A 288,358-nucleotide genomic window follows, 5' to 3' on the forward strand; every position below is an offset into this window, starting at 1 on the left:
GAGAACTTCTCTCGGTTTTGCCTCCTTTTGCCTTCCTGCTTGCCTGGATTGCAAATCTGGCTTTGGGCTTGGCATCCCATGAGGCCTACGAACCTGGGAGCTGTGCCGCCTTGCCTTGTTCCTGTGACCCACTCTCAGGGCTGTGATCTCCCAGGTTCCCTTCCTGCTTCATCCACTTGGCAGTCGCTTGTCTGAAAAGGCCTCCAACTATCATCCAACCCCTGGGCCTGAGCGGACCAGGCGTTCTCTCTTTCTATAAAGTTCTTCCTTATCCATATTTCAGTGTGACTGGTTTCTTTTCTCCAGAGAACTCAGCCTCCCACAGACACATTCATTAAGTCTTAACTGGGACAAAGGTGAGACAAAGACTAAGGATGAGGGCGACCATCAGCACAGAGGGGCATAAAAAACCGAAAGTCTTTCAGCTACGCAAATAGCACCTGAAGAACCAAGAAACTCCCCAAACCATGATGGGTGGCGATCAATTCAGTACACTTGCAGCCAGGACTATGGAGTGGGGAGAAGGGCATAATTGGGGGATATACTGTGGGACATAAAAAGACTTTCCCCTGGCTTTGTCTCCCCCAAAGATAGGCCAAACAGTAGAGGCTATTTGCCAACACACAGTGGGAGGTCAGATGCATTCAGCCTCCAGACTACTGTCTGGTCCCACCACAGGTGGAGCCCGCTCCCTGCTGTTAAGGACAATGGATTACTTCTCCCTGAAGGCATCTATCTGGCCCACTGTAAGTGGGACTCACACCCTACTGAGAAAGAGAGTAATGATTTCCATGAAGAGCCAGGGAAGTGGTGGAAGCTGCTCAGTGACATTCAAAGTTAGGCTGCCATCCTGAATCTGGGATCTGCCCATGTTGTCACATGCTTGCCCCTAATCCCATCCCTTCCTATTGCCTGAATACCCCTAGATCACCCCCCCCTCTCAATACTGTATTACCTCTAGTGCAACCCCTTCATGTGATGTATGTCTTTACCTGTAATTAGGGGGCTTGCATGCCCCCAAAGATATTTAAACCTTGATTAGCAATAAAGAAGCTCTCTCCTCTCCCTGTCCCCTCTTCCTGTCCCCTCTCCTGCTGTCCTCCTTCCCGCCCCCTCTCCTGCCCTGTACCACCAAGAGGGGCTGAGGTGAGCATGGTACCATGAAATGTGTCTGACTCCATTATTTCAATCGCTCTTCTTTCTTTATTCTCTATGACTTTATTAAATTCTGTATTTTATCTTAACCGTACAATTGCACCTATTGAACTTGCGATTAGTTGTGGGGGGCTGGCCTAACCCCACAATATACCCTCTAGAAGATTTTTAAAAAGCTTACAACCTTGGTTTAGGACCCTCTAACCAAGTAAGTTAGAGAATGATTCCAGTCTATGTGACCCAATACTCCAATTTCCATCCAGGAAACACCCAGGAAAGTCCCTGAGGGCTAAGCTGCACCACCTGGGACTCACCTTGTTAGGTCCTCTCAACTCGGTTCTAACTCAGACTGACCTCCTGTATAGCAGAATGAAGCTCTGTCGGATCCCGTAGGACCTATCTTAACCATTATGTTTGAGCCCATTGTTGCAGCCACTGTGTGAATCCAATGCAGGGGACCTCCCCCTTGTTCACTGCCCTTCTAGTTTACAAACATGATGGCCTTTTCCAGGGACTGGTCTCTCGACAGAATTGTCAATATTCTTCTGCGCTATAATCCAAAATGCATGCATTCTTCTTTATGTTTTCCTTATTCAAGGTCTAACTTTCACATGGGCTGATGCGGGGAGTAGTAGTAATCCACTCCTGCTGAGGACAAAGCTTTTATGGCAGGTCAATGATCAGGAAGAAGTCAGTGGCAGCTGAATATACGTGAAGACTTAACCGGCCTTCGTTCTCTCACTGTACACTGGAGCCTGAAAATCTAGTGTTCAGAAGGTAAGTTTTGATGCAATTTAATACTGTCAATGTAGCAGTTGGCCACCCACCACCTAACCCTCAGCACCACCAGGATATTGGCATTATTCAGTCCTGGCTCTGGTGGCTTAGTGGGTTACACATCGTTGTTGTTAGGGGCCAAGTCAGGTCTAACTCATAGCAACCCTGTACACTCTGAATGAAACTCCGCCTGGTCCGGGGCCATCCTCACAATTGTTCGTACGTCTGAGCCTGTGGCCGGTTCGAGTAAATGAACACCAAGTGGAATTAAGTGATGTCTTTATTATATCAGGCTAGGCCAAACTGCAGATGAACGATCCAGAGGAACAATTCGCCATGCTGCGGTTCTGAGAGTTCTTTGCCTGAAGCTTTTATATAATTCAAGAAACAAATGGGGTTCAGGGTACAGGGAGCAGACAAAGCAAGTGAAATTTTCACATATTAGTAGTGAGCAATATTGGAAGAAATACAAATCAAGCAGATCTAGGTAAATTTTGCTGGCAGTGGTTCCTCTCTGGATCTTGTCTTTTAGCAAGTCCCCTGGTAAAGGAAAAAGTTGTCCTCTCTGATATGAACAGGAGAAGTTTAAACAAGAATTGTTCTAAGGACAGTTACTGACCAGCATTCCGTTGGGAAGAGAAAAACACAAGTTGCCTTGGGCAGAACTAAGGCTGATCAGAGAGGACAAGAGGGCTTCCTACCAAAGGACTTTGGTGAAGGTTTTACTTAGCCTTTAGGTCAATTTAAAAAAAATGGGGTTATAGTAGCTTATCGATATCAAGCCCACTATCACAGCCAGGGTGTCAATCCATCTTGTCGATGACTCTCCTCTTCTTTGCTGCCCGTCTTCTTTCACAAGCCTGATGTCCTTCTGCAGGTCTCGCTTTATCCAAGATCCGGGAGACGAAGTCTAGCCATCCTTACCTCTCAGGAACAGTCTGGCTGTAATTTTTTCAAGACAGGTCGTTTGTTCTTCTGGAAGTCCCTGGTGCTTTCAATAGGCGCTGCCAACACCATAGTTCCATAAACGCTTCTCCTTTTCAGGCTTCCTTCGTCAGCATCCACCTCTCCTATGCAGATGATGGTGCGACGCAACCGAAACTGCCATGGCTGGGTCAGTCACACTGGAGTCTGCGAGGTAACATCCTCGATTTTCAACACTTGAAAGAGGCCGTGCACACCAGGTTTACCCAATGCAATGTATGTTTTGATTTCTTGACTGCTACTTCCGTGAACATTGTGGATCCAAGCAAGACGAAATCTGTGGCAATTTCACTTTGTTCTCATGAGGTTACATGAGGAACATTGATCACGCTGCCACATACCGGTCCAATTGTGAGGATTTGGGTTTTCTTTGCATGGAGGGAATCCACACTGAAGACTGCGGTCCTTGATCTTCAGGTGCTTCAAGTCCTCACTGTCAGCAGTCAGGTTTGTGCTATCTGTGTCTCTCAGGTTGTTGATAAGCCTTCCTCCAACCCATTATTACATACGTGTGTATAAACCAGCTTCTCTGATTATTTGCTCAGCTTGTCTGACATTGGGCTAAAAAGACCCCTCTAACTCATTTGCCATTCAGCTGATTGCGACTCATCGTGACTCTAGAGTGCAAGGTACAATGGCCTCGGGGGGTTAGTCTCTGAAACCCACAGGGGCACTTTTATTCTATTCTATAAGGTCGCTATGAGTTATAACTGACTCACTTGCAGTGAGTTCATCAATTTTGAGCTTTTACCCCTTGCCACCACTTCATACCAGCACACTGCTATCAACCGTGACTCATAGCAACTCAAGAGGACCAAGTAGAACTGCTCCCAAGTCCTTTTGACTATAAATCTTGATGGGAGCACTTAGCCTCATCATTTTGCTGGAGAATCAGGTGCGTTTGCAGACTAATGTCTAACCCATAGTGCCATGAGGGCTCACTACTTCATAGAAATTTAAATTTATTGTGATGAGTAACCTGTCATTTCATTCACTGCTATCGAGTTGATGCTGACTCATAGCAACCCAATAGAGCAGGGTATCATTGCCCCTGTGAATTGCTGAGATTGTGACTCTTTATGAGAGTAGAAAACTCAATTTTATTTCTTTCCCTGGTTTTGAACTGTTGACCTTGTAGTTAGCAGCCCAATACATAACTACTCTGCCACCAGGTCTCCTTCCTCTCTCTAATGAGACTAGTGAAAGTTGACTGTGCAGGGTTTGAAGTCATAACTATGAAGTACATAAACCAGGTTCTGACTTATAGTAAACACTCAGGGAAGGAAACTATTACATTTCTTTGTTGCCTTCTATCATTTTTTTTCTCATCTTATTGTTAAGTGAAGTCTTCCAAACTTCACTTCAGGAAGAGTACTGAACTTGGGGATGAGATTATTATTTATTAATGCTTTACCTTCCCTGTTTATACTTTACTATTTTAATCATAAGTAAGATGACTAAAACTTCCAGGTTTCTCTTGTTCACCTAAAGTCTATAATAGAATTTTATCTTAAATTAATTTATACATAGTTTGTTACTCTGGGTAACATTTCAACCAGAGAGCCAAACATGGTCCAAAGATACTTTGAGCCTCTGCTCACGTCCTTCCTCAACATAAAAACACTTTGTTCTAATATCCTAGCTGTCTGTGATGCTCTCCCACCTGACACAATCGCAAAAAACAACATGCGTGCATAAGTAAATGTGGTAAAGAAAGCTGATAGTGCTCCGGCTATCAAAACATACAGCATCAGAAGTCTTAAAGGCTTGAAGTTAAACAAGTGGCCATCTAGCAGAGAAGAAACAAGCCCGTATGGAAGGGCGCATTAGCCTGGGTGATCATGGAAGAAGCATACTAGCCTGTGTCAATGGGATCAGGTAACAGACATCAGAAGACCCTTAACAAAAAAAGCATATTGTTGAGAATGAGGTGGGGGCAGGTCTGAACAGTGGCCAGAAACCCATCTGTAGACAATTGGACATCCCCTTACAGAAGGGTCACAAAGAAGGGATGAGTCAACCAGGGTGCAGTATAGCACCAATGAAACACAATATTCCTCTAGTTCAGTGGTTCTCAACCTGTGGGTCACAACCCCTTTGGCAGTCAAATGACCCTTTCACAAGGGTCATCTGATTCATAACAGTAAAAAAATTACAGTTATGAACTAGCAATGAAAAATAATTTATGGTTGGGGGTCACCACAACATGAGGGACTGTACTAAAGGATTGTGGCATTAGGAAGGTTGAGAATCACGGCCCTTGCTCTTTGAGGCTTCCTCAACACCCCCCTCACCCACTCACCATCATGACCCCAGTCCTGCCTTTCTGTTCTGGTTAGACTGGCACATGTACACCGGTACAGATAAGAGCTCATGACACATGGAATCCCAGTCAGATAACCCTTTCAGGAACAGAAATGGGAGTAGTGATACCGTGAGGGTAGGGGGAACGTGGGGGGAGAAGAAAAGGAAGGGGGAACTGATCACAATGATTGACGCATAACCCCCATCCCCCCCCACCAGGGGGATGAACAACAGAAACATGGGTCAAGGAAGACAGAAGACAGTGTAAGATATGAAAATAATAATAATGTATAATTTATCAAGGATTCACAAGGGTGGGAGGATGGGGAATGAGGGGAAAAAGAGGAGCTGATACCTAGGGCTCATATAGAAAGTAAATGTTTAGAAAATGATAATGGCAACATATGTACAGATGTGCTTGATACAATTGATGTATGGATTGTTGTAAGAGCCTCAAATAAAATGATCTTTAAAAAATGGTCCAAAGATAAGAACAACTTCAAAATTCTTTTACCATATCTCATCAAGATTTCCATTGAAAATGGCAGAAACAGACTGGATTATTTGTGGTCAGGAAAATGTTCATAAAACATTTTCCTGAAGAACAATGAAAATAATTACTGATTTACCCTAAAAACAAATAAACCAACAAAAGAACCCAGCTCTCAGTCTGATCTTTGGAGTCTCAGTTCCTGAAATGGAATTATTCCAAAAGAAAACAATGCCCAGGGCTAAACTGTCTTCTGCATTTCCCTGGACTATTCCTTAATTCAAAATTTGTTTAGAAACTAGTCAAGAGGACAAGTAAGACCTGAAAGGCCACTCCAATGAATGGACCCAGAAATCGGGGTCACAGAGAAGTCAAACGGTATCTCATGTCCTAGTTACAGTATCTTATGCTTTACCACTTGCAGTCCACACAGGAACCAGGTGATGTGAGAGGTTTCGTGTCAACTTGCCTGGGACAGGATCCTCATAAGTTTGGTACTAAGAAATCTCCCATGATGTGATACAATTCACAACAACCAAATTCATGATATGATTTATTTCTGTAAGCAGCCAACCATTTGTGGGAAGATTTTGTGTGGCTCCTTCCTCAGGTAGAAAATTGTTACCTTCTGGAGAGCGTGACCTGCTTCTTATGTTAATGCTCGCTGCTCCTTCTTGCTGGTCTGGATCCTGCAGACCTGGGAGCTATTGGTGGCCTGTGAAGCTTCTTGCCAACCATGGCTCATTGGCCTTAGTGGCTGCTTGAGTTGGTAAGGGCCTTCAGCTGAGCATCATATCCACGGCCTTGAGCCCAAATGGGTTTACCTTCTTCTGTAAATGTGTAGGCTGCTCTCTTGATAAAAAAATTCCTTTCTTACACACACATAGAACAATCACTGGCTTTGCTTCTCAACAGAGCCCAGCCTAACACAGATGCTCTTTCTGTGATGTTGTTGCCATGAAAAAGAGACTTGGTGGCCCAGGGATTTCAGTTCTGAATGGACAAGTTCAACCCACTCGTATTTCCCCCAGAGAAAGATGCGGCCATCAACTGCATACAAATTCACAGCCGTGAAACCATATGGGACAGGTCTACTCCTCAACAAAGGTTGTTTTTTTTTTAATTGCCTTTATGCAATAAATGCTGAGGAAATGTGGCTTCTGAGTATGAATCTGACACATCCCAACTCTATACTTTATTTTAAAGGAATTTTGTTTTTGAGTTACAACAAATAATCCTTATTATCTCTGGGTAGAGCAATTGCATTTTATATTAATTTTCTAAAAATTCCCTGTACTATCAGGGAACTAAAGACAAACAAATACAGTATTTTTCCTCTCCATCAATACAAGTTGCATTGTGACCATTGGAGTCATTGATAATTGAGATAAAATCAAGACTTAATTCAGCAGTATGTGTAGTAAAATTATTAATACAGAATTGTATCCCAAGCCTTCGCTGTAATGAAAAACAACGTCTATGCAACTATATCAGAATGTACGGACTCAAACTTGCCTTACCCATGGATTGTGTCATAGTGGTCAAGGAATTCCAACTCTTAGCAACCCTATTTCACAGCAAAGAACAAGCCCATAAGGTTTTCTTGGCTGAAATATTTTATTTCCCCCCCTGAAATCTTTTTGGTTAGAGCAGATTGCCAGGAGTTTGCCTCTTGAAGAGTGGCTGGTGGATTTGAACCACGGATTGTGGTGTTAGTGGCCAAATGCTTGACAGTCATGCCACCGGGCCTCCATCCTCTGCGTCCAAATGATTTTGAAAGAAAAAACACTTCAAAAGAAAATTTGGAATTGAGAAATTTGTAATAATTTCCTTGGTGTTAAGTAGTACAGTAGTTCAAGAATATGAAAATCATATGCATCGGAGCACTTTAATGTGTGTGCGTGTGTTTATTTTACTTTAAAAATTGGATTTAAACTCCTGATATGAAGCAGACATTTCATTTCCTTAGGTTTTTAAAAGATAATGTTGGAAGGTCATTGTCTAGCTTTTAAAGTTTTAGGAAATGACTCATCGTATCACTACTGTATTATGGGCTTCAAAATCAAATTTCCGGTTAGCGTTGTGCATTTTGATTTGGCAAACATGAACTCTTTTCTCATGTGTTGAAATAGAGCCTGTTATTAAGAGTTAGAGAGAAAATATCGTTGATTTTCGTTTAGTTAGCTTTTCAGAATACCACATTAATACAGATGAAAAGAACATGCCATGCTTTCATGAAACACTCGATTTTGTAACATCAATTTCAACAACATCTCTTCCCAAATGTAAAAGGTCTGAAAAGTTTCTATTTTACTAATTTCAGATTTATCTCTGATCTATTTTTGGAAATCTTTTCATCATTAGTAAAGATGGCTACATTCACAAAGCTGGGCACTCTCAAGCTGCCAGGCTGTTCCCAAGTAAAATCACATGAAACCCACAGGGAGGCATGTCAAAATAGGGTCATCAGTGAATGAGGTTTGTTGCCAGAAAGAAATCAGAAAGTATTTTCTCTCTAGTGCTCAAAAGCAGCGGGAACTTCTGTCTGTGCCCAGAACCATGGCAGGGCACTTGATGAAGAGGCCAGTATGGCTTGAGGGCCAGAGCTAAAAAGCTGCCTAACAAAGCACTGAATGCCATGGGGAAGATACCTCATTGTGGGTCTGTTGCCAACCGGGCCCCAGTGGGGCTGAGTCTAGTTTCACCCTGGGTCAATGGTCTCCTGGAAAACCTATGTAGCCAAGGTTCCTGTTAGGTCCATCACAAAACCAAGTGGATTCTAGACGTGCCATTGACTCATCGGCCAATTTCAGACTGATCTTTTAGCCAAGAAACATTTCGTGAGCAACTTCTGTGTGTCCCAACTTCCATGGCTGCTAATTAGAAGTGTCTCCCACCCCAAACATTATTTTTTTTGTTTATGACTTTCCCATTTCAACAAAATCGAGTGGATCTCATTGATTTTGAGTTGATTTTGCCATAGGGACCCTGTAGGACAGGATCTTTCCCCTAGGGTTTCCTCGTCTGGAAGCTTTAAGAAAGCAGCCAACCCCACATCTTCCTCTGGAGCTCCTGAGCTTTCCCTAAGCAGTTTACTGCTTGTGGTCGCCCCACCTCAGCTCCCTCTTATAGTTATTATCTCACAGGGTGGGCCAAAGGGATCAAAACACACAGCGATTCAATCATCTCTTCTATCTCTGCAAAGCTGCTCTTAAATTTATCAAAAAATCATTTCTATTTTTTAAAGCACCCCCTCAATAGTTGTTATGTGATTGTTCATTAAAGTACATTAAAAGAAAAGAAAAACAAATACCTCATTCAAAACTTGGATCCAATTTTCTACCTTCCAAAGAATTATATCCAGGTGGGTGTGCGTGCCTGAGTAAGAATGATCGTTTTGTGTGCAGGTGGGATTGGAAATTTTGTCAAAATGATGTTTGTTTCTCCTCCCTCCTCATAAGACTTGTGAAGAACATATTGGGAACACCAAATGGTTTCCAAGAAAAGGCTTCGGAGGCATATGAGAAGCTCTGGGCTCATTTTAAAGGATGTAATGGGCTTTTAAAGCTAGCTCCCTTTAAGCATACCGTATCATGTAATAACATTATTAAAAATACCAAAACAAAGCTTGTGGAGGTTTTAAATTTTATTTATTTTTTAAAAACTGAGTTACCAGGTAGTGTGTTGTGCCTTCCTTCCCGTTACCCCTGATGACTGAAATTCCACAATAGGCCTGGTGTGTTTTCAGTAAGGGGAAGACTTGGGAAACTAGGGAAATCGTACAACTTGACAGGGGTTCGGACGCAGGAAGAATTAGCTTCTAGCGCTTTAAAACTGAACCTCATTCACAACCAATTTTGCAGTTACCTCGAAATGAATTAGTTGTAGATTGTGAACACTCCTTTCCTCTGGAAATTAATCCGTCTATTTAGTGATCCTCAAACAACCGAGCCAAGCACGCAGAAACAGAGATGCCTAACTCGGAGGTGGGAAGGACCCCTATTCCTAGACTTCGGGGGTTTGTTCCCGGTCACGGGGAAACAGGCTTCCTTCCTTCCCGAGTCACCCACTTCAGAAGGTTGGTTAGCACCGACCCCGACCCCCACCGCGCCACCCCGAGTCGCCTGCGGGCCGCAGAGCAGTAACACTTGGCGGGGTGGTTCGGAGACGCGTGGTTGGAGGCCCGGAGCAGGACAAAGGCGGGAGCGCACACGGCCCGGCCCGGTCCGGCGAGCGGCTGCGGGCGAGTCCCCGCGGCTCGCGGGCTTGAGGCCTCGGGTCGCCCGGCTCCGGGCTCCGGGCTCCGTGCCCGGGCGCGGGTCCGAGCGGCCAACTTCAGGCCAATCAGCGCGCGGCGTCCCGGCGCCCGCAGCGCCCGGCCCGCGCCCTGCGCCCCCGCGGCGGCTCCGAGCCGGGCCAGCGCCGGGACGAGGAGGGGCCGAGCCGCGGGGGATCCTGGAATCGGAGGGGAGGTGGGGATTCTGGGAGGAAAACTCCATTTCCTCCCGCTCCGCCGGCCTCTCCCCGCCAGCCCGGCTCCCCGATGTCCAGGCGGCCCTCCGCGGGCGCGGGGCGCCGGAGCTGAGCTGAGCGCCGGGCGGCGGGCACGATGCTGGGCATGTACGTGCCGGACAGGTTCTCCCTGAAGTCGTCGCGCGTGCAGGACGGGATGGGGCTGTACACGGCGCGCAGAGTGCGCAAGGTGGGTGAGCCGCCCGCGGCCCGGACTCGCGCCTGCGGGGCCGGCTGCCCGCCGGGGACTCGGGCCGGCGCCTCCCGAGCGGGCGCCGCCACGTAGGTGCCAGCCGGCGCCCTCCGCCGCCCCCGCCGGGTCCGCCTGCGGCGAGAGGTCTTTCCTCCCCGCGGCAGGAAGTGAGTCCGCCGGAGCCTCCCTCGCCCTCGGCCCGGGCGAGCGGCGTCTTGGCGCGGGCGAGGCGCGCGGGGCGGATGCGTGGCCGCGCGCGCCCGCCGCCGCCCCCGCCTGCCTGGGGGAGGGACGCGCTCCCTCCATCCTCCATTTCCCGGCTCCGCGTCTGCAGCAGCGGCACCGGGGCATCCCGGCTCAGCGCACACAGGCCTCCCAGTCTCATTCCGACCTTGCAGGGGTTCCTCCTTCCAAAAGGCACTGGATGGAGCCTGCCAAATGGACGCACTTGGGGACGTCGATCTTTTGCGTCTCAGCTTGTGTTTTGGAATTTCTCTTTCTCCCTGGTTCCCTCTAATATTCCTTTATGTAGTTGTGCATATCCATTGCATGGCCTGCACCCGATGCAGGTGTCATTTGGTGACATTGATTGCATTATTTGAGTGGCGTGGCTCTTCTTCGACGTCCTTTCCGAGTTGGAAATGCTTTATGAAGGCAATCTGTCCAGTAGCTATTGTCACTGGTACCTCCTATGGCCATGCCACCCACTCGGTCTAGTCTAACCAATTCCGTCTCATGGGGACTCCACAGGCCCGAGTGGGACTGCTCCTTGATTTTGTGAGACTGAATTTTGATAGGAGCAGACAGCCTCAGGGTGATTCTGTGGAGTGGTTGGTGGGTCCCCCTCCCCTCCCACCTTGTGAGTTTCATGGCAAATCCTAACCTAGGGCAGTACTAGGACTCCCAGCCCCATACGAAGTTGTCAAAAGAGCAAAGTGGTCAAGGCAAACAAGCTTCATTAGTTACGATAAACTGTTGTATGGTTTTAAGACTAAAGAAGGTATTTTTAGTTTAAGGGTTGAAGATTAAAGGCATTATAGTTTGAGGATTATAAAGAGCCTGGTGGTACTGTGGGGTAGGCCTTGAACTTGCTAACTGCAAGGTTCAAATCTGCCAGCTCTTCAATGGGAGATAGATGAGTCTGGTGGTTTCAGCCCTGGAAACCTTATGTGTGGTTGCTATGAGTCGGGTTTAGGCTCTATGACGAGAATTTCCCCCTCAATCCCTGGGAATTTGAAATGCTGTCCTGCCGGGTTTCCTTAGGTGTCATTGCAGGTGAGGTGTGGGGCTGCTGCCTGAGCTTCGCAGCCCACCAGTGGGCGAAAGACCAGGTCGCATGCACTGGGAAAGAGTCACAGAACGGGGAACCCTGTCACAGGTTGCTGTGAATTGGAATTGATTTGATAGCAGTGGATTTGGTTGGTTTGATTCCTAAAAATGCAGATTCCTCTGAGCAGGCCATGATCTCAAATCTTGGCTGATAGGAGCGAAGGCCTAGGAAGGAAAAGAGACCTGTGTTCTGCTAGTTTAACAAAATATGCACAACGTGGAACAATTCAGGCAGCGGTGATAAGAGCCATGTTTTACTGGGCAGTTACTTTGTGCCAGTACCCATACTTGGTACCCTCTGTACATTTGTTAGCTTCACCTGCACAGTGATATCAGTGTTCCAGGTACCTCCTGCTTGTTGAAAGTTTGCCCTATGCCATTTGTTTTTGTGAAAGATTGACACTCGTACCTGTTTCAGCTAGTTGAAAGAAATCCAAAGATTTCCCCCTTTACAAAAGATGGTGAAGAGTGAAACCAGAGTTCAACATTTGTGTTGCAATGAACCACTTAAGAGGCAGCCCCTTGTGAGCGTTGCGGGCGGCCTTGGAAAACTCCTTCCTCTGGAGCTAAACTCAACATCTCAGTATGAGCTAAGATAGCTTCGAACCGTGTTGGTGACTGTTACATGCTAGTTCCAGTGGAGGCATGTGATTTGTGTGCTAGGCTGGGTTCTCTAGAGAAACCGAACCAACGATAATTTTATAGATATATATTTTGACAAAAAAAGTGTGTATCAAGAAAGTGGCTCACACAGTTGTTAGGTATCACGGAGGTGGTTCTGACCCATAAAGACCCTACACACACAGAACAAAACACTGGGCGATCCTGCACCATCTTAAGAGCAGTTCCCGTGCCTGAGCCTGTTCTTGTTGTCACCTTGCCAGTCCGTCTCCTTGAGGGCCTTCCTCTCTTCCGGTGCCCCTCCACCAAGCCCCCTGTGCTCCTCCAGGGTCTGCTCTCAGACTTCTTGTCAAGATTATGTGAGATCAAGCCTTGCCGACCTTGCCTCTCAGGAGCACTCTGGCTGTACTTCTTCCAAGGCTCATCCTTTAGCAGCCCATGGTACTTTCAGCGTTCTTCTCCAGCACCGCAATTCAAGCACATCGATGTTTCTTCCTTCTTATTTATGCAGTGTCCAACTTTCACATGCACATGAGGCAATGGGAAATACTTTAGTCCTCAAAGTAACATCCTTACTTTTCAATATCCTGAAAGGTCTTATGCAGCAGATTTACCTAATGCAACATGTCTTTTGATCTCTTGACTGCCCCTTCCATGAGCACTGATTGTAGATCCAAGCAAAAAGTCCCCGACACCTTCAACCTTTTCTCCATTTATCGTGATGTTACCTATTGGTCCAGTTGTGAGGATTTTGCTCATCTTTAAATTGAATTTCATATCGAGGGCTGCAATCCTTGATCTTCATCAGTAAGTGATTCAGTTACTTTCCACTTTCAGCAAACAAGGCTGTGCCATCTGCATATCACAGGTTGTTAGTAAGCCTTCCTCTGTCCTGATACCACACTCTTCATATAATCCTACTTCTCTGATGATTTGCTCAGCAGACAGATTGAACAAGTATGGTGAGAGGATACAACCCTGTCACACACCTTTCCTGATTTTAAATCATGCAGTATTCCCTTGTTCTGTTTGCAAAACTGCCTTTGATCCACGTTCAAGTTCCTCATAAACAGCACGAGTATATATGCTCTACTTTTTACCTCAGTTGCCTGTTAACCGAAAGGCTGTCAGTTTGAACCCTTCCAGAGGGCCCTGGGAAGAAAGCCTTATATTTCTGAAATGTCACAGCTCTGAAGATTCTATCTTCTAGAAGGCAACTGTATTTTGTTTTTTATTTAGATTTTATAAAAAGCTTGCTAATGCACCTTCTTTTAAATTTTTTTTGCTACTTTCAACATAATATTTCCAGGTATTGATTATTTAAAAGTTCTTAATTATATTTGGGCATAGAATGAAACATTTTTCTTTTCTTTTTTTTTAAGAATGAAACATTTTTCAAAATCATCATTTTTTTAGCACTTTAACTTTTATTATTTTAAACTTAATTTATTCCCGAGCCATGAGTTTTTGCTTCTTCAGTTTCTTCTGGGAAATCTTTTTCTTCTGTGCAACCTCGTCTTCTGGTTTGGGAGCGATCTGTTCCTTCTCAGTCAGGGTCATCTCAATGTGGCAGGGGGAGCTCATGGATGGGTTCATCTGACCATGAGCTCTGTAAGTCCAGCGGCGCATCTTGGGGGCTTTGTTCACCTGGATGTGCTCAATGACCAGAGAATCCACATCTAAACCCTTAAGTTCGGCATTACTTTCTTCATTTTTAAGCATGTGAAGCAAAAATTCAGCACTCTTTTTGGGCCACCGACCCTGGGTCCAACCCCATTGTTTGGCCTGGGCACACCTGCCAACACCACACCATTGTACCATCGGAAAGGCACACATCGCTTCTGCAGAGTGATGTCTTTCAAGTATTTGGTGGCTTTCCGGATGTGCATGCCTTTGATGGCCTGGGCAGTTTCACGGGTGTTCTTGAAGTGGACCCGGAGATTCGACCCTCTGTATTTGCAGGATTTTGTAGGGTTTCTGGATCGAGTGAGTAGCGAACCATCTTGGCAGGTCACCTCAGGCCGCTACAGTTAGAGCTCAAAATCATCATTTATCATTATATTTTCCTCTTCAGTAATTGGCACATAACTTTTCTTGATTGATGTCAACTCAACATATGAGTTGATGTAAAGTCAAAATATATCTGGAAAAATGGAATTGAAAGATAATGGAAAATTTTCCATCAATCTTTTAAAGTCTTCCCAGAGAATTTAATCTAGATTTCACCTAAAATGTTTATCTGTAGTTCTAAGTCAATATACACTTATTAACAATAACTGAAAATGATGCATCTTACAGCTATTATGAAGTGTGTAGGCATGATCACAACACTGTTAGAAAGTTATTGTTAATGGGCAGGTTCACTAATACACGACAGGATCTTAAAGTAGGCTTTGCACCTTGTCTTTCTGAAGGCTGAGGATAAAGTTGAAGTCAGACCACAGGCTTTGGCTGACTCAGTGGCTGAAGCTGAATGTGAAAGCATCTTTTTCCTGTTGACATGTTTTCATATTTTTTAATGTGCTTTCTTGTTCCTATGTGTTTTTCTAGTTCTGAAGTCAGAACTAACCAGCCATTAACTGAATATTCCTTTAAAGGAAGGCTAGCATGATCTGCCTCACGGACTTTGGCTCTATTGTTAGGAGCGATCAGTCTAAGGAGAAGGAGATCATGCTTGGTAGAGGCCCATTGAGAAGGATGAAGGCCCTCAGAAGACATATTAACATAGTACCTGCAACACTGGGCTGGCACAGGACCAGGCAGTGCTGCCTTCTTTTGTAGATAGCATTGATCTGAGCCAAAAGGAATTTGATGGCATTTAACAACAGTTCCCTATACTTATCCATAAAACTAAGGGTTCTGAGAAGAGAGCATTTTTAAGGGCCTTACTTAAATGTTTACATATCCTCTATTGTAAACAAATTTTGGAATAGATCATGTTAGGTATATATGTTAGAAATGATAGACGTTTTATCATGCATTTAAAACTCATTGGTATAGCATGCCTGCTTTAAGAAGGATTACAATTCGAGCCATCTATTGATGTAGACTTCAGAACATCCTAATCCAGATTGTGGGGATGTTGCTGGAAACCCAGCAGATTCTCTTAATTCCCACCAACATATCCTCTTAATTCTTCACTGGATACATCCCCACTGTGGTGGAGCATTGGTTACCAGTTGGCTGAGATCCTCAGTGTCAGCAGTTCAAAACTACCAGCCACACAGCATAGGGAAGACAGGCCTTCCTATTTCCGTAAAGAGTTACAGTCTCAGAAACTCATAAGGGCAATTCTACTTTGTCCTTCAAGGCCCTATAGGTTGGATAAACTCTACGGTAGTGAGTTTGGTGAATACCGTTTCTCTTAAAGTAGGATGCCTGGAAGATCTTTCCTTGCTTTATTCATCAGTCTGCATTGTGGATTATGCTTCGACTGACTAACAGTAAACTCTGCACTTGGAAGCCACCAGCTTCCAATGTTTGAGGCTTCCTGCTCCCATGAAGATGTACAGCCCAGGAAACCCACAGGAACAGTTCTCCTCTGCCCTGCAAGGTCACTGTGATTTGGAATCGACTCAGTGGTAGTGGGTTTTGGAGTGGGCTGCTGCTTCTCTCTCTCTCTCTCTCTCTCTCTCTCTCAACATGGAACAGACATAATGGCAATAGGAAAAGGAAGAGACTTATTTTCTTTGTGGATGTCATACACTGAAGTAGAGAAGCGGATGTGGACAAAGTCCCCTGGTAGATAAGTCAGTGCACACCATGCTCTTACAGGAAGAATCCCTGACTGTCGCAACGCTCCTTGTAGAAAGACAGTCCTGAGTTCATTCACACGTAAACACCTTGCAATCTCAGATGGATAAGAATCATAAAAATAGATCGCTTCTCGGCCTTTTGGCTAAGATCAAGTGTAGTATCTGTTCTTATCAGTTTAATATCTGATACGTCCTCTATCCGAGGACAATATATTAAATGGATTTTTGTAGCAGGGAGTTGGAATAGTAGCTTGCTCCGTCCACTTCACGCATCGACCTGGTATTGCAGTACCTCCAGGAACGGTGCACCCCCTCGGGGGATTCCTTATAAGGTTTCTAACGTCAGACTTATTGTGTTTTTCTTCTGTGTGACATTCTAATACACTATTTTATAAGTAAAAAAAAAAAAGTAGAGTTGACACTTGTTACACACCATGTGCCAAACCCCATTCTAAGTGTTTGCCTTATGTTGTTTCAAGAGCAGTAAAAGTGTGGAATTCCAGGTTGCAAACTACACTATCAACTATAATATACAGTAAAAAATTAAGCAAACACTTATACATTACTTTCTTTTTAAATATTGTGACCATCTATGAGCGGGTGGTGTTTGACATTAGGTTTGAAAGGAGAAAGTTCAAAGGTGGGTTCCGTCAGCGCTCCCAGCATCTGCGACGCTGTGGAAGGCTGCAGCGAGGAACGGTAGCATGCCAGTCCTCCTTCTCTTTAGAGTTGTTTTCATGCGAGCGTCTGTTTTTCCTCTGTGCACGCTCGGTCGTTTAATCATTCGTAAACTGAATGGCTCCTCTGTGGCAGGCTCTACTCCGCCCTGGGAAGACACGGCGACCAAGCCGAACTGGAGTTCGTCTGCAAGGAACTTTTATTCCTGTGTGAGATAAGCAATGCAAAAGTTAAAATTAAAAAAAAAGGAAAGGAAATTAAGCTAATGAAAGCATAAAGGAAACAAACTGGAAGGCACACTAGAGAGCAGATGGGGTGTAGTTGGCAGGGAAGACTTCTCAGCTGATAGCACCTCTGTACTTAGATGGGGAGCCAGCCAGAAAAAAGAAAGCCAGGACCAAGGGCAGTGTGGGGACGACAGGAAATTTTATGGATTCAAGGCATGTTTTAGAGGTAGAATCAGGACCTTTCAAAGGATTGAAGGTGGTGGATCACAGAAGGGGACTCCCTGGCTATGGCTTGAGCAACAGGGTAGATATTGGTGCTGTTTGTTTATATGCTAAACTGCTGCACTGGCTCCCCGGATATTCCCATGTAAGACTATGCTGATGGAAACATTAAACAACAATAATAATGAAATAGACATTAGGCCCTGGCGAAGCTATTAGGTAAATATTGGGACCACTAACCACAAGGGTTAGTTTCAATCTACCCGATGCTCCCCGGAACGAAGTTGAGGCTCGTGTTTGCCTACAAAGGTTTACAGCTGCGGGTACTCTGTCTGGGGTCTCGGTGCAGCAGTGACTTGATGGCAGTGGGTTTGGTGTAAGCATGGGATCCTTTTGCGGCGTCTTGTTGGCATCCTGTGTCTGTCTCCTGGAAGGCGAGAGTTCTACCCCTGAACCACAAGTGCACCGCACGCACAGCCGTCACCCGCTGTTGGCGGAGGCTTGAGGGCTGCTCTGACCAGATGTCAGCAGGGCTTCAGACCAGGATCGACCAGAAAGAAAGGCCTGGTGATGTGTTTCTGGGAAATCAGTCAGTGAAAACCTGGTGGATCACATGCATTTGTTCTGAAACAGACCCTGGCTCAGGACGAAGGAACATTTCGCTCATTTGTTCGTGGGAGTCTCTGAATCATGAGCTTACTCTGTAGCCAGCCAACAACAGCAACAGCCTATCATGGAAACAGTCCTATGCTCACGTCTCGTCAAAGTACCTCGCCTGTACTGAGGTACTGAGAACCTTGCTGGAGAAATAAACATGAGGACCGTGGTTTGCATGTATTAAATACACCAATTTACATGGCATGGATTTATTTGCTAAGGTACTATATCTTCCTCTTTTTGCTGTCCTTATATTTTACCAAGCATGATATCCTTCTCTAGGGACTGGTCTCTCCTGAGGACATGTCCAAAATTTCCAAGACGATATTTTATCACCCTCCCTTTAAGACAGATTTATTTATACTTTTCGAGTCCATGGTACTTTCAATATGACTCCCCAACTCCAATATTCAGCTGCATCAATCCGCCTATCCTCCAGCCACCCTTCTGCACTGTGCAGCTTTTACGAGCGAGAAGATGATCGAAGACACCATGTCTGCAGGCTTGCTGTGATTTGGAACTCACTTGATGGCAGTCAGTTTGGTTTTGTTCTTTTGGGTCAAGTGCACCGAAATCTTCAAAGTGACTCCCTTGCTTTTTAACACTTTACAGCAATCTTCTGCAGTAAACTTGCCCAGGGAAGCATCTAATGTGATTTCTTGACTGCTGCCTCCGGTCCAGGGATATTGGTTATAGATCCGAGTAAAGTGAAACATCCTTCTCCACGCCAATATTTTGTCTCTTCATTTGCTCCTGCTAGCCAGTCCAGGTGTGCAGAGTTTTGTTTTCTTTGGGTTAACGTGCAGTCCACACGGAAGGGTGTGTTCTTTTGTCCTCATTAGTAAGTGCTTCAGTGTCTGTCTGCTCTGAGCAAGCAAAGTGGTGTCATCTGCATATTGCATGCAGGTCGTCAGTCAGTCTACTTCCAATGAAGACTCCGTGTTTTTGTTCGTACAGTCCACTTTCTTGTGGGATTTGCTCAGCACACACATTAAGTATGATGGAGCCATGATTCAAACTTCTCGTGATTCTAAACCATACAGTTTCCTTTTTTTAGTTTGAATGACTGCTGCTTGGTCTGCGAACAGTTTTCTCATGAGCACAATGATATGTTTTGGACTATTCTTCAAAATATTATCCATCGTTTGTTACAACCCATAAGTCAAATGCCTTTGTGTAGTTAATGAAATAACCTGTAAGCATACACCCTCTGCTTGCCAAAATCCATTGAATATCAGCAATGGTATCACTTTTTCTATTTCCTCTTCTGAATCCAGCTTGAATTTCTGTCAGTTCTGTACTGATGTATTATTATAACCATTTTTGAATCATCGTACGCAAAAATTTACATGTCTGTGGCATTAATGATACTGTTTTATAATTTTTACATTTTATTGAATCATTATTCTCTGGGTACAAATACAAACTCTCCAACTTGCTGCCGGGTAGTTCGTTACCTTCCAAGTATAGTAGCAGAGATGCGTGAGCACGTTCAGCATTACGTCTTTTTGTTGAGACATTTCCTTTGTGTGTATGTATCAATTCCTAGAGCTGTGTTTTCCACAAGAGCCTACAGTGCAGCATGGCTTCTTTCTTCGGCACCATAGGTTCTGGTCACGTGCTCGCTCCTGAAATGTTTGAATATCGACCGAGTATTTTTAGTGTGCTGGCTGTATTCCTTCCATCTTCTTTTGATGCTGCCGGCATCCATCAATATCCTGCTGGGAGAATCCTTGAATATTACAACTCAGGTCTTGAATCTTTCCTCAGTTCTTTCCATCTGACACGTCAGTTGTCTTCTTCTGTTTTGCTTTTCTAACCGAAGATCTGTGTGCGTTTCATCATACTGTATTGCGTCTTCTTGAACTGCCCTTTGGGAAGTTCTGTTAAATTCTTTTACTCGATCTACTATAAATTCCAAAACACATTTCTGAATTTCTTCTGTCTGTTTAATGGCATTTTTCGTCTTCGGGTATAATGTTCTAGATGTTATCAATAACTTGTCCGTGTTTTGCTCACTCGTATTTGGTGCATTTTTATGATGTTCTTTCATCTCCGAGTCAGCATTGACTCAGTGGATGGTGCAATGGATACACACTCTACTAACTTCAAAGCTTGTGCTCGAACTTCTGGCACATCAAGAGACGGGAATGGTGATCTTAAAAGCCACAGCCTCAAAACCCCACGGTGCAGTTCTGTTCTGCTCTCACAGAGTCATTGTAAGTTGGAATTAAGTCCATCAGAGCCAATAAGTAGGATAGGCTATTGTTAATATTGTCTTTATTACAGAACTCAACATGCGACAGTTGGTGCTCCATCGCTTCACATGTATTATTTCATTTTACTCTCCCGTTAGCCCTTCCAGCTAGGTATTGGTATCATTCCCATTTTCAGAGGAGGAGAGGCTTTAGAGAAGGGCCTATTTCCTTCTAGCTTTTAGAGGTTGCCTGCATCCCTTGGCTTGTGGACTCGCATCATTCTGACGATTGCTTTTGTTGTCACATTTCATTATCTGGGTCTTTGTGATCAGAGAGGACCCATCCAGATACTACAGAACAATCCTCCTGGATGTGTAATCACATCCCTTTTTATCAGACAGCATGCTCCCGGATTGGGGAGACCAGGACATGGAAATCTTTGTTATTACTTACTTTGTCACAGCTCCAAAGTACACCCTTTCCTTGCCCAGACCATTAGTTGTCACCTGTTTGTCAAAGAAGAAGCAACATGGCAACGTTATGTGTAACAGAACAGAACTGTGTACCGCCTTTGCTTACTGCATCTTGTACATTGTACAGTGACTACCGGAAGTGTTCCCTTGTCCACATAAAAGGCTTTAGCCTGGAAATATACCTGTTTAAAATTATATTGTTGATTAATTTTCTGCTTTTTGTTCAGTGTTGATGTTGACACAGATCTACAAGTTGACCATTCATCATTTATGTAGCGACACTGGTGTAAATCGTTTCCTCATAAAGAGGTAGAGAAGGTGCAGAAGAAGTAGAAAATAACAGGTGGTCTTACTGATAGTAAAACTTAGAAGTAATCTGATTTGTATATCCTTATTTTGTACTTGAAGACACTGATACCCAAAGGAGATTTGCAGAGTCTTACGGCCCCTTGCTGCCTCTCAGACTGAGAGGTTGTTGCTGTTGTGAAGCCCCTCTGAGTCAGTTCTTACTCAGAGTGACCCTACATCCAGTGGAACTAAACACCTCCCCTTCCACACCATCCTCGCCACTGTGACATGTGAAGCCACGCTCACGGCCGCTGCATCAGTCCATCTTCCTCCTTTTTGTGGCTTAGCCTCCGGCCAGTGCACTTTCCATAACACCACCCCCTTCATTCAAACCAAGATATTACTCGATTCTTATTGAAGGGTTTGGGCTAAAGGCCTTTGGTTAGGTAAAAATCCCCCAATAAGCTATATTTCCTTGGGGTTTTGCTGTTGTTGGTTGCTGCTGAGTAGATTCAGACTCAAGGCAATCCGGTGTGCACCGATTATAAGTGCTTTATAACTGTGATCTTTCCGAAGCTGAACACTAGGCCTGGCTCTAGCCATTCCTGTTAGGTTTGAACTGCAAACCTTTAGTTGTCTAGTGCTTAACCTATTAGTGCTACCCTGGGAAACATAAGAGGAGCTTTGGTTGCATAGGTGCAAGGTCAACAGTTTGAAACCACCAGGCTCTCTGAGTGAGCAAGACAGGGTGTGCTACTCCCGTACAGAGTTACAGTCTAGGAAACTCAGGGGCAGTTCTAGCCTGCTCTAGAGGGTTGCTGTGAGTCTGCATCAGCTCAATGGGAGTGAGGGTTTTTTTTAGGGGGTGGGAGGAGGGGTGGCAGATAAAAATTTAGAATTAACTTTGTAAAACTATGTTAAGAGAATTATCAACTTGAAAAATGTTAGTGTGTTAGACAGGGTTCTCTAGAGAAACAAAACCAGGGTACTTATGATTTTATAGATACATGGATAGATATACACAGCATGAAGGAATATAACAGCCAATTAGTCCACAGAGCAGTACAGAGGGCCCAGTTTAACTTACTTCCATGGAACAATTAATATACTGGAAGTCCTTCAACTCACAGGGGCTCCTGGGTCCTAGGTCAAGAAAGCAGACAGCTGAGTCTTCCCTAAGGCAATGCAGGCAGGCTGGCCACAGACAGCAAACAGCAGCGTGAGTCACCAACACAGCGGTACAGGAACTTAGCGAAGCAGGCCCAGCTGGGATATCAAGCTCAAGCAATGCATACACTATCAGTTTGGTGAAGCAAGTCTCAAAGGAACTGCAAGTTCTAGCCACACAATCCATAGGTTGGCTGTCTCACAGACATTATAGCTCACAAGTTGAGGTAGAGAACTAGCTAAAGCAATCGCATGCTGGTCTGATCACCAGAGAGCAAGAGAGAGAGGGGCAGGTCTTGCTGAGCCATTTATCTCTCTGCCCTCCAGTCAAACTGCGACATTATTAAGCCCACGTGTTCTGATTGGCCAGGTTGGCACAATAAACCTACTTATCACAGATTGCAAAAAGTATATGGAAAGAAGAAACCATAAAAAATGTTTAAGTAAAAACACAGAGGAAAAATCATCATGCATGCATGTCAAAACAAGAAGAGGTTTTTGTGGAAGAAGGTATTTTGTTGATCAGTTGGGAAGATGCCTTCCACAAAGAGAAAATGGATTTTTATCCTTGGGTCTAAAATTTTGACTGAGGATGTTTGCTTATATTTTATGGAAGCTGAAGATAACTAATCTTAAAACAACAGAGGGATAATAATCACTGTCAATGTTTGCCATATATGCTATCTTTTTGTGTATTCATGCGTTTGTTTACACTCACTATTACTGACTCAGTGCAATCTTACATCGTCTGGTACTATTACAATATTTAAAAACATGAATATACTGTAACTAATGTTTTCTCAGGAACCTTATATGCTATTTTGTTATAATAGGAGCGAAACTTAACTCATCCAGGAAGTGTGTATTGAACAACTATAGGTTTGAGACACTGGGCTAGCTGCTGGTGACATAGGGTGAGTGGACAGGGACAATAGTCATCAAATGTCTACACTGTTTATATGTAAGCTCAGCAGCAACCTAGTAAGGGAGCCAATATTATCCCTGTCTTATACCTGAGGGAACTGATTTTTTTTAAGAAGACAATCACAATTAGAACTCAGGCCATTTCATAGAACTTTTTCACTAACCACAAAGTGGTTTTTCTCTTTTTTTAAAAAAAGGTTGTATACATTTCATACACTATAACATACTCACATACACTTCAAACATTTCAGAAATGCATCATAGCAAGCTTCATCATCTATGATTTTTCATTCAGTGACGTCATGGAAATCACATTGAGTCATCTACTTTGGCTAGAATTCATATTTTTATGGCTGTATTTTGTATGGTGGTGTAACAATCTTCATTTATTCGTTTCTTGTTTTATGTCACCGTTCAGTAATAATCAGGGGTTTAACACACCCTTCCCTAGCCACAGCCACGCTGGCCTTGCCGAGCTTCTACTCTAGGGATGGGAGCTGACAACAAGCATGGTAGATGAACGTTAGTCTGTGCTCAAAGGGATCCGCTGGTGTAAGGAAGATACGAAAAAGCACTGGGTGCTGACGTGGGAGACTGGGAGGATATGGGAGATGATGTTATTGTAAGTAGATGGTCAAGTCAGTCTTCACTAACAAGGTGAGATTTAGGCAATGGCGTGAAGGATGAGAGGGACGCACATTTATAGAAAAAGAACATTGTAGGTCGAGGGTGCAATAAGAGCCAAGTCTCTAAACTGGGAGCATGCTTATTTTGTTCCAGGATGCAGGGGGCCAATGGGCTGAATGTAGTGAGTGAAGAGAATACTAGGCGAGGGGAGTTAGGGAAGGGAGGACGGTTAGAAGAGCCATATTATTCAGGACCTTGAGAGCCATTGCACTGCTTTCACTTTCCTTAGACAAAATGAGGTCCCACGAAAGCGTTTCAAGAAAGAAGGATCATTATCTAAGTTCACCAAGAATCCCTGGTGGTTCTGTTGAAAGTGGTAGGGCCGATGTATAACCTGTGAGACTTGTTGGATTCTGTTGTGATGGTAGAGGTGAGTGGTGATAGAAGTTTAGACCAGCATTGTGGGAATCTTGGTAGAATATTTTAAAGGCAGAGATAAAGAGCATGTTGATGGGAGTGAATATGATGTATGAGAGCGCAGGGAGGAGCAAGTCTAAGTGTGTTGACCTGAAAAATTGAAAAAATTGAACTTCCAGCAATGATTTTAGGTGGAGAAAATTGTGATTGGAGCAGGATTGGGGGGCGGGGGTGGATCAGAGTTCAGCTTAAGACATTGATTTTGAAATGTCTGTTAGATACAAGTCAATCTGTATGCTAAGGAAATTATCTGAAAAGCTGGCCTTTTTGAAGAACACGGCATCACGGTTGGAGGAGAGGTTCTTGTCAATGCGTGATATGCACATGACAGAATCTTGCTTCTGCACATGTGGGGTCACCCTGACTGGTAATTGACCTACCAACCACTGACAGCATCTTCACGTTGTTGACTAGTTCCTCGGTGTATAGAATTTTACTGATGAACCTGTCAAAGGAACGCTTCACCTCTGGTTACTTTTATTTTGGCATTGCCTTCTGGTTCTTTCTTACAGTTTCCACCACTGCACTGAACTTTCGCACGTGTGTATGCACATTGCCTGTCTTTTCTAGTAGAGTCCTTGACATAGTACTCATCGTTGTTTTACGTTATTGTTGAGCATTTCCAACAACTGGGATCTGCTCTGAGTTTGCTTCTCTGATTGCTTTGTCTCTTGACAATAGGTTATTCACGAATTGTTCCTTTATCTTCTTTTTAAACTATCCGGCACTTTTGACCGATGCCATATGTAGTGTGAGGAGTGAAGTAAACAGTGACTTGGAAGTGGAGACCCGTGTTTTTCTGAGTGTGAGGTTTTAATCCATCGAGATAGGACCTGAGGTAGTTTTACCTATACCTGAGCCCTTGGGACTTCTTCTTTTTTTTGCTGGAGAGACTGTAAGAAGAGATATTTTTATTTATGTATATGCTAACACAATCCTTTCAGTGGATAATTTTTTAAATAAATCATTTTATTGGGGCTCATACAACTCTTATCACAATCCATCCATCCATCCATTGAGTAAAGAACCCTTATACATTTGTTGCCCTCATCATTCTCAAAATTCGCCTTCCACTTGGGTTCCTAGAATCAGCTAATTTTCTTTTTTTCCCTCCCCCTTTCTTCCCGCTTCCCCCTCCCTCATGAACCCTTAATAATTTATAAATTATTATTTTATCTTTTCTTACACTGCCCGGTGTCTTCCCTCACCCACCTTCCTGTTGCCCATCCCCCAGAGAGGAGGTTACATGTAGATCCTTGTGATCGGTTCTCCCTTTCTACACCCCCTTCCCTCCAGGTGTCGCCACTCTCACCGCTGGTCCTGAGGGGCTCATCTGTCCTAGATTCCCGGTGTTTCCAGATCCCTGCTGCACTGCTGTACATCCTCTGGTCTAACCAGGTCCGCAAGGCAGAATTGGGATCATGATAATTGGGGGGGGGGGGAGGAAGTATTCAAGAACCAGAGGAAGGCTGTGAGTTTCATTGTTGCTACACTGAACCCTGAGTGACTCATCTCCTCCCTACTACCCCTGTGCAAGGGATGCTGCTGCCTTTTCTCACGGCAGGTAAACAGTTGCCTTGTCCTGGCGGTAAACTATTTGCAGAAGGAGATTTTCTGCCTCTTCACCAGTGGTTAGTAGCCTTTTGACATTTGTTGGTTTAAGTGCCTGTACCTGTATTTGATTAGATTGCCAATCAATGCTCAGGGAACAGCAGTCAAGAAATGGAACATTGTATTGGGCACATCTGCCGCACAAGACCTTTTTAAAGTTTTGAAGAGCAAGGTTTGTGATTTTGAGAACTAAGGTGCACCTGACCCAAGCCATGGTAGTTTCCACATTGCTTCATATGCACTTGAAAGTTGGCTGTTGACTAAGAAGACCAAAGCAGAATTGATGCATTTGAATTAGTGTGCTGGGGAGGAGTGCTCAGAGCATCACGACCTTCCCGAAGAATACACAAACCTACCTTGAACGAAGTACAGCTAAAATGCCTCCTCTCTGGCTAGAAAGGATGGACTTACTTCATCTCACCCACTGTGGACAGACTATCAGGAGAGACCAGTCCCTGGAGAAGGACATTGTGCTTGAAAGAGGGGCAGTGAAAAAGCGGAAGGCCCTCAGTGAGCTGGATGGACCTCGTGGCTGTGACCGTGGACTCGTATAACATAGCACTGGAGCACCGGTGCAGGACAGCACAGTGTGTGTTTTGTTGTATGTGGGGTTTGAACCAACTCAAGCACGTAACAAAAACACTAATTTGTCTTTGAAATGGTTTTGCAATTTGAGGCTTGTTTTTTTCTTCAATTGATATTTAACATTTTTAATTGCGAAATCATAGTTTTTAGTCTCTCAACAGCTTGCTTTTTTGACAGCTAAGCTTCATTCTCTTTAATCCCCTTATGTAATCGAGGTATTAGCTTTATTAAGGTATTTTGTGTATTCTATCTCCTACAGAAGTTCTATTTTTCTTCCTGATATTCCTGGCTTCTGCTAGAGGGAACTTTTACTACAGATTATTTCTCATTAGTTGTTAATTTTGGCTTTGTGACTGGCAAATCTACTATGGTGCCAGTCTTGAAAGTAGTAGAAGGTCAAGGGTCTACAATCCATCGTCTGCCAATCTTTTCTCTGTGCTTGTACTTTCCTGGGATTAAAGATCGGAATGACGGGGTGATGACTTTCTTCCCCATTGCTAATTTTCATCCCCCCCCCCCCCCTAGGATCCTCCAGTTTTCACACGTCAGGTCTTGTTGCTTCATTTTTCTCCATTTAAATATCACCTAGCCCTAAGGTAGCAATGCCACACATCAGTTTTCTGCGAGAACTTAAGGTTTCATGCAAACCCAGTTGCCCATAATTCTTAATGGTGGTTTTGCTCAGCACAGACAAGCATGAGATGTAGGCTTGGGATGGAAGGGGAAGAAAGATGATGCTTTTAGGTCAGCTTCTACTCAGAATCCCTTCTTCCTCAAAAGGCTCCGCATTTCCCTTTTCATCTTTATTTGTTAAATCTTAGGAACCAGTTCATTTCTTTCCCCCGAAGTCTGTTGAATCAGTGGAAACTAATAGAGACAACTTCAGTAATCTACGCTTGAAGTTTATTCTCTGCCTAAAACAAGAAGCTGATAATTTGCAGCCTTTGCTTCAGTGGGTCAAAATGCCTGTGTAGTGCTCCTATTCTTTTGCGCGTGTATGCTTCTGAGACGGCTATTTCAGCCCCAACAATCATGTTCCTCTTCCACATGGGAAGAGGAAACGACAAGGGAATAGTTAAGGGTATGTGGTCCGGCTGACTCAACCATCAGTGCTTTCTTGGTAGCTGCACATTATGATGTTTGTTTATGTGTCATTAGCTCTTTTCCCTGTCTCAATGGAAAGCTGGTTATTGATTTTGCTATTTTTTTTGTCTTTGTTTCCCAGCTCGATGTATTTCTAAAGGGCCCACTGCTGTTGGGTCGATTTGATTCATGTGTGACAGAATGGCTCCATAGGACAGAGCAGGACCCACGGCTGTCCCATAGGTGTTTGAGGCAATTCTGTAAACCATTACAGAGGCTGAGTGTCTGTCTATCTTCTCCTACAGAGTAGCTGCTAGGTTCAAACAGCCAGCCTTTCCGTTGATATCCCAATGCGAGACTAGAGCTCCATAGGTAGATATATCAGTACCTTCAAAATCTGCATTCTAGTACTAAGGGAAAAGAGGACTTTGGATACAGAGCGGAAACTAGTCTGTGCCCAGTATTCACAGTAGGGGAAGAAGATTGGACGTGTTCCACTGTGAACTACATTCAATACATTGTGGGAGGCCTAATTGTATTGCAAATGCACACTGATAGCCTGGAGTTTAAGACTGAAATGCAATCATGCCAAGTGGGAACTGTAGATTCCATCTGTGGAATATCATCAGTACATTACGTTTAACTGCTTCGGCTGTAAACTGATTCACCTGAATATAGTCTATCTCTTCTATTTATAGTTTTTTATTTGTTGAGCCAGTTCAAAGCAAGTTATAGACATTATAACAACTCATCCTAAATAACTTCAGCATAATAACATTCTCCTAAAAAATATCATTCAAGCCCCGAACAAGAATAACAGCAATTCCCCGTGTCTTATCACAGCAGCCTACGTTCACACGTCTTCAGTTGCGTCTATAATCTTTTTGAAATGTTCACTTTTGAACAAGGTCTATCAAGGATTATTCATTGCATTCATTTTATACCTTTTATATTTCTTTAAACATTTTCCTCCCCATTTGTTATAACCAAGTTTATGAAGAACTCAGGATAATTATTTGGAAAATACCCTACAGTCCCAGCTGTCCATTTTTCCCAGTCTCTATCTAACTTGCTTCTCTATCTTGCGTATTTCCCATCATCTGGGAGTTAGACGCAAACGTATTTTGGCAAGAATATGTCATGCGTGCTTCATAAGTATGGGCTCTATGGCTGTTTTGTTTTCGGTTAGTGATGCCAGGTTGGGCGAAGATGATTGTTCTATTATAACAGTGCTGTTTTCTCTTTGTGCTTCTTAAGTGATCTGTCAATACACTAGACACTCTAGATACTGATTTCTTCCTTGACAGACTGTTTTAGCATCTATTCATAATTCTTGCCGGAGTCAATTATATTATTAAACTAACCAACCAACAAACAAAAAACCACCAATTGGCACGGGGTAGAATACAGCGCATGCTATCTCTACCAGTGTGTTTTGGTCTGGGTTGATCAGAGAAACAAATTCATAGACACTCATGTGTATGAGAAAGAGCTTTATATTCAAGAGCAATTGAATATTGAGGAAACATCCCAGACCAGTCCATATCAAGACCATAAGTCCTATATTAACCTATATGTGTGATACTAATTTATAAAGTCCTCTTCAGACTCACAAAACACATGCAATGACACCGAATGCAGGAAGGAAGGTCACAGGCCAGTGGGTGCAAAGTCTTGTGGATCCAGTGGTGGTGGAAGCATCTCAACACTGGCGTGGGTCTCCACATGGCTCCTCCAACAGCATCAGCATAGCCGCGTCAGGCTCGTTGTCAGTAATGTCTCACAGGGAGTTGTCCTACCTCCAGTGAGCTATTTATCTCTGTAGCACCTCCAAATGAGGTCATCAAGCTGTGACCTGATTGACAGGTTAAATAAACTCTACCCCTTCATTCTTCCATCTCAATTTGACAACAGATCATTTAACTACCACATAGTGTTAGATTAGAAGCGTGTCCCACAAGATTTTCACTGCGTGAAATTTTAGAAGTGGATCATCATAATTTCCTTTGGAGATGCCTGTGTTTGGACACAATCTTTTTCCCTCCACACGTGGATGAGTTCACCATTTGAACAGCCCAGGACCTGCAGGTCCATAATTGTTATCGTTGTTAGGTACTATCGAGTCTGTTCCTGCTGATAGGAACCCTATATACAGCAGAGTGCAATATCACCAACTTTGATTCCAGGGAGCATTCCGATGTACCTTTTACAAAACTGATTTGTGTGTTCTTGTGGCAGTATTTGGTACTTTCAGTATTCTTTGCCACCACCATAAGTCAAAGGCATCCATTCTCCTTAGGTCTTCTCCAATCTTCCCTAATCCAGTTTTTACATGTATATGAGGTGTTTGAAAATACCACGGCTTGCATCAGACACACCTTAGCCTTCAAAGTGATGTATTTAATCACGATGATATATATATCATATGTATGTATATATCATATAGATGAATATCTGATATACACATGTGTATATGCCAGTTTTATTAACAAATAAGTCACATATACAATTCTATAGTTCACAATTTTTAGAGTTATATAATCATAACAGTTAACTTTAGAACATTTTCTTCTGTCTTGTATTTATTGTTATTAGCTTCCCATTTCCCCCAAGCCTCCCCTGCTACAACCCCAAGGAACAGTCTAATTGCTGGCTCTGTGTATGTACATATCCTGGATTTCATATGCAGAACAATAGCAACAAACAACAAAAGCAAAACAGAAACGTGAATAGAAAAGAAAGCAGAAAATATGAAAAACTAGGACCGATTTAAAATGGGTCTAAAGGGAGATCAAATGATAGGTCTTGAATTTTAACCGAAGTGCATCTGCAGTGATCACCTGATCATTGTGAACAAGGCTATTCGCTTGTCTAGTCTATGGTGAGAGGCCATTCACTTGAGACTTATTGAATCATGCGTATCTCCCCAGCCCTTAAAAAAATCAAACCAAGTGGATGTACAGCTTGCTTTCTTGATTGCTGATTCTATAAGCAGTAAGTGAGAATTCAATTGTAACAAAATCCTTGGCAACATCAATCGTTTCTTCATTGATTGTAATGCTATCTATTTGTCCAGTTGTGAGGACTTTGGTTTTCTTTACATTGCATTGTAATCCACATTGAAGGCTATAATCCTTGATCTTTAGCATCAAGTGCTTCAAGTCCTCCTTGCTTTTAGTAAGCAAGGTTGTGTCTTCTGCATATCACAGGTTATTAATAAGCCTTCCTCCGATCATCAAGCTATATTCTTCTTCATACAATTCCTACTTTTTGATTATTTGCTTAGCATACAGATTGAACAAGTATAGTGAGAAGATACAACTCTGACAAACACCTTTCCTGGTTTCCAACCATCCAGTATCCCCTTTTCTGTTCATCCTACTGCCTCTTGATCCCGTTACAAGGGCTGAGCACAATCAAGTCTTCTGGAATTTCCATTCTTTTCAAAGATATTCATAGTTTTTATGGTCCACACTATTGAAAGCCTTGACATAGTCAATGTAACACAAGTAAACCTCATTTTGGTATTCTCTGCTTTGAGCCATGATCTGTCGGACGTCAGCAGTGATGTCCCTTGTTCCATGTGTTCTTCAGAATCTGGCCTGAACCTCTTGCAGTTCCCTGCCAGTGTACTGCTGCCACCATTGTTATATTAACACCAGCACCATCTTACTTCTGTGATATCAATGATACTGTTCTATAGTTTTAGAATTTTGTTGGACGACCTTTCTTTGGAATGGATACAAATATGGATTTTTTCCACTCAGTTGGTGAAGTAGCTGTCTTCCAAATTTCCTAGCATAAAGTGAGTGCTTCTAGTGCTTCACCGTCTTGTTGAGATATTTCCATTGGTATTCCATCAATCCCTGGAATCCTGTTTTTGGCTAATGCTTTCAGTGAGCATGAGCTTCTTCCTTAAGCACCACTGGTTCTTGCTCACCTGCGATCTCGAAATGGCTCTTTCTGATACAGTGAGTGACACTGGTCTCAACATCTTTTCTTGATGCTTCCTGAAGCACTCAATATTTTGCATTTAGAGTCTTTCAATATCTCAACTTGAGGCTCGAATTTGTCTTGAGTTCTTTCAATTTCAGTTATGCTGAACATGTTCTTCCTTTTTGATTTTGTAATTCTGTCCTTGTACATTTCAGTTAAATATTTGGCTTTGTCTTCTCAAGCTGGCCTTTGATTTTTCTATTAGCTCCTTGGCTTCATCTTTTCTTCCATTTGCTGTCGTTATTCTATGAGCAAGTTTCAGAGGGTCTTCTGACATCTAATTTGATCTCATATTTCTCTTTTTTCTTTTTAATGACATCTTGCTTTATGATGAATGATGTTCTTGATGTCATCGTACAACTCACTAGGCCTTCTGTCATTAATGCTCAGAGTGACAATTCAATTCTTGAAATAGTCTCGAAATTCAGGTGTGAGAGATTCAAGGTATATTTTGTCACTTGTGGCCTTATTTTAATTTTCTTCATCTTTATACTGAACTCATATATGAACAATTAATGGTGTGTTCCACATTCAGCCCCTGGTCTCATTTTAGCTGCTCTCCATCGTATCTTCCCACAGATATAGTCAATTTGATGTCTATGTATTCTATTTGGGAGGTCTAGGTGTACAGTCACCTTTTGTGTTTTTGGAAAAAGTTATTTGCTATGAACAAGGCTTTGGTTTTACCAAATTCTATCATGGTGTTATGCTTGGATGACATCAATTAAACCCCCCCCCCCCACAACTTTAATTAAAGTCAATATGTCTAATTCACCCTGGAACATGAATGCTTAAAGAAGGGGGTTTTAATACTGTGGAATAAACAAGGCCCAAGGGGAGGTGGCATCATGATGTATGAAAAAAATGAGCACTTCTAAAACATCCTTGGGGGTTTAGAGCCACATCAGCCGTTTCAAAAACAAATGGCCGCAGGTCAGCAGTTACGGAAGTTACAAATGGAAGGAGATACAATAGTTACAAAGTGGCCACGCTTGGATCAATTCAAAATGACCACAACTCAGGCTAATTAATGCAGTATTGTTACATTGTTAAAAGGCTACATCTAAGTTAACTGCCACATTATGGTTACATTGGGGTCAATTGTGGTGGGTTACCTCAATGGGATTTCCATCTTCATTTTTATCACCAAGACCATATTTTCCAACTATTGTTCCTTTCTCTTTGTTTTCAACTTTTGCTTTTTATTTGGCAATAATTATCCGTGCATCTTGATTTCATGTTTGATCTGACAGAAGTGGTTGGTAGAACTCTTCAATGTCTTCACCACTAGCTTTTGTGTTCAAATTGAAGTATAGTTGTATTTATTGGATTTGCTCAAAAGGAGAAAGGTGATAATCCCGTAACAGATAACATTGTACTTCATCATTTACTTTTGACACAGAATGCCGTACCATTCCTCTTTATTTTGTTATTCCCTGTTTAGTAAATAACAGGATTTTCTGATTCAAAATGGTTGAGTCCACTATGGTAAGTCCAGTTCATCTCATTGATGCCAAGGATGTCAATCTTTAAGCATTCCATTTCATTTTGATGACCTCCAATTTTCCTACACTCATACTCTGGACATTCCAAATTCAGATCATTTGAATTGGACAGCCCTTTCTCCTTACCTTGGGTCACTCCCATAAGTGAGTGAAGATCCCAAAGGCCCCACTCCAAAGCCTTTACTCCGTTCATGTCACCCCGGTGGACTCCGGTCACGGAAATCAGCTCCTCATCAGTCACATTTCAAGTGTCCTCCAACCTAGAAGCCCATCCTCCAGCACCATCCTTGATAATGTCATGCCTCTGTTCTTGAGGCCTTCAGTGTCTGACGATGTGAGGCAACACATGAGGTTTTTAGTGGCTTCTTCTACCAAAGCATCCTCTTTCGTGATCTGAACTTCATCTGGAAGCTCCTCTGAAACCTGTTCCCTTTGGGTGACCCTGCTGGCATTTGAAATCCCAGTGACACAGCTTCCAGCAGCACAGCACCACACAAGCCTCCACACTGCGAGATAAGCTGACTGACAAGAGGTGGCTCCAACACAAAGCTCACCCTTTTATAGGGTTTCTGAAATGCTGTACATGTTTATGGGCTCAGACAGCCTAGTATCTCTCTCAGGGAACAGCTGGTGTGTTTGCACTGTTTACCTGTGGTTGGTTGTCTAATGTGATTGAACAGTACCACCACGGCACCTCAGTTTACCCACAGAATTCTTCAGGATTGCAACCGGAGGCCTCGATCTTCTCTCCATTTTTTTTTCCAGCTTGGAATGTGTTTGAGTGTCTTCTTCCCCTATGGCTTTCAGACTCCAGGTCTTTACACATTTCATTTTAATACTTTGTCTTATTGATCTTTACAATTTTATGTTCAGCTTTTAAACTTTCTTTGTTTCATTCACATTAATTTCTCTATATTCAAAAGCATGTTTCATAGTCTCTTCTTACATCCTCTTTTTCTCTTCTGTCCTGTTTTTAAAAAATTATCATTAATAAATCATTTTATTGGGGACTTTTACAGCTCTCATAACAATCTATACATCAGTTGAACCAAACACATTTGTACCTATTGCCATCTTAATTTTCAAAATATTTTTTTCTTGAGTCCTTGGTATCAACTCCTCTTTTTCCCCCCTCCCTCCCAACTCTGTGGATCCCTGATTAATGATAAATAATACTACTAATAATACTACTAATAATTAAATTCTACTACAATTAGATTACAATAAAATTAAATTATATCTAATAATGTATCTTACAATATAATCATTTTTAATAATAGAATATTATTGTGGATGGTATCCTACACCATCTATTCTCTTCCCTTTTCTGCTGTTCGTCTTTCCTCTCTCTTTTTAAAAAAAAATTTATTAGGGACTCATACAACTCTTTTTTTAAATATCATTTTATTGGGGGCTCGTGCAATTCTTATCACAATCCATACGTTCATCTATTGTATCAAGAACATATGTACATCTCTTGCCGTCATCATTCTCAAAACATTTGCTTTCCACTTGAGCCCTTAATATCTGCTGCCCATTTTCCCCCTCTCTCCCCACGCCCCCCACCCTGTGAACACTTCATCATTCATATATTATTGTTATTTTGTCATATATTACACCGTCCGACGGGGACAGAATGCACAGCAGAATGACACACTGTCTATTCCTTGGCCACCGCACAGGTGTTCCTGTGCCTGAGCCCCGTGTTTGCAGCCTGTGTCAGTCCATGTCCTCAAGAGCTCCCTCTTTTTCGCTGCCCGTCCACGTTACCAAGCGTGGCGTCCTTCTCCAGGGATGTCTCTTTCCCGAGAAGCGTGTCCAGAGCACACGGGACAAGTCTCACCATCGCCTTTCAGGAACGTTGTGGGTGTGCTTCTGCCAAGACACACATGTTTGCCCTGTTGCTATCCATGGTATTTTCAGTATTAATTTCCTTTAGGTGCCTTGAATCCTGGGGGAGCGCTGCCTGGAGGAGTAAAGTGATTACTTTGGTTTTTAAGAAGGCATCCTGGGTAGTGAGGAGGGCGAGGGGAATTGGGGAGGAAACAATGAATACAGGAGGGGGGAGCATTAGAACTGATTATGACGATGTATATACCACTATTTTAAAGTAATTTAACTGTAGAAGGTTATGATATGCTAATATTACATCAAGAAAACTACTAAAAGAAAGACAGACAGAAAGGCAGACAGAAAGAAAAAAGAAACCAAACTTAATTTAGGATTACCACGGGAGAAGGAGGAAGAGTATTGGCTTGAGTCTTTGGGTTTACGTCACGGTGGTGGAATAATTTGGAAAAGTGCATCAACAATGTTGACAACACAAAGAGTATAATCAGTGGCCCTGAATTATACATGTAGAATCTGTTGATTTGGGGTTTCGTTGTATATATTTTTGCCAGAATTAAATAATTAATAACAATGAGTGCAAGGAAGAAGAAAATGTTCTAAGGTTTATTGGGGTAATTGTTCTACAACTCTTCTTGATATGATTGAACCATTGAATTGCATATTATGTAGATGAAGTGCCAATCATACTGCTAAGAAAAAAAGCAAGCAAGCCAGCATCCTTGGGGTATTGTTTTGTATCTGGGAGGCGTGCTGCTGAGGGCCCTGCGATCACAACAACTGACTGACGAGGCACATCAGAATTGAGGAGCAGACCATCCTTCTGCCTTCTTCTAAACCTGCTTTCTAAACCTGTTTGACAGTACTTATTTCAGAACTATGATGTAAGTAATCTGTCTGCGTCTTTGCGCTTGGGTTTTCAAATTGCAATTTTGATTTGAGGACTGCTTAGAGGTATTTTCTGGCCCCAGACCATTCAAGAGTAGGTCCTTCTGGGGGTGAATAAGTATTTGAAAGAAGCAGACTGGGCACTTCTCAGGCATGTGGGATTCACCGCTATGCTCTGGAAAACCCCGGCTTCTAGTGCGTCCTCATGGCTGCTTGCAAGATTGGCAGAAGAATTGAAATTTTATTTAGGAAGAGTTTTCCTCTGAGACTAGAAAGCCCACTTCTTTCTAGTATGTAATAGGGATGAATTCATGATTTTTATGGAAACCAGGTGATTTTCTGCCTGGTGGGCTTGTCTCTCAGGTCAATTACACTTCAGAGTTTTTGATGTTCACACCACTTGCCAGAGGCCCTCAAGAAGATGGAGACAGATTAAGTACAAAGTACCGTGCCTTGTCAGAATTTGAATATTAAGTAATTTAACCCTTTTATATTAGCCTCTGCCTTGTGGTTTCGGTCTCTTGGATTGAAAACAGGATAAATTAGGTTTTAAGTAGGAAAATGTTTTGTACCATTATTAGTTAACCTTTTAAATGTGGCTTCCATCACTAGGCATGACAATTTGGAGATTATTTTTTTGTTTCCAGAGGAGAGGTGATAGGTTACTCTGGTAACTGGATTATAGTATTAATCAATATAATTATTGCTCCTCAGGGTGAAAAGTTTGGACCGTTTGCTGGAGAGAAGAAAATGCCTGAAGACTTGGATGAAACTCTGGATTACAGGTTGATGTGGGAGGTGAGACTGTGACTGTTACTTAACTAACTTTAAAACTTTTTATGTTATGTAATCCATTTACAAGTGTAATTTTTAAGGCTAAGCATATTGATTGCAGTCTACTATTTAGGCATCGAAACAATTTCATTTTAGGCAAATGGATTAACTTTAACTTTAGCATTACAAAAACATTAGATAGTTGAAATAGGAGATAGTTGTTCTAGAGCTGCGAAGTTGTAATTCATCATTGAAAAGGACGTTTTTGATCTTTAAAGGTAGTTAGATTTCAGAATCGGCATATCTTGTATTTGCAGTTTGATTTTTTGAAATGGAATTATATTTTCTCCTTAATGTTGATTTCCCAATTGTAATTTAAATTGCATAGCAACCATTTGGGAGCTCCTGGTGGCACAGTGGCATAAGCTTGGGGGGCTGCCTATGACAAGTTCAAGCTTACCTTCACTCTTACGGTAGTAAGCTGGGCTGTGTGCCCTCAAAGATTTATAGTCAAGGAAACTAAGGAGCAGTTTCTACTCTGGGCCATCCAGTCCATCAGAATCCACTTGATAGCACTGGGCTTGAATTTTCTTTGTTTGTTCAAAGAAAAATCCCACTTTAAAATGTAGCTAATCTTTAAAAAATACATGTTTGAAGAACTACATCACTGTACACAGGTTATACTCAACTTATTCAGTCCCCTGTGCATGCACCAGTTGGTTTCAATGTGAGTCATATCCTGTGAGAACTTTCACCCTAGCTAATTCCAATTACATCATTTTCTAGACATTCGATACAGAGGGCTGAGCGATTGAAATAGGAAGATATAGAGATAAGGCATCATGCAAAAAATATACGTATGAGTATATATATATATGTGTGTGTGTGTGTGTATATATATATACCATAGTGAATGAAGGGGGAAGTTCAGAGTGGAGACCCAAGACCCAAGTGTCGGCCACTGGAGATCCCCTCGGTTTAGGAGAGGAGATGGGTCAGTCAGGGTGGGAGGTAGTACCGATGAAGAACACAGCTTCCCCCCAGATCCTGGATGCTTCCTCCCCCCAACTACCATGATCCGAATTCTACCTTGCAGGGCTAGATAGGGCAGAGGTTGTACACTGGTATATATGAGGGCTGGAGGCACAGGGAATCCAGGGTGGATGATACCTTCAGGACCAAGGGTGTGAGGGGCGATGCTGGGAGAGTGGAGGGTGAGTGGGTTGGAAAGGGGGAACTGATTACAAGGATCCACATGTGACCTCCTCCCTGGGAGAGGGACGGCAGAGAAGGGGGGGAAGGGAGACTCCGGATAGGGCAAGATATGACAAAATAACAATGTATAAATTACCAAGGGCACATGAGGGAGGGGAGAGCGGCGAGGGAGGGGGAAAAAAAAGAGGACCTGATGCAAAGGGCTTAAGTGGAGAGCAAATGCTTTGAGCATGATTGGGGCAGGGAATATATGGATGTGCTTTATACAACTGATGTATGTATATGTATGAATTGTGATGAGTTGTATGAGCCCCCAATAAAATGTTTAAAAAAACAAACAAAAACAAAACAAAACAAAAAAAAAACCTGGAGAAACAATTTTAGCGCCCTGTGTATTTTGACTGTGTGGGAGGGTAGGTGCTGAGGTGTGTTGGTGAAGCTGAGAGATTTGAGGGCCCTAAAGTCAAAACGGCTTAGAATACTAGAGAATTACACACGCACAGTGTCTGAATAGGTGCTCTTTGTGTTGTTGATGTTCGTAGGCGCCGTAGAGCTGGTTCGTACAATGGAACTCAATATGGCCGCTCCTGCAGCATCCTCGCACTTGTTCTAGTGTGTGCGCCTCGGTGCAGCCACTGTCAGTCCATCACATTGAGGGCCTTCCTCTACATCTACATCACCAAGTGTGAGGTCCTTTCGCTGTAAGGAATGCAATACACTAGGAAGAAAGTGCTGGCAAGGGTTGGGAAAGAGATTCATAAAGGTTTCTCTAGAGAAAGTGATGGAAAATAATAATATAAGCCTCAGTATAATTAAATAGAAAAGGTTACTGAAACTGCTTTAAATTAGCATATCTATTTATTTGTTTCTTTTTATGAGCCTCAAAGTATTTGAATGGCTTTCAATGATTTTCCACAGGTATTAATTTTCTCAGCAGTTAATTCTCTTACTGTGAATATTTTTAGAAATTTAATCTTTATGTGACCAAAATGGATAATAATCTAAATAAATTGTAAATGATAAAAATAGCAATGATATAAAAGATCTCAAATGGATTTTAGTACATATGTTTTTAAGTTTTAAATATTTAGTGTAGTGATCAGACTAATAGATGGTTGGTGATAAAGGCTCATAATGACCCTGGAGGACAGGGTGGAACCTCTGGGTTTCTGAGACAGTAACTCTTTACAGGAATAGCGAGCCTCATCTTTCCCACGGAGTGGCTAGTGGTTTCCAACTGCTCACGTCGAGTTTGCAGTCCAGCTCATAAGCGCAACGCCAGCAGCGCGCAGAGGAATCTGAAAAGCTTTGATGGCGGGGGGTTGGAGGTGGGTGAGAATGTATTGGGTAGTGGAGAGTGATTTTAATGTTGTAAGGAAAGGTTTGCTGGTAGGTCATTTGAGGAGGCTGTTTTGTACAGTCATATCAATTATAGGTTATTCAATCTACACTTGTGGTCCTTGAATACCTTTGCATGTTTAAATTTTGTTATTAGATACTAGTATCTCTGGTCCTCTCACTGTACTGCTCAAAGAGCTATCAATTTTATACAGTCTTATATTCAGACCATGTTATAGCCATCTAATGGTTGCTCGCCTCTATTTTATTTTACTCTTTATTTCATGTCCGTGTTTTAAATAGCTAATGCTGTACTTATTGAAGAGTGGCTGGGAGGTGCAAACAGCGTGCCTGCTCTCCTGCTGACTTAAAGGTTGGAGCTTTGAGTCAGTCAGAGGTGCCTTTGAAGAAAGGCCTGGTAATTTACTGCCGCCAAATCCACCATTGAAAACTCGGTGGAGCACGGCTTTACTCTGACGCACATGGGGTTTCCATGAGTCAGAGCCGACCTGACAACAACTGATACATGGTACTCTTTGTACCGTTATTACAATAGGTTCCATATATGTATATATATGTTTGTTACATATATGTATAAGCATATATATGTTTGTAGAACTATTTGACTGTGGATTTGGTTCTCTTTTACTTATCAGATCAGCATTTTGGCATTCAAGAACTTAAACAACTTAGCAAACCTCCCAATGGGCTTCTGTGCGCCCCGTCTTCCCCCTATCTCAGGCATGTGGAGTTTTTTCTTGCCCTTCACCCGAGCTAACACCAATCTACCTCTAGCCTACGACTCCCTTTCCTCCCTTTCCCTCCTGCCTCTAGAAACTAAAAAGTCTGGGGTTTTTTTGGGGTATGAAAACCTTCATCTTCTTTTTTCTTATAATTGTATGGAGATCGCATACAATATTTGTCTTACGAAAGGATGTTGATGAAGATGCTCTGCCCTCCTCAAGCCCTGTCGTTACCAGAGTCCTGTAGTCGCCCCTTAGTTTCGTACTTCCTGAACTTCCCCACCTTCTTCTCTTCTGTCGGGCCCTCATTTGGGGTTGCTGGCTGATGGGCTGCAAGCAGAGAGGGGAGGAGAAGGACCCGCTCTCAGTGGTGTGAAACCTTAAAAACACGACCAGCACCCCGTCAAGTGCACAGACTTACTGCTTGCTACTCCTTTCTGTGCCACCTGCGTGAGCTGCCTCCCCACTATGGCTTGCACTTTTACAATTCTCTCACTATGTTAGCTTGGGGTGCCGGACTTCCTAAGGAGCCCAGGGCGATGCGCGCCACTGATCTGATCATTGTGTATATATCTGCCTCTCAGGGAACCATCGTGTTCTCTCACATGGGGAAACTGAGCCTCCCCTTCTCGGTTGGCTACATTGGGACTGGTTATGTAAGCCCTTCCAGTGTGCCCCACAGCCGTCTCTGTGGATTCTGTGGTAACACCACGACTGTCTCCAAATGTATGGCTCTTATTCTCAAGACATTAGGTGCCCAGGCTACGGTTGTGGAACGTGGCTCAGAGACTGGCAGTAGTATCCGTAAAATGGCATCAGGGGCCCATTTGGCACAGCTCTTGGTCAACTTGGTGTGGTGCTTATGAGCTCAGTTGCCAACCACAAGGTCAGCTATTGGAAACCACCCACTGCCCGCAGAAGGGTGAGGCTTTCTAACCTTGTCAATAGCTCCACCCAGGGAACCCACTGGGGCAGTTCTACCCTGTCCTGCAGGGTCTCCATGGGTCAGAGTTGACTCGATGACCGTGAGAAAGCACATACCTGTGCTGGGGGTGCCAGTGCTCTCGTGCATTCTCCATAACAAACCATGAGCGCATGGACCAAGAGCTCCTGGGTGGCATTACATAGCAAGAAACATGGACGCATCCGTCAGGATTGAGCCTCCTGGTGTGTGTGCGCCTGCCAATTTTGAACAAGTTATAGTCTCTGATGGAATCCTAGGGAGCACTGCTCTCGTTTCTTGTGATTTTCTTGTTTCTTAGACCTTCTACAAGAAGGCACCACAAAGTAGGTGAATTTTTTAATTGTGTCACAGTTCTCTGGAAGTTAGAAGTTTAGCGTCAGTGTGTCTTTGAGGCAAGCTCTCTCCAAAGGCTCCAGGGGAGACCCTTCATGTCTTGTGTGGCTTCTTGTGGCCCCAGGCACTGCTTGGCTTGTAGCTCCTGCAGTATTCCATTTCATCTCCCTGTTCACATGACCACCTTCCCTTTGGGTGTCATTGTGACTTTACATGTTTACAAGGACCTCAGCTCTGCTGGATTAGGACCCACCATATTTCAGTCAGTCTGACCTCATGTTAAATGATAACATCTTCAAATGAGATCACTGCAGATACCTAGATTTAGGACTTCACCTTTTTTTAAGGAAAGACACAGTCAAAATCATTCTTCATGCTCTCCAAAATTGGAACCTGGCATTTACTAATGCCGACTGCTTCAGTGCATTTACCAGCCCGTTGTTCTTTCTGAATTAGCCACCAGGATTTGAGCCTGAGCTCTGAAGAAACTGTCTTACCTGTCCCTAAAGCTTCCTAATAACCTCAGCCTTCTACTTTTATTTTAAAATGAAGGGTATTAACAGAAGAACTCTAGACTTTGCAGACCGTAGAACAAGTACAGCGCTTGGGACTGGAAACTAGTGCTTGATTGAAAATTCTGTTCCTGACAGTTGGATGCTCAGGACCCGTCATTGCATTCTCTTCAGTTAACCAGGTGACGGTTGTGCCTGCCTTTTGCCCCATTGTTTGGAGTTTCAGTTACGTGTTCTTCTACTCTCTACCTCCTACAAGTCACTTCCTGTATTTCTGAAAAAAACTTTCTGTGATTTTCTGTTTTTAAATCCCAAAGACAGTCCTTTTCTCTAATATTTTCCTGGGACAATGGAGACCCCAGAATCAGCTCAGTGCTTCTGAAGCTGTGGCTCAGGGAGATGGGCCCCTTCTTAGCAAGAAGAAATGAAGAGGGAAGGAGAGAGCGTGGAACACTTCCTGGCCCACCAAGCCCTGAGGATGATATTCCGTCTCAGAGCAGCCGATGCACAGAGAGGACCATAGGGCCAGCCCCACTGCAAGGCACTGCACCCCTCACTGACCTACAGCACTACAGGGGATAACACTAGAGACCTGGTGTGGGAATTGTGCTCAATCTGACCCCACCACTCCGGGGTGAAACACTAAGAGTGTGCAACAGAGGAGCAAGGGGAGCAAAGGAATGAAGTCCCCAAGGAACACCAAAATTAGACTTTGGGGCCAGGGCATGACACCCCATCAGACTCGACTGGAAAACACTCATAAAGGTCAACAGACAGACCTAATATCTTTCTTTCTTTGCTGATGGTTTTTGTTGTTGTGGTTGTTATTGTAGCTGATTTGCTTTTTGTTTTCTTTTGTTATATTTTGCTGTGTCTCGTTTCTGTGCTCATTAATGTTGCTGCATGTCTATATAGATATGATAGGTGGGATAAACAATCTGGAGGAGAAAACAACAGGTTTGGGGACACAGGAAAGGTAGAGGTGGGGAAAGGAAGAGGGTTGCCAGCAAACCCAGGGACAAGGGAACAACAAGTGATCTAAAATTGATGGTGAGGAGGGCATAGGATGCTGGGGGGTAGGAGAGTGGATGGTGGTGGTGGCTTGATCAAGGGCAATGTAACCAAGAGGAATTACTGAAATCTGAATGAAGCCTGAACATGATAGTGGGAAAAGAAGAAAGTAAAAGAAAATAGAGAAAAGAACTAGGAGGCAAATGGCATTGATAGAGGTCTAAATAAAAACATGTACACATGTAAGTACATTTATATATATAAATAGGAAAACATCTATGTACATGTATTTATTTGTTAAGTAGTAAGGCAGCAGACAGACATTGGGCCTCCACTCAAGAACACTTTGTTATAATAACCCTGCATTCTGTGATGCTCACCTACCCTGACATGATTGCTGAAGACAAAATGTGTGTATAAAAAATGTGATAAAGAAAGTTTGTGGTGCCTTGCTATCAACAGATGTAGAACCTGGGATCTTAAAGGCTTGAAGGTAAACAAGTAGCAATCTAGCTGAGAAACAATAAAGCCCACATGGAGGAAGCAAAGCAGCCTGTGTGATCATAAGGCGTCGAAGGGATCAGGTAGCAGGCCTCAAAGACTGAAAACAAAAGATCATATCTATGTGAATGAGGGGGAGGGCGGAGTGAAGACCCACAGTCCATCCGTAGACAACTGGATGTCCTCTCACAGAAGGGTCACAAAGAAGAGAAGAGCCAGGCAGGGTGCAGTGTAGCATACATACAACTTTCCACTAGTTCTTGAATGCTTCCTCGCACCCACTATCATGACACTAGCTCTGCCTTACAAATCCAGTTAGACCAGAGGATGTGCAGGGGTACAGGTGAGATGGAAACACAGGGAATCCAGGACAGATAAACCCCTCAGGACCAATAATAGCAATACCAGGAGGGTAAGGGGAAGGTACGGGGAGTAAAGGGGAACCGATCACAATGATCAATATATAATCCCCCACCCTCCAGGGGGACGGACAACAGAAAAGTGGGTGAAGGGAGACAGTGTTCGGTATAAGATATGAAAAAAATAGCTTATAAATTATCAAGGGATCATGAGGAAGGGAGGCGGGGGAAGGGGAGGATGAGCTGATATCAAGGGCTCTAGTAGAAAGAAAATGTTTTGAAAAGGATGATGACAACATATGTACAAATGTGCTTGACACAATGGATGGATGGATGGATTGTGATGAGAGCTGTATGAGCCCCCAATAAAATGATTTATTAAAAAAAAATCAACCTGGTGCTTCCAGCACATCCTTCATGCTTTGGCATCTGTAGATTGACTACATCAGGATGGAGAATTCCTCATCACGTACTCAGTAAGTGCGCAGATGTTCTGAGAGTGACTGAGGCGATTCCACTGTTCCCTGACTCCTCCATGGAGCCCTGCTGGCTCCGGGGTGTCCTTTCATTTTCTAAGGGCATTGTTGGCATCACCCACACGAAGTTTTATGTAGAAATGACCTGGTGACTCTCTCCACGGATGAAGAGGTAGTTGTGGGTACACACAAGGGAATGCTGCCTCGTTTAGAATCGGGAAAGGTGTGCGTCAAGGATCTAGTGGCTGGCTCTGCTTAGATTGGATATTTAGTTGACTTTTTCCCCCTTCTCATTGCAGTTATTTGTGGTTACAGCTGTTCTGTTGTGTGGGAACCTGAGTCAGCACCAGGTTTCTATGTTTTGGGTTTGGGGAAAAAACATCAATTGTTTAATATCTTTTAAAAAAGATTATTTATAGATGCCCTTTAGGTGTTTGGACCAAAGAAGTCTTTTTATCAAGTGTTTTTCTTTTGCAGGTGATAAAATTGTGTTTTCCTAGGATCTGAATGGAACCACTTAGTGTAGCCATTAGGAGACCAGTACCACCTAGTAAGCCTTGTAGAGCACTCTGTCTGACCCTGTGCCCTAGTTAGTCTGACATTTTGTATTGTGTGTGGCATTTGTCTGCTCCCCACAAGATGTCTTTTTCCTGATATGTCAGCCAATCTCCGCTGAACCAATGGTTACAAGTAATCTGGTTATCCGTAGCTCAGTACTTTAGTTACAGATAAAACAGCTTCTACAGTCTTTGCGGTTATGACCCCAATTTTGCAAAATTAGAGGAATTTTAGAAAATGATACCAACGATCATTATTTTTAGATTCCATCTTTATGAATTCATCCATTCTCTAGAATAAATTTGCCTACTTTCAAAAATTAATATTTATGGCACTTTTACAAACATTCATGGACAAAAGCACAGCGGTGAGAAGTTTGAGTTGCTTGGCTCTCGTGTTCTTAGTAGCCCAGTTGGCATAGTGGTTATGCATTGGGCTTGAGGTCAGCAGTTTGAAACCACTAGCAGCTGGTCTAGATGGAGACAAGGCTTTCTTCTCTCATAAAGAATTACAGTCTAGGAAGCCCACAGGGCAATTCTATCCTATCATTTGTGGTCACTATGCATGAACATCAACTGGATGGTGGTGAGTTTGGTTTGGAATCTCGTGTTTTTAGCTGAGATCAAATAAGGCAGTGCTCAACCATGTTTCAGTTCTCATCCTGTGGCAAGTGCTTTTTTTTTAGCCTTGAGGGACTTGAAAAGTTCATGGAAAAATTCCATCATCTCTTAATTCCATTGTTTTCAATGAATTTTTTGAAGCCACCTTGTATTTAGTTTCATTTTTTTGGGTGTGTATGTATTTTTGTGCCTCTTTTTATTGGCGATTTTACTTTTTAAAATGGCCTCCAAGAGCAGTGATGTTCAGTGCTCCTAAGAAGAAGTCCCTGAAGTGCCTGAGTGTATGTATTAATTAGCTAGTGAAAATGTTACCAGAGACTCACGGGAACCCAACCCTGCCTTGTCTAGGATTATTGGTCCAACATTTGCTAATTCGTTGTTCTTGGTTACTGTATATATAGGGGAATAACTACAAATAATCAGCAGTAGTTGTATATGAATTTGGCTGCAAACAGTAGCAACTTCAATTCTGGCTGATTGACATAATGAGGGTCTTTCTATGTTAAATAAGACTTTCAATAGTAGCAGAGGCTTGAGGAACCATTTATTGATTCACTTAATACTGTCACTCAGTTCTATCCCTCTCGCCACTTCCCTGTCCTTGGTAGCATCTTACTTCTCAGGCTATTGGCAGAAGGACTGATCCAGTGTCAGGCTTGTTTTTCCAAAGACATTGCTCATAAGGAATCAGGACACATTCCCTTGGCTCCTTACCTTATTTAGGTCTCCTCTAATATGACAGCGGCGGGTCACCTGAGAATGAGACAAGTTTACCCAGGTAGGCTTTCCATGGACCTTAGAGAGGTCAGCATTTCCTGGCCTTCCTGAGGGAGACTGACCATCTGAACACATGGAGTGTTCGTTTAGGAAGGGGGATGAGTGGAGCGTCCCCATGAGAATGACTACATTGGCTATTTATTCATTCAATAGTGTATCTTGAATGTTTCCTCTCTACCAGATAATGCATTTGGTTCTTAGTTTACTTTAGGAGATAACAATTACCTGACAAGGTAGGTAACGTTTACTGTTTGTCAAGGAGTCTGTGATTTGTAGAACTCATTATTTCCAAATTTCCCCAGTATTTTTTTTAGAGAACACACTTTATGGAGGTCCTTTTGTTTATCAGAACTCCTTAAAATTTTTTATAACATTTTATTAGGGGATCATACAACTCTTATCACAATCCATACATACATCAATTGTGTCAAGCACATTTGTACATTTGTTGCCCTCATCATTCTCAAAACATTTGCTCTCCACTTAAGCCCCTGGCATCAGCTCCTCATTATTCCCCTCCCTCCCCTCTATCCCCTCCTTCATGAATCCTTGATAATTTATAAATTATTATTTCGTCATACCTTGCCTTGTCCAACGTCTGCCTTTACCCACTTTTCTGTTGTCCATCCCCCAGGGAGGAGGTTATATGTAGATTCTTGTAATCGGTTCCCCCTTTCCAACCCGATCTCCTTCCACCCTTCCAGTATCACCACTCACACCACTGGTCCTGAAGGGATCATCCACCCTGGATTCCCTGTGTTTCCAGTTACTATCTGTACCAGTGTACATCCTCTGATCTAGCCAGATTTGTAAGGTAAAATTGGGATCATGATAGTTGAGGGGGGAGGAAGCATTTAAGAACTAGAGGAAAGTTGTATGTTTCATCGTTGCTACATCACACCCTGACTGACTTGTCTCCTCCCTGAGACCCTTCTGTAAGGGAATGTCCAGTGGCCTACAGATGGGCTTTGGGTCTCCACTCCGTACTTTCCCCTCATTCACAATGTTATGATTTTTTGTTCTGATGATGCCTGATACCTGATCCCTTTGACACCGCATCATCGCACAGGCTGGTGTGCTCCTTCCATGTGGGCTTTGTCGCTTCTGAGCTAGATGGCTGCTTGTTTACCTTCAAGCCTTTAAGACCCTCGACAATGTATCTTTTGTTAGCCGGGCACCATCAGCTTTCTTCGCCACATTTGCTTAATGCCTCCATTTGTCTTCAGTGATTGTATCAGGGAGTTGAGCACAAAATTATATATATATTGTTCTTTGATGCCTGATAACTAATCCCTTCGGCACCTTGTGATCACGCAGGCTGGTGTGCTTCCATGTGGCCTTTGCTGCTTATGAGCTAGATGGCTGCTTGTTTAGCTTTAAGCCTTTAAGACCTCAGACGCTATAGCTTTTGATAGCCAGGCACCATCAGCTTTATTTGCCACATTTGCTTATTCACCTGCTTTGTCTTCAGCGATTGTGTCAGGAAAGTGAGCATCATAGAATGCCAATTTAATAGAAGAAAATATTCTTGCATTGAGGGAGTTCTTGAGTGGAGGCCCAAAGTCCTGCTACCTTAATACTAAACCTATAAATATATGCACATAGATCTATTTCCCCATCCTCATATATAAATATATTTTCATATGTACATTCCTTTGTTTAGACCTCTATATATGCTGTTTGCCTCCTATCTCTTTCCTGTATTTCCTTTGAGTTTCCTCTTGTCCCACTATCATGCTCAGTCTTCAGTTGGGTTTCAGTAATTCCTCTTGGTTATATTACCCTTGGTCACACCCTACCAGGCCTCCTATATGCTCCTCATCACCGATTTGGATCATTTGTATTTCCTTTGTCCCTGGGTTTGTTAACACCACTATCTTTCCCCCCACCTCCCCCTCTCCCATGTCCCCCTGGAACTGTCATTCCCATTGTTTTCTCCTCCAGACTGTTCATCCAGCCTATCTTATTTAGACAGACCTGCAGAGATAATAACATGCACAAAACAAGACAGAGCAAAACTAAGCAACAATATACAACAAAACAACAACAACAAACCAATGACAAAAACACAAGAAAGAAAAGCTGTAGTTATTTCAAGGACTATTTGTTGATCTTTAGGAATGTTATCCAGTCCAGTCTGTTGGGGCACCATGCCCTGGTCCCAAAGTCCACCTTCAGTATTCCCTGGGGCCCTTGCCTCTCTGTTTCCTTGCTGATCTGTTGTGCCCCCTTAGTGTTTTGCCTCGGTGTGGCGGGATCAGTTCGGGTGCAATTCCAGTGTTGTAGGCTATGGGTCAGTGAGGGACTTCATGTCTCTTAGTGGGGCTGGCCATGTGGTCTTCTCTGTGGACTGACTGCTCTAATCGGGAACATCGTTCTCAAGGCTTAGTCGGCCAGGATGTGCTCCACTCTACTCCTCCTCCCCCTTCATCTGCTCCCATGTTCTCCAGTCAGACATGTCCCTCTCCAGAGCTGCATATTCAGTGCTGTACTTTGAAATAAATTCTTCTGGGGGGAGGGGCAGGTGTCCATGTAGTACTTGGGATTGGGGCCAGCCTATTAGAACTCTTTACAGTCGTTTGCATATTTCTGAGTTTGGAGTGGGAGGAGAACAATGAAGCTTTCTACTCCGTAATTTAAAGTCTTGGAAACACACAGGGGCAGTTCTCCTCAGTGGTACAGGGCCCCTAGGCATCAGAATCCCCCTGACGGCTGTAAGTGACAACAGCATGTGCGGGGAAATGCTCCAAAATCAAATATAGCAATTTAGTGACTCTTTTCTTACAACTCTTGCAAGGAAGACAGGCTTTCTACTCATAAAGAATTGTAGTCTAGGAAACTCAGGAGGACAGTTTTCCTCAGGGTTGCTATGATTGGCATTATTGTATCCTAGGAGCCCTGGTGGCATAGTGGGTTAACCATGAGCTCAGCAGTTCGAACCCCCCCAGGCGTTCCCTGGGGAAAATGAAGAGGCTCTCTGCCCTTGTAAAGAGTTGCTGCTGTTGTTTGGGGGCTACTGAATCTGTGTGACTCAGAGTGACCCTGCGGACAGCAGATCAGTGCCGTGCCCTTGCCGGCCTCACAGTGGCTCCTTTGTTTGAGCCCATCATGCAGCTGTGTCAGGTCCTCTCCCCGAGGGTCTTCCCCTTTTCACTGCCCTCCACTTTACCAACATGAGGTTCTTCTCCAGGGACCGGCCACGTGTCCAAAGCACGTGACACAAAGTCTCACCAACCTGTCTCCAAGGAGCACTGTGGCTGCACTTCTTTCCAGACAGATCTGTTTGTCTCTGTGTCAGTCCATGGTCCTTTCAGTGTTCTTTACCAGCGCCATAATTCAAATAAAGAAAGTAGTTCTAATGAAATAAAGATGTGCGGTCTTAGAAACCCAGAGGGTCAGGTCTGTTCTGCCTATAGTGTTAGTTTGCGTCAGAACTGATTCAGTGGCAGTGAGTTTGGTGTGTTTTATCAAATCTCAGACAAGACAATTTGCATGAGGGATATCATCAACATGAGACCATCTAGTGTCCACAGGAGTCATGGCCATGTGGCAAATTAGTAGATTATAGAAAATAAAGGAAAATTTCACAAAATTATGATTGGTGGCAGATGAAAGCATTGCTGTCACAGGCAGTATGACAGAAGTAGATAAAGAAACATGATAGTTATTCATACACAACTGAAGATTTAAATGTATAAATATTTATGAAATATACACACAAACTTATATATTTATATACATATATATATGAAGACACAAAGAAGAAGGCCTACCGATATTAGCTAATAAAAAATTAATCCTATTGGAATGTTTAGTTACTGTTTTGGTCACCTATTTTAGAAATAACTAATGGAGCATTGACAACCAATCTGATAACAATGTCAACTCACCTCACTGAAATCAAGTTGATTCTGACTCAGAGATAAAGTAGAACTGCCCCTGTGGGTTTCTGAGACTGTAACTCTTTATAGGAGTAGAAAGTCTAACTTTCTCCCTCAGAGCAACTGATGGTTTTGAACTGCTGAACTTGCTGTAAGCAGCTCAACGTATTACCCACTGTACCACAAGGGCTCTTGATAACAATGTAGTCCTTTTTCTCAAAAACAAAAGCATAATCAACTAGTACCCATTTTTTTGGCTTTTATCATTTTTTGTTTGGCTAGAAAATGAAATTTTGTGTACCATGTTCTGTGATTTTTGTGGAGATTGACCCAGGACAGGGTACACAACATTTGTCTAAAGATAGCATTTTTGTAATGGAAATCATCATTCAAAAAGCCTAAGATTAAACAGTGGTACCAAATGTGAATAGTCATCTGAATTATTAAATTGGAAACTTCTCCCAGGAATAGAATGTATGAATATCAACGCAGCTGGACACCTACAGGATTGCTTGGCTTGAGAAATGTTGCCGTAATTATTTCACTGGCAGTTCCGTTTTGAGTGAAGTGGTACAGGAAAGTAGTCGGGCTCTGACATGTGACTGTTTGAGGCAGAAACTATTTGCCACATATAAAAGGCACAGTGTTTCAGGAATAAACTCACCTTTCTATTCGAGAGCATGAATGTTCTTTCCTCATGTCTCCTACTTGCTAAGCTTATGGTCCGGAAACCTTACCATATCTCAAAGTCAGCACCTGAAACATTTCTCTGCAAGCTGAGCTTCATGCTTCTGTTGGGGAAACCATCTTTTCCATTTACAGTAATAAATTATATAATAACTCACATACCTTATGTAAGTTTTGTTTTGTTTTGGATGCCACTGGTATTATATGACATTGTAAATTTCTGTCAATATCTTTAAAAAAATTTTTATTGGGGGCTTGTACAAATCTTATCACAATCCATCTATCCATCCATTGTGTCAAGCATATTTGTACATTTGTTGCCCTCATCATTCTCAAAACATTTGCTTTCTACTTGAGCCCTTAGTATCAGCTCCTCATTTCCCCCTTCCTTTTCTGCTCCCCACTTCCCTATAAGCCCTTGATAATTTATAAATTATTATTATTTTGTCATATCTTATACTCTCCAATGTCTCCCTTCTCTCACCTTTCTGTTGTCCATCCCCCAGGGAGGAGATTATGTGTCCTTGTAATTGGTTGCCCCTTTCTACCCCACCTTCCCTCCACCCTCCTGGTATCACCACTCCCACCACTGGTCCTGAAGAGATCATCCATCCTGGATTCCCTGTGTTTCCAGTTCCTATCTGTACCAGTATACATCCTCTGGTCTAGCCAGATTTGTAAGGTAGAATTGGGTGATAGGGGATGGGGAAGCATTTAAGAACTAGAGGAACGTTGTATATTTCATCATTGCTATCCTGCACCCTGACTGGCTCATCTCTGCCCCACGACCCTTCTGTAAGGGGATGTCTAGTTGTCTACAGATGGGCTTTGGGACTCTACTATGTCTTCCTCCTCATTTACAGTGATAGGATTTTTTGTTCTTTGATGCCTGATCCCTGTGCTTCTTCCATGTGGGCTTTGTTGCTTCTAATTAGATGGCCTCTTGTTTATCTTCAAGCCTTTAAGATCCAAGACACTATGTCTTTTGATAGCTGGACACCGTCACCATTTTCACCATATTTGTTTATGCACAGATCTGTCTTCAGTGATCATATCTGGAAGGTGGGCACCCACTGATATGATTTTTGGTTCTTTGATGCCTAATACCTGGTTCCTTCTATACCTCATAGTGACACAGGCTGGTATGCTTCTTCCACGTCATACTGAGGCTATATTCTACTTATTAGAACAATGGAAAATGAAGGTAGTTTTATTTTTCTAAAATTATACACGCATTCCTTTATGTTCTGGGGACTCTAGGGGCTTGTAGTGAATCGAGCTTCTATTTGGTTTTGGAGGTAAAAGAGGCCGCTCTCCCTCTCACTACCTGATATCAGGTTAATACCAACTCATGGTGACCATATGGGATGGGGTGGAACTGCCCCTGTGAATCTGAACTGTGTATGAGTGGAGGGCCCCATCTTCCTCCTGTGGGGCCACTGGTGGTTTTTAGCTGCAAACTCTGTGGTTGGGAGCCCAACATGAAACCACTGTACCACCAGGTCTCGTAACAGAGGTAGTGACATGTTTATATATTTTTTAACCAAAATACACATGAAATCGACCAACTACCGGCCATACCCATGAACAGGTCTCACACCCACCTATCATGAAGATCTGAGAAATGCTCCCTTGTTGAATCCATGAAAGACCACATGAGAGCCATCTCAAGCGGGAACCGAAAGAGAATTCCCAGGACCTTTGGAAGAGCACGTTCCGGCCTCTGTCTCAAGGGGTAGAGACCAAGACCAGACTCACCAGAGCCAGTGGCGTGGAGGCTGTGGTACAAAGCGCAGGAGCCAGACCCAGGGCACAGAAACCAGGAGCAGCACCAAAACTACGGGGCTGTGACCCGCAGTGACAGGAGTGCTTCCCGATCTACAGAGCGGAACCAGCAGCCGCATGGCTGAGCGGCTGAGGACTGGAGGGAGACTGGACTTCTGGCTGAGGGAAGTTGTTGGTGTGGACCAATAGCTGTATCCTTCCTGATTACTAACCCTGACTTGTAGTAACTTATTCACTCCCCAACAAAGCCCCATGATTGTGTGTGCATGCAGTGGTGAAGGGGAGTTGGCAAGTCCAACTTGAGTATATGGTGTCATAGCTGAAAAGTAAAGTTTACAAATTAAAAAAACGTTTACAAATTTTAGTTTTGCCATGGAATAAACATTGAGCTGTAATTTATTTCCAAGTGTTTAAACTATATGATGCTCTGACATATTAAAATATTTAGACTATGTTTTTCTTTTACTGTTTGACTGTGCAGTCAGTTCAGCTATACCATGACATAAACACTACTAAAAATCATGTATTAGACAAAATTACTCAGTAACAACTATTAGTATTGTGGGAAAACATGTGATTGGGGTGCAGTATGTAAACATAGTAAATATTACTTAAAAATACTGGAACCTATATGCAAATGATCCATCAGTTATCTGTCAGTATGTCATCGTGTGGTGTCTGCATGTGACTGTTATGCTGGAGGCTGTGGCACCAATAGTTCAAATCCTAGCAGGGTTAGCGATGGTTTCAGCAGAGGGTCCAGAATAAGGACAGACCAGGGAGAAGCAACAGGTTGTCCGCTTTGGAGAGATTTATCACTGAACACTTTATGAATAGCCACAGAACATTGTCTCACATAGTGCTGGAAGATCAGACCCTCAAAACACAACTGGGAAAGAGCTGCCTCTTCAGGGTAGAGTTCACCTTAATCATGTGGATGGAGCAAAGGTTTTGGGCCTTTCTTAGATCCTGATATGGGCTTTGGCTGTGAATGAAAAGAAAAAACTGGGAACAACCATTGATAATTGGAACATATAATTTACACTGTAGGAATCTAGAAGAATTGCAATTTGTCAAAAACGAAATGCATAGAGAACATTGTCTGCATTAGCTCACTGCCATCTAGCTGATCCTGACTCATAGTGACCCTGTAGGACAGAGTAGAACTGCCCCTTTGGATGTCCAAGACTTTAAATCTTTACAGAAGTAGACAGTCTCCTGTTTATATGGCGGTGCCATTGGTGGATTTGAAAGTCTGACCTTGAAGTTAGGAGCTCAATTCATAATGCACTATGCCACTAGGATGGGAGCTGGGAAGGACTGGAAGCTGCAGTCGAGAGATCAAACATCATACTACATGTGGAGGCCATGAGCAGGGCCGCAGCTTGTGAGCGTTGGTGAAGTGGTGGAAGGCTGGTATCCGCAGTTGAATGCAGGCGTATTGCAGTAGATGTGGATGGGGGTGGCGTATGGCATTTGTAGTAAACTGAAGGAGGTAACAGAAATTCATTGTGTGTGTTTAGTGATTGCTAGCAGCTCTGCTTATGTCGGGCCATTTTTCTACATTCCTTGTGCCTTTAAGAGAGTTGACATTGCATATAAGGAAACAAGAAATTTGTTTTATGCGCAGATGGTTCCCTAATATATCAGTTACATGGGAACAAATTCATGTTTCCAAAACAACAATTAGAGCAGAACTGACTGTATAAACGTTTTGTTTCAGAAGCAACTTGGCATAAGTTTCTTATCTAAGGCAACATTACACCTACTCTGTAAGCATCTGTTGAATGCAAAAACAGAAATATCCTGAAATGTTTTTTTTCTTATTTTAAGAGCAGCTACCAGCTAGATTGCCTGTGTGTTCTTCTCCCTGTCTCTCCTCCTTTTTATTAAACGTTGCCAATAACCAAGCTGTTTGTTTTGTTTTGACCCCTCAACACACTTTCCTCTTGCTTTTGGATCAATCCTTTTGTCACCACTTGTTTAGAGTTCCAACGTTGGGTTTGTGTATAGTTGATCTTCTCATGGGCCATTGGGTGATTCCTCCACCATTTAATTGACCTGGCCACAAGAAATCACAGGTAACCTTTTCAGACCTTCCTCCTAGGTGGACACTTAGTTTCAGGGCTGCCCTGGGAGGTATTTGAAATGCCTGCCTGTGACTCGGGAAGAAACCTCTGCCTCAAACTGGTTAGGTTTAGCACATTGGCTTATGTGGACAGCAGGTGAGGAGCAGAGGAGTGGGGGTGGGGAGTTAGTCCCTTTGCAGTCTCAGAATGATTCTCAGACAGTGCCCGTGCAGCCACTACCAAGGAGGGTTGCCATGGCAGGAGAAGCCTTTGCTACATCTTTGTATTAGCCTGCTTTCTATGTTTGCATCATTCAGGCCCCAACTTCCAGGATGGTCTAAGCCAGCCCTAGGTCGTTCAACAGGTAAATGGAGAAGATTGGCCACTTACCTGTCTTTGATCATCCATTTCAACTAGGTGGTCTATTCACATGTCCCAACTAGTCCATCTACAAGGCTAGCCAGCCCTTCGGACATCATCGTAGCCAGAGAATACTATCCATCTGTAGCCTAGTTAGATAGGAGCTCATCCACAGCTTATTGATTATTGATTATGTAGATGGCAGCACAGTCCCCATATGACCAAATGTAACATGGAGATGTGTAAAGTCATTTTTGGAAGCTCAGGATAGGGATACCAGACTTGATATTGGTTCATAGTCAAATGTTTCATAAGGTTTCCTTGAGATTAATTTAATTTGAAGAATGGGAGCTAGTAACCATGGGTACAAGAATGAAGAACATGTTCTAGAACTGATGTGGTGATGATTGTGCAGCCCTTCTTGATATGATTGAATTGTATGATATAGGAATTACATGCCAATAGAAGTGTTAAAAACAAAACAATCAAAAAGGAACTCTTACCATGTTCTGGTCATGGGAGAGATAGTGGCCATTGTACTGTCAACTGCCGAGATAGAACCAGGAGGCTCAGTGAGGTTCTGGGTGTTGGGCATAGACCTGGAATTTGGTGAACGTACGCAGATAAAGCTTACATATGTGGAGTTTGTATCAGTCCATCAGTTGAAGAAACCAGAATTCTTAACTTGTCGAAAGGTCAAACAGAATCAGACAGTTCTCTTAAGGTGATTTAAATGTGGTCATGTGGGACATCGGAAGAATTTAACTTCCCTGTTTGAGAACCCAAGTAAGTGAGTCAAATAAATAACCTTTCTCTGTAATGACAGGACAACTTGTAGAAACAAGTGAGGGGGAGGAAAACGCCAACTTTCCGGCAGTCAGAAGAGTCCAACTGTAGAGCAGGCTCCTTCCCAGTGTGGGCAAGTCCCAGTCGAGGGGTGTGCTGGAGCAAAGGCTGGATGCTGCCTGTGAGCTTTCCGGTACCGGGCATTGCTCCCCTGGCTGGGCGGCTGGGCGTGATTACACTCTCCACAGTGTCTGCACCTCCTCTATCATGCACAAGGGCGTGTGGTCCCAATTGAGAACGCTATTTAAAAATTACACCACGGCTGTGGATCCGATAGTGACGATCATGACCCTCTATGACTGGAGAGCTGCGCCTTTGCGCTTTTCAGGGCTGTAAGTGGTGACGGGAGCGGAAAGCCTCATCTTTGTCCCGTGGAACTGCTACTGGAGGAGAACTGCTGACTTTGTGATTAGCACCCCAGTAAATGTCCCACTTCAATACCAGGCCTTCTTGAGCATGCTGTAGGATTGACTAAACAAAATAAAACAGCACAAAAAGCTAACGTTTACATCTCTGAGTGGATGCTTGGGCAGATGTGCCAGCTGCACAGACGTGGGAGCATAGCCGTGAAGGTGTAGGGAGCTTCACAGAGGAGCTTCGTGAGCATCTACCTTCGCTGCACATCCAGCCACGAACCGGGGGAGCATACCAGGGACAAAGACAAAGAAAGGTGCCTGTGGAGTGCGCATGCTCTTGCACTCATATTCGGCCCTCTCCAGTCGGAGTTAATAAATCTCTACTTGGAAAAAGATGGTATTTTTGACATGCTGAGAATCCACTTAGGGCAATGCTTACATTTAATCACCCCCACATGTCCTGTTTGTATGGTAGTTCCTTTGTCAGACTGCCTCCACCTTGCAAGCCCTTGACTACCATGCCCCCCATGCCCCCTATCCCCCACCCCCCAGGCTTCCCTTCCCTGTTGCCTCCCAGGCTGCTGTAGTCACGGTTCTGATGACCCGAGGCAGGACTCTAGGTGCCTTCAGCACACACTGCGTGTGTCTAGCCTCCTTTCTGCATTGCCAGCTTTCACCCAACCTAGACCCACTGTCTTGGAGTCAATTCTGGCTCGCAGTGACCTAATGCGGTGTTTTTAAGGCTGCAGATCTTTACAGTTCTGAGGACTGACTAGTGGATTTGAACTGCCGACCTTGTGCTTAGCAGTCCAGCACTAATTCACCTCAATATTGTTGATGTCTTAGCACAAACCCCCCAAAGTGTTTACTGAATGAGATGAGTGTTTTCGCTCTGTGGTGTCCTGTATAGCACTTTACTGGTTTTTAGTGATAGGAAAGAAGTAGTTGAGTGTGTGTGTGTGTGTGTGTGTGTGTGTGTGTGTGTGTGTGTGTGTGTGTTTTGAGGTCATGGCAGCATGTGGTTCTTAGACACCTTCCTCTGCCCGGGGTATGCGGAGTCACAGAGTGAGATGCTAGAGGCCAGTTGGGAAGTTTGCACAAGTCTGCACATTAAATTAAAATAACGGAGCAAAACAAAAAACAGGCTTTAGCTAGCTGATCCTGGCTCATGGTGACTCCAGCTATCCAAAGTAGAGCAACTAGAGTTTTCAAGGTTCCAGCCTTCGAAATGCAGCTTCTCAGGCCTGCCCTCCAGGACACTTTTCTGTGCGTTTCAACCACCACGCTTTGGGTGGGAAGTTGACTATGCATGCCAACCATGAGCTGATGAACGTTTGAGCAGGGGGGGCATGGCTTTCTGGGAGCCAGCATGAGGGGTTAACTGGATTTGATGAATGGTTAGTTTTGGGGAGCCATGGGGAGGGTTAAGCCAACAGTGATCTCTTTTAATGTTTTGACCTGAGTAATTTTGAAAGTCTCTGAGACTGAGAGAAGAAAGAGAAATTAGAAAAAGGACCGGTGTGGTAGAATAATTTTCCAACAGAAGTCATGAAGTGCTGTTTATTGGGAAAATTCATTTGGGAAGCCACTGGAGGATGTTTGAGCAGTATCAGGAGAGCAAAGGAAGTTAAGGAACGTGACGAATATGGAAGGAAAAGGGAATATTGGATATTCCTTTGACATTTCTTTTAACCTTGGAGAAGGAAGAAAGGCTAATTATTATATAAGAGGATAGTTTGTAAGGCAGACCAATTGACTTTTTAAAATTGTGGTAAATACATAGTTAGCAAGGCATTTGTTATTTTAATAGTTAGCTTGTACATGCAATTCAATGAGTTTTTAATATTTGAAAAATCTGAGCGGATTTAGTAAATAAAGGAGCAGAATTCTATAGGACTCAACCTGCTGGGGCAGGATCATACAGCCGGGAAGTTATTTGCACGGAGGATGGAAGTCTTCCCTTTTCAGAAGGCAGTAGAAAAGTGGGAGAGAGGGGGAGGGATTTAGAGAAACATGGTGACAGATGCCGAGGGCAGCTGAGGACCTTGTTCATTTCAGATGGTGGCACCGTGGCTCAGGCACTGGGCCACTCCCTACACGTTCGGTGGTCCAGTTCCATCAGGAGAAAGATGGGACTGCACTACCATACATGTTGACAGTTGTGGGCATCCTACAGAAGGCCACTGTGAATCGGGATTGATTTGATGGCAGTTGTTTGGGTTTTAGTCATAGCACGTGGAGACCGAAGGAAACGAAGATGGAGCTGAGGACAAGGGCTGAGAAAAGTAAGCTTCAAATGCCAGCCCCTCCCCCTTCTTCCCTTTACCATACTCTTCTTTTTCTCCCTGCCTCTCTTCTTCACCCCCCCCCCCCTTCCTGTCTGTCCTTCCGGACATTTCCTTATGAGTGTTTGCCTAGAGTTTGGCAGGCATTTAAAAAGGGGTGTAAGGCATTTGTTATTCCTGAGGCCATGCATCAGTTAGCTGACTCCCAGCACTTTCCAAGATTGCAGATGCATAGCCCTAACAATTCTAGATCGTTACTGTGTTGAGAGGATTTTCTCTTTAATATGTCCAATGAGAGTCAAAATATACCTTACTCAGTTTCTACACATTTGTCTCATTTATTTGTCTTTCTGGTTTTGTTTTTTGTGTGTGTGCCAATGTCCTGATGCCAACCATCTGTTGATCCTCTAATATTATAGCAACACAGGCTCTGTCTGTTTTCGGGGTGGTTTACATTTTTATGTTTGCCAAGACCTTTTTATGTTATTATGCAGTAAATTAAATGTGTGAACAACAGGCAGGCTGGAAGTCTCTATGAGCAGCTTGCTGTATTTGTATCTGAGTGACGAAGTCTTTGTTTGATTACGTATTTTTTGTTCCATTTCTGTAACAGGTTGTCTGTAGCTTGGATTTATACTCAACACATTTTTTTCTTCATTAAAAAATCATTTTATTTGGGACTCATACAATTCTTATCACAATTTGTACATCTATCCATTGTGTCAAGCACATTTGTGCATTTGTTGCCATCATCATTCTCAAAACATTTGCTTTCTACTTGAGCCCTTGATATCAGCTCCTCATTTCCCCCTCCTTCCCTACTACCCCCTCCCTCATGAATGCTTCATAATTCATTATTATTATTTTGTCATATCTTACACTGTCTGACGTCTCCCTTCACCCACTTTTCTGTTGTCCAGCCCCCAGAGAGGAGGTTATATGTAGAGCCTTGTAATCGGTTCCCCCTTTCCACCCCACCCCTCCTCCTCCCTCCAGGTATCCCCACTCTCACCACTGGTCCTGAAGGGATCACCTGTCCTGGATTCCCTGTGTTTCCAGTGTACTAGTGTACTAGTGTACTAGTACTAGTACTAGTGTACTAGTACACCAGTGTACTAGTGTACATCCTCTGATCTAGCCAGATTTGTAAGGTAGAATTGAGATCATGATAGTTGGGGGAGGAAGCATTTAAGAACTAGAGGAAAGTTGTATGTTTCATCGTTGCTACATCACACCCTGACTGACTTGTCTCCTCCGTGAGACCCTTCTGTAAGGGAATGTCCAGTGGCCTACAGATGGGCTTTGGGTTCTTTCCCCCTCATTCACAATGTTACGATTTTTTGTTCTGATGATGTCTGATACTGGATCCCTTCGACACCTCGTCATCCCACAGGTTGGTATGCTCCTTCCATGTGGGCTTTGTTGCTTCTGAGCTATATGGCCGCTTGTTTATCTTCAAGCCTTTAAGACCCCAGACGCTATCTATCTTTTGATAGCTCGGCGCCATCAGCTTTCTTCACCACAATTGCTCATGCTCACTTAAAAAGCAGATGTAATGAATTTTTCTTAAAGTGTATGCCTTAGGGGTCTAGTGCTGCCGTCATAGACACACCCCACATAGTGGCTTTAAGAGACAGACATATGTTCTTTCAAAGTTTGGGAGGTAAGCAGTTCTGAGTTCCCGGTGCCTGTGCTAGTGGAAGGCCTTTTCTCGGTCCAGTCAGGGGGATGATCTGTCTTTCTTCAACATCTGTGGGCCTCCCATTCTTTTGGGATCTTCATGTGTCTGGGTATCAATCTTCCTTGGCTCTAGTGCAGTGGTTCTCAATCTTCTGAATGCGACAACCCTTTGATACAGTTCCTCATGTTGTGGTGACCCCCTAACCATAAAATTATTTTCGTTACTAGTTCAGCACTGCAATTTTGCTACTGTTATGAATCGGGTGACCCTATGAAAGGGTCGTGACCCCCAGGTTGAGAATCACTGGTCTAGGTGAATCTCAGTGCAGGGATGTGCTCTACTCCCGGCTCCTCCTTCTTGGTGGCAGTCAAGCCACTCTTTGGTGCTTCTTTCTCTCTCCTCTTATCTCTTGTAAGATAAAGGTGATGCAGTCCACACTTCAAGGAAACCCTGCCTCATCTTGAACTGCCTCACCCCTAAGCACCATGGCCTAGCCAGATGGACACATACTTTCATGATGCATTTCGGTCCATAGGACGTGGGGATGATATTTTCTACAACTCCGAAATCACTTGCAAGCACGTAGCTACTTTGTCTATAATAGGAACTGACCAGACACTGCTAAAGGTATGCACAGAATTCTATCTGAGTTCTTTGTTTGTTTTTATATACAGAAGATTAATGTTCACGGACTTGAATAAATTTCATTTAATGATTCTGTCTATAATTTTCCCACTGTATGATAAATGACTACTCCACAATAGTTCCCTCCTTGAAGAATTTTTTAGGCAGCTTATATAATACTTCAATGTGCTTATTTGTTACTTTCAAACTGTTGATTAATCGTGCTTTTAAACAAGCTTTTCTTCTTTCAAGCCCGAGGGGTCCACAGAAACATACATACATATTCCGTCTGCATTTAAAATGGTAATTTTATATTTTACAGATCTCGGACTTTTTGAAACCCAGCGGAGGACTGTACTGACATATTGCCAGGACTTGCATGTTGTCCTCAATTTGCATGCTAATAAGTAAACTGCAGAAGACTTGGACAGTAATATATGCATAAGTGTAGAAGCAACTGTAGGTCTTAGCATTAGACATGCTCGTTTGACCTAAGGTTTTAATTTGTAAAAACTTTAAAACTCATTTGGAGTGCCGAGAGGCGCTTTACAGAGTGTCTAGGGTGTCCATGCAACCTTTGCAGATTTAGCACATGTAGGATCCCGAGTCAATTCATATGCAGGTAGAACTGCGCGTTCCCCAGCTGACCCACCAAACACCTGCGTCAGATCAGTGACATGATCCCATCTCAGTGGACCAAGGACTCCGGGGGCTCTTAGGGTTTTGGGAACTTCCAGGACTGCTTTCTCACTTGGCTATTGGAAAACCAAAACTCTCTAAAAAAAAACTAAACTTAAAATAAATCGTTTAACCACAAAGTTTGACTTGAACTGCTGTGAAACTCTTTCTAGCTTGTTGTTTTATCTTACACAGAGCGAGTGTTCCGATATTGCAGAAATATGAATGTGCTTCGTTTGGGGATGGCGTGCCCTACTCTGATATCAGCACTATATGCATCACAATCACATTATTTTCACTGCGGCAACTTTCTAAAGTAAATTAAAAACAAACAATACGGTTTTGTTAAATGCCTGGTTAAGGAAGTATAGACTCATTCCCATTTCTTACTTAGGTCAATGCCCGATAACTATAAGGTATTTCTGCTAGAGAGAACTATTAAAGGTAAATAAGTAGAACAACTATGTTAACAGCAAATAGCATATGAGCAGAAGAGTAGACTTTTAAAGTTGGTAAAGAAATATTTGCTAATCATTGTGAATGATGCCATCTATTTATTATGATGCGCAATGTGATAATAGCCACATTCCTAAGTTCTTCTGTTTGGGGGTTCATTACATGGAACATCACTTCCGATTCACCCAGTTAACACTTTTGGAAGTTGAAAGCATGGTCTCTGTGGCCCTTTGAGTCTAATATTAGGATTGCGGTTGGCGCACTGGACAAGTTGTGCTCGCTTTATGTGCTAACAGCTGCCAATGAAGTGTGATCTCTCTGGAGAAGGGAGGTGTCTTTGTCACTTTGTAATTTTAGATGATTAATTTTAAAGGATAGTTTGTTATGAAATTAAAAACACTCCCTTGGGAAAAACTCTAGATTTGTAGCACATTTTTAGCAAACCCAAACCAGTATGACATAGAACCTTTTGAGCGTCAATGTCCCCCAGTTCTTCTCTTTATTGTGTTCAACATCTGTATTTTTAATAGGTTATTATATCTTTATGAGGTGAAAAAAGGCAATGGAAAATACGTATGGTCAACAGTTTCCTTATGTGCTGCACTCCTGGTGCAAGTTGGAGACCTCTACAGATGCACTAGTGAGAGTGTAGTCAGGCAGCTTGGTCTTAAATGTAAACGAAAAAGTAATCTCTATAATATAAGGCTTAAGATTTGAATAAAACTCATGAAATGGGAAATATGCAACCATTTCTTTTTTTGGTAAGAGGAATGATTTTCTCTGTAACAAGAGGAAACATTTACATATATCACAAATATGCAGCGTGCCCTCTCCCCACTCATTTCCTTCATCTACTGTCAACAATTTCCATACAATTAAATGTAGGGTTTAAATGATGCGGAAAGGCATTTGTTTTGGGGTTACATGATTTACATTGTATGGTGATCATAAAACTCTTTGCTTAGTCATACATTTTTGATACATTTTCTTTCCCAGACCATATTGTACAAATAATTTATAGTGAGAAAGTTTTTCTGTAGTCCGCTCTAAGATAATATAAAACGCATTGCACTAGCATTAACTCTGGGTGAGGAGTAACGCGGATGTTGCTAGTGTGGCTCTTGACCTGCAGGGATGCTCTGAGCATTTCCCTTCTTATTCTACCCGGATAGAGAGGAGCCCTGGAATGCAGTGGGGGCTTGACCTCGCCAGTCACTGTGCTCAAGGAGAGACAGAGCTAGCTATCTGCTTCTGTAAAAACAACAAGGCTGGAACCCCCGTGGGAAGGTCTAATCTGTCCCATCTTGTTGCCCCGAGTGAGAATATACAGTTCTCAATGCCATTAAGTCGATTCCAACTCAAAGGGACCCACAGGAGATGGATTAGAACTATCCCTGGGACTTTCTGAGGTGGCAGATGCTTAAAGCTTCATCTTTCTCTGTAGGAGCTGCTGATGCATTCCAATTGCGGACCTTGAAGTTGGCAGCCTAGTGCTTACCCTCTCTGCCCCAGGGCTTCTGTGACTCCATAGCATTGGGTTCTAATGTACATATTCTTCCTTGCCTAATCTTGAAGGTATTTTTTCTTTTAGGAGTATGTGAAAAGTCTTTCTGCAGAACATACCTATAAAAATCCTGAGGGCATGGTCTGTTGCTTTTGTCTGTTCAGCTATCTGTGGGCACTCACGTGAAGAGAGTGATGGTTAGGTTTTGCTCGGAGTTGTTAGATGAGTGCTGTCACGTCCCAGAAACACACAGCTGCTTTGGAAAAATGGACCCGGCCACCACCTGGTCAATGTATTTCAATGAAGGTCTTCCTCTGTGTGTCATTCCACCTCGCACGCTACGTGCCACGCCATCTCTTCCTCTCCCTTCGTCTGTGCGACTTTCCATTTTATCCGCTGTCAATCCACCGCCCTTAGTGAGAGGCAGTGAGAAGGAAGAAGGTCCGCTCGAGAATGCATCAGTCACGCTCACTGCATCCTGCTGGCGCAGTTGCCACGTTTCTTCATAACTCTCAACAGACACTCGGGCTCCCTCACTTCCCCTCTCCGCTGCCTCCGGGAACCAGTTCCAGACTGATTCATCCACATTTGCCTAGTGTAGATATTCCATTTGAAGTGGATTATGCATGAATTGTTCTTCTGTGTCTGACTTATTTCACTTAGCACAATGTTTTTAAGATTCATCTGTGTTTTTGCTTGTATCAGGACATTTATCTTGATGGGTAAGTAATAGTCCACATGCCATGTTTCATCGGTTCATCTGCTGATGGATCCTTGGGCTGTTTCCACCACAGTGTGAGTAATACTGCAATGAACATTGGCGGGCACGTGCGTTTTTGTGTCAGTAATTTCAAATATATTAGGCATCTACCTAGGAATAGAATTGCTGGATTGTACGGTGATTTCTATTTTAACGTTTTGAAGGACTGCCAGACTGTACTTCTCGTAGCCTGCACCCTCCTATAATCCCGGCAGCTAGGCCTGAGAGTCGCAGGTCCTCCACAGCCCCTCAACACGCACTCTCCATTTTCCTGATAATCGCCACCGCAGTGGGGGTGACACTGGGATGGCTGGGACCTGAAAAATGGAAACGAAGTGCGGGTGAGCTGGAGAAGTGTGAGGCAAGCTTTGTCTGCTCCTGTAGAACTCACAGTTTTGGAAACCCTCTGCGGGGCTGCTGTGAGCCAACGTTGTCTAGCTGGCAGTGGGCTTTTAAGGAGGGTGAAGTTCTTCTGTTGTGTTTTTAACTTGTATTTCCCTAAGGAGCCTGGTCGCACTATGTTTAAGGTCTCTGCTGCTGAGAGGTTGGAAGTTCAAAGCCAGTCTGCTTTTCTGCAGAAGGAAGACTGACGATGTGCCCCTGTGAAATGTGAGATGAGGCAAAGACCCCTTTGTCCCATTGGGCTGCCACTTACAGGCCACTGAACAAGAGTGCAAATGGAACATTGACCCTTGTGGTTGGTACTCTTGCCCGGCGCTTGTTGGGCACTTGTATTTCTTCTGGGGTGGAATGTCTACTCACATTTTTGCTCATTTCTGTATTGTATTTGCCTTTTTTGTTGAGTTGTTCCATATTCTGCTTAAACAGGCCAGGAGCTGGCTCCACTCATGAAAGGAGTTGAGAATGAGATTAATTCTCTGAGCTACGGAGGCAGGGTGGACCTTTAAGCCTCAGATCTCGGGAAAGCACCACGATCTGGAAGGACATTTCCCTTTAGAGTGTTCAAGGTTCCTTTGCTGAAGCTCTGCCCACACCAGAATGAAGTCCTCAGTTCCATTGCCTGTTGTGGCCGGGGTAGCTTATGTCTGCTGTGAGGAGAAACAGGCCAAAGGAAACGCCCCCGTTTTCTTTATCATAAAATATTCCCTGCTGCAGGTTTTATGCCCAGGTTTGATGGTTTCCTCGCGAGGCCATTCGTTGCTAAAGTTCTTACTGCAGCCAAGCGGTTTTGGAGCAGGGAGATCGTTCTGTGGTAGTGCCCCATCTCCTGGCAACAGGGGCCTTTTCTGCATGAGTTTTAGAAACTGACGTAGCATGCCAAAGAAGCTCATGCAGCCAGACTGGTGGTGGCCCTGTGTGAGCCTGTCTCTGGGTTCTCCTTCAGATGAGAGAGGGGAAGGGCTGTAGCTAGACATTTCAAATGGAGAGCCTGAATCTTTCAGAAGCAAGTACAGTAGAGATCCGTATGTTGGAGAAGTGTGCTTTTCCGGGCATCTCTGTAACTTTTAGGGTGCCCTTTAACCTGACTGAGACTGTGCACTGGCCCTCACAGGCCTTCAGTGACTTCCATGTAAGTCATATCGTGGCTCCTTCCTATTGTGCCGCATAGTTTGCTAGTGCTGGTTAACAAAGGACACCCCAACTAGGAACCAGAAATGTATTGTCAGAAATCAGAATCTTCTTTTCTCAGGTTTCGAGACTCTGATTTTAGGCCACGAGCTCTATGGGACATTTCTTCTTTGACTCAGCTTATAGGTCTGGTGGGGGAACCTCTGCGTTTGTGGATTCGTCTCACTCTCTCTTCGCACGGTATCTCTAGGGTGTGTTTCTGCGTCTAATCTGCTTTCTCCATCAACTACTCAGAAGGAATGGGATTTAGGAACCACCTGACTCCAATAGGAGGGATTTGGTCCATGTGATCAGAGAATACCCCTGTTCACAGTGGAATTATAAATAGGTTTATGGATTAGGATTTATCCATAACTCTCTGAGAGAGACATTTCAATCTCTAATAGTTCCTAAATTGACACTTCCCATCTTCATTTTCAGTTCTCTCTCTCTTTCAATTCTAAAAGGATAGGTCATTTTAGATATCTTTATCTATGAACATTACAAAGTTGAATGCTAACCCTATCTCTTTCCTACTGTTACCCTTCAAATATGGTTGTGCTCCAGTGAGTTGAATCTGACTCAGAGAGATCTTATACGACAGACTGCACTGATATACATGCATATGCACACACACATACAAACAGCATTGGTGTCTACTAATCGATATATTCCCAATGAGTTCGAGTCTCATTTTTTTTACTCTACCTTTGTGAAACCATGAGCTTTCTTCATTCGTCATGCCACAGGTGTGATTAGGCTGTAATCTTTAGTGGGACACACACTGGGCTTTCCTCCTCGAGCAGATGTATGATTTTTGAAAATTATAAGAAAGGGAATGGATGAGCCTTAGTAACTGGGAAATATTTGGATGCCTTAGGCACATTCTTATCCTAACATAATCCATTTGCTTCCACATGGAGCTGTAGATATTTTGAAGATGTGAATGGAAGGAATATAATTAGATTTAACGTGATTTAGTGTATTGTATTTTAATAACTGTAGAAAATCTATGTACTAGGAAAAATATTAAAACAAAATAATTAGAATTTGGGTTAGGTAATTGGGATTAAAGCAAAAGTGTATAATTTTCTATTCTTTCTGCCTGTGGAAGGCATAATTCTCTTTCTTAGTCAGTGCTTATGGAAACTTTACACAGGAGTTAGGAGGTACAAAACATCTTTTTAAGAAGTTATATTGTAACTTTGGTGGAATTTTACAAGACAAATTAGGCTCTCATGTAACAATTTATATATCTGCATTTTCCACAATGTATCAGCATTCTTCTTATTAATATTCTGGTTGTACTTTTTTTCTTGAATATATTTCCCCTTGTCTCCTCATCCGCTCATATTTAGCCTAGGGCACCCGCTCACTGTTCAGTTTATTCAGATGATTACCTAGCGGAGCCCGGTACTCACAGGTGATAATATTTATTCTGAACCACTGTAATCTGCCTGAAAGGTGATCTCTGGCAGTGGTTTGAATTCTAGTTTTAGAAGTACTTTAAAAAACACCTTTAAGCATATCATTGTGAATAACGGGAGTGTGGAGTAGAGACCATTGGACATCCCCCTTATGGAAGGGTTGTAGGGAGGAGACGAGCCAGTCAGGGTGCAGTGTAGCAACGATGAAACGTACAACTTTCCTCTAGTTCCTAAATGCTCCCCCTGTCCCCGTCTGCCCCCCACTATCATGATCCCGATTTTATGTTACAAATCTGGCGAGACCAGAGGATGTACACTGGTACAGACAGGAACTGGACACACAGGGAGTCCAGGGTGGATATTTCATTCAGGACCAGTGGTGAGAGTGATGACACTGGGAGGGTGGGGTGGAAAGGGGGAACTGATTACAAGGGTCTACATATAACCCCCTCCCTGGGGGATGGACAACAGAAAAGTGGGTGAAGGGAGATGTCAGACAGTGTAATATATGACAAAATAATAATTATAAATTATCAAGGGCTCATAAGGGAGGGAGGAGCAGGAAGGGTGGGGAAAAATGAGGAGCTGATGTCAGGGGCTTCAGTGGAGAGCAAATGCTTTGAGAATGATGAGGACAATGAATGTACAAATGTGCTTTACACAGTTGATATATGCATGGATTGTGATAAGAATTGTATGAGCCCCTAATAAAATGATTAAAAAATGATGATGTCTAGGTCTTGGAAATTCTCTCTTTTATACAACTAACTCTTTGAAACTTTTAATATAATTATTAAAACCTTAGTATCAAAATCTTTTATTATAATTTGGCACATTGTAGGTATTCTTTGTATATGTCATAGAGAATGTGCTCTAAGGGATACCAATGACTACAAGTCTACGCATCCCTCAATCAAAGCAAAGATTTTGAGAAGGAAATAGACTTTAGAGGTGGACAAGGAGTTAGAGGAAGGTAGGGCAAGGGCAGGAAGATAAAGCAATGGGCTGCCTAGACCATTGATGGTGTGAACTTGGGTGAAGTGAAAGACAGTAGTTCCCAAGAAGAAGAGCGATCGAGGAGTGGGTCAAGGTAAAATCTCAGGGGGTGATTACGAGTTAAACACGAAATGGACTATCTGAACTGTGAAAACCAAAGTCAATGAAATGTTTTTGTCCCAGAGTTATCATTGCCCAAGTATAGGATTTTCAGGAAATGTTGGCATATAAAAAACAAACAAACAAACAAGTGGTGTGCATATCCCAATTTGTGCCATTGAAATTTGAATGCTTGTCCTGAAGGCATCAGCACCACTGTGGACTCAGTTTCCGCGTTGTACTGCTCCCTTATGGTTCGGTGGTGTCCAGTGGAGGTGTGAAATGGGCAGCATTTATGTCATTGGCCGCTTGCACCGTTTTGTGTGGTCGGTCAGCAGAGCAGAGGCAGCCATCCCTGTTTCAGAGGCCAGGGCACTGTGCCCAGAGAGAGGAGAACCCTGGGTAACAATGGCTTTTTGACACCTAGTCCTCCATTATGATGGCTCCCCGATACGTCTCAAAGACTTCTTTTACCTTGACAAATTTAGAGCTCTAAATATTCATAACGGAGTCTCAGAGAGGCGCACACAGTTCAGCATTTGGTTACAAGCTGACGGATTGGCAGTTCCAGCCCCAAACGAGGAGTCGGGGAAGAAAGGTCAGGCAACCATAGGGAGCAGTCCTGTGCACACACAGGGCCATGGAGTAGGAGTCATCGCATGGCCACCAAAAATAACAGTAGCAGCCATGAACAAAAAGGGACTGCATCCATCTCCTCGTTGCTTTCTAGTTAATATTATCGCTGGGTGTGTTTGATTCCAGAGGCCAGTCACTCAGTAAGGGGACACAGATCTGTAAGAGCTCCTGGACTTTCCCAAGTGAAGACGGGCAGGAGGATCTGTGGTTCCAGATTATCAGACAGTAAACTGGGTAAGAAAGGAACAGGACATGTAAGCAATTGCATGCATACCTGTGCACGTGCGTGTGCACACGTGTGTAAACCTCCAAACCAGCAAACATTTATAATTCTTAGAAGAATCGACAGTAAAAAAAACATATATCAAAGCCAACTATTCTGCTTAGAAATTGTTGATATCTGAAAGTGTCTCGCTCTCGCTCTCTGCTTTAAATCTGACCACAGCGAGCTGTCAGAATTGATTGCTCTGTACAACACGCTCGCTTTGCTCTGCTCCTGAAGATATCCGGAAGTCTGCTTAATGAAGCACTGAAAGTATGGCATAGGGCACTGCTTCAGTTACAACAATTGCAGGAAGGGAAAGCCTATAACTTAAATAAAAACTGTGATGACATTTCATACACCAAAGACAACCATATTCTAAATCTTAGTGCTCAAATCTACCTATTTTTGAAAGCCTTGTTGAAAGACAGGGACATGGATTTTCTTTTGTAAATAAATCACACAATATAACACACTTGTGATTTCTCATCAAGAACCTCATTGCAGTGAGAACCAACTGCCTCTCACTGCTATTCAACCCTACCACATGTTAAATAAAATTACAGCTATCAGTTAGATGTTGCCACTTCTGGAGACAAGTCTGGCTCATTAGCTGTGCTCTGTGAAACCTGACGGCACGCACATTCCTGAGGGGAAGTATCTTCAGGAGCCTGCAAAAACTGAAGGACACTTAGGAAATAGCATTGCAGACCTTCCTTTCCTCCTGCAAAAAAGAACCATCCAAATAACAAATCTCTCCATCTGCGGTTGTCACAATTTAACCTCCTCCTCCTCCCCCGAATGTAATTTTAGGACAATAAGATTTGGGTATTCGTCTCAGTTTTCTTTCCCTCACATATTAGGGTGTTTATAAATAACTGAGCTGAGTCTCGGTGTGCTTTTCTGTGTGAGAAGCCATCATCAGCTGAAGGACACAGCACTGCTGAGGGTGAGCCCGGAACAAGGTCAGGCTGCATGGCAGCAGTGCCGAGCCTTGTGCCCCTTTTCTCTCAGGCGCCGGAGAAGGGATGGAGAGAGCATTTGACCAAGGCGGGAGCCTGTTAAGGTCTGACACGGAGAGGATTCTCATGTAATGTGAGGTGGCACAGTTTTAGAGATATGGCAGCGGTCTGGAAGCATGCAAGGTTTTCATTGTCACGTGAGGCGTTCCTTCTCTTTTTCTATGTTAGCTCACCCTTCTCCGTGAAACTGGTGTGGGAAGCCTGTGCTTTTGAAATGGAGATGATTTGTAGTAGGACATGAGGGCGTTGATTTTATTACAGGCTCCAGGAATGTAGAGGAGCATCCCAAGTAGGACATTAACCAATGGACTTCATTCCCGTGAACATTTATGAGAGAAGATAGACTTTGGGAGACTAGTTTTGATGGGGGTGGGGGTGAGGAGAAGACGTTAATTGCCAAGGTTGATGAGATGGTGGAATATCGTGGATGGCCCTAAGAGGAATTGTGATTTTTCTTTATGCATTCCATGTTTTTAAAATGCTCTGCTTACTACTTCAGGGTTTAGCATCGCATTAAAACAAATAAATGGATCCTGTAATAGTAGCCATCTGTCTGGAGTTTGGTTGGTTGGGCTTTGCTGGTAAGGGGAAGGATGGAGTTGGTTATTTCTGAATGTCCTTTTAAGGTGTTATTTCAGCGAGGAGAATGTGGGTAGAGGAGAAAGATGAGCGTCCTGCTAGCAGGTGATGCAACAGCTTTAGTGAACTACTCAAGGGAGGAGCTCTGTAACGAAGGGAATGGCCAGCGACGCGAAAGGTGAGGAAAACACGAGGCAGCCGAAAGCCCGCGTAGGAGACCGAAAGTCACTTGGATGAGATAGAAAAGGCATTTGGAATTAAAAATGATGTTATGCAATTGCTTTTATTAATGAGTAGAAACTATGATTTGTAAGCAACCTTGTTATGATGCATATAATATATAAAGGATAATAACAGTGTGATGAGAATAAAAGAAAATCTGCATGTGAATTTGGATTGTTGAAAGGGACACATTTCGGAAGAAGCTTACGGTAGTATTGAATCATGCATTTCTCATAAGCCTGCATATGATTTGGGAATGTAACAGACAGTGCTATCATGTAAGGGACTGGAAAGAAAAAGGAGTTACTGATCCTGAGTAATCGTACATTGTTGGAGTGCTAGGGCCTGGGAGAAAGCTGAACTATGTGAAGAACCAACAATGCCCCGGTAAAAACCCCAAACGTGCTTCACTCTAATAAGCCACAGAGAAGTCTTTGTATGCCTCATATCTGCACATGGAATTCCAAATGTCAAACACATCTGATGCACATTGTGATTAATACTGAGTAACAAATGTATGACTAAGAAGGCCCATCATCCAGTCTCTGTAAGGAGTGCAATCGTTCTGAAACGGATCCGCACTGTGGGCAAACCCTTCATTCTCCCACGCCATCAAGTTAGTTGGATTGTTTGGGATTTTAAGAGTAGCTGCAGATTTAAATATTTAATTATTCAGAGAAGATTTCTCTCTCAGGGATTTGGTGCACGATCTGTTTACTTCAGTTGTCTGTTGCTATAAATAGGGATATTGTCACTAGCGACAGAGGATCCTAGAGAGGAAGGGCTTTTACACAAACATTGTGAATTATTTACTTACAGAAACACCCGCTGTCGCCCTTCTTGAGCGCAAGGCATAGCGAGTGTTAGCAATCTATCGTAAGGCCTGATGGCACTGTTGGGTGAGCCTTGGACTGCTAACCGTAAGGTCGTTTGTTCAAAGGCCCCAGCTGCTCCATGGGAGAGGCTACCTGCTACCATAAAGATTTGTGGTTTTGGAAACCCAGTGGGTTGCTGTGAGCAGAAATCAAAGTGATGGCATGGCTGACTTATCTTGTATAGCAGTATTGCTGTACAGTTTTTTTGGGGGGAGGGGGTGAGCATTGTTGAGTTTGTGAGTATGCGGGGAAAAAGGACAATGTTCAAATAATGCCCAAATCGGATCTTCTTAGTGTGATTGTTATTTTGCTACAAGTTATAAATTCCAATAGCTACATACCTAAGTATATGAAGTACCAATATAAGATATGAGTAATTACAAAATGCCTTTTTGAAAAAAGCAATTACAACTTTCCTACTTTTTAATGAGTTCTGGGACTTTTCCTAGAGATTTAAGAATGACCTTTGAGGATCCTTGGGCATTTAAGAAAATAGGAATTGTTGCAGAATTATATCTGTATATAAGATAATAGGAACAAGCTGCTTTCTCTCTCCCCACCCCCTGCAAACTAAATATATATGTTGGGGCGGTCGTGGTTGAAAAGTTGAAGTTGTCCAGGATTTCGTCTTGCTTGGATCCACAATCAATGCTCACGGAAGCAGCATTCAAGAGATCAACCGCACACCACCTCTTTTGTCTTTTAACAGCTTTATTAGTACGTTATTCATATGTCACACAATTAGATAATTCAGTCATATCAAGAAGGTATACAATCGTCACCATATTCAATTCCAGAGTACTCTCTTTTTCCTTGTAGTCATTGTTATTCATGTGATTATTTTTTTCTAATTGTGGCGATAATACTCATAGCAGAGTCTTCTCCAGTTCCACAACTCCTGCTTCTCTGCCTTGAATTCAACTGACCCAACAGACACCTTGGAACCGACTCTTCACTGAACCTTTTATAGGAACGAATCCTAACGTACCTCTCATCGCACTGTCCTGGAGGGGATTCTGGCTCCCAGTGACCCTGTAGGACAGGGTAGAATTGCCGTTGTCAGTTTCTGAGACTGTAAATCTTTGCAGGAGTAGAAAGCCCTGCCTTTTTCCCCCATAGAGTGGCTGGTGACTTCAAATTGATAACTTTTCAGATTTCAGCCTAACACTCACGCCACCAGGACTCCTTGTGACTCAAATCAGTGCACTCCTGAGAGAGCTTCTCTGTGCTCATCCACTGAGCACAGAAACTTGTGTAAGCACATTTTGTTTGCAATGGACCAACGCATGTGTCTATGGGAGTCCTAGTAATAACAGCTTCCCTCCCCCAGTTGTTGCATTGTGATAAACTTCATATGTCACATGCTTACGTAGCACAGTCGTTTTTAACAAGAGTTGGACATGCATCCCTGCATTGAGTTCTAGTGCATTCTTCCCCCTCAGTCATTTCCCCTCCCCGGTCCCCCTCAACCTCCTCCCACCTACCCTGATAAACGATTACGCCGTCATTGTCTCGACGCATCTGCTCCTTCTGTGCTTCATAAATGGGGGCATATATAAAAAAAGCGCGAAATCTTGTATTTTAAAAAAAAAGGAAGAAAGAGAGAAAAGAATACTGGAAATTTTGTTTAAAAACAACAACCAACTCTGCGAGAAATCCTCTTTAAACTAGAGCAAATCCATGATGGGAGATCAAATGGGAGAGACACCAAATGACCAGCTATCACAATTGACCTTCGTAACAATCACGTTTTGGCTCGCCCTCGCCCCTTGTCCTGCCCTGTCCAGTGGCTGCCGTGGGGTCTTGATGGGTTGGGACAGACGCGATGGCACACAAGCACAGCCACAATCTGCTTGATATAATTAGCAGGGTGCATGCTGACATCCTGTGTGAACCCAGAAGTCTTTTATGTTTCAGGTTCGTGGGCGTAAGGGAGAAGTTCTGTACATTTTGGATGCCACCAACCCACGGTACTCCAACTGGCTTCGCTTTGTTCACGAGGCGCCCTCTCAGGACCAGAAGAACTTGGCTGCGATTCAAGTGAGCTTTATTTGCTTCTTATTTGCCCTCTTGACTTTGAGGAGAGTGAGTTAATTTATAATTGTATTCCCTGTTTTAAATGTATTTTCCAATGACCTGCTTCAAATACCAGCAACTAACTCATAAAAGCAGAAAAATCTCATGTCATCAGCATATGCAGGCGGGGCAAATTTAGCTGTAAACTGACACCGGATCACTCCCTTTATAAGAACTCTCAAGGGACTGAATTAGAGGCACTGATATTGTCCTTGGCAAATTTTGCTTGCAAGTACCTTTAATTCATTTAACAAATGTGTACCGATGCACTTTTTTTGCTCGGGGTCTATACACAGTGTAGTAGGTTGAGACAAGCTTTAGGGAGAGACTTTCCTTGGGCACATTCTCCGTGATTGGACTTGGTGCTTTTTGAGGGTAGAAACATGTTTTATTGAGTTCTGTGTCCCTGCCTCCTAGTATGGAGCCCCCAGAGTCGTGCCAACTGTTAAGTGCTTGACTACTGTCTCAAATCCCTGTCCCCCAGAGGCACCTCAGAAGAAAAGACTGGTAATCTACTTCGGAAAGATCACATGCATTAAAACCCCTCTGGTCCCAGTTGCCCCCAGAATCATGGGGTCACCATTAGTCTGAACCCCAGTGGTATCTTAGTGTAGAATTCTATAGAATGTTGGATTCAGTTACAAATTCTAAGTTGAACTGAGGCCTAAGTGGGAATTGGGCAAGAAGATAAAAAAGATGGAGTTTATCTGAATCATGACATATCATCTGGCAGAGACTTGGCGTGTCACACATAAAAGCTCACCCTCTCAGATCCTAAACTATAGAAGAGGAAGCAAAGCTATGGTTGGCAGAAGCAATAAGAGAAGGGAAAAAAGAGAACTAATATTTTATACCTACCTTGAGCACTGTTCTCAGAGTTAAATATACAGTATATCCTTTATTCTCACTAATAAAGTTCTGATAAGTTGGTGAACCTATTATGATTTCACTCAATTCTGAATATAAAATCAAAAATGGTAGAAGGAAAATAAATAAAATTATTTTAAAGTAACCAGAAGACATCATCTTCTTGAATATTCCATTTCTTGGCAATGTTAGCTAACCAAATTTTTTCAAAACCAGTGAGTATTAGAAGGTCAACATGATTATTGTCTCTTTGGATGGTTAAATGAGAGATAATTGTAATGAAAGGATGTGTCGAAATGGAGAAGAAGGACTCTTGGGCACCAAAACGGATCCACGCCACTATTCAGTGTGTTCACGAGATACAGTAACTGACCGCTGATTTAAACTGACCTGACTTCCTTATTTCCTTTTTCTCTTGCATATGTAGACATTATCTTTTTTTCTCTGAAAAATATTTTTATACTTAAAAAATACCATTTTTGAGGTTAAATGCATCTCATGAGATCTTCAGGTATATCATGATCTATAAGCTCAATTTAAGCATTTCTTTGAAAATGTCACTAATAGAAAAATTCCCTATTGGTATTGCTTTAGGGCCTTCCAGTTTGCTTAGTCTCAAAATCGGTAGTATCATGGAATTTACTCAAGTCCAACCATTTTTCTTTGCAGGTTGGCTTCAATAATAATTTTGTTTTCTCCTCGCTGCTTTAATAAATGTCTCCCTGTTTGCTGTTGGTTTCATAGCAATGCTCTCTCCTCGTTTGCCCAAATATACAAGGTGCTTTGTACTCAGCTTTGATTTTTGCCTGACTTGTACTAGAATGATTTCTTTAGTTCACAGAAAATTGTGTCAATACACGTTTGTCATTTTTTACCATCTATATTTGCTATTCCATGTCCTGTTTATGTAATACAATCATGTTTAGGCACCTATGCATCTTTTTTTATTACCCACATTTCTAAGACTTACTAGATTTCATATTGAGTCAGTGTACTTAATGAAATATTTTTCTTCTAATTAAACTATGATTCTTTCCTTGAGAAAGAATATAAATCTAAATAGATGAGAATTGCAACTTTGCCATTCCGATGAATTATTGCTTGACTTAACATGGGGAGGGCGTACATTGGGCAGGATTAGAATAAACGTCATGGGAGTTAGAGACTGAAATTTCACTTTGATCCTTAATTAGAATCTAAGTCCTTTTATTTTTTTTCCCCTGAGACCATTTTATTGGAAGCTAAAACAGATAACATATCATCCCATAGTTCAATCACACGAAGCAGTATTGTGCAATTGCTACTAAAATCAGTTTAAAAACCTTCTCTTCCTTCTTGAACTCCTTGGCATCAGCTCCGTTTTATCATCTGCCCCTTGCACAGTAGTACCTGAAATTGGTTTTCCTGAAAACTTCATTTTACTTGCTGTCTCATTAGGTTCACGAATGCTGGCTTTCATATATACTGAAAAACAGAAAAACAATGACAAAATACATCTGAGATAAATCCCAATATGGACCCCCCCCTTAAAAAAACAACAACAACCAGAAAAATGTTTAAAACCAGACCAGGCCCTGTGTGTATCAGTGCAGGTGACTGAACTGACAAGATTTTAACTTAACAAGTCAGGTCCATCATTTAGATCTCTTATCGTCATATCTGCACTGCACTCTGTTTGGCAACCCGTTGCTCCCCAGCCCTCTGTAATGCAGCGAGGGAAATCACCAGGGGCTTATTTTCTGCATAGATCTCACAAATGAATATAGTCTCCCGCTCTCTTCCATTACTTTCTGCAAACAAGAATCTTACAATTTAGGCTCTGATACTATTCCCTCCCTCGTCTAAGCCCATTTAGAGGATGAGAGTCTTTTTGTTGCAAAAGTCATGATAGTGCCGTGAATTCCAACACTTGTTCTACTCTTTCCAGTGCTTGTTGGATGTGAGAGTTGAGAGGACAAGAGACAAAGGGCATTTATAGAGGTCTAAATATAGGCATGTACATATGTAAATATACTCATTTATGATTATGGGGAAATAGACCTATGTGCATATATTTATAGGTTTAGTATTAAGGTAGCAGATGGACACTGGGCCTCCACTCAAGTACTCCCTCAATGCAAGAACACTTTGTTCTATTAAACTGGCATTCCATGGTGCTCACCTTTCTGACATGCTTGCTGAAGACAAATGTGTGCATAAGCAAAGGTGGTGAAGAAAGCTGATGGTTCCCGGCTATCAAAAGATATAGCATCTGGGGTCTTAAAGACTTGAAGGTAAACAAGCGGCCATCTAGTTGAGAAGCAACAAAGCCCACATGGAAGAAGCACACCAGCCTGTGCGATGACGAGGTGTTGAAGGGCTCATGTATTGGGCATTAAGGAACAAAAAAATCATACAATTGTGATTGAGGGGGAGTGCAGATTGGTGACCCAAAGTCCATCTGTAGGCAACTGGAAATCCCCTTACAGAAGGGTCACAGGGAGGGGACAAGCCAGTCAGGGTGCAGTGTAGCAACCATGAAACATACAACTTTCCTCTAGTTCTTAAATGCCCGCCCCCCACACACACACCAATTCCACCTTAAAAATCCGGTTAGACCAGAGGATGTACACTGGTACAGATAGGAACTGGAAACACAGGGAATCCAGGACAGATGAGCCCCTCAGGTTCATTGGTGAGAGTGGTGATACTGGGAGGGTGGAGGGAGGTTGGGGTAGAAAGGGGGAACCGATTACAGGATCTATATTTAACCTCCTCCCTGGGGGATGGACAACAGAAAAGTGGGTAAAGGGAGATGTCAGACTGTGTAAGATATGACAAAATGATTATAATTCATAAATTATCAAGGGTTCATGACGGAGGGGATAATGGGGAGGGAGGGGAAAAATCGAGGAACTGATACCAAGGGCTCAAGTGGAAAGCAAATGTTTTGAGAATAATGATGACAACAGGTATGCAAATGTGCTTGATGCATGGATGGATGTATTTATTGTGATAGAAGTTGTATGAGCCCCCAATAAAATGATTTAAAAACAAAACAAAACACAACAGAGATCTTTGTTAGCTCACTTGGTGTGTAGTTTCTCTTCTTTGAACAGTAGCTGGAACAGAAGATTGCTCAGGGTTCAAGATCACACCTGAGCTAGGGGCAGAGAGTATTAATAGTCAGACCGCTGAAATGGATGGCAGCTCTCTGATTGGTTGTTAGAATCTCCGGAGGATTGCGTTCCAGGCTAATGCTGGAAACATTGACTTGGTCAGAGAAGATCATAATGCTTTCTGCATAGCGTTATGAATCACTTGGATTTAAAAATTGCCTCTGAAATTTAGGGTATTCAGGAAATTTTTTATTTGAGCTTTATGTCTCAGGAGTGGAGTAAATGAGAAACATTTGTGTCTATGTGGCTTCCTTGATGGAAAACGCCAAAACTTTGTCCAATTTTTTCAAACAAGGGATTAAGAATTCGAAGCCTGTTTTGGCAGAGGTTTGGATCTCCTTCTTGGAGATTCTGTTATAGTTCTAACTTTGCAATTTATTTGATTTGGGAAGATTTGCTTTGGAAACTATTTAGGTGTATGCATTATTGAAGGAGAATCTAGTAAGCAAACAGTTTCCCACATGAATACATTTTATTGTAATCAGTTGAGCTGGACGCTCAGTTTGGAAAATTATTTCCAACAACAACAGGATAATTCCATTGAGAAAGATATGGCTTGAAATGAACCAAAAATCATAAAGACCTAATAAATTTTCATTTAATTTTATTACACTAAAAATACAAATTCATATGTGTTACTAACCCAAAAATGTGTTTTACAGACTTAGAAATTATAGTCTTTTGATTGAAAGTTAGCATTATAAAGAATCAGTGTCATTTAGAGTTGAAACTATATTTAGAAATTTTAGAAATATAATATTACAGTTCATGTCCTTTTTGAAAATATAAATCATTTTATTGGGGACTCTTACAGCTGTTATAACAATCCATACATCAATTGTATCAAGCTCATTTGTACATATGTTGCCATCATCGTTTTCAAAACATTTTATTTCTACTTGAGCCCTTGACATCACCTCCCCCTTTCCCCTCCCTCCCCCACCGCCCACTCTCATGATCCCTTGATAATTTATAAATTACTATTGTTTTCCTATCTTACACCATCTGACGTCTCCTTTCACCTACATTTCTGTTGTTCATCCCTCTCGGCGGTAGGGGTGGGGGTGTTATACATTGATCATTGTGATCAGTTCCCCCCTCCCCCTTCACGCACACTTTTCCCTTCCCTTATGGCAGCACCACAGTTCATGTTCTTATGGATGTATTTCCATACATGTCTTCTCTGGGAAATTTTCAATATATTACTGACAAAAATGAAAAAGTGCCATATTAAGAAAAGTGAAAATATGGACTCTGTTTTGGGATAGGGTGTACCTCAGGGCACCAGGGTGTGGGCACAGTCTAGACCAGAGCTGGCAAACTGTAAGCTTCTGTCCCTAACAACAATGAAAATTTTTTCTGAGATTTGTGAATGTTATTTGAGAGTCAACATTTAACAAACAAATGAAATCAGCATGATCTCAATAACAGCCTTCAAAATGTTTCAGCCCTACTTCTGAGTCCCATGTATGTACCCAAAGAGCCGCACGCGTGGCTCCTGAGCTGTGGTCTGCCGACCCCTAGCTCTATACCAGCTGTGCTCAAACTTACTTGCCCACTACCACCTTTCCAGAAAAGAAAAATCACCCAGTGTCCCCTGGCAACGAGAAGCACTGGTACTGTAGCCCATCACGCAGGAGACAGTGTAGCTATGTACTTTAGAACCCAGCCGGACCATCCGACTGGTCCAGACCAGCTGAGTGGGTAGTGGGCATTGAGTGGAGTTCATGGCAACGAGCTCTGATCCAATTCTGATTTGAATTTGGATTCTTTTTCACCAGGGGTGTGCTTTTTGTGCTTATTAGTTGATCTGCCTACCAGCTTGCCTTGAGTGAGGGTCTTTGGCAGTGGACCCCAGGGTCTTCACTGACGACGCATGGCCTGAGAGTGTGGTCGGATTGATAGAGCGAAGTGACCTGCCAGGCAACCTCAGAGTGTTTAAAGCATGAGTAGGACCATCTTCATTGTCATCAAACTCCTGAAACCCCCAGGCTTTTCAACCACTGTGGACACAGAATCCGAATTTAATCAAACATAGCCAAACAACCAACAAAAAGAAATATCAAAAGTATTCATTATTTATATGAAGAATTGTGAATATTTTGTTTTAGTTCTCTTTCTTCTCTCTTTCTGTTTCTTGCCTTCAGGAATATATGAATGGAGCCCTGCTTTCCAGCATGGATCTTACACAAACGTCAAGTATAACTAGGGTCTCTTTTTCCAATGCCATTAAAATATCAGCGAAATAACTGGCAGATCTTTCTTGTAACGGATTCTTTATCCAGAGAGGGGCATATTTGTCTTTCATTAAGGTAAAAGTTTAAATTGAAGTAAAATTGCAAGCAATTGGTCACAAGAAGTTTTAAATACCAACCCTATTGTGGTCATATGGTCCTTCGGGAAACAGGGAAATTTTATTACTTATTAATTTATTGGCAGAGTAAATGTGTATTCATAGAACTATCCTTAAATAAAAGATACATTGTATGTAATGCTGACCATGAGATAGATGCTGTGCTGATGATGCAGATAGCAGCTGGCATATAATGCTTACCAGTTCTGTCTGTTGGCTCATTCAGTCTATCCCAGGCCCCTGTGAGAAGTATCCTTTTGTCAGATGAGGATACTTTCAGGTAAAGTGTCCAAGTGACTTTTGAGGCTGCTCAGCCAGTGAGCAGCTGGAAAGAATTTCAATGTAGATGATCTCTCTTGAGTGCCCAGTCTCTTAACTCATGTGCTTTAGCTTGAGACAATTTATGAAGGTATCAATTCAGATTTTAAGTAACCACTCAAGTTTCTGAACCACTTTATTCGAGCATGGCTTTTGAGTTCGTTTCCAGGATGAATACATCTTGTCTTACCTGCACATAGGGTTGCCGGTGGCTGCACAACAAATTCCTCGAGGTTGAATACCCCGGAACAACAACATTTGTTATACTGGTGCCCTGGATGATCTTGTCTAGTGGTTCTGGGGTTGTAGCTCTGGGACTTTCAGACGGTTGGCTGGGGCTGTAGTCTCTAAAGATTTGACTGGGCTGGGGATTTTACTCTCGTTGCTATTGACAGGCGGTTTCCATTCTCCACCATGCTCACAGCATGATAGCTTGATTTCCCCAGAGGGTTCTTTGAGAGAGAGGGAAAGAAAGAATGTGAATCACACTCTTTCAAACCTCTTCTGGAAAACTGTACATTGTCACTTCTGCTGGACATTGTTGGCCACTCCGAGTAGCCTTGATACAGTGTCAGAGGGACAACACTCGATTGTGAGGTAGGGATCATTTGCTGGCCACCACCAAGGCTAGTAAGGAAACTTTGCTTTAAATGGAGAATCTGATAAAGTTAGAGTGGAAAAAGCAAGCACTTGACATAATATCAAAAGGAATGTGGATCCCAAACCTGTTCGAACACTAGTAAGAAAGACAGTTTAAAGCAATAGACAACTAACGAACTTTGTTATCTGAGAGTCTGTGCTAGATTCCACTGCTTCAGCTTTCACAGTTAATTAGGTTATTGAGCTCGCTCATCCATTCACCTTGTTGCTATGGAGCATCTTCAGAGCGCTGGTCCCTGTGCAAAAAGCTGGAAATATTAGGTTTAAAAATGATCTAATTGTTGGCTTTCCATTAGTAAAGACAACTCTTAAACTGTAGGACTTCTTCATACACTGATGTAAGCGTACCTACTGCTTCAGACTGAGAGGACCCCGGGTGGCTAGTGCCTATGTATTGGGTTGTGATCTGCCTGGTCGGCAGTTTGCAACCACCAGCAGCTCTGAGGGAGAACTACTAGGCTTTCTACTCCTAAACGGTTACAGTCTCGGAACCCCCCAGAGGGTCACTACGAGTCAGCTTTGACTGTACGGAAGTGAGTTTGTTTTTTTTTTTGGTTTCTGATTGAATTTGTCCCTAAATATATGTGACCCTTTACCTGTGGAAATAATTTCTCATGAGAATGGGGTTTTCTCAGTTAACGTTTATGAGGCCCTAGCAGTGTAAGGTGTGCCCCAAACTCACCCACTACTGAGTGATCGACGAGCAGCATAAACCTACCGGCAAGCAAGCATGAAGGTGTGTGTGTGGGGGGGGTTGTAGGGGGGGGGGAATGGATAGACTGCACATGGAGGTCCTGCAGGAATCCAGAGGAGAATACTAGAGAAGCAATGCCAAGTATGATTACCCCCTCCCACCCCCCCAGAAAAGACAGAGAGCTGGTACCCTTAATTCTGACTTCTAGCTCCAAACTGTGGGGGAAAGACGGTTCATTAAAGTGACCCCATGTCATTATCCCTGTCAGAGCAGTACTGATACTATGACACAACTAAATATATTTTCTTTTTTATAAATTCCTCTTGAGGTATATGCTATAATTCTGTGCAAATCAGCCAACATCCCCTACTCAAGAACAGTCTGTTGCGTGGAGGGACTGAGGTCTTAGCCTTGACCTTGACCCTGACGTTAGCAGCGTGTACACCTTATTGCTGGGTGACTCCGTCATTAGGAAGAATTTTTTTTGAGGCTGCATGCTAGTTACTGTGATATTATATTGGCTGTGAGGCTTTTTTTCTCTTTGGGAAGACAACTAGGGCTTTATGGACTTGCCTGTGGGGAGACGTCTTCCTGTGCCATGTGCCGAGATCTTTATTAGATGGTGTGGTTTGGCAGCCCTAGGGAAGGCATAAGATGGTCATGATTTTATCTTTTCAGACTTTCAAAAGAACCTAGATTTTGTTTGAACAGATTATTTTTTTATAGAAAAGGTTTACATGTTGCTTGTGGTTAGTTGTCTTTCAGCATACGTGATTCAGGATGTTAGTAGATAATATACTTAGAAATCATGGCCATAAAGAACTCATGTGCTCACTGTAATTTCATAACCCAACAAAGTTCACTTTTGTGTCTTTAAACAAAAGCTGGTGAAGAAGCCAAGAATGCAGGATTCTAATTGAGACTGTGCTTTGAGGACAGGATTGGTGATAGTGAATGAAGAAGATAGAATTTTTGAAATATTAGTTTTCTGAAGGCAGGGGGAGTGCCAAGTAAGTATGTACTTTAAATTAAACCTGTCATATGGATTCTCTATGGGAACAAAATCAGTAATGTACATTCTGTAGACATTTACTTAAACGAAATGGCTCATGCAGTTGTGGGGGCTGGCAAGTCGCAAATCCTTGGATCAGATGGCAGGTCGAAGAGCTCTCCTGGCTTATGTGGTTGCGGTCACTGAAGAACCCCCCATCGACAGCTTAGGTGTCATCCTGGTGGCTCTGCTAGGCTCACATGTTTGTAGAGGTGAGCGGATCCAGAGTTTTCAGTTGGGTGACAGGCTAACGATTTCTGCTGACTTGCATCCCAAGAACTGGAGGTTTAGGCAACAAGCAAAGTGTGGGTTGAGAGAGAACAGCTTTGTCAGAACATCCATTTATATACGAAGGGCAAGCCTCACCCCACAGGAAACTCCTCTCTCAACGGATTGGCTCTTTCCATCAGACCCCCAAGTGGAAATGGATTATATAGTGTCTGCCACATAATAGAATTTTAGCCTAGCCAAATTAATAGTCAGCATTCAATATCAAAGTCCATCTCTTTTCAGGCTAGCACCTATGCACATGTCCTTAAATGGTAATTAATCCAAATAATGACAATCAGGGAACCATTCTTGAACCTAACATGACACAACACACCTCCATGCAACTGAAAATGCACCTGCCCATTTTACATCTTGTATTTTATGACAGATGATGAGACAAAGAAGAGAGAAAACAAAATATCCTCTCTCACTTTCTCTTTCTCTCATAACATACACACAGTCCTACAACAAAACAAGAGACAAATACTGATAACAATTAGTAGTCCTTGTTTCTGCAACTGGCATGTGGTCATAACTAGAATTAAGAAAAACTGTTTTCATCACCTATTTAGTAGCCCCTTTGCATTAACCCTGGTGGCTTATTGGGCTGCTAACACTAAGCTCAGCAGTTTGAAACCACCAGTTGCTCCTTAGGAGAAAGATGAGGCTTTCTATTTCTGTAAAGTGTTACAATCTTGGAAACCCACAAGGAGAGTTCTACTCTGTCCTATACGTTGACATCTGCACCATGACAAGGAGTGTGTGTGCGCGCGCACGTGTGTATGTGTGGTTAGTACTGAGCAAGCATCTCAGCTAGTATTGGTTCTTTGCTTTGTGGGGTAAATGAATTCTGTATTTCTGAAGGGTCTTGGCCATGAGCAGTCATTTGGAATAGGGTTGCTATAGTTTTCCATTAACCACAAGGCATGGTAGTACTAACAGAGGCCTCAAGGAGTCTCCTGCATCTGAGACATACTCTTTTTTGACCTCTCTCATCTCATATCACTCCACTTTCCCCTTGGTAAGCAGCACCAGTCATGAGAGACAACACAGAAACTATAGGCATGAGGATCCCAATGTGGCCAGATGGCGTTCTTGACTTCCAAGTCAATGAAATCAGTTTTGTGCCTTGGTGGGAACTAAGCTCTTTGGAATTAAGCTCTCTAGACTCACAGAGCAGTGCCACTTAGAACATGGACCAGCAATTTTGTGAGTGGGTCATTCGGGGTCATAGTAGGTGGTGCCACTCTCATTTCCACTCCTTGATTTTTGGTCACTTAAATCCTTTCTGTGGAGAAATATATATTGCTCACTAGTTCGGACCTGGTATAGCCTCCTGGAGAACATTGCGCTAGGCCTGAAAAGCACTGCCACTGGCTGGTACTGCCACGATCTCTTTAAAAGACCATTCTTTCCTGCTCTCAATCCAGTTGCTTGAGGATGATGGGGACACAGTAAGATTAGTGGGTTCCACACGCATGGACCTAGTGCCTTTCTTCATTTGCTGTGCAGGGAGTTCCTTGATATGACCCAGTGCTGTGAGACCAGGAAGAGCAATCGTGGAGAAGGCTTTCTATGAAGCTATGGTTGGTGGTGTTGGCAGAATCATTGTGTGCAAGGAGGGGACATTTGTATTTGGAATAAGTGCCTTTTCCAGTGAGGACAAGAAGCAGCTCTTTTCATGATGGAAGTGGTCCAGTGACTGAACCTGTCACCAGGTTGCTGACAGATGACTCTAAGGAATGCGCCATATCAGGGACTCAGTGCAGCTCTCTGTTGCTGGAAGACTCCTAGCCCGAGTGAACCAGATGTAGTCCTCAAGCTTCTGTCCATTAGGGGGTTTATTGTTGTCACTGCCATTCAGGGAGGTCCCAGAAAGGGGCTACCATGCTGCTACTCCTCGTGTTTGAGTGCTGTGTGCATATTTTGTGCAGGGCCACCTGTGTGCCAGGCATACGTTTTCTCTTCCTCGGTCACTTGCTCAGATCCTTATTGATGAGGGCAAAGAATGTACAGATGTGTTTTACACAATTGATGTATGTATGGATTGTGATCAGAGTTGTATGAGCCCCTAATAAAATGTTTAAAACAAACAAACAAAAAGATCCTTACTATCCATGAGGTGCGAGGCACAGGCTGGGAGAGGGAAAGTAATGTGATAGGAATAGGGACCACAGACCTTTGGACCACTTTCTCACGTAATTTGTGCCTTCAGGGACTCTTTTTGGCCCAGTCCCCTCTGTACTACTTTCACATGATGATAGAGTACAGTTTTGCATGTCCACATTACGGCTGTGTGCACCAGACAACACCCAGCCCATGGCGAGAAGTCCAGGCCCAGGCAATTTGGTAGCCTCTTCGCTTTTACTCTCTACGAAAGCCCTTGACTAAGGAAGACCGAGGAAGAGCCACTGCATTTGAATTACGATGCTGGCATAGAATATTGAAAATACTATGGTCTTCCAAAGGAACCAACAACAGTGTCTTGGATGAAGCACTGCCAGAATGCTCTTTAGAGACGAGGGGGACAAGTTTTCATCTCACGTGCTTTGGACACGCTGTCAGAAGATACCAGTCCCTGGAAAGGACCTCATGCTTGGTAAAGGAGAGTGGCAGTGAAAAAGAGGAAGACCTCTGACCAGATGGATGGACACAGTGGCTGCACTGATGGACTCAAACTTAAGGACAACTGTGAAGTTGGCGCAGGATCAGGAAGTGTTTGGCTTGGTTGTACCTAGTGTTGCTATGAGTCAGAACCTAACAACATTTATTGACATTATCTTTCTTTGAGCTTTGGATGAATTTGTGTCGAAAATCAGTTGACCATAGATGCACGGATCAATCTGCGACCCTCGGTTCTACTTAAGCTGGTATATATTTCTATTATTATGCCAATACTTGACTGCTTTGGTTACTGTGGCATTGTCGTACATTTTGAAGTTAGGAAGTCGGAATTCTCCTAATTTTTTCCGCTTCTTCAATGTTGCTTAATGTATTTGTGGTCCCTTTACTATCCAATAAATTTGAAGATTGATCTTATTTCCATAAGGAAAGTTGGTGAAATTTTAATGAGGATTGTATTGAATTTGTAGATCATTTTGTGGTACTTTTGACATTAGATACAGTAAGCCCTCCAGTCCATGAACCACAGTACATTCTTCCATTTATTAATTCTTCTGTGATTCATTTTAGCAATGTGGTGTAGTTTCCCCTTTCAGCTTTCAGCTATTCCTTGGTACAAGGCTATTCGTAATAACTAATTTTTAAATTTAAAAAGATGAAATATGCCATTCTTTTTCTGTCAAGCAGTTTCTGATGATCATAACACTTCCTCCCTAAATAACTGATTTTTCATTATATCTTTTCTACTGAATCTTTTCTCTTTGCTTGTATTTGTTTTAGAAAATGCTCCAAACATTTTTAGAAATGTTTTAGAAAATGCTCCAAACATCTTTGCTTAGACTACTCATAGGGAAATATGTGTATGTGTTAGTGATTTGCAGTTGATATTCTTTGTTTATGAATTTGATTTTTTGTTTAATATAGTATCTGGTTCTTAAGAATCATATTAGACTTGCTCATTATGCACTGAGATGATAAAAGAGACAGTTTTATTTGTGTTTCCTTGAAAAGTGATTTTTCTTATAAGACGGATTCATACACTTTAAACATAAAATTAGACCATCCTGCACTGTTCCCTATTTTAAATACATCTATCCCTTCTGCTTTGCATTATTTTCTTGGATTGCAGGTTTTTTTTCCCTTATTCTCATAAAAATACAAATACGTTGCTTTAATGTTTACATCATTCAACTTCTGGAAGACCATTCTAATAAGCAATCAAAGAGTTTTTGTGAATTATAGCAACAAAGGCTTATTTCTCAGCCAGTGTGCAGACTGCAAGGGGTGGCAACTCTGTCCACCGGTCGGTAACGCGTTGTCGCAAGGAGCGGACAAGGAGAAGGCAATAATAGACCAAACACGTGATGGTTCTTAACACCTCCACTTGGGTATTACTCATTTTGCTTCTGTAAATTTTCTTTGGAAATGATTCTTCCTCATGTCTGTCAACTTTGTAGGTTGAGATTTATAAAAATGATATTCAAGTTGAGACTGACAAGGTTTTAATAAAGATTTAAATGAGAAGATATTTAATTTGTACTTACTATTTTAATACATTTCCTTTCTCTCTCTTTATCACTTGTCTGTTACTTCTATTGATTGCTCAGTAGCAGTCGAGCACCACTCCCCCCGCCTGCCCCATTCTCCTCCCCAAGATAGTATGGATGTTGAAGAATTGGAAGCCTTAGGATGGCTTTGAAGATGGTTTCCATTTGTACTCATTGTCTGTTAGGCACTTTAGTGGTCAGCTTAGGCTCTCACAGTCTACTGTCTTTTCATACGATATATTTGTCCCCCTGATAACTTCACAGACATTGTTTCTGAGACATTGTCCACATGTGGACAACAGGCTGCCTGCAAGTCATCAAAAACCAAGTTAAGTCATAGACAAATGCCACTGAAACATCAAATCACCCACAGCCGTTTCTAGAGTTATAATTATCTGCACACAGTGGGAATTATGTCTTTGCAAAGCAAGATGTAGTTACTTTGGCTGTTCTAAAATAATAGAACTGAATCTTAAATGTCCTTCATAGTGAAACCTGGCCCTCAAGAAGAGACAATGGGCAAATTGTCCGAGAAAGTCAAGGAGATAGGGAATTTGAAAAGGAGATGCCCCTTACAGATAGCTAGGGCCGAGTGTTCTGGTGTAATGGAAGGATCAGAAAGCATCAAACTGAAGACCTCGTGTTCAGTTTGGTTCTAACCCTTGGCGACCATAAAGAAGCCGGCACATGGAAGAAATCTTATGTGAAACGTGAACAAATCTTAAGTGCTCTGTGTAATTGTGGTGAAGATCATGCCCCGTCTCCATGTTGGTGTCCTCCAGTTTTCAATGGACGTTCTAGTTAAACATTTCCCTTCATTCCACCCTGGCGTTAGTTGGACAGAAGTCTGATAGGACACATCTAATTAGATCAGTCTGATGTGTAATTTTCCTTATAACTTCATTGACTAAACTTATAAAGTTGAGCGTCTATCCTATATAATTTAAACTAGTGCTGGAAATGATGAGATAAGAAAGTCCAACCCTTTTATTTTTATAGATGCAAAAGGGTGTACCCCCTCAAAAATGGATATTTTCAAAGCTATATATTTTAAATATTTTTCACAAAACAACCTCAAAATATTTTCCATTATACTTAATACATTATACTTAATACATTTCCATTATACTTAATACATTTGTCAAATCTGCAATTCTATTCTTGGAAACATTTTTCTAACTCGTCTGTTTGGATGGCTGATAGCACCACCCTTGTTTCTTTCTTCACTTTTTTTGCATTGCCAAATGGCTGTCCTTTCATGCCCCTCTTTATTCATGGATACAAAAAGAAGTTGCACATAGTGAGTCAGCTAAGTCAGGTGTGTGAGGCAAGAAAGGCCTGCTGGGTTGTTTTTCCCCAAACTGATGCACTAAGATGGTTGTGTGAGCAGGTGTATTGTGGCAAAGCTGTCCCCCCACCTCCATCTGCAATAAATCAGGCTGTTTTGGTCACGCACTGTTACGCAATCTATTCCAGAACCTCTAAATAGAAAGCTTGATTAACAGTCTGACCTGGTGGAATGAACCCCAAATGCACCATGAGTCTACATTTTCATCTGTTCAGGGAGTTGATGGATGTCCAGAATGAGGTTAGTCATCAATCAACATGTCAGAGTTTTTGAAATGAGCAAACCACTCGTACAGCTGAGTTTTTCCCACAGTGCTGTCCTGTTGCCCTGTGTTCAGCATCACAAGTTTCTTTGTCATTTTTCCTGGCAGGAAAAAAAATATCACTGCCAAACGCTGTTCTCTTAAAACGGCCATCATAAAACACGAGGTTCGAGTGAAACTGATTTTACCAAAAAATTCACTGTGACCAGAGAGAACCTTCCCAGATGCCACTGGGTGCACTTAACTCAGAGCGAGCTGCTTGATGATTGCCTAGGGGGAAATGCGTACTAAGAAAGCTCCACTCTGCCCAGTGCAATTCTGTTTTTTGCGGGGTACCCCTTCATAAATTAAATACGCATGGATATGAATTGAAAGAAGCCCGGGATTGGTAAGAGACTTATCCAGAGAGTGCCCAAGAGGGGCGGACGCAAAGTCTTTTGACACATAGTCTTCTTCCTATTGTATATTATTTACAAATGATCAACAACAAAACTCATGGAACAAATGGAATTGAAAGATAATAGAACTCATTCAAAAACTAAGCCAAGCCCCCGTATAAGTAACCACTCTTAGAATGTGTTACTATCAACTCTTGGTGGTGACCGGAATGTAAATTTCTTTTGTGTGCAACATTGGCGTCACATGGCAAATAATGGGTGCCCAGCCTGGTGCCTGCTGATCTTTGTAATCACAAAAAAATTCTATGGGACCAAATTTCCTTCATCCTTTCAATGCATCAATTTATTTGAGATTCATTTAGGAAAATGTTTTTTACCTAGGAGAAATGAAATTTTAACTTCAGAGATGAACAGATTCCATTTCATGTTTTACTTAGCCATTCTTCTATGGTCCAAGTCCTAGACTCAGATTTAAGACTCACTCTAGGAGTAATTATATCTGACCTTTAAGACATATTTAATAACTCCGAGCCTCCAGTTTTATATGTAAAATGTTAGTGGGTTAGAGGACTTCCTATTGGAGGGAATCCCTGATGCTAGTGGTTTCTTACGTGACTAGTACAGAGCATGTGTCATTTCTCTCTTATGTTATTTCATACTCGAGATTATTGTTTGCTTTGGGCATTACTGACCCATTTTATGTTACGGATGAGGAAATAGACTAGGAACAATTAAGCCAACTTGTTCGGAGTATGCCGCTGTTACCTGCTTGCACGTAGATCCCAACACACTGGGCTGCCAATGTACAGGGCAGGCCTGGGCCAGGGGCTTTTCAAGTTCCTGGCTTTTCGGAATCAGAGCCGTGGGCTTGTCTTCCCAGAGAGCTGCTCGGACGCAGAGCCCCATTTTTCTGGCTAGTGGCTGAGCTCTTAATCATTTTCACCCCCGAGGAACCCAGTAGCTATGTGAACTCACTGCCATTGGCTCCTAGTGCCCCTAGACAGCGGTGCTCGACCTTCCTGATGCTGGAACCCTTTCGTACAGTTCCTCATGTTGCGGCACCCCCCATCCATGACGTATCTTTGTTGCTACTTCATAACTGCATCCTTTGGGTATTAAAAAGTGTATACAATCGAAGCCATTAGCTGAAATGATTTAGAAAGAACACAAAATGAAGCAGGACTGCAAAGAAACTTGAGAAATTATGAACTACAGACAGCAATGCTAGAGATGGGGAAAAATTGTCACATCATTTTCTGTTTGTGTGTCCTCAAATTATCAATACTATGACCACCAGTAGCGGAGTGATAATTGTTTTGGAGCCGACCAGGTTTTTAGCTAAGATATTTTCAGCCAAGTTGCCCGGAGCCGGTGGCAGCAGGGAGTTATGTCAGCACTAAGTGGGATGTCATACCCCAGGCAGATTCACGGAGGCTTCTTTCTAATCCCTAAGCAGGAAAGGCCAGGCAGTGTGATTCTGTTATGGAGGGGTTGTGTCCAGGGGAATAGATCAGGGACTCTGACCTGAAATGATACAGGTAAGAAGGAGAACTAAATCTCAGGATAAGAATATTAAAACATTTATCAAAACTGGGGCATAGGGTCATAGCCAGGCTAATGACCACAGGGACGAGACGCTGAATCCCAGAATGTTGGGCCAGCGCTTCTTAAGTCTTTTCTGCCCAAGATTAGTCCTGGGCTGATCCGACAGGTGGGAAACAATGCAGAGGGCTCTGGAGATGAACAATCTGGCCACTTCTGACAACTGGAGTCTTGAAGAAATAAATTGCCATAGGAATGAAGAGCGTGAGGTGTAGGCATGTAAGCCAGTTAAGAGGATACTTCCTGCGATGTTTGCAACAGCACAAGAACAAAGCAGCACATGGTCTGGAGGCATATCTAGGGAGATAGCCAGACATCATCATCAATCAACAGGTTGGACTAAGACCTGTAACTATGTCCCTTCTTGTTGCATTACATTTATTTTGGTATAAGTAGAGAACATGTGATTGGTTGTTGGATTTGGTAATGTTGCTATTACTTTTACTGAATTAGAGTTTATACTGATATAATAAATAAAATGATCCTCTTTTTATTACAAAGTCCCTAAATAGATATCTTATGCTTTATGATTTCATTTTAAGTTCATGTTGTCATGGTTTAAAATTAAAAACAAACAGAACAAAAAAGGGGTTTTATTGTTGTGAAGCCAATGAAAATTAATGCTTAATATATTGTTAAGATGGTTCAATTAACTTTCTTAGACATTGATCAGATGAACAGTAAGCTTAATCATTCTATTTTGAAGTCTTCATTGTGTGAGTCCTTTGTGGCCCCGAGTAACCCTAGCAAGTAGTTTCCACACTCCAGGTGTGTGCCTTCTCTGAGTTTATTCTAAAAAATATTTCTCTTTTTCCTGTTTATATATATTTTTAGTGTTCATTAGTTCTTGTTGCACTAAGCTAATTCTTGGTGCACAGGGTTAATTCTGCATTGTTAATTAGAAATACAGAGCTCTTGTGTTGTTGTAGGTATGACATTCAAAAACTCCCAAGAATGCTCTAAATATCCCAGGAATGCTTTTTAATTAACTGCAGCTATTAGTGATATTTGCTTCATTGCTTGGAACTTTTGAGTCAAGCCTCCCATAGTGTTTGATGTGTCTGGTCTTCATTATGTTTGTTGCGTGCTAGGTTCTAATCTATATTGTTTGTAAAATTACAAAGACTTGTCAACAATTGTATATGATTGAATGTAGATCGCCTGGGCAACTAACTGTTGCATGTGTATCTTTTCAGTTCGGTGTAGACATTGTTAAAATTGTAGATTATGTGTATCTTTTCAATTCGGTGTCAACATTCTGCTTATAGAGAGATTCCATGATCTCTTAGTTGCATTTTTCCATGTGGGTTTAAGCCTCCTTGCATGTATACATGCATAGCTGTGACATGATGCATGCCACTTCTTGACCCCTTCGCTCAGTTTCTGCTTCTTAAACCCAGTGCTCTGGAGGGCCAAAGGAAGGAGACTCTGTGAGGCCTTCCGGGTCTGCCTCAACTTCACTCCTGGGCGGAACTTACTTTCTTTGCCCTTTCCATGCCTGCTGTGAAGGTTCAGTAAACTCCGTTTTGCTTCCTTTTCTTCAGTAGCCAAATAAGGAGCCTTCCAGGACAAATCCCCAACCATGTGAAAAAGAGCAATTCTGGTGCTTTCTCTTGGGGCAGCATCTAAGACTCCCCGGTTTGGCTTCTCTGGTGTTTGGCACAAGGCCCAGGAGGGATTTTTTTTTCTGACTAGTTGAATCCAAGTGGGTGGTTTTCCCTGGGGTTCCTTGGAGGAGGGTTTTCTGTGCAGGGTGCCTCTCCTGTGTCTCTCCGTGGGTGCACTGCTCTTCCTTTCGAATGCTTCAACCCTGCCTACTCTCTTTAGAATTTTAGAATCTTTAGAATTTTCTTTAGAAATTTAGAATCTTTAGAATTTTCTTTAGAAATTTAGAATCTTTAGAATTTTCTTTAGAAATTTAGAATCTTTAGAATTTTCTTTAGAAATTTGTAAGTTGATAGTTGTTCTCGTGATTCCTTTTGCTCTTCGCTGCGCGGGACCGGGGGCGTGTGAAGAGATGAGGCTGCATGCTAGCTCCGTTACTTCTTGGACCTGCCAGGCGTCTAGTCTTTTTCTCTATTTCTAGCCCAGCTTTGCAGACATTGTTTCAGGACTTGCTTTCAGTTCTTTTAATTTGCACTTCAACTTGAACTCCCACCCCCTCTTCAAAAGTATGTTTAGTGGTAATCACAATGAAATTGCTGTCTCACTGCTCTAAGTGAGTATATTATTTAATAAACTTCATTCTACCGGATTTATGGGCAGTTACAAGGTATTGCCCTTGATAGCACTTTTGGGTAAACATTGGGCCCTAATCAAGTTGGAATTGACTTGATAACAGTTGAATTTGGTTTTATGAAGTTGTTCATTTGACATATATATAATATATACACACACATATGCACATACACACGCGAGAACATGTGCTTGTGTGTGGGTATGTGTGTAGAATCCAGGTAGAATAGTTTATTATGCACTAGGTGGCTAACCACAAGGTCAGGAGTTCAGTCCCACCAGCTGCTCCTTGGGTGGAAAAATGGAACCTTTTGTTATCGTAAAGATTTACAGCCTCAGAAACCCAAAGGGGCAGTTCAACTATGTCCTATCGAATTGCTATGAGTTGGGATTGGTTGCAGTGAGTTTTGTTTTATATATTCTATATAAAAATATGTATGTATAGCTCACAATATTTTATAACTTGTAATTACATTGGGTTTGCCTGAGTGTTGCTGGTTATCTTTCTCAGTGTCACCATCTATTGCATATGCAAAAAAACCCAAAAAAGGTCATAGAAACTCTTCATGGGTACAGGGTAGTCAATGATCTTTATATGAGTTAATAATTATTACCAGAAATAAAGTAATGGTCCAGCATTCCCCTTCCCCCATTTCCCCTCAGGAAGGAGAAAACATTTTTTACCTGGCAATTGAAGATATAGAAACGGATACAGAGCTTCTGATTGGCTACCTGGACAGTGACATGGAGGCAGATGAGGAAGAACAACAAGTTATGACAGTGGCCAAAGAGGGGGAAGTTAAAAATTGCAAAGTACAACCAACAGCCGGCAAAAAAGGTATTCTGGTCTTAATAAGTGTTCTCTGAGAAGGAAAGTTATAGGCACAATGTTATTTGGAATTGTGGTTCAATACTACTTGCATTGATAGGGAATTCTCAAGTAATAGTTAATATTTGTTTAAACCAGTCTTGAAGTCCAGTGATACAGTCTTTTTGTGTGTGACAACAGGGACAGAGTGCTGCTGTGGATGACAGTGTGACCAGTGGGGCTGGCACAGTAAGGGTCAGGACTGTGTTGCTGGGGCAGCTCCTGGCTCCCCCTCCTCTCAGTGGCTTGGTGGCGCCTGAGTCATGAGGATTACAGTTCTCTAGCCTTGGCTCTGCCACTCATTAGTCTTGTATCGTCGGGCAACACTCTACTTTCTCATCTTCCACTAGAGAAAGGTGAATGTCGGAGAGCATGGGAGGCAAAGAAGAGGGCCCTGCTGAGTCCAAGGGAGGTGATTCTGGGCTTTGCTTTCGTTTGAGATCCTTTGAGAATCTGATGCTTATGGGAATCTGAGCCTCCTTATTCTTTAATCCAAGAGGCCTGGAGGATTGAAAGATTGCTTCATGTGGTAAACAAAAGCTTGCAGTAAGCCTGGTGGGTCAGAGCAGCTAAGTCAGCCCCATGATCCAGGGTGATGATGTTGTACGGTGCCTTCAAGTTGGTTCCAATCAGAGTGACCATAAACACAAGAGAAGGAAACACTGCCCGGTCCTGTGACCCCTCCCGGTGGTTCTGTTTGAGCCCATGATTGTAGCCACTGTGTCAGCCCTTCCGACCCTGCACTCTGCCAAGCATGGAGTCCTTTTCTAAGGACTGGTTGCTCCCGATAGCACGTATGTGAGACCTTCAGGTCTTGCAATCCTCGCTTACAAGGAGCATTGTGACTCTTCTTCTCCCAACACAAATTGCCCCCATAGATATCTTTTCCTCTGTGGATCTCACCTCCTTGTCACTGCCTGGGGAACGATCATTTATTATTGGCCTTTGTTTCCCTCGTGTTGTGCTTTACTCCCAATATGGCTGACAGAGCCAGGAGTGATGTGGCAGGCATTTGCATTTTGTCACTTGCTGTGTAATATGTTTCCATTGTCTTAGCAGAGTCACTTGAGAGCATCATGGGCTTTGTTAGCAGCAGCAGCAGTCTTGCCTTTCACAGCCTTTCAGTGAGTAGTCTAACTGGATGCCATTGGCTGAGCGTGAGCATTCTCACCTGTGAAACTCTACTTCAGGGTTATTAGTTAAGGCGAAGGTGGGGTCGGCTCAGGGGACTGTTTTGTCAAATGCATTATGCTGTTTGGAACGTCAAATTGGGGGGGTTGGAAGTGTTTCTGTATTATTTTGTTTTCCTTGTTTTTCTCTGTCACCTCTAGGGTTTGCTAGGATCATTACATCCATTATTTTAACGTATCTATTATTGTTTTTGTTGTCAAAATGTCAGGTTCCTTTTTTTTTCTTAAAAGAATCAATAGAAACTTTGACATTTTCTAAACTTTCAAATCATCTATGTACATTATGCTATTTTTAATCTTAGAATTCTCAGTGCATGCATTGTTTATAGAAATAGAACAAAAAGATCAAACCCAAACCAAAAAAAATGAAAGAAGGAAACCTCCCCCAAATGTATAGCAATGAAGAATTTGATTAAATAATTACATCTGTCTCAAGCTTAAATAACAGATAGGTGACTTGAGAAAATATTAAATGGGAAAATGGGTTAAATATGCAATTTCTTTTTAAGTGATCATAAATGTAGCCCTACCTAGGGACGCATAAAATATATGCGCACAAGGACAAGTGAGCGTGGGGGTATACTGCTATGATCATCTCCTTAGAATGGGTTATTTTTTATATTTATTTTCTTTTCAATTTTCTAACTTTGGTTTTTAATTAGAAAAGTATTTTTAATTTAAAATAGCACAATTTGAGAAATAAGAATGGGGCTAGGAGGCAAAGGGCATTTATAGAGGTCTAAATAAAGGCATACATATATGTAAATATATATATGGGGAAATAGATTTATGTGCATATATTTATAGGTTTAGTATTAAGGTAGCAGGTGGACATTGGGCCTCCACTCAAGTACTCCCTCAATGCAAGAATACTTTGTTCTATTAACCTGGCATTCTATGATCCTCACCTTCCCGACAATCGCTAAGACAAAGCTGGTTTATAAGCAAATGTGGTGAAGAAAGCTGATGGTGCCGGCTATCAAAAGATATAGTGTCTAGGGTTCTTAAAGACTTGAAGGTAAACAAGCAGCCATCTAGCTCAGAAGCAACAAAACCCACGTGGGAGAAACACACCAGCCTATGTGATCATGAGGTGCTGAAGGGATCAGATATCAGGCATCAAACAACAAAAAGTCATATCGTTGTTTGCTCACCTCCCTGATACGATCGCTGAAGACAAATGGGTGCATAAGCAAATGGGTAAAGAAAGTTGATGGATATCAAAAGATACAGCATCTGGGCTTAAAGGCTTGAAGGTAAACAAGTGGTCATCTAGCTCAGAGGTAACAAAGATCACATGGAAGAAGCACACCAGCATGTGTGATCGTGAGGTGTTGAAGGGATCAGGTATAAGGCATCATCAGAACAAAAAATCATATCATTGTGAATGAGGGGGAGTGCGGAATGGCAACCCAAAGCCCATCTGTAGACAACTGGACATCCCCTTATGGAAGGGTCATGGGGAGGAGATGAGCCATTCAGGGTGCAGTATAGCAATGATGAAACATAGAACTTTCCTCTTAAATGCTTCCCCCCTCCCCGACTATCATGATCCCAATCCCAATTCAACCTTAAAAATCTGGCTAGAACAGAGGATGTACACTGGTACAGATAGGGACTGGAAACACAGGGAATCCAGGGTGGATGATCCCTTTCGGACCAGTGGTGAGAGTGGTGATACTGGGAGAGTGGAGGGAGGGTGGGGTGGAAAGGGGGAACCAGTTACAGGGATCTACATATAACCTCCTCTCTGGAGGATGGACAACAGAAAAGTGGGTGAAGGGAGACGTCAGACAGTGGGAGATATGACAAAATAATAATTGATAAATTATCATGGGTTCATGAGGGAGTGGGGAGCAGGGAGGGAGGGGGAAAATGAGGACCTGATGCCAAGGGTTTAAGTGGAGAGCAAATGCTTTGAAAATGATGAGGGCAATGAATGTACAAATGTGCTTTACACAATGGATGCATGGATGTATTGTGATAAGAGTTGTATAAGCCCCCAATAAAATGATTAAAACAAAAAAGAATGGGATCATGTCCATCCATGTGGGATTCACGAGACAAGAAAGGAGCCCTGGTTTGCCTCTGTAGGATAAGCATTGGACTGCTCACCACAAGGTCTGTGGTTCAAACCCACTGTGGTTCAAACCCACCAGCATGGTATAAAGATGAGACTGTTTGCTCCCATACAGATTTCCAGTCCCAGAACCTATATAGAGGATCACTTTTGATTAGCATTGACTCAGTGGCAGTGAGCCTGGTTTTCTTAGCGTTTGGGAGACAGTGGAAGCCATAGCACCGTCTGAAATGAGGACTCTTTTGGTGATCTTGCTATATTTTCATGTAGGCCAGATTCTTCTTGCTATTCGGAATGCTGTTTACTTTAGTAGGCATTTTTTCCTTGTACAGCAAAAAGAGAACTAGAGCTAAACCATTTAAGGGAAATTTGTTTTCCAAATGAACACTTATGGTAACACTCTGATCTGCAAAGTTAACCCTATATAGTAAATAAAAACTTGAATTTTATTTTGAATTAATTTGGTGACAATCAGGTGAAAGGATTAAAAAATAACTCCTATTTACTTTTTCTGTTTACTAATATAGTACCATTAACCAAAATTTATTTTTTAAATGAGAGGATAACCAAACAATTTTTGGCTCTGAATTTTTGTCTTATCAATACTCTTCATTGACAAATGTTCCGATCACGTTGGCTGTGAAGAGGACTACGCCTGTCCCCAGTGTGAGTCGAGTTTTGCCAGTGAGGAGATTCTTGCCGAGCATCTGCAGACGTTGCATCAGAAGCCTGGAGAAGAGAAGGCATATCAGTGCGAAAGCTGTGCGAAGAAATTCCCCGTGAAGCAGGCTTTGCACAGACAGTGCGTACATTCCCGGCTATCTGTCAGAACACACACTATGCGTCCGTTCACGAATATCTGTCAGAACACGCACTATGCGTCTGTTCATGAATATCTGTCAGAACACACACTATCGTCCATCCGTGAATATCTTTCAGAACACTCACTATGCGTACAGTCCTGGTTATCTTTCGGAACACACACTATGTGTCCATTCCTGGTTATGTTTAAGAACACACACTATACGTACATCATGAATATATTTAAGAACACACACTATGCATCCGTTCATGAATATCTTTAAAAACACACACTATGCGTCCATTCCCGGTTATCTTTCAGAACATGCACTATGCGTACATTCATGGTTATCTTTCAGAACACACACTCTGCGTACATCATGAATATCTTTCAGAATAGACACTAATTTTTCTTCACAATAGTGCATGTGGTTTGTCCTATAGTTTCAGCATTTGTGTGTGTGTGTGTGTGAGAGAGAGAGAGAGAGGGAGAGAGAGACAGACATTAAGCGTTTCATATTGCTGTTACTATTAATTGATCTTTTCCTAGTATAGAATAATATTTATTCCTGAACTCTTCTGATTATAAAAATTAACAAGTAAACATGAATTTTTTCATTGTTTTTGTCCATTTAATAACGTGTCCTTGAATGTCAAGTTCATTACTTATCTGTGTGTGCTTTGACTCATGCTTCACTTGTCGGCAGTAGGTACCCCCACTGGAATTAATCTTTTAAACATTGGAGAACTAGATTAATTCAGTGTCTAAAAGATACATGGACATTTTGAGGAGCACTGTATATTTCACAGCTATTTTGAGGAGTAATTTGAAGTAAGTGTCAGTCGCATGAATAATTTGATCCCACACAGGTTTCTCTACACACGTTATCACTTCATTTCTGTTCCCCGTTGCTGTTGCATTGTCTTTGATTCATGACGGCCTGTAGTACAGCGTAGAGCTGGTCGATTGTCAAGCCTGTCCTCTTTATGGAAGCAGATCGCCCCACCTCGCTTCCTCGGGGCAGCTGATGGGGTCCGAACAATGTCCTTCCTCCTAGCAGCTGAGCCCCCAACCACCTACCCCAGAGCTCGCTGAAACAGGTTATATACCATAGGAAGACTGTTTACCTACAGACATCTTGTAGGTAAAATTTTAGATGCAAAATTTCTTTTCAAAATTTAAACTAGAAAAACATTTTAAAAATTAAACTTTTATGATTGTATCGAAGCTCAAACCAAACCCATTGCTATTGAATATATTTTGATTCATGGTACCTTTGGTAGCATTTCGGAGCCTATGACTCTTTAAAGGAGTGGGAAGCATCATCTTTCTTCCACAGAATGACCGTTGCCTTGTAGGCTGTCGCCGCCTGGTGCTTCTACCGCAGCACCACCGGCTCTCCTGTTAGAATAGACAACACAAAACATTTGGAGATTCTAATGCAGGTGACTAACACATGAAACAGCCAGGAAAATAGACTTCAATAAAAAAGGAGTTTACAATGGAATTGTTGTAGATCTGGGAGCTATACTTTAAAAGGTACTGCTAAAAGGTTAAAAAGGCAGATGACAGATTGAAGAGAGAGATGACAAGTGTGAGTTTATCGAAGTGGAATATTGTTCTGTGTTCGTCCGAGCATTCCAGTTTTTGTTGTTGTTGTCTTGTTTTGTATCTCCTTCCCCAGTATTCTTCAGTGCACAGTGAAAAGCAGTCTGAAGGATTCTTCACGAAGTTTTCAGTGCTCTGTTTGCAATTCCTCCTTCAGTTCAACATCGAGGTTTTGTGTCTGAGTGTCAGATAGCCTTTATGGGACTGTGCATCCTTTTCTGCATGCGCCTTTTCATGCTTCTTAGTGGCTCCATCCCCTTTGCACCTAGTGTATCATTGCTTTCCCGTTTACTTGCATAAGCAATGCATGGAATTACCCCGGACCTCTACTAGGGAGCGCGAGCTACAAAACCGGGCAGTGAAGTTGGAAGTCTCCTTGCGTCTCACCCGCTCTTCTCCCTGTCTCTCTTTCCTGGCCATCTTGTAGTTTCGAGCAGCACCGAGAGACTTGCCGGGGGGATGCCCGTTTTGTGTGCAAGGCTGACAGCTGTGGAAAGAGACTGAAGAGCAAGGATGCCTTGAGAAGACACCAGGAGAACGTCCACACTGGTGAGCAGCCACGGAAGGTTGTTCGTAACGGGGGTTCCTCTTCCCGGGCTGCAGCGATGTGGTTTTCGCTCTCACCCCCAAGGAGAGCGTTTGCTTTTCCCTCATATTTTACACAGATGTGGACTTCTGCCAGTGGGTTCTGTTTCCCTCTGAACACTCTATTTCTTTGCCAAGTTGATGTCAGCAACATTTGTCATTTCCCCCACCTCTGCATTGATCCCACATCAGCCTAAGGTAAGGAGCCCGGTTGGCACAGCGGGTTAAACACTGGCTGCTAAACCAAAGTCCAGGGCCTGAGCCTGCTGGCCACTGTGTTGGCGAAAGATGAAGCAGCCTGCTTCCCTAATGACATAAAGCCCCTCTGAAACCCGAAGGAGAAGTGCCATTCTGCCCTGTGGGGTCGCTGTGCGTCCGAATCTACTGGACCACGGTGAGATAGGGTTTTAACCTAAGCCGGAATCTCATTGTCCTTGGCAGTCAACTAGAGAACAAATACTTTAAATAGCAATTTCGTATTTTACCTTTTGAAATTTATATAAACCGGTAGAATAGACCATTTTGGATGCATTTTAAAGCTCTTAAGCAATGTCCTTCTGTTTTAGTATTTTTATATGGAAATCCCAATATTTAATGCTTAGAGTTCCCCTCTTTTGGAGAAAATGACTGGCTGCATTTTGATAGAGGATTTGCATGTGCGGATTAATGATGAATGCCCCTTAGACTTCCTTCTAATGGCCAATCAAACAAAGAAGCCGCGATGAGAACCGACTCCTCGTTAGTTTGCGTCTGTGCAGCACATGGTAGGCAGTCGGCATTTTGGTTCCAGGATGGCTCGACGGCACTGACTTGGACAGACGGCTGCATTGTCAGAATTAACTCTTTACTTACTCAATGTCTTCCTCAAAGGGCGCTGCGGTTAACAGAACTCTGCATCTTTCTGTGCATGTACTTGTCTCATGTGCTCATTTCTGCCCTTTCTTAGCTGCAGGGAAGTGAGTGGAAATGATAGTATTAGTTCTCCTTGATTGAATTTGGACTCCAGGTGGTCCCATGGGTGCAGAGCAGACTAGCTCGTTCCCGAGGGTGGCTTTTCAAGATGGTGACCATTTGGAAGCAGGCCATCTGGCTGTCTTCTGAGGCACCGCTGGTGGATTTGAACTACCAGCCTTCTGACTAGGAATAAAATATTTAAATGTTGACATTGCCCAGGGACTTAAGTGGAAACGAACCTCTCTGGATGGGGAGAGGTAGATGTGTGTTTGCCTACCTTGTTTAATCTCACATTCTGTAGAAATAGATATCCCAGGTCAGCTTCTGCATCCTAGTGTTGACTACAAAAATGATCTATTTTAATCGAACAGTGATAGGAGCTGTCAGGGCATGACATAGGCTCAGACTTTGCATCCTGAAGTGCATTGCTCTCAACCTATGCATGAAGCTTCTAGAAGTTAGTGCACTATCAAACTTCGGGAGACTGCCCATCACCAGGACTCTACAATGTCCTGATGTTCTTTTTTCTTACAAAGAATATATGGCTGGCTTGAGGAAGACGGTACTTTATGGCTTTATTATACGTGTGCCTTCTGTATGTGTGCAGGAGGGAAGAGTAATATATGTATATATATATGTGTGTGTGTGTGTGTGTGTATATATATATATATATATATATATTTGCTGCCTCCGTATGTATATTTGTAAAGTTCTTATGGTTAAAATGCTGCTTTTATTTTCTCCATCTTTCTCTGAACTCTTTCATGTTAGTTTTAAAAGTTAACTTTGCTGAACTAAGTCAAGAAAAACAACAACAGATGTATCCTGAAACTCGGGAAATTTTCCGTGCACTCATTACTGGGCATGTGGTCTTCAGGCTCTGCTGTGAGCATGGTTTCTTGGGGGCTTTTTGTAATTGCCCTTGAATCTAATATTACTGATTCTGGAACTCCCTAACATTTTATAGGAAATAATTTATAAAAATGCAATTTTGTTTGATTTGTCCTCTGTTCATGTGGATATATAAACTGTGACACCTTACCAAATGTCAGCCCGGTGCCACCATGTAAATGAAGCTTTTGGTAGGCCAGGACTACAGTCATCTTCTCTCCTTCAGAGCATTGCCTCACATTGCCCTTCTCTCCCCCAGCCCCTGGTCTTCTTCCTCTCCTCCTCTTTGATCTCCTCTTTCCTTTTTGTATCCATTGGATGCTTTACATGTGACTTCTTGTGGTTTTCAAGCAGCATTTAGGCTAAATAATAGGAATGTATACTATAAAGTAAGTTACTTGATGTTTGCTTCTAACACATTATTCATCATATATGCAAGTTATTCATTAACTCAACGACTGCTTTAAACTAGCAGTGTTTAAAGAGGCTAGGGAACCATAGTTAAAAAGTCAAATAGCCTAGGCTCTCAAGAACCTTACCTCTTAGGAGGGGCAGGGCAAGGCAGAATATCAACCAGCAGAAACGCTGTGTGATGGGGGATCTCAGTTGAGGGAAAAGCTAGCAAAGGGAATCAAACAGGATTGAAAGGATCAGTGCAGAGCTTCTTCAGCTTCTGTGTGGATGGGACCCTCTGATAACCTACGGAGCCCTTTTGCAAACGATGTTTTTAAGTTTATAAAATCAAATGTTTGACTACCCAGTAACTCATGCAATTGATATGTTGCTGCTACCATTAAGTTAAACCATTTCAGTAAAAAGAGAGACGATAGAAAGTCGGAAGATCTCCTTTTACTTGGGTCCACAATTCAGGTGCATGGACAGAGCAGTCAGAAAGTCAAATGCCATCTGGGAGAGGATGTTTATGCTAAAATGGATCTTTGAAAGTTTTACAAAACCAAGATGCCACCTGAGGTGCACCTGGCCCAAGCCATGGGATTTGCAGTTGTCTCTATGTGTGCGGAACCTACACCGTGAATGAAGAGCATCCGAGAAGACTTGATGCCGTGGCAGGGTGGTGCTGATGTAGGGTATTAAGTACACTGTGAACTGCCAGAAGACAGAACTAATTTATGTTATAAGAAGTACAGTCAGAAGACTCCACAGAGGCAAGAAAAGAGACTTGATCTCACATACTTTGAACAGATCTCTCGGCGGAACCAGTCCCTGCAGAGGGTATCGTTCTTGGTAACCAAACCAAACTCACTGCCGTCAACTCTATGCTTGCTCATAGGAGAGGGTACAATGCTCATGTGAGTTTCTGCGACAGGGACTCTTTACAGGAGTAGAAAGTCCTGTCTTTCTTTTGTGGTTTTGAACTGCTAACCTTTTGGTAAGCAACCCAACAAGTAAACAGTGTGCTAGCAGGGTTCCCATTCTTGATAGAGGGTTAGTAAACAGAGGGGGCTCTTAAGGAGATAGGTCTAGATTGAGCTGTATGTTGTTCTGTATGTTGGCTGTGAATCAAAAATGGCTCAATGGCCTCTAATGAAATAACAATGGATTCATGTGAATGTAAGATATCTTCAATGAACAAAGAAGACCAAATAAGAATCGATGCATTTGAATTCAGTATTGACAATGAATACTGAATATTTCATACTCTACCAGAAGAATAATCAGTTTGTGTTAGAAGTAGATTGCCAGATATTTCTTAGAAGTGAGGACATTAATACTTTGCCTTATATATTTTGGATACATTAACAAAGATCCTGGACCCTCAAGGGCTTCCCAGTGGGTCAGGTGGCCGGGTCAGCCTAAAGAAGAATGGCCTCAGTATGGATCAACACAGAGGCTGCTACAATGAACTGAATCACAAGGACCATTGTGAACGTGGTACAGAATGGAGAAGCTTTTTATTGCGTTGTACAGCGTTGCTATGAATCGTAACTGACTTGACAGCACCTATAGTAACAGCAACAATATAATAATATACTTATTGCTTTATTCATGTGTAATTTTATCAATGTTGTGATAATTACCCTCCTCAGTTAAGGTAGTGATAAATATAATTTATCAACAGTTATTTAATTTTATATGTATATTTCTATAGGTGACAAAAATCATAGGTATAATGTCACCTCCTGTTGGCTAGATTTATAATGAAAGGAAGTATTACATTTCAGTCAAAGTTGAGTGATGGTATTAATGTGGCACATTTTTTCCCTTCAGGTCCATAGATTTCCTGGGATAAAGAATGACAGGGGCATTCTCTGTGCCTCCAGGTTATGCAGTATGGTCAGAAAAGGCCTTTCCAATGAGGTGACACCTGAGCAGGAACCTTAGTGAAGTGGAGGGTGAGACACAGAGATATCTTGGGAAAACATTTTCTGTATTGGGAATAGTAACTATGCAAGTTCTTAAAGTGGCACTTTTTTCACACGCAAGGTTGTAGATCTTGTTCCTAGAAAACAGCAAGGTGCTCATGGAGCAAGAATCATTTTTCAGCTTCTGCCATAAAAATGAGAAGTGGTGTTTTATTAGGTGATATGAATTGAAGATGCTGAGATGGGAGAGATGGAGATATTAAATATGTATTATGCCTTTCCATGGAAACTATAACATGTGGTGGCGGGTGGGTTCTCAGAGCAGACTGCAGAAGCACACATCACACGGTGTCATGAAACAACTTCAGTTAGTACAGTTGCATTGAGTTTGTACTCATTTCTCATGTGGCCTCCTCCTGGTGTAAGTTACCTGTTACCAAAACCACTGTTGAAGTTGAATCTGAAAGTCAGCGATGGGCCTGGCTGGCAGGAGGAGAGGGAATGTAGCCGGGCGCACTCTAGTCCTGCTTGCTCGGTGCTGCTGCCCGGCCCCCAGGCAGGCTTCACATGGCTGATGAGCATACAGAGACGGCACTGGCTGCCTTCACCTGCTTCTCATCTTGCCGTTTGGCTTAGACTCTGTGGCTTTTCGACATAAAATGTATCTCTATCTTTAGATTAAACCAACTATACCTACTTCTCACTGAGCCACATGATGAGGTTCCAAGACCAGTTCATAATGCAAAAATGGCATTATGAAAAAAAGTTGTATGATCACTTTATGCGCCTGATCTGACCCCACCACACTGAGACAAAACATTAAGGGTGTGCAACAGAACAGCAAGGGAACAGAGCAACAAAGTCCCTAGGGAATACCAAAAATAGACTTTAGGGCTAGGTTGTGGCACCCCTACAGACTCAATTGGAAAACACTCCTGAAAGTCAACAAACAGATCTAGAACTATTTACAGGCTTTTCTCTCTTTTGTCACTATTGTTGTTGTCGTTGTGTTTTCCTTTGTTGCTTTGTTTTGCTCTGCCTTGTTTGGGGGCATACTATTATCTCTGCAGGTCTGTCTAGATAAGATAGACTGGATAAAAAATCTGGAGGGGAAAACAATGAGACCAATGGTTCCAGGGGGGGACACGGGAGAGGTGGGGATCATTGACAACTTCACCATATTTTGTATTTACCATTAGGATGCTTGTTGGTTCATTTATGAGGATTTTTGTTTTCTTTGTGTGGAAGAATAATCCATATTGAAGACGGTGTAGTCTTTGATTTTCATCTGTAATTTCTTTGAGTCTTCTTCCCTTTCTGGAAGCAAGTGTGTTATGTGAATGTTGCAGAAGGCTAGTGCGTCTCCCTTCCAATGCTGATGTCGTTTTCTTTTTCATAGATTCCAGCTTCTCAGATTATTGGCAGTTTGAATAAGCATGTGAAAATATATACCCCCATGCACACTTCTCGGTTGTAAACCACCAGTCTTACCTCGTTATGCTCAATTAACTCACCTTTGGTCTCTATTCAGTTTCCACAAAATATGCTCTAGAATTCCCTTTGAAATTGTATCTATCATTTATTATGCCTTTACATTGTCAAAAACAAACCCCACAGTAAATCATCTTTCTGGCATTCTTTGCTTTTACCTAGGATCCACCCGACCTCATTAATTATTCTCCATATTCTGTGTCCTCTTCTGAATCTGGCTTGAGTTTGTGGGACTTTCCTGTCAGTGTACTGCTGCAACCACCTAAAAATTATCTTCAGTAAAGATAGGTTAATGATATAGTTTGGTGATTTCTGAATTCTATGAAATCACCTTTCTTGCAGTGGGTACAGATGTGCTGCTCCTCCAGTCGTGTGGCCAGGTATCTATGGTCCTGATTTCTTGGAATAGACAAGTGAACTCTTTTGTCACTGTATGTTTGTTGATGGATCTTAATTAGTACTTTGTCAATCCCTGGAGCATGGCTTTTCTCCAGAGCCTTCAGTAAAGCTTGGATTTTTTTGTTCAATAATTTTGGTTCCTGATTATGTGTTATATCCTAAAATGGTTGATGGCCAATGCATTCCTTTGTTATATTGATTTCTGTATTCCTTACAACTTCTTTTGATGTCTTATGTGTCCAAAATTTTCCCCATAATATCACATGCAAGTAAAATGTTGCTGAAGATAATTTTAAAAAACTGTTGCAGTAATATAATTATGGAAAATAACCATGAATTCAAGCCAGATTCAGAAGATGCATCAAAAAATGATAAAAATGTTATGGTCATTTCTGATAGTAATAGAAGTGCACATGATATTGTAATTACATTGACTTTGAAAATTGTTTTTTTGAGCCTTCATTGCCATAACCACTGTGAAATTTGATAATATGAAGTGAGTTATAATAAATATAATCACCATGTAAGAAGACTGTGTTGAATTTTGTTCTGAGTTTTATGATAATATGAACTCTCACTTTAATTATTGTACTTGATATTACTTTATTCTATTTCTTTTAACATTAATGTTATAACACATATCCTTAGAGATTTATAAGAGGCTAGTGCTTGGAAGAATACTCCACAAACTCCTTTACCAATGTGAGCAGATCAAATTATTCTGCTAAAAAATTATGAAATTGACATGAAGTAATCAGTCCAACTTAAAAAATATAAATGCATTTAGTTAATGTTAATTTTGAGTGGAATATTTTGTGGGATTTAATAATTGAGTTAGTGTAGGAAGAGTTACACGTACCATTTTATACATGTAGAAAACGAGATTTCTTCAATTACGGAAGTGGTTTAAGTACACCTTTATCTGACTGTAATTGGTGTATCTACAATACTGAGAATTTTATAATTCTAAATTATGAAGATAACTATTTAGAAATTACATACCGTATGAAAAACTAAAAACAGAAACCAAAGTCACGCTAATGGAATTGATTCCAACTTCGCACGACCATCTAGGACAACACAACTGAGCCTGTAACTGTTTATGAGAGGCGAAAATCTCATCTCTCTCCCTCCCAAGAGCTAGTGGTTAGCAGCCCAATTTGTAACCCACTTCACCACCAGGGCTCCACATACCTATACCAAAAACAAACATGCTGCCATCAGTTGGATTTCAACCCCTGGCCACCATGGAGGACAGAGCATTACTGCCCCTGTGGGTTTCTGAGACAGTAACTTTACAGGAGTAGAAAGCCTCATCTATCTTCCATGGTGTGGCTAGTGGTTTTGAACTGCTGACCTTGTGGTTAGCAGCCCAGCTGGTAACCACTAAGCCACCAGTGCTCCTCCACTTACTGTTTAGAATCCTCCCCTTAGTGTTTAATAATCCTCTCCATATCCTTAAATGATAATGATATTGTGTTTCTGTTTTAGGAAACTCTAAGAAGAAGCTTATATGTTCAGTGTGCAATAAAAAGTGTTCTTCAGCATTAAGCCTACAGGAACATAGAAAGGTTAGTAAGAAAGATTGGCACTCATGACAATACAAAATATTGAGTCATTCATAGTGTCTGCCATGTAACTGTGAATTAAAAAAAAAGTATGACAGAGCTTTGCCAGTAACTTAAAAGTACTAACATAGACTCGAATACAAGACGAGTATGAAGAAATGTAACCTGCAAAAGGATAGTTTCATAACTTGTTGCTGGGAGCTAGAAACACTTTTCCATTGCCCAGTGCTCGGCTCATGGGTCCCTTGCCTGCAACACCTGTGCTTTCGCCCTTTTATCAGCTGAGAATGGTTCGGGGAATATCAATGAATAAGGAAAGTGTATGTTTTTGTGAATTTTCGCAGGATAATGTGCAATGGCCTCTAGCTATTCGAACATAAGCATGTGATAGTTAAGTCTTTCAACAAAGACAGAAGTGCCATTATTTTGAAGACCCCCAAACCACATACTTGTATATCAAAATGCTGTAAGCAAAAACAAATGAATAAATTAGGAGAAACTAGATTGCAAATATTTTGTAATAACTAAAAAACTTACCAAGTTATTATTTGGATATGAAAAGATTGTCTGCAAATAAATGGCTATTATAAACTATATCACCATTATCAGCTAGCTAATAAAACTTATTAAAAATAGAATTAGAGTACAATTTTGATTTCATTAATAGCATGGCAGAGTCCAACAATTTATTTGTCTTATATTATTACATTCAAAACCTATGTGTCCATTTTCTAATTTTATACATTGCATTTCCCCCCACAATATCTTGGAGCATATTACTTTGAAACATTTGTTTATTTAAGGATTTTCTACCGAAAGAGAAGTGAAAGTAAAATTTTAATGTTCTGTGGCTTGAGAATTGAACTTTACCTTTTATCCAATATATAAATAGGAATGAGTTTGAAAAAAGCTCATGAAAAATGGAATCTAAAGATAATGGAATTTTTGTACAAACTGTCTGAAGCCCCCAATACATGTGTTGCAAAATAACTGGACAAACCCATTATTCATATGATACTTAATCCGCCACCTCTAGCCCATGTGCTATAGAATGAAGCTTTAGTGCCTGAGATGGTTAATAGGCCATGTTGGTATGTCCTGACGTCACTCCTGTATGTGAAATGATTTGACCTCCTAGGAAACAGAAGACTGAGAGCAGCACAATGCCTTCCCCTCTTTGTCACTACACTTTACATGACATGGAACATAGACTGGTTCTTGTTTTTTATAAATCTTTTTGAGTGTCAGGAGAATAATTTTCAGACAAATATTACACTATGCTCCATCCGGATATCTCTCTGCTTCTCTTATTACTTCTGAAGCCAAACCTTCATTTCTGAGACAGAGATTAAATTCATTGGAGTGAATGTTTTGTATATGCTGTTGGGTAAGCATTGGATTACCATTGTAAGATCAGTAGTTCTAACCCACCAAATGCCCCATGGGAGAAAGATGAGGCTTTCTGTTCCCCTAAAAATCTGTAGCTTCAGAAATTCTACACAGGGTTGCTATGAGTCAGAATCAACTTGAAAGAAAAAAAAGGTAATGCTTACTACATTCATCTATTTCATGATTTTTATTAGGTGAGATACCATCAAGTTGGCACCAATGCATAGCAGCCCTTAAAGTCACGGAACAAAGCACTGTCTAGTTCAGCACCATCCTCATCATTGCTGTGCGCTCATTGCTCCAGCACTGCGTCACCCACCTTCCACTTCACCCCATCTCATGTCCTTCTCCAGGGACTGCTCTCTCCTAATGCCATGTCCATTCTTACATATGGAAATTTAGGATACTCTTCCAAATTAAAATTTTACCAAATGTGTGTTTTGAGAAACAAATCTGTGGAGCATCTTTTTGAAGAATGTGCGCTTTCCTCTTTAATTTTTCTTCACAATCAACTCATTTTACTCTTAGAAGAAATATCTTGGTTGATAGAAATCTTCCCTCCTGCTGGTGGAATACAGCAACTGCAGCTTCGTACCTCTTGGGGGCTTTCTGCAGGATGTTAGTAACATGTCTCTCAGCACGTCCTCCGTTACCCCAGAGTCCTGCCAGTTTAGCCTTTCCTAACCCACAGGCAGGTTTTTCTGATTTGAATTTGCCTCTCTTCTTTCTTACATCTGGATCGATCTAATATGTAACATGGAGCCCTTGGTGTGCAGTGGTTTAGAGCGCATCTGTTACACTAACAACCATAATGAAGGAGACACAGCAGATGACTAAATAAATACTGCAGTCTGCTTAGCACAGGAGAGTTCTGTGCATGAGAAAACTTCAAGAATAAAAGGAGAACCCACTGGGTGGGAAAAGAAACTTGGGAACGGCACAAGGGACAGAAGACTAATTACTAAAATCTGTAGAAAACCGTAACCCTTCCATAAGAAAGAGACCAATAACTCCATTAAAATGGGCAACATGTACTCCACTAAAATGGGCAAAAATATGAACAGACAGTTCACCAAAGATGACCTCTAAATGGCCAATGAACATGAAGAAATGCTCGTGATCACTAGCCAGCTGGAAGCTAAAGCTCAAAGCACCATACACCAACAGTGACAGCCAAGTTCCAATACAACAAAGGTGGTAAATATTGGAGAGGGACCAGAAGGATCAGGCCTCTCATATATTGGGGTGCCATTGTAAACGTGTGGGAAGGGATGTAGTGCTACCTCACACTACGGGGAATTGACATCCCGTATGACTTAGCAGGCCCCTTGCTCTGTACCTACCCAAAAGAAGGAAGAGTCATAACATGAACATTTATGAAACTCTGAAGCAACTCATGGCATGGATTGGCCTGGAAAATGTTATGTTGAACTAATTGATCAATCACAAAAGAAAGAGACGACGGCATATGCTGTGGGTGGATGGACTTGGGCAGAAGCCAACTTTGTCTCCACCGCCTGTGATTTCTGCCCTCCTCTCCCCTTCCCAGCCTGCATGTGTGCATCGCTGGGGTCCGCTCATCCAGGTCTCATTCCTAGACCTTTCCTATGGGACTGGGGGTTTGGCCTGAGCACCACGGGTTGTGCCCTCTGCCGGTCTCCTTTGTCTTCTACTCCGTGTAAAGCCCTCGCCCCAGAGGAGAAACCCTTGCCTATTTCCTTCCACCAGCATCGTCTCTCTCTCAGTGGGACCTCAGGCCCCGGGTCTCCAGCGTCTCGTGAGGGGAGAGGTCTGAAATGGTTCTCACCGACATTTAAAGGGACTCAAGGTGCCTGCCACTTCCTCGGGGGACGAAGTCTGTGTTCTACCCCCTCACCTCCCCGGCCCCACACAGTCCAGGTTGGCAGACCTGGCCCCAAGGTCTGGGGTCTGCCCCCTGGGTCCCTGCTAGCACAATCTGCCCAAGTTCAAAGGACCCTCTTCCCCTCCCCACCATCACGTGACAAGCTATGTCTGTGTGTATTATTTTTTAAAATTTTGGGGTTTTTTTTGGGAGCAATTTAAACTCCCAGTTGTTTATTTTCACAGAAGAAAATAAAATTGCAATTGCAAGAGGAAGAGAAAAAAAAGAAAAACTATTGTGTGAGATCACTGTTACAAAAGCAATCAAACAAAGATTTTCCTACCAGGAAAACAGACTTTCCAGGTTACTTTGCTGAAGGCCAGTGAAGGGAAGATGAAGCAATAGGCTGGAGAGAGATTGGCATACTTTTGAGATGAATGCCAATCTTATCTGACCATCTGAAATGTAAACCTTCATCTAAGTCACCACTTTAAAATTCGGCTGCTAGCTGCAAGACAGTGGTAGAAAGTTCCATCAGGAATAAGATGAGGCTGGTTTCCATGAAGGGGCAGTTTGACCCAGCCCTGTGGAGATTGTGTGCATCAGAACGAATCCCATGCCGTGGGTCTAATGGAGTTGGGTGTAGTATCATACCCTGTCACTGGATAGTGCTTTATGACAATTTCAAATTACTTTATGTTGTGTTGTTATTAGGTGTCATGCAACTGGTTTCCCCTCATAACAACCATATGTGTAAAGAAGAAACCACCGTTCGCTCCTGCGTCATCCTCACACGTGTTCTTACTTTGAGCCCGCAGTTGTAGTAACTGTCAGTCCATCCTCTTGAGGGTTTTCTCTGCTTTACTTCCCCTCTACCAAGCGCGGTGTTCTCCAGGGACCGGTGTCTCCTGGCATGTCCAATGCACGGGCACGAAGTCTCACCGTCCTTATTTCTAAAGGAGCATTCTTGCTAGACTTCTTTCAAGACAGATTTGTTTGTTCTTCTGTCAGTCCGTGGTACTTTCAATATTGCTCACCAGCAACATAATTCAAACGAGTCAATTCTTCTTCGGTTTTCCATACTCAGTGTCCCATTTTCACCTACATTTATGTGATTGAAAATACCATGGCTTGGATCAGGGACACCTTAGCCCACATGAAGTGTGACAGTTGATCTCTTGACTGCTGCTTCCATGAGCATTGATTATGGATACAAGCAAGAGGGAATCCTAGACAACTTCACTTTTTTATATGCTTTATCCTGAGTGATGTCACCTGTTGGCCCAGTTGTGAGGATTTTGGTGTTCTTTACACCAAATACTACTTTGACTATTCCATACCGAAGGCTGCAGTCCTTGGTCTTCGTCAGCAAGTGCTTCATCAAGCACAGATGTGTCATCTTCACATTGCGGATTGTTAACAAGCCTTCCTCCGTTCCTGATGCCACATTCTTCATGTAAACCCGCCTCTCAGCATACATAGTGAATACGTACAGTGAGAGATACAGCCTTTTCCACCCCGTCCCGATTTTAAAGCATGGACGATTTCCTTCTTCTAGGTGCACAACTCCCTCTTAATTCATGTATAGTTTCCACACGAGCACAACGAAGTGTTCTGGAATTCCCATTCTTCTCAAGGCTCTTCATAGTTACATGCCATTTAGTTAAATTTAAAGCCTTGTCAGCGACTGTAAAAGCAACACTATATGATTATGTATTTCTAAGCCTGAATTTGTGCATAACGAAAGAGGTAATGTCTAATAGACCTTTTCACTGAAAATGTGAATTCAACATGCATCACACAGATCAGCTAGCCACATTACATATTAAATAGTATGTTCTATCAGAGTATGTTTTCATGCTCAAAACAAAATTCCGACTGACGTTGTATTGTAAGAATTAATTTGAAAGAACACAAACCAAACGTTCTTCCATCGTGTAAATTCTGACTCAGTGTGACTCTGTAGAGTTTCTCAGGGCTTTAAAAAATCTTAGCTTTAGCAAATGGGCTCATCTATCTTCTGTGGAATGGTGGCTGGGTTTAAAACCTACGATTTTATGGTTAGCAACGCGTGCTTATCAGATGTCACCTGGGCTCCTTAAGCATTAGTTATATCAGAATTGTATAGTTTTGGGTAATGAAGTAGCAATTGATTATAAGTGTAACTTTTTTGGAGCTCTATTTAATCTATTAGGTTTTGACAGGCAGTTTTAAATGTTTCTTTTGTAGGTTCATGAGATATTTGATTGTCAAGAATGTATGAAGAAATTTATTTCGGCGAACCAGTTAAAACGTCATATGATCACCCACTCAGGTAAAATACATACTTTTTAACATATATTGAAGCCACTGCAACAGAGTCGCTTCGTCATTTTGTAGCTCCTGGAATGGTGACAGGAGACCCAGCTATCAGTTACAGCATGGCCGTCACTAGCGCTGTGTTTTGGGCAAGTTCCTTAACTTCTCTGGAGCCCAGTTCATTTATAAAACATGGATTGATCGTATTAAATCATATCAGAGATCTTCAAAGTCACCATTCAATTGGTCACTTCCTTTTCTTTGAGCCTCGTGTTTTTGGATTTTTTTTCTTCATGCCTGAAATTGGAAGTTGGCATTGATCTTTCAGAATCTCCGTGAAGGTTGAACAAGGCTGTTTGTTCTTGAATTTTAGTGGGGATTCAACAACTGTCGTCTCTACTCATTTTCTTTATAGTCCTTTGAATAATCAAAATCAGCTTTCTGGATACTTTTATAGCTAATGTCCTAATAAATGTGAGTGAGAAAGGTATTTAAGTACACTTGGAGAATATTAGTTTTCAAAATCAGAGTTTCATTTTAAACACGTTTGAATGTTTTGCTTTCAACAGAATTTCCTCTACTCATTTTTTTTACTAGAAAAACGACCTTATAATTGTGAGATTTGTAATAAGTCTTTCAAAAGGCTTGATCAAGTGGGTGCTCACAAAGTAATACACAGTGAAGATAAACCTTACAAATGCAAGCTGTGTGGAAAGGGATTTGCCCACAGAAATGTTTACAAGAATCACAAGAAGGTAAGCACTTTTTGCTCTTTTGAGTATTTGCTGGCGCGATTGCCATTGTTTATCTTTTGAAGAGTTCTTATCTATTGGGGACTTATTGCACAACATGGAGCAATTAGAGAAGAGTTGGCATGCACTTTCCTATCATTACTTAGGCCAGAATGCTTTGATGTCTGGATTTTGCCTACATTTGTTTATTGAAATTCACAACCAAAGTGTGTTTCAAACTCTGAGCCACTAACCCAATTTAGTGGGGTGCAAGACTATTAATTGCTAAACTTTCATTCTTCTTTGCAAAATAGGGCCGATTTTGACAGTCCTCTCTGGTGTGCTAGTAGTATGATGGACTGGTTCTTCTGCAAGGTTTTAGGAACCTTTCCTTGGTCTGTCCTTCCAGTGGGGAGTGTCAGATTATTTAAATGCTTCGTTTGTTATCTCTGCTATGTTCTCTCTACTTCCAAAAAGTTAGGTATAGCCATAATTTTGGCTCTCACCTTTACAAAGGTCATTTCTTTTCTTTAACCCCAAGCTTCAGATTAAAATGTACAACTGTGATTCTTTTCACACAGTGAATGAAGCACACCCCACATTGACTCCTCCATTCTCTTTATCTCAACAGACTTCCTTTTTGGAGTTTTGTATTTCAGCTAATGACAAAAGCATGTAATTATCCTAGTCTCTTTCTGCAGCCTTAGCCCCTTTATTAGATGCCACATTATAAAAACCCTGCCTTCTACATTATTTCAACATCTTCATACATATCCTTTCCATTACATCCCAACATCTTATTTATTTTCCACCTGAATCCTTTAAATACATAATAACCCCATTTAGCCTTTTTACTGTCCATTGTATCTCATTGAAGTCTATGTCAAAGCACAATTCTAGTATATCATTCTCATACTGTCATGTTGTAAGTGATGGATGGCTCTGCTAGAATATGCTGGAGGACACACACCTTACCTTGTCTTTCACCACGTTTTACACTGTGCCTTCCGCTTACCTTCCTAGCTTTTTATCCATGAGTTGTTCTTAAAATAATTAGCCTTCATACAGTGAGACCTCGCTGCCTTCCCTTTGTACTTTTCATTTCCTTTGTTGACTTTTGTTTGCAATTTTGACACTTACTTTACTCAAATTTTTGTTTCAAGGCTTATTGTTTTAGCTTACCTACTTCGTATAGACAATAAATAACTAATTGAATTTGAATTGAAGGCCATGATACTCAATATCTTAAAGTGTATTAAAATGTACTTGTGATGTGATAAATATTTGTACATTGAAGTTGATTACTGTGTTTTAGCATGTCATGAAGTGACATGCCACTTAAACGAATTTCCCTTAGATGAATTTTTTTCTTATCTTTGCACTTTATTCCATTGGAGTTTATGATTTCAGTATTTATTACTTGTTGCCAAAGATACTCTTATGTGTTTTAAAGTCACTTTAAATGCTATAATATTAATTCTACATGTTGTTTAATCTAAAAAAAATAGACCTGCCAAACGATGAGAAGCAAGCTTGAGTGATAATGTCCCAAATCGTCTCCGCCTCATTTCTTGCTGCCTGCCTGCCCAGGTTTTTAACTCCAGCTTTATATGTTTAGGGGGCAGGACCCCATCCAGGACTGCGGCATTGGAATGACGTGCCTACAAAATAGTATCTGGCAGGCTCCTGCTCAGTCTTTAGAACCCCTTTGCTCCTTCTTGATGAAATTGATCTCCTCACATTTCCAAGTTTTTCACAGTTTGGCTTATGTAAGATGCCACATGGGGCTTTGGCCCGGGATCTCTGCACCATCTCCCATGCTTTCGGTCGTAAATCACATGAACAGCATGATGGCGTCTTGGAAAGGATGGGAACAAGGATGCCTGTCATTTACAAAGTGGAAAGCGCATTCAGTTTTTCTGCCGAAGACCAATGCGCTTCTCGCTGTGTTGTCATCCTAGCATGTGTTTGGTATATTGCATGAAGATACTTTGGTTTAAAAAACAGCTTTTTCTGCCATCATTATTCATTAATTGCTGGTTCTGAAGGTGAAATATGGTGATATGCCAAAGGAAGTGGGGGTGATGTGGGGTAACAATAAAAACTATCAAGAATCATCCCGAGCTTCATTTTTTAGAACACGCCCAATGGTTGTCATTGTGTCACGAGCCAGAATTGAGCTCTCAGCAGCTGTTGATGCTCAACTTTTCTTTCTCTGTTGTAGATTATTTAGCCTGTGCATTTTTGCCGTTCTTGATTTAGGACAGTTCTTCCCCCGCAACATTTGGATTTGCCCGTTACAGAAATACGATCTTCCACTGGGGTTAGGGCAATATACAGAGAAGGGTTATTTTCTTTCTCAAACGTAGACTGCTTGTGATCCTGGAAGCTACACAGGCTCAGTCACAAGTAAATTAGTCAGGTTCTTCTTTATCCTTTGACCTGATTGATAGTTACAGTTTAGCTTGTAGTTTAGTTGTAGTTAGTATTTGTGTGCACGGAAACGTACTTTCATTCATTTAAATTGCTATCAGGGAAACATTTCAGAATCATAGAGGACAGAATCTAGTCAATGCATTTCAATCCTTTCTTTGTTTTTTTTAAAAATCAAATTTAATGCAATGCAAAATTGAGGGAAGGCATCTACTGCTTCCCAATTCCTGCTACAAATGGGTGTGTTAGTCTGGGTATATTAGAGAAACAAATCCACAGAAACTCATGTATAAGAGGGAATTTTATATACATCAAGAAAACATCCCAACCCAGTGCTGCCCAAGCCCACAAGTCCAACATTAACCTATATGCCCGACACCAATCCACAAAGTCCTCCTTCATCTCACAAAACAGACACAATGATGCCAACTGCAGGAGGAAAGCCAAACTAGTGAACATGTAAGCATCTCACCGCTGGCAAGGGTCTCCACACGGCTGCTCCAGCACCCGGAGCTGCATCAGGGTAGGTCCATGTGGCATTTCCATGGGTATTTCTTGCAGTAAGTGAGCCTTGCAAGCTGAAGCAGGAACTGCTAAGGCAGCTGCGCCCTGGTCCGACCATCAGAAAGCAAGAGACCCGAGAACTAGAAAAGGGAGGCTCATGGAGCCATTTATCCCTCTGCCCTTCAATTAACCCCACATGTGTTTATCGGCCAGGTTGGCACCATAAACTACCTACCTCAGTGGGATACCGAGATGGACTACATAGTCTTGGAAGCTAGAGCTGGAAGCCCTGGCTTGATAATGGATAGGAATTCAGAAGGGTTTCTCCTGATAAAACTATAAGCATCCTTCTGGCAGGACAGGTGTTTTCTGTTCAAATAAAGAACCCTTTGCATAATATGCCCGAGGTTTGAGGCCTAAGCATATCTAGAGATCTAATCATATCATCCACTGACCTCATCTACTGATCCCTTAGTACATTCTTACCCAGCGTTTTCCAAACCCTTGACCATGAGCCCTTTGTGGGGCCTCAAATAAGCTCAGTGGGGTGTGAGCAGCCGTGCAATAGGAAATAGGAAGTAAAGAGTGCGTTTCGTGTAAGGCATCTAATGCGTGGGTTTTGGAATTCATTTTGTTTTCTTTCTTGAAGTAGCTCTGTGGTCACAGTCAGTTTATCCCTTGAAGAACAGGCCGAGCTTCTTCCTAAGCAGCTCATGGCCTCCGGTTCCCAAACGGAAGATGTGGCAAAGAGCGGACACAGTTAAAATAGGAAAAGTCCCTGGTCATCTCAGGAAGTGGCCAAGTTGGCGACGGAGAGGTTGTCACTCGGTAAATCTCTCACAGCTACTTCTCCCTTCCTCTTTGGGTCACATTTTACCCTGTGATGTTCTAATTTTCCGAACCATTTCCTGGCACTGTCATAAATATTTGACTTCCAGTTCATTTCCTGCCAAATCGCTGATCCCTTTTTGTTTTCAGACTTTAGTGGAGAACTTTCCCTCTCAGCTTTCTTCCACCCCCAAACAGTGATTTAAGAGCCACCAACTAAAGAGAGTACAGCTCTAGGTGTGGAATTTATGAGGCAAATAGGAAGCGTATTGCAAATTTTAATTACTCTTGCTTGACTGCCTTTTGAAAAAACTGTGTATTAGCTCAAGGGTGTGTGAAAATGTGTTTATGTGTACCATTACCAGTATTTTCTATTATCTGTCTTTTTTATTTTTATAGTCAGTTTTAAAGTGCTATATGAATGTATTTTAACATTAATAGGTCAGATTTTGCTCCTTAGAAGTTTATTTTCTACTTATATTTCTTCTATGAAATGTCTGTATGTAGTCTGTCCGATTTTCTGTTTTCTTTTTTATTTTGAGGATGAATAGAATTCCTTTCTTGTCCCCATTTGCCAATTGGTATCATTTGTATGAAGATTTTTCCATGCATGTTGTTAAATGTGACAGTATTTTTATGACGTATGAAGTTTTGTCTTGTATGGAATTATTTTGTTCTAAGATTCTACAACTACTTATCAACCCTTTTTGAAGTTAAAATAGTTTTTTTTAATTCGTGTTTTAATTCATTTGGAATATATTGTTAGATATGACTTGAAGTATTGACCTACCAAGCCAGTATTACCCTATTCCTGAATACCCCTGCAGGTTTATCTGAGGACCCCATTCCATTCTACTGGACTGGTTTCCATGATGACATCCTACTGCTTTCATAACGTCAGTTTGTTACGTGTCTCAAGGCCTTCTCCCTTTTTAAAATTCTCTTTGATGGTACTCGGGCAGAAGAAGGTAGATGAACATACATCTGACCCCTAGACAACTTCTGACCATTAGAAAAAAGAGCTCCGCTTTACAATGATGCATTATAATACTTCAATTGGGACCAGTTTTATTCCTACCCCTTTTTGGCAGGAAAGCATACAGATAAAACAGCTAAGTGTCCTCTGCACTCACTGACGGCACTTTTCTTGCATGTACATTCCCCCCCGGGCAGTGTAACTGGTCAGTACTCTAGCTGCTCACCCAGAGATTGCAGGTTTGAGTCCAGCTAGTGACCCCAGGGAAGAAAGGCCTGACACTGTACTTCTAAAAAGTCCGCGCTGAAAACTTCCTCCCTCGACAATACCACAGAGCACAGTTTCCCAGATGGGGGTCTCCAGGCAATTGGGGATGGTGCCCATCATAGTTCACCTCCTCACGTACATGGAATTTGTTCCCTCAATGCTCCTTTACTCAACCTGCCACTGTAATAAGTTTCATCCCGCTCAGTCACTAGGAGAAAAAGACATACAGGTGAGAGAGACTTGTTCACATAACCCGTAGACAGGTCAGCAAGAGCCCGATGATACGGTAGGGGCTTATCAGAGACAGGAGGAGAACTGTCATCGCCATAGCTGACCCAGGAGAAGTTGATGTGAGGGAAGGGGCAAGCATATGCCAGTTAGAACCCTCGGTACACAGGCTACTGAATTTAAATGGTATGATTCTACGTCATATAAGTTCAGAGTCTACAATAAATGAAATAGTAGATTAATGTTTTGAAAAAGAGGCACTCTTTTCTCTTAATACTGTATATCATACTAGAAAGTGACGGAAGTCTGAGTTAATGAAAGCCAAGGATGTAGTAAAGAACACTGGGTGTGGTTGAAATGTGCTAAAGTCTGGTGTTTCAATAGATATTAGGCTTGGAGCTTCATGTTCCTTCTTGTATGTTTTATATTTTAAAATTCTGGATCTGTTGACATTATACCAGTATTATCTGGAGAACTAGATTAGTCTTAGGAGGATTTCATGGAGATTGCGACTTTGGATGGTGCGGATACTTTATGCTACTTTAAAAAATGAACAACTTCCTAGTATGCATTTAGTTATTTTTCCTGACCCTGTATTTGCCAAGTATTTGGATCCATTCAGCTCTTAAAATGCTTAGGTTTTACCCTAAATGGAAATATACTTCCTAAGAACCAGCATTAATTTTCAGAGAGTATTTTTGGATAGGATTGAAATGGCTCCATCACAGTCTACTTCCCAGCTTGTACTTTTAAGAAACTGTACATGCTTGCCTCTGAGTAAGACATGACCATCCTCTTTGGATGAGAGATTACTATCAAACAAGTTAGCCCCTTGAAGTTGGCTGCATATGAGCTATTAAAGTTAGGATTCCTAGCTTTACACAGAAAAATTGCTTTATTATTACTGTGTTGAGTGTGAATAATGTTATTTTTCTGGGTAAAGCTGCTGGTCTGTGTGTGTTAACTGGCCAGCTCCCTGGGGAGACATGAATGCTGGTTCCATATACTTAAAGACCACCACGCAAAAGAGGTATTATGTTTGTTCTGTATAACTTCATACTTGTAGCAAACCAGTGTTCAAATCCACTAACTCGGAGTTCATGTGTTCAGCTTCCCCGCCCAGTGTTTCTCCAATAGGAGTGGCTGTGTCTTCATGTTGCAGAGGGGAGACCCTCTGAAGGCGGATTTCTGCTGTTGTCCTGTAGGTTTCTTATGGAAGTCGATGATTCTTCTTCATCTTAGCACATTCCTTTTATTCTAATCAGACTGTGCTTCGTGCTGGGTGGACTGCAGTGTGTTGTTTCATGAGGTGTCTCTCAGGAAGGGCAAAGTGGGGCATTGGCTGTGCAGGGACTTGCCCTGCTGGTGCAGTGGTTACGTGCTTAGCTGTTCATCTAGTTGGCATAAAGATTACAGCCTGGAAAATCTTTAGGGAACCTTTGCCCTATCACATGGATGGAGTCTGTACGCATCAAACATGGACTGGGAAGCACCCAACCATCACACAGTTCTGTAGAGACATCATATAAGGGCCTCTCTGTGCCGTGTGCTAGCCTTTCAGGTACTCAGAGTCAAAGAACTTACTTCTTCAACAAACTTCAATTTCCATATATTTTTGTGAGGAAGAACACTTTTAAAGAACCAGGATTGAAAGCTGACAGTAAAGAGGTAATCCACATACCTATAAACAGCCCAATGACCCCATTTGATATGATGTAGGTTTATGGTGTGGCCCAATGGATCAATGATGTATTGGTGATATAGATACTTGAAACTTCAATAACAAACTCTGTTCTTTAATAGTTGTGACAAAAATATCTCTGGAATATTTTCTCCAAATTTATCGTATCTCTAGTTGTTTCTCTTAAATTTATGAGTTTTCTTTCTTTGCATGTTTCTTCCCAGAGAAATAGAATTTCCATTAGAATGTTGTTTTTTACAGAATGACATATAACACTAAATTATCAGGGCAATCATCTTAAATTGTGAATAGTCCTGGTAAAATTTTTATTCTGTCCTCATGAAATTAGAATTTGATTTGTATGATAGAAATCTGCTAACACAATTTTTACTGTATGAAAAATATGCCCCAAACCTTCTGAAGTATGTCTGAAGAATACTGGTAGTTATTATAAACAGTTCAACAAAGTTTCTTACACATTTTCTATATCTGCAACAGTAATGAGATTCAACTCCAGTTATTGATACATAAGATCTATATTTTCATTTTTCCCTCATTCACAAACAAACCCATCTGCCAATCTGGCAGCTGTTGGCGTCATTCATGATATCTAAACAGGGGATGCTCTGTAGCTCAAGGATCTATAAATAAGTGAAACATTTGGTGTTCTTTTAGAGATGAAGTGGTAGAGGTTTCCGTATTAAACACTTTTAAAAATTCTGATTCTTGTAAAATTTATATTCTTTGAACCAGAAGTCTTTCATCCATACCCGGGTGGCACAGTGGCTATACAAGCCGACACTGTCACTTTGCTGAAATGAGACGGCCTGCTAGTTCTCTATTGATTGGGAACAGTATGAGCCATGCCATCCCAAGCCAGATGTGGTGATGGGATCTTTGTGACAAAAGTATTTAGTCAGTGTGTAGCACACCAACAGTTTACCGTAGAGAATATGCCATCCAGTTTAGACTCCACATCTAGATGTCGTGCTTTCGGTTTACGTAGTTGCAAAGCATTATGTTGCCCCACTTCTTTCCTAATCAAGTTAATAAGTCATCAAAACAAATGGTTTTTCTTATAATGTTTAGATAGATAGAAAGACAGAAAGAAATGCAGTATAATGCAGAATTTGGAGAATATAGCAGCCATTTTTCCATTTAGGTACTTGAAAAAATTTTAATAAATCATTTTATTGGGGGCTCTTACAAATCCTTTAAAAAATCATTTTATTGGGGGCTCGTGCATCTGTAGACAACTGGACATCCCTTGCAGAGGGTAGTGAGGAGGAGATGAGTCACTCAGGGTGCAATGTAGCGTTGATGAAACTCACAACCTTCCTCTAGTTCTTAAACGCTTCCCCTACCCCTCCCCCCCTATCATGATTCCAATTCCACCTTGCAAACCTGGTTAGACCAGAGAATGCACAGCGGTGCAGATGAAACTGGAAACACAGGGAATCCAGGACAGATGAATCTCTCAGGACCAGTGGTGAGAGTGGCGATACCAGGAGGGAAGAGGGAAGGTAGGGTAGAAAGGGGGAACCAATTACAAGGATCTTCATATAACCTCCTCCCTGTGGATGGGCAACAGAAAAGTGGGTGAAGGGAGACGCTGGGCAGTGTAAGATATGATAAAAAAATTTATAAATTATCAAGGGTTCGTGAGGGAGGGGCGAGCAGGGAAGATATGGGGGAGAGAAGAAAAAATGAGGAGCTTATTTCAGGAGCCCAAGCAGAAAGCGAGAGTTTTGAGACTGATGTGGGCAATGAATGTATAAGTCTGCTTTACACAATTGATGTATGTGTGGATTGTGATGAGAGTTGTATAAGCCCTAATAAAAGGATTTTAAAAATACTGCCAGATATATTTCTATAAAAATAGTTGTTTAGCCAGAGCATACAGACATTTGTCATTTGAATAATAGAGCTCCACTGCCATCAGATCTACTGAAAGAAACTTATTTCTGTTTTTTGAATATGCAAAGGTATTTGATTATGTGGATCCTAATCCATTTTGAATAATGTGATGAAGAATGGGAATTCCAGAACAATGAATTGAGCTTATGAGGCACTTATACATAGATCTAGAGGCAGCAGTTTAAATTCAGAAATGGTTTGTACCGGTGTTGTATCATTTCACGATTCCTATCTAATCTCTATGCTGAGAAATCAAGAAACTGGCCTCTGATAAAGATGGCATCGGGATTAGGAGACTCATTAACGACCTTCTACATGCAAGCGACACCTCTTTGTGTGCTGAAAGTAAAGGGGAGTTGAAGCACTTGCTGATGAAGATCATTAAGCCGGTGTAAAGAAAACAAAAATCTTTACCATGGTCCCAGTCAAATAGGATTTCATTTTACTTGCACTCACAATCAGCACTTTTGGATGCGGCAGTCAAGAAGTCAAATGACACTGGCTATGCCTGTTACAAAAGAGCTCTTTAATGTAGTAAGGAGCACAGATGCTCCTCTGAGAACCAAGGTGCACCTGATCCAAGCCATGGTCTTTGAAATCAGGTCCCAGGGTGGACAGCGAATAAGTGAGCTGGGAAATGCATAAGGAAGACAGTGGAATTGCCGATGCCCTTGAATAATCGTGTTGGAGAGGAGCATTACTACGGAGTAGTAGAAGAACAAACAAATCGTTCTTAGAAAAAATACAGGCAGAGTACCATTTCAAAGTGAGAATGTAAGACTTGGTCTTGCTTACTTTATACATGCCATCAGGAAGGACTTGTCCCTGAAGAAGGGCATCGTGCTTGGTGAAGTAGAAGCCCAATGTCATGAGTCAGTTCTGACACATCATGATTACGTGCAGCTTTTGAGACTGTATATCTTTGTGGGAGCAAACAGCCTCCTGGAAGACCTTTCATGAGATGTATTGACGCCATGGCTGCAATAGTGAGCTCAACCATAGCAACCATTGTGGGGCTAGTGCAGGGCCTGGCAGTGTTTTGTTCTGTTGTACAGAAGTTCATGATGAGTTAGAACTGATGTGAGAACACCTAATAATTATGTATTTTATTTCTATGTCATCTGTGCTTTGTAGTGATATATTTACTTTTTATGTATTTACTCTTTTTTTGTATTTACTCTTTAATGAATATTTTTAGAGCTTAGCTTATATCGAGAGCTACTGTTAGAATTATATGATATAATTCATGTATTGTATTTAGACCAGCACTGACACCAATTAAACATTAATGAGAATATTACCTTGCTGTTTAATGTGAGTAAATGACCTAGTTTTTTTTAGGAACACAAGCAGCACTTTGGACTAAAAATTATTTGAAATTATTCTAGTGAAGTTGAGAGAAAGGATAAAAACTGTATCCATTTTAACAATTCTAAATGTGGTACTATTTATCAGTGTAATGTGTAGATTTAAAAAAGATCACTTGTTTTTCTCCTATGAACCCAGCATACTACCATCTACCACATTCTGGTGGGAAACTGTCACAAGAAGAAACAGATATTGGCCATCTTCCTTTCCTTGTGCTGTCAGGTCATGAAGATGGGAGGCCCCATCATTGCAGTGAGCAGGCCTTCTTGACTCCCTGACTGGCGCTTTCTTTCATCCGCAGACTCACTCCGAAGAGAGACCATTCCGCTGTGAGGAGTGCAAAGCTCTGTTCCGGACCCCATTTTCCTTGCAGAGACACCTGCTGATACATAACAGTAAGTCACCGCGCAGGCTCTTCAGGACAGATAGAGTCACCCCGGTGCTCTTCTTGGTCTCCAGGAACATAGCCCGTCATTTCCTCTTCCATTATTATTCCACAGTAAGATTATCTTATGCGACAGTTCCTGTTGCATTCCTCATTCTAGTTACGTGAAGGATTGGATGTGGAATTATTTTCTGAAGTCAGTGAAGTATCTTGGAGCTTTGTTTCGAAGGAAGTGTACCTTCACACATCAATCATTCACATGCTTGGCATTAGTTTTTTGACCCACAGACTTTCGATGTTGGCAAATCCCAGAATGCACATGGACAATAATCCCCTCGCTGGAGCGGAGAAAGCTGAGGTCTGGAGGACAGTCAGGCTTGGATAAGGCCTGGGTAGCATTCAGGGCTCAGCAAGCCAAGCCCTTTTCATGCTAACTTTATGACTTCTGATTTCTTACTTCTGACACGGGCATACTTTTTCCTCTTTGTGGATTAGTTCTGTATTAATCCACCATGAAAATTTGTGTAGCATTTCACTCAGAGCTATTTATAGAATACCACAAAATGTGGGGTATTGCTGGAGGGTATCACTTTATGCAATGTCAAAAAATGTTTTTTCTAATCTAAATTCGAAAAATGGATTCTCTTTGTATTGGAGCTTTCATTTCAGATATTGAAATAGCCAAAGTTACGCTATACTAACATATCCTAACATTTAAAAAAGTCATTAACATTTAAATCTCACATATATGTATTACTTTTAATATGACTTTTTTCATCATTAGAATATCCTCTATTCCAAAAATATATGCCCCTGCTTACATGCTTACTATTTCTGAGGAAAGTAAAATGATCACTCAGTCTTGGAAACTATTGTATAGAATACCCCAGGAAGACATTTTCTCAGGTTAAGATGTAGTGTTTAAAATGTTATTACTAATGGTTAAGAATTTTAATAATTTCTGAGTGATAATGATTATTATATTATTCAATTTGCTTTCTAGGCAAAATATTGTTTTGTGAATTCATCCCATTCTAAATAGTTAACCTTACAGGTCTATAGAAATTATTGGCACAACTTTCTCTTTTTCTTATAAAAAGAAGTTCTATATTTAAAAGTAAAATATGGAATTCAATAGGAGAAATTTCCTTTCTAATTCATTATGATAAAGATTGTGAAAAGGAAAATATCAGGAGTTAGATGTATTTTAGAATAGGGATTTGGAACAATGAATTTGAATCATATTCTTAAGACTTATATGGTTAAACTTGAACGAAAACTCAGAGGAAAAATATGTTTTAATTTTCAATGGTAAATTTTTATTTCTGAGATAACAGCAAGGGATTTTAAATAGAAATCTAATACTTTGGATTTGAGCTCATTTTATCCAATTGCAAAATAAGTTTGAAATGATTGGGTTTAGAGCTTGCCTGTGCATTTAACGTATGTCCTAATCAGAACATTTATTGGTGGCTTAATGGAGCTTCATCTTGATTCCTTGGCCAAGGAAAAATTGAGTAAGTAAATGGGCTATTTTAACAGATAAATCTGTTGTTATTTGGGGTAGCATTGAGTCATGCCAGCACATAGCAGCCCAGTATGTCACAGCATGAACATACAGCCTGGCTGTGTGCCATCCGCATGACCATTGCTGTGTTTGAGCACATGGCTGCAGCCACTGAGTCAATCCACCTCATTCAGGCTTTCCTTTTTATTGATCCTCTACCAAATGTGCCCTTCTCTAGGGATTCGTTCTTCCTGATAACCATTTCAAAGTCTGTGATCCAAGCTTCTGCGGAACATTCTGGCTACACACCCTCCACGGCAGATTCGTTGGTTCCTATTCAGTATTCTTCATCAGCACCGTAATTCAAATACGTCACTTCTTTCCCAGTCTTCATCCCGCTCCTCTGCCTGTCTTTCACATGCATAAAAGGTGATAATGATAATATTTTGGCTCTGGTGCATCTGAGTCCTTAAAGTCACACACAGTGCTACTCAACACTTAAAAGGAATCTTTGCTACCAATTTGCTCAGCACAACATATTGTTTGATTTTGTGGCAACTGCTTCCATGGGCTTTAAGAAACCAAGTGAAACGAAATCCTTCAAACCCTCATACTTAGTTTCCCCTATTTTAAACCAAGCAGTCTCTCGCTGTTCTGCATGAATGGGTGCTTCTTGGTACAACTTCTGGATGAGCATAATTAAGTAATCTGCAAACCCCATATTTAGCAATGTTACCCACAATTTGTTCTGATCAATGTTATGCTGAATGCTTCTACATAGTGAATAAAATGCATCTCAGCCTTCTGGTATACTCTGCTTTGAGTCAAGGTCTGTCTGACATCAGCAGAGGTCTTGCTCTTTCCAGCCCTCTTGAATCTCCTCTTGAATCTGGTCTTGTTTTCTGACTGTGCCCCGTCTATATATGATGGAATTTGGGTGGATATACTCATTATCTTACTTTGGTTCCTGTAGATTTGTTTTAATTTTCCTGATAAATGTTTGTTTGTGCAAAATTTTCTCATTTGATCTCCAGTTTCATGTCTGTTAACAAGGTCATATTTTCTAATGACCGATACTTCTTTGTTTCCAATTTTTCATTTTAATCCCCAGTAATTATCAATGCATCGAGAGTAAGTGTTTGATCAAGTGCAGAAGAAAACCTGTTTTCTTCATCTTGGTCTCCGTGGTCGATGCATAAAGTTGAATAACACTGATGTAATGGCGCCATGTAGAAATTACACTGTCACTGACAGCAGAGTTCAGGGAAAGCCTAGAAACATTTTCAGTTGTTTTTTTGACAATGAATGTGATTCCGTTCCTCTTTAGTTTGCCATTGCCAGCTCTGTAGACCATGCTTATCTGATAAAAAATAGATAAAATGGTCTTTTTCAGCCCATTGATTCTATAATTTCAAGCTTTCCTTTTAAATTTTGACAACTTTCAACTTGCCACATGGCATATATTACACACGTGGTTATCACGTTAAATGATCAGAACTGCTGCTGGAAGACTATATAAGCACACAGAGAGCATAGCTTGTCACTCTGCAGGCATTTCTGCTGTGTTCTCATAAAGTCAAAGTCAAAAGGACTATTATTAGTTTGCCGCTTTATTGTGAGAATGAATAAAATGTGTGCGTGTGTACCTTTGAAGACTAAAATGTGTCATTAGAGGATGGAATAAAGTCTAGTGTTTCTTTAATAACTTCCTTAATACAATGGATTAGTCTGAGTATTTAGAAGCATTTGGATGAATATAACATAAATAAATCCGAGATTGTAATATGAAAGAAGAGAGGTATGTTATCGTAAGAACTATAATATACCTTGATGATATTTTTGTATAGGGACCATCATTTTGATTGAAGATGATAGTTTAAATGAAAATGTTTTGAGATGACAAATCTTTGATAATTTTCCAATTTTTAAAATATTTAATATAAATTTGGTGTTAGCAACATGATTTCAACAGATTTGGAATTGTTGTTAGTTGTGATATGACCTCGACTGAAATTTTTCTCATACTAGCATTCAAAATGAAATAATAATTACTTAAAAATAAGGAAGACAAACCAGTTTACAGCAATAGCATTCTAAACCAAAAATTCACAAGCATAACAAATATAAAAAGCTCTCTCTCAGTGTGTAAAAATTTTAGATGTGTCTTTTGGTTAAGCATTAAGACTCACCACAGAATAATGTAGAAAACCTCAACAAACCTGTGATAGGAGAAGAAATAAATCTAGTCATTAAAAAAAATCTTATTTCTAAACTTCAATAGTATCTTAAAAGCAAAAAGAAGAACAGTAAAATTGAAATGCACTTGGAGTTTTTAATGACAAAAAAGTTCATCTGAGGGGAAAAAAACTTTAAAGTTCAGCAGGACTTTTAATTACATATCATTATTTTATTTGAGAAGATGAAAGGAGGGTGATTTTGTTTCCCGCCCTATTTTTGGATATCCTTAGCGAGAGGTGAAAAACGGAGATGCAGAACAGAGATAGAATAAGCCAGGTATGTGAAGTTGGGAAAGATTTTATTGAAGGAAAGAACTCCCAGGAGGGAAAGGAGAGCAGAGAAAGGGACAGGAGCATCTTGAGGTCCTGGGTGGTTCCGCAAACCAAGGTCAGGGAAATCACACCTGTAGGTGGAGCAGTGGGATATTTGTAGGATTTGGGTCAGTTCCCTGACCCAGTATGCAAATGAGGTGAAGAGAGAGCTGCTGGTGCTTGCACCAGTAAGGAGGAGGGAGGCTTCCTGGTGCTTCAGCTGCAGTCTGAGGCCTCCACAGACCAGCTTCTTGGAATGTGGGGGGAGAGCCTGCAGACAGCAGTTCTGGCCTTGAGAGGCTGGGGGAAGGGGCTGTGTGGACCTGCCCGGAGAGATAAGCTCCTCGGAATACTGGAGGTGGGGGCTGCACAGTCCAGCAGATGCCCCTCTTTCTGCGAGGCTGGGGGAAGTGGCTGCATGGTCCGGACTGGCCCAAACAGGTTTTTCCTTCTTTACATCTTTCCTTAACTTTCATGTGAAACAATAGTAGGATCTTCACATTTCTAAATTTAGTGCCAGTTGTAATGGAGAGAAGTTAAAAGAGCTTGCTAGAATTGATTATATATTTTACTTCACAATAAATGTGATATAGGGATTGATTGGTGGCACAGCTTTTTAAGCTTTTAAATAATAGTTGAAAGGTGGGTTGTGTGAGTACACTGAGATTCCTCAGAAGACAAGCCCATTAGCCACGTGTTTCTGAAAAGCTACAGCCCCGAGAACCCCAGTGGAACAGCTATGCTCTGTACCCAGGGGGTCGCCATGATTCGGAATTGATTGGATGGCAACTAAGAATAACAACATCCTACTATGGTGTTCTAGAAGAGAGAATATGTTCATATGCTAGCTTATCATAGGTATTGATTACTACACACATTTTAGACTGTCAGAGAAACCAGTGAGTTCTATTGGAGTACATTCACTGCTGAACATTTATTTAAATATAGTTAAGTAACTGTATGTGCAAGAAGAGTTGCAGAACTAGTGCTCCATGAGAGCTGACAAGCGCTATAAAACCTCTAACCATCGTTTTCAGAGTTTCCAGCTTCTTAGACGTCAAGAGCAGAACACGAGAGTCCTCCCAGCCACTCAGGGGCCCTAGTGTAGAAAGTGGCAGCCACTTCACTGGGCGCCACAACTCCAGTGGAATCTCCCTGTCTGTCTGCGAGCCTCTGAATTTCAACCCCTCCCCCTGCTGCTTCACAGCAGACCAAACGCTAAATCTGATAGCCTCTAGGCCAGACTCCTGAGACTGCTACGGAATGAACAGGCAGCGTCTCTCCCTCCCTATCCTGGAATATGAGGATCTCCTTCGATGGGTTCAGGAGCCCTGGCAATGTAGCGGTTATGGAGTCAACCGTGATCCCCAGGGCCAGCAGTTCAAAACCACCAGCACCTCCAGGGGAGAAAGACTGGGCTTTCTACGCCTGTCAACAGCCTCGGAAGCCTACAGGGAGCTCATTTTGAGTCAGCATGGACTTCATGACAGTGAGTTAGACAGGTTCTGACTGATCTCAGGAGTTTTCCTCCCAACTTTGACCTATAACCCAGTTCCTGCCTCCGCTCTATCCCATGTAAGGTCTGGGAATAGCAGTGTGATAGCCTGGGACCAGGCTTGACATGGAGGCCTCATGTCACCGTAATTGTCTAATTAACCACCACACCCAACTTCTGTCTTAAAAGTGTTTCATCAGATTCCATGCTACCATTTGCCACTTAGCTAATGCAGTCACCAAATTTCCAGTTAAGGAGCTAGACACTTTCAGAATGTTAACTGACTTTCTTGTGATCACACCGGTAGTTAACAAATGTAGAACTGAGGATTGTTTTGGAAAGATTCACTTTTGTGGACATGGTAAATCCTTGGAAATATAAGTTTCACCACATAGAAAGAGCAACAGCATATTCAGTATCTATGAATGAGTTAACATCGGTGACTTAATGTAAATTGTAAAGTCTTAGTGTTCTCAATTTTAATTCTCTGGGTTCTAATATCCATTGCAGTGGCTACACAGAACTCAGAAACAAAATTCACGATTAAAGGGTTAATTAAGGGAATAAACAAGTTGTAATGCCAGTGAGAAATGCTCAGGGTTGAGCAGTTTATCAGGATGTGTTGGAAGCCCTCTCAAATCTGCTAGTAAATGCCCCAGGGGCATACCACCCTGCTGTAAGCCTCAACCCAACGACATTCTCAGCTTAAGCTCCATGGCTCAGCAAACCCAGCTCCCTGAACTATGGAAGTGCCCAGAAGCCCCCACTAAGTGAGCCGCAGCCCGAACGCACTCAGCTCCACTTCTGTAAGTCAGCAAGCCCCAATTCCCCTCTTAAGTTCCCAGAGGCACCCCACTCCACAAGCCAGCCTCTGCACAAAAGCATTCAGCTTTACTTGGTCTGTGGGCAGAGAGGTCCATCAGTGTGTTCCCTGCTCTGGCTCCTGGTTCTGCCACTGCTCCTCTGATGTTATAGCTGCCTTCTGGATCCAGGAGGTGCATTGCGCAGAGATATCAGGTATTGAATATCTCAGATCTCGAATGCCTCCAGGAGTGTGTTCCAGTCCTGGCACTTTCTGGTAATAAGATTCCCCCTCCTGCTACTCAGAGGACTCATTTTATACACAGCAGGCTGCCACTCTAGGGAACCCTGCTCGCAGTTACTCACAGGTGAATCCTATCAGTATCTTGCCCCACTTTCTCAGCAGACCCATGCAGGGAAAGCTCATCATTTGGTGCCAGTTAGAGACTTTGACTGAATGGCAGCGACATAATCTGTCGACTTTGGAAAGGGGTGGAGTCTAGCCTGTTAATCAGGGGACAGCCAATGAGGCCACTATATTAACCTGACCTTCTCCTGAGGATGATGGGAACTCCTGTCTTCCTCCCTGGAAGTGGACACAAACTTGCTGCAAGACATTCCTGATGACAAGCCAGTAGGAGCTATGCTGGTGGAGCCAGAGCCCTTGAGCTGGAGGAGCCACATGGAGACCCAAGCTGGCACTGAGATGCTTCCACCACCACTGTATCCACAAGACTTTCCACCCACTGACCTGTGATCTTCCTGAATTTTGCTTCATTGCATGTGTTTCGTGAGTCTGAAGAGGAATTTGTAGACTGGTATTGGACATATGGGCTAATATTGGACTATGGGCTTGATTTTTATGAGCTGCTATGTTTTCTTAATGTATAGTTGCTCTTTATGAAAGCTCTTTCTTATGCACAAATGAGTGTCTATGAATTTGTTTCTCTAGTCAACTTGGACTGACACAGACTAGAAGAGCCACAGTAAGTAGTTCACTTGCCTTAGAGTAAATAGCATCTTATGGTTTTGTTTTGTTTTTTGACTTTTTATTTACAAGGTGAGAGGACTTTCAAATGTCATCACTGTGATGCTACCTTCAAAAGGAAGGATACCTTAAATGTTCATGTCCAGGTGGTTCATGAAAGACACAAGAAATACCGATGTGATCTATGTAATAAGGCATTTGTTACACCATCCGTACTTAGAAGTCATAAGAAAGTAAGTAGACGCCTACTGTTAGTGTAAATGGATAATATATTTAACTAACATAATCATGTATGTTAACACATGGTGCCCATTTCCTATTAAATTACCAACATAGTTACCAAAAATGACAAGAAAGGAATGGATGGTTTGTATGAGTCCTTTTGAGTTGATCTACTTTTCTCATGACAGAGAACCTCGGTGTGAGACACAGACGCCACACAGCCCCTAATCATCTTGGGAATCGAACTCTGTGAAGATCACTAGGAGCTTTTCTCGCCTTTAATATGTTTCTAACCTCGATTTAGGGTATTTTTTATAATGGTAGTAGTGATTTAATCATTTTGTTTTTCAAAACAAATTGAAATACTTATTTTCACATTCCATATATATATATATTCATTAGTTGTATTGGCATTTAATTCATATGTGATGCAATTAAATAGTTAATTTAACTTCATGAAGATATATATAGTCATCATTACAATCAGTTCTAGAACATTTTCTTCATTCTTGTACTCAATATTATTAGTTCCTCATTTGCCCCCAAGGAACCATTAATTCAGTTCCTGTCTCTGTAAATATTATCTATCTTGGATTTCCTCTACAGAATAAATTAACAGATTAGAAACTAACAAAAAACTAACAACATCAACAAAATATCACAGATAAAACTCTCAATTGAAAAGAAAGCAGAAAATATTAAAAGTTAGAACAAATTAAAAGGGATAATAAGGGATATCAAATGATAGGGTGTTAAATTGAAGCCTAACTGCGTCTGTAACAATCCACTTTCCAGTGCATTCTGCAAATAGCAAGGCTCTTCCCAGCCCTGGTCCCTGATCAGAAGGGGACTCACCAGTGGCTTAATACATATGTATTTCCCTTCACTTTTTATTTTATTTTTTTACTGTTAAAATGAAACAACTTTAAAATGGGTCGAAAGAGAGATGCCTGAAAGGTGAGCCAGGGATATTTAGAAATCATAGATGCATGAATGGATTTGGGATTTGCACTTAATTCAAGCCCAATCTGAGAACAATTTGTTCTTATGACATGGCCCTGTTTGTTGTTCAACCTCATGAAGTGATTGCTGAAGATATGGGTGCTATAGCAAAATATGATGAAGAAACTAGCTGGTGCCTGACCATCAGAAAGAATAGCGTCTGAGGCCTTACAGGCTGTTTTTAGAACAAGCAGCCTTCTCAGTGAAGTGTCAACTCAGTCCACGTAGAAGAAGCACACCAGCCTCTGTGATCCAAGAATTTGAAATAATACAATCTATATCTAACGCAGAGAATGGTATCAGAACTTAAATTGTGGACACCATGGATGACAAAGGATGTCCAATTTACAGGGTCAACACATAGACTGAGCCTCTTGTGAATCCTCTCTGATCATAGGTGAGAAAGGCGAACAGCCCTGTTATCAGACAGAGAACATTGTAGAATTGATTCTGGCAGACAGAGTTAAGTAACATATAATGTCATCATTTGATCTCCTTTTGACCCATTTTAAAGCTATTTCAGTGTAAAAATTATTGAAATATTTATTGATGAGTTGTTAGACTTAACTCTTCAAAGGTTAGAGTAATCCTTCTTCATTTTTGCAAACCTAGGACGTGGGAGCCCTGGTGGCATAGTGAGTTACACGTTGGGCTGCTAACTGCAAGGTCAACAGTTCTAAACCTCTAGGGGCTCCATGGGGGGAAAATGAGGCTTCTTACTCCGTTCAGGAGTTATGGGCTCAGAAACTAACAATGGCAGTTTTACTCTGCCCTATAGGGTCATTATAAGTTATAATTGACTCAGTGGCAGTTGATGAGAGTTGAAGGAATTTTCTGGTATACTACAGGGGCTTGATTACAATGAGCTTAGCTCAAATATGGTTTTGCAAATATTGTGATTTGAGAACTATTCGTGTTGTGTTACAAGAATTGGATAATTACCTGAAGCAAATCAGTAGTTTTCTTCTTTCCAACTTATGAAATAATTTAAAATAGCAGAATTCATATCATAACAAGCACATTTATATAGGGAATACAGGCAGACTTTAGTAATGGCAAGGAAGAATGGTGGTTTTCTTTCAGTTAGTCTGAGCTGATGACTGAATCTGAAGAAATGATTCTATTTTATTGTGATTTTAATTTTAGTATCTACCTTTAGTAGAGTTGTTTCAAAATGACTGAATTTTGTATAGTTCCTACTCATGTGTCTTTAATATTATAACCCCTTGTCTGTCAGTGTGTCACACTGTGGTGACTTGCATGTGTGACACTGGGATCAGTATCACTGATATTTCAATTGTCATCAGGTTCACCCAAGGGGAGAAGGTTTCAATGGAGTTTCCAGACTTAGAACAGTGTATTAAGAAGGAATGGGCTATCCACTTTGAAGGGATTAGCCACTGAAAATCTTATGAATATCTGTTAAACTTTGTCAGATAAAATGCCAGAAGATGAGTTCCTCAGGTTGTGAGGTGCTCACAGTGAACGTGAGGATGAGATGCCTTCTCAGAGTAAGGTCAGCCATCAGGATGTAGATCATGTACAACTTGCAGAACCTTTATTTTCTGCTGGATGGCTACTCGAAACGAGAAGAGACCACTGCAAGCATCCATTGCTAATTGTAACATGGAAGATACAAAGCATGAATTTAGAAAAATTGAAAGTTGTCAATATGACAAGGATTCTACACTTTGATATCCCAGGTGATACTGGTAAGCTAAATTGCAGGTATTGGCCATTTTGAATCAGAGAATCATATGGCTTTCTATGCCAAAAATGACAAATTCAATAGCAATGACATGAGATTCATTGTCACAGAAAATCTTTCAAGATCTTTCTTGAAGTATCAAGCTGTCTGTGATAATTTAATATCCATATAGATATATGGAAATACAATTAATACAACTGTTATTCAAATGTACACACCAACCACTAAAGTTAGTGACAAAGAAATTGAAGATTCAATCTGCTTATTCAATCTATAATCGATTGAAGAACACACAATCAAAGTGCATTGATAATTATTGGCGATTGGAATGCAAATGTAGGAAAAAGATGGGGAGAAAAGTTATTGGAGTACATGGCCTTGGTGATAGAAAGAATGGTGAAGATCCCATGATAGAATTTGGTAAGAGCCAGGAACACTTCGTTGCAAATACTATTGGGTATTTTTCATTATTGAGAAGTTTCAGTATCAGCAGCCACAATGAGGTTAGGGCTAGCTGTAGAAGGGATCATCAGTTGCTCACATTTAAGTTCAGATTGAAGATGAAGAAATGCAAAGAAATCCATGAGAACCTAAATATGATGCGGAGTAGATCCCACCTGAGTGCAGAGCACACTCCAAGATAAGCTTTAACCCACTGAACACTGATGAGAGACGATAAGAAAAGCTGTGAGGTGCCATCAAGAATAAACACAAGAAAAGCAGAAGGACATGTGAAAGACAAGGCAGAACAAAAGACCAAATTGTCAGGAAGAGACACGAACGCTTGCTTTTTTATACATAAAATAGCTGCAGCAAATGGAAAAAATGAGGTAGAAGAACTAACCAGAAAATTTCAGAGTAGCCCAAGAAAACAAATGAAAGTGTTATAGTGAAGTGTGCACAGACGTGGAGTTATAAAGCCAAAACAAAGAACATACTCAGCACATCTCCAGCTGAAAAAATGCAAGCTTCAGATTTTAATATTGAAGGATCTGTTGGAAAAATAATGGATGATACATGAAGCATTAAAAGAAGAAGGAAGGAATGCAGTCACCTGTCCAAAAGAATTAACCAGGACATAACAACCATTTCAAGAGATATCATACGATCAACCTAAGGTACTGAAGGAAGAAGGCCAAGGTGCCCTGAAGGGTCAGCAAAAACAAGGCTCCGGGAATTGATGGGCACCAATTGAAATGCTTCAACAAACGGATGAAGCAAGCACTTGCTGATCCAAGCCAAGATATTTGGAAGACAACCACCTGGCCAGTAAACTGGAAGAGACCTACACTGGTACCTATTCCAAAGAAAGGTGACCCAACAGAATTCAGAAGTTGTCTAACAATATCATTAATATCACATGAAAATTTTGCTGGAGATCATGCAACAATGTGCCCAGGAGTACATTGAGAAGCGATTACCAGAAATTCAAGCTAGATTCAGAAGAGAATGAGGAGTAAGGGGTGCCACTGATGACATCACATGGATCTTGACTCGCAACTAAATGTCAGAAAGATGCCTACTTGTGCTTTATTCACTATGCAAAGGCATTTTGCTGTGTGGATCATGACAAAGTACGTATAACATTGAGAGTGGGAATTGCATAACACTTCATTGTGCTCATGAGTAACCTGTGCATGGAACATGAGATAGCCATTTAAACAAAGAAGGGAATACTGCATGATTTAAAATTAGGAAAGGTGTGTATCAGGGTTATCTTTTTTCACTATACTTATGCAATCTTCATACTGAGCAAATAATTTGAGAATCTGGACCATGAGAACAGCACAAGATCAGAATTGGAAGATAGTTAACAACCTTCAATATGCACATGATAGACCCTTAGTTGCTGAAAGGTAGGAGACTTGAATCCCTTGCTGATGAAGATCAAGGACCACAGCTTCAATATGGATTTAAACTCAATGTAAAGAAAACACAAATCCTCACAACTGGACCAGTAGATAATATAATATCGTGATAAGCAGAAAACATATTGAAGTTATTGTCTTGGATCCAGAATTAATATTGACGAAAGCTGCCATCAAGAAATCAAGGAACACATTGCAGTAGGCAAATCCACTGCACAAAACCTCTTTAAATTGTTGAAGAGCAAGGGTGTCACTTTCAGGACGAAGGAGCACCTAACCCAAGCCGTGGTCTTTTCAATTGCCTCGTATGCATGGGAAAGTTGAACAATAACTAAAGAAGGCTGGAGAAGAATCTGTGTGTCTGAATGATGGTGCTGGCAACGAATGGAGAAAGGACCATGGACAGCGTAAAGTACAAACCCTTCTGCCTGGAGGACACGCTGCAAAAGTGCTTTGAATATGTTGTCAAGAGAGACCAGAGCCCGGAAAAGAAAATCCTACTTGATAACGTAGAAGGGCAGCAGAGAGAAGGCTGGACCTTAATAGAATGGATTGCCACAGTGGCTGCAACAGCCATGTGTGAGGATGGCTCAAACCGGGCAGTGTTGCGTCGGTCATATGTAAGGTTGCTATGAGTTGGAACCAACTGGCCAGCACCTAACAATAGCAATAATGATGTTGTTTCCCTTTAAAAAATCTCCAAATAGAATACTCTTTCTACTATTTTTGTTTTCAGGTTTTTTTTATTTTATTGAATGGTGTACATTTTAACTACATTTTAGTACATAGGGGGCAATGATATTGTTTTTATTTTATTTTTTAAATCATATAATTGGGGGATCGTACAACTCTTATCACAATCCATACATACATCCATGTGTCAACCATTTTTGTACATTTGTTGCCATCATCATTCCCAAAACAATTTTCTTTCTACTTGAGCCATTAATATCAGCTCCTCATTTTCCCCCTTTCTCCCCGCTCCCCCTCCCCCATGAACCCTCGATAATTTATAAATTGTTATTATTTAGTCATATCTTACACCATCTGATGTCTCTCTTCACCTACTTCTCTGCTGTCCATCCCTCAGGGAGGAGGTTATATGTAGATCCTTATAATCGGTTCCCCCTTTCTCCCTCACTTTCCCTCTACCCTCCCAGTATCGCCATTCTCACCACTGTCCCTGAGGGGTTCATCTGTCCTGGATTCCCAATGTTTCTTGTTCCTATCTGTACCAATGTACATCCTCTGGTCTAGCCGGATTTGTAAGGTAGAATTGGGATCATGATAGTAGGGGGAAGGAAGCATTCAAGAACTAGAGGAAAGTTGTATGCTTCATCAGTGCTACACTACACTCTGACTGGCTCATCTCCTCCCCACAGCCATTCTGCAAGGAGATGTCCAAATTATATTGTTTTTAAGTGAGTTTTAGCTTTTTTATTTGTAATAGCCTATTGTCACCGAGTATTTTTAGAGTGTGTTTTGACAATGAGCTTTTTCCATGTTGTCTTATCTATATTTAAGACATTTTGCAATTGTACCATCACTGTCTCTTAAAGGATTCCTGGTGTTGTAGTGGTTACGTGTTGGCCTGTCATCAGTTTGAAACCACCAACAGCTCTACAGACTGGGCTTTCCATGCCTGTAAACAGTCTCAGAAATCCACAGGAGGTCACAATGAGCCAGCATTGACTTGAGGGCCATGACTGTGTTTTGATTTTATTTCTTAAATCACCTAGCCAAAATCTTTGTCTAACAACAAACTTTATTTTTAAATTAAATTTTATATGTGAAATTATTTTCTGAAGTGTGGTTCAATATCTTATAGGAGGAAACCTTTATATTTTATCTCCTTTGATAAGTAACTTATGCCATATATGTGAGTAGTGGACTACTTATGTACCAGAAAAATAAGTCCTGAGGATGTTCTTAAAATAGTTCAAAGAAATTTATTTTTGCATCTTTTATAACAATCTAGTGTTATAATAATTGATATAGTAAATTTATAAGTGGTGTTATGCTAATCCAGAAGGGTTTATCATATTTCATTTTCCTCTGTCAAGTAATCTGTTGTTTGTTAAATGTTATTCCATTTACTTTTAATTTAAGCATAACAAGTATCATGGGAGTATAAGCTCTTAATGAAGTTTCAAGAATGTACAATTGTTTTGAATAAGAACTTGTAGCGAAAATGGGAAATCAAATGCCTGCCAAATGGAGACTCCTGGCGATGCCCGTGCCGGTGCTGAGCACAGAGGTCGAGTAGAACATGTTTCTCACACCTGGGGATGATGTGCATTTTAATGGACATCCATGAGGGCACTGATGTTGACTAACGTAGTTTATCTTGCTGTTTACAAGTTGTAAATATGATAGCATATTTTACAAATACAGATTTGATATAAATTCATTAAATAAATATTAATAAAGATATAAAGTCAATTATATTAAAATTAGCAATTAATATGGAAGAGAAGATCCGTTGCCCTGTATGGGATGCTTTGACATTGTGAGGTGACGAACTTGCTTCCATCTTCCCCTGTTCTCTGTCCAGCCAATGTGATGTCTTTTACATGCTCTGCAGTGTTATTTGGTCTTCGGGGAATGCATCTTTTTTACTAAGGCATATTTTGTTGCCAGTAGGCCATGGTAATTTTCATAAAAACACTTGGTAATAATTTGCATTAAAAATGTAAACACAGGCCCCATGAGCTTTGTTGTAAAATGATCATCTAGAACAGTGGTTCTCAACTTTCCTAATGCCATGACCCTTTTATGAAGTTCCTCACAGTTGTGGTGACCTCCCCAACCATAAAATTATTTTCGTTGCTACTTTATAACTGTAATATTGCTACTGTTATGAATTGGGTGGCCCCTGTGAAAGGGTCGTTCAACCCCCAAATGGGTCATGACCCAGAGGTTGAGAACCGCTGATCTAGAAGTTTAACAAGAACAATGGAAAGTGGGTGAAGGGCTACAGAGGATGGTGTAAGATATGAACATTATAATCTCTAATGTATCATGGGTTCATGAGGGAGGGCAGTCGGTGTAGGGAGGAAGAAAAATGAGCTGATATCCAAGAATCAAGTAAAAAGAAAATGCTTTGAAAACGATAATCGCAGCATATGTGCAAATGTCCTTGACACAATGGATGAATGTATTGATTATGATAAGAGATGTAAGAGTCCCCTCTACGTGCATATATTTATAGGTTTAGTATTAAGGCAGCAGATGGACATTAGACCTCCACTCAAGTACTTACTCAATGCAAGAATATTTTGTTCTATTAAACTGGCAATCCATGATGTACAACTTCCCGCCACGCTCGCTGAAGACAAATGTGTGCATAAGCAAATGTGGTGAAGAAAGCTGATGGTGCCTGGCTATCAAAAGATATAGCATCTAGGGTCTTAAAGGCTTGAAGATAAACAAGCAGTCATCTAGCACAGATGCATTAAAGCCCACATGGAAGAAGCACACCAGCCTGTGTGACCATGAGGTGTCGAAGGGCTCAGGTATCAGGCATCAAAGAACAAAAAACTGTATCATTGTAAATGAGGGTGAGTGCAGAGTGGAGACCCAAAGCCCATCGATAGGCAACTGGACACCCCTTACTGAAGGGTCACGGGGAGGAGATGAGCCAATCAGGTTGTAGGGTAGCAACGATGAAACATACAACTTTCCTCTAATTCTTAAATGCTTCCTCACACACCCCTTCCTACTATCATGATCCCAGTTCTACCTCACAAATCTGGCTAGACCAGAGGATGTACATTGGTACAGATAGGAACTGAAAACACAGGGACTCCAGGACAGATGACCCCTTAAAGACTGGTGGTGAGAGTGGTGGCACCTGGAGGGTGGAAGGAAGGTGTGGTAAAAAGGGAAAACTGATTGCAAGGATCTATATATAACCGCCTCCCCGGGGGATGGAAAACAGAAAAGTGGGTGAAAGGAGACATCAGACGTGTAATAATTTATAAATTATTAAGGATTCATGAGGGAGGTGGGAGCAGAGAGGGAAGGGGAAAATGAGGAGCTAATATTAAGGGCTCAAGTGGAAAGCAAATGTTTTGAGAATGATGATGGCAACAAATTGTGCAAATGTTCTTGACACAATAGATGGATGTATGGATTGTGATAAGAATTGTACGATCCCCCAATAAAATTATTTTTTAAAGTATTTATTAATAATGATAAAAATAATGTTAAAATCAAGCAGACTGTAAGTTACAGATTATTGAGATTAATTCCATTTTCAAGATTTAAGTGCACACTAAGAATGTGAAAAATGCTTCTAAGAAAGTGTTTCTTGGCAGCAAGCACGGGCAGCTGTAGCCCCATTTGATTATGTGGTTTCATAGCATATACTGGTTTCATATAACTTAATCATCTGTAGATGGGGGCTCCAATAGGGGCTTCAAAAGTAAACTGTACAATTATTTTCAAATTAACACTAATGCATGATTTGAAGTGTATTTTGGAGCAGTGGGAATATCCATGATAAATTGTTTAAAACCTCATTGTGATATTAAATCATTTTAATGAAACATAATCCTGAAAAAAAGGATTTGCCATTGTCAGAGGCACTTAATCATCTCTCCCCAGCTCTTTTTACTTGCCCTCAGCGCTTTTTATTCTTTTCCATTTTAGACACATACCGGAGAGAAGGAGAAAATATGCCCTTATTGTGGCCAGAAGTTTGCCAGCAGTGGGACGCTGAGAGTCCATATCCGGAGTCACACAGGTATGTGCGCTGGCAAGGAAAACAATGTAGAGGAATCTCATTCCTTCATGGCGAGGATATCATACGACCGCAAGAAAAAGTTCTCAAGGAAACATTCATCTTGGCCATTTTCACTCCCATAAAGTATTGTGAAATCCAGGTCTTTGCTCTGGAAGATTTTTGAAGAAGTATATTTTCCTAAGCTTAGGAAAATATTTAGAAGGATATACATTTTATATACTATTTTAATAGATAGGGAATAGCAACTCTTTTTGCTGTGAACTTGTTTGTCATGAAAAACTCAGTTTTACTTTTCTTCCTCTTTTTTATTTCTAGCCACATTTAAAGAGGCTTGAAAATCTCTTAAAATTCTTCCTGTCATTCATATCGCATGTGGTCTTTTTAAATTTTAAGAAAACATTTTATTATATTGCTTAAATGTCTAACACAGTGTTTAGCTCAGTGATTATGAAATTTATTGAAGAAATGTTACTTTAAGTAGTCCAACCAGTCAAAACTGTGACTGTTTTATATATATATGGCTGTGTAGCAATGGGGCATACATTTCTTTCTTTTTATAATTTTGTGACTAGAGGTAAGTAGACATAAGGTCAAGTTCTATTCCTAGAATAAAAACGTGTCTTAAATAGATGCAGATATATTACCAAAATATGTTGGGGAAAGATGTCTGGAAAAGGGGGTACCATACAGAAGGAAAGAAAGGTCTTGATCTTTATCTGTATCTTTATCATTTATAGCAAATGAGATTTTCATGAAAACGTCAGTCCGTGTTGCAGAAACTGATAGGAACCTCAGCAATGTACAGACAATAGGCAGTAAGGCACAGGTGTGGTATAATGAGGGTAATATACCGAAAATAGTACATAGTTGGCTCCCACCATATACCGATTGTGCAGAAGCAATTCTGTGATGAAGAGAGAATGTAGATAGTTCTCAAGTCCAGGGCCAGCCTGTGCATTATGCACTTTGTGGTAATTAGACATCATTATTTTATGGGTGCCTGGGGCCTTGTGGAGTTGAAGACAAGGGCAAGAACAAATTCAGCAGTCTCCCATTTTGTATATCAGTCATGTCTTTATATCACACCGAAAATAAAACCTCTATTTTGCTGCACAGATTTCTGGTCTATGTTCTTGCATTTATTTTTTTTACAGGAGAGGGCAAGTTGAGAAGAGGATAAGTGTGATTTTGTTTGTCATCATAAGGATAAGTGGAAGATAATGTCTCTAAGATGTCATGACATAATTTGTGCTTAGCAGTTTGTATAAGGCGAGGCCTTTTTGCTAAACATTGACCATAGTTTAGTTCCAGCCCAGAAAAGATGGGCTAAATCAAGGAGAACACTCGATTATTCAATGTAATTCCACCCTTCAGAATTCTATTTGTATGCTTGTAGGAAGGATGAGAAGTGGAGACAAAGCATTTACAAAAGTACTTACTGTCACAAGTTTAATCATTGTGCCCTTCTACTTAGTTACAATAGTTTGTTTTTTTTAACTTTCAATTATTTATTTATTTATATTAATCAAATCTTTTTATTGGGGCTCATACAACTCTTATCACAATCCATACATACATCAATTGAGCAAAGCACCCTTATACATTCGTTGCACTCGTCATTCTCAAAATTCATCTTCCACTTGGGTTCCTGGAATCAGCTCGGTTTCCCTTTTTTCCCCCGTCCCCCTCCCTCCCCGCTCCCACCCCTGGTCCCTTGATAGTTTATAAATAATTATTATATCTTATCTTACACTCCCCGGCGTCTCCCCTCACCCGCCTCCCCATTGCCCATCTCCCAGAGAGGAGGTTACACATAGATCTCCGAGATCGGTTCTCCCTTTCTACACCCCCTTCCCTCCCGGTGTCGCCACTCTGACCGCTGGTCCTGAGGGGTTCATCCGTCCTAGATTCCCTGTGTTTCCAGATCCCTACTGCACCGCTGTACATCCTCTGATATAACCAGGACAATAGTTTTTTTAAGATCCAAAAATTCTCTCTTACAAAAATATTAGCTTATATTGGGTGTTTTGCCCTATATGATTTATTTGTCATATTTTGAATACATGTTGTAGAGCATATTCTAAGCTCAGTTAATTTCATGAGTGATTTGGATTTTATTTTCTCAGTGCTAAAGGTTGTATACATTCTGCCTCTTAATTGTAGCCTGTGAACGTGCTGGCTGACCGTCTGAACTTAGACAGCAGTACTGAACTCTGTTAGTAGCGCGTGGCATTGAATGAAGGTGGTGGAGGGGTTTGTATGTGTCAATGCATATGCCCTCAGTTGCTTATTTATAGCTGTAGGTTGTGCTTACAACTAATTTCACTTTCATATTTTATGATTGCCGTTATTTTTATGTCAAATTATGCACATCACGGCAATTGCCTGGCATCGGGGCTGCAGTTCTGCTGTAAATAATGGGTTGCATAGATGACCACGACTACATAAACCTGGCCAGGGCCTGGCATCTGGGCTTCTACAATTATTTTAGCATTGGTATTTTTTTTTTCATCTCTTTCTTTCCCTTGCCCTCTTCACCAAGTTGTGTCCATTTGGACTCCCAAAGTACTCCTGGCTCACTGGTTCATGGGCTTACAGTAGCTATTTTGTAACCATGACAGTAACCCAAACTCCAAATTTACTGCTATGGAGTTCATGCTGAATCACAATGACCACCCCCACCCCCCCACTGGGTTCCCAAGACTGGAACTGTTTAAGGGAGTAGAAAGTCCAATCTTGTGCCATGGGGCTGCTAGGGGCTTTGAATGGCCTACCATGTGGCTCACAGCCCTATGTGTAACCTCAACACCACCAGGGCTCCTAACTATGACAATAGAGCTATCACTGCTTTGAGTTCTGTAAATTGATTTTTCTTATCTCCCTTCATTATTTTTCCTTATGAAGTTATTGCTCCCTATATGATTTTATCCAATCGGAATAGCTTTATATGATCTATATTAAATTTAGACATTTATGGTTGAGTGGTAGCATAACATATTAGCAAAGGACTTCAAAATATTTCCGTTAGAAGCCTATTGGTTTTTGTTTTTTTTTAAGAATGCAGTAGGACCAGTTCCACAGGTAAGTATAAGCAGGTCTTTACTAAGAACATGATCAAGAACACAATGTGTCAAGCACCCCAAGTAACATTGGGTGGGGAAGGGTGACAGGCACCGTGGAACACAGCCCTCTGGATCAATGATGCTTAAATTTTGTTCTCAACATGGCGCATTGAGACCTTGGAGAGCTTCTGTGTATGTAGGTTATAGCCGTAATTATGTAATATAAGTAACAAACTCAGAAACTTTAAGCATCTTTACTATTTCATTAAGATTAATAATAACAAATCCAATAAAATATGAATATTTGTACAGAAAGAAACTTTATCTTCTAGGCCAAACTAATTTTGTGAGAAAAATTGCATTGTTTTACATCTTTGAAAATAATTTTAATTTCTGATTTGAGAGTAAATAGTTGAATTCTCATATCTTTTTCTTCATTCATACCACTGGGATATGTTCTTCTCTTTGGATTCCAGGAGGACACATGGCTTCAGGCAGCTAGGTAGTCAGAAGGAGAAAATATTTTTAATACCTATTTTCAGAGATACTTCTGAATATTACTTGATACAGCAAAAAAACAAAAAATCTTAGGCCTTTGGAAATGTTAGTAGTGAAGTGAAACCTGAAATCCTATCAAGGGATTTTTCCTATTCTACTCTATTAATACCTGTCTTGTACTTTGAATTCTTTTGTAACATGATGTATAGGTAGTAATTTAGGCAGTGTTGGCTCACTGAGTTATTCACATCTTCCACATTTGTCAATGCCCTCATGGATTTCTTTAGACATGTTTATTTAGAAACCTTCAAGCACATGAGGGCAGATACAAGTTTTTCCAAATTGTAACTTTCATTTGGCCATTCTAATGCTGATATTTGAGAGTAAATACTTAGCATTTATAGTCTTTCAAGTAAAAATTTCCTTTTATTTATCAAAATATAGCCCATCAAGTCTTAAACCAACAAAATCCAGTTGCCCTTGAGTGAGTTCCAACTCAGTGGGGTGTCCCCCAGTCGGAAGAGACATCAATGACCTGTCAATGATCTGGTTTCCCCAGTTAACACGATGCTCCAGCAATGGAACCTCTAGTTCAGCTCATAATTCAATTGTAAATGTATTTCACCTTTAGACCACTTCAATGTGTTCATATGTAGTATAAGCACTTTCTGTCAACTTCCTGTTTTATTATCGAGAATATTGAAATGATGTTACTCAAGAGAGCAGAGTTTACTAAAATTATATTTACTTCACAAAGACCTTTAAAATATTCTTTTTGGTGACAATATACAAATCAGACTATACTTCCATTGAATAATTTCTACAAGTATAGTTGTAAGATTGATTATTTTCTTTACATTTTGTTAACTTTCTCGCTAATCTCGACCCAAACTGTTCTATCATCATTGAGGTTGACTTACTGCCCTATAAACGTCACCAGCATTGATCTCATCTATATAATTTCTTAAAATGATCACCATGCTCACTGTAAACATTCTTTACTAATTTGTTTACCCTGCAGTTTAGCTTAAAGGTGACTTCAAGGGTGATAAGGCCTCTGTGTTTTCTCAAGGCAATAATTGTAGCATTTATTTCAGTTTTCCTGGTTGTAGTAAAGCAAGGGTTCATAGAATTTCAAGTATCTTTCCCCACTGCTGATCAGGATTCATCTATTGAGTTTATCAAGAACATTGTTAATGAAGCTGTCATTTATTCCGACTGAGGCTTTGTGACTGTAAGCAATACCATTTGATATGAGAGCCTTGATTCATACCAAAGCACTCGCACTTTTACTGACCATTAGTCCAAAAGAGGTACAGTTATTATGAATGTTGTTTTGATCCTCAGGAGTCTGGAAGGTCATTTGGGACCCATAAGGATCCAGCGATTACATTTTGGGAACTTCCACTCTTAGTAGACTCACTACTACTGTCTTCCTACTGCCATACAATCAAGTTAGACTTCTGATGGCCCTAGCTAGGTGTGGTGGTTATGCATTGGCTTGTGGTCAGCAATTTGAAACCACCAGCAGCTCCACAGGAGAAGACTTGGCTTTCTCTTCTTATAAACAGTTACAGTCTCAGAAGCCCACAGGGGGGTTTGCTATGAGTCAGCATTGACTTAATGGCACTGAGAAGACAGGCAGAACTACTCCATGCAGTTTCTAAACCTGTAATTGTTCCAGAAGCCAACAGCCACATCATTTTGCTGTAGAGCAGCTGGTGGGGTTGAACCACTTACCGGTTAACAACCACGCTTCCTTGATGAACCTTGTAGTAAGTGATGAATACCAAAAGGGGGAGGACCTAATGTTGTGTATCTGCATAAAAGGGGGTACCCCCCAAAATAACCCAGAATTTTTTTCAAAGTTATCTATTAAAATTTTTTTTTGTTTTCAAAACAACCTTATTACCTTCAAGGCACTCTCCATTTACACTTCATACATTTGTCAAATCTGTGAGTTCATTCTTGGAAACATTTTTCCAACTCACCTATTTGGATGGCTGACAGCATCTCGCTCCTTTTTTTCTTCATTTCTTCTGTGTTGTCACATCCCTGCCCTTCATGTCCCTCTTCATTCTGAGAAATAAAAGGAAGTTGCCTGGAGCAGGGTCAGGTGAGTCAGGTGTGGGGGGCACAAACGAGGCATGCTGTTTTTTACCCCAAACTGGCACACTGACATGGCTGTGTGAGCAGGTGCATTGTGTGGTGACAAAACCAGTCCCCTGTCTGCCACACGTGGCCTTTTGCAATCTTTTTACACCCTCTACATTGAAAGCTTGATTAGCAATCTGACTTGATGGAACAAACTCCAAATGCGCCATGAGTCAATATCATCTGTTCGCCACGTTGACAGATGTCCAGAAAGAGGTTTGCCATCAATCGACATTTCGCCTTTTTTGAAATGAGACAAGCACTCATACACTTGAGTTGTTCTGATAACCCTGTCCTTGTAAGCTGTGTTCAACATCACAGCAGTTTCTGCGGCATTTTCCCCCAGCAGGAAACAACATGTCACAGCCACTCACTGTTCCCTTAAATAGGCCATCACCAAAAAACGAGGTTCAAGCGAAACTGCTTTTATGAAAAAATTCACCGCGACCAGAACGAGTTGTTAGATAGTCAACGAGCAGGGAAAAATACATATTTGGAAAGCTCCGCCCAGTGGAGCATTTTCAGTGTTTGCGGGGTACCTCACCCATATGGTGGGGGTTGGTAGGGTGGTGGAGGCAGAGAAAGCCTATTGATCCACGGGGAAAAGGAAGACAGGCGACTAAGATCGCACTGTTAATACTAGTGTTAATCTCATATATATTGCTTCTACTCGCTCTTTCTTGATAAATTCTCAAATTTTTGGTGCTGCTGTTGAGACATGCTATCAATGCCCATTGCCAGAGTTTTTAATGAAATCTGAATTTTTAAAAAGCCATGTGATGAATGAGAACTTTGCCAAATATAGCTAAATATAGCTACTTTTGTATAAACTGTTGTTAAACTGATAGTAATATGTTTACACTTAAAATAGAAAACCTTTTAATATATTTAGCATATTTGTAGATTTACTTCAAGACATACCTTTACAATTTGCTTATGGATAGCAAAAGAACCTTCTTAATACTTTCTTTCCTTTCCATTGAAATTTTTATGTTTTATTTTATTCCTGTTAGTTTTGTTTGTTTGCTTTTTAATGTTTTTATATATATGAAATTCAGCATAGATAATCTATGGAAACAGTAGCTGGATTAATGGTTCCTTGAGCGCATGGCATGAGAAGTTGGGGCTCATGGGGAGCTAGTACTGATGAATACAAGAATGAAAAATATGTTCTGGAATGGATTTTGGTGATAATTGTATGACTCTTCTTGATGTGATTGAAGTATTGAATTGTGTTCTGTGTGAATTTTATGCCAATAAAACTCTTGAGGAAAAAAATAAGATAGAACTTTGTCCAAAAGGAAGAACTGTTAGTGAGTTGGTTAGTGATATTTAAAATCAGTTAGGGTTTAGAATTGTGTATTTATGATAAGATTAATTTACTTTCCTACCTGGAAAATTAGATTAAGTTCTTTTCCCTGCTTGATCGGAGCAATGTGTTGATGTGTTTCTTGCAATACCTTGCTACTACTGTGAACAGCCTCACAAAATGCAAAGAGCATGCACATTGGAGTCAAGATGCCTTGAATTCAAATTCTGGTGTCCCTACCACTTTTTATTTGTGCATCACTCAGCAGACTTACCTATTTTATCTCCTATGTTCATTTTAAAGAATAAATGAAATAGTCTTCTAAAAATTACCTCTGCCTTATTCAAAATAGCCATTTCCCTAGTATAACATGATACTCATCAATCCTTTCAACGACTCCCATTTCCAGTCTAACCTCGAGCACTGGGCTTCTCCCACTTACTTCCTGGCTCCAAGTCATGGTTATTTTCCCACGACGTGTTACTTGACCCCAAGTATGTCCATTCTGTTCAATCGGCACACTGTCTTATCCCATGCTTCTTGGGACACTCAGTACCCTGCTGAAGGCTTGTTCTCCATGGTCTTCAGTAGACTGTTGATTATCTGTTCCCTGAGAGCCATGCTCATGTCTGATATCTGAATTGTCTACCTTCCCTGGTATACAGAAAGCTTTTTTGTGGATGCTTGTTGAATAAACTGGTGCATGGGGTTGCCAGGGGGTCTGCGTTGGAAACCCACAGCTGCTCCAGGAGAGAGGGCCAGGGTTCCTCTCCTAAAGAGAGCAGCAGACGGACAGGGCAGTTCTTCCCTGGCCTAAAGGGGCACAATGAATTGGAATTGACTTAATAGCAATGAGTTTGTTGTTTGCTCTTATTGTTGTTTTGAGGTTTGTTGAATGAATAAACGGCATGCAAATAGATTGAAGTACCTGTTTGATTTGCAGTGCTAAGTTTGCATCTAAATCTAATTCATCGCTGATGTTTTTTATGTAATGTCTTAAAAAAATCTATGGGTTTTACTTGTAGCAATGCTAACCTTAAAGAAGAAAATTGATAAATTTCACAAGCTATGAGCTCGGTCCACTCACAATTATAAATTAAGCTCTTTGTCTTTCTTTCTGCTCAGAACTTCCACATGTAAACAGATACAACTTCGTCCTCAAAGTAACGTTCTGTTTTCTCAATACTCTAAAGAGATCTTGTGCAGCAGATTGATGCAGTGAAATGCGTCTTTTCATCAATTGACTGCTGCTTCGAGGAACATTGATTGTAGATCTAAGCAATCCTTGAGAATGTCAACCTTTTCTCCATGGATCAGCAGATGGCCTATTGGTCCAGTTGTACAGATTTGGGACTTCTTTACATTGATTCCTAATCCGAACCAAAGGGTCCAGTTTGTGCGCTTCATCAGCAGACGCTTCGAGTCCTCCTCACTTTCACCAAGCAGGGGTGTGTCATCTGCATATCACAGGTTGTTAATTAGCCTTCCTCCAATCCTGATGCCGCATTCTTCTTCAGATACTTCATTTCCTGATGGCGGCAGTTTTTAGTGAGGTGGGTGCATATTTAGTATGATAAATACCTAAAGCATGATGAGATGATAGTCTTAGAGAGTTAAGATTTGTTTCCCCCAAATATTAAGGGAGTTGATTTCATTTGTTTTGATAGTATTCAAATTTCCCATCAACGATTTAAGAAGTCACTTTTCTTGTTTACAACATCAGATAGCACTAAGTTTCTGGAGAGGAAATAGGACCCGGGTTGATCTTTCTTCCTTATGGGCTTCCACCATTGACGTCGTTCACTAGCGCCTGTCTAGTCCCGTGAGAGAACTGTTTTAGTGGCGTTGTCCTTTCAAATCAAATTTCTTGGAACAGTTTTTTTTCATGGTTTATGACATCCTCGCTGTTATATCCCTACTCCTCTGTTCACCCTGTGAGGAATCTTACTTACCTACTGTTTATCAACAAACTGAGTCTTAAACTGTTTGATGGATCTCATCCTTTGTCACCTTAAAGACCACCCTGTGTGATTTTTGCTTCACCTTTTTCTTATCTCTCCACTCGCCTTCCACTCTTCCCATTGTCACCGTTTTACACCGCACGACTGAGCTTTCCCGGAACTTTATTGTTTCTATTGCCCATAAAGTGTTGTTTTTCATGAACTCTTTAACCACTTTTAAAGTCCCTTCATTCTTCATGATGAGAGATTAGAATATGGACATTGGAAGTGCAAACAAGCAATCTGGTTGCCATAGATTTTTTTTAATGTGATATTACCGACACTGGGAATATAAAAGAAATCATTTGTTTCAAACCTTCAATTAAGCTAATACCCAGCATGATTTGAATTGCCTGATGTGTTCAATATGGATTAAAGGTCAATGTAAAGAAAACCAAAAGCTTCACAACTAGACTTAATAGTCACTATAACAACAGAAAACATTATAGCTGTCAACGACTTTGCCTTGCTTGGATCTACGTCAGTGCTCATGGAAACAAGAGTCTGGAGATCAAAGGACACATTTTCTTGGGGCAAATCTGTTGCACAAGACTCCTTTAAGGTGTTGAAGGGCAAGGATGTAAAGTTCTCAAAGTGGAGAACTAAAGTGCTCCTGCCACAAGCCATGGTATTGTCTATCACCTCATATGCATGTAAAGTCGGACATTGACTAAGGCAGGTGGAAGAAGGACACCTGCATCTGTATCAGCGTGCTGCTGCAAAATATTGTAAGTGCCAAAAGAACAAGCCAGTCACCTTGGAAGAAGTACAACCAGAACACTCCTTAGAAGCAAGGGTAGCGAGATTTCATCTCATATATTTTGGACAGATTATCAGGAGAGACCAGTCCCTGGAGAAGGACATTGTATTTGGTAATTGGAGGGGCAGCAAAATAGAGGAAGATTCTCACAATGGATTGATGCAGTGGCTGCAACTCTGGGCTCCTATGTAATAGTGACCAGAGTGGTACAGGACTGGGCAGGGTCCATTCTCAAAGGCCCTTCACAACCACTAGCACATCTCACCATATAAGCCCATAATGCCAAGATAGGAGCTATTGTTGATGGTGATGTTGCTGATTTATGCTTTCACCTGAGTTTCATCACATTCATACTGCCTGTATCTGTTCTACTCTCTATCCACAGTGTCCTCATGGACCTCTTTTTATGTCCTCCAGCACCAGGCTGTTAATGAGTGCCAAGAGCACATGGTGCGGCTGTGGACACTGGGCTGATTGGGGGTGAGGGAAGGCGCATGGGCAGTGTGTTGTTGTCACTCTGAGTGAAGGTGACTGTGCAGGTCTGTGCCTGGCAGGCAGCTCTGTAATTTATCATCAGGTTTCCCCTACCCGGATGACAGAGCCTTCATTCTGTGGGTCAGCTGAAAGCCTAGTGCACATTCTCCTGTTGGTTTACAGCTTCTTAGGGTCACTGAGAGCTGGGGTTAATTCAGCAGGGGAATCCATGGACTGTGACAGGAATTCCATCGGTTGTTCATAAATTATGAAAGACATTCTAGGAACTACTTTTGGGGTTTTAAAGCTCTGGGCCAGAAGGTTAATTACTTTCCTACAGTTCCAACCAACTTTCCCTGTTAATAGATACCGGCTGTGTTGCCCCTTCTGTTCTAGGCTTGCACGCACACTGTCCTTTGAACATAGTAATAAATCATTGTCTTAGGAACTATTTAATTTTGGGTAGATACCTGTGATCAGCTTAGAAATAAACATCAGTGTATTATAATTAGACTGTACTTGTCGTTTACCCACTGTTTTTTCTTCTTCTTGTCTAATGCTTTTTCTAAATAAATTAACTCATACTTTTTTAGACTATTCAGAGATACAAACATAGTGGAAGAAATTATTTATAATGATAAGGAATTACTAATAATTTATAAAAGGAAACAGATAATTCAATTAATTAGAAAAAAGAAAGTTCGGTGTATGCTTTCTACATAATTTTTATAAGTATTACATGACTGTCAGCTATTGAAAGGGAATTTGTCTTACTAAATTTCCAAGTGGTGTGTCATGATCATTGGGCCAGTTCAAGTACCCTCTTTCCTAAGACAATTGAAGAGTTTGCAGAATAGTTGAGTGTAGAATCTACATGGAAACAAATCACTTCCTTAGCATCATGTATTAAGAGCTTCGGGTTCTCTTTTAGAAAATGAAACAGGGTCTCTATAGACTTGCTGACTTAGGGCAGAAGCATCTTGAGTAGGGGATATTTTACTCTTTGTGTGTTTTTCTTATGTTTTGGGGTACAAAAGAGGCACTGTCTCTAAAGAGGACATTTATTAAGTCTCCAAAGAGACAAAGGCAACACAAAAACACAGACGCATCATCGGCTGAGGGAGGCCACTAACACACCGTTCAAATAATGTCCATGGGCTTATTGATATAAACCATAAAACAGCATGAGAGGACAAAGAAAACTGCCACAAAAGCATTACAGGTGAGACTATTGAAGTCGGAACAACTCCATGGTTGGGACATGCGCACTGTTAGATACCAGGGCTTACAAGTTTGTTCCTGGGCCTTCTGACCAAGGCAGTCAGGGCAAGCCTGATGGTGCAGGACTCACGACTACAAGACCACCCAGTACCTGTCCAAATTATAGTGACCTCCATCAAGGACACATATAAGCAAGCCCCAAAGATAGAGAGCCTGCCCCTTCCAGGGCTGGCTGGAGAGGGATATAGGCAATCTAATCTCTAAGGCATTCTGAATCCTTTGTTAATGATAAGAAAGCATTCAATGGAGGTTTAATCTCTGTGGGGACACAACAAATCCATTTTGGGCTGTCGCTGTCGCCCATAGCAATTGCAAACCAGGGTGTCAGAATCTAAGCTCTAACATACCACTCGTTCATAGATAAAGCTTTGAAGTGCCTGCTGCCTGTTCTCCCTGTGTTGTTTGGCCACTTCCAATAATTTCTGATCACCAACCACATTAATGAACTCTTACTGTTTCCTCTTCTTCTCTCTCTATTTTTTCCCTGATGTACTCACCTCTTACCCAGGTAATTTTGGGTTAGTGACAAGCATATATTAACAAACTAAGAGATAGACATTTTAGCTTTTATTAATAATATTACAATGTCATTTTATTCTTCTGAAAAAATTATGGAAGACCTTAATTTTATAATGCAAATACAGTGTTTGTGTATTTGTCATAATATTGTTATACACTTAGAAGTGGGAACAGAGGCACAGTAGGGGATTAACATCTGTAGGTGGAAAGAGAGAAATGTAATTCATGGAGACCGATTTTAGTCTTAAACGGGACAAGACAATACAAAATGAATTCACACAAAAATGAATCATCTGATTGTGGGAGAATATCAGTGAGCCATATGGTGTCCATGGGCTCATGTTCATGTGCCCAATTTTAGAAGATGGGAAACAAAAGGAATTAATAAAACCATGTTAGGCAGATCAGTTCATCACAGCACTGACTCCATGGTAGTGAGTTTGGTTTGGCCACTTCACCAAGCATAGTGTCCTTCTCCTGGGACTGGCCCCTCCTGAGAACATGGCCGAAGCACAAGGGGAAAAATGTCTTACTCTCCTTACTTCTAATGAGCATTCTGGGCAAGTCAGAGTTGTTTCTTCTGGCATCCCGTAGCCTATTCAGTACCATAGTTCAAATGCATTAGTTTTTCTTTAATATTTCTTATCCGCTATCCACATTACACAAGCCTGTGAGGCAGTTGAAAATTGCTAATAGCAAACTCAAATGAAAGACACTCGTAACTTACATTAGATTGCTCCTTCTCTAAATGAAATTTTCTATTTTATCATTTGGGTTCAAATTCTGTATCTTACCACCTATTGTATTTGTCTTTGAGTAAAACTCAGTTTTCGTTTTGCTGTTTCTTTTGCCTCTGATTAATAAACTGACTTTTTAATTATCATTTCAAAGTAACAAGGTAGATAGCACATGACCGTACTTTTCTTACTCCCCCACTGCATTTGAATCTGCATATTTTCAGTCCCAGGGGATAAAGACCCCAACTGCACGGTCCTGTGGAAAATAATACACAGTTTACGTATTTAATAGCTTCCATGGAACCATGCATGGACAGAAAGAGAGAGAGGGAGAGAGAGAGTAGGAATTTCAGGTGCCAAAAGAATTTTGAGATATAAAAAACCTCAATCAGATACCTTTTGATCTTTACACTGTATTGACCATTCCTTTGCTCTAGTTAAATTCTGTAAGCCTTTAAACAGTGCAGTGTCTTTTGAATGCCCTAAGAGTGAATGTTAAGTTCAAGTTTTTGTTATTTTTTTTCCTTAAAGGTGGTGTCCTTGGGTTAAACTCCTTTAGATCCAGTGAAACCCCCAGGTTTGATTAATAGGAACATTCCAAAAGAGAAACAATGGGGAGTTCACTGAGGCCAGTGGGGTGTCATTCGGTTTTTGTTTTGTTTGCTGATGCTGGAAATAAAAAAGGGGAAATGCTCATTGCAATTCACAGAAATATGCCAGACGTGAACTGAGGTTGCTTCCATTTGTCAGAGTAGCATTTCATGGCTCTCGGTGGTATCTTGTAATTTATTAGATGCTTCCTAAATTAAGGTGAGTGGAATTGGGAACAGGAAAAATGGAATAGGTTGGTTGTTCCATACTAATATATTCAGGGTTTGGTTTTCATTTAAAATGACGCAATTTGTTTTGTAACAGTTCTTCTCGGTTTAGAAAGGACAATAAGCAGGTCCTCTGAAATGGAAGAAAAACAAATGTGAAAAGCTCCTACGAATTCACAGCCAGTGTCCGTATTCTTAAAGCTCAATTGTATGGAATTATCTCAGAGAATTTTATGTGAAACATACTTTTAAAGTTGGCTTTTCCCCCCATTTATTCTTTTGGTAAGAAAATGCTGTCATCTACCAAATTGTTAGAAAAATCCAGTTAATATGAATCCAAAAGATTTCACCCTTCAACATTACTTACATTGGAATCTTTCACTGAAAATAAATAAAAGTCTGATTTTAATGTGACTTAAATTTTTATTTTCAGTGTGTACATCCTTTATTTAAACTTTTGCAGAATTATATGTCTTTGAAGCGTATGTAGGTTTTTACTTTTCATTATGGTAAACTGGGGCAAGGAAGGGCTTCAAAAGGTTTCTGGGGGAAAAACCCATTATCTTTTCATCCCACTTATCCTTATATAAACTTCCTGCCATTGAGTCAATGCTGACTCATAGCAATCCTATAGGGCAGGGTAGAACTGCGTCTGTGAGTTTCCAAAATTATAAATATTTATGAGAATAGAAAGCCTCTTGTCCCATGCAGTATCTACTGATTTCAAACTCCTGACCTTGTGGTTAGCAGCCCAACATGTAACCACTAAGCCACCAGGACTCTTTTGTCTTTTGTGTGATTATAGCTATGGATATAGATTAGAAATTGTGTTCCATTTAAGCATTCATAACATACACAGTTTAATGACATTACATTTTCTTCCACCTTTAATAAAATCTCACGGTCTTCTCAGCAAGGTCTCTCCCCTCTCCCCTCCTTCAGATGCACCCCTCCTAACCACTAATGTGTTAGTCTGGGTAGTTTAGAGAAACAAATTCATAGACACTCGTAGGTATGTAGGAAAGAGCGTTATAGAAAGAGTAATTATACATTAAGAAAACATCCCAGCCCAGTCCAGATCAAGTCCATAGGTCCGATATTAGACCATATGTACAGTACCAGTCTGTAATTCCTCTTCAGACTCACACAACACGTGCAATGACTCCAAGTGCAGGAAGATCACAGGCCAGCGGGTGGAAAGTCTTGTGGATCCAGTGCAGTGGAATCTTCTCAGTGCTGGCGTGGGTCTCCACTTGCTTTTCCAGGTCCATCAGCTTGGCTGCCATCAGCCCAGCTCCATGTGGTTTGTCAACAGAAATGTCTCACAGGGAGTGAGTGTCGTCCCACCTCCGGCTAGCTGTTTATCTCCTTAGCGCCTCCAAATGAGGCCATCAAGCTGCAATCTGATTGACAGGCTAAACTCCACGCATTCACTCTTAATCCTATCAAATTGACCACAAATTATATAACTACCACAACTAATAAACTTTTGTCTCCATATCTTGCCTATCCTAGATATTTTATGTATGTAAAATCGGACAATATTTATTTCTTTGTAATTGCCTTATCTTACTCAGTGTAAAGTTTCAAAGTTCATCTCTTTATTGTAGCATGTGTTTCTCTTTATAACTGCGTTAACATTCCATTTTATGTATTAACCACATTCTATTTACCATTCATCATCTGTTCTTGGATATTTCACCTAAGTCTACCTTTGGCTATTAGGAATAGTGCTGCAAAGAACATTCGTAAAGAAATCTGTGCTTGTGTTCTTGTTTTTCATTTCAATTCAGGAGTGGAATTGCTAAATTGTAATTCCATGTGTAAGTTTTTAAGGAACCAGTAAACCATTTTCCACAGTGGCTCCTTTTTTTAGTGGGAGGGGGCAATTTTCACAAGAGATGAAAATTCCAATTTCTTTATATCCTAACAAGACCTATATATATATATTAATTATAGACATTGTCGTGGGAGTGAGTTATGCCTCCTTGTGGTTTTTCTCTGCATCTCCCTCATGAGTAATGGAGGAATATTGCCAGCCAGGTGAGCATAGCACAGATGAAACTCACCACATTCCTCTAGTTCTGTAATGAATGCTTCCTCCCCCACACTGTCATGGCCTCAGTTCACTGTACAGATAACAGCTCTCAGACATACGGAATCCAGGACAGATAAGCCCCTCAGGAACAATAATGGGAGTAGATACTATGAACGTAGGGGGGAGTGGGAGGAACCAATCACAATGATCGATGTATAAACCCCACCCACCATAGGTAGGAACAACAGAAACATGGGTGAATGGAGACAACAGATGGTGTAAGAAATGAAAATAATAATTTCTAATTTATCAAGGGGTCACGAGGGTGGAATGGTGGGGTAGGAGGGGAAAAAAGAGTTGATACCAAGTGCTCAAGTAGAAATCAAATATTTTGAAAATGATGATGGCAACATATGTACAGATATACTCAATACAATTGATGTATGCATTGTTGTAAGAGCTTTAAGAGCCCCCAATAAAATGATTTATTAAACTGAAAAGTGATTGGCTGTTAATGTGAAGATAGGCAGCTCACCGACCACCCTACTCCGTGGGAGAAAGATGTGGTGGCCTGTTCTGGGAGGATGCCAGCCATGGGAACCCCGTGGGGGAGTTCTACGCTCTACTGCAGTGTCATACGAGTTGGAGTTGACTTCATGGTAGGGGGTGTGGTGTGGCATAGCCTGAACATGGAACATCTTTTCATGTGCTTTTTAACCATTTGTATTTCTTCTGTAGCAGCCCTGGTGGCATAGTGGGTTATGCTGTAGGCTGCTAACCTCAAGGCCAGCAGTTTGAAAACACCAACCACTTCTTAGGAGGAAAAGGAGGCTTTCTGTTCTTGGAAACTCAGAGGGACAGCTCTACCCTGCCTTATTGTGTTACTATGAATTGGAATCCACTCAGCAACCTGTCTTTTGTGAAATGTCTGTTCAAGTCTTGTGCCCAAATTTTCAGTGGGTGGTTTGTCTTTCTATTCCTTTTTCTTTCAAGGTCATACACAGATACAAGGCATACACAGGCACACAGGAGAAGGCTCTAGGAATTATTTTTTATGCATGTATGGAACACAATGGTTCAGCATTGAATTGATAGCCACAAGGCTAGAAGTTCCAGTCTACCAGAAGAAGGTGCTGTCTGCTCCCGTACGATAATCAACCAGGGAAACCCTGTTTCTAAGGAGCTGTGCTGCTTTGTTCTTAGGGTCACTTTGAGTTTGGATTGACTTGATGGCAGTGGGTTTTTTTTGGGGGGGGCATACATATGTGTAGGTTGTTCCCCAATCTGGATGTTATCTTGCCACTTTGTTGTTAAAGTCCTCAATTGAACAAAAGCTTTAAATACTTATGTATATTTTGCCCCCTTTTTGCTTGTTTTTTTAGTGTCACATCTAAAAAATTCACTGGTAAAAAATTAGGTCCTTCCTGAATCATTACCCTATGCTTTATTTTGTGCCTTATAGTTTTTATTTTTAGGCATTCTACCTTGTTCAAGTTCATTATTTATATAGTGTGAGTTGTGGGCTTCTAAGTTCATTCTTTTGAATAAGGAAACTCAGATAACAGCACTATTTATTAAGGAGACTATTCATTCACTATTGAATAGATTTAACAGTCTATAAAAGAATAAATTGACAATAGATAATATAAGTTAATTTAAATAAGTTAAGTTAACTTCCTTCAACTATGAGTTAATTTCTGAACTCTCAGTACCATTTCAAAAGCCTAAATGTCTATCTTTATACCAATACCGGACTGATTTGATTATTATAGCTTTATAATATCATTTTAGTTCAGATGTGTGATTCTTCCTGCTTTATTCTGTTTTCAAAATTTGCTAGGGCAAAATTTGAGATTTCTTGTCATGCCATATAAATTTAAGGATTGGCTTTGCCATTTTTTCAAAGAAGGCTGCTGAAATGTTCATAGAGATTGCATTGAATTTATAGAATAATTTGGGTAATAATTTTAGTACATAAAATGACAAAATAGTCATTTAAATTATTAAAGTTCTTTATTAATAAAGAATATTTTAAAACATTTATGTACACCTCAAATATCAGGCTTTCTTGCTCATTCATAAAATCCTTCAAAGTACATGGCATCTGCATACATCCTATCTTTAAGATGGGTTGTGGTCATTCTTGACAGATCTGCTGCTTTCAGTATGCTTCGTAGCTCAAACTAAAACCCGATCCCTGAGTCCACTGATAGAGTACTCAAGTGTATTTTAAACAACAAATCCTTCTAAATACCGGATTAAATAAATCCATGGTCTAGTCCATTTGAATATTCTGACATCTGTCATTTAGTTGACAGCATCTTATTGCCAAGAGATTGAGAGAGTGCACCCACCATGCAATACATGCACCGTATTTTGAAAGATTGTTTGTTTCCTATTATGTCAACATAGATCTTTAGAAAATGATTTTTGTCGAGATTTTTGATCACCGAAGAGGTCACATTGCCATAGATAGCTAATGAATGAAATAGAGGTGTTAGGTACTTTTCTCAGGAAGACAGGCGCCCTGGCTGAATAGTGAGTTCTACCTGAGGCTGCTCTTCAGGACAAAAATAATCTGCATCTCCTGTGAAGATTGACAACTCCGGAAACCCTTCTACTCTGTTCTGTGATGTCACTGGGAGTCCTAATTGACTCGGTGTATTTGGTTTTGATCATGAAGAGGTATGCATTGTCAGCCTAAACCCTTCACACGTTTCCTTAGGATGCTGTTTGGATGACACTGTGTTAAAACTTGGTAGGGGCAAGAGCTTTTCCGATGTCTTTAATTAAAATTACATATGATCAAATGACACTAGCATCAGTAAATGTTAATCCTATTGCCATATGCTAGACTAGAATGCGACAGTTTATTAATGTTTTCAGCCGGTGGGTGGCTGTCATCATAAAGCTTTCCCTTTGTCAAAGACTCAAGTGCCCCTGGAGGCCAGGCTAGACGTGGGCACGGTGTTGCACGTGGCACGCAGATGTCCCCTTTCCTTACCGCTGCCTGCCTCTGAAAGACCGTCTCCCGTTCTGACGCTCTTAGCAACTATTTATAAGATACTTACATCTCAGTTGGGCATCAATGAGGATTTGGAAGCCCTCATGTAAAGCTCAGCAGTCTAAAATACTACTAGTTCAAAGATGGAGAGTTACAGCAAAAGTGATGTAATAATGTTGCTTTGACACCAGCCGACTTGCTCTCATTCAACCTATTTGCCTCCCTTGATGCCCTTTGCTAAGTCCTGAGCCCTTCCAGTCCCCAGGCCAGAGGTCTTTCTTAAACTTTTTTCCCTGTTTTATTTTCTTTATATAACTTGTCATTCTCTGAAATTATCTTATGTATTTCTTAACTTTTTCTTGTCTTTCTCATATTACTGGTAAAATGGAAGAGACGGCGCTTTTGTGATTCTATTCGCAACTGCATTCCCAAAGCCCAGGACAGTAACTAGCAGAGAGTATGTGCTCAAAAACTATTATTTCTTGAATGAATAAGCTAGCTTCATGCAGTGTCCACTTTGCGGCACCTTTTAAAATCTACTCTAAACTGGCCGGCTCTATCTGCCATAGTGTTTTGCTGTGATCCTCTGTGTGTGCAGAGAAAACGCATGGGATTTTCATGTTATTCAGTGTCAGAACATTATTTAAAGGAGCAGATAGAAAGAACACATCTGTTTTCTATAATTAAATGGAAAATCATTTGCTTTTATGCATACTTTAATATTATTTATTTTGCTATGCTCATTAAATCTGACTGTTGGTAGCAAAAATTCAGTAGGGCAGTATGTGGGGTGTGCCAATATTGTATTTCTCTTCTGAAATGTTCAATATATACTACATCGTCTACACTCCCCACTGTAAAATGTAGTTCTCATGAATGCATGAGAGCTTACATTTGCATAGTAAACTTTAAACTATGTCAGTATTCCTCTTCACCCAGCAACTATTTTGAGACCTAATACACATACATTTCTAACCTGCCCCTTTCCCTGTTTTTCCCTGGTAAACTTTGATAACTAAAAAAATTCTTCAATCTATCAGACAAAGGAAATGGTCAGTATTAACGGCTGTGAGAAGCATTTGAAAGAATAATAACTCTAATCCAGTTATCCTGTATTATTATTTATGTGGAGGCATGGGGCTTAAGAAGGGGCTCAAACGCTGATCCCGCCTTTCAATGGCTGCGCCACCTGGAGTAAATTGCTTCCCCCGCCTGTGTCCGTGGACCCATTTGTATGCCAGCCATACTCATCTTGCAATATCATGTTTTATAAAAATTCAAACTGCTCTTCTGAACAGTTTAACAGGGGGCAGTGCATGCTTTTGCTGTTGTTATTTTCATATTGCTTGGTATGTAGCCACATTTTAAAAGCTAAATTTCAGATTAATTAATTAATTTATGTTAGTCAGAATGTGAAGGCTTTCAGTAGATTAACCGACACATACACAAAAAGACAACATCTAAATCCACCTGAGATGTTAAAAATAAAATAAAGGTACTAGGACTGCAACCATAAGATCCTATTTACTGACAGTGCTCAAATAAGAAAGAAAATCTATGTTTGTGAAGTTAATTCCACTTGTAGATTCGGTCCTTTATACACCAGGGTAATTTTATAAGGAGAAAAAATTCTGAAGGCATATATTTTAGAATAATTTGAGCTAATGGAGTAATATATGCATAATGTGAAACTAACCTACGAATAATAGTTTTCTTCTCTTTTTTAGTATGCACTTGAGGCAAATAATGTTGAGTTACTAACATTATCTTGGGTTGTATAGATCATCATCAGAGCTTCACAGGCAGCGCTGTTTGGGGACTCTAAGAACATCAGGTTGCCCTGACAATGGGGCAGCCAGAAGGGTTGAAAGAGGAGCAGTGTGTGGAGAGTCTAGTCTAATTTGAAAAGTGTACTTTCTACTTGACAAATAAAGTCACTGAAGCCATTTACCCAGTGATGTTCTTTGACACTAGAGCTGTAGTCTGGTATAGTGGAATGAAATAGTGAAGTGATACTTACCCAAACTTCCCAAATGTCAGCTCTTGTTCCGCTGGCTCTTAGCCTCAGAGTGGAAATGGGTAGAAATATTATTTCTTTTTCTCTTAGAGGGATTACTTTCTATTCTGAGTAGTCTAGTTAGACCTCACGGGCAGCATAGACACACATTAATAGTAACAATATTGTCATCATTATGAGTCGCTTGGCCATGTATGTAGATTGTCTCAAATGGAATACTTTTGAGTCTGAACGAATAGCATTTATGATTGTTCTGGAATAACAGGCTTTAATAACTGCCTTAGGCAAACTTAGATGTAGAGTCAACTGTTCCTCTACCAGCTAGCCATTATTTGTTCTATTTCTCAGAGGTTGAGTGAGGTTAAATAATTTCTTCAGAGTTACAGGTAGAAAGAAGATGAGAACACAATTAGATTCCAAAAAAGGACAAAAGGCATACCTTTAATAGAAATTAAACTTTCATATCTACTATGTAAGATTATATTATGTATTATGACAATATGTAAAATATAGAATGAATTTGTTAGCTTCACTTCTCTAAGATGTCTAAGTATTTATCATTGTGCTTAATCACTTTTGAAAGAAAATACTAACTTCTTGTATTAATAATGAATTGCCAGGGGATTTTACATCTTTGATTTTATTTGATTAGTATATTATTACTATTTGGGGAACAAGGTCACACACTAAAAAAATGTTATACAAAGAGACTAGCACTGAATATTTGATTACTTTATGTTTGTAGGCAAAGTGCTGATTTAGCTGACTTGCTAAGTATAAATAATCTTATGATTTCTGTTATGCCTTCTCCATACTCTAGATTGTTGATAGATTCCATTTTCAAAAAGACAGGACAATATTTTATTATCCTTTAGTATTTATTACTAATGTGAAACAGATGCTGATAAAGTCTAAGAAATAACTTTGCTTTCATATTTTGTGAGGAAAAATAATTTGCAATTCTGTGATATAAGAACCACCACCATTAGCATTTTGTTCTATTTTCAGCCCATCCTTTTTCTTGGTGTGCATGGAGAATGTTTGAATTATTAAGAATTCAGTAAATGTTAGCTCCTGCTGCTATACTTGCTACTGTGGATGCTTCTGTACCCCCCCTGCTGTTATTATAATGCTTCTGTTTTGCCGTCATCATCAAGAACTCTAAAGGGATCTTGGATAGCTCCCATATTTTTTTAACTTCATAGCAGGTAATATGGGACATACAGGAGCAGAGGCTGCAGAGCATTTGACTCAGAACAATGCATCCTGGATTGAGATTTCCCGGGAGGCATCCAAGTGCGGCTCTCTGGTGGGCAAGTGGATATCCAGAGACTGGCACTCCAGAACCACAAAACCCCAAAACATTGCTGTCAGCTTGCTTCTGCCTGTACAGTATCTCCAAAGTATCAATACGTCTTTATAGGAACACAAAGTCTCCTCTTTCTCATGCAGAGTGGTAAGTGGGTTTGAACTGTTGACCTTGCACTTAGCAGCGCAACGAGTAACCACTATGCCACCAGAACTCCTCTTTGGGCTCCATAAAGGATCTAGGATTAAGAGTAAACACCTATCCTTGGTTTAGTTTAAAATAAAATCCCATTTTCAAAAAGATTTCAATAAATGGGGAGCTAAACTTTACCCCGCTGACTGCCTGTTGAAAAGCAGTGTCTTCCCTGGGTAAATACTAGGATAATGCCAGGAATTCCATGCAAGCTCACCTGGCCTAAAGTTAATTTTGCCTCACCGGAGAAATCAGTGAGCCTAGCCAGTGTACTACCTGTTTTTGTGCTATCATTATTTTTAGGTCACTCCTTCCACCACTTTTGATCTTTTGCCCCTATCAATACCGCCCAGTCAAAAAAAGTAGAGTCCACAATGCATCTTCTCAAGGAAGAAAGGTGAAAAGACAGTATTTTGCCGCAATCACTTCCATGTGAAATCCCTTGTAAACCCAAGTTCAGCTGAACAGTTCAGACCCCCAAGTGCCATTGGTGGTCTTGAAATGGGTGAGCTCTGAGTACGGGGTGAGGGCAGGGAAGTTTGTGAGGGAGTGGTCTGTGGGTTGCGGCAAAGGAGCTTGCTGGCCTGAGAAGGGACTTCGTTGCAATCATCAGCGTTACCCACACGGAGCTCGGCACACGGGATAGAGCAGCACTCTCCCTAGTCCAATAGAAAGACAGATGGAAGTCTTCAATTTGCTGAAACCAATCTTTTTGCTGTGTTCATCCATGTATACAGTCAAGGTCAGCCTCCTGCTGTGTGTGTACATTGGAAAATGAAAGCCTAAGTAAATTAGCACTTTTGAGTTCCTGTTCATTCTAAATGATTAGGCTTTGACCTGAGGACATCTTTAAATTTCACCTAGATAGTAAATTTTGTCACATGTTTGTTATTTCTCATGAGATGAAAACAGCTTGATTGTTACCATTTTAGCAATTTTCTAAACTCTAAGCTCTACACGAGAGAGATCTGATTATATAAGAAAGCATGGCTCAATTATTATTTGGTTTAACTCTCGATGTTTATATCTTCAGTGCACAATGTGATGAAATTGTTTCTAGGATGCTTCCCTCTAACTAAAAGCTTATGTGAAACCTTTACATTGTACAAAGGATTAAATTAAAAGCTTGCTGTGGGTTAGCCCGGCCTGGGCAGCACGGAGCAGTAACCATGAACGCGCGGCTAGCCGTCAGTTTGCTGTACTCTCATGACTTGTGTTGCTCTCATCCTGGGAACAGTGAGTAGTTCAGATCCCATCAACAGAGCTTCCAGAGGCAGACTCAGGAGCTGTTCTTCAAACGTAGCCAATAAAATCCCTGTGGATGGCCCCAGACTCTTCTCCCATGTCGTGCCGGAAGGGGAGCCCCACAGGTCGGAAGACTCTGAAATGACAGGGTTCCCAGCCAGAGACTTGGGCACACCAATGGTCAGCCTATTGTGGGGACAGCACCTAAGGTTCAGGCAGCATTTTTTCTGGTTGTGTTGGGGTCAGAGCTCATGTGACAGTAACTGCCAACAGAAAAACAAGAGTACAATGACACCACACGTTGATCAGTTCCAAGAGTTACAAACCAGTTCTTACCCTTAGGAAGTTGAGCATAGGCCCCAGTGATAGAGGATGTGCAGCAGACCTGCTGGGGATGCGGTCTCTTTCTGAACATTCTGTGTGCTTTGGGCTCAGCTCCTTGGCGCAGGGAGGAAGGCTGCACTCCCTCCTCCACTGCCCTGACTGGTGTCTGCTGGGCTCTGGACAGGAGCCACTTGAAAGAAGCCACAGGTGTAACCGCTCGTGTGGATGAGGGCACAGTGCTTGCTTTGCTGTTCATGGTTCTCTGACAGAGGCTTCCTTCCTTTGCAGGTGAGCGCCCCTACCAGTGCCCGTACTGTGAGAAAGGATTCAGTAAAAATGATGGACTGAAGATGCACATTCGCACACACACCAGGGTAAGACTGCATCCTTTTTCATGAGCCTTGATGATAAAAACCGTCTTGTATTTTCAAAAGCATATTAAACTTTTCACAACAGCAATAAAGATGAGGCATTCAAAATCAAATGCTGATATTTATGATGGCCATTGGAGGATCATTTTTAAATGACAAAACAAGGAAAACAAAAACTGAAGCGCAAACCCAAAGTCGGCCCATTCTTTGACTTGTGACTTTATTTTCAAAAGTTACTTGGTAAACTACCATGCGGAATAGATCTTCACATTTAATACTAGAAAGTGTAGTCGTTGCTTTGCTGGTAGGTCTCCCCTGTTAGTACTAGAAGACATCGATGCTGCTGTGCTGAATATTGTCCAGTAATACTAATCGCAGCGAGTCGGTCAGCTTCATCCCACTGCGCGGCACTGACCGAAGGGTGGCCTTCCAAGGACCTGTCAGGTTCAGCGATGAGGAGGAGAGAGGGCAGACAAGCAGGTGTGCACAGTTTCTCAGGGGAGCAGTTGCTGTGCTTGCCTCTTCCTCTGAGCCCCCTGTGTGCCTGTGCTGGTACCTGCATGTGGCTTTTCCAGGTTCCTCCATCCGCCTCAACCACGGGGAAAGCAGGTGAGCACACCGTCTCTATTCAAATGCATTTCTTGGCACATTTTTCTGTTTAGGGTGCCGCTAGGTACTTTCCACTAGGAAATTGTGTATCGTATTAAATCACTATTAAAATTTTCTCTACATGTTGATTTCCATCTTTCAGTTTGGCCTTTTACAAAGTGGTCTATCTATAAATTAGACATTGTTTCAAACCAGGGAACACCAAACCGGTGTGGACTGGCTTCTTTCATGTGGACTGTCTTGTGACTCATAGCAACTCCACGCAGGGCTTCTAAGGCTGTTGATGTTTACGGGGGCGGCGCCCAACACTTCTGCAAGTGCCACCAGGACACCAAAAACCACAGAAGACATGGGCATTCACCTCGAGCAGCGTTATATGAAATATTCTTTCAGATTTACTTTCCCTATGTACTTCAGAAAACAAACAAACTGATATTCGTCCCACTTAGTAGTCTAGTCTTCCGCTTCAGCTCCGTGCGGGGGTGCAGACATACCCCTGTCCTTGTGCTGAAGGAGACACACAGCTCTCCCTGCCCTCAGAGCAAATCCATAGCAGAGTTTCTGTTCGGGTTTGTAGCATATCCAGGTATTAGACATTGGAATATAACCTAAAGGTAAATATTCCCTCATACGCTGTGTAGGATTAGCCGTATGTCGCTGTTCTGAGTTATCTCCTTCAACTTATCATATGCAGAATACTGATGTCATGATGAGTGTCACTAAAGAAAGGAGCCCTAGTGGTACAGTGGGTTAAGCAACAGGCTGCTCACTGCAAGGCCAGCAGTCAAACCCATAGGCGACTCTGGGTGAACGATGAGGCTGTCTGCTCCTCTGAAGGTTCACTGTCTCAGAAATCCTAGGGGAGAGCTCTACTGTGTCCTGTAAGAGGGAGAGTGCCTGTCAGAAATGGGGCTGAGATCATTGCCAACAATGCTTAAATTAGTTTACATTTACTTTGAGCAGTGAGTTCCTATGTGTTTAGTCAACATGAAGGTGTCAGGTGCCAACAGGTGAGCACTGGAGCCCCGAGTTTTCTTCGTGGAAACCAGTGATGTCAGCCCTAAGGTGGGCATGGTGGTGCACGATATGTTGTTTCACATGATCAGAAGACCAAACAAACAAAAATGTATTTTTGTCTCAAGAATATGCGCTGTGTGCATTTCAACTGATTTGAATGTTTCATTGTTTTTTATAAAGCTTATTAATGAGAATAACCATAATAGTTAAATGAAATCCAAATGAATACAAAGACTTCCAATGATATGCCAGGCATAATTCTAAGCACTGCACATTTACGTTCCACAGCCACCCCATAAGGCAGCTGTTACTTGACCCCTTTTGATAAGTGAGAAAACTGAGGCCCAAGCAAGTAATCGGTGGAGTTGAATTTTGAGCCTAGACAGACTAGCTGTGGAGACGACCCCTGTACAAAGCTCTGCCTTGTATTGAATTAACTCATGCCTTTTTACTACCTTTTAAAACATTTTCATACCAAATTAATGTTGTGCGCTGACTCCGACTAAAATCGAGTCGTGCCTCCTGGTTGCGGTGCCTCTCCTGTAATCTCGGGCGGGGGTCGGGGGTGGGCGGGAGGTGGGTTGGGGAGGCTGCCAGGGCTTTCTCCCAGCAAGTCGCTTTGCGGGTCAAACCGCTGACCTGTCACTTAGCAACTGTGCGGTTAAGTGTTACACCACCAGGGCTCGGTCCTTCGTTCTAATAATGACTCCGAGCCCAAAGCCCATATGTTCTCCTCCATATCGTAACCGTGATTCAAGCATCTCGCAACGGCCGCCAAAGCGCGTCGGGGCAGGTGGTTTTGTCAGCACCTCCGCAGGACACTCTGCTCAGGAAGAAACCAAGTACAGCTTCTGACCAGGGAGCGCCAAGGACTGCAGAGCATGTGGAAATAGCATTTCCCGTGGAAATCCCGCTTTAGACTCACTGCATACAATCGAGGGAGAGCGGTCAGAAGAGCCGGGTGTAGAGCAACGCGAACCTCACAGGTTTCGCCTCAAACTATAATTTGATTTCCCTTTTTACTGTATTTTTAAAAAATCATTTTATTGTGGGCTCATTCAACTCTTTTTTTTTTTAAAACATTTTATTAGGGGCTCATACAACTCTTATCACAATCCATACATATACATACATCAATTGTATAAAGCACATCCGCACCTTCCCTGCCCCAATCATTCTCAAAGCATTTGCTCTCCACTTAAGCCCTTTGCATCAGGTCCTCTTATTTTTTTCCCCTCCCTCCCGCTCCCCCCTCCCTCATATGCCCTTGGTAATTTATACATTGTTATTTTGTCATATCTTGCCCTATCTGGAGTCTCCCTTCCCCCCCTTCTCTGCCGTCCATCTCCCAGGGAGGAGGTCACATGTGGATCCTTGTAATCAGTTCCCCCTTTCCAACCCACTCACCCTCCACTCTCCCAGCATCACCCCTCACACCCTTGGTCCTGAAGGTATCATCCACCCTGGATTCCCTGTGCCTCCAGCCCCCATATGCACCAGTGTACAACCTCTGCCCTATCCAGTACTGCAAGGTAGAATTCGGATCATGGTAGTTGGGGGGAGGAAGCATCCAGGATCTGGGGGAAAGCTGTTTTTCATCGGAACTACCTCGCACCCTGACTGACCCATCTCCTCTCCTAAACCCCTCTATGAGGGGATCTCCAGTGGCCGACACTTGAGCCTTGGGTCTCCACTCTGCTCTTACCCCTTCATTCAATATGGTATACACACACACACACACACACACACACATACACACACGCACATATATATACATATACATATATATATATTTTGCATGATGCCTTATACCTGGTCCCTTTGGCACTTCGTGATCGCACTGGCTGGTGTGCTTCTTCCATGTGGGCTTTTTTGCTTCTGAGCTAGATGGCCGCTTGTTCACCTTCAAGCTTTTAAGACCCCAGACACTATCTCTTTCGATAGCCGGGCACCATCAGCTTTCTTTGCCACATTTGCTTATGCACCCATTTGTCTTCAGCAATCCTATCATGGCGGTGTGCAGCCAATGATATGATTTTTTGTTCTTTGATGCCTGGTAACTGATCCCTTTGGGACCACTCGATCACACAGGCTGGTGTGTTCTTCCATGTGGGCTTTGTTGCTTCTGAGCTAGATGGCCGCTTGTTTATCTTCAAGCCTTTAAGACCCCAGTCACTATCTCTTTTGATAGCTGGGCACCATCAGCGTTCTTCACCACATTTACTTGTTCACTTTTACTGTATTATGACTCTCTTATCCCAGCCAGCTTCTGTTTTGAAATACTGTTGCCTAAGCATTGGATACAGAGGATACATTCAGATACTCTGTGCATATTAGTCCAACTTCTCCAAAACAAAACTCGTTAAGGTTCTCAGCTAATGTAATAAATGGCAAGAGCCAAACAGACTTTCAACATTGTTACGAAGAAAATTCTAAAGGAATGATCTTTGCCAGTTACTGTTTTTCCAGTATGATTAGGAGTTATAGGGTTCAGTACAGGAATAATTTCTTTTTAAAAAATCAACACAAGACTATTCCAAAGAAGGCAGAAGTTATCCTAAATGCCCCACTTTTGGAAAGTGCTGGCCACTCCCTTGTCCCTGATGGCACTTCTTTCCTCCGTATACTTCTTACCTCCAGGGCTCTGGAATTCACTAAAGCGGCTACATCTGCACTCTCAGCATGAAGGAAAATAGCTATCATGGATGCTGGGAAAACCCCAAAATCCAAAGTTCAAACACCTGTTTAGAAGATCCCCCTCATCAACAAAGTCATGGTCGCTTGTGAAACCAGGTCATGTGGTCAACCAAAACCAAGTCCCACGAACTGGGGGTCAGGCTGAGGGAGGCAAAACAGAAGCAGTGTTCAGATACCCTGGTTTTCCTCTCCTGCTGCTGGTGAGATCCCAGCGCCCCCCACTCTACTGGTAGTGGAATCCTGCCCCCTTGGCTCACTTTATACTCAGGACAGTGGCAATCACAATTGACCCTGTTACCCGCTCACTGCCGAACCATATATTCCAGTCGTTTCTCTCCCCCCACCCCCCTTCTTGTGCAGAACCCAGGAAACGTCCTTTGGTACGAGGAGAGACAAAAGAGCCATAAATAATTCACTGCACTGCACAAAGTCCACAAAAGGTGCCATTATATTTGGGCTGGAACACATTGCAGTTTCCACATTCATAGTACATTTACCATTTGGATACTTCTAATCCCCAGACATTTTTGTCTAATCTCAAGAATTGTTTGTTATGTTTAGTAAAACAAAACATCATAATTCTTGGTGAGCCTACACAAAGTAATATGGTATGCATCCCACATATCTGCATTATGTGGTTGCTGTGTGAATGCCTCAGAGAAGGTATATACACGATCTATGTCTTATATTTTCACCACATTTGTTGTCATACCCCTAGATATGTTTGTTTGCATTTATTTTACTTAGATTTGTAGGTTTTTGTGTTTGCTAATTTTTAAAAGAATACTTTGCATTTTTAAATGAAGTATTTCTTCAACTCCTTTTCGTTTATTCTTATGCGATACCTATGGGGGATCATGGTGGCACATTGGGTTAAGCATGGGACCTCTAGCTGAAAACTCAGCCCTTTGAACCCTCCAGATGGTCCAAGGAAGAAAGAGGAAGCGGTGTGCTGCCCTAACGATGTGCAGCCCTGGAAACTCTCCGGAGCAGTTTTCCTCAGCCCAGTGGGATCAGAATCAACCTGGCTGCAGTGGGTTTTGTTCTGAGTTTACTACATATATTGTGGGCACTGAGATTCATGGTCACAATCACACCTTCCACATGGGAAGGGGAACATTCTGACAAGTTCGCCGCATGCATAGCCACCATCCCTCTGCTATTGGTGTTCTGCACGTTGCTCTGATACTGAGCATGCTTCAGCAGAGGTTACAGACTAAGATGGTCTAGAGAGAAAGGCCTGATGGTCTATTTCTGAAAGGTCACCACTGGAAACCCTTTGGATCACAAGGGTGTCACCCACAATTAATCAGGGGAAGGGCACAGGACCAGGCAGTGTTTGTTCTTTTGTGCCCGGAGCCAACATAGTCGAGGACCAACTCAAGGGCCGCTAACAGCATTACGTATGTCAGATGGTTTGATGGTATACCATAGCATTTGGTTGGTCTGTTCTGGGTTCGCTTTATTTTTATTTTATTCATGGTGTCTTTATTCTTCGTGTCTTTTTTTATATTTCTATTGATCTATTTTTAACTTCATTGATTCTTTCTTATGCCCAGTGTATTGATAAGACTGCTGGATGAATCTTTTATCTCTAATACTATTTTTAAAATTTTTAACATTTTCATTTTACTTTTTTTATAGTTTCCATAACTGCTAAAATAGCTCATTTTTATCTTGAAATTGTTCAGTTTTTCACTTTTCAAAAATTAAAATCATTATTTTAGATGCCCTGTCTGATTGTTGTACGATCTGGGACATTTTGGATTTAGATTTGTCAACTCGTCCATCTCTTCATAAAGATTCAGCTTTTCTTTTTCAAAACGACGTGTCACAGAACGTGCTTCCATGCCTGGCCGTGCTGCTGGGGGAGCTCGGGGTTGCCAACTCAGCCTGGTGGTTCAGGCTCACCACCCATTCTCAAGAAACACACGGGGCTGTCCTCAAAGTCTGACGGCCTGGGAAACGCAGTACAGGGTGGTTTTACGTCAGAATTGACTCGATGACTGCGTGTTACTTTAGTAACTGTGTGTAGAAGAACAGTAGATACGGAGGTAAATGTTATTCATGCTTGAAATGTGAACATCTCTTCTGGCACGACAGCACTGTCAAAGTTGAGCCAGTGTAGTCAATACTTGGTCTAGATTTGGATTTTGGTTTTTGTTACAGTTACATTTTGTGCATCATGGGCTTCATAGCACTCTAGGAGAACACTCCTGTGAATGTGAGACTGGAGGGTTTCCTTGAGTCTGCTCCACCGTTAGGGTTTTCCAGACCCGGCATGCTCGGGACCAGGTGAAAGAGAATGGGTACCCAAAGGAGGAAACACCTATTAGATCCTCCGGTAGTAGCCTTGATAATTCTTGGATTTCTATTTTATGTAATTGATCAGGAGTAGGGAGGAGTCACAAATATATCTGGGATTCCTACCCAGGACACTTTGGGCATGGCGATGTTCTAAATAGAGTGGAACTAGTCAATGTAGAGAGAAAGGAAGTGCAAGAGATGAAGGAAGAGGTATTGGATTTACTGGTGAAAATTAAGAATTTGTGGAACATGGCAAGTAAGCTATTACTGTTTCATTATATCTAGGGGAGGAAGATAATGGATTAAAATCAAATATAGTAACTCTAAAAGTTTTTAAAAATAATTATGGGAACATTTTAACTTAAATTTTTTTCTAACTTCAGTTTTTGTCCTTTGGGACTAAGAAGACCTGGCTTGTTGCCACTATTTGCAAACTATTTTAATTTGATTTTTGAGTTAGTAAATTTTTTACTGTTTCAAGAGCCTACACACATCTTGGGAAATGTCCCAAGCTATGCAAATGAATCATTTAAGATAAATGGCTTTAAAATATAATTTTATTCTGTTTTGCCTCAGAAAATATACCTAAAAAAAGTTCAGCTGTCTTACTCTATTACAGTAAGTCGCCTTCCCTTTGTAAATGGTAAAAGCAGACCATTTAAAAAAACAGCTCCCTTTTCAAGGACCGACAGCATCAGATTTCTCTTTCTTTTTCTGTTTTTAAAACGATCATCCACGTCTTCCTTGGTAGAACTCTCTATTATTAGTATTTGGGTAACTGTGCTCACGAGCCAGTCAGCACTCTTGCAGTCACTGTGAAAGGCCGTTCTAAGTTCCCTGGTGAGGAACCCCCTTTGGGGATGCCAAGCAACATCTAAATGAAGGAATGAAGGACTTCTGATCCAGCCATTCGAGAACGTGATGATCGGTTCCCTGCATTTCTGTAGGCTTTGAGATTAAGAGATGACAGTTTAAAATAAATAGGACTTAATTATTCTGTCAAAATTTTTTGGATCGCTCAGTACACATGAGCCTGCTTGTTGGCCATAAACCATACACCACCTCCCTTATCTGTACTGCATAAGAACCACCTTTACAAAGGAGACCGTATTTGTCAAAGGAGAAAGGGCAGAAGACCATCCACTTGACACCAGGCAGCATTGAGACTAAGTTATCACAAATCAACAGATGCTCCCCAGGAATGAGAAGGGAACCTTCTTGGAGAATCACGTGAAGACTGGGGGAGGGGCGCTGCGTGGTCTCAGAGGAGGCATTTATACCTTCTTTGGTCGGTAAATGGGGAGGGATACTCAGCAGCATTTCAGGAAAATCCAAGGAGAGAATGAACAGGGTAGTATGCTCCTGGGTAGACACGTTTGAATTCGTTTCTCCGCCTCCCTCAGTGACCCACGCCATGGACTATGCACTAAGACTCTGGCCTTACCTGCAACTTGGCATCCCCCATAAGCCACACCAGAAGGACATGAAGTGGAAGCCACACTGAACAAAATGAGGGCCTCAAAGTTACCTGTTGCCCCTGAACTTGGGATTGAAATTCCCTGATGAAGAAACAAATGAGAGACACCCCAAAACTGTGGAATTGGCGGTTATTGGACCTTGATTAGGATCCCTGGTTTAGCAGGTGTCCAAAGAAAAGAGACCTAGAACTATCAAATATTTACTATCTTAATGCCCTCTTTGCATTAATATATATTAATCTCACCTATGTCTCTTGGAATCCAACCAGCCATCATGTGTGAAGCCCCTCACCCACATGGCAAGACCACAGGTGGGCATTTCAGTTAGCAATTACCATGAACTGAGTCTGTCTGAAGGCACTGTTTGAGATCTCTAGTCCAGTGGGGCCTCCAAACGATTGAGCTGTTCCAGTCTGATTCCAACTACAAGAGAGATCCCTGGTGAGAATTATTGCTGAGCCTAGTTATCCACTAAATTATGAAATACAAAGTAATTGTATGAAGCCACTATGTTTTGTGCTGTTTTAGGGTGTTCTTGCAGTGTAGCAAGATATAATTGGAAAAAGTACTAAACATTGCACATTTTAAAGAAATAACATTTTAATTGCATTGTATTTTTCTATGAGAGAACTCCACAAAATTCATGAACAAATAAAAAGATAATGGGATTTTCCCATATGTTTTATGCTCCTTCATGTATTTTAAATTGGATGGCATTTCCGGCCGCTGTTAAAATGAGCACTTGTGAAATATTCTTACACATACTCATAGTATCACCACCCAGCAATGGGAGGTGGATTTTGTTATTAGAAAATAAAGTTCTTAAAATTCAACTTTAAAACATAACACTGACAATTGTGTCAGAACATGCAGTGTTCTGAGAATATGAGAGAGATTAGAAATATGTGAACATAAGACTTTCATAGTATTTACATACTTTTTATCCACAGATTCGATGTCCAATGGAACATTTGCTATGTATCAACCCAATTTATTAATGAGAACTTAAAAATAAAAAATAGCAGGAGGTATGGTCAGTATGACTTAAGAGAATGGACTCATGGCCATGACATTTTCTCTTTAATGGTTTCCCGATCATTAAATAGCCATCAAAGAGTCTAGTACTAGGTTTTTTTTAGCAACACTCAAGTTTAGAATAACTTTTGGAGGCACCATGTATGTAAGTCTTGCTTTTGGGGATGATAGTCCTCAGCTTAAATGGACCTGTGCTTAAATTAATTATGATGATGAAGATGAGAGATTTGTTTGGTGTCCTCCCTGGTTTTGAATTTGACAAGTATATTGTTACTATTTGTACATTTTTAATGTTTTTGTCATTTTTGTTTAGATATTTTAGTTTTATTAGACCTTGAATTCTACATGCACAGAAATTATATCTTAAACCTCATTTTCCCAGGCACTGTGTCCTTGCACTTAGTGAATTTTTAAATTGTTGAATGAATAAAGGGAAATTATCTTAGAAGTAAACTATATAAAAGTTACCTAATTAACTTGGCAAATACATCGCCTAGTAAAATATGCTCGGATGAAACAGATATACAGACCAGTCTTACTTGCAAAATAAGGGGATATACAACACATTTAAAACCATGAAAGGTGTGTGTTGTATGAACAATGAAACTATGGAAGGGTCGTAACTTTTAACCATACTTATTTAATTTGTATGTTAAGCAAGTGATCTGAGAAGGTATATGAAGAAGAATGAGGCATCAGGAGAGGAAGGGAGCTTATTAACAATCTCTAATATGCAGATGACACAATCTTGCTGACTGAGAGTGAGGAAAACTTGAAGCACTTGCTGAAGAATATCAAAGACAATAGCTTTCAGTATCCATTACTCATATGAAAAAAAATAAATGCACTTTCAACTGGCCCACTAGATAATATTATGATCAAAAGAGGAAAATTGAAGGTGTTAAGGATTTCATTTTGCTTAGATTCAAAATTAACAGCCAGGGAAGCAGGAGCCTAGAAATAAAGAGATACATTGCAGTGGACAAAAGTGTTAAAGGACAAAGATGTCACTTTGAGGGCCATGGTGTTCCTGACCCAAGTCAAGATATTTTCAACTAGTATATTTGCGTGTGAAAACTGAAAAATGAATAAAGAAGACCTGAGAGAAATGGATGTGCTTGAATTATGATGTTGGGGAAAAATGTATTCAAAGTACCGTGGACTCCCAGAAAAATGGACATATCTGTTTCCAAGGAAATATGCCAGAATGCTGCTTAGAAGCAAGGATGGCAAGATCTCCTCTCCTTTACTGTGGGCATCTTCTCAGGAGGGCCCAATGCCTGGAAAAGGCCATCCTTCTTGGTAAAGTATCAGGGCAGTGACACCGAGGAAGACCTTCAGGGAGATGTGCTGACCGAGGCGTAGTAATACACTGAAACATAATGACAGGATGCCGCAGGATCGGGCAGTGTACATTGGGCTCAAATCTCAGGCACTACCATGCATAAGCTACTGTGGGTACGAGCTGCCCGTGGCATTTAACAACAGCAGCTTGCCTGGTAAGTGAGCGCTGCAATAGGCGTAGTTTCATGATATTCGGTACCTAGGCGTTTTCGCCATTATAGTTTCCTTCTCCTCATCGGCCTGCAAAACTTGAACATTGATTACGAAAGATGGACGAATAATCGATGCATTTGAATCACGGTGCTGGGGAGGAATAGTGAAAGTACCGTGGATTGCCAAAAGAACCAATGAATCTGCCTTGAAAGCAGCACAGCCAGAATGCGCCCTAGACGCGAGGATGGAGACTTCAGCTCATGTCCTGCGGACAAGTTGTCAGCAGACCAGTCCCTAGAAAAGAGCTTCATGCTCAGTGAAGTTGAATGGCAGGGAACAAGAAGGAGACCCTTAATGAGATGAATTGACACAGCAGCTGCAAGAATGGTCTCAAACATGCCAACAATTGTGAGGATGGCGGAGGACCAGGCAATATTTAGCCTGTTGTATGTAAGATTGCTTTGAGTTGGAACCAACTGGACAGCACCTAACGACAGCATCAACAAGGCACTTAAGATAAGATTGATCCTCATTATAGATTCCGTTTTTGAAAATTTTATTTCTCGTTACAACATACCCTCAAACCAATAGTTGATGTTTTAGTGACGCTTCTTGGGCATTTGAGTAACCCAGGCACATATTCTTGGCTGAATCACCAGGCTGTGCTCTGCCTTCTTGTTTTGGCTCTTAAATTGTAATGGTATCCTGTTTGTTATCTATTTCCTCCCATGTTTTGAACATTGTCCTTTTTGTTTGCTGATTTCACACCCAACAAAGATAAGGCTGAATTGCTTGCTGTGTGGTTTTCTTAAGTATGAAAGGTAGTATTGTGTCTGATAGAGAAAATGTATGTGGTGCATTGTCTTCAGGTATGAGTTATAGTGCTATTGGCCACAAGTCCATCATTAATGAATCAATACACATGTACTAAATAGGCTGTCATCAAACATGAACACATTTAATTATTTATACGATTATAACATTATTGTGACCAGAGGCTTGCAGGAGGAATCCAAACCTTTATTTGCTCTAGGATAGTGCTTCAGCAGTTACTAATTCAGAGTTTACGGTGACTTTGCAGAACATAACTCCTTTTAAAAATAAGAATCTACTGTGATTTCAGATGGATGGATTATATGAATATAGTGTAGAAAGAATATGGTTAAAAACAAAGACAGACAGGCTGCCAGAGAACAGATAATGAAGGGCTTCATAGAGTTCTGGAGAAGAGCAGTGGGTTTGAGATTCTCTCAACATCAATTGTGAAGTGGTCCGGAAGTCTCCAGCTGATTAACAGTAGTGACCATCATGTGGCTTTTCCCTGTAATCAAGGAGATTCCATTGTTCTCTCTTCATTGCAGACAGCAGTGGTTTCTTTGTGCCTTTCAGCCTACTGATAATTTCTGGTAATCCTTCCTTGTCATTTTGGGTAGGATGAGAGAGTGTTTCAGCAAGATGATGCTCTCAGGCAAAGCGTTTCTGAGCCTTTTCCAGGACACGTTGTGTCTAATTTTCCCTTTCTTTCACTGTACTAGAAAATGGGATAAAATGTCTGTGCTTAACATCAAAAGTTTTAAAATTAAAAGCTGCTACCTCCAGTCCAAACATTCATTCTGAGAGGAGAGCTCTTGCCAGTAACTTTTCCAGGACCTAATATGGAACAGTAACAGGGCACAGTAGCCTAAAGACTGACACATGGGTGCATTTTATTATTGCCTATCTGTCATATAACCCCAGGACTCATGACCAGGGCTGGGATCAATGTGACATTTTCAGTGAGGCATTGGTCAAGTTGATGAGGTCATCATTTGTGTTTCTTATCAATTTAAAATTTAGACAGCATTTTATTTGAAAGGATAATTTATGGAGTATTTGACTAACTGATTTATATTCCTGTTACCGTAAATGATAAGAATAGAATCAGATCCCTGTGTTGAATAGAGCAAATATGTATTAATGACATAAAGCAAAAGAATTTACATTGGAGACTTTATTACTGTTACTCTATGACTGTTTCTATTTAATATAATATCAACTTATTGTTGCATATATAGAGAACTCTTGAGGGAAACAACCCCAAATCCCCTTTGTCTAATGCGGAACATTTGTACTTGTTAATGCTTGAACATTTGGAAGAGCATGCACTGAGCTCCACTAACCGACTGCACTTTATTGAGTCATTACTGTTATACCCTGCACATGCAAGAATCAGGTAAGAAACTGCTCTGTACCTAATAAAGTTGGAAGAGGGAGTAACAAATAAATGATGGTTGAATGTCAAGGGGGTGAAGGGCGTCATCTCAGTATCTACAGAGGAAGCAGACAAGAAAAGGTGTCAGGAAAAAAATCATATAGGTGAGTTATTTCAACAACAGTGACAAACTCACTAGTGAAGTTTGTATGAATTAAAAGAAAACAGTGAGCGCAGACAGCAGAGGAAAATCCACCCACCCCCTCCCCACCCCCCAAGGAAAGTGAGGTGCAGCAGTCAACAAGATTGAAAAGAACCAGAGGAACGAGGTGGCTGATCCCAGAGAACAGAGGATGAGTTGATTTTATTTATGTTTTGGAAGAAATGATATATTCTTCCTTCTTCTTGGATTGCCATGATGCATGTAAGCGTATCCTACAATGTAGACATTGCTGAGAATCATCCTCATGGTTTCCAAGCTAATTTGTTCATGTGTGTTTCCTACTAACATCTCATTGAGCTTAGTGTTGAATAAAACATAGTTTAAGAAATGCTGATGTAATTCTTTCCTCCCCAGCTGCCAGAACCAAGTCAATGTTTTACATTTGTCTCAGTTATTAAAGAACATAAGGCAAAACAAAAGCAACCCCATAGTGGCTTCTCACTGTCTACAAAATGGACCTAGGTTTGGTCTGAGGGGCGTGTGCCACCTTGCCCTCCACCCTGCACCCCCCTCCTGCAATGCGGCTGCATCCCTTTCTCAGCCCTCTTCAGTCCCAGAGCACACAAGACACTAGATCCCAGGACTTTACCGGTCCAATTCAGTACTCTTTGGGGGTGGGGTTATTATTGCTAGGAACCTGTGTTAGGCTACATTCTCTAGAAAAGTAAAACCAGTGTGGGTGGTGAGAAATATATATTCATGTATTTACATAAGTATATGTATATATGAAAATATAGATCATTTCAAATAGATATATATATATGAAATTTTGTATCAAGAAAGTAGATCACATAGTTCCAGAAATGGGTAAGTCCAGTCTGTTTCAAGACCATGGATCAGATGTTAACCAGGGTTTTTCTTTCATGTTGCTGCTGGGTCTGAGGTGCTAAGAAGCAGAAAGACAAACCAGGAGCAGAAAGAACACAGGCCAGTGGAGACAGAGGAGGATGAATCCAAGTCAGAATGTCAAGCAAATGGCTAGAAAGTCTAAATCCAAGGTTGGCAGGCAATTTGCCAAACTGCCAGAGTCCACACCCAGAGGGGAGATCTGTACCAGCCAGTAGGAAGAAGAAACCTTTCCACATCTTCTGTATATATAGGAGTAGGCCACACCCCCAAGGAAAATTCACTGCAAGTATATCAATGCTGTGATTTGATTAAATGGGTAGCACACTACTTTAATCTTCTCTCAGCTGCTCCCAGGAGGTCTCACCTGATATCACCAATAATACTCATTTTGCCACATCCTCTTCTGAATCCAGCTTGAATTTCCAGCAGCTCCATGCCCCTGTAAGGCTGAGACCATTGCTGAATTATCACTGAATATAGCTCATCATGGGTGTTGATTGCATTATGCTAGACCAAAACTGGACACAAAGCCCAACTATCACAGTGCCATTGAATTGGATTTGATGCTTAATAAACTATGAACAAAGGTATGAAACACTGTCCAGTCCTGTGCCATCCTCACCATTGTTTAGTTCCAGCCCATTGGCGACCACTATGTCATTCTATCTGGTTGAAAGTTTTCCCCTTTTCTCTGACCCTGTACCAAGCATGATGTCCATCTCCGTGACTAGTCTTTCTTGATAGCAGGATCAAGGGACAGAGCTGTAGTCTCTCCATCCTCCCTTCTAGCGGTACTTCTTTCAAGACAGGTTTGTTGTTCTCCTGACATCCACTTTGATCTTCTCTTTCTTTCTTTCTTTCCTGTCTTTTCAATGACCTCTGTTTTCTCTAAGAATGATGTTCTTGATGTCCTCCCACAACTCATCAGGTCTGCTGTCATTAATGTTCAGTGCATCAACTCTGTTCTTGAGATGGTCTCAAAGTTCAGGTGGGATAGACTCAGAGTCTTATTTTGGCTCTCATGGACGTGTTTTAATTTTCTCCAGCTTCAACCTGAACTTCCATATGAGCAGTTGATGGTGTGTTTCACTGCCAGCCCCTGGTCAGGTTTTAGCTGTTGATATTGAGCATAGTTTCTTTTCACAAATGCAGTCAATTTGATTTCTTTGTATTCCATCTATAGAAGTCCATATATATAGTCACCTTTTGAGGTGTTGAACAAAGGTATTTACTGTGAACAAGTCATTGGTTTTACCAAATACCCTCATGCAATCTCCAGCTTCAGTTATGTCACCATGTCCAGATTTTCTGAAAACTGTTCCTTCCTTTGTTTCCAGCTTTCGCATTCCCATCACCGATACTTATCGGTGCATCTTGTGCACATGGTTGATCACTTTCTGACTGGAGACATTGGTTGCACTCTTCGATTTCTTTTTTGAATGATATTTATATTGATTGGATTTCCTTGAAGACGGAGATGTGTGTTTCTCTGTAAAGATGAAACCTTGACAACTGATGTCTCTTAATGTCGAAAGGATAAAGTTTCTACCAATGTGTGAAACACAGTCATGGAACTACTTAATAATAGATATAAATTAGTAATTTTAGGGTAAATAATTACATATTCATTGACCATGATATACAATGCACTGGGTTAGGTACTTCCTAGTTTAACCCAGAAATCTTTTAAATAATCATATGAGATGCATGCATATGTATAGATCATATGATGACGATGAACATATTTAAATGAAACCAAATTTATCTGTATAAATTAGCATACATGTGTATAGATATGTATGTATTTGTTGCTATTCTTCGATGCATTGATTCGATTCTGGCTCTTAGCAACCCTGTGCACAACAGGAGGAGCCACTGCCCCATCGATGTAAGACTGGCTGCTTGTATCCCCTAAAGCCCTCACTCTGCAGGTTCTCTGTATAGGGATTTAGTTCGAATGATCCACACGGAATTTGGCATATACACAGCTCATCAAAGCTCCTTTTAGTTTTCTCTCGAGCTATAGCTTGTGGTTTCCATCAATAAGGTTGCAATTTGGCTCAGGATCCACATTGGTAATCCAGCCATCACCTCCTCATTCTAGATAACAGGTGAGGGGGAAGAGGAGGAGGAGGCTCAAGAAGAGGATGTGCGCCTGTGATTCCATGTCTGTTACGGAGCTTTTTTGAAATCTTGCCCATTACTTCTGTTGAACTCCCATTGGCCAAAACAGTGTCTAGAACATGCCCATGCCTAGCTATCCTCTATTCTTAAGCTCACTTCTCCCTAAATAGTATTCACTTCAATTAGTGAAATGGGGACATAAATATAAGGTGGACATCTCTCTAACTTCACATTCCAGTCCAAATGGTAACTGTTCTCTTTCTGGACTCGGTGTTTTGTATTCTTGTTCTGATTGCAGTGTCCACGTCTGTTACTCTTGGCCCATTTCTGCCCTTACAGAGGAGGTTGGGGTGGGGTGGGGCTGACGTCTGAGTAGTTCAGTAGCCTCCACCACGCTTTCCGGATGATCTCCTCCTATCCTGGTTTTCCACAGCTGGTTTCACACGGTGCTTCGCTCTCCTGCATGGGTAGCGCTTTGTCCTGATGGTTGGCACAGCTCCGGCATCAGAGAGCTTCCCCTGCACTTCTGGAACCACAGGGTCTAGCTCACTGCACACGCAGCCGGTACTGGTGAGGTGCTTGTTCTGACTATTCAAGAGTGGACTCAGAGCATCTGTATCTAATCTGAATGTGTTCCTGGAAGGAGCTGCGCAGTGGAGTTCACAGGAGCTTCCCCCCTCTGGTTGGGTAGTTCTCTTGGAATAACTATCTAGACCTATAAGACATGTCCCTACTCTCCTTCTTGAGCCGGCTATATAAACAAAGACTGCATGTGAAGCAGTTTGTAGATTTAGATAAAACTATAAATATTTAACATTTAGGCTGATTGCTGCTTCACCACCATTATATTATCTTTAGACCTTAATAATATACTTCAGGACCGAAAGGAAAATATATGCTGTCTAAAATGCATAGAGACTTTCTCTTTGTTTTGAAGATAGGCAATATACAATTAATTTTTAAAGAAATGGGGCCATTATTCTTAGAAAAGTAATGCATTTTATATACCAATTTTTCTCTGAAACAGAGTTTCATATCCATCTTACCTTCTATTCGGGGAACTTTAATTACTAAAGTGTCAAACAGATCTTGGAACAAAGGACTGTCTTTTTAATGATGATCCCATTAATGGATTCCAAGAACAATGCTGTCTTGAGGTTTATACATAATTTCCTTTCTTCATGAAGTTCCCCACATGACAGTTTCATAATTTGGGGGGTTTTGTCATGTAAACACACCATTTTAAGATATATCCAGATATGCATAGCTGGATAATAAATAGAAAAAAGCTAACGAGTACAACACAAGTACGTAAAACATCCTTGCTGAATTCTGCTCATGATCCTGTAACTATGATCAGTCAAGGCTCATGGCATAGCTGTTATTTGCCATGTTGCAAACAGGTGAGTGAGTGTCACGTGGCAGGTATTGGACAGCACTTTGATTGGACATTACGGCTGAATCCCCAAAGATCTTACTCTGTTACTATTCAGGCAGCTATCAAGGGGCTCTCAAAGCTAGGCCCCATCTTGTGTGAACTAACCTTATAGAAATATCTTCAGAGAACTAATTTCAGTTTCTCATTGCTTTCATCAGCTGTTTATCGTTGGCATGGTGTCTCTTGAGTCCACGACTCCATCCAGCTCACGGTCCTCGGGATTCATGCTGTCACGTTTCTTGCTGGCCAGCGCTCCTGGGTGGCTGTTATGGAGATTTCCTCACAGCTGTTCAGTGTTTCCAGCATGTTCCTTATTAGTATTTTCCATTCACTTATGTTTTAGGAGACATTTTTAGTAAAATACAACTTAATATTTGAAAGCTACCAGGCAAGTATGTAACATATCTTTTTAAAATTGTCCTAATTAGTACATAAATAACAAAATATTTGACATGTCAATATTCTTTACATGTGATGTTGTGTTCATTATCATGTCCTTTGCAGTGCATTATATGGTAAATTTCAGTAGACAGATTTATTACCCACTTTGGACCCAAACATACTGTGCATAATCGGGAATACAAGTATTTTCATTGTAAGCAACTTTCAGGTCTTTGACAGTGACAATGTTAGATTTGATTCCCCCCTCCGAAAGACGTATACAGACATTGACTTGTATGTACGATGCCACACAGCGAGTTGATACGAAAACCAGTGTTAGGCAGAGCTCTGGGTCATACCACTTCTATCTCAGAAGGTTGTAGATATTTTACAAATACTTCTATTTCAGTATTTTTATGCATTATACTGGAATTTATTCTTAAATGCATGAGCCTTTGGGGTAGAGGTCATTTAGTTTGCTTTTAGTTTAAAATACAGTTACAGAGATTCCCTTGGTACCGTAAAATCCCATGTCCTTTAATTTCATGTTTTGCTCAAAAGAAGCAGTTAGTGTTTGAAGAATATGTGTATCATCTAACTAACCCAAGCTGTACTTAAGCTGAAGTAAGCAACAGAAACATTCATGCTGGGGCATTTCATTCTTCAATTTGTGCCTATACTTAGGCATGTTATGAATCATGATTCATTAGAAAGAAATGATCACTTTCTACTTCAGTGACTCTGAGGAATATTCTAATGTATTTTAAAAATTTTGCTCACCTTCCATTCTATTCTCACCATTAAATCTTCCCTCAATTCTAAGTTACCTTAACTTATCAATGATTTGAGAATCTTCTAGTGAAAATATGTTTCTATATATATTTTCTGTTCATTTAGTTTCTCTCTCCAATATTGGGAAACCTGTAATGTGCGTGCTAGGGGTTGTTTGTTTGTTTGTTTTATTTTGTTTTCTGATCCAAGTTTAAATAGAGACTATTTAAATCTGAAATTGAGAGGCTAAGCCGATGCATTTAATGAAACAGAAGATAGACTGGTAAGGAAGGTGGGTGTTACTTATTGGAATATTGAGAAATAAGAGTTTGTACCAATGAAGTAAGTACACTGAGTTCCATCCTTTCAAACTGAAAGTTGAGATTAATGTGAAGAAGAAACCAATTGACCTTTTTAATTTTCATGAATATTAGGATATATTAAATATAGCTAAGTATTTTCTAAAATATTCATTGTACATAATTATATGTGATATATATGTGAACATGTGTGTAGATAGATAGATATCAAAAATACCCCAACCCTTTCCAGTTGATTGATTTCAGTGCCCAGTGAGCACATATGTTTAACTCTTCTTTAGCGTTTCCTTTCCTGAGCCTTTACAGAACCAGATGCTAGTGATTGCTCCATGGAGCTGCAGAGTCGGATCCAACCTCGTGGGGTTGTAGCCACGTGTAAATGGCTTGCAGCGCCTCAGGAATAGGCAGACATAGATGACAGATAATAGTTATCTTTAAGGGGTATCAAAAAGTCCATGAAAAAGTTGAATGAAAAGATAATGGACTTTCCATATGGATTTTTTAAGCTTCCTCATACGTAAATGTGTATAAGGGGACCTCAAAAATTTCATGGTAATAAAGGATAAAAAATTAAAATAGAAATTTTAATTCTCAACACAAGAAATATCAAAATTTATAAATGGTGATACCAGCCATCTAGTCCAACCCTGAAGAATTGAGGGTCCTGCAAATTTAACCATTGTTTTAATGCTGGTTTTATTGTTGTTGTTTACATTATAAACTGGGGTGGGGGGGAGGCGGTGAACATGAAGTCCCTGTAAGGAATTTTAAGATTAAGAAACAAAAAGAGGCTCAGAATCGGCCAAATCAAGACTGTAGTTGGCCGCTTAATGACTTCCATGGAAATCCTCACAAAAATGCCCTGCAATGAAGAGGAAGGAGCAGGAGTCCCCGTGACGGAGAAGGATTCTTAGTTGAAGCTTCCCTAGGCTTGCTTTCTGCTGAAGCGTTGGCCAACTCTCTCAAAAACCACTTCAGAGTAAGCAGTCGTTAGCCTTTGGGAGACAGGCGAGGCTTTCTTCTACTTCTGAGAAGAATTGCAGTCTTGAAATCCACAGGGGCAATTCTACCCAGGCCTACAGGGTCTCTATGAGTGAGACTCAACTCAATGTCAGTGAACTTGAGTGACCGTGACCGTTCTTTGGCCCTCCAGGAAGTCAATAAGCACAATGCCTTTTATCTCCCCAGATACTGTTGCTGCAACTTTTGCTCTTGCTCGGTCCATTTTCGCTTTGGCTGCACCACTTCCACTTCTTGGAAGTCATTGCTTTGACTGTACTTTGTCTCTAGAATTGCTGTGGTGAAGCCACGAATCTTGATCCCCCCGGTTTAGAAATTCCATGGAAGTTCTGCTCCTGTTAGCAGCCGATCTGGGAGTAGCGGTTTACAAACCTGTGGAGCAAAACGTTTGCTCAACTGTAAGTTTTCGGAGAGAATTGTGTGCCATTAAGCAAGGGAGATATCTGTGGTGCTGGCAGTTGATTCTCCAAATTGATATGAATGCGGGTTTCACCTTCAAAATTCTCATCCCTTCTTAAAACGAACTACTCATTTATCAGCTATTGATTTCACTGGAGCCTTGTCTTCGTCAACTTTTGTAAAACAACGGTTAATTTATTTTGTTTATTGCGGGTCCAAGTAGAATGAAATAATGTTAGTAGTTTTGCCCTACTTCCTGATATTGCTTATTGGTCCAGTTGTGAAGAGTTTTTGTTTTCATTGTAATGAGATGCTATCCATACTGATGGCTGTATGACCTTTGGAAGTAAATTCTTCACGTCTTCTTCACTTTTAGCAAGCAAGTTGTGTCATCTGTATATCCCCAGTTGTTACTGAGTCTGTCTCAGATCTTGATGTTGTATCCTTCTTCATATAATATAGCATACACAATAAATATCGTGATAGTCTCGTGAAGTAATAGCTGTGTTATTACACAACCTCTTCTGCAGCTGGCTTGAATTTCTGGAAGCTCCCAGTTGATGGATTCTCTAATTGTTTTGAATTACCATGAGCAAAATTTCATTTGAGTATGATATTAATATATTGTTAGATAATGTCCATGATCTGTTGGATCACCTTTCTTTCAAATGGGCACACATGTGGATCGCATGTATTTGATTGGTCAGGTAGCTGTGTCCCTCATGTCAGCCAGTTCTTTTCGATACAGCAATTTCAAAGAAGATTTCCAGATCACTTTTCCTAGATATATGTCTATTTGGATGTAATAATATGTGTAGCAAGAAAATTATTTCATCCTACATTCAGAGTTATAAATGGAAATAATAGTAACCAGAATTTACAGCAATATATCAGATATGTTTTCATAACAAACTGTTAATTATTAATATTCTAAAAATTTGTAAGATGGATTCATACATAGTTTTCTAAAGCTTCTACTTTATAATATTCTGATTTACAGTGATTATTACAGTGCTGAGTTCTGTAGCCTTGATGATAGATTGTAATCAGTGAAGAGGATCAATTACTGATTTGTGGTTTGGTATTCTGTAAGAATCATGCTGAAGAAGAGAGGCAGGAAGTTCAGAGGGCTGGTAATCATATCTGAAACCTTTCACTCCAGGGTCAGGGGGTGAGGTAGGGCAAGTTGTGAATGACATAAACCATTCAACCAAAGACCAGATGTTCCCCAGTAGTACCTTTAGCATGTAAATTGCTTTCTGCTTCAGCAAAAAGTGACTGATATTTGAGAGCCTCACTGAGATTTAGGCCCACCCTTGAGGCTCTCCGGGTGTCTGTCTCCAACTCCTAAAACCTATGGCATTGGGATGGTTAAGATATCAGACACACTAGAGTATTCCTGCCAGATGCAAGCTGAGACCCAGTTCAAAGTCTCAGCATATCAGTGAGACCGTTCTAAAGATTTTTCTAAGAGTAGCCTCAATGTGCATTTATACTGAATTAACTCAAAGTGATTGTTGTTAAGCCAAACCTTTAGTGTGAATCATATAGAGCACTTCTGTATATCTACATGTTCCCTATGTCCCTCTGTTACTCCCACACACACATGCCAACACATGTCTTTTAGGGCACTGCCATGGCTAGGTGTTTTAGCTACTCCTTCTAGTCCAGGAATCAATGCACTTGGTTCACCGGGCCTGCACAAGTGAAAATTGACATGTTTTGGAATGGACACCACTTGTGATCTAGTCTATGTGTTTGGCGTTGAAGGGCCAACGGAAGTGCAGGGACTAAAATTAACATGTGTTTTAAGATACATAGACAGTTGACCATGCCATTGCCAAAAACATGGCATTCATCTAGAATATAGATTAAACACGAGGGACTGTTTCTCTGCAAGTAACAGGCAACTCGATGAATGGATTTTGAAATTTTAACATGTGAAATTCTGTTCATGTTTCTTCCCCATTGACAGCACGTGAGTTAGGCCTCCAGCACCGGCCCATCAAGTACCTTTGCCTGCTCTGTATCTGCTTCATGCAAACTCCCTGGTCTTCTGTGTGCAACGCTGGGCTTGGATCCTCAGGAACCTGCCTTCCTTCCCCTGCTCCACTCCACTTGTATGTCTTGTATGTTTGTTTCCCCGTCCTCCTTTTGGAGAAAATTCATTTGGAGACTGGGGCTGAACTGTACTCACGCAGAGAGACTCATGCGTGCATGTGGCTTAGTGTCTTTCTCTACGTAATACAAAACGTGTTAGCACAATCTTCTGCCAAGTATTTATTTATGTTAATTTGACTGTTCGGAGTATATCTGGTGGCATTGTGGTTATGCATGGGGCTGATAACCACAGGGTGAGCAGTTCGATACCACCAGATGCTCTAAGGGAGAAGGAAGGGATATTCTACCCCTGTAAAGTGTTCTCAACTTGGAAAGCAACAGGGGCAGTTCTACCCTGTCCTGTGGGGTCACTATGAGTTGGAATCAATTTACTGGTGGTGAATTTGTATATCTGACTGCTAGTTTTCCAACAATGGCAGCCACTATTTTACAGAAGAGAGAATTAAGCAGTAGGAGATTTTACTGACTGTTCTTTCCTTACATGCTAGCATACTTGTGAAGGGGTTGGTATACCGACAACAAGGAACACATGCGAAGAATTGAAACACCAAACAAGACATGTATTGTGTGTATGTTGAGATCTAGATTCTATTAGACTCAATGCATTCGAGAATTTAGTAAAAATAGGGGAAATGCCCCCATTCAGTCTTCTTTTGCCTAATATGTTCTGAGAGAATGAGTTCCACAATTTCTGAATCGTTCTGACAGTTCATAGGTAGTTCTCTACATCAAAACGTTTATTCTTAAATAACAAAACAAAATACGTTCTTAAGGGGGAAAGCATTTTAGATAGCCCAAGACAAAGCTTGGTGCGTCAAATTGAGACCGTACCCTTGCTTCCTCCTCTCTGTGCCCTTCACCCCTGCCCTCCTCACACTGTTAACTGACTGGCTGGCCTGTTCCCAATGGAGGAACTGTCTGCATGAGAAGCCTTCCTGAAATCCCGGTGGTTCTTTTTCTTGTTTTAATCGATTGCTACCCCCATAATGTAGCATCACTACTTCCTCTACTTCTTCCCATCCCTCCTCCTAAGCCTGCCTGTCTTCGAAATGTTGTCCTCAGGTTAATGACTTTCTTCTGATCTCGAATGGTTGATTATTCTAAAACTTGGTACTTCACTAGAGTTATTGTTCACCTTGTAGATCTCTCTACTGTTTGGCTGCAGGAGAAAGGTGAGATTTTCTACTCCCGTAGAGTTAGTTCTGGAAACCCACAAGGACAGTCCTATAGCCCTGCTCTGAATTGACTCTGTGGCAGTGAGGTTTTTGGGCTTTTCATTATTTGGCTGGCATACCTTGGTAAATATATTGGGCTGCTCAGCACCAGGTCAGCCATGGGAAACCATTAGCCTCTCCTCAGGAGCAAGATGAGGCTTTCTACTCCTGAGAAGTTACAATCTCAGAAACCGACATGGGCAATTAGCGCCTGTCCTCTAGGGTCACAATGTGAGTTTTGAGTGCATGGTTTGGTTGAAAAGTGAGCCGTGGGATTCGTTCATTCTAGGCTGGATGGATAGCTGAGAGCCATATTCTGAGGGGTTTCGTTGGTCTCTATGAGACAAGTAAGCCTGGATGTTTTCTGTGACTTTTCATTTCATTCCACATCCCCCAACCAGGGCCTTCTAATGTGTCTGACTGTTTACACTTTGACATGGGAGAACTTGGGAGAGGAGGAGAGTTTGGGAGACCTTATGTTATCACAATCTAACAAGTGATTTACAGCCTGCTAGATTATTTCTAAATGGGGCATTACAACCGGCTATGATGCCTGAGTTCGGGAGGTAATGTTTAATACAGAAACTGCCTGACATCATTGTTCTAAACACGATCAGAGCATGGGATTTAGTTTCCTTACTTTATGAAATTGAAGGACCATAAATGAGTCTTTTTTATTTAGTTTGGGCTTGTTTTCTTTTGCTGTTGTTGTTCTTTTCTGTGACTTGTATTTTTATATTCTGAGCTGCTCATCTGGTTTACCATCGATTGTGTGGGATGAATATTGCTCGTGAAGCACCATGAAATGCTGTCTTGCTAAGAGATCTACAAGTACCAATTGGCCTCCAGTCTGTTCCTACTGATGGGGGCTCCATGTGGGTCAGGGTCACTGTGCTACATGGAAGGGCATGGCTGCTTTTTCTGATGTACACTAGCCCTGCCTTCGAGGTGCCTGTGGGTGTATTTAAATTTCCATTCTTTCCTTGGGCCATGTGTATGTTAACCATTTAAGCTACCCAAGATTATCCAAATTGATAACAGTGGGTTATAGCTTTGTTCTGTTGTTGTATTTAATGCAAGCTTGCAACTCCTGGGTTGTTGGAAGAGAATGATTAAGAAGTGTTTGAGGACAACAATTCATGTGTTATTTCACCAACGATCACTCACTTTTTTTGAGAACTGGCCCAGGGGAATTGTTAAAGAAGATGCTTCAACAGTATAAAGGGCTGCAAACTTTGGGCCTTTATACCAAGTGTATTTAAAAATATGAGATTGTAAGGTATTTGTTAAGGACATTAAAGGGATGGCTGAAACCCTCCCTGTGATTCTTGTTGCAAAGGTCTTGAGTCAGGTGGATCAACCCTCTGTTTGCCTTGCACCGAAGGGTTTCCTGGGATGTAGGGGTTTTCAGAGACATCTTTAATGAGCTGGGATGGTTTGTCATTGTAGTCAAGGGTCACTATGTTTTCTTAATTAGTGTTCTCTATTCAACCTAAGTCCTAATATCTATTACAATGGTTACCTATAAACCAGGGATGAAATTAGTGCTGAAGGACATTAGCAGCTCCAATGTCTGTGGCAAATGCTCAGGAGAGAGTTGTTGTTTATCCGAACTTGTTAGAAAGTTCTACTAATAAATGCCCAAAGGGGCATACCACTCTGCTATAAGCCTCAACCCGCAGGCGCTCAGCTTCATCTCTATGAGTCAGCAAAGCCAGCATTGCCAATCAAGTGCCAAGGGGCACTCAACTCCACAAGCCATCCTCCTGCATAAAAGCACTCTACTTGTCCCATGGGTTGGGAAGTCCACCACTTTGTTTCCTGTTCTGGCTCCTGGTCCTGCTGCTGCTCCTCTGATATTCCAGCTGACTTCTGGATCCAAGAGGTAGCTGCACAGGAATCTCAGGTCCAGAGACCACGCTCACTCCTGGATCTTGTTGGTATTAAGATCCCTCCTCCTTCTCAGAGGACTTATGTTATACACAGGGGGATGCCGTTCTAGGGATTCTGTTCACAATTACTCACAGATGAGTCCTAGCAGTATCTTTGACCCCCTTCCTACCAAATCCATGCAGGAAAAGGGTGTTCCATGAGAGATATTTGGGCTAGAAGAGCCATATTAAATAATGTACTGCCCATACAGTCTTAAAGTGCTTTTATAAACAAGTCCTTCTTAAGGATCACTTTCAGGAACCAGTTACAAGGATCTATAAGTGACTTCCTCTCTGGGGGATGGACAACAGAAAAGGGGATGAAGGGAGATGTCAGACAGGGAAAGATATGACAAAATAATAATTTATAAATTATCAAGGGCTCTTGAGGGACAGGGGAGCGGGGAGAGAGGGGAAAAAAAGAGGACCTGATGCCAAGGGCTTAAGTGAAGAGCAAGTGCTTTGAAAATGATGAGGGCAATGAATGTACAGATGCGCTTTACACAACTGATGTATGTATGGATTGTGATAAGAGATGTATGAGCCCCTAATAAAATGTTTTTTAAAAAATTTAAAAAAGGATCACCTTCAACCTCAAACATTCAAAAGCTAATAGAGAAAAAAATTATCACTGCCTTTTGAGAAATAAATGGAATCTGCTATTTCACTGATTACTCATGGTGGAGGTAGGCCATTGTATTTGGGGACTAACATGGTATTTTGCAAAAGGTGTGTCATACACTAGGGCCTGATGGAATCAGTGTAGCACTAAAGAATCCTCCTTTGGGGGTATGATCACAGAGTTATAATAGGGAAGAAAATGAAAGTTTATTCTGCATTTGATGGGGGGAGAGAGAGGTGGGAGACAGACTGAGTTGACACCAAAGCTGTGTCGGACTGAATCAGAAGACCAACACAAGGTCAACCTTTAAATACAAAGACAGTGAAGGGTTTGATCGTTACAATATACAAGGTAAACATTAGCTGTTAACAATAGCTTTTCCAAAGGGCATTGATACAAGCTTTTGTGATAAGAACAGTCAAACAAATAAAACTCACTACCATCAATCCATCTAACTTTAAAAAAAATCCTGCCCTTCAGAGTTTCCGAGACTCTAAATCTTTATACGAGTTAAAAGTCTTTATCTTTCAGCTGGTGTTTCGAACTACTGGCCTGGTAGTCAGCAGCCCAATGATAAACTCACTTGCCTCTACGGATAGTTTGAGGAGGAGATTTGCTGATCCAACAGGCCAGATGGTAGATGCTATCAAGTCAGTTCCAACTCACAGTGACTCTATGTACCACAGAACTAAACACCGCCCATTCTAGCACCCTCCTCACTGTTGCTATTATGTCGGAGCCCATTGTTGGAGCCCTGGGACAACCCAGCTTGTCAAGGGCCTTCCTCCTTTTGCTGCCCCTCTACTTAACCAGAATGATGTCCTCATCCAAGGACTGGCCTCTCCTGATAACATATCCAAAGTACGTAAGATGAAGTCTCACAATCCTTGCCTCTGAGGACCATTCTGCCCGCATTTCTTCCAAAACAGACTGCTTGAACTTCTAGCAGTCTATGATCCTGTTACTATTTTCGCCAGCAGCATACTTCGAATGCATCAAGTCTTTTTCAGTCTTCCTTATTCAGTGTTCAACTTTTACATACATATGAGGTACTTGAAAATACCATGTCTTGAGACAGGTGCACCTCAGTCCTTAAAGTAATATCTTTGTGTTCAACACTGTAAAAAGGTCTTATGCAGTGAATGTGCCCTTCACAGTGCATCATTTTATCTTCTCCCTGCTGCTTCCATGAGTACTTGTCTGTCACTTGTCATACTCAGGTGTCTTGTTTATTGTGATGCCTTCACCGGTATTTCAATACCAGCAGCATCACCCGACATGAACAGGTTACAGCAGAGCTTCCAGACTAAGAATAGACTATGAAAAAGGAATCGACCATCCATTTCTGAGGAATTAGCCACTGAAGACAGGCCAAAATAGGAAGGACAAAGAATTGTCACTTTCCTCAATTAACGTGTTAGTTCTGAGGAGGACACACACTTCAGCCATTCTTCCTTGATTCTGTGTGTGTCGACTTCATGTATCTGCCTTTCCTGCAGCCAAACCACTCGCCCTGCCTTCTTAGATTTCCAAGGAGAATCCTCAGGACTTCCCCTGGCAGTCGAGTGCTTAGAAGTATTTGTAGCAATATTCAACTTGGTATGAGGAGTGTGTCAAGGTTTAGGATAGAACCGGAGCTCCAGATGCCTTTGGTTTCAGGCAGTAACACACCATCAGAGATTCCAAATGGTTTCCATAAAAGCTCAACCATCTGTGAAAAAAAGATTGAGTTCAAATTGAATTTCCCCCAAAATTGTATCAAATGAAAAAGTTAAAGATGACAATATTCTGGTTAAAAAAAAAAGTTCTTCAATTCCGCTGGGGCTTACAGAATGTTAATAAGATTCAAACTTGGAAAAATAAAAAGTTTCCCATTTGTTAAAGTATTCCTGTTCTCTCTACTTTATCTTTCTTTCATTTTCTTTTTTTTAAAAACATTTTCTGACTTTTGAACAAATTCAAATCTGGCAAGATCTTTGGTAGGGCAGCGAAGGGCTTGTCACCTGTGTAAATAGACAGCTTTGTTTTGTTTTTTTAATTTCTGCGTGTTTGAGCTCTGAGAGGTGCAGCTCGTGTACTTGTTCCTGCCATCTGTGTAGTGTGTTGACTCAGAGACGTCATCTCTATTGATGATGTGATTTCCTCTGACTCCGACTCACTCTCTGATGGTTGTTTCACCTGCTGACATTAACTTGGCGACAGTGGGTGCAAGGTTGGCCTGGGTGAATTAGCTGCACATGTGGTAGCCCCTTTCTGCTACATTCTCAGTAGTTTCAAAGTGGGTTACAGGATAACTATGTTAGTTCTTTAGAATCATATATCCCTTTGCTAATGCTTTGCCTTTACATAATTTTTTTCTCCTACAGACCTCTGAATAAACTTTGTAGTTTTATTCAAAGATGTATTGCAGTTGCCATGATCACATGTGTCAGAAAGTATGCTTATTATTTTTGGAAGTAGGCAAGTTGAATTAACTCATTTCTCTGTGGACTGCTTAGATGTGCCTGTTAAACGAAAGAATCTGTGGCTGTATTGAGTTCTCATTTTCATGTCATCCTCTGCATTCCTACATCATTCTCCAAAATCAACAGTGGTATTTTGTATAGTTCTATACCATGAACAAGCACATCACGGCTTTGTCTAGTCCCTGTGCCTACCTTACCTTTCACATCTTCTGGAGGGGACAGAGTATACTTTAAGTGGTTTTACACCTCCCACAGTTCTTAATGCAGTGTCTTTGTGAGACTCAGTGGAGAATTTTGCTGATGAATTCACCCTCAATTACATGATCTAATCATGGGAATTTATTTTAATTTCTCTAAGAACACTTACAGAAACATTTCAATTAGTTGCCTGTTTAACCTTATGGTATTAGTTCAAAGATAGAAAAGGCCCTTTTCAAGGGAAGTAGTTAACATTTTTTTCTTCCTAAATGTACCATGGGAGGTGAATTGCTATTTCTGAGACTCTAAACAGGAAAGGAAGGTTCCATTATAAGTGAAACTCTTTGGAACTTGAAATAAAAATAATAATTGGATCTCAAGTTGCAATATTTAATTTGATATTCATTAACAAATTTTAAGGAAAACAAATAAAAGTGATAGCAGACATTTTTTCCCGCTTTCATGACAAAACATCACAAAGTGCATGGATTGAAAGGAAAGAAATGTATTGTCCCACAGTTCTAGCTGCTAAAAGTCTGAATTGGGATATGGGTGGGTCTGCCCTAGAGCAAAAAGACCTCAAACCCAAACACTCTACAGAAACCCTTCTATTCCGCTTTCCACAGGACATAGAAAAACAAAGACAGATCATCCCCAATAAGAGAAGCCATCAGCATGTGTGGAGGAGAGAGGCCAAAATAAGGTCCACTGACTCATAGTCACGAGACTACTTATTTATGATCAAAGATAAGGGAGATTATGATCTGGTTTTCAACATTTTCTGTGTTTTATTTGCTTGTTTGTTCTTCATGTTGGGATTTGTGTCTGGTGTATTTTGTCATTGTGGGGAGCCTCTTGAATTTGTGTTACATGTTCTTCAATATGTGAAACCCAGGATTGATGAACCTACAGAGACAACATATAGAATAAGGTTCCTGGGGGTATGCAGGGAGGGGTAAAGGGGAGCTGATATCAAGGAGTTCAAGCCATAAGAGAATGATTTGAAACTGATTATGGTAGCAATTGTACAATACTGCTTAATGTGGTTGAACTATGGAGTGATATGATATCTGTACTAGCTCCCAATAAGATAGTTCTGAAAAAGTAAAATAAAGGAAATCATTGCAGAATCATAATAGTGGGTAGGCCGGAGTATTGTTTTTACAGATGGGACTCCAGAGTAAAGGGCCATGATTAGGCACATAGATAATTACAGATGTAAAAAGCTTACAAGATTGGTCCTGGGACTCTGGCAGGCTGGCTGCATGGTGCTTGGGGTATAATTCTTGACCATGGTCAAGACTCATAATCACCAGGTGTTTAGAACCCTCAAGGGGGTCATTAAATACAATGAATCTTCAAGTATTCTCCATCTGTCTTTCTTCAATGTCAAGTTTATTGAAGTAATAGCATACTAATCAATTATGTCTCAATAAACCAAAGGACTTTGCTCAAAATAGAGTACAAGGCACAAACACTGTTATAAAATTAACTGCCACCTCACACATCAAGCAAAGGTAACTAGGCGAATAAGCAAAACCCCATCATTTGATTGCAGGTCAGAAGAGAGTCTTGGTTAGATGGGCAATGACAGGTATATCAGTCTTAGGGCGGAGGGTTCAGATGAGGCCAGTATCGGTGCTTCCTGAGAAGGAGACTGGGAGTCAGGGCTCAGCACAAGGCAGAGGCTGAACTGGACGGGCTGTTGCTGCCAACTTCTCATGCCCAGCTTGCCTGTTGCAAATGTCTAGACTAAAGACAAGACCTCGCCAGAGCACTCTGCCTGCCTCAGTGCCCAGCCTGCCTGCTGTCATCAGTAGCAGCGAGACCTCCAAAGACCAGTGTTAGACAGACTCGTCCTCATCCATGGTTGGTGTGGGGACTGAGCACTGACTGCTGGGACATCTGGGTTCGCATAGTTAGCTGCTTCTTACTTTTATTGTTCTACCAGGTGCTGTTTGTTCTTGGCCCCATCAGACCCTGTGTCCATCTGGAGATAGCAGATGGGGGTGCTCGGCCTTTCCCGCAGGTGGTCAGCGTGTTGCATGTGCATGCTTTTTCTCTCCAGGCGGGGAGTCAGAGTCTTCCTTTTGATCTCAGGGCTCCAACTTCTAATTTAACCAGATACCATGTAGTTCATGTTGCTAAACCACTGAGAACACACTCAGGCAAGTGCCTGGTTCTCTGTGTAACCCTGTAGATGCAAGTGCCCCTCCCTGCTCTGCTTCAGTCACATGCTCCCCGAGGGTCAAATTGCCATTCCCCGATTCTGCCCCAGCCTGGCTGAGGACAGACTCACTGCAGGCTCAGTGAGCAGAAAGAACTCAAAGGACGTCTGAATTGATGCAAAACGCCGAATGGGGCAGAACAGCCTTGCACAGAGCAAGTCCTTGAAAAGCCATGCTCTAGTGCATCTCTCTCTCTCTCTCAACTTTAGGAAAGATCCTTCCCTACCTATTCCTAAACTATGGGCCAAACCAAACTAAGGTCATTGCCATTGAATTGATGTTAACTCATACTAACCCTGTAAGACAGGGTAGAACTGCCACACACACACATCCCCCCTCAAAAAACAAAACACCACACACACCCACATTTTATTAGGAGCTAATCCAGACATCATCCCATTCTATAGTTCAGTCACATCAATCAGTGGTGTACAGTTGCTACCCAATCCATTTCCAAGCACTGTTTTCCTTCGTGAACACCTTGATCCTCTTCCCCTCCCCCGCCCCCCTACCCCTCCAAATGGCTGGTAGTCTTACACTGCTGCCCTTGTGGTTAGAAGCACAAGTAATAAATAACCCATTATGCTACACAGGCTCCTCTGCCTTAGCCCAGTGATGCCCAAACCAAAGCCACACCCCATGGCAATGAAATCACAAACTCTGGTTCAGAATTTCTTGAGGTTTCCCAGGAGAGTCCAACGTGCAACCAAGTTTGCAGTCTGACCTTGCCCAACATTCACCTTCTGGCCCTATCTGGCAGAGGTTAGCACTCACACAAGCAGGCTCCGTCGGGAAGACGGGAGAAAAGGAAAGAATCTGGGGTCTGCAACCAGCATGGCCCCCAAAGACATGAGCCTGCGAGTTGTTTCTGTTTGGTGCAGTCTGCTGTTTCCAACACATGCCGTGTGTGCCGAGAATTACTTAATCGGGTTTTTAAGGTTGGGATCTTTCAGAATCAGATTGCTAGGTCTTGTTTTTTGAACCATCAAGTCAAGTTTATCATTTTTATCTACTAGAGTCGTCTCTACAATATTCTCTGTCTGATCACCAGGTTATTCCCATCCCTCAATTATAATCAGAGGGAAATCACTGGAGGCTTATCCTGCGAGCCAGAGTTTCACATTTTGAGCTCTGATGCCATTCCCTCTTTCAAGTTGGGATTATATTATTTACAATCCTTGGATCGCACAGGCTAGGCTGACTTCTTCCAAGTGGGCTTAGTTGAGGTCTCACTTAGATGGCTGCTTGTTTGACCCAGGTCGTACTTTTGGCCAAGAGTGTCACAGTGAGTCTTTGATTGAGAACCTTCAAGAGTGTCTTTGCAACACTAGTTGAGTGCCTAACCATGTGAGCAACTCCGGACTCCTGGCCTGAGAGTCAGAGTGACAGATCGTGATATCTGCCCTCTCCATGCATAGATGTAGAAACTCCATTGTATTTGTAAACGAATGTTTCTTCTTCTGGAAAGTGGAAACAACCCTACCAAATTTGCAGCAGACCGTAGCAGTGAAACACAACAAAACAAAAAAGGACCCTAAAATGCCCAAGCATTGTGCCAGTCAGAATACAAGTAGGCACACTGGTAAGCGATGGCAGGAGTGATGTCGACTACAAGCAGTGATGTGGGTCAGGGTAGTCAGCGTTGTTCTTGTCCCTGCTGCAGCCCTGCTGGTGTACTGGTTATGCATTGGGTTGTGATCCACATGGTCAACAGTTTGAAACCACCAGCAGCAGGGAGAAAGCCTGGGCTTTCTACTGCCATAAACAGTCACAGTCACTGAAACACACAGGGGTGTCACTAGGAGTCAGCATTGACTCCACAGTAGGGAGATTTTTTGTTGTTGTTTTGCTGCTGCTGCTGCTGCTGCTGCTGCTGCTGCTGCTGCTGCTGCTGCTGCTGCTGCTGCTGCTGCAATTATTGTTTATCATTATGACCATCGAGAGCAGTCGGCTCGATGCCCATCAGAAGCACCTCTGGAACTTCTGAAACTGCTGGAACTTGGCCCTACCCGAACCACCTAAATCAGGCTCTCTCGGTTTTGGATCCAGGCAGCAATGTCTTTGACAAGGCTCACGAATGATTTAGGTTTGTCACCAGCTTTGGAATCTGCTGGGCTAGAAGTTAAGAGAGTGAGGGGGATTACTTTAATTTGGTCAGTTTCGCCTCTTTATTCCAAATGTATTGGTTTGAGTCACACCTCTAGCCCCAGGAAAAATAAGGGTTGGGGGCTAGTTTGGGTGGTTGTGTGCCTAGTTTCTGCCAAACAAGTAGTTCTATCATCTCAATGCGAGGGAAGAGCGTTTCTGGCTGCCCAGCCGTCCTGCTTACCCGGATAAGTCTGCTGGCTTCAAGAGTGGGTGGTTCTTGTTTCTGTATCAAGTGTGTACACCACTAGAAGTTAAAAATCCTATTCTACTCACTGTGATTATTTTTCGTTTTCTATATGTGGATTGTGCCATTCATTTTCCTAGTTTATAGCAGGTATGTTTTCCATTACCTACAATGCAAAACCAATTATACATGTGTTATGTAGAAACCTGCTTTAAACATTCTTATAGCTTTCTGTAGGTTTCCCTAGGAGTTATAAGTTTTAGGTGCATTGTTTACTCGGCCATGGGTATGTTTTGTCATATGTTGAAAGATCGCACTTGCTATAAAAATCAGACAGTAAATAAAACGGCACAAAGCCATAAACATCTGTAAAAGAGTCTTCTAGACAAGGCTGCTCGTTAGAGGGAGACTCGGTGCATTTTGATTGCGAGCAGCTGGTAGCAGCGCATTCTCCAAAACAGGGCCGTTACGAGGCGCCCTTAGATACATGGCATGCCATACTGTGGGCCACAGCTGCCCTTCACTGTGTATAATAGCACCCCGGGGGGCCACATTTCAAGCCCTCTAAATTTCACCTGCAATTCTCCTGTGAATTTGACAACTTGTAGACCTGGCCAGTCATCCCTGGGTGACAAAGCCCAGCTTCCTAAGAGCATTAGTTCACTGGGAGGTCGGCAGAAGAACCTGCCTCTCTCCCAGACCCTGAAGGCCACCTTGAAAAGCGCACGTGAAGCCTGACCTTTGGTCGCGGGTCAGGAACTCTGCATGATCCTGCTGGATCGCTTGGGTTAAGGTCCACAGGATGTACAGATGCTGACGATTACACGTTGACCCTCGTTTACAAGAGGACAAGGAGCCTTTTGCCCTGGACTACATACCTGGACCAACAACCTGGACATTCAGGGAGTGCGCTGGCCATCGGGTGATTTGGTGACTGACAGGGGCTGGTCACTGATGCACCGGGTTGCATCTGAAGAGTAGACATGTAAGACAGCACTGTGACTTCTGTGACCATTAGATGCTGATGTTGAGAATAGCTAATCTAGTTATAAAAAGGTGAGATTTTTAAAGTGGAACTCTGAGAAAGGTCATGTCTCAAGTTTTAGAGTTTTGGGATTGATTTTTTTTATTGCACGGTCATTTTCTAGCCCTTCATTTGCATCATATTTTACATTATTATTCCACATCTCACTGAAACCATCAAGTCGATGCCAACTCATAGCAACCCTGTAGGGCAGAGTGGAACTACCTCGTCCGTTTCCCAGACTGTAACCCCTTAGGGAAGTGGAAAACTCTGACTTTCTCTCTTGGAATAACTGGTGGTTTTGAACTACTGACCTTTTGGATCACAGCCCGACGTGTAACGACTTTGCCACCAGGGCTCCTCTGACTCCACAGCAGACTTTTAAAAGGGGACATTCACTACAGCGAGTTTGAAAGCACCCTAAGCTCTTCTGTGACTTTCCTCCCAGTTACGTTTGGCAACACCTGCAGCTAGTCTCTGCTGTTGGAAGTCGCGGGCTAGAGAGGGTGGGGCTGCTGCTGGCGTCGCCTAGGTCCACAGGGCAGTGCCCGCCACAAAGACCCATCTGGCCTCAAGTGTTGGTGGGTCCTGACTCGTGCGTTCTCTTCTAGACCGCGAGTGGAGGGTTTCGTCTGCACTGCACTTTCTCTGAGGAAGGTTTGCCCTTGGATCTTGCTTTTGACCAGGGAAAAATCTTGAAAGATTCTAAGACTGACCATATGATTATATGCACTTTCTCCTCCTCACAAAACTCCATGTTCCCTTTGGGGCTTAGTGAGGTCTTCTACAGATGAGCCAGCGGGTCTGAGGGTTAAATTACTTTGCCTAACTTCTTTTTTAAAGATTTTAATCTATCCCTTTTTTTTTTTACAAATTACATTTTAAAAAATCAGAGTTTATAGTATGTGCAATAGGTGAAGAGCAAACATTGAGTAAAAAAATGAAACAAACTTATAAATTTAAAGCTTTTCTGTTTGTTTAGATCCATGCATGATGAAGCTTATAAGATTTTCTTTAAAAAAAAAAAAGATTTTCTTTTAAATTTAGACATAGAAAATTATCTATGGCAAAAGCCATCATTTTTCTCTGAAAAGTAAACATCAATAACTGTAAAAATACTTTACTCCACAAAAAGTAAATAAAGGAAATTAATTTGAAGCAAAAGATAACCTTAAGGAATCTATCGAAAGAGACCTGCGTGAGGGCGAGGGAGGCAGGCGTGGAACACACAAGACCCACTTCCACATCTGATTTCTCTTTATGAATTTCTTCTCTGACTAGACTAAGATTTGGTATCTCAGAGGCTCACCTGGAACTTATTTCACTATCAGCGCAGACCCTGTTGTTTTATTGCAGCTGTGAGCAAAACAAAGAAAAGACTGTCCATCAAGTGTCTTCACACAGTGGAGCAACCGAGCAGCATTCTTTAGCCCCCAGCCAGCCATCGCCAGTGAAACTAAAATGAAGTCTCTGGAAATGTTTTGCCTTAAAAGGCCTCAGCTTCCATATTTCTCCAAGACCCACCTAACACCTAGAATTTGCTTCTCCAGAGCCCTCCAAAGTAATGCTCAGCTTTATTAATTGTTAGTTTATGTTGACAAATACATATTATATATGTATCTTGTAAAACATTAGAAATTTGGTTATTTTGGCTAGGTGGCCATTTGACAGCACAAAAATAAGACTGTCTCTTAGCAGTATCACAAGGTTTAGGGTAAAGAAAATACAGAGATCTATAAATCATATCTTCTGAGTGGACTCTCCCCAGTATTATTTGATTAAAGCTAACTGATTTAACTCTTCATTCATTCTGTTAATTCCGTCCTTGGTGAATTTAGTGACAAAATACATTGGCTGTGTTTGGTAAAGACCTCCAAGTTATGATCACAAAGGACAGGCGGTCTATTAGGTAAATTATGGAATCCCTCCAAAACATCATGAATCAAGAACCAAATAGCTTCATCTCTCGTTAAACCAAGCAATGCTGTCAATTGAAAAGTGCATTTTGAAAGAATGACTTGGCCAACTGACTAGAAGAGTTCCATTTTGTACTCATCCCAAATCAAGGTGACCCAGCAGCATGAGCAAATAAGAGAGCAATCTCATTAATATCACTAATAAATAGTATCATTAATATCATTAATTGGGGACAACCCATTACAAGGTTGGATATATTGAGCACCCTACCCCAGGGGGACAAATAACAGAAATGTGGGTGATGGGAGACAACAGACAGGGTAAGACAAGACACGAAATAACAATTATAATATATAACTGATCAAGGATTCATGAGAGGGGATAATTTATATCTATAAATCATTAATAAAATTTTGCTGAAGACCATCCAACAACAGTTGCAGGAGTATATTGACTAGGAATTGCCAGAGGTTTAGGCTGGATTCTGAAGAGGATTTGGAATAAGGGATGTTATTGCTGAGATCAGATGGATCTTGGCTGAAAGTAGAGAACACCAGGACGATGTTAACTTGTGTTTTATTGACTATGCAAAGGCATTCTACTCTGTGGACCATAATAAACTGTGGATCACCTTGAGAAGAATGGGAATTCCAGAGCACTTCATTATGCTTTTACTGAATTAGTTCCTGGATCAAGGGACAGTTGTGTGAACAGAACAAGAGCATACTACATAGTTGGAAACCCGGGAAGATGTGTATCCAGTTTGCTTCTTCTCACCATATTTATTCAATCTGTATGCTGACCAAATAATCAGAGAAGCTGGATTATATTAAGAAGAATTTGGCATCAAGATTGGAGGAAGGCTTATTGACAACTTTGCTTACTAAAAGTGAGGAGGACCTGACCCCCTTGCTGATGAAGATCAAAGATTGCAGCCTTCAGTATGATTACAACTCCATGTAAGGAAGTCCAAAATCCTTACAACTGGCCCGCTAGGTACCATGATAAACGGAGGAAAGGTTGAAATCCTCAAGGGTTTTGTCTTGCTTCCACCCACAATCCACATTTATGGAAGCATCAGTCGAGAGATTAAAAGAAGTATTGCATTCGGCAAATCGGTTGCACAAGACTTCTTATCTTCTTAGAGAGTATTGAAAAGCAAGACTGTGTCCGACAGCAGCCGTGGTATCTGGGCTCAAATGCATGTGAAAGTTGGATGTGGAAATAGGAAAACAAGATTTAATGTTTTTGAATTGTAGTTCTGGAGAAGAGCGCTGAAAGTGCCATGGACTGCCAAAAAGAGAAACAAATCCGCCAGGACGAAGTATGACCAGAGTGCTCCTTAGAGGCAGGATGCAAGGCGTGGTGTTACATACTTGGGACATATTTACAGGAGAGACCAGGCCCCGGAGAAGAACATCATGCTGGGTCAAGTGGAGGGGTAGTGAAAAAGAGGAAGGCCCTCCCCCCAGAAGATGAATTGATGGCAGGGAGAGGGAACAATTATGAACATGGCAGAGGATCAGACAGTGTTCCATTCTGTTGTGTATAGGTATGAAACAGTTCAATGGCACCTAACAGCACAAGCATTAGACAGAAATGCCACAGATTTCCTTGGGAGACCGGATCAAAGGATTACATGATCTGAGAATAGATGCCAGACTTTGGCTTGGTGATTATCCTTACAATAGTTGTCTCATACAATATTTGTCCTTTCGTGATGAACTGACAGGAATGTATAATGTTCTGTAGGTCCATTCATGCTTTGTGGTTTCATCAATTTTTGGTGGTATATAGGATTCCATTGTATGTGTATAACAGTTTCTTTATCGACTCTTCTACCGATGAGCTTTTTGGCTGTTTCCCACTTCTTGCTGTTGTAAAAAGTGCTGCAATGAACATAGACATGTATGTCTGTTCATATTGTGGCAATTCCTTCTTTAGGGCATATACCCTTCCGAGGCTTTACTAAGTCCTATGGAGTTTCTATTTCCAGGTGTTTATGGTCTCACCATATCATTACCTACAGTGGTTATACATATTTACAGACCCACCAGCAGTAGATGCGAGTTCCAATCTCTCCATGTCCTGTGCACCATTTGTTGCTTCTGTTTGTGTGAAATGGGCAGCATTGTTGGTGTAAGGTGATAGAGCATCGTTGTTTTGATTTGCACCTTTTGGACTGCTAATGATTGTGAACAATGTTTAGTGTGTGAACAAACATTTGAATGTCATTTTTAGTGAACTGTCTTGTCTCTTTATGTATGTTTCCTACTTTTTAATTGGGTTACGTGGGCGGTGGGGGGAGGGGATTCTTATTGAGACATTAAGGGAGCCTACAGATTGTAGAGATTTGTCTTTTGTCCATCTACTGTTGCTAAAGATTTTTTGAAAGGGATATTCTTTATCGGTGCTCAGGCCGTGATGTTTGCAGCCTTCTCTTCTGTGGAACTTCTTCTTGGTCTCTTTTGATGACGTTTAGGTGCTAGTCCTGTCTTCCCTTGGTCTCTGCCCACTTTGTCCTCTCATTGACACCTACCCCATGGAGATACATTTAACTTTTCACAGAATTGATTCTTAAAATATCAAGTACATCGAGAAAGGATTTCTCTTTTATTTTTATATGTCATATTACTATGTTTTAGGTCCTTTAAAAGTATTCCTGAAGATAAAATGGGTGCACAGGCAAATGTGGTAAAGAAAGCTGATGGTGCTCAGCTATCAAAAGATATAGCATCTAGGGTCTTAAAGGCTTAACGGTAAACAACTGGCCATCTAGCAAAGAAGCAACAAGCCCACAGGGAAGAAGCACACCAGACTGTGCAATAGTGAGGTGTTGACAGAATCAGGTAACAGGCATCAGATGACCCAAGACAGACAAACACACACAAAAACATATTGCTGAGAACAAGCTGGTTTGGAGCAGAGACCCCAAACCCATCTGTAGATAATGGGACATCCCCTCATAGAAGGGTCACAAGGAAGGGATGAGTCCACCACGGCACAGTAAAGCACCGATGAAACACCCAATATCTGGTTCCCGAGGCTTCCTCGCCCCCCACTATCATGACCCCAGTCCTGCCTTTCACTGTGGCTACACTGGAGCATATAAATAAGTACACATACGAGCTCATGACAGATGGAATCCAGGTCAGGTAAGCCACTCGGGAATTGAAATGGGAGTAGCAATACCAGGAGCGTAGGGTTGAAGGTGGGGAAAGGAGGGGAGAAAGAGGGAACTGATCACAATGATCGACACAAAACCACACCCTCCCCAGGGGGACAGACAACAGAAAACATGGGGAAAGTGAGAGAGTGGTCTGTGCAAGATATGAAAATAATATTTATAATTTATCAAGGGGTCAGAGGGTGGGATGGGGAGGGAAGGAAAAAAGAGGAGCTGATATCAAGGACTCAAATAGAGAGTACATGTTTAGAAAATAATGATGGCAACATGTTCAAAATGTTTGATATGATTGATGTATAGATTGTTAAAAGAGTTGTAAAAGCTCACAATAAAATGATCTTTAAAACAAAATAATAACTTTAATAAAGCCTTGATATATAACCAAAGCGTGAATAAGAGATCACAACAAGCCCAAGCAATTTCTGATACAAATATTTAGAACTGCATTTTCTTTTTGAAGCTCTGGTGAAAGTGGAATGTATGAAGGCCTACTAAATACCAAAGGTACTGCTAAGTGTGACAAGAAACTGTTTATTCAAACTAGCCAGGGGAAAAGCAAGAAGGCTACTTCGTGTTTGCTGGACGAAAACAAAAATGCAGTTAATTGTTCTAATGATTTTGAAAATTCATTTAAAGTAGTATTGCTATTTTTTACTTTAAACTTCTATGAGGAAGCTTCAGAAAATTTGTGGAAAGTCTCATTTTTCTTTTCCTTCCACTTTCACACAAACTTGTTGACGCTCACTAAGGAGCCCTGGTTGATAGTTCCAAGTCGGGCTGCTAAGTGCAAGGCCAGCAGTTTGAAACCACCAGTCTCTCCAGAGGGGAACGGTGGGGCTTCCTACCCTTGGAAAGAATTACCGTCTTGGAACCTCACTAGGACATTTCTTCTCTGCTCTTTTGGGTTACTATGTGTTGGCAGTAATTTCGGTTTGGTTTGGTTCGGTTTGATGGTGATGTGAAATTAGGGGCAATATCTTTGTCATTTCTACAAAATGAATGGGTGAGACTGTGAGCATAAGGTATGTGAAATAGTAATGGAGGACATTGATTTTGCCTTTCTCCTGTACATATGAGGGAGCCGTCTCAGAAAAGGGGAGAGAAAAATGAGCCGCTAGCAGAGCATGTGTGAGATCTCTGTCTGAATTGGCAAAGGCCGCTAAGTTCCCAGAGGCTGCAGTGCTGGGCGCACCAGGCAAAGTATGTGAACTGTGCCAAGTCTAGGAGGTAGAACGGTGAATGGGCTTCCTGGTGTGTATACCCTTACCATTTTGTAACCCATTAACTACCTCAATATTCATTTTGTGTATGAGATCTGTGTTAGACAGGGTTTCTTAGAGAGATAAAACCAGATTGATGATAATTATATATATATAGATAGATAGATAACACAAGAAATGAACAGTTAAGTTATAAACAGATAGATATATAATACAAGAAATGAACAGTTAAATTATAAAGCAGTACAAATGGCTCAGTGCGACTCACTCTCATGAAAGAGTTGTGAGACAACTAGCAGTTCTTCAAGTCTTGAGGGCCTCCAGGTAGTCCTCTGTAGAGAGAACTAGGCTATCCCAGCACAGGCAGCAAACAGCAAGGCAGGTCACCAACTGTCAGTCCCCAGCTCAAGAAATGTAAATTCCAATCATGTGGTCTTAAAGGGACCTCAACTTACAGCGACACAGTAAACAGGCTAGGCGTCCCACAGGTAGTGTAGCCTGTAAATTGAGGCACGGAACAAGCAAGGCAGCTGCACACTGGTCCAGTGATCAAAGAGCGAGAGAGAAGAAAGGTGAGGCTCACCAAGCCATTTTCTCTCCGCCTTTCAATTAATCCCACTTTTGTTTATCGGCTAGGCTGGCACAATAAACTAACTATCTCAAGATCTGTGTGGCCCTGCAAGTCAAGTATTAAACCTAGCAAAGAAGTAGCATCCTCTGGAAGCTGGGGGGGGGGGGGTGAGTAGGGGAGTGAGTGTCAGAATAGGGAAGGAAAAAAAAGAAATATTGGTAATGAGTCTTGAGCTGATATGGAATTGGATTGTCCTTTTTGTAGCCCTGGGTTGGGGAACGTTTTGTCTACCAAGGGTCCTTGAATATTGATAAACTAACATAATCCACGGGCTATACTGGTATGATATTTAATTAACTCATCCCTAACTACAAGGTCAGCTCTTCGAACCCACCAGCCTCTCTTCAAGATAAAGACAGGGCTTTCTAAACTTGCAAAGAATTAGTCTGAGAAACTCACGGGGACAGTTCTGCCCTGTCCTATAGGGTCACTATAAGTCACCATCGACTCAGTAGCAATGAGTTTAGTTGGGGTTTTCTACTCCCTTGAAGAGTTACAGTCTCTGAAACTCACAGGGGACGGATAGGGCTGCTGCAACTCCGAATAGACTTGGTGGCAGTGAGTTTTGGGTTTTTAATGTGATGGCTGGAGCTGCTTCTCTGGGGAGGCCCCTGATGTGAGCTGATAATGGTGCCTTCACGGGCCTTCTGCAGCCTGCAGGCTGCACATTCCCCACCCCACCCAGTGTAGCCAGGGGAGGTCTGACGAGACCCCCACAGCATTTCTTTACCCCTTTGCATATAGAGAGTGCCCATTTCTGACAGCTTTGCAGATTTTATATCCTATAGGAAAGTCTCTGTGGGAAATGTTTTCCAGTGTTATCTAAAGTAAAGCTAGCAACAAATATCCGTGTTGTTTAAACTAAAGCTGGTCCCGGGATCCAACAAATAAAAATGGAACTTAAACCAGTAAGGCAGCAGCACCTTGCAGGTGGTCTCTCGGGAAGTGCTGGTAAATTCAAGGCTGTTTCTTAACATCACTAGAGTAAAAGAGCCACCCTTCAGACTCAGAGGAGACAATGAGATGCAGTCAAGGCCACCAACACACTATGACCCTGGAAAGACTGTGCTCAAAGTGAAATTGGAGACGAGGGGGTGGGGGAATCTCCGTTTGGCATTGGGAGATAGTGGGACATTTAACATGGAGAAGTTCCTGGGTGGGCAAAGAGTTCTTAGAACTTGTAACCATAATTCTTCTGGCCTGGGTCTTTGGAGTTCAGACTTAAAACATCTGCCTGACCAGAAGACCTTAAAATAAGAAATCAAACGACCTTTGAGTGACAGCATCCCAGAGTGCCTGGCAGAAACAAACACCAACCCTGTCCAAGGGGACTTGCCCCCTTCCTGGAGGATCACAGGACTTTAACAGACACAGACCACCAAACATGAGGCCAAATTCATAAGCACATGAGGTAACAAGACCCATGAACAAGAGACAGGAGACACCTCAGACTGTAGCGCTAAATTCCTAAATAGCGGAAGATAATGGCTTATCAGAAAAAGAAAGTCATGCAAATGGCTGTAATGATATTTTACAAAGGCACACACGACATGAGTAAAAAATAAAACTGCACAGGGACAAGGGAAAAACATGGGACCCCAAATGGTAGAGAGGGGGGAGTGGCAGGCCTGGTGGGGAATGATCAAGGGTAAGGTTGCTTAGAGAAGAGGTATACTCTAGCCCAGGTGGCGACGAAGCATGGTAGTAGGGCAGGAGGAAAGTCAAGGTAGATGGAGGAAAGAGCTAGGAGTCAAAGGGCATTTATGGAGGTCTAGACAAAGACATGTACATGCAAATATATATATATAGGAGGATGGGGAAATAGATCTATGTGTCTATGTTTATAGGTTAAGTATTAAGGTGGCGGAAGGACCTTGGGCCTCTACTCAAACACTCCCTCAATGCATGAATACTTTCTTTTATTAAATTGGAACTCTGTGATGCTCACTTTCCCGACACAATTGCTGGAGCCAAAGGGGGTGAACAAGTAAATGGTGAAGAAAGCTGATGGTGCCCGACTATCAAAAGAGATAGTGACTGGGGTCTTAAAGCCTTGAAGATAAACAAGCGGCCATCTACCTCAGAAGCAACAAAGTCCACATGGAAGAACACACGAGCCTGTGTGATCGAGTGGTCCCAAAGGGATCAGTTACCAGGCATCAAAGAACAAAAAATCATATCATTGACTGCACACCTCCATGATAGGATCGCTGAAGACAAATGGGTGCATAAGCAAATGTGGTGAAGAAAGCTGACGGTGCCCGGCTATCAAAAGAGATAGTGTCTGGGGTCTTAAAGGCTTGAAGGTGAACAAGCGGCCATCTAGCTCAGAAGCAAAAAAGCCCACATGGAAGAAGCACACCGGCCAGTGCGATCACGAGGTGCCAAGGGACCAGGTATAAGGCATCATGCAAAAAAAAAAAGATATATGTGTGTGTATGTATGTATATATATATATGTGTGTGTGTGTGTGTGTATATATATATAGATATATATATATATCATATTAAATGAAGGGGGAAGTGCAGAGTGGAGACCCAAGGCCCAAGTGTCGGCCAATGGAGATCCCCTCATAGAGGGGTTTAGGAAAGGAGATGGGTTAATTAGGGTGCGAGGTAGTACCGATGAAGAACACAGCTTTCCCCCAGATCCTGGATGCTTCCTCCCCCCAACTACCATGATCCGAATTCTACCTTGAAGGGCTGGATAGGGCAGAGGCTGTACACTGGTACATATGAGGGCTGGAGAAACAGGGAATCCAGGGTGGATGATACCTTCAGGACCAAGGGTGTGAGGGGCGATGCTGGGAGAGTGGAGGGTGAGTGGGTTGGAAAGGGGGAACTGATTACAAGGATCCACATGTGACCTCTTCCCTGGGAGAGGGACAGCAGAGAAGGCGGGGGGGGAGACTCTGGATAGGGCAAGATATGACAAAATAACGATGTTTAAATTACCAAGGGCACATGAGGGAGGGGGGAGAGGGGAGGGAGGGGAAAAAAAGAGGACCTGATGCAAAGGGCTTAAGTGGAGAGCAAATGCTTTGAGAATGATTGGGGCAGGGAATGTATGGATGTGCTTTATACAATTGATGTATGTATATGTATGGATTGTGATAAGAGTTGTATGAGTCCCTAATAAAACGTAAAAAAAGAAAAGAGGAGAAAAAAATGATTAGGGCAAAGAATGTACAGATGTGTTTTATACAATTGATGTATGTATATATATATATATGGACTGTGATAAGAGTTGTATGAGCCCCTAATAAATTTTTAAAAAATAATTAAATAAATAAAAATAAAACTGCAACAACAATGACCACAAAAGGTAATACTAACAACAATACCAAAACAAAAAGTAAGTTTCAAAGGGGTAATTAAATAGAAAACATGCAGCATGATCCCATTTACATCATTTTTTTACAGGGAAAGGCGTACTCCGTTCTACTGTGGGATCCATCCCCTATGCATCCACTGCAATAAACATGTACAGAAATGCCACAGAATGACGGTGCTCTGCTCGGTGAAAGTGGGAAGGAGCTAGGAACTGCTGGCAGAGAGGGTGCACCTAAATACGAGTGACGTTTCATGTCTTAAGCTTGCTTGCTTATGAGCCTTATGCCTTATGGTTGTGTATATACCGTTTTATAGAGTTTTATAATTTATTTTAAAATATTACGAGAAAATACATACAATGACTTGTCAGCATTGAATGACACACATCCGTACAAATACCTCAACCGAAGACGTTCTGGATGGTACAGTTAATTTGCTCATCTGCTAAGCATAAGGCTGGAAGTTTGAGTTCACTCAAGGGCACCTCTGAAACAAGGCATGGCCATCTGTACACACACACACACACACACACACACAAATAACCACCACCAAGAACATGAAACCTCCATGAATTGTAATCAAATCCATGACAACTGCTTTTCTTTTGTTTCCTTTGAATCTCAATCCAAAGAGTGTTTATAGATTTTAAAGATGTATTTAGGAAGGGGTAAATCACTGCAATTTATTGCCAGTGTAGATAAATATTCTAATGGGTACATTAATTCATAACTAATTATTTTATTGGAGTAATTATTTTATGCCAGTTATTTTAATGGGGTAATATTAATGTCTTGCACAGTGCCATCCAAGTTGAAAGCCTTGTGATCTGATTAAATTAGCAATGCGAAAGATAGCCTAAAACATTGTTATTTTTTACTTTTAAGGTAAATTTGTCTTGAAAGTCTGTAAAATAAAAATACTCCATTTTAAGAGAAGACCCGCCCTAGCTGGGTAGGGGGGAAAGAACGGAATAGAAATAAAAGTCGATATGGCCGTTGAGCGCTAGCTTTTTAGACTTCCCTTCGACCTCGGTGGAATCTCCTCCCTGGGTTCTCATCCCAGTCTTGTCCTGGCGACCGTTTGTGCCGTGTGGCGCTCCATGAATGAGGATCGGTGAGACGGAAGTGCTTTCTCTTCTTTTTCACCACATCAGCAGCCCCAAACTTGCTCGGTTCACAGTGACGTGGTGTCTCAGTACATGTTTCCAGAACACATAGGCCAAAGGAAATAACGATTGCCTTATTAAGATTACAGCAACGAGTGACAATCTGGCCAGGACATTGAAAGGAGAAAGAATTTCATGCTGAAGGTGGGATCTCCCTTGAGCCAAGCGTTTGCTCAAGGTACCCACCATTTTCATTGGAAATGGAATGTATCTCTTGGCACTCTGTGCTCGGTTAATCCCCACCTGCCCCTTGGCGCGAGGAGCCTGCGTTGACTCCCACTCACGGTGGTCTCTCTCGACCAACTGCAGGAGAAGCCGTACAAATGCTCCGAGTGCAGCAAGGCGTTCAGCCAGAAGCGAGGCCTGGACGAGCACACGAGGACCCACACCGGAGAGAAGCCCTTCCAGTGCGACGTGAGTGTGGCTTCCCTTGTCTCCCGGTGGCCTCCCAACGCAGGCAGCTGTGTGCATGCTTGCATTCGTGTGTGTGTGTGTGCTGGTCTGTGCCTGCTAATGTCTTGTACTGTTTATAGCTTTTGATTGCATAATCCATATAATCAAATTGCAGTAATTTTATTCATCTGGTTTACTGGCAGCAAATAGACTAATTTTGTTTGAGACTGGGTTGTACCATTTTCATGCAGTTGGGTTGTTTTGCTAAGGTCTGCAGACTCCAGGCAGCTTTCTTGGGTCCAGCCAGGTCTTCCATGGGTTAGTGACAGTTATTCAGGTATTTAACTGGTCTTAGATATAGTGTTCTTTGTTAAAGCCAAAAACCAAATTTCTAAAATCTCCATAAACTCATCCTGCTGCTACTGTGTGTTTAGATGTTCTGCTTATGGCATTCAAATTGAAACAGACAATTTTTAGTATAGTTGTTTTCAGTATTAGGAAACTTGAAAAAAAAAGAACATCCTTGTTAGAATGTTCTCTGAGCATTGATCAAGTCAAGGAAAGCATAGTTCATCAACAGACAGTGTCACACCCCTTCTGGGTAAGGTTGACAATTGATACAGCATTGACACAAGTGTTACTGAAACAACTGGTAACGCTAGGAAGCTTGATGGAAACCCAATCCCTTCAGCAGGTCCAGTGATTAAACCTGGGGCAAGCAGAGCCCACGAGACCATAAACGCAAGATGTTTTCCTTGTCTGCCTGTGAAAAGTTGGTGCTCAGGTTAAGGCAACAATATACTCTCAGGGACCTTCTCATAATGATACCTTTCTGGACAGTGAACTTCTGGGAAAGAAGAACCAGCTGTAAAGAGATTCTAAATGTATCCGGATGTGTCTAAATGTATCCGGATGTATCTAAATGTATCCGGAGGAGCTTTATCTTGAGCTGGAGCAACAGCCTCCCCATGTTTACAGCATTTTGATTTATTGGTGCTATTTTGGGGGGAGCAGGGTTAGTCAGTGTATTTTATTTAATCGGCATCTTGGTGCCTTGAATGTGGGAGCACTTTCAGTGGAAGAAAATGATTTACATTTAGCTGATATAATTTTACAACTAACCAAATAACTGATATATGCCAGACTGCCAGAAATGAAATATGTGTTAAAAGATGTGTTAACATCTTCCAGTTACCATACTCAAGTCCTCTTTTATCAATCTTTTCCCCCAATATTATTGTTAAGCACTTAATTTGAACTGTGATGATTATTTCAGACTAGGAGCCATGGTAATGTATTGGGCTGCAATTACAAGGTCAGCAGTTCAGAACCACCAGCCTCTTCTCAGGAGGCTTTGTGCTCCTGTAAACAGTTGCAGTCTCAGAAATTCACAGGGATCATTTCTTCTACCTTGTCCCACAGGGCTGCTATGAGTTGTCATCAACTTGATATACAAGCAATTGTCTGAGTGTCTGTTTTATTTCTCTTGGGTGTGTACATGCGGCTATAATTGCTGGGTCATATGACAATGTTATGTTTGACTTTTGGAGGAACTGCCCCACTGTTTTCCACAGTAGCTGCATCATTTTACAGCCCAAACAGAAATGCCCTGAGGATCCACAGCCTTACCTATCCTTACACTTTTCATTTCTTTATGATCGTTCTAGTGGAGGCCTTGATGTGAAATGATATCTCCATTTGGTTTGGTTTTGCATTTTCCTAATAACTAATGGTCTTGAGCACTCTGCCATGTGTATATCTGTTTGTCTCTGTGAAGAAATGCTTGATCAGGTTCCTGGCCTATTTTTAATTAGGCGGTTTCTCTTTTTGCTGTTGAGTTCTAAGCATCCATGATTTCTTTGGAAACTGCCTTTATCAGATCCACGATTTGCATATATATTACCCCATTGTCTAGGTTGTCTTTTCACTTTTGGATAATATCCTTTGAAGCACACAATTTTATATTCAGATGAAGTTTATCTGTGCTTTTACTTTTATTTTTGGTGTCATATAAAAAAATTCCTTGCCAAATCCAAGTCCCTGACTCCTTATGTTTTTTTTAAGAGTTTGACTATTTTAGCACTTACACTGGGTTAGTGCCATCACTTGTCTGTCAATTTGTCATACTGTTGTGCCTTGCATGTTTCTATGATGCTGGAAGCTATATCTCTTGTATTTCAAAAAGCAGCAGGGTCACCCAAAGTAATTAGGTTTCAGCAGAACTTCCAGACTAAGAAAAGACTATGAAGAAGGAATGGTCAGTCCACTGCAAAGTAGTTAGGTACAGAAAACCGTATGGAAGGCGTTGAAACCTTGTCAGTTACTGAAAACCTCCTGAATAGAAACAGAACATTGTCAGATACAATGCCAGATGATCCAACAACCGCTGCAACCTTACATTGACAGGAGCTGCCAGAGGCTTTGCCTGGATTCAGAAGAGGCTGTGGAACAAGGGGTATCATTGCTGGTGTCAGATGCACCTTGGTTGCAAGGAGACAATACCCCCAAAAGATACTCACTTGTTTTTCTCTTGACTATGGCAAGGCATCCAACTGTGTGGATCATGACAAAGGATGGGTAGCCTTGAGAAGAATGGGAATCCCAGAACACAGCATTGTGCTCCTGTGGAACCTGTGCATGGATGGTCCCAGGGGCAGTTATGGGAGCAGAACAAGAGCATACTGCATGGTTTAAAGTACAGAAAGGTATACATCAAGTTGGTAGCCTCTCACCTTACTTATTAATTTGCATGGTGATTAAATCATTAGAGAAGCTAGATTATATGAAGAAGAATGTGGCATCAGGATTGGAGCAAGGCATGTTAACAACCTGGCGTATGTGCAGCTGACAGTGTTGCTGGCTGAAGAAGACTTGAGGCATTTGCTGATGCAGATCAAGGATTACAGCCTTCACTGTGGATTACAACTCATTGTAAAAGCAAAACAAAAACAAAATCCTTACACCTGTACCTATAAGTAGCATCATGATAAATGGAGAAAAGGTTGAAGTTGTCAAAGGTTTCATCTTGTTGGATCTTCAATCAATGCTTACGAAGTGACAGTCAAGAGATCAAATGATGCACTCCTCTGGGTAAACTGCTGCACCAGACCACTTAAATATTAAAAGTGAGGATGCTCTTTGAGAACTAAGGTGGGCCTGACCCAAGTCATGGTATTTTCAGTTGTCTCCGATGCATGTGAAAGTTGGTCATTGAATAAAGAAGACCAAAGAACACTGGATGCATTTGAACTGCAGTACAGGGAAAGCTATCTACAATCCCCTGGACTGCCAAAGGAACAAACCCACAAGACTCGAAAGAAGTACAGCTCACATGCTTCTTAGAGACAAGGAGAGCATCAATTCATCTCGTGTACTTTGGACATGTTGTCAGAAGAGACAGGTCCCTGGAGACGGGCATCGTGCTTGGTAAAGTAGAAGGGTATCAAAAAAAGAGGAGGCCTTTTAATGAGAGGGAGTGACAGAGTGACTGCAACCATGCAAACTTGGGAGGATGGTGGGGGAGCAGGTGAAGTTGCATTCGCTTGCACACAGGAGTATACAGGCCTGCTGTGAGTTGGAAGTTATTCAAAGGCTCCTAACAACAACCACCACCCCAGTTACTTAGCCCTATTAAGTTCATTTTTTGTGTAGAATGAGGTACAGGTTAAACTACACCCTTTCTCCTGTGGAAATCCAATTGTCTAAGCACCGCTTTTGGAAGAGACTACTGAAGGTAGTCTGAAAGCCACATGCACCGACCTTTTCCTTCTAGTAATTCATTCCAGGCAATATAGCAGTCAGTTTCAGTGAACTGCTTTCCATTTCCTAAATGGACCCAGCTCGTCACACCACTGGACCTTCCCATGTGGTCCTCCCTCCCACGAAGACAAACCAGTCCTGCGCATCCAGGTGGAGTAGACTGCATTCTCTTCTTTGCATCCCTTTTCACTTTGCCCATTGAAGTGCTTTCTTCCTGAGATAGCAGACTCTGACTCAGGCACGGTGTGGTCCTTTTGGTTCTTAATTACTGCGGTAGGCTCATTATATGAGGTAAGTATTCATAACTAAGGGCATTTGTATCAGATTCTAATTCTCAGCTTCCAAGATGCTTTCCACTAAACATCTTGTTTCAATTTATTGTTAAACGAAAATCACTTTACCTACAACCTAGAGTGAGAATACGTTCCAATCATGAATATGTGAACTCATGCTAATCTGGAGCAGGCTGTAGAACTGGATAAGAATCACAGGTAGTCACACACACACACACACACACACACACACACACACACACACCAGAACGAAACATGAAGGGAGCCCAACAAAGCTGTAAGAGGAACAAAGCAATGAAGTACCCAAGGAATCCCAAAAATAGACCTCAGAATTGGTGGGCAAGGCATGGCACTTCACCAGATCTGATTGGAAAACATTTAGAAGGGTCAGCATTTCTTTCTCTCATGTCTAGCCATATAGGAGAAAACAACAGGGCTGACAGCTCTGGGGGGACATGGGAAAGAAGTAGGGGGGGAGAAATGGATGGGGGCGGCAACAAACCCAGGGACAAGGGAACAATAGGAGATCTAAAATTGATGGCAAGGAGAGCGTAGATTCTGGTGGGGTTTGATCAAGTGCAGTGTAGCTGAGAGGAATTACTGAGACGAATGAAGGTCAAACATGATAGTGGAACAGGAAGAAAGTAAAGAAAGAGAGGAAAAAACTAGGAGGAAAAAGACATTTATAGAGGTATAAATATAGGCATGCACATGTGTAAATATATTAATATATAATAATAGAGATATAGGTCTTTGTACATATATTTAAATATTAAGTATTAAGGCAGTAGATGGGCATTGGGTCTCTACTCAACTACTCCCTCAACACAAGGACACTTTGTTCTAATAACCTGGCATTTTGTGATGCTAATCTTCCTGACATGACCACTAAAGTCAAAAAAGGTACATTAGCAAATGTGGTGAAGAAGGCTGATGGTGCCCGGCTATTAAAATTTACAGCTTCTGGGATCTTAAAGGCTTGAAGTTAGACAAGCAGTCATCTAGCAGGGAAGCAACAAAGCTCACATGGAAGAAGCACACCAGCTTGTGTGATTATGAGGTGTCAACAGAATCAGGTATCAAGCATCAGAAGAATCCAAAGAAATAATTATACCAATACAAATGATGAGTGTTGGATTGGAGAATCAAAGCCCAACTGTAGATAACTGGTCATTCCCTCACAGACGGTGACCAGGAAAGAATGAGACAGCCAGGGTGCAGCACAGCATTCCTCCAGTTCTTTCTCTCTCCCCCCACTCTCATGGCCCCAGCTCTACCTTACAAATCTGGCTAGACCCGAGCATGTACACTGGTACTGAGAAGAGCCCTTGACCCACAGAATCCAAGACAGATAAACCCCTCAAGAACAGTAATGGGAGTAGTGATACCACGAGGGCAGGGGGAAAATGAGGGGAGAAGGAGAAATGGGGAACCAACTGTAATGCTTGACATGTAACTACCCCACTCCTCACCCCAGGGGGATAAACAATAGAAACGTCAGCAAAGGGAGACAGTGGATGGTGTAAGATATGAAAATAATAATAATTTATCAGCAGTCTACGAGGGTGGGAAAGTCGTGGAGGGAAGGGAAAAAAGAGGAGCTGATACCAAGAACTCAAGTTGAAAGAACATGTTTTGAAAATGATGGTGGCAACAATGCACAAATGTGTTTGATACGATTGATGTATGGATAGTTACAAGAGCTGTAAGAGCCCCCGGTAAAATGATTTATTAATTTTTTTTAAAAGGATCAAGAAATGGAAGCCACTCTGTTCTGCTTTATGAACAAGTTATTGTCACGCTCCGCTGTTTCTCAATGACATAAATGTCCTGATTTAATATAGAGCATTGGTTTGGAGGCTCTTAATGACTGCATTTAAGTCATGAAAACATAAGCTTTTAATATCTGGGCAGTACGTTTTACAACTGTGACATCAGTTACTCTCATCTGACAGTTAATCCTCCACTCTGGCACTCATTCAACAATCTGTTGGATCGTTCCCATCTCATCTCCTACGTGGAGCTCTTAGGACTTCCTTAATTCAGAGCCATTATCAGTGATTTCAGCGTCTCGCTCCACTTCCTTCCCGCTTTCTTGAGCTCGCCATTGCGGTCGTTTCCCTGCGATGACCGTGCAAATGGACTTGCACTTGGTGTACTTCACACTGCACTAGTGAGCAGAGTTGTCTGAGAACCTCCTGTTCTTCGACTTTGTTCAGTGGCATCAGTCAAGCAAGTGGGGAAAGCACAGCCAGCTCGCATACTGTTTATTGTTAGAGGCTTTAGTAATAGCTGGCCCTCAGGGGGTGACACAGACGCTGGAATCAGACAGTCTGGATTTAAATATTAAGATGTCTCCTAGTTCTATGACTTTGAGCAACCTGATTAACCTTCTAGGCCTCAGGTTTAGTGTCTGTAATGGGGATAATAGAAATAGGATCTGTCTAAGAGGAGCCCTGGTGGAGGATTAGGTTATTCTTTGGACTGTTAACCAAAAGTGTGCAGTTCCAGCCCACTAGCCACTCTGTGGGAGAAAGATGGGGCAGCTTGCCTCTGTAAGCATCCAGCGCCACCGACCTCTGTGAAGCAGTGCTGCTCCTACGGGATCTCCATGAGTCAGAATCGACTCCGTGGCATCAGATTTGGGCGTATCTGGCAGAATGGGTGGTTGTAGCAATTAAATGAGTCCATGTATTGTAGAAAGTGCTAAGAATTGCTCCTTGCACAGTGAGAATTCTGGGTTAACTCTTAAGGGAGGCCCTAGTTTGGAACAGGCACCAAGATGCCATGGCCCACTGTCCTCCTAGAACTCATGTTCTTAAGGAGTCTAGGCACTCGGCCAATAAATGAAAACCTAATCTCATGTTATAATGATGACTGGGAGAAGGAAAAATTCAGTGGCAAGGAAAGTGTTATCTGAGAAGGTGATGTAAGGTAAAAAGATGAGGAGTCAGCCATGGGGGGAGTGCTTCGAGTCTCGGAAGAGGTAGAAGACCTGGCACTGGAGGATCAAGAAGGAATGGGAATCGTGTAGGATAAGTTAGAAACCGTATCAGACAGGGCCTTTGAACCACATTAAGGAATTTATTCTGCACCTGGGTTTCCATGATAAACCCTTGGAGAGTGTAGTATTGTTCGTTTTAGTATAGATTTTGAAAATGGGACAGAGTAATGAATTAGGGAATACGTTTGATATCTACCCCCTTTGTGATCATGAATCATAAATTACACTGGAAACAACTTAGGGTTCCTTTCATTTCTAAATATTCTATACACTTAACATTTCTTTTTCTCAAATTATTTCAGAGCCTGTCTGTAGCTTACAGTGCTCATTGATGTTTAACCTATCTAGGGACCTTTTTTCCCCCCATAAATCAATATTTCTGTAGATCTCTCTACTTCCCTGGGTTTTAAAAAAATGAGAGCAATTCAAAAAGTGCTGTTACTAGTTTTCCAATTCATACATACATGGGCTTCTCACCAATGTGCCAAAGCATGTCTCTGCAGTCAGGCGAAGCTGCAGACACGTGAACTCCATAAAACACCCGTCGTCATCTCTTTACGGTATCCTCAAAACATGTCGGATCCAGCGTGGGAGTCCAGGAGTTCTGCTGGACCAGTTAAATTCATTGCTGAGAGGTTAGCTCAAAATGATACAATGAGTTGTGTGTTGTTTTTTTTTTTTGAAAGTTAAAGGGGCAATCTTGGTAGATTTTTCTCAAAGGATACGGGATGATTTGAGGGATTTATCATGAAGAAGTTTGAAGAAAGTGGAAAATTATATTGATGAGAAAAAAGTCGGGACACCTGTACATAGTAATCTTTTTATCAATCACAGAAATGCACCTGTTCCTTCTTTGAGACGGCAGGAATATCCTATGAGAATTTCACCAAGCAACCTGCCCCATTCCCCCCACTGCCCCTGCTCCTGCTCCTTTGAACATCTGCTTGTTTCCAAACTAAAAGAACATTTCGAAGAAACACAATTTGAGTCCTTTGAGAAGGACCAATCTGCATTTTGACTTTGTGCAGATCGCAGAGCAGATCTACTCCTTCAGGGAGGGGTGAGAGAGAAGTGTCACCCCTAGAAGTGTAAAGACCTTGGGGAATAGGGAAAGGCAAAAGGGTCTCGCCTTTGAGTATTTTTGTTTAATAAAGGTCTCTATGATTTTGGAACAATGCTTTTTGACAGTCCAATATATCATGCGATGGAAAATAAGTTCCTATCTTTGAAAAGTGATACAAAGCAGACTTTTACATTCATACTTGAGTTGATTTTTGAAACCTTTTTCTTTAAAACAAAAGAACAGTAAAATACCCTAACTTTTTAATTTGTATTCAGTGAAATTTGATTTTACTGAATATTATTTGTAGAGAATTCCTCCTTCCTTTCTCATTTGTCCACTCTTCTTCCTTCCTCCCTCCTTCTCTCCTTCTTATGCTTTCTCATTCTTTCAACAAATATTAACGGAATGTCTGATTTTGCCCTTGTTTTTCCTCATCTACTAATGAGACAGGCATAACAACAGCAAAAAAAAATCACACAAGTAATCAATCACCATTCAGATAAGTGTTGTATAGAAAAAATAAAGGATCCAGGGTGCATTGAATGGAGAGCTTCATCTTCCCAGGTGGGTCACGTAGACTTCCTGGAAGAGTGAACCCGAGAAGATTAGATAAAAAGCAATGCGTGAGAGGAGAGGGCTCAGGAGGAATATTCCCGGGGCTCTCCGTCTCTTCAAGTTCTCCTTGGCACCAGTGAATCTCCTCAGAACAGTTTCATGTGGGTTTGCATGTCCATGCCCTCTCCTTATGCCCAGGTCTGTGCATGGTTGTGATGTGTGTGCATGACAGAACTTGAGCATCATCTTCTGAGTAAAGCATGTGACTGCTTTTTCTTTTTCCTGGTTTTACTATAATTTTAGTTTGTCCTCTATTTCAATAAGGACACTTACTATTTTATATAAATTATTATGATCCATATGTGTATATTTTCTTCTTTTTCATGCTTCCTGGGTTTTTCCATTTCTGCGCCCTAATTTTGACCATATAGAATTTTTTTCTTTTAAGTAACTTAAAAGGTATGTGACATTTTTAATTATGATTACAAAGCATATGCTTACAACCTGTTTTTTAAAAATTAATGTCCTCTGTTGTTATATGTTGAAGACATTTTATTTGCCCTAGGAAGTTTTTATATTTGCTCACAAAATCACGTGATAGTCCAGAGGAGTGCCACACTTTAGGATAGCCAGGTCTTCACACCTTTGGTGGTATTTGACTCACTCCTATTAATATTAGCCTGCTTTTTCTTTTCCAATCTGCTCGTTGAATCTTGCTGCCATAAAAAGACAGAAATTGGAGCTATAATCCACTTTCTTCACCTGAACCTTTGGGTATGAAATTCCATTTTTCTCAAGAAAAATTGTCTTCTTATGACTATTAAGACATATTCGGTATATACTCGAGGGTAAACCCATCCAAATATCAGCCGAGGCACCTAATTTTACCACAAAACTGCATTAAAAATGTGTAGCAACAATGAAACATATAACTTTCCTCTAGTTCTTAAATGCTTCTTCCCTCCACTATCATGATCCCAATTCTACCTTACAAATCCGGCTAGACCAGAGGATGTACAGTGATACAGATAGGAACTGGAAACACAGGGAATCCAGGACAGATGATTCCTTCAGGACCAGTGCTGAGAGTGACAATACCAGGAGGGTGGAGGAAAGGTGGGGTAGAAAGAGGAAACCAATTACAAGGATCTCCATATTATCTCCTCCCTGGGGGATGGACAACAGAAAAGTGAGTGAAGGGAGATATCAGACAGTGTAAGACATGACAAAATAATAATAATTTTTAAATTATTGAGGGTTCGTGGGGGGGGGGGTCAGGGTGGAAGGGGAAAAAATGAGAAGCTGATACCAGGGGCTCAAGTAGAAAGCTAATGTTTTCTACTGACTTGGGAATGATGAGGAAAACAAATGTACAGGTGTGATTGACACAATGAATGTGTGTATGGATTGTGATGAGTTGTACGAGTCCCAATAAAATTATTTAAATATATATATATATATATTTAAAGTGCTGAAACACTTGGCTTATACATGAGTATATACAGGACTTGATAGTAAGAACTTGGGTGTTGCATAGTGTGTGTTTCATAAATGATCAAATAGTATTTATATTTTTTCAGTATAATATCGTATCTCTTGATCTTTTCTAGGTGTGTGACTTGGCCTTTAGCCTGAAGAAAATGCTGATTCGACACAAGATGACCCATAATCCCAATCGTCCCCTGGCAGAATGCCAGTTTTGCCATAAGAAGTTTACAAGGAATGACTACCTCAAAGTGCACATGGACAACATCCATGGTGAAGCTGACAGCTAATGGTGGCTGCAAAGCTCTCAAGCCATTCCAAAGGGTTTCTAATATGAATCCCAGATTTCTCTCACCTGATCCACATAGCAGAGGCAGTCAGCAGTAACCCAACTGGTCCACGAGTTCTTACTGGCCTACTTTTTTAGGATCTTGTAGATACACAGGCAAAAATAAAAACACCTGTAATTTTAAACAAAAAAAAAGTTATAAATTGGCAAAGTGAAGAAATGAGACTTTGTAACCCTGCAGAGATATTCCATGTTCTTTCTTATCAAAGGTGGAGAAAGGAGTGGTGACAAGGACCACCTCTCGGAATTCACATCTCCGAACGGTCACGTCCATTAGGACTTCTTATTCCTGTCCCATTGTGCATCGGCTCCTGACGGTGGCTGCCAAAGAGTTTGCCTTAGTTAACACAACAAAACCGGTCCTTAAAAGTAAAGAGAGATTTGAGAACTGCAACCTTTATTAAAAGTATTTCTTATGTTAAAAGAACTCTCAGGAAACATTATTTTCTCTCATCATTGAGATGTAGATATTCATGGTCTGGATTACTTTTATAAGATTGACACACACTTGACCATGACATTCAAATATTCATCAAGCTGCCCCTTTAGAAATTGTTAGAAATGAATGCTATACAGATATTTACTAAACATTTAAGCATAGCAGGTTCGCGGTGTCAACTGACAGAGTAGCAGAGTTTATTAGCTAGCCTCTCTCTCCATTCTATAATAGAACTTATCCGTGCTGCTACAACAGCACCCTCAGAGCATTAACATTCACTTTTGCAAAAGACATTTTCCAGAATCTTGGCGGTGCATGGTCCTGAAACACTTTTGAATTACCGTCAATCACCCTATATAGTTAGGAATCCAGAATTTAAAAAAACATGTACCATATATAATCCTGGCAGTTGCAGTGATTGAAATTGTCCCTTTTGAGAAATGGAAGCAGGAAATATGATTTCTTCCTTTAGGTTAGGTTTTAGTAAAATAGTTGACAGTAACACCCAATGAACAGATGGTTTGGGGAGAAAATATGGTAAAATACAGTGGTGATGTCAAATAGCTTACAGCAGTTTTTAAAAAGACAGAAAAGGAAGCCTAAATCGTGAAATCTAATTAGAGCCCACAGAAAAGGGAGGAAGTATAATTTAAAGGAAGTTATTTGTTGCTAATATGTTAAGAAGATAGGTCATCGAAAGGAAAGAGTTCTTTGACTTCAGGAATCTTGTTTTAGAATTATAGTCATACCCAGTTCCAGTGTTAAAAAAAACCATAATGATTCATTCCATTCATACATTTAAACTCTGTGAAGACACAAAATTTGAGATTCACCAGATATAACTTTTTGAAAAATCCAAGAATTATAATTTAGAAGATACTGAAGTATGTTTATGTGTGTATGACTTTTTATCTGAAGTTATAAAATGATTTATAAAAGTAGATTTTGATCTTATCCCTCACTCTGTCATTTGTTTCAGCAATATATTTTTAGATCCAATGTGTTCTGATTTGATATGATTGTGTGTTTCATATCATTTGAATATAAAAGAACAGCTGTAAAATTGGGTAGTGTGTATTATTTAAACACATTCATCTCATTCTTTCAGATGCTGCCTCCACTCTATGGGATGCGTCATATGCCTATTATGTGGTGAATGTTAAATCTTGAATCTTACTGAGTAGCAGTCACAGTGAATAGCAATTCACAGGTCCACTGAGAAAGTTGCCCTTGAGCCATGTTGTGCCCTGGGTTCTAGTGCCTTGCAATTAATGCTGGTCCTTGTCTTGCTGAAGGGGAGGGGAGAAGGAAAACAATTGAAAAGGGTCTGGAAGGACCTGCTTCCACATCCTGTTCATGTTCTGAACGTGTTCAGCCCTGTTCTCTGTTCAGAGCATTGACCAAGATCAAGTAAACTCAGTCCAAGTATAAATGTATGCTATAAGTCTTTACCCGGAAGTTGCATGTTATTAAATTATCCCAGGTTTATTCAATTTCTTGAGCTACATGTAAGTCACATTGAAATAATAAAAAGTTGAGCTTGATCTATTTTGTAAGATCAAAGAAATTAAATATAAATAGACCATGAAGAAAAGTCCTATAGGCACTAAGTACTGGTATCCCTATGCCACAAATGATTCTGGAGTGGATGCTCTCTCGGTACAAGGCCCAGCTCTCAGGTGCCCTGGCGGTAGGACAGTTAAGTGCTCAACTGCTCACTGAAAGTGGTTCAAATCCACCAGTTACTCCACCAGAGAAAGAGGTGGCTGCCTGCTTCCATAAAGATTTACAGCCTGGAAACCCTATGAAGCAGTTTTACTCCAGCTTTCATTGTCCGTGGAATTGACTGGACAGTGTTTTGTCTTGTGTCACCCTTTCTCTGCATATTGACATTCAAGATATTTGCACATCAGTATTGCTTTCGTATTTCACAATCTTTGGCTCAAAGATGCATTTCCTTTTTCCTATTAATATCAGACACTTTTATTACTACAGGGCAATGAATTGTTTAATGTGACCCTTCTAGTCAAAGTCTGGAACGCCCACCAAACCATCTTTGCTGGCATGGGTTGGGTAAAAAGGTGGGGGGAAGGAAGGCACTGATGGAATTCCCTTGTGAGTAACTGCGAATGCAATGCATTGTGATGGCCATAGTGCTGATTAAAAACAAAACCCCCTGAAAAAGCAAGAGAGGGGACTCTCCCTACCAGCAAGACCCAGAAGTAGAGAGCATCCTCTGGGTCCCAAGATCCCTGGGCAATGAACCTCCTGGACACAGAAGAACGCTATAGTATCAGAGGAACAGCAGAATCAGGACCCAGAATTCCCTGCCCAAAGAGCAAATAAAGCTGAGTGCTTTGGGTCAGGGGCTAGCTTGTGAGCAGGCTGCCACTGGGCACTTCGTTAGAGAGTTGGACTTGCTGACCCACAGAGGTAGAGCTGAGTGCCTTCGGGATGAGGCTTACTGGAGTCCAGTGCCTCTGGCCACTGAATTCAGGCAGCTGGCTTGCTGACCCGTGGAGCTTGAGCTGAATGCCTTCAGGTGAAAGCTTACAGCAGAGTGATAGGCCTTTGAGCATTTATTAGGATCCCTGAAAGAATTTTGTAACATGTCCTGATGACCAACTGTATCCTGAGCATTTTGGATAATTTTTCTTACCCCTTCCACCACCAATAAACCTCGTTGGCATCAAGTTGATTCTGACTCACAGTGACCCTATAAAACAAAGTAGAACTGCCCCTGTGGGCCCTACACTAAATGGCTGGTGCTTTCAACTGCTAATCTTGTGGTGAGCAGCCCAATGCATAATCCACTATGCCACCAGAACCCCTGCTAACTTCTTTACTAAACCCTTAATCATAAGCATCACCTGTGAGTTCTAGATATGAAAGTGTCAAAGCTTAGTTAAGATAAGACAATTAGTTAATTGGTTACAGCATACGTTTTTCTTGGTGACTCATTCTGAGTCATTTGTTAAGAAATGTATTTCCTATATATTCCTAACTGTATATAGGGTGAGAGGTGTGTATGTATATTTTTGCAGAGAATAACTTATGTGATGTAAATTGTATATATCATTAAAAAAAACAGGAAAGGTGTGTGTCAGGGTTGTATCCTTTCACAATACTTAAATAATTTCATTTTGCTTGGATACATGATCAAAACTCATGGAAGCAGCAGTCAAGAAACCAAATGATGTATTTAACGAGGCAAATCTACTACACGAGGCCCGTCTTGAGTTGCTGAAGAAGGAGGTATGCCTGGCCGAAGCCAAGATATTTTCAGTTGCCTAATGTGCATGTGAAAGCTGCGTAATTAATGGAAGGGAAGACCACAGAAGAATTGATGCATTTGGATTACGGTGATATTGGAGAATGTTGAAAGCAATGGGGACTGCCAGATAAACTATCATCTCTCTTGCAAGAAGTGCAGCCAGAATGCTCCTTAGAAGTGTGAATGGCAAGACTTTACTTCACATACTTTGGACATGTTCTCAGGAGAGACTAGACCCTTCAAAAGGATTTCATATTTAGTAAAGTAGAGGGGCTATGGAAAAGCTTTCAAGGAATGACTTAATGTCCACACCAGTGGGCTCAATTACAATTCTGGGGACCAACAATGTTTCATTCTACTCTCGCTTTGAGCCAAAACCACAGTAATAACATGCACGTGAATGCCTTGCTTTGCTCAAAGCTCTGTTTATTCATTGCAGCCAACTCCTTGGATGAGTAGTGAGATAGTTTAGTGTGCCAGCCTGGCCAATACACACAAGTAAGATTAATTGAAGGGCGGAGAGATAAATGGCTAGGTGAGCCTCGCCTTTCTTGTCTCTCACTCTTGGTCATTGGACCAGTGTGCGGCTGCCTTGTTTGTTCTGTGCCTCATTTTACAGGCTACACTACCTGTGGGACGCCTAGCCTGTAGACTGTGTCGCTGTAAGTTGAGTTCCCTTTAAGACCACACGATTGGAATTTACATCTCTTGAGCTGGGGACTGACTGTTGGTGACCTGACTGATAGTTGGTGACCTGCCTTGCTGTTTTGCTGCCTGAGCTGGGATAGCCTAGCTCTCTCTACAGGGGATGACCTGGTGGCCCTCAAGACTTGAAGAATTGCGAGTGTCTCACAACTCTCTCACAGGAGTGAGTTGCACTGAGCCATTTGTACTGCTTTATAATTTAATTGTTCATTTCTTGTGTTATCTATCTATCTTTATATATATATATAAAATCACTAGCAATCTGGTTTTGTCTCTCTAGCGAACCCTGTATAACACATTTTGGTACCGGGAGTGGGGTGTTGAAGTAGCATTATTACTGGTGTTGAGACTAATAAGGCTGGAGAGCCAATTTAAGAAGCTCATATTTATGATTTTATTTCTCTGGAAGTACTCCTGGAAGAAACATGGGTTGAGTTATAGACCTTGTATATTTAATATTTTGTGTATCAAATCCAGAAGGAAAGAAGAGGGAAGGAAAGGGAGGAAGGAGGCTAGGTAAGGGATATACTGTTGTTTTTTTTCCTTCACAAATCTTTGCTTGGCAAAACTCATGCAGGGATTACTACCATATAGAGGAGGAATAGGTAGAGGGAAACGATGCCTCTGAAATCCCTAACTTTGTACCTTTATCACTGAGATGTATTTACATTTTTGTAAATAAAACATAACTTCAACAGCACTTTTTATGTGATTATGCTGCTATCATACTAAACTATACCTACTGATTTCAAGTCAGTTTCTTCTCTTAAAGACCTAAGATTAAAGTTTCCAAGGCTGTACATCTGTACCAAAACCAATAGTCTCAACTTTCTCCCTCAGAGTGGCTGGGGGGTTTGAACCCCTGCTCTTGTGTGCATTCAAACACTTGCCTGAGGGCACCACCAGTTTGCCTGAATTTATAATTAAATCTATATAAATCACTACCAAAGTATCAACATTTAATTTTAATGTAGAATTGTAACTACTGCAGGATTATAGTAATAATCCACCACCAGTCATCTCCAAATGGTGGATTTAGAAAGAGTTGGTCTCAGCAAACTACTGGGGCAATTCTCCTCTGTCCTATAGTGTTGCTATCAGTCAGAATCAACTCTGGCAGTGAGATTTGAGTGAAACCCAAACAAAAATCAACCAACCCCATACTCTTTCCCTTCCACACTTGGACACTCAAACACCATACGACATGAGAGGAAGTGTGAAGTTGGAATAGAGAGGGACAGTGGGCCTCACCACTTGCAATTTGTGCATCTCACTCTGGAAAGTCTTTCAGATCTTTGCAGTGGGTTTTACAGCCTGAACTCTGTAGCTCACCATGACTAAGGCTCACTATGTAGTCACCACACAAACTTCAGAGCACCCTGCAGGGTAGAAGCTGCTATGATGGAATCACATATTCCAAAAATGTAGGTGAGAAGTTACTTTGGTATCAATTCAGGTTGTTATAAAAATTCAGCGTTAAATGTAATGCCTAGGGTAAACAAAATATTGAAAAATAGACAATTGGAAAAGGGATTCAAATTGGTTTCTATAAAACAAAGCTGTCAGGATTAGAGGATATGGGCGACAAAAAACAGAATAGCACAAGTATGTCTTAAATTTTGTTAATTCCACTGAATAGATCAAAAGGCAGAAAATAATAATTTGGGTAGAAGCACAATACCCAACTAAAACAATGGAAAACATGAAAATAATCAAATGGGAGTTGCATGGTGATTTTTAAGTAGTTTTATTTGCATATAATTCACATATCTTAGCAATTGAATAACTCATTAATAAGAGTTGGGCCATCATCACCACAATCAATTTCAGAACATCTTTCTCTTACTCCCTATTATTAGCTCCCTATTCACCCTCCACCCAACCTGCCCTACCATGCCCTAGGTAATTGTTAATCTAGTTATTGGCTCTAGAGTTTACTCCTGGAGCGCATATACAGAATATCATATGAAACAGAAAACCAGCAACAATGAAAAAATAGTGAAAAGTAAGGGAAAGAAAACAGGAACTACTAGGAACTGAAACAACTTTTAAATGAGTCAAAAGCAAGATCAAATGATAAGGTATTACACATCAGCATAGCTGCATGTGCTGTGGTGGGCTTTACAATGTTCTCTGCCTAACACAAAAACTATTGACTTTCCTGGCACATGGAGTCAGAGCCAATTCACTGCATGTTTAAGCCATGTGAAGACCCGGCCAATGGATCATCCACAGTCTTCTGCAAGCCAGGTGTTCAATGTTAAACTCTGATACTGTTCCCATGTCCACATTTGGGGTTTTTTTTATTAGGGGCTCTTACAACTCTTATCACAATCCATACATATATCAATTGTGTAAAGCACATCTGTACATTCATTGCCCTCATCATTTTCAAAACATTTGCTCGCCACTTAAGCCCCTGGCATCAGGTCCTCATTTTCCTCCTCCCTTCACACTCCCACCTCCCTCATGAGCCCTTGATAATTTATAAATTATTATGTTGTCATATCTTGCCCTGTACGACATCTCCCTTCACCCACTTTTTTGTTGTCTGTCCCCCAGGGAGGAGGTCACATGTAGATCCTTGTCATTGGTTCCCTCTTTCAACCCCCTCTCCCTCTACATTCCCAGTATCACCACTGGTCCTGAAGGGATCATCTTTCCTGGATTTTCTTTGTTTCCAGTTTCTATCTGTACCAGTGTACATCCTCTGGTCTAGCCAGACTTGCAAAGTAGAATTCAGATCATGAAGAGGGGGAGCATTTAGGAACTAGAGGAAAGTTGTATTTTTCATCATTGATACATCGCACCTTGACTGGCTCATCTCCGCCCCTAAACCCCTCTGCAAGGGGATTTCCAGTGGCCGACAAATGGGCTTTGACCCACACACACCCTCATTCACTATGGTAAGATATTTTTTGTTCTGATGATGCCTTATACCTGATCCCTTCGACACCTCATAATCACACAGCCTGGTGTGCTTCTTCCATGTGGCTTTGTTGCTTCTGAGCTAGACGGCTACCTGTTTACCTTCAAACCTTTAAGACCCCAGACGCTATACCTTTTGATAGCCAGGCACCATCAGTTTTCTTCACATTTGCTTGTTCTCCTGTTTTGTCTTCAGCAGTTGTGTCAGGAAGGTGAGCATCATAGAATGCCAATTAAATAGGAGAAAGTATTCTTACATTGAGGGAGTACTTGCGTGGAGGCCCTCTGTCCTTCTGCTACCTTAATACTAAACCCCATCCTCATATATAAATATATTTGCATATGTACATGTTTTTATAGACCTCTATAAATGTCCTTTTCCTCCCAGTTTTTTCCTCTATTTCCCTTGACTTTCCTCCTGTCCTATCATGCTCAGTCTCCACCTGGGTTTCAGCAATTCCTCTTGATTATATTACCCATGATCATGCCCTACCAGGCCTCCCACACCCACCTTACCACCAATTTGGATCACTTGTTATTTCCTTGTCCCTTGGTTTTATTACTTAAAATCCTTGGGTAACACAAACTGATGTAGTTCTTCAATGGGGACTAAGTTGACACCTCATTTAGATGGCAGCTTGTTTTAAAACAAGCCTTTAAGACACCAGATGCTATTCTTTCTGATAGCCAACTGTGGAAGTTACATAATCTGTCAACTTGAGCGAAGGGGGTGGAGTTTAGCCTATCAATCAGGTCATAGCCATTGATGCCTCTACGCGGGCATGGCCTCCTGAGGATTCTGGGTACTCCTATCTTCCTCCCTGGAAGTGGATACACACTCTCTGCTACTCATTCCTCTGGACCAGTCACATGGAACCATGCTAATGACAGCCAAAGGCCTGAGATGCTCCCACCACCACTGGATCCAAAAGACTCAAACCACTGGCCCTGTGATCTTCCTGCATTCAGCATCATTGAATGTTTTGCGTGAGTCGGAAGAGGAAATTATAGACTGGTATCAGACATATGGGCTAATATCAACTTGTGGACTTGATCTGGACTGTGCTGGGATATTTTCTTAATTAGATCCCTATTCTTTGATATATTCTTTGATATATTGCTATTACTATGTATTCTTTGATATAAAGCTCTTTCTTACACATGCATCACTGTGCCTGGATTTTTCCCTCTATACTCAGTCCAGAACAACACAGCAGAACCATCTGATTTCTTCTGGGTGGTGAATTTAATATCAGAAAAAGTAGACTTTAATATCTTTAGTGAGAGACACAGACATTGTACTATGGTAAAAGGATCAACTTATGAGAAGTTGACATAATTATACAGGGGACTTCCAAAAATTGTGGGAAAATGAACTGGAAGGGTAACATAATTTTTTCTACAAACTTTATTTTCTGAGTGTGTTTTTCTAAACACATTACAATTCTGTAAAGTAAATGTGTGTAGTTTTTTTTCAGGCTACCTAAAAATTTCTCTCAGCCAGTGATGGTGAATTTGTCTTACTTTTCTATAGACTCATTTAGCCTACATGTGTATGACACATTGACCTTGTATTGTGCTGAGAGATATGTTATTTCAGACCTACTATGAGAAACTCATCATTGAAATGGTGGAATATGAACTAGTTCTTTTTGGTACAGTGACTGTATATTCTTTGCATTTTCTCATGATGCTTCCTGAATCGTTCAATATTTTGCTGATAGAATCTTCAGGATTGCAACTTGAGGCTTGAATTTTTCTTTAGTTCTTTTGGTTTAAAGTATGCCGAGCATCTTTTTCCCTTTTGGCTTCTAATTCTAGGTGTTTTCACATTTCCTTATAAGATTTGGCTTTGTCATCTTGAGCTGCCCTTCTAAAGTTTCTTTTCAGCTTTTTGACTTCACCCTTCTTCCATTTGCTTTCGCCACTCTATGATTAAGAGCAAGTTTCAGAGTCTCTTCTGAGATCTACTTTGATCTTTTCTGTCTTTTTAAATGCCTTCTCCATGAACGATGTTCTTGATGTGTCCTCCCACAGCTCATCAGATCTGTCATTAGTGTTCAATGTGCCAAATATGTCCTTGAGATGTTCTTGAGGTGGGATAGACTCAAGGTTTTATTTTGTCTTCTGTGGACGTGATTTAATTTTCTTCAGCTTTACCCTGAACTTACATATGAGTAATTGATGGTCTGTTCCACGTCAGCCCCTGGCATAGTTTTAGCTGCTGATTTTGAACTTGTCCATCATGTCTTCCCACAGATGTAGTCAATTTGATCCCCCTGTATATTCAATCTGGAGAATTCAGTGTGTCCCCTTTTTGTGCTTTTAAAGACAAGGTGTTTGCTATGAACAAGTCATTGGTCTTGCAAAATTCTATCATGTGATCTCCAGCTTCATTTCTCTCAGCAAGACCATATTTTCCAACTCCTCCTCCTTCCTCTTTGTTTCCAACTTTTTATCACAATCGGCAGAAATTACATCTTGATTGTATATTTGATCAATTTTAGACTGAAGTCATTTGTATAATTCTTCAGTTTCTTCATCACCAGCTTTTGTGGTTGGTGCATAAATTTAATGCTTTTATTTGAATAGTTATATTGATTAGAATTTCTTGAAGGTGAATAGATATAATCCTATCACAAACAGCATTATACTTCATGATTGATTTTACTATATCTTCAAAATGAATGGCATGCCATTCCTCTTGATTGTCTTATTCCCAGCATAGTAATCCTTTTTTTTTTTCCTGATTCCAAACGGCCAATACAGTCCATTTCAGCTCACCAATGATAGGTTATCAATCTTTAAGCCTTCCATTTCATTTTTGACCACTTGCCCTAATTTTAAATTCATATTTTTCCTATTCCAAGTTGTACCCCGTTATCAAATGAATATCCCGAAGACTCCGCTCCCACAGGCTTTCTGGGACTCATGTCACCATGGTGGACTTCACTCTGAGAAACCAGCACCTCAGTCAAAGGTCAAGTGCTCTCTGACCCAAGAGGTCCATCCTCTGGCATTGTGTCCAACAATGTTCTGCTTCTGTTCCTTAGGTCTTGATGAACTGACAGTGCTTCTAAGCTATGCATAATGTTTTCATTGGCTACTTCCTCAGCAGTATGGAGATGACTCCTTCATTGTCTGTTCTTAGTCTGGAAGCTCTGCTGAAATCTGTTCTCTTTGAGTGTCCCTGCTGGTATTTGAAATTCCAGTGACAATGATGCCTGCATCACATCAACACACAAGTCACCACGGTACCACAAACTAACAGACAAATGGTGGAGTGAAAGTCTCTAACTCCCACCAATTGACCTTTTCCTGAATTGTAAGAAGTGGGAGAAGATAGTCATAGTATTCACCTGTGAGTAATTGTGAACAAGATTCTTTGGAGTGCCTTCGTGCTGGGTATAAAATGAGCTGTCTGGGAAGCAGGAGGAAGGATCTCATTACCAACAAGAATCAGGAGTGGAGGGCTTCTGGACCCAAGTTCCCTGAGTAGTAAATCCTCCTGAATTCAGACTACAGCTATACTATTAAAGGCGGAGCACCAGAGCCAGGAATCAGAGCATGGCACAAAGTGGTACACTTCCCAATCCACAGAGCAAGTGGATTTGTGCAGCAGGCTGGATGTGGAGTGGAGTACCTCTGGACACTTAATTCAGAGAGCAGCTTTTGCTGACACGTGGAGCTTCAGCTGAATGCCTTTGGGTTGAAGCTTAAAGAGGAGTGGCTTAATCTTTTGTGCATATTTAGCACACCTGAAAAAATTGCCCTGTGAAGCAAGTCAACCCTGAACATTTCCACACTGGCATCACAACTCATCACTTCCTTAATGAACTCATTAATCATGAATTTTGTCTGTGAGTTCTGTGTAGCCATTACAATGGATATTAGATCCTAAACTGTTAAAATAGAAAACATTAATAAGACTACTACACACAATCCAATTTTAAAAGTTCATCGACCTTAAACTCTATACATATTCTTTACTCAACTATTCAAATCTGGATAGATTTAATTTCCTTTGGAGGGTAAAACACTCAAAGTCAAAATCAATATTGATAGTGACCCTACTGATCACTTATAGGCCTTTTAGCTAAGATCACATGTGGTGATAGTGACTCTACTGCAGAGGGTCAAACTGCCCTTTTGGGTTACTGTGTGACTCTCTACAGGAGTAGGAAGCCGCATCCTCCTCCCTTGAAAAGACTTCCTACTCCCTTGAAACTGTGTAGTTTCAAACTGCTGACCTGGCAGTCACCAGCCCAATTTGTAAGCCACTACGCCAGCAGGGCCTCTTGATAGACAAAATAAGTCCCTTCTTATTAGAATCCGGAGACCTGCAATTTCCTTTAGTGGACAAAAGAGGGTTTGAACTTTTATGAACTTGGACATGCTTATGCTAAACAGATAGCGTAGAAGTGGAATGGTGACATTCAGGCGGAGCCCCTCACATTTATTTAAACTAGCAAAGAATTAAGTCTTTTGCAATAGATCAAAGGACACTTTAAGAAGTCTGAAGAACTAAACTTTGTAGCAATTACCCAATCATTATTTTGACGAAGGACCTCCTTTGTTTTACTATGGAAAGCAGGTTTGCAACATATCCAAGGTAACTGCAGCTCATGTTTCATCTGACAAATAGAGGTTGGAGCTTTATCTAAAGAGTGACAAGTGGAGCATATTAGGTGCCACTTTCAGTCTTCCCTGCGTCTCACATGGAATTCAACATTTGTGCCATTTCAGCTGCTGCACAACTTTAGTGTCATCTCTACTCTGGTCTAGAGAACAACAAATTGATGATGTTTCTGAATGTAAATTAAGCTATTCCTTAAAATATAAGTTGTTCCATACTTCTCTGAGAGAGTAATAGGACATTTGGACAGATTTAGTTAATCAGGTTATTGTTAGACTAGATAGGTGATTTTTAACTTTTTTTATATTAAGTAAATCTATTCCAGTTTTTTCAGAACTACAGATCTCACACCTAATCAAGCTAACTCAGGCAAGTGTACATAAAGTGTTTGACCCCTACCAGCGAGGTCCTGAGAGAGAGTATGGATAACGACACAGAATCACTCACTTGTGTTAAAGGAGCAACTGAAAATGTATGTGCTGTGGAAATAGATGAGTATAGTTACAAATCAGGCAATAAAATGAACCATTAGTGAGAAACACCCCTACTGTGTCTAAGAGAGGACTCTGATTTGCTAGAAAAGATGAAGGTCATGAATCTTGAAGACATGACTACTTTGTCAATGACTTCAAACTTTTATTCAATGGCATCCATGGTCTCAAAATTTTAAGAGTATGCTAGTGTCTCTGGACAACACTAGCCTTCCAAATTCTCTTTATTATTTTTTGGAAAAATTATATCATTGTGTGCCCACTTTCCTAATATGATAGCTGAAGATAAATGTGTGCATAAGCAAATGTGATGAAGAAAGCTGATGGTGCCCAGGTATCAAAAGATATAACATCTGGGGTCTTAAAGGCTTGAAGGTAAACAAGCGACCATCTAGCTCAGAAGCAACAAGGCTCACATGGAAGAAAAAAACCAGCCTGTGGGACCACGAGGTATCGAAGGGATCAGGTATCAGGCATCAAAGAACAAAGAAATCATATCATTGTAAATGAGGGGAGTGCAGGGTGTTGACCCAAAGCCCATCTGTAGGTAACAGGATACCCCCTTACAGAAGAGCTGTAGGAAGGAGATGAGCCAGTCAGCATGCAGTTTAGCAACAATGAAACATACAACTTTCCTCTAATTCTTGAATTCTTCACCCACCCACCTGCCCCCTCTATCATGATCCCAATTCTACCTTACAAATCCGGCTAGACCAGAGGATGTACACTGGTACAGAAAGGAACCGGAAACAGGGAATCCAGGACAGATGATCCCTTCAGGACCAGTGGTGAGAGTGGTGATACTGGAAGGGTGGAGGGAAGGTGGTTTTGAGAGGGGGAACCAATTATAAAGAATTATATATAACTTCCTCTCTGGAGACAAACAACAGAAAAGTGGGTGAAGGGAGATGTCAGACAGTGTAAGTCATGACAAAATAATAATTTATAAATTATCAAAGCTTCATGAGGGAGTGGGGAGCAGGGAGGGAGGAGTAAAATGAGCTGATACCAAGGGCTTAAGTGGAGAGCAAATATTTTGAGAATGATGATGACAACAAATGTACAAATGTTATTGACACAATGGATATATGTACAGCTTGTGATGAGTTGTATGAACCCCCAATAAAATGATTTTTTAATAACAAATAAAGTACTGTTGGTGGCCTTTAAAAAAGGAGGGGGACATGCCTCCAGTAACAGTACTAAAAATAATTTTAGATTCAACTATTAAAAGGGGTTACAGATCAGTAAGAGCCAATTGGAATGAAGATGCCAAAGCTGCTCTGAGATAATTAGCAATAAACAAAACAAGGCATTGAGGATTGACAAAATACAAACTGAAATATTTCAACAAACAAATAGGGCTTTAAGTACTCTCTAGACTATTCCAAGAAATCTGGAAGGTAGTTAGCTACCTGGCCAACTGACTTGAAGAGACCTGTATTTATGCTCATTCTAAAGAAAAGTGACACAACAGAATGTATAAATTATAGAAAAATACCATAAATATCACATGCAAGTAAAATATTGCTAAAGTTCGTTCAAAATTAGATACACCAGAACTTCAACAACGAGCTGCCAGAAATGTAAGTGGATTCAAAAAGAGGATATGTAATGATCTTGACTGAAAGCAGACAAGCCCAGAAAGATGTTTCCACGTGTCTCATTGACAATGCAAAGGTCTTCGACTTGTATGTATCATCACAAATATGGATAACATTGGAATAGACTGGAAACTCCACAACACTTCATTGTGTCCATGTAGAACCTGTAGTGTTAACCAGGAAGTGGTCATTCAAAAAGAACAAGGGGGTACTCCAGGGTCAGAAATTAGGAAAGGCTTGTGTCTGGGTTGTATCCTTTCACTGTACTTATTCAATCTGTGCTGAGCAAATGACAAATGGCATTGGAACATATGAAGAAGAGTGTGGCACCAAGATTGGAAGAAGGCTTATTGACAACCTGTGATATGCAAAAGGCACAACTTTGCTGGCTGGAAGGGAAGATTACTTGGAACCCTTAGTGAGATTAGAGATGACCGCTTTCAGTATGAGTTACAACTCAGTGTAAAGAAAACAAAGTTCTCACAGCTGGACTAGTACAAGGGGCTAAAGAACATTAAGAACCCATTGGAAGGAAGGTGCCAAAGATGCTCTGAAGAAATCCAATGAAGTAGCTGCACACAATCTCATTAATGTATTATAGAGGAAAGAGAGAACTGGGAAGACTGAGGTGTTTGACTCAAGTCATGGTATTATGCAAGTGAAAGTTGGTCAATGAATAAGGGAGACGGGAGGAGAAGTGATGCAATTAAAGTATGCTGTTGGCAAACAAATGCTGGAAGTACCAGTGATTGACAGAGAAACAAACTTATCTGTCTTGGAAGGCGTACAGCCAGAATGCTCCTTGAAAGGGAGGATGGAAAGACTTTGTCTCCTGTGTTTGGGACAGCTTATCACTGGAGAAAAACATAGTGCCTGGGAAAGTAGAGGATTTGGGGGAAAGGAAGACCCTCAAGAAGATGAATGGGCACAGTGAGTGAAACAATAGTCTCGAAGACAACAATTGTGAAATGGGGCAGGGCTGAGCAGGGCTTAATTCGCTTGTACCGAAGGTCAGTATGAGTCAGAGTCTACTTGACGGCACCAGACACCAACAGTGTCATGAATTCCTCAGGACTTGCTGGGCTGAAGAATAAGTGATTCTTCATTTTCTATGTATCCAGCCAACAAAAGATTGTTGAACTAAGACCCGACGATAGGGCAAAAACAAATTAAGAGTGTGTGTTTTGTATGACCTGTAAAATATTGAAAGTCGTGCCAACCAATGCAATTAGATAAGTGTTTCTACAAATGTTAACGGTGCTGTCCTATAGCACCCTGACATTTCATTCAAAGTAGAGATACCTGTCTTAAAAACAATTATGAATGTGATATGTAGGGAGTGAAGTGAGCCCACATTACATTATGAAATATCTAAAGAGCATCAATCTGGACAAAAATAAGGTATGAGATTTTCAAAATGAAAAGCATTTGGGGTCTTATTAGCTATGGGAAAGAAGCAGATTGAGAAAAATTCTATAGGTTTTCAAAAATTATTATTATTTAAGGAAAATGAAGAATCGCTGTGAAGGTTGACCGGTGAGAACATTGGATTATGGAATCACAGCTATGGAAAAGAACTAGTTCCTAATCAAGGAACATTCCCTGGTGATGTAACAGGCACTCTTAAAACATGCACCAATAAAGATATTAGAAATTCTAGTCTCTGCTATATGCCCCCTCTCCTAGTACCCTATAGACAGCTTAATTTTTTTTAGAACTATTCAGGTCATTTAATCTTGGGCATACTCTGGTAGTTTGTGGTTTTCAAGGAATGTACATTTTATGTGTATGGTTGTCTATTGTATTCTTGTATAATCCTGTTCATGATATCCTTTTCTTTATTCCTAATATTGGTAATTTTTCTCTACTTTCATTGATTACTATCAATTTTATTGATCCTTTCAACAAGGGAACTAGCTTTGGCTTTCATTGATTTTCTGTATTCAATTTTCAATCGGAATGATTCATACATTATAAAATTCAATAGTTCAATATACTGAGAATTTTACAACTTTTAAACTTTACAACATTTGTTTTTATTCATAGTATTTGCATGGGCAGTGAACTGTTTCACGTGGCTCTTCTACCCAAAGTGTTTAACTCCCACCAAACAACCTTTCCTTGTGTGGGGCTGGTAGGAAGATATGGGAAGATACTCATAGGACTTACCTATAAGTTGTGAGAACAGGAGTCCCTGGAATGCTGTCCTGCTGTGTATATAATCAGCCTTCTGAGAAGCAGGAGTAGGGATCTCATTATCAAGAAGATCCAGAAATGGAGTCAGCCCTCTGGACTCGGGATCCCTGTGCAGTGAGCCTACGGGATCGAGATTACATCTCTACCAGCCAAGGAGCAGCAACAGAACCAGGAGCATGGAACAGGGTGATGGAGTTAGCAATCCACAGAGCAAGTAAAGATGTGCAGGAGGCTGACTTGTGGAGTGGGATACCTCCCATCACTTAGTGGGGGCACTTATTTGCGTGCTGACCTATGAAGTGGAACTAATTGCCTTCAGACTGAGGCTTAATGAAGTCAGGTGCTTCTGGACCCTTCATTCACAGAGCTTGTTTTGCTGACCCAAGAAACTTCAGCTGAATGCCTTCAGGTGGAGACCCACGGCAGGGTGCTAACTACCCTGATCACTTCTCACTGGCATTGCAACTTGTTAGCATCCACAATAAACACTTCAATTATGGATTTTATGAGTGAATTTTGTGTAGCTATTGTAATGGATATTAGCACCCAGAGAAGAAAACTAGAAGAAACTAAGACAACTCATAACCATTTTTCTGAATAATTTTGTTTTATTTCAATGCTTTTATTATATGTACGTACAATTTATTATTAAAACATAACTGTCCTTAAGTAGTTATTGTGCTATAAAAAGGTAAACCAAAAAGAATTGCTACAAACAAAACTATCAGAATATGAAGCTATTGTTTCTTGACGTATCACCACATGTCCATACACATACACGGCACTGTTGCATCTTTCTGACCTTTGCAGAATTCTGAGCACCACAATTTACAACAGCACTTTTGGCATCTGTGGCAGTTAAATAATCTCCTGTCAACTTTTCAAAGGACGGTGTGGAGTCTAGCCTGTCAATCAGGTCGCACTTTGATTACCTCATTTGGAGAGACTAAGAAGATAAATAGCTCACTGGAGGCCAGATACACTCTCAGCCTCTCTCCCTGTGAGATTTTCCTCTTGACAAGCCACATGGACTTAAGCTGATGGAGTCAGAGCCCTGGGGCTGGAGAAGCCACTTGGAGACCCACACCAGGGCTGAGATGCTCCCACCACCACTGGATCCACAAGACTTTCCACCTGCTGGCCTGTGATCTTCCTGTATTTGGTATCATTGCATGTGTTGCATGAACCTGAAGAGGAATTCATAGACTGGTTGAACATATGGGCTAATATCTGACTTATGGACTTGATCTGGACTTGGCTAGGATGTTTTCTTAATATACAATTATTATTTGAGATAAAGCTCTCTCTTACATATATATGAGTGTCCTGGATATGTTTCTCTAGTCAACCCAGACTAACACAGCAACTTTGAGTCACTAAAATTGTGCTCTGTTTAAATATTCTTTGAATTTTGAGAACTAAAAGAAGCCTGATGGGGCACTATCATGGCTGTAGGGTGGATGGGGTAGGGTTTTTCCATGAAATTATCATAGGACAGCCCTTGTTATCCTTGACAAATGAGTAGATGCATTGTTGTAATGAAAAAAATTCCTCAGCAAAATTTTAAAAACAGTTCAATGGATAAACATCTCCTTAATGATAATTATGATCCTGGATAATTCAATGTATATTAAAACTGATCCTTTTAAAAATTAGATCTACAAAAATGAGGTGTTTGGTTTAGATACTTAGAAGTTGGCTTTATCAAATGTTAGCGTTTTTGTTCATTTAGAAAAATCATTTTAACTCTATTCTTCCAGTGCTTATAATGTTAGCTGGTGCATAATGAGCATTTAATAAAGATTTGTTAAATGAATAAAGTCTGCTTTCATTGACCTCTTGCTGCATCCCTTCCACTTTTAACATAATGTTTTCAGAGGTTGTGAAAGAGAGGGCGAGACTCTTTAAAGAGTACTTGGTATTCTGGGGAATTTTTATGAAATCCAACTAAACACTCAAGGTTTCTCAGCTTTATCTTTTCTACAATATATAAACTGCAGGGGAAATGATTGCTGATTCTGAGCCATAGTTCTGGGTAAATCACTCCCGGTAGAAAAGCGAACTCCATTCTGTTACATGGTGGAGAAGATCCAAAGCAAGCTCAACTCCCCCTCTCCCCTTAAGGTAAAAATCAGTAAATGGAATAAAATAATATCTACAGCACAGTAGAGTTTTTAAAAGAGTGTTTTTTCAAACTTTAATGTGCATTAAAGTCACCTGGGAATCTTGCTGAAATGCTTCCCCCCTCCCCCCCCAGGAATGGGCTGAGGTCTGAGGTTTCTGCATTTCTAACTAGCTCCCAGATTGATGTTGACACAGCTGGTCCTTGAACAACACAACTTTGTGTAGCAAGTGTTAGGAGCACAGCAACAGGCAGATTGTTAGTTATCAGTCCCGACGCTTGATTTGAAAACACAAAACAAAACTGTTTTTAACTGATCTGTACCCAAAGAAAGATAAACTCAAACTTCTACAATTTTAAATATATTCACTTAATACATTTGATTTCAAATATATAGTCAAATTTGCATCTTAATAAAGATTCCCACAGATTAGGTTGCTCTTCCATTTTCTAAGAAGCCAACTAACTATCTTGCTTTTATTCGACTCTCCCTAGTTAGTTGTTTCATTCCTCAGCTTCTCAGTCTGTGCGCTCACTAGGGGAAGGGGATCCCTTTGTGAGAAAAAATGATTTGAAGAGTAGTGAATGATTGTGTATTATAGATGTGCCAACCTGAAATATTCTCATTGCTATTTAAATGTAAAATTTATCTATCCTTAGTACACCAAGTAGATTTACAATATTACATAATTTTATATATATATATATATTCCAGAGCCCTAATTGTTTGGTGGTTAAGTGCTTGGCTCTAAAGTTCAGAGAAAGATCTGCTTCCATGAAGATTGTAGCTTTGGAAACCCCACAGGGAAGTTGTCTGTTCTACAGCATCACTGTGTATTAGAATCAACTCAATTGCAATGAATATGGTGTTTGATGAAGTTCCTTAATAACATCATTTTTAGAATGAAAGTATGCGTAAGTATATATAGGAGTATATATAGGAATGGTAGAAGGTAGTTCTTCATATGTGTGTGTGTATATACACACACACACATATGAAGAACTATAACTAAGAACTATATCCTATAACTAAATCCTATAACTATATCCTATAACTAAATACCTGGAGGGACTGAATCATTGGGCTTGGGAACTTAGGCTCTCAGGAGACATGTAGGCCAATTAACATAACATTGGCCTCAAAGACAAGATTCCATGCTCTACTCTCGAGAGAGTATCAATTGAGACCTTAAACACTTGCACATGGCCACATGATGTGCAAATATCGGTCTCTCCCTATCCAGAGCAAAGAAGAGTACAGAAAAGCAAAGACTCAAACAAACGATCAAAGAATTAATAGACCGTATGAACTCACAGTCTATAATGAGATCAGACGAACTGGATGGTGCTTTGCTAATTCATCAACTGCTCCAACAAGACCACAACATAAGAACCTTGAAAGATTGGAGAAAGTAGAATGAAACTCAAAATCATAAAATAAAATAAAAATGATCAGACTTACTGGTCAAATAGAACCCATGAGATTGTGGCCCTTAGGCAACCATTTAACTTATGCTGAACCTACCTCAGGAGTCAGCATTTAGCCAAACAGTAGACAGACATATAATGTGAACAACAACACCAAGGAGGAACAGATTTCTGAGAACAATGCAGCATCTAAAAACAAAAGGGCAGCATTTGTCCCCTTTACCTCAAAAAAAACAGCTCAAAAGTCAAGAAGGAGCAGGAAAGAAAGATAGAAATGGAAACAGAGAAGTAGGAAGGACATTGTTACATTGTCCGGATGGCAACCAATATTATGAAACCAAATGTGAATAAATTGTGGACCCAAAACTGCTTGATCTATAAATACACTTTCAATAAAAAGCACAATAAAACACTTTAAAAATCAAATTATGTATTTCACCAGGCAAATTGGAAAAAGAATAAACTTCAAATATCCAGCTTAATATAGTTTTTGTGCCTATAGACTAAGTAAAACTTTGTTGAAGATAATTTTTTAAATAGTTGCAGCAGTACATTTACAGGTAGCTGCCAGAAATTGAAGCTGGGTTCAGAAGAGCATGTGGAACAAAGGATTTCATCGTGGGCATCAGATAGATCTTGGCTCAAAACACAGAGTATCACTAACATGTTTACTTGTGTTTTATGGATTATGCAAAGATATCTGACTGGGTGGGCTATAACAAACTATAAGAAGAATGGAAATTCCAAAACATTGAATTTTGCTTCTAAAACATGCGCGTGGGCTATGAGGCAGCTGGTTGAGCCGAGTGAGGAGCTATTGAGTGGTTTAAAATCAGAAACGTGTGTGCAAGGGTTCTATCTTTTCACCATACTATTCAGCCTGTATGGTTAGCAAATAATCTAACAGTTAGCCTATATGAAGAATGCAGCATCAGAGGACTGGAGGGATACTTATTAACAATCTGCCGTGGGCAGATGACACAATCTTGCTTGCTGAAAGGAGGAGGTCTCTAAGCATTTGCTGATGAAGGTCAAAGACTGCAGTCTTCGATATGCATTATAGTTCTCAACAACAACAACAAAATCATATAACTGGATTGATTGGTAACATTATGATAAATGAAGAAAAGATTGATGTTGTTAAGGATTTCATCTTGCTTGAATCAACAATAGGACCTGTGATCAGGAGAAACATTTTGGACAGGGACATCAGGCTAGATAAAGTAGATCAGTAAAAAAGAAGCTCCTCCAGGATTTTGATTGACACCATGGCTCCAACAATGGGCTCAAAGGTAACAACTGAGGATGGGGCAGGATCTTGCAATATTTCTTTCTGTCATTCATAGGGTGGCTTGGTCAGAACTGAGAACAATGAAGATGTGCCTCATAATAAAGCAATTGGATATTAGAACATTTATCTTTATGTGTTCAACCACATGTGACTTGTCATATCTAACTTTTTTTTTCGATGTTTAACTAATGTTTAATCTTGGCCTTAGTCTCCTCAGAGAAATGCCTTTAAAAATCTATATATATGTATTATATGTTATCTTTTTTTTTACATTTTATTAGGGGCTCATACAACTCTTATCACAATCCATACATATACATACATCAATTGTATAAAGCACATCCGTACATTCTTTGCCCTAATCATTTTCAAAGCATTTGCTCTCCACTTAAGCCCTTTGCATCAGGTCCTCTTTTTTTCCCCTCCCTCCCCGTTACCCCTTCCCTCATGAGCCCTTGATAATTTATAGATTGTTATTTTGTCATATCTTTCCCTACCCGGAGTCACTAATTTTCTGAAAAATAACTTCAATATCTTTCAATATCAATTGAGAAGTCTATACTAAATGACTGGCTGGCAGAAAGATGAATTTATAAATTTTTCCTTGCCAATAGTTTCACTAGAAAAACTCCCTACACAAACAAACAAACAAAGAAAGCAGCTCAGTAATTCACAAATAGGGAAGATCACTTTGTATCATAAGAAAATGTTATTACTTTACCTGTAATAAAAAGATACAATGAAATTGAATATATGTGCATGGCAGATTCACATTCATACTATTAAAATCTGGAGCATTTTCTTATATAAAAGACTAGTCTTTAGTTCTACCATTATTTACTGAAAATCATTTATTTCCTTTTCCACATTTATACTTTACACTCAGTGGACTAGTAAGTTGTCTCGCAATTTAAGTTGGTATTTGACATTTTATTAAGAAAATTTTATTCCATGCTTAATATGCTCTAAAATAAGATGATGCCCCCAACTATCTTGTCTATTTTCTTTGCTCAAGAAAGCATATTTTAAAATCATTTTAAAATCATTTTATTAGCATATATCACACAACTTAATTGTTTAATTATATTAAGAAAATGGACTTGTGCAATCAATACCACAATCAATTTAGAGCCTTTCTTCTTGAACACGTGGTTGCTAGCTCACCACCCTCCCCTGCCATATTCCTAGGCAATTAGCAATCCATTTACTGTCTCTGTAGATCTACTTATCTAGGATTGATGTACAGAAAATCATGCAAAACAAGAAAAATACAAGAAGCTAACAAACAGTTCAACCACAATGACTAAGCAAAACAGAAAACTCACAATTGAAAAGAAAGCAGAAATAATTAAAACCTGAGACAACTTTAAAGTGTGTCCAAAAGGAGCCCAAATGTTAACGTACTACATTTTAACCTAACTACACCTGCTAATATGTCTTTCTTCACCGTGCTGTCTGATAGTAAACGCTGCATGACGCAGCTCAAACCACGTCTCAACCTTCTGCCCTGCGTTCCATCTCCCCTCTCCTCTCTTATAGCCCTCCACGGTGCCATGAACCCAGGTCAATACCTTCATCTTCACACCCTTACTCTCTTTCCCTTGGGAGCCTTCAATGTCTGTTCCCTTTGGCTTATAAGCCTTTGTCTTGGTTTTTATTCTTATAGTAGTAATTGACTGACTTCTCCAAGGTCCATCATGCCAAGAAGTGTCTTGTGGTTTCGTCATTCTTTTTCAGCCATGCGTACTACTCCATTGTGTGTATTTACAAAAATGTCTCTATCCATTCCTCCACTGATGCCATTTACGAATACAGGAGTGCATATGTCTTTATGCCTTGTTGTGTTATGACTCTTACTCCTTTAGTGCATGAGATCATCAGATGTATTGCTGCTAATATGGGATTTCTACACCCAGTTGTATGGGGTAGCTCCATAGCACTGTGAAGTGTTTGAATCTCACCACACCCTCTCCGGCATTTGTTGTTTTCTGTTGTCTTTAATTCGTTTGCCATTGTAGGTTTGAAGTGATAGCTCACTATTATTTTGATTTGCATCTCCTGGATGATTACTGATAGTGAGCACCTTTTCTTATGTTTGTTAGTCTTTTGGATATTGTTATTTTTGTAGTAGGTTATGCATTGGATGCTAATTACAAAGTCAGCGGTGTGAAACTACTCTGAGGGAGAAACATGAGACTTTCCACTCCGGTATAAAGATTCACACTCTCGTGTGTATGTATATGTATATATGTATATGTATATACCATATTAAATGAAGGGGGAAGTGCAGAGTGGAGACCCAAGGCCCAAGTGTCGGCCAATGGAGATCCCCTCATAGAGGGGTTTAGGAGAGGAGATGGGTTAATTAGGGTGCGAGGTAGTACCGATGAAGAACACAGCTTTCCCCCGGATCCTGGATGCTTCCTTCCCCCAACTACCATGATCTGAATTCTGGCTTGCGGGGCTGGATAGGACAGAGGCTGTACACTGGTACATATGAGGGCTGGAGGTACAGGGAATCCATGGTGGATGATACCTTCAGGACCAAGGGCGTGAGGGACGATGCTGGGAGAGTGGAGGGTGAGTGGGTTGGAAAGGGGGAACTGATTACAAGGATCCACATGTGACCTCTTCCCTGAGAGAGGGACAGCAGAGAAGGGGGGAAGGGAGACTCGGGATAGGGCAAGATATGACAAAATAACGAGGTATAAATTACCAAGGGCACATGAGGGAGGGGGGAAAGGGGAGGGAGGGGAAAAAAAAAGAGGACCTGATGCAAGGGGCTTAAGTGGAGAGCAAATGCCTTGAGAGTGATTGGGGCAGGGAATGTATGGATGTGCTTTATACAATTGATGTATGTATATGTATGGATGGTGATAAGAGTTGTATGAGTCCCTAATAAAATGTAAAAAAAGAAAAGAGGAGAAAAAAATGATTAGGGCAGGGACTGTACAGATGTGCTTTATACAATTGATGTATGTATATGTATGAACTGTGATAAGAATTGTATGAGCCCCTAATAAATTGTTAAAATTAAAAAAAAAAAGATTCACACTCTCAGAAACCCACGACGGGGTCACTTGGACTCAGAATTGACACGATGGCGGTGAGTTTGGTTTGAGTTTATTCTCCTCACTGGAAGGAATCCCTGGGGGAACAGAAAGTCAATGCCCTTGGTTGTTAAACCAAAGGTTGAGGTTTGAGATCATTCCAAAGGAAGACCTGGTGGTCTGCTTCTGAGAAATCAGCCACTGAGGGCTTCGACACTGACACACATGAGGTTAAAGTGAGTTCGAATATACCAGTGGGTAATTGGTAACTGGTATTCTAACTGAAACAATTAAAATATTTTTTCTTTAAAAAAGTTTGCAATGTTCATGTTGTTTGGATAAACCGTGTCCTACTAATAAGTGCAATGCTAACAAACCAGAATCTGTTTTAAATTCTTTAGAACTTGATGTTCATAGAAATACTTTTCAAAAGTACCAATTAATTTTTTTGTTTTAGAGAAGAATGATAAAGAGTTCATAAAGCTATTTCAACCACAAACCATATAGTCGAATAAAACGTGGAGGTCCAAAAGGAGTGAAAATAACAAAGTCAAAGAGAAAATGCAAAATTCCAACTCCTAAAGAAGAGCTTTTCAAGTAAAACCAAGTGATGACAAGGGGTAAAATTACCGTAGTGTTTAGATGTCATTGTTGTTGTAAGGTGCCATCCGTTTGGTCCCTAAACACCACCCTGTCCTGCCTCATCCTCACAAATATTCTTATATTTGAGCCCAATATTGCAGCTGTTGTGTCCATCCATCTCCTTGAAGGCCTTCCTCTTTTTCATTACCTCTACTTTACCAAGCACAATGTCTGTGATAGTGAAGGTTTATTGTGCCAATCTGGCCGATAAACACATGTGGGGTTAATTGAAGGGCGGAGAGATAGATGGCTCAGTGAGCCTTGCCTTTCCAGTTCTCTTGTTCTCTGATATTTGACCAAGGTGTGGCTGCCTTAGCCAGTTCCCTGCTTCAACTGGCAGGGCTTTCTTCCTGCAAGACATCCCCAAGGAGAAGTTGCATAGTCCTACCCCTATGCAGCCCTGGGTGATGGAGAAGCCAATTGGAGACCCTGCCAGTGCTGAGATGCTTACACACTCACTGATTCAGCTTTCCTCCTGTATTTGGCGTTATTGTGTGTGTTTTGAGAGTTTGAAGAGGACTTTGTAGATCAGTGTGAGACATATGGGCTAATCTTGGGCTTATGGGCTTGGACTGGACTGGGTTGGGATGCTGTCTTAATGTACACTTACCTTGTATATAAAATTCTCTCTTACACATTTGCGTTTCTGTGGATTTGTTTCTCTAGTCGACCCAGACTAACACAATATCCTTCTCCGGGGACTGGTCTCTCCTGATACCATGTCCACAATATGTGAGACGAAGTCTCGCTATCTTTGCATCTAAGGAGAGCATTCTGCCTGTACTTCTCTCAACACAGATAGGTTTGTTCTGTGGGTTGTCCGTGGTGTTTTAATTATCCTTCACCAACACCGGAGTTCCAATGGATTGATCTTCATTTAGTCTTCCTTATTCAATGTACAACTTTCACACGCATATGAGGCAATTGAAAATAGCATGGGTCAGAAACGCCTTAGACCTCAAAGTAACATCCTTGCTTTTCAATACTACAAACAATGTTGTATTGCAGATTCACCCAGTGAAATGAAGCCTCCTTTGATCTCTTGATTGTTGTTTCCATGGATACTGATTGTGGATCCACGCAAGATGAAATCCTGACCACTTCGATCTTTTCTTCCTTTTTCATGGTAGTACCTATTGGCATAGTTGTAAAGATTTTGGTTTTCTCTATATTGAGTCGTAATCCATACTGAAGGCTGCAATCCTTGATCTTCATCAGCAAGTGCTTCAAGTCCTCCTCACTTTCAGCAAGCAAAGTTATACATCTGCAGATCTCAGGTTGTTAAAAGCCTTCCTCCAATCCTGACACCACATTTTTCTTCATATCCATAATCCAACCTATCTGATTATTTGCTCAGCATATATATGGTGACAGGATACAACACTGATACACACCTTTTTGGATTTTAAGCATGCAGTATTCTCTTGTTCTTTCACAAGACGCCCTTTTGACCCACATAAAAGTTCCTCATAAGCACAATGAAGCATTCTGAAATTCCCATTCTTCTCAATCTCATCCATAGTTTTTTATGAGTCAGTCGGATACCTTTGCATAGTTAATGAAGCACAAGTGAACACCGTTTTTGTATTCTCTACTTTGAACCACGATCCATCTGAGGTCAGCTATGGTGCGGTCCTTTATTCCCCATCCTCTTTTGAATCCAGTTTGAACATCTCGCAACTCCCTGTCAATGTGCTGCTGCAACCATTGTTGGATGATCTTCAGCAAAAATTTACTTGCATATAGTATCAATTCTAATGTTTCACAATTCAGGCATTTTGTTGAGTCACTTTTCTTTGGATGGGTACAACTATGGATCTCTTCCCGTCAGTTGACCAAACAGCTATCTTCCAAATTCCATCAGTGCCTAGAGCCTTGTTTTTGGCTAATGCTTTCAGTGTAGCTTTGACTTCTTCCCTCAGTGCCATTCTTGCTCATATGTTATGTCTTGAAATGGTTGAATATCAACTAGTTCTTTTTGGTACAGTGTCTTTCTGTATTCTTTAAACTCCTCTAGTTAACCTTTTAAAGGGAAAGAAAATTATTTTATTTACAACTGTCAGTATTTAGAGTACAACATGAATTTCCTGTTTTGGAAGCTTATAAAAAATTGTCAACTTAGAAATGAGCAAGGGCCCGAAATTAAATAAATAAATAAATAGTTACACAAGAGAAAAGTTTGAAGACATCTTAAATATAGCACATTTCCAAAAAGTAGTATAATATCGTAAGACGAAGAGTAGTAGAACTTTCTTAAATTTGCTTTATGGATTTTAATCATAATTGATTTGTTGAGATCTTGTCCCAAAATTTCCCTCAGCTTTTTCCTGTTATAAACTCATGATCAGTTGCAATTTGTTTGTTGTCCTACGACAGGGAATCAGTCACCATAATTAACAGACCTTAGTTTGTTTCTAACACAATTTCCATTTAGAATCAGTTATACCGACTTGCATATTAACTGTGTTTTGATAATATGATTCTCAATCCTGAAAAATATTTGAAGACTGATTTTGCTGTTTCTTGGTCATTTTTCTGTAATTACCAATAAAATGTATATATTTTAAGAACGACTACTAACGAAGTGCAAACAAACAAAAAAGAATCCTGAGAAATGAGCTTGACCTTGGAGTGTAATAAGGGAAGTGAGGAAAACAAAGCAAAACCAAACAAAAAACAGACTTTTTCGAAAGCTCTATCTTTAAATATTTGTACAAACAATTTTATCACCTTCAAAGTACACTCCACTACACTTAATACATTTGTCAAATCTGCAATTCCATTTCTGGAAACAGTTTTCAAACTTACCTATTTGGATGGCTGATGTGAGCACCAACCTTGCTTTTTGTTCCACCTCTCCTACAGTGGTCACACCACTGTCCTTTCGTGTCGCTCTTCATTCAGGGAAACAAAAAGCGGTCTCACAAAGCCAGGTCAAGTGAGTGAGGTGCGTGGGGCAAGAAAGGCACGTTGTTTTTTTGCCCAAAACTGGCACACTGAGATGACAGTGTGAGCAGGTGCGTTCTTGTGGTGGCAAAACCAATACCCCATCTGTAACAAATCAGGCCTTTTTTGGTCGCACACTGTTACACAATCTTTTCAGAACCTCTAAATAGAAAGCTTGATGAACAGTCTGACCCGGTGGAATGAACTCTGAAAGCACTATCCCCCTCACATTAAAAAATAACAAATGAGCATCATCTTGATCTCTGATTTCACTTGACTAGCTGTTCTGGGGCCAAGTGACAATGGTGTCTCCCACTGGTTTGATTGACGTTTGCTTCCAGGGTCGCAAGAACAGCACTATGTCTTGTCACTAGAAATGGCATTGGGGGGAAAGTCTGGGTTTCCTCGAAGCTGTTCTTTCAAAGCACGGCATGTTTCCACGGGACGCTCTTTTTCCTGGTCAGTCAGAACCCGAGGTATACATTTCGCCATGACCCTTCTCATTCCTAAATAGTCCATTAAAATTTGCTGAACTGAGCTCCAAGATAGTCCAGATAACTCCCCCATCCCTTCAATGGTCGTTCGTTAGTCTTCGAGCATTAGTGCATGACTTTTGTGGACATTTTCATCTGTTAGGCAAGTTGATTGACTTTCAGAACAAGGTTTGTCGTCAATCGATATTTCATCTTTTTTGAAATGAGAAAACCACTCATACACTTGAGTTTTTCCCATAGCACTGTCCTTGTAAGCTGTGTTCAATATCACAACAATTTCTATGGCATTTTTGCCCAGCAGGAAACACAATTTCACAGCCACACACTGTTCTCTTAAATAGGCCATTGCAAAAAAATATATAGTTTGAGCGAAACTGCTTTTAGGAAAATATTCACTGTGACTAGAGAGAACTTCCCCAGGCGATGCCACTGGGTGCATTAATTCAGAGTGAGATGATAGATACTCACCTACAGGAAGAATTCATATGAGAGCTCTGCCCACTGGAGATTTTTTGCCCTATTTTGGTATCCTGTGCATGTGTCACTAGTTCTGAAAATACCACAAAGACTTCCCCCAATATTAAATTACCCACCAGGAGATCCTGGACAGGTGTGATTGTGGGAAGAATAGGGGGAAAGTGCAAAATTAAGTGCTGGACAGAGATTTCAGCAACAGTAAGCACTGACATATAGCTGCAAACCACATCTTTATGTATTTAAAAAAAAACAAACATCCGTTTCCCAAAAAAGGAATGCAGGTGACCTAGAAAGGGCTTTGTTTGTGGAAATGCTTGATGGATATTGGTTAAGAGTATTAAGTGATTAGAAATCTCAAAAACCCTGAAATGAACAATAATTCTCTAGCCAGTTTTTGCTGGATAATGTGGGATTGTTTTGCTTCCAAAAGATGGAATAAAATGGCTCCTTTCTGCTATGAGGCTTGACATCAGTGACCAAGCTCCTATCAGTCTCCTCCATCTCTCGTAGTTTTTCTTTCCACTGATGTTTTTGCATTATTTGGCCAGCTATCAGTTTTATTAGAGTTAGAACAGCCTATATGCTTTTATTCAGGTGGCTAGGGGACTCAATATCTCCATGTGACTCAGACCCAGCTATAACTAGACTAGAACTAGTCTCTATGTTTTATACATTGCTAGAGAGGGGAACGTAAGTCCCCTTTGCATATTGGCCTTTATTGTTGGGCTGCCATTTGCTGGGTGTCAGATTTCCGACATTCAGTGTCTCTCTTGCATAGTGAGCCATTTGCTCCAGTGTTGACAAGGCACAGGAAGTGCAACTTGTTGGTCAAGCCTTTGAAAAGAAGAGATGGGAGGACAAAGAAATGTGTGACACAAGACATGCAGAAATTTGGACCTCTCCAATTAATCACGGCTCAATGCTGAAAAAAGAAAAGTGACAATAATTGATGCAATCCTTTGAGAAACAGTCTGGGACTTCAGCACCCTGGGAAATCTTGTTTGCTGTCAGCCCGCTACTACTGAATTAATGTCTGTTATAAATTGCTGCTCAGTGGGGTGCTTTATAAAGTCAGGGATTCTGGGACAAAGCCCACTCCGTGAGACATTCCCAAATTCATCAATTTTCTAGCTTCTCGTCCTACACTCTGATGTCACCAGCTGCAACAAGTGCCTTCCCTAGATAGAAAGAGAGAGGGCCTGTCTATCTGCAGTCCACAGTCCACTTTGCCATTGCAGATAGACCACGTAACTCCATGAGATCCCTAAGAGGCATATTGTTGGCTGGAAATGTATAAACTGCGTGTATCTTTTGGTAAAACGCAATGGTGTGTGAGTGTGTGCTGTCTCTGACTCTGCAGGTATAGGTCAGGTTTGCTGTCACTAGCTGCTGTGATGGAACAATACGCAGCCCCTCAATCTCCCTTGGTTGGCAGCTTGGCTGAAATCTGTTCAGCAACATATCAACGACAAGACTGCACTTTGAGGCAGGTGGTGGCCGCATAAAGGGGAACGGCTTCATAAGAAACCCCAAGAATTCAAGAGTGAACGACTGCCATTGCTCTAGTGAAAGCTCCAGTTCAAGTCCCCTCTGCCAGAAAAGAAGACGTCCCCATTAACTAGGCATTATTTTAGAATGCAGATTGGGGCCCACATGTAGAGAACACCCTTCTAAATTCCACATCAGAATAATGAAGACATCCTTATATAATTCAGCTCAATGCAAATCGTTAGAGCAAGCCTGAAGTTCAGCAATATGACCCACTAGGATGGCAAAGAGAAAATATGGCAATGTCTGTTTATATATGGATTAACTGAAGAAGAAGGAAAAAGAAGCCTCATTAATTTTCAATCCAGGGATTGGCACTCGTCCCCTCTCTCAGTCAGCAGTTACATGATCACCTGTAAGGGACGTGATGCAAGAGTTCCCTGGTCTCATTTACTCGTCAGCTTTCCACCGAGTGCCAGACATTACACTGAAGCAGACAGATGGGTGAGAGAATACACACTAGCCTTATGACATCACTGTAAGAAAATCATAGATTAGCAATCATACCATGAATGAAAGCAAAAACATCCAACAGTCAACGGTAACAGCACCTGCTATTCCTGTACCATCGCTTTGTCAGCTATCATGTAATCAGAGCGCCTGAGATCATTTCCACAACTATTTGAAATTATCAGACAATTTGAAATTTGGATTTAAATGAACTATAATTAACTATTGGTAATAAATGAACACTTAAACCAAAAATACAATTCCAGTGCCATTGAGTCTATTAGAATCCAAAAAGACCCTACAGGACAGGGTCAAACTGCCCTGTGAGTTTGGGACTCTAATTCTTAACTGGAGAAGAAAGCCCTATCTTGCTCCTGTGGAGCAGCTGGTGGTTTCAAACTGCTCTCCTTGTGATTGGTAGTGCGGCTCATAACCACTAAGCCACCAGGGCTCCACTTACTTTATTTTAAAGCTAACCCATTGCTTTAATATTCATTCTTTTATATATTTTACAATGGCTATATTAGAGTGGTAGAAACTGTGTTTTAGAAATGAATGATTTTCAGTGGAAGTATGCTTTGCAAAGTAGCTTTTTTAATTTTTAAAGAGGGTTTATTGTTTGTTTGTTGTTGTTTTGCAGGAGATTTACCAATGCAATACACTGACTTCTTTTTTTATCATTTTATTGGGGGCTCATACAATTCTTATCACAATCCATACATCCATCTATTGTGTCAAGAACAGATGTACATTTGTTGCCATCATCATTCTCAAAACATTTGCCTTCTACTTGAGCCCTTAACATCTGCTGAACATTTCCCACCTCTCTCCCCACTCCCCCCTACCTCATGAACCTTTCATCATTCATAAATTATTATTATTTTGTCATATATTACACTGTCCGATGTCTCCCCCCCACCCTGCCTTCTTCTCTGCTGTCACTCCCCCAGGGAGGAGGCTATACGTAGATTCTTGTAATCAGTTCCCCCTTTCTACCTCACATTCCCTCCACCCTCCAAGCATCGCCACTCTCACCACTGATCCTGAAGGACTCATCTGTCCTGGCTTCCAGTTGCTATTTGTACCTGTGTACCAGATGCTATCTGTACCTGTGTACATCGTCTTCTTTAGCCAGATTTGTAAGGTAGAATTGGGATCATGATAGTGACAGCGGGAGGAAGCATTTAAGAACTAGAGGAAAGTTAATATGTTTCATCGTTGCTACCTGTCTGGTTGGCTACCAATGTACTTTGAGTCTCCACTCTGCACTCACCCACATTTTCAATGATATGTTTTTTTGTTCCTTGATGCTTGATACCTGATCCCTTCAACAGCTCGTGGTCACACAGGCTAGTGTGTTTCTTCCATATGGGCTTTGTTGTTTCTGAGCTAGATGGCCACTTGTTTATCTTCAAGCCTTTAAGACCCCAGATGCTATATCTTTTTATAACTGGGCATCATCAGCTTTCTTCACCACATTTGCTTATGCACACATTTGTCTTCATTGATTGTATCAGGGAGGTGGGCACCCATTGATATGATTTTTAGTTCTTTGATGTCTGATAACTGGTCCCTTCTGCACCTTGTGGTCAGACAGGCTGGTGTGCTTCTTCCATGTGGGCTTTGATGCTTCTCAGCTAGATGGCCACTTGTTTATCTTCAAGCCTTTAAAACCCTAGATGCTATATCTTTTGATAGCCGGGCACCACCGTCAGCTTTCTTCACTAATTTGTTTATGCACACGTTTGTCTTCAGTGATCGTATCAGGAAGGTGGGCACCCACTGATATGATTATTAGTTCTTTTATGTCTAATAACTTGTCCCTTCTAGACCTTGTGGTCAGCCAATCTGGTGTGCTTCTTCCATGTGTGCTTTGGTGCTTCTCAACTGGATGGCCGCTTGTTTATCTTCAAGCCTTTAAGACCCCAGACTATATCTTTTGATAGCTGGACACTGTCAGCTTTCTTCACCACATTTTCTTATGCACATATAGCAAATAGAGGAAAGAACTTGGTGACAAAGGGTATTTATAGAGGTCTAAAGACCGGAATGTACATGTGTAAATATATTTATATGAGTGTGGGGAAACATCCATGTGCATATATTTATAGATTTATTATTAAGGCAGCAGATGGACATTGGGCCTCCACTCAAGCACTTACTCAATGCAAAAACACTTTGTTCTATTAAATTGGCATTCCAGGATGCTCACCTTCCGGACACGATTGCAAAGTAGTTTCAGTGTAAGAGATTCAGGGTACAATACTAGAACACTTACTTTCCTATTTCAGAGAAATAAATTTTAGTCAAGCTAAAAGGACTGTTTAGAGTCTAATAACCCAGCTATGGAGTTGAATTTTTACCCCCAGGGAAAACTGAAATATAGCTTCCAAAATTATGAGATTTGTCTTTTTTTCTGTACTGGAAACTTTAAACGCTGTATAAGAAGGTATGAAAGAATTGTAGATAGCCTTAACAAAGCTATTTATAGGTGGAAGCTTTTCATATCAACTTGATAACTTGTATAAAACCATATTTTACATGCCCAAACTTCATAGTATCTTTAGGGAAAAACATCTGAGTCGGCACAGTACAGTATTAAAACCAAACATGCTTCATTGCTAACCTGAGTGGATGTGGTCAAGAGCAGAAAGGAAGGAAACAGTGGAACGTGTGTATATTGAGCTTAACTATGTCCCTGTCAAGTTCATTTAACTTGTATCCACAATCAGTCCTCACAGAAGCGGGAGTCAAATGAGGTATCGCATTGGACAACCCTGCTGCACAAGACCTCTTTAAAGTGTGAAGAGCCAGGATGCCACTTTGGGGACTGCGGTGTGACTGACCCAAGCCATGGTATTTTTCATTTAACTTAATGCCTTATCTGCATGTGAAAGTTGGACGATGAATAATGAAGCCTGAAGAAGAATCGATGCATCTACATTGTGGTGCTGAGGAAGAATGCTGAAAGTGCTAGAAGAACAAACAGATATGTCTTGGAACGTATGCAACCAGAATGTTTCCCAATGGAGACTATGGAGAAGCATTGTCTCCTGAACTTCAGACATGTTATCGGGAGAGATTGGGCCTAGGAAAAGGATAATGACGTCGGTAAAGTAGAGGGTCAGTGAAATAGAGTAAGCCTGTCAAGAAGATGCATTGACTGACATGGTGGGTGCAACAATGGGATCCAAGATAACAGTGGTTATGAGGACTGTGCAGTGTTCTATTCTGCTGTACATAGAGAGGCTATGAGTGAGAACTTAGTGGATGAAACATAACCTAATACCTCATTCCCTCATATTATCACAGACAAATGGCCAAATGGCTAGGTTGTCCCCTGAAAGAATGCCATAGAAAAAGGCAAAACAGTAATAACCGCTCTTATCTCCTTAGCGTTTTCTCACATTACTCTTATATCAGAAAATGAATTGACCATTATATATAATATATAGGTGAAGAAGCCAGATTTATAGAATGATATAAATTATATGTATATATATATATATATATGAAGAAGCCAGATTTATAGAATGATATAAGATGTCCTAGGTCACCAACCTGATGAATGTCCACACTGGTATTAGAACCCAGGTTAAAAATTCAGTTCCCCCACAAGCAGAATCAGGTTCAAAATTAAAAGGGAAATATTCTTTAAATATGAGATATACTTCAAAATAATTAATGAACAGATGCCTCTAGAGAGTGGCTTTCTCTTTCTGGTGTGAGTAATAGATTAATTACAATTGAGGGGATTTATCTAGGGGATTCTGCTGTTGGGTAGATTTGGGGAATGGATGTTGTTTTTAATTGTCTTCACTATATGATATAATATGATCTGATCCCACAAAATCTCTTTTGAGGTTTTGAAGCTATCTGAACCCTGATGAGATGTTTATTATTGTTCTTTATTGTTATAACCACTCAAGTCAATATACCACATCATTTGAAGCTAAAAGTCCAAGAAATAAAATTATAATGAATGTTCTGAGATACATTTAAAAGGACATTCATTTGCTGTTTCATTTTGGGGAAAATGTCCATTGTTGTCTTCTCTTTGATGTTCAGAGAGTAGTTATTGTCAGGGCAATAGTATATTAGGAATTAAAGAGCATTTAAAAATGTGTGAATGTGGTTCCTTTGAGTTCTGTTTTTATTAATAGCGCATGCAAAAGTGGACAAGATTTGTAATTAGTGAGAATCTAGTCATCAAATTAAAAACTATGAAATGACATCTTCTCTTTTCAGAATGGCAAGGACTGAAGGCTATTGTTCAAAAAAAAGTGCACCATAGTTTTGGGGATGCGGCCAAAGAACAGAGACTCGTGGGTCAGAGACAAGGACAATTAAGGACACAAAGCAGTAGCAAGAGTCAGAGTCTCGCCAATTTTGTACTGATTCCTGAATTTCAAGTTTCCTGGGGCAATGCGTAGTAGGCTAAGTGCCATGTTCACGTCCAGTAGCATTATTGTTATTGTTGTTTTGATAGTCATGGCCTGTCTTGTCCTTTGCACACCTTAGCATCTCTGTACTTCTCTTATAACAGAACAAAACAAAGAGGGCCTGGTCCTGTGCCATCCTCACAATTGCTGCGTTTCAGCCCATTGTTGCAGCCACCATGTCAGTACGTCTCGCTGAGGGTCTGCCTCTTTTTCTCTAGCACTCTGGCCATCACGATTTCCTTCTCCATGGGCGTACACCTCCTGAAAACTCGCCAATGTCCTGCCAATAAGTCTCACCATCCTCCAGGAGCATTAGGGCGGTGCTCCCTTCACGACAGTATCTGTTGGTTTTCCTAGTGCTACACAAAGCCCCGGGGATGCAGTGGTTACCCGGTGGGGTGCCATCTGTATGGTGGGCAGTGTGAAACCACCAATAGTTCCACAGGAGAAAGTATGTGTGTGTGTGTACATATATATGTGTGTATATATGTATATATACTGTATATGCAGTATATATATATACTGTATATGCATCCATATACAGTCTCCCAAACCCACAGGGGCTAGCCGTGAGTCAGCATGGACTCAATGGCAGTGAGTTTGGAGTTTGGTTTGGACGTGGTACCCAGTACATGGAACATTCCTCACCAGCACCATAAAACAGACGTGCCAAGTCCTCTCTGGCCTTCCTGATTCACTGTCCAGCCTTTGCTTACATATGAGTGATTGAAAAGACCAGTGCTTGGTTCAGGTGCATTTTGTTCCTCTAAGTGATATACCTTATATTCTCTTTAAGACTTTACAGAGGTCTTTTGTACCAAACTTTTTCAAGCAACACATACTCAATTTTTTGACAGCTACTTCCATGTGTGTGGACTGTGGAGACAAATAAAGCAAAATCCTTGACAACTTCCAACATTTCCTGGTTAACCATGATTTTGTCTATTGGGCTAGTCATGAGAATTATTGTTTTTCATTTGATGATGATGGATCTTCTATACTGAAGGCCGTAGTCTTGGATATTCATCAGTAATATTCAAATCCTCTTTAATCTCAGCAAGCAAAGTTGTTAAACTCCCTCTAGTCCTGCTGCCAGCTCTTCTTCATATAGCCCAGCCTCTTGAATTATTTGCTCAGCCTGCAGAGTTTAGGGAAAATCATTCTTTTATAAGGGGCAGTAAGCATGCTGGTCCTTTGTTCTGAAGGGTGCCATTGCTTTGATCATACCAAATAGTAAACCAACCTGCCATTTGCATGGGAGAGACACTAGCTCTCCCTTCCATGGTAGCTGACTAAAGTAACATCCTTGAAAAGAGAAACGAGAAGAAATACAGCCAACTTTTCTGTTCCCAAGCCATGCAGAAATGAGAGACCCATGGAGAGCGTCTTCCAACACTGCCCTTGGAATCAAAAACATTTAAACTCAGCATTTGGCTTGAAATGTGACCAGGCATCTCAATGCTTGTGAACATTACCTGGCCTTTGAGCTCTTCGGGATCAAGCAGAATGTTGCAATGGGTTTAATGTATGCCCTTTGCCACATCACGCTCTCTGGGAAGCACATTTCCCATTCGCAACACATTGGCATGGCAGAGGATAAAGGCTGGACTTGTGTCTGCATCACTTGCTCATTGGAAACTATTCTGCCAACTTGGCCTCTGGGCCCTGTAGGAGTGTGAGTAATGGAGCATTAAATACCAACAATCTGGCTATCACACAGGCTTAATCTCTTTAAGCCCCATAGGGATCTGGAAGAGTGTCAAAATAAGCATACCAAATGGGGCTGCAGTTGACTCCTTAGGCAGAACAACCTAAAACACCAGCTCGAGCACAGGCGGGTGGAGGCTGTTTGTCTTGTAAGTGGCATATTAAGGTATTTTCCTCTGAAGCAGCAATATGGGATAGTCAATGTCAGATCACCCCCGAGGCTGGCCAAGTCATCTCTGAGGGCAGCAGCAAATAGGGAATCATAAATGAAACAGAATCTTCAAAATCCACCTTCATTGAATTTACCCAGGAATTTGCAAACAGACTAGGATAAAATCTTTAAATTTCAGATTAAATGGTAGCTTTGTGATTTTTAAAAACAACAGCAAAAACACTAGTTCACTTTGATTTGTGTCTTTGGGTGGGCTTTGGGTGCCATGAGCCTTTTTTTTTTTGCCCCTTCCAATTCTTATAATTTATGAATTTGACTCAAGTTCATATGAAGAGAATATTGTTCTGCAGAGTTCAGAGTGTGGATTCTAATTCTAGGCAGGTTACTTATCATTTATAACCTGTTTCTTCATTTGTAAAATAACAGTCATTCATCTCAATTACAACTGTTATAAAGAATATAATGATAAATAAAGGCTATTTAAGATACTAACTATAGAGTGTAGCACCATGTTGTTTTTATTTGCAGTCAAGTCGGCTCTGACTCATGACAGTCTTATATGTAACAGATGAAAATGCTGCCCCTTCCGTCTTCGTCTTGATGATGATTGTAATGTTTGATTCTATTGTTGTGGCTACTGTGCAGTGTCTCAAAACCGACGGTAGTTTGTCTTTCAGCACTCTATCAGACAATGTTTTTTAATGAACCATTACGATTTTTGGCCTTTCTTTCTGGTCTGTCTTTGTCTGGAAGTTTTGCTGCCATCTTCCCTCTATAAGTTGCTGGTATTACTGTGAGGCTAACCCTGTAAGTCCAGCCTTAGAGTCATATATGATGGACCAGCAGTAGATAGACAGGTGATGGAACACCACTTGCTCTTGCCCTCGAATCACTGAGGACAAACTTGTGTGTCAGAGTGGATGGGTACGGACGGGATTTTTAAGTGGCTGATTTTCCCAGAAGTTGATCATGAGACCGTTTTTCTAAGGTGCTTCTAAGGTGAAGTAGGGTAACCCAACAACCTTTTGGTTAGCCAGCTGGCCCTAATTGTTTGTACTATTCAGGGAGTGTATCACACAGTAGATATTTAAGAGAGCTAGCTTTGGGCCTGGGTTTGGACCACTCATTCTGTGGCACTGAAGAAATGTAGGGGCCGTGCTACAGGAGCAGCACGCTAATCACCCACTTCAGACTAAGCTCAGAGAAAACATGAGTTGATAAAACACTGCCGGACTCACTTCCTGGCCTGAAAGGATAAACTTCTGTTCGGCAATGTGTTTACATTGTAATCTTCTGTGCAGTTAGGGAAGGGAGGAGAAGTCATTTGAGAAGAGCTGCAACAGCCCCCTAGGTAGGAGCTGCACACAGAGAGCAATGTGCTGCTGGACCCAAATCTGCGCGGGATCCCTCGGTGTCAGATGTACCTCATCACCATCAAATCTGTGTGCGTGTGCGTGATTAGCAAAAGTACTTTAATGTGGATATAATTACCATATGCCCCACGGATAAAATAATGTTTCCAGCTTACATTATCTGGCCCCAGTTCTGGCATAAGCTAAACAGTGCTCAGTAATGTGGTTTATTTCATCAGCACAGGCCCTGCTTCTCGCCGCAAACCCAGTCGGCTGTGGCTCTTGGCTGGGAAAGGCCTTGGAGACTTCACTGGGATGGTACCGCGCCGCCTTCCGCTTTAAGAATATGACTTTGATTCCACAATGACTATTCTTTGCATTTTATTTTCATTCCCCATGTGGAAAAAATATGTTTAGATACAGTGTATTGGAAATGTTTTCTAAAGATGCAATAATAAGACAAATGTGATTCAAATGTGTCACTACTGGCTTATTTTGGAGATGGTTCCGATTAATGTAAGTACAATATGCTACATATGTTGTGTGGCATGAAAACGTGTTCCATCGTTTTTTTTTTAATGCTATGGTATTTGATGCATTCTGTCTTTAAAGCTAAATGTGATGTAAGATATTTTAGGAAATAAGTGATCAGTATCATCATTTTACTCTTTTACATTTTAGCTAACTCCCGGCCATGGGGTCCACGCTGACTCATATTGAGCCAGCAGGACAGGGTCAAACTGCCCACGGGAGTTTCTGAAAGTGTAACTCTTTACAAGAGTAGAAAGCCTCATCTGTCTCTGTTGGAGTGACTGGTGGTTTTGAACTGCTGACCTTGCGATTAACAGCCCAATGAATAACCACTACCCCAGCAGGGCTCTCTGTAGAATATCTATTGTTCCAGTACTTTCTAAGGGGTTCAGGGGGTGCTTTGTGCTAGGCATTGGGCTGCTAGCATCGGGGGAGCAGTTCAAACCCACCAGCCAGTGTTTCGGAGAAACATAAGGTTGTCTGTTCCTGTAAAGTCGTAGTCTCAGAAACCCGATGGTGTGTTCCTATGAGCCAGGCTCATCTGGATGGCCATGGGCTTGTTCTTTTTCAATCTATCTATCTTGCCAGAAGACCCTCTATGGTGGAATTTCTCTAGATTTCCTGCCATTGATTGTGATAGAGTCTTCGGGTTACCTCTGCTTTTCGCACTCCATGTGACTTTTTCTTTATTCTTGTTAGTACTACCAAAAAATTCACGACCATTTGTACCAGGTGCAAAAGTCTTTCCAAGAGGAAATACATCCAAATAGCCATTTACGTCAAATAATATGCTTCATAGAATAATAGCGAGTTTTCAGTTTGTTAACAGGACAAAAATTTGGGGAAAGAACAGTGATTTGAAATGTTCCTGACTCATTCTCCCAAATTCCAGCACTTCCCAATAGACAAGTATACACTATAAAACCATGACAGACAACTGGACATCCCTTGCAGAGGGGTAGTGGGGAGGAGATGAGTCACTCAGGGTTCAGTGTAGCAACAATGAAACTCAAAACCTTCCTCTAGTTCTTAAACGCTTCCTCCCCCCAACTATCATGATCCCAATTCTACCTTGCAAACCTGGTTAGACCAGAGGATGCACAGCGGTACAGATGGGATCTGGAAACACAGGGAATTCAGGACAGATGAACCCCTCAGGACCAGCAGTGAGAGTGGCGATACCAGGAGGGAAAGGGGAGTAGGAAGGGGGAACCGATCTTGGGGATCTACGTATAACTTCCTCTCTAGGGGATGGGCAGCAGGAACGTGGGTGAAGGGAGCCTTCGGGCAGTGTAAGATAAGATAAAATAATTTATAAATTATTAAGGGTTCATGAGGGAGGGGGAGCAGGGAAGGAGGGGGAGGGAAAAGGAAAATGAGCTGATTCCAGGAACCCAAGCTGAAGGCAAATTTTGAGAATGATGAGGCCAACGAATGTATAAGGGTGCTTTGCACAATTGATGTATGTATGGATTGTGATAAGAGTTGTATGAGCCCCAATAAAATGATTTTTAAAAAACACCCCAAAACCATGACAATAGGGCCCCCATTTTGAGTGGCCCTCTCTGCATTAAAGATATATCCAAGACTAAATTATTATGACTTCCATGCCTGGAAATTTCCTACACTAAATCCCCAAAGGTGTCAAGTCAAATTCGGACTCTCAGTGACTCTGAAGGACATGGGCGAACTGCCTCACTGGGTTTCTCACACTTTTCTCTCTCTCTTTTTTGTTTTCACTTTTCATGTCTTCCCTCTCTCACCTTTCCTCTTTACTTATTCAGACCTTTCTTCAAGGCAAGGAAACAAAGTGCACAAATTTTCTAAGACATTTTAGTTCTATTTTTGTGTATAGAAATGACAATTGTTAATTACTTGTGCCCTAGTGTCTGTCATGTACTCTTGTGATTTGTCCCAAGTATTTCAAATACCAGCAGGGTCACCCAAGATAAACAAGCTTCAGCAGAACTTCCAGACTAAAAGCAGACTATTAAGAAGGAATAGACTTTCCATTTCTGAAAATTAGACCCTTTAAACCTTATAAACAACAGTGGAGCATTGTCAGGGATTGCAAAACCTTATGAACAGCACCAGAAGAGTATCAGATGCAGTACCAGCAGACACTAACAGTGTAGCTGAAGAAGACCTGCCTTCGCCTTTGCTGGTGGGGCACAGCTCAAAGTGAGAGGAAACAGCTCCAGAAGGGTGACGCAACAGAATGCTCGAACTACACAATGGTATCATCGATACCTCACATAAGTAAATTTTGCTGAAAATCATCCAACCATGGTTGTAGCAGCACACTGACAGGACACTGCCCGAAATCGAGCCTGGATTCCGAAGAGGATGTGGAACAGGGAACTCCTTGCTGGTGTCAGATGGATCTTGCTCAAAGCTGAGAACCCCAGAAAGATATTTACTCATGTTTCATTGACGATGCAAAGCACTCGACTATGTGGATCATAACAAACTGTGGACACTCTTGAGAAGAATGGGGAATCCAGAACACTTCTTTGTGCTCATGTGGAACCTATGCACGGACCAAAATGCACAGAACAAGGGAGTACTCCATGCTTTAACATCAAGAAAAATGTGTGTCAGGCTTATATCTCATCACCATCATTACTCAATCTGTGCGCTGAGCAAATCATCAGAGAAACCGGACTATGTGACGAAGAATGTGGTATCAGGATTGTAAGAAGGTTCACTAACAACCTGTGGTATGCACATGACCAGATATCGCTTGCTGACAGTGAGGAGGACTTGGGAATCATGGGACTGCTAATTGCAGAGTTGGACAAATCCGCCAGCTGTTCCCAGAGGAAAGGATGAGATGACATGCTCGTGGAAAGATTCACAGATTTTATAGCAGTGGGATTAGAGGATCTTTATGAAAACAGATGAATACTTTTTTCTCTCAAGAAGCAGATGGTGGGTTTGACGCACCAGGCTCTCCTTCAGCAGCTGAGTGCCTCAGCACTACCAGCCCTGCAGTTACCAGAGAGTGCCACTAGGTCTCCTTTCTAACATCAAAACCTTACAAATCCTAGGTGACAGTTCTACTCAGTCCTACAGGGTCACTACGGGTCAGCATCAATTATGGCTTGGTTTTGAGGGAACATTCAGAGGAGCATGCTAACCATTGATGTGGACCAGGTTCTAATTTATCTCTTTCCCATCTTTGGTATATCTGCATGGTGGTCATTAAATAGATGCTATTTGTACCTCAGTATCATTTTAGACCTGCCCTAATAGATTAAAGAGCTTACCCAAAATGATCTTCTTGTGGACTGCTCATAGTTTATGAGAAAAATAAAAAATGACTACTTAATATAATGCTCATAACTAATCATAGCAATTGGTACCATTAAAAACTCAAGGACGGACATGACTGCAAGCACATATAATTCTTTTTTTATTTCAAACATTTGCCTTCTACTTTACTATTTATTTATTTAAAATCATTTTATTGGGGGCTCATACAGCTCTTATCACAATCCATCCATCGTTTCCAGCACATTTGTACATATGTTGCTATCATCATTTTCAAAAAATATTCTTTCTAATTGAGCCCTTAATATCAGCTCATTTTTCTCCCTCCCCGATGAACCATTGATGTTATTATTTTCATGTCTTACACTGACGGATGTTTCCCTTCACCCCCTTTTCTGTTGTCCGTCCCCCATGGGAGGGGGTTATATGCATATCATTGTGATTGGTTTCCCTTTTCTCCCCCCACCTGTTCCTTACCCTCCTGGTATCTCTGTTCTCATTATTGGTCCTGAGTTTATCTGTCCTGGATTCCGTGTGTTTCCAGCTTGTATATGTACCCATGTACATTCTCAGGCCTATTTAGATTAGTAAGGTAGAACTGGAGTCATGAGAATTTGGGGGCGGGGAGGAAGCATTTAGGAACTAGAGGAAAGTGGTATGTTTCATCGGTTCGGAACTGCTCCGACTGGCTCCTCTCTTCCTTGTGATCCTTCTGTAAAGGGATGTCCAATTGGCAACAGATGGGCTTAGGTTTCCACTCCGTATTCCCCCTCATTCTCATTGATGTGATTTTTTTGTTGTGGGCCTTTGATGCCTGATACCTGTCCCATCAACACCTCATGATCACACAGGCAGGTGTGCACCATCCATGTGGGCTTTGTTGCTTCTCAGCTAGATGGATGCTTGCTTATCTTCGAGCCTTTAAGACCCCAAATGCTATATTGTTTGCTAGCTGGGCACCATCAGCTTGATTCACCACATTTCCTTATGCACCCATTTTGTCTTCAGCAATCGTGTGGGGAAGGTGAGCATCATAGAATGTTGGGTTATTAGAACAAGGTGTTTTTGCATTGAGGAGGTAGCTGTATCTGCTACTTTAAGACTTAACATATAAATATATGTACATAAATCTATTCCCCTGTCATTATATAAAATATAGTTACGTATGTACATGCCTGTATTTAGACCTCTATAATTGTCCTTTACCTTCTAGCTCTTTTCTCTATTTTCTTTTACTTTCCTCTTGTCCCACCATCATGTTCAGCTCTCACTTGGGTTTCATTAATTCATCTGGGCTGCATTGCCCTAGATCAAGCCCCACCAGGGACCCTACGGCCTCCTCACCATTGACTTTAGATCACTTGTTGTTCCCTTCTCCTTGGGTTTGTTAACACCCATTTCTTCCCCCTGCCTCCTCCTCTACTGTGTCCCCCAAGAACTGTTGGTCCTCTTGTTTTCCCCACCAGATTGTTTATCCTACTTATCTAGGTAGACATGCAGAGGCAATAATAAATATAAGAACAAGACAGAGCAAAACAAAAAACAACAACAAAAAAAAAAACAAGGACAAAGAAAAAAAGCCTATAAATAGTTCTAGCTCTGTTTGTTGACCTTTATGGGTGTTTCCGGTGGAGTCTGATGGGGTGCCACACCTTGAACCCAAAGTCTATTGTTGGTATTTCCCAGGAACTTCAGTGCTTTGCTCCTCTTAGTGTTTGCCCCGGTGTGGTGCCATCAGATCGGGCACAATCTGGCACTGTGTCTCTAGTGTTATCCGCATAATGCTATGGATCAGTGAGGTGTGCCATGTCTCATGGTGGGGCTGGACCTATAGTTCTCTCTGTGCATTGGCTGTTTTGAGTGAAAATATTGTCCTCTGGGCTTGGTGGGCCAGGATGTGTTCCACTCTCTCTCCTTCTCTCTTTGTTTGCTCCCATGTGCTCTGATCAGATTCTCCTCTCTCCCTGAGCTCTAGTTTCAGTGCTATCCTCCTAAGTGCATTCTTCTGGGGTGAGGAGGGTTGTCCATGTAATTGAGATTGGGGCCGACCCTGCAGACCTCTCTATTGTTTCCCTGCTTCATGCCAGTATGTTGCATTCATATCTTGGTGCACCAGGTTGAAGTCTTGTCCTCTCCCTCTCCTGTAGAGATATAAATAATACTTTCCCCTTGGCTAGGTTAGTGCCCTGTTTCCCCAATACCCATGTCTCTCTCTTTTTGTCCTTTTCCCCTCCTTTTTAGTTGGCTGCCATATGTATCCCTGGATGGGGTCTGGCCCCTGCTATAGTACCTGGACCTCACCCAGTGATGTATGTATATAGTAGCTTTTCCCCCATTCCCCTTTTGCATTTTTGTGCTTACCTCAGTAGACTCATGTTGTACTTGTCCTTTTGTGCTTGACTTACTTCACTTAGCATAATTTCCTCCAGTTCTTCCCATGTGGAGATGTTCTTCATGTGTTCAAACTGCTTTTTAGGGATGCGTCGTACTCTGTTGTATGTATGTACCACAGTTTTTTAATCCATTTGTCCATTGATGGAAATTTGAGTTGTTTCCCACTCGTTGAAATTGTGGACTCCGCCATCATGAGTATTGGAGCACAGATGTCTGGTCTTGGTTTGTTTCTTGCCTCTTCTGTGTATATGTCCAATGGGGGAATTTCTGGGTCATATAGTAGCTCAATTTTCATCTGTTTTAGGTATCACCAAATAGATTTCCATAATGTGCATGCCTGTACATACTTATAGCAGCAATAAACAAACACCACCAGCAATGAACAAACATTCACATCTCACAACAGCACCTCTAACACGTGTTACTTTCTGATTTTTTGAATTTGGCTAGGTGGTATCTCATAGTTGAAGCAGAACTCTTGAGATGTCCTCAGGAGTTCTCAGGGGATACTTCTAGAGTCTTGGCAGGGAAAATGGGGACAGCCTTTTCTTATGTTTTCTGAAATCCCCGTGGAGACCAAGAAAGCTTTGCTCTTTTTAGGTCCAACAAATTGGATACCAGACTGAATCAAATAAAGTTTCAGAAGAAAGTGTCACAAAGCTTTAGAAAAAAGAGACTTAAATAGATCAATAAGGGTTAAATTGAAATTATTATCAAAACAATCCAGGAATACATAGTTTTGAAGGAAAGGTGATTACTTCTTTTCCTGAGTTATTCTAGAAAATAGGAAAAGAGCTAATTCCAAAGTTAGATAAGAGCTTTCCAAGAAATGTATAGCTCCTTTTCACTTGGATCACAGAAGCAAAAGTCTTAAATAGAATAATAGCTAACAAAACGCAACTGTGTGATTCATAAAGTTTGGGTAGGCTTTATTTCAGATATGCTAAGAGTTTTACATCAGAAAAAATCTGCCCGTGTAGTCCTTTATAATGAATATTAATGAATAAATAATAAATAAAAATAGAATTATCCCAGTGATGCAGAAAGCAGTATAGCATTGGTGATCTTGGTATAACAATTATGAAACCTTTTTTAGTAGGAGTAGAAGTTAGTAATAGTAGGAAACTTTCTTCATATGGTTCAGTTATGTATCAAAACCTGAGAAAATGGTCTGTTTTCATCTCAGCAATGCTGCCGTAGTGGCGGCTGCTCAGTGCACACTGCAATGCCAACAAAGGACCACAGCCCGAAGACCGCCAGGCATGAAAGGCAGCATCTCATCAACAAATCTGTTGACAGAACAAAAAAGAGGCAGTAGGCAAAATTAGAGACCAGCTTAAGAGCCTGATCTTGTCTAGCAACACCACGCATGACAAAGGCGATAAGGAATTTCCCAACTTTAAGCTTGTAACTTCAGCTAGAATGTCTGGTTTCCTCACTGGGGTGGCCTTTAAAACTGTTTAGTAAAATACTTTCCTGTGAAGCTGGATTCAAAACACTGAACTTAGGTAATTAATACTAGACACATTGAGGGTGGAGACTCTGGTTGCGGGTGAAGATTGACCACTACTTTAGGAGCATGCAGCAGAACAGGCTCAAGCTCAGGTTTGAGGGTCATCCAGCCTGTAGCCAGGGGGGCCAGCCAGACAGCCTGGTAGAGAGCTGACTGGTGCCAATGAGGCACACGCTGTCCGATCTAGGTAAGTGTTTTGAAGGTCACTTAGCCGGAGGACATTTCATGTCAGCTTGAATCAGACAGTGCAGGGAGGGAAAGGGGACATTGTCTATTGAGTGGCTGCCATGTAAAGCTATGACGAGGTTCCCTGGGCAGGTAGACGGCCCTATCAGAGGGAGGGATACTGATGGGAAGAGCAAGTCAGAAGAAGGGAAAGAAAGCAAACATGTCTCGGGGAACACAAGGCATTTCTGTTGTAGAAAAAAAAAGAAGGACCGATCTCCAATTGGGGGGGAAAGAAGGACTGAAAATGCATTGGGGACCCTTGGAGAGGGGTGTCCCTGGTGGTATGCACCAAATGCACCCCGTTGAGCGGGGCTTCTGGATGCATCCTGGGGACTCGGGCTGGGTGCCATGGAATGCTGGGGCATGAAAGCCTGGACATTCAAGATGCATGCATGCTCCAGAGGCAGCATCAGTGAGATTGATGCTGATGGCAACTCCACTGGGTGAACTGGACTCTACCTCCGACGCACTTGTGACCTGAGAACGTAAATTGGGGAACACATGGTGTCTGAGGTTGTTGAACAGTTGGCAGGGAGCAAACTTGGTCTTGTTTCATCAAAGACCTACATGCTGTATTAAGAGATACAGTATTCTGGCAAACCTGTGACCGACTTTCTCAGTGATTGCTATTATAAATTTTCCCTGATAATTAGCCCCATTGTTTGAGTAGAAAGCATTCAGCCATGAAAGGATTCAATTCATTCTGCACAAGTGTATAATTCAGGTCCTGTGATATGGAGTTAGTTTACATTGACCCAGTATTCTTCTCTCAACACGGCATTAAAAAATTAGTACCATGCTCCGTCCCCACCTGGGCTACAGCTATTCCCCCTCACTACCATTTTGGGGAGCATGGTAGTAGGGCAGGAGGAAAGTCAAGGGAGATGGAGGAAAGAGCTAGGAGTCAAGGGGAATTTATGGAGATCTAGACAAAGACATGTACAAGCAAATATATATATGCGGATGGGGAAATAGATCTATGTGTCTATATTTATAGGTTTAGTATTAAGGTGGCGGAAGGACCTTGGGCCTCTACTCAAGCACTCCCTCAATGCATGAATACTTTCTTTTATTAAATTTGAACTCTATGATGCTCACTCTCCCGACACAACTGCTGAGGCCAAAGTGGGTGAACAAGTAAATGTGGTGAAGAAAGCTGATAGTTATCAAAAGAGATAGTGACTGGGGTCTTAAAGGCTTGAAGATAAACAAGCGGCCATCTAGCTCAGAAGCAACAAAGCCCACATGGAAGAACACACCAGCCTGTGTGATCGCGTGGTCCCGAAGGGATCAGTTATCAGGCATGAAAGAACAAAATATCATATCATTGGCTGCACACATCATGATACGATCGCTGAAGACAAAGGGGTGCATAAGCAAATGTGGCGAAGAAAGCTGATGGTGCCCGGCTATCGAAAGAGATAGTGTCTGGGGTCTTAAAGGCTTGAAAGTGAACAAGGGGCCATCTAGCTCAGAAGCAATAAAGCCCACATGGAAGAAGCACACCAGCCGGTGCAATCACGATGTGCCAAAGGGACCAGGTATAAGGCATCATGCAAAAAAAAGAATATATATGCTTCCTCCCCCCACTACCATGATCCGAATTCTACCTTGCAGGACTGGATAGAGCAGAGGTTGTACACTGGTGCATATGGGAGCTGGAGGCACAGGGAATCCAGGGTGGACGATACCTTCAGGACCAGGGGTGTGAGGGGCGAGGCTGGGAGAGTGGAGGGTGAGTGGGTTGGAAAGGGGGAACTGATTACAAGGATCCACATGTGACCTCCTCCCTGGGAGATGGACGGCAGAGAAGGGGGGGAAGGGAGACTCTGGATAGGACAAAATATGACAAAATAACAATCTATAAATTATCAAGGCCTCGTGAGGGAGGGGGAGTGGGGAGGGAGGGGAAAAAATGAAGATCTGATGCAAAGGGCTTAAGTGAAGAGCAAATGCTTTGAAAATGATTAGGGCAAAGAATGTACGGATGTGCTTTATAAAATTGATGTATGCATATATATGGATTATGATAAGAGTTGTATGAGCTCCTAATAAAATGTTTAAAAAAATTAGTACCAGAGGGGAACAATCTATCAGACTCTGTACCACAAATCAAAGCGGAAGTTTTGAAAGGGAGCCAAAGGCAGATTAGAAAATAAACAGACTCAGGAAATGGCTTGGGGCTCGCACTAAATCCCAGCTCCAACTTAAGAACAATGAATTCTTACATCATAGTCCAGCTCGATACTCGCCCTCCAGAAGGGAACACAGAAAATACGGCGCCATAGCAAACTGTGATGAAGAGATTAGATGGTGCCCGGTGTCCGATAAGATAGTGCCTGGGGTCTCAAAGGCTTGACTGCAAACAAGAGACCATCTAAGTGAGATGCCAACTAAGTCCACATTGGAAGAAGCACACCATCATCAGTCACTGAAGGATTGTAAATTGTATAATATGAAGTCAAAGGAGGGATTAGTATCAGAGTCTACATTGTGTGAATCTGGTTTGCAGAAGGCTATGCATGACCGTGGGAGCATGAGATACATTTGTGGGATCCACATGGGAAATAAGCCTCCAGTGGTCTCCCCTCTCCCTAATTGAGGGACAGGAGGAAGTGTTACTAAACAGAGGGCTTTGGAGAGGTAAGGACAGAAAATCGAAGGGATAAACCTGCCTTGAACAGTTAAAACCTTGTCAGTTGAGCCCTTCTCTGATGCATGCTGGACCTGATCTGGCATTTAATATTTTCTGTATTTTTATTTTGTTTGTTCATGTGAGGCTTCTCTCAGATGTGTTATGTCATTGGGGAAGCACCCTCTTGAAGGTGTTAAATGTTTTTCTGGTTTTTGGTAGATGAAACCAGGATTGATGACCCTATAGGGGCAGCAAGTAGAATACGGATTTCAGGGTGGGTGGGGCCTAGATACGGTGGTGGTGGTGGTGTGGGGTGGGGGTGGTGGTGGTGGTGATCATGTGATCTCCAGCTTCATTTCTATCCCCAAGGCCACATTTTCCCACTATTATTCTTTATTTCCAACTTTTGTAATCCACTCACCACTATCTTGATTGGACAAACTGACAGACAAGTAGTGGTTGGCAGTTATAAAATAAGGTAATATCAATGTTATGTGATGATTTCCCATGTGGTGATAAATTACTTCATTATTAAAGGATTGAGGGTGGTAAACAGTAATTTTAATTCTATCACCGCTCTATTCCAATACAATGGAAATGTCCCTGGGTTGTGTGACCTGGAACACCTTTTATCTTAGGAGAGATTAAAGGAGGGGGAAGTGAACAGAGACAGAGGAGCCTACAACCTCCAATGCACCACGTGTCCATCAGTTTCTCAGATAGTGATGGTTTAGGTTGAAAAGCAAGGAGGTACATTTGAGGACTAATATGTACCTTGCCCAAGCGATGTTGTTTTCAATTATCTAATGTGCATGTGAAAGTGGGACATTGAATAAGGAAGGCCAAAGGAGAATCGATGCATTTGACTCATGGCTCTGGAGACAAATGTTGAAAATACTATGGAATGCCAGAAGAACAAATAAATCCATCTGGAAAATAGTATGGCAAGAGTGTTTCTTACAGGCAAGGATGGTGAGACTTTCCCATATACTTAGGAAATGTCATGAGAGACCAATCCCTGGAGAAAGTAAAGTCGAATGGTAAAGTAGACAGGCAGCTGAGGGGCAACCTAAAGAGCAGTAAAGGTAAGGTAGAGGAAAGCCCTCTACTTGCCCCTTGGTAAAGCAGAGGGGCAGTGAAAATGAGAAAGGCCTTCAACAAGGTGGATTGACACAATGGCTGCAATCATGGGCTCAAGCATAGGACTGATTGTGAGGATGGTGCAGGACCAGACAGCATTTTGTCCTGTTGTGCATGGGGTCATTATGGGTCAGATCCAACCCAATGGGACCTAAAATTTTCCACGCAGAAGGACGAGCAAGGTGTGGACTGTGTTCATTTACCCACGTTTCTTGCACTGGGAACCTCCAATGTCCAGGTGAAGAATGATGTCAAGTAAAACCCATCAAGACTCTGAGGAATGCCAGCCCGACAGATCCTGAACCTCCTTTGTTGGCCTGACAGAGACAAGAGCCTCTGCCTAAACTGGGGATGGACAGAAAGAAAGCTTTCTCTTTGAGCTGGCGTCAGGAAATCAACAGTCTGGACTCCTCTACTGAGAGAGAAGAAATAACAGTTTGTAAAAGCGACCACGCGTGGTGTTTCTGTCACAGCACCACTGGATAAGTAAGTGAGGATAAGTAAGGAGAATGTAAACGTAACACAAAGAAGAGAGATCTGACTAGAAACCAGTGAAAAAGGAAACAGAAATCTAAGAGAATGTCCTACTTTAAAAACAGTTAAAATTTCTGATTGAGGTGAGATTCAAATAACAATCATTTTGAAGGGACGGATTCAGTGACATTTAGTATATTCATACTTGTGTAATCACACTCTGTATCTAGTTACAAACATTTTCATTACCCAAAAGGAAACACAATATCCATTAGTCAGTTACTGCCCACATTTCCCTTCCCATAGACTGATAACCCATCCATGTCTGTAATTTTCCTGTGAATTGAGCTGTCATGAGAACTTAATGAACTACAATAGGTGCATTTTTTGTTGTTATTTTAGGTACCCTTGTGTTGGTTCCAACTCACAGAAACGCTATTACAGTCGAATGAACCCCTGCCCAGTCCTGCACCATCCTGTTATGTTTGAACCAGCCTAACATGTATCTTGATGCTCATCCACATTGCCGTGACTATCAGAACTTTTGTCAGTTTATGGCTGGATAATTCCCTGGCAGATATGATCATTTGTTCATCCGTGCTCCTGCTGATGTACACTTGGATAACTTACAACTTGTGACAATCGTGAACAATGCTGCGATGATTACTGGTGTAGCAGTATCTGTTGGAGCACCTGCTTTCCAGTCTTTGGGGCGTAGGGAAGGAATTGCAGGGTCATGTGATCATCCCGTGTTTCATGTTTTGAGGAGCTGCTGAACTGCTCTTTACAGTATTTGAACTATTTCACATTCTAAACAGCAATGTACACGGACCTTCATTCTCTGCATTTTTATCGGTACTTGTTGTTCCTGTTCTTAGTTTATCACACAGTCCCCCTAGTAGTTGTGAAGTGGTATCTCATTGTGATTTTGATTTGCACTTCTCTGATTAATAATGTCATGAATCTTCTTATATTTCTCTTGAGTATTTGCAAATCTGAATAAATATGTATCCAAGTTCTTTGGCCATTTTAAAATTAGATTATTTGTCTTTTAGTGTTAAGTTCTTTATATTTTCTGGATAAAACACTGTGTTCTGCAATCAGATCAGCCCGTGGTCGCCCTGCAGTCACCCGAGATGGACCCCCAGAGGAAGAGGAGAGCCTTGCCGGGAACTCAAGCTCAGGGGAGAGGACCATCTATATTTCAGAGAAGACACTGATTGTTCTGTTGGTAAGTATGGTGGGTGACTGGGGAGAAGTAACCTCCCATTGGGCATGGGTGCTAAACAATGATTGTAGGAAACCTAGGGGCAGTGATCCATACTTTATGCTCCTGAGTAGATACCACAAAGATGTTCCTATCCAACCCTCAGTGAAACACTCCAGGGACTAAACACCATGATGCCCTTGGATGAGGACCGTGAGGGCAGCATGGCATAATGTAGGGGATACACCAAAAGGACTTATCAGAGAGGGCTGGCAGAATGAACTGAGCCCTGCCTCAAAGCTGCAAGCACCCTAGGAGTGAGGACTGGTGTACTCAGATGGGAGAGAATGCAGAGAGACACCCCCAGACCTGTGGAAGTAGCAGTAATTGGAACTTTGTGGAACCCCCTGGTTTGGTGAGTGTCCAATGGAAAGGGACACTATAGTCACCGCCTATTAGTACTTGGAGCCCCCCCTCACAGTGAAATGGCAGGCTTCGATCTGTTGGGCAGGGACCTGAACTTGGAAGAACTGATCCAGGAAGTTTCCCTGTGGAACCCATCTCCATATTGAGGTAAACTGAGCTCCATCGAATAGGAGCTCTGTGCGGAGCCACACCCCACGGGTGGCGGCTCACGGTGCAACTTTACTTGCGCAGACTCCTCGTGCCTACAGTGTCCAGAGGGAAGTGTCATTGGAAACATTGATGACATGACAAGTGCAATCGCCTCATACCCCAGGGGGTTGATTGACAATGTTTTACTCTTCTGCCTCTATGGGTAGTTGTTTTCCTGCCTGTATGGTGCTGGGTTTGGGTCATTTGTTTCTTGTTGTCTGCTAGTTGGTTGTTTGCTTTTGTTGGGGTAGTTGGTCTTATGGGGCTTTGAATTTGTCCTAATGCAACCGCCAAATAAATCTGAGTCATGCATGTCCCAGGGGCAAGCTGATGGATTGTGAAACCCCACTGGACTGTAGCCCCAATCCAAGGGTAGTTCTGATAGCATGGCCCTGCTCAAAACTCAACTTCATGAAATGATCACTGAAGATAAGGGTACTATAGCAAGGTGTGGTGAAGAAAGCAGATGGTGCTTGGCTGTTGATCAGAATCCTGTGGTCTTAAAGGCTTGCATTCAAACAAGCAGCCATCTAAGCAAGGAGTCAACTATGTCCAACTGGAAGAGCACACCACCTTGTGTAATCCAAAGATGACAATAACAAAGTTCAAATATGATGAAGGAAAAAGTATCAGAGCCTAAAGTGTGAACACCCAATTTGTAGAAGGCTTTGGAGGGCTGTGGGGACCCAAACCCATCTGTAGAGTGTCTAGCCTGATTCAGCTGGCAGATCCCTTTTAGCCACAGGCAAGAGTCTCAAAGAGAGAGCTTTACTCTCAGATAGAGATCATTGTAATTGTGATTATACTGGATCAAACTTGATACTTGGTCAGTCAACTTCCCTCTTGACCTAACTTGAGATTTTTGTAGGTGCAAGTATTTCTTGCTAGTTCAGTTACAAAAAATTCTTCCCTGGCCATTTAAATAGTCACAGTGGTATTTTTGTTCTTACTCACTATTTTTATTTTTGCATTACTATTTTAGCCTTACCACTTTTTCAAGTTTTTATTGGTTCTGTTGGGCTCTCTGGTTTGTGAAGCACAGAAGGATTACATGTCTAGAGGTAAGAACCAATACATAGGTATATAGGAGGGCTAGGTGTAAGGGGTAGGATCAGTAGGGTGAAGGGGCAGGCAGAGCAAACATTGTATGTGTGGGGAGCACTAAAACTGATGGTTATTACACAGTTCATTTAAAAAGTGATTTAACCATGGTGTGGATGGGACAGAAAGTGTTCTAAAATTGATAGTAGTAATATCTGTACAACTCTTCTTGATAAGATTGAACTATTGAATTGTGTCATGTGTGGATTAAATGCCAGTAAAACAGTTTAAAAAATAATAAAAGTGTCCCTAGGGTGTCTGAAAGTGTAAATCTCTCTAGAAGCCAGTAGACTCCTTTTTTCCCTAGGTAGCAGACGGTGGGTTTGAATCCTCCATTGGTGCGCAGCCCAACTCTTAACCTCCTGTTCCAACAGGGCACCTTGAGGCTCTCCTAAACCATACTCGCTGCACTTGAATCCATTCTGACTCCTGGCCACGGACCGGCATAGGACAGGAAAGGAGTGCTCCAGGGTGTTTCTGAGCCTGTAATACTTTACCGTCCTAACAAGTCCCATCATTCTCCCACAGAGGGCGCTGCTGGTTACAAACTGCTCACCTTGAGGTCAATAGGCTGACTTTGTAACCACACACCATAAAGGGCTCCTCCTTTATCCTCTAGATCAGGGGTGTCAAACTGGCAGCCTGTGGGCCTCTTGGGGTAATGTGGGGTCCGCGATGCTCTGACATAAAGTGTAACACAGGAACTGTGTGTAGGGTGTTGCCTTGAGATCTCCTAAGCGTTATTTTCTTCATAAACATTTCTTTCTCTTTCCATTTTATGTCAGAGCGTCGAGGGACACACACACACACACACACACACACACACAATGACCTCGGGGACACCATGCGGCATGCGGGGCCACCAGTTAAATGCCCCTGCTCTAGATAGCCCCAAACAAGAAAAACCCAACTGCTGTTCAACGATGTGTGGTTTACATGTGAGGGGGCTAGTGCACTTGGAGCTCATTCCTCCAGGTTCCGACAGTTATTCAAGCTTCCTCTTTAGAGGTTCAAAAAGATTGTGTAGCAGTGTGTGACAAAAAAGCCCCGATATGTGGCAGACGGGAGAATGGTATTGCCACCATGCACCTGCTCGTGCAGCCCCTCAGTGCACCAGTTTTGGGAAAAAACATCAATCCTCTCTTGCCCCATGCACCTGATTTACCTGACCTCGCTGCGTGAAACTTCTTTTTGTTTCCAAGAATGAAGAGGGGCGGGAAAGGACAGCAAATTGTTGATGCAGAAGAGGTGACGGAAATCATGAGGGAGTTGAAGGCAAAAATGAGGGAGATGCTGTCAGTCATCCAAGAGATGAGATTGAGAAATATCTCCAAGAATGGAATCACGGATGTGACAGATGTACTAAGTGTAATGGAGTGCACTCTGAAGGTGATAGGTTGTCTTGTGAAATAATTTAAACACATAGCTTTGAAAAACAAAAAACAAACAAACGGTGTTTTGGGTTAACTCACTCATATGACAAAATTCTCAGAGGCTACCTGTCCTAAAAAATGAGAGGGAAATAAACTTGTTTGTGTTTGTTGGCAAGTGAACATGTAATCCTTACGGCCATCGTTCCATTATCCTGGTGACATCTCACTTCATAGACCCCATCCATTCCATTGGAAACATTGACAGGGACAATTTACATGTGTACATTGTTTCCCTATTTTATGAATGAGGAAACTGAAACAAGGAAAAGGAACTAGCAAAGGGTGATAAACACACACACACACAAATTTTAGGTCAATTCTAAAAGTTTGATGAAGAATCCAGTTCTTTATTGGTGAGTTTTTCAGGTGGCGAACGTTCCTTAGGTCCCAGGGCGGTGTTGCTGTGGGCAGGCAGGGCTGGGAGGGCGGGTGGGTTTGTGGGAAGTGGGCACCTTCTTGAAGTGCACAGCAGAGAGGATTCCCAGGAGCTGGCGGCTGTGCTTACGGTGGCCAGGAGGCTCTCGTGGGTGTTGTCAGTGTCGGGCTGGGCGTGGTGGGAGCGTTTTTTGCACTGCAGGATGGCACCCCTCCGACCCCCCAGCTCCTCGTGTGGAGCAGCTGGAAGGCATGGCAGTGGAAGCTGTGCCCTCCACGGGCAGGAGGCCTTGCTGTGGAGAAGCGGGGCGATGACCAGCGGGGTGGCTTAGTAGGGGATCAGCTGTCCCAGCCTAGTCTGGGAGGCTTTGGGATGGGCAGCTAGGACGGTGGCAGCGGGGAGGCTTAGGAGGGGATTCCATCAGCGATGGGGACGTTTTGGTGTAAGGCAGCGTTGCCCTCCTTGGAGAGGAGGGTTTACGGAGGGCAGCTTGTCCCATGGCAGCGTGAAGGTCTTGCCCGCCACCAGCGAAGCCTTGCCCACCACCGGCCATGAGCCTTCTTGGCATCCTGAAGGGAAGGCGTGGTGGCGGTTGTGTCCTCTACTTCAGGGAGGCTTGGTTGTGTGTCACCTTGGCCGATGGCACCAGGGTGGCCTTGGGATGCACAGCTGTGCCTGCGATGGTGCAGGGTTTTAGTGCGTGACATCTTCTTCCACCATCTGAGTGGAGAGGCTGCCCCGCCGGCAGCCTTGTTTTCGGTAGACTGGTCACTTTGAGGTGGGCAGCCCTTCTGGTGGTGCTGGGGAGGTTTGTGTCCCAAACAGCCAAGCTTTAAGCCCCACCGGCTTCCCACCTTCTTGGGTGGTTTCGGGGAAGAGGTTCGGCCAGCAGAGGCCTCCTTTGCCGGCGGTCTTTCCTGGGTGCAGGCTTGGTTGTCGCCTGCAGGGAGGCTTTGCCCAGTAAAGGGCAGCAGGCCTTCAGGTATGGCTGGCAAGGACTCCCCCAAAAGTTGTCGTGGTGGACAGTTTGGAGAAGCGTCCCTTCTAGCCCCTGTGCCCTCAGAGATGCAGATGCGTGTCGGGGGGCCAGCAGGGGCATCAGATGCCGGGAGGTTTTCCGGGCAGTGAGTGGGCCCTTCAGATATTGAAGGAGTTTCCGGCATGTGGACAGTTTCCTCAGAGTAAGGGAGTGTTTTCCGTGAACAACTCGGACGGTGGCAGCGTGGTGGTTTCAGAGGGGTCTTTTTGCTGGTGGCCACCAAATGAGGTGTGTCAAGGGTGGCTGGCATGCTGTCTATAGCAGTGCAGTCGGCCGGAGGGGCAGCTCTCTGCAGTGGTGTGGGCAGATCCTGTGGGAGATGTGCGGAGCCATCATGAGCAGTTGGGAGGCGCTCCTCTGTACCAGCTGATCCCTTGTTGGAACACGGACTCCTTGTCTGGCAACCAGGGGGCACCTTGTTGACATCTCTGAGATGAGAGGTATCGGTGCTGTCTGGTGGGCCCACTGAGGCACTGAGGTCGGCAGGCGTGGCATCTATCTCCATGGATGCGGGCAGAGTGTGTTGGAGATCTCCTGAGCCAGCAGCAGTGGTGGGGACGCTCTGCTCTCTAACAGGTGACCCCTCACTGCCATCGGGTCTCTCTGTCTGGCAGCTTGGCCTGTGGAGGCATGGAGGTTTCGGACAGGGCACCTTTTTGGCAACTCTGAGAAGAGAGGTATCTGAATTGTCTGGTGTCCCCACCATTGCAGTTCGGTTGGTCTGCGTGGCATCTATGTCCATCAACGTGCGCAGATTTTGTTGCATATCTGCTGAGCCAGCAGCAGTGGTGGGGATGCTCTGCTCCCTAACAGGTGACCCCTCCTCACCGCCATCGGGTCTCTCTGTCTGGCAACTTGGCCTGTGGAGGCGTGGAGGTTTCGGAGGGGGCACCTTTTTGGCATCTCTGAGATGAGAGGTATCAGATCTCTCCGGTGTGCCCACATTGCCAGCGTGATCGGTATGCATGGCATCTACCTCCACGGATGGCAGAATATTTTGTTGGAGATCCACTGAATCAGATTTAGTCATTGGGAGGCTCTGCTGCCTAACAGGTGACGACTCACTGCAGTTGGGTTTCACGGTCTGGCAGCTTGGCCTGTGAAGGCGTGGAGGCTTTGGAGGGGACACGTTTATGGCATCTCTGTAATTAGAGGTCTCTGGGCTGACTCGAGTGCCCACCATTGCAGTGAGGTCAGTCTGCTTGGCATCTACCTCCATGGGTTTGGGCAGATCTTGCTGGACATGTACTGAGCTAGCAGCAGGGGTGGGGCTGTTCTCATGCCTCATCGGTGACCCCTCATTGCATTTGGGTCTCTCTGTCTGGCAAGTTGGCCTGTGGAGGCATGGAGGTTTCGGAGGAGGCACCTTTTTGGCATCTCTGAGATGACAGTTATCAGAGTTGTCTGTTGTGCCCACCATTGCACCGAGTATGGTGTGCTTGGCATCTATGCCCCCCAATATGGGCACATTTTGTTGGACATCTGCGGAGCCAGCAGCAGGGGTGGGGAGGCTTTGCTGCCTAACAAGGGACTCATCACTGCAATTGGGTCCCTCTGACTGGCAACTTGGTCTGTGAAGGCGTGGAGGTTTCGGAGGGGGGACCTTTTTGGCATCTCTGCGATGAGAGGTATCTGAGCTGTCTGGTGTCCCCACCATTGCAGTGTGGTTGGTCTGCATGGCATCTATCTCCCTCAATGTGGGGTGATTTTGTTGGAGAACTGCTAAGCCAGCAGCAGTGATGGGGACGCTCTGCTGCCCAACAGGTGTCCCCTCACTGCCAGTGGGTCTCACTGTCTGGCAACTTGGCCCGTGAAGGCGTGGAGGTTTGGGAGGAGCCTCTTTTTTGACATCTCTGACATGAGAGGTGTCAGAGCTTTCTGGTGTGCCCACCATGGCAGTGAGGTCGGTCTGAGGGGCAACTATCTCCACCGGTATCGGGACATTTTGTTGGATATCTTCCGAGCCAGCATCAGTGGTGGGGAGGCTCTGCTGCCCAACAGGTGTCCCCTCACTGCCATTGGTGCTCTCCATCTGGCAGCTTGGCCGGTGAAGGCGTGGAGGTGTTAGAAGGGGCACCTTCTTGGCTTCTTTGAGATGAGAGGTACTAGAGCCTTCTGGTGTGCCCAGCATGGCAGTGAGGACAGTCTGATTGGCGTCTCTGTCCATCCAGATGGGGAGTTGTTGTTGGAGATATGCCGAACCTGCCTCCGGGACGGGGATACTCTCGTCTGTGCCAGCAGACCCCTCACTGGAAGTGTGGCACGATCCTATTTCGGATAGGTCCCCATCGGCAGTTGGTCCCTCGCCGGATTGTGGGCTCTGGGGTAAGCAGCTAGGCTGGTCACGCCACGCAGGCTCTGACCCCATCGGCCAAGCTTGGTCCCACTCTGGCCACCCCCCTGTTGTGAATGGTGCCACTGGGGGCGTTTGGTCAGCAGCACCCTGTGATCCAGGATGTCTAGGCTCTTGGGCTGCTTGTTGCCCAACGTCCGGGAGGTGGTGCTGGGGGGTGGACGCCATGCCTTCGGGACTGGGTTGTGAAAACTCACCCAAAATGTCCAGCTGGGGGCAGGTTGGAGATTGTGGATGTGCGCCCAGCAGGCAAGGGTCACAGGGATCAGCGCCTGGGAGGGGTCCCTCGAGGGCGGCGCTGTGCTCCCGGAGGTCAAGGCTGGGCTCCTGGTGGGTCACACCGCCTGGGCAGCGGCGGCGGTGGCGGTGGCGGCGGTGTTTGCGCACCAGGAACCAGAAAGAAGAGTGCAGTAGCGACATCGCTGAGGCGCTAGCGCGAACTGGCGAGGGCTCAGGGCTGGGCTTCAGCTCAGTTCTGGCGTTAGCCACAGCATGCTGCGGGGACGGCCCTGGCCCCCTTTATGACATCACAGGGTGGGGCCGTTCACTCTTCCTGACGTTGTCCCACAGCGCTGTCAGACGATGTGTCTGTGTTTAACTGTTTTTCAGGTTTCTGGGTATATGCATGGTGACTTGTATATTCACATGTGTGTGTTTACTATATATAAATGTACATAGTATGTGTAGGTATAACTGTTCCAAGAGCACCTCAGTCCATGGAGTCTCCCTTTTTTGGACCCCTTCTCTTGGAAAATATCATGTGACCCTAAACCGATGTGAACCCCTGCCAACCCTTCAGCCCCGGACCTGCAAACTTTTTGTCAGAAAAGCAATCCTGTCCCTCACACAAATTCAAGAATTATTGGAGACCCTGAACTACATAATGACAAACATGACAATTCCACTATGTGAATTATGTCCCTCTGAATGAAACTATAACAACTAATTTCAAATTTTCCTTCATTGCCCCAGGCACATGACCAAAGAGCCAAATCTGACTCAGAATCAGTTGTCGGAGCCCTCAGGTGGCCCAGTGCTCCTACTTCCCTCCTTTGCCCTCCCCCTTTGGTGACCATCAAAGCCTCTTCCATTGGCTATGTAATTTTTTTTCTAGTTGATATAAAACTACCGAACTACTCCACTACCAGAAAGATAAAATATTTACAGATAGAGACAAACAGATGACAAGTGTCCATCTTGCATGTTTGGGGCCTGTTGTCAGGAGACAAGTCGCTGGAGAAGGAGCAGGAGATGGAGAAGCAGAAGATGGAGGGGGAGTGGAGGGGAGGCACATGGGAGGAACTGGAGGAAAGCAGGCTAAGTGTAGTGAGCCAAGCACAAAAGGACAAGCACAGCATGAGTCAGCTGCCTGAGGGAAGCTTGAGAAGAAAACAATGCAAAGGGGGCATAGGGAAGAAGCTGCTGCATACAAACACTCCTGGGGTGAGGACCAGGTAGTGTGGCAGGGGCCAGACCAAATCCAGGGCTACATATGGTAGTCAACTAAAAAGGAGAGGGGGAAAAAGACAAAGAAAAAAGGAGAAACGGGTAACAGTGGCACTACGGTACTAAACCACGCAAGGCGAGGACATTGTTTCTATCTCCACAAGGAAAGAGGGACCAGAACTTAAGCCGGTGCTCCAAGATGTGAATGCAACAGACCACTGGCATGAAGCAGGGATCCAGTCGAGAGGTCTGAGGGGCCGGGCCCAATCCCAACTACCTGGACAGCCACCCCTATCCCCATAAGAATTGACTTCAGAGGACAGCACTGAAGCGACAGCTCTGGGAGAGGGACATGTCTGAGCAGAGCACCATGGGAGCAATTGAAGGGGGAGAAATAGAGAATGGAGCACAGCCTGGCCCACAAAGCCTGGAGCAGGATATGCCCACTCAGAGCAACCAATGCACAGAGAGGACCATATGGCCGGCCCCACTATGAGACATGATACCCATCACTGACCCAGAGTCCTACAGTGGACAACACCGGAGACACTGTGGGAATTCCACCAGATCTAACCCCACCACACAGAGAAGAACACTAAGGACGTGCAACCGAACAGCAAAGGGAGACGAGCAAGAAGTCCCGAGGGAGCATGAAAAATTGACTTGGGGGCCAGGGAGTGGCGCTCCATCAGACTCTACTGGAAAACACTCCTCAACTTCAACAAACAGACCTTGAACTAGTAACAGGCTTTTCTTTTCTTATTCTTTTTTTAGGGTGGGTAAATTTTTATTGTTTGTTTTGCTCTGTCTTGGTTTGTTTTTGCACATTTTTTAATGTTTTATTAGGGGCTCATACAACTCTTATCACAATCCATTCGTACATCAATTGTGTAAAGCACCCTTTTGAAGAGAGCTGATGGTTCCCGGCTATCAAAAGAATCAGTGACTGGGGTCTTCAAGGCTTGAAGGTAAACAAATGGCCATCTATCTAGCTCGGAAAGAACAAAGCCCACATGCAAGCTGCTCACCAGCTTGTGTCATCACAAGTTGTCGAAGGGATCAGGTATCAGGCATCAAAGAACAAAAAATCATACCATGGTTAATGATGGCAAGTGCAGATTGGGGACCCAAAGCCCATCTTTAGGAAACTGGACATCCCCTTACAGAAGGGTCGTCGGGAGGAGACAAGCCAGTCAGGGGGCAGTGTAGCAATGAGGAAACATAGAACTTTCCTCTCATTCTTAAATGTTTCCTCACTGCCCCACTCTCATGATCCCAATTCTACCTTACCAATCCGGCTAGACCAGAGGATGTACAGTGGTACAAATAGGAACTGGAAACACAGGGACTCCAGGACAGATGATCACCTCAGGACCAGTGGTGGGAGTAGTGATAGCGGGTGGGCAGAGAGAAAGTGGTGCAGATAGGAGGAACCCATTACAAGGGTCTACATATGACCTCCTCCTTGGGGGACGGACAGTTGAAACGTGGGTGAAGGGAGACGTTGGGCAGTGTAAGACATGAAGAAATAATAATAGTTTAGAAATTATTCAAGTTTTCATGAGGGAGAGGGCCAGTGGGGAAGGAGGAGGGAAATGAGGAGGTGATACCAAGGACTCCAAGTAGAAAGCAAATGTTTTGAAAATGGTGATGGCAACGAATGTACAAATGTATTTGACACGATGGCTGTATGTATGTATTGTGAAAAGAGATGCAGGGGCCCCCAATAAAAAGATTTTAGAAACCCCAAAAACAGTCCCTAGGATTTCTGAAAATGTAAATCTCTCTAGAAGCCAGTAGACTCCTCTTTTCCCTAGGTAGCAGACGGTGGGTTTGAATCCTCCATTGGTGCGCAGCCCAACTCTTAACCTCCTGTTCCAACAGGGCACCTTGAGCCTCTCCTAAACCATACTCGCTGCTCTTGAATCCATTCTGACTCCTGGCCACGGACCCGCATAGGACAGGAAAGGAGTGCTCCCAGGTGTTTCCAAGCCTGTAACTCTTTACAGTCGTAAAAAGTCCTGTCATTCTCCCACAGAGGGCACTGGTGATTTCAACATGCTCACCTTGAGGTTAATAGCCTTTTTAACCACAACACCATAAAGGACTCCTCCTTTTTACCAGGGGGCACCTAGTTGACATCTCTGAGATGAGAGGTATCAGTGCTGTCTGGTGTGCCCACCATGTCAGTGAGGCCGGTCTGATTGGCGTCTCTGTCCATCCAGATGGGGAGTTGTTGTTGGAGATATGCCGAGCCTGCCTCCAGGACAGGGATACTCTCGTCTGTGCCAGCAGACCCCTCACTGGAAGTGTGGCACGATCCTTTTTCGGATAGGTCCCCATCGGCAGTTGGTCCCTCGCCGGATTGTGGGCTCTGGGGTAAGCAGCTAGGCTGGTCACGCCACGCAGGCTCTGACCCCATCGGCCAAGCTTGGTCCCACTCCGGCCACCCCCCTGTTGTGAATGGTGCCAGTGGGGGCGTTTTGCCAGCAGTACCCTGTGATTCAGGGTGACTTGGCTCTTGGTATGCTTGTTTGCAAACTTCCGGGAGGTGTTGATCAGGGGTGGGTGACATGCCATCAGGATTGGGTTGTGAAAACTCACCCAAAATGTCCAGCTGGGGGCAGGTTGGAGATTCTTTATGTGCGCACATTAGACAAGGGTCACACACACATAATTTGTTCCAAGAGCAGTTCAGTCCATGGATTCCCCCTTTTTTGTACCCCTTCTCTTGTAGAATATCACCTGACACTAAATTGATGTTAACACCTGCTGACCTTAGTCTGGGAGTCTGAAAAAAAAAAATATATATATATATATATATTTTGGTCATAAGAGCTCATCTTGTCCCTCACAACAATTCAAAAGTTATTGGAGAGCCATTAACTACATAGTGGCAAAATGAAATCTCCATTATCTGAATAATGTCCTTTAAGTGAAATTGCAATAATTTTACTTTCATTTTCAATTTTACATCATAGCCACATGTGCCAAACTGAAGAGGCAAATAGAGCCTGAAATTGGAGGTTACTGACCCCTCAGCTGGCCAAGTGCTCCTACTTCCCTGCTTTCCCCCTTCCCCTGGTGACTATCAAAGCCCCTTCCATTTGGTAGGAACGTATTTTCAAGTTGACATAGAACCATTGAACTACCACACTGCCCAAAAGGTAAAGTATTTAGAAAAATATCTAAACTGATTACATGTCTCTGTCTTGCATATTTGGGGCATGTTGCCAGGAGAGACCAGTCCCTGGAGAAGGGCATCACATTTGGTAATGTGGAGGGACAGCCAATAGAGGGAGGCCCCATGGAGGTGAACTGTCCCAGTGACTGCAGCAACAGCCTCAGTCAGAGGAACAATTCTGGGGATGGTGCAGGAGCTGGCTGTGCTTCATTCTGTTGTGCGTCGGGTCACTATGGGTTGGAACCAATGCAGTGTCACCTCACAAAACATGTGGAGTGAAGTAAGTCAAACACAATAGAACAAATATTGGATAGGATCACTGTGTAGTTTCAGATTTATAAAATCACATGTAGAAGCAGGAAGGTCCAAGGCCTTTGCATGGATCCAAAGTCAGAGGAAACATGGCAGGGCAGTACTAGCTCTCAGGATCAGCAGCAGAGTCCCGCAAGCAGGAAGGCAAAAGGACAGAAATGGGAGAGTGAGGTTTCCAGTCCCACCCCTTTCACTTATAAGAATGCCGCAACCTCAAGCAAACATCACCAGAGGTTTTTTTACCTGATTGGATGCCACCCCTACATTTTCATATGAGGGGATTCACTCTTCCCCACCAAAAAACAGAATATATTTTCAAAGCCATGTGTTTAAATTCTTTTTACAAAGCAACCTTATCACCTTCAAAGTACTCACTCAAAACCAAAATAGGAAAGATTAAATTAAGAAAAAATATTTTCACAATTTACAATACTTTCAAAAACTTTAATTTCATTTTCAAAAGTAAGCATTATCTCTTCAGTGTTTTCTTATCACCCTGAGTAAACTAAACGGAAGTAGGCATGCCCCTATTCTCTACCCCTCTTTACTTATTCTGTCACCAACAATTCCATCCAGGATATTCCACTTCCATGCTGATGTGTTGGAATTAAATGTCTTTTTAGATTTTGTGAAGATTTTATTATATTTAGATAAATACAGTGCATTACAGTATACAATGGATTTTTTTACCTTTGTTTTTTTTTAAATCAATCATTTTATTGGGGGCTCTTACAAATCTTATAACAATCCATCATTCAATTGTATTAATCACCCTTCATATAGTGCCATCAATATTTCCAAACATTTTTCTTTGTACTGGAGCCCTTGCCTTCAACTCGTCTTTTTTCTCCTCCCCTCACCCCTAACCTCCCAGCCTTGTGAATCCTTGATCAATTATATATCATTACTGTTATTTCATATCTTACACCACCCATTGTCTTCACCCACATTTCCGTTATTCATCCTACTTGGATGAGGGGGCTAAATATCCAACCTGGTGATGTGCTCTTCCTTTCTCCCCATTCTCCTCCCTTACCATCTCCCCACACTCATGATATTGCTATTCCCACTTCTGATCCTGAGGGGTTTATCTGTCCTGAATTCCATGTGTCCAGAGTTCTTATCTGTATCAATGTGTGTTCTCTGGTCTAGTCAGATTTGTAAGGTAGAACTGGGTCATGGTAGTTGCGGTGGTAGAAGCATTCAGGAACTAGAGGAATGATGTGTGTTTCATCAGCACTATACTGCACCCTGGTTGAATCATCCCTTTCTTGTAACCCTTCTGTGGGAGGATGTCCAATTGTCTACAGATGGACTTTGGGTCTCTACTCCAAACCGCCTCATGTATATTGATATAATTGCTTGTTTGGGATCTTTTGATACCTGATCCCATCGAACCCTCATGATCACACAGGCTAGTGTGATTCTTCCATGTGGGCTTATTTGCTTTCCTGCTAGATGGCCAATTACTTAAATTCAAGTCTCTAAGAGCCCAGATGCTATAATGTTTCACAGCTGGGAAACCATTAGCTTTCTTCACCACATTTGCTTATGTACCCATTTTGTGTTCAGTGATGGTGTTGGGAAGGTGAGTATCAAAGAGGGCCAACCTATTAGAATCAAGTGTTTAGGGAAGTCCTGAGTAGAGACCCAAAATCTAACTGCTGTCTTAATACTTATAAATATATGTACATTGACTCTATCCCTATCATTATAAATCAATATAATTAAATATATACATGCCTATAGCTATGCCTCTATAAATAACTTTTACCTCTTGGTTCTTTCCTCTATTTCCTTTAACCTTCCTCCTGTCCACTATGATGCTCACCCTCCATTCAGCTCTCATTAATTCCTCTTGGATACATTTCACTTGATCAAACCCCACCAGATATTATATGTCCTCTTCACCATCAATTTTAAATCTCTTGTTGTCTTATCCCTGAGTTTGTTGGCTCCTCTCTCTTCCTCTCCATCCCCTCCTCTCCCATGCTCACCCTCCCCCCAAGACCCTTGGTCCTGTTGTCACTCAGTTACATAATCTTTTAGGAACCACTATATAGAAAGCTTGATTAACAGTCTGACCTAGTGGAACGAACTCCAAATACACTATGAATCAGCATTTTTGTTTGTTGTGAAAGTTGACAGACATCTTGAGCAAGGTTTGTCATCAATGGACATTTCACCTTTTTTGAAACAGGAAAACCACTCTACACTTGAGTTTTTCCCACAGTGTGGTCCTTGAAAGGGCTGCTCAGCATCACAGCAGTTTCTGTGGCATCTTTCCAGAGCAGTAAACAAAATTTCACAGCCACATGCTATTCTCTTAAATTAGCCATTACAGAAAACAAAATTCAAAGGAAACTGCTTTTATGAAAAAATTC

The 288,358-nt window shown here is 41.7% G+C and overlaps 1 protein-coding gene and 1 non-coding gene across 4 annotated transcripts; both read left to right on the plus strand.

The window, feature by feature from the left end:
* The first annotated feature begins 10,093 nt into the window (after positions 1-10,093).
* Positions 10,094-223,781, plus strand: PRDM5 (PR/SET domain 5). 3 transcript variants are annotated; one of them, XM_075543862.1, is made up of 16 exons: positions 10,098-10,412; positions 36,289-36,372; positions 73,332-73,454; positions 93,539-93,713; positions 97,659-97,815; positions 99,500-99,592; positions 99,851-99,972; positions 107,559-107,638; positions 113,097-113,181; positions 113,763-113,920; positions 124,400-124,493; positions 131,896-132,056; positions 141,277-141,370; positions 165,400-165,485; positions 211,735-211,839; positions 222,103-223,775. In XM_075543862.1, exons 1-16 carry the CDS (start codon positions 10,320-10,322, stop codon positions 222,265-222,267), a joined length of 1,875 nt encoding a protein of 624 aa, XP_075399977.1. In that variant the 5' UTR covers positions 10,098-10,319; the 3' UTR covers positions 222,268-223,775. The 3 variants fall into 3 exon arrangements, with proteins under 3 accessions (XP_075399979.1, XP_075399977.1, XP_075399978.1); XM_075543864.1 differs by lacking the exon at positions 73,332-73,454 and having other exon boundaries at positions 10,094-10,412; positions 222,103-223,781; XM_075543863.1 differs by lacking the exon at positions 99,500-99,592 and having other exon boundaries at positions 10,101-10,412; positions 222,103-223,771.
* Positions 16,244-16,434, plus strand: LOC142443879 (U2 spliceosomal RNA). Its single transcript, XR_012783607.1, has one exon. It is a non-coding gene; the product is annotated as a U2 spliceosomal RNA (small nuclear RNA).
* Positions 223,782-288,358: the final 64,577 nt, after the last annotated feature.

Source organism: Tenrec ecaudatus, chromosome 3 (assembly GCF_050624435.1).
Source record: "Tenrec ecaudatus isolate mTenEca1 chromosome 3, mTenEca1.hap1, whole genome shotgun sequence".
Taxonomy (NCBI): Eukaryota; Metazoa; Chordata; class Mammalia; order Afrosoricida; family Tenrecidae; genus Tenrec; species Tenrec ecaudatus.

What these genes read in the sequence shown, in the direction of transcription:
- PRDM5 (XM_075543862.1), top strand. Translation starts at nt 10,320, where the DNA reads ATGCTGGGCATGTACGTGCCGGACAGGTTCTCCCTGAAGTCGTCGCGC. An exon ending in CCAGGAGAACGTCCACACTG is followed by an intron (nt 99,973 to 107,558) that starts GTGAGCAGCCAC and finishes TTTCTGTTTTAG; the next exon opens with GAAACTCTAAGAAGAAGCTT. An exon ending in CCATATCCGGAGTCACACAG is followed by an intron (nt 141,371 to 165,399) that starts GTATGTGCGCTG and finishes CTTCCTTTGCAG; the next exon opens with GTGAGCGCCCCTACCAGTGC.